General features: G+C 35.7%; 7 protein-coding genes and 1 long non-coding RNA gene across 10 annotated transcripts; 2 read left to right on the top strand and 6 right to left on the bottom strand.

Annotated features, from left to right (window-relative positions):
• Positions 1–37,556: 37,556 nt before the first annotated feature.
• LOC138330529 (uncharacterized) lies at positions 37,557–39,889 on the bottom strand. Its single transcript, XM_069278125.1, has 2 exons — positions 39,103–39,889; positions 37,557–39,046 (listed from the first exon to the last, which is right to left on the bottom strand). Exons 1-2 carry the CDS (start codon positions 39,887–39,889, stop codon positions 37,557–37,559), a joined length of 2,277 nt encoding a protein of 758 aa, XP_069134226.1.
• Positions 39,890–40,111: 222 nt separating this feature from the next.
• Positions 40,112–43,872, bottom strand: LOC138330417 (uncharacterized). The gene is made up of 3 exons (XM_069278064.1): positions 43,861–43,872; positions 42,184–43,039; positions 40,112–41,958 (listed from the first exon to the last, which is right to left on the bottom strand). Exons 1-3 carry the CDS (start codon positions 43,870–43,872, stop codon positions 40,112–40,114), a joined length of 2,715 nt encoding a protein of 904 aa, XP_069134165.1.
• A 2,420-nt stretch (positions 43,873–46,292) lies between these two features.
• On the bottom strand, positions 46,293–94,091 carry LOC138331101 (tyrosine-protein phosphatase 10D-like). Of its 2 annotated transcripts, XM_069278565.1 has the most exons (31): positions 93,668–94,091; positions 80,834–81,098; positions 80,225–80,497; positions 79,785–79,873; positions 79,314–79,509; positions 78,550–78,816; positions 78,024–78,171; positions 77,463–77,593; positions 76,797–77,066; positions 76,453–76,600; positions 74,965–75,086; positions 74,209–74,309; positions 73,506–73,701; positions 71,988–72,257; positions 71,337–71,630; positions 70,783–71,049; positions 70,225–70,494; positions 68,891–69,015; positions 68,432–68,545; positions 68,083–68,146; positions 67,275–67,757; positions 66,706–66,901; positions 66,337–66,421; positions 65,673–65,840; positions 65,339–65,473; positions 65,001–65,123; positions 64,654–64,802; positions 64,211–64,346; positions 63,139–63,244; positions 62,753–62,788; positions 46,293–52,038 (listed from the first exon to the last, which is right to left on the bottom strand). In XM_069278565.1, exons 1-30 carry the CDS (start codon positions 93,701–93,703, stop codon positions 62,775–62,777), a joined length of 5,241 nt encoding a protein of 1,746 aa, XP_069134666.1. In that variant the 5' UTR covers positions 93,704–94,091; the 3' UTR covers positions 46,293–52,038; positions 62,753–62,774. The 2 variants fall into 2 exon arrangements, with proteins under 2 accessions (XP_069134666.1, XP_069134662.1); XM_069278561.1 differs by lacking the exon at positions 62,753–62,788.
• Positions 94,092–94,114: 23 nt separating this feature from the next.
• LOC138331085 (calcineurin subunit B-like) lies at positions 94,115–100,232 on the top strand. 2 transcript variants are annotated; one of them, XM_069278553.1, is made up of 6 exons: positions 94,115–94,241; positions 95,717–95,817; positions 96,064–96,136; positions 97,802–98,038; positions 98,734–98,918; positions 99,560–100,232. In XM_069278553.1, the coding sequence occupies exons 2-6, from the start codon at positions 95,815–95,817 to the stop codon at positions 99,608–99,610; spliced, it is 549 nt and encodes a 182-aa protein (XP_069134654.1). In that variant the 5' UTR covers positions 94,115–94,241; positions 95,717–95,814; the 3' UTR covers positions 99,611–100,232. The 2 variants fall into 2 exon arrangements, with proteins under 2 accessions (XP_069134654.1, XP_069134646.1); XM_069278545.1 differs by lacking the exon at positions 94,115–94,241 and adding an exon at positions 94,279–94,436.
• Positions 100,233–100,383: 151 nt separating this feature from the next.
• Positions 100,384–165,173, bottom strand: LOC138331066 (protein O-mannosyl-transferase TMTC1-like). Its single transcript, XM_069278526.1, has 18 exons — positions 164,792–165,173; positions 155,926–156,103; positions 150,003–150,076; positions 146,367–146,549; positions 144,199–144,271; positions 141,681–141,784; positions 124,791–124,980; positions 124,336–124,460; positions 109,428–109,592; positions 108,404–108,517; positions 107,982–108,125; positions 107,335–107,546; positions 107,074–107,209; positions 106,674–106,818; positions 106,291–106,428; positions 105,974–106,102; positions 105,602–105,679; positions 100,384–104,237 (listed from the first exon to the last, which is right to left on the bottom strand). Exons 1-18 carry the CDS (start codon positions 165,091–165,093, stop codon positions 104,112–104,114), a joined length of 2,616 nt encoding a protein of 871 aa, XP_069134627.1. The 5' UTR covers positions 165,094–165,173; the 3' UTR covers positions 100,384–104,111.
• Positions 165,174–165,219: 46 nt separating this feature from the next.
• On the top strand, positions 165,220–171,548 carry LOC138331077 (ankyrin repeat domain-containing protein 49-like). The gene is made up of 7 exons (XM_069278535.1): positions 165,220–165,299; positions 165,827–165,951; positions 166,439–166,585; positions 166,971–167,023; positions 167,441–167,499; positions 167,784–167,927; positions 169,371–171,548. The coding sequence occupies exons 1-7, from the start codon at positions 165,249–165,251 to the stop codon at positions 169,473–169,475; spliced, it is 684 nt and encodes a 227-aa protein (XP_069134636.1). The 5' UTR covers positions 165,220–165,248; the 3' UTR covers positions 169,476–171,548.
• Positions 171,549–181,238: 9,690 nt separating this feature from the next.
• LOC138310679 (uncharacterized) lies at positions 181,239–184,241 on the bottom strand. The gene is made up of 3 exons (XR_011206474.1): positions 183,910–184,241; positions 181,794–181,855; positions 181,239–181,452 (listed from the first exon to the last, which is right to left on the bottom strand). It is a non-coding gene; the product is annotated as an uncharacterized lncRNA (long non-coding RNA).
• Positions 184,242–202,638: 18,397 nt separating this feature from the next.
• LOC138331058 (uncharacterized) lies at positions 202,639–204,919 on the bottom strand. The gene has a single exon (XM_069278518.1). It carries the CDS (start codon positions 203,989–203,991, stop codon positions 202,909–202,911), a length of 1,083 nt encoding a protein of 360 aa, XP_069134619.1. The 5' UTR covers positions 203,992–204,919; the 3' UTR covers positions 202,639–202,908.
• Positions 204,920–249,749: the final 44,830 nt, after the last annotated feature.

Here is a 249,749-nt window from a genome sequence, read left to right as displayed (position 1 = left end):
ATTACACGAACGCTAGCCGTTAGTGGGAACAAAGCGTTGTCAGGCGTCCGGAAGTATCGCCAGGTGATGGGTGTTTGAGTTATAGGAAATGTAATGCCTTAATATCATGCAATCAATGTACCTAATCGAGCTTGTCCTTTTAAATACACGTGTGATCGTGATGTTGAGATTCACAAGGGATTAAAATGATATGAACCAGAACCATTTAGGCTATTTTATGTAATATCCAATCAATCATATTGTTTAATGCTAGAAACGTGGGAGCAAACAGATGAAATGCTAAAAAAGTAGATTTTTGTTTGGTTGAAAATGATATTGAAATTGCAAAATTCATTTTAATATTTGTGTATTTATTAAAGTGAACACAAAAATAGTGTTATTTGCAATAATGGGGATGCTAACCTGCAATATATTGAAATTAGTATATTGTATACATCATGAATTCATCAACGTTGAAAGTATAAAATCGATTCCTTCAAAGCAAAGCAATGTCACGTTTCAACACATGTCAAACTAGGAAGTGCTTCACATTGCACATAACAGACTCATTTAAATAAAAATTAAAAAAAAATAGATAAAAAAATAATAAATAAAGACATTGTATTAAAATCACCGAATCTTTACACGGAATATTCTAACTATTTTTTTTTTAATTTTTACGTCGTGTACCAAAATTACTTAAGGATTAACTTGAATACATTTTTTATGTTATGGAGATATTTTTGTGTTATATCTCCATAACATAAAAAATCTATTCAAATTAATCCTTATAATTCAAATTACTAAAGATGATTTCTTCAATACTTGAAATTCATTCTGGGACTCTTTTGTCTATGAAATCATTACGTCACAAACGGCGACGCCATTTTTTCCTTTAAGGGCTGAAAAAGTAAATTTTTAAACCAATGAAAATGCTCGTAACAAACAAAATTGAATTATTCTAGGCTAGCGTAATATATTAAATAAACACATTCACAAGAAATTCAAGGTACAAAAATGGCATAATATTAGATTATGTTCAATATTAAACAAGGCGCCATGGTAAATGTTTACGTACCGTTAAAATGTTTGAGTGGTACCAATCAAAACATATTTGAATGATTGTGTTTATCGCTAGCGTTACTAAAAGCCACCTTACGGGTAACTGGTATTTATTATCTCTAAATCTATCAAGTTTTAATATATACATGTAATCTGTTTAATATATTAATACATTACGCTTGTTAAACATTAATGCAAACATGTAAAAAGTATATCTAGTTACTGCTACAATGTGAAATATAATATATTCTGTTAACTTTGATATTATTTTGTTCGTTTGTCGTTGTTTTGGTGTTCGTATTGTGGCACATTAGACAGTTGCCTTTATTACACTTGGGATTGTTTTGTTTGCTACCGCTATGATTTATTGTAGGGAAAATAAATCATTTGATCGCTGTTGTATTTTACCTAGATTTATTACGAGCTATGGACGTTAATTAATCAAACAAACAAACAAACCTAGATTTATGTGATGGATGGAGTTATCCTATGGAACTCCTGGGATTATTCGTCAAGTGTAAGTTCTAAAAGTTAAATCGATTAGAGTTTAGATATTAGATGTCATATTGTATCTGTTACATTTTGGTACAAGACTTAATTATCTTATAACATTATAAGACATCAGCATACATCCCCTCACTGATATTATCTCTTTATTGAATGAGATGACCTTTTATGATTTCATCTTTACAAGAAATCAGCCACTGCATCATTGCCATACTTACTGATCACTTTTACTGATAAGAGCCATAACTACACTATGTCACCAGTAATTAGCCTTAAAATATCGACAATTACCTTATATTCCCCTCAAGTAATCAAAACTCTGAAGGACATATATACCAACGACGTCAAATGAAGTTGAAAATAATAATTCCTGGAAAGTCTTCCGTGATGATGGAACATTGTGCAAATTATCTATCTTTACACATGCATGACTTGCTCACGTGGGTCTATTTTTACTGTGGTCTAGACCATGTAACAGTGATCAAAAGTCGCTTGATAACGAGACAATCTGAAAAGTACGCATCGCCCCTCCCGGCAGGAAGAGGAAGTTCACGGGTCACATGGCACTCCTGATTGTTCTCAGCAAGACAGTACAGACAACCAGTAACAACACGAAATCTCTGAAACTGATAAAGATGACACATGGACGGCAACGTATATATCGTGTATTATCCTGGATATGTAATGGACATGGGAATACTTCCTGAATTCATGATCATGACAAATGCTCTTTGTCTGTGAGGAGTCCAACTGCTGATTGTGTTTGTCACACATATCTGCTTGTTTAGCCGAATTTGATTACAAATGTTTCGTGGTTTTTGTCACTTCCGACGCTTTCTTAATAACGAAGATCATATTATTTCACTCTGGCATGTCACGCTGAGACGTTTCAGAAAACCAAGACACACGAATGATGCTACTATGCACATACAATGATATATGGGTATCACATAATTTAGGTTTTCCCGCGGATTTGCATATGTGTATATTCGTTTTCTATTTGACCATATAGGAAAATTTCTATGTGAACCTTTTGTAGAACTGCCTGAACCACAAGTCGTATTGGCTGGTCACTTCTACAGTATAACAGGTATAATGAGAGGTATACTATCACCGCACTCCCAATTAAACGAGCATTTCTTAGCTAGCATTATTTAAACAATGATTGAGGAATTACTTATTCCGAACAAATAAATTAATCTTTTTTTTTAAATTTAAATGTAAAACATCTAACATTGTATAAAACATTTTATAAGAAATGATATTTTGTCAATCTAAAGTAGCTACTGTTGTAGTGGGAAAATCTCACTTCTGACGGAAATGTCAGTCAGAATGGTATATTTTGCCACGACAACATTAGTTAACCTTAAGGTATTTTAAACCAGTGAGATGTTTTACCTAGATCTTATTGTACTATAATCAAATATTGATGACACTACCGATACTAGATATATATTAAGAAATGCAGCAGTAATCTTATTTGATTAAAGTATCGTATAGGGTCGTGGAAATAGTTGTCTAGAACCATATGATTATACAATATACTTAATAAATGTTCGATGAAATGAATAACGTAGTTACATTAACACACTTCTAGTAAAATGGAAGGTTACTGTTCAACCACAAACGTACTAAGATTGGTACGATAATTACATTGGGCTAGAATTCTTCAGGAATAAGAACTTTCCTTCACAAAAGAGGCACGCTCTTTAACTTTATTATAGAACGATCGACAAACAAAAACCAATTGATCATCTCAAGCTTGACCAGCCATTGTGTGACGATGTCTAAAGCGGTAGGATAAAAAGAATTTAGATTGTTCTTTGTTGTAATTAATGTTTTAAAGGCTGGGCGTTTGCGGTACAGATTGTCGCGTTTCAGAGGCTGGAGTAACTAACCCTGAAGGCAAAAAGACAAATGGTTTTCCTTTTACACACAAAAATAGAAAATAAAAACTTCGATTATTAAATTGACGATAATTTTGCTAGTAGAATGGTTAATGGAAAGTCTAAATATGAAGCAATTATATGCGTAATGTGATATTAATAGTGCGTAGAAACTATCAAAATGCATTCGTTGGCTCTTTGCGCAGAAATGTATAAGTCGTATCATAAGAAAATTAGTATTAAAACTAGTATAATGTCACACAAACAAACTACTCTTTTATATTTTTGGTCTTCTTGAAAATGTTGGCTACAATCGCATCGCTTTCGATTTACTCCAAAGACAAATAAGGCTACACAAACTGCAAAGGAGCCAAGATAAATCGGATACAATTTAGGGGAAAAAGATTAAAAAAACTTCTTATCTGATTCCGTTCGTTTTAATGAGATTTCAGAGTTTCTCAATAACCGTCATTACAAAAGTATTTTGTTTTATATCTGCATTCATACCTTCATGTATTATGTTTTTCATCATTACATTTTGAGCTGTTTGTTGTTTGCTGTTGGCGGAACTCGCTAGCAATATTGCATGTAATCAGCGAAATCCACATTTTATAACGAAAATCTAAAAACCCATATTTCTAAAGTATTTTTTGTTTTATAATTCCATTCTTACCTTCTTTAACTATTTTTCACCGTCAATTTTTAGCTGTTTGTAAATAGTATTTTGTAAATCAATGCTTTATAACGAATAATCCAGAAGTCAATTTGCTTCATACCACATCATAGCATTAGGATTTGATGTTGAACTGAATGAAACCATTTCTGTTGCAAGCATCGAGCTCAAAACTATTGTGTAGAAAATGCGCCAGAATATATTTTCACAATTAAAAAGCTTCGTAGAATGTATCCGAGTCTTGTTATAACCTTAACAATGGCATTAAACCCCTCAGTCAACCAACGATGGAGAGAATCTGTCATGGTCATATTGAATGGTCTAACGTCCATAATAAACAGTGTATTCAGCAATGACTGAGGGAATACAATACAAAATGAGAAATGCTTAAAAAGACTTCTTCAGAGGAAAGTTATTTATATTTCAGTGATATGATATAACATTAACCACGACATTATATATTCAGTAGTCCACCTTTAAGTACGAGTGACCAAAGTACTGACCAACCATAGACCACCGATTATTCTTCGTATTCACTGACGTTCTGCAACATATAAAACCGTAAGTTTCTCAATGACTGACTGTTAATAAGACATAAAAAATAAACCAAACCCGTTCACCACACTGATATAGCTTACTCATCAATCGATAGTGTGAGTTTCCAATCATTCAACTACTCTACGTTATATAAATGTATCACAGAGCCCGTCTTCGCTTTCCGTTTTAATCAGCTTCATTGTTTCCTCATAGGTTACGGAAACACAAGTAAATGTAACATTATGTGATATGTCATTTCATGTTTTTGTGGGATATTAAGGGTTCTTACTAACTACCAAAAAAGCTGAACATGCTTCCCTGTCACACTCAATAAGCATAAATAACTCAGCCTATGGAGCGTAAATGTTTACAAATTGACAGGTTAATGTTAATATACATTGTATGATTTCAGAAAAGTATGGAAAGTGTTCACGAGATTTCGATCGATGAGGTTTAGGACCGGACGTTTTGTAAGTAAGTTAAGAGTTTACATTTTCTGTTTCTGATAGACGAACAAGATCAATCATAAAAGAAAGACATACCCCGAGTTGCTTTACTAATCAAAACACATCTACCAATCCATCTTTACTTGCTGAAGTATAATTGACCACATACTACCGTTGGACCTATTGGAATGGCTGAAGTAACCAGAATCAAAAATATAGGTTTGTTCTCTACACGTCAAACGTCTGATTTTGAACAGCTTAAACGAATTAGCAGAGTAATTGATGGATGTTCTTAAGGACGTTTGTGACCATTCAGAAGAGGGATCTGTCCTTAATACATCTGATACAGGTAATAGACAGTGCTGTGTGGCTTTAGGTTGTCATATAATACATATCGTTGGCTTAATCACAATATGTAAGGGTAAATCTACTAACTTAATTGTTAAAGTGTTGGATTATAGGGTGATTTCCACTTGCATGGATTTTTTAAAATATAATTTTGGATTTGCGAACTATAGTTTCATGAAGACAGTGTCTTAAGATATGTTTTACCTCCGTCAAGTTGATTCCTAGTTCCCAGTTCCTTATTCCATTACTTATTCGATTCCCTGATTACTTATTCGATTCCCTGATTACTTATTCGATTTCTAGCTACTAATTAACATCAGAAATGGTTCAAAATGCATTATTATGCATCACAATGATCTATTTTACCTTTTAATTACTCATTAAGGGCCCATTACTTATTCGAATCCCTCATTACTTATTCGATTCCCTGATTACTTATTCGATTTCTAGCTACTAATTAACATCAGAAATGGTTCAAAATGCATTATTATGCATCACAATGATCTATTTGACCTTTTAATTACTCATTAAGGGCCCATGACTTATTCGAATCCCTCATTACTTATTCGATTCCCTGATTACTTATTCGATTTCTAGCTACTAATTAACATCAGAAATGGTTCAAAATGCATTATTATGCATCACAATGATCTATTTGACCTTTTAATTACTCATTAAGGGCCCATTACTTATTCGAATCCCTCATTACTTATTCGATTCCCTGATTACTTATTCGATTCCCTGATTACTTATTCGATTTCTAGCTACTAAATAACATCAGAAATGGTTCAAAATGCATTATCATGCATCACAATGATCTATTTGACCTTTTAATTACTCATTAAGGGCCCATTAATTATTCGATTCCCTGATTACTTATTCGATTCCTGATTACTTATTCGATTCCCTGGTTACTTATTCGATTTCTAGCTACTAAATAACATCAGAAATGGTTCAAAATGCATTATTATGCATCACAATGATCTATTTGACCTTTTAATTACTCATTAAGGGCCCATTACTTATTCGATATCCTCATTACTTATTCGATTCCTGATTACTTATTCGATTCCCTGGTTACTTATTCGATTTTAGCTACTATATTAACATCAGAAATGGTTCAAAATGCATTATCATGCATCACAATGATCTATTTGACCTTTTAATTACTCATTAAGGGCCCATTACTTATTCGATTCCCTGATTACTTATTCGATTCCCTGATTACTTATTCGATTCCCTGATTACTTATTCGATTTCTACTAATTAACATCAGAAATGGTTCAAAATGCATTATCATGCATCACAATGATCTATTTGACCTTTTAATTACTCATTAAGGGCCCATTATTATTCGATTCCCTGATTACTTATTCGATTCCTGATTACTTATTCGATTCCCTGATTACTTATTCGATTTCTAGCTACTACTAATAACATCAGAAATGGTTCAAAATGCATTATTATGCATCACAATGATCTATTTGACCTTTTAATTACTCATTAAGGGCCCATTACTTATTCGATTCCCTATTACTTATTCGATTCCCTGATTACTTATTCGATTCCCTGATTACTTATTCGATTTCTAGCTACTAATTAACATCAGAAATGGTTCAAAATGCATTATCATGCATCACAATGATCTATTTGACCTTTTAATTACTCATTAAGGGCCCATTACTTATTCGATTCCCTCATTACTTATTCGATTCCCTGATTACTTATTCGATTCCTGAGTTACTATTCGATTTCTAGCTACTAATTAACATCAGAAATGGTTCAAAATGCATTATTATGCATCACAATGATCTATTTGACCTTTTAATTACTCATTAAGGGCCCATTACTTATTCGAATCCCTCATTACTTATTCGATTCCCTGATTACTTATTCGATTCCCTGGTTACTTATTCGATTTCTAGCTACTAATTAACATCAGAAATGGTTCAAAATGCATTATTATGCATCACAATGATCTATTTGACCTTTTAATTACTCATTAAGGGCCCATTACTTATTCGATTCCCTGATTACTTATTCGATTCCCTGGTTACTTATTCGATTTCTAGCTACTAAATAACATCAGAAATGGTTCAAAATGCATTATCATGCATCACAATGATCTATTTGACCTTTTAATTACTCATTAAGGGCCCATTACTTATTCGATTCCCTGATTACTTATTCGATTCCCTGATTACTTATTCGATTCCCTGATTACTTATTCGATTTCTAGCTACTAATTAACATCAGAAATGGTTCAAAATGCATTATTATGCATCACAATGATCTATTTGACCTTTTAATTACTCATTAAGGGCCCATTACTTATTCGATTCCCTGATTACTTATTCGATTCCCTGATTACTTATTCGATTCCCTGGTTACTTATTCGATTTCTAGCTACTAAATAACATCAGAAATGGTTCAAAATGCATTATTATGCATCACAACAATGATCTATTTGACCTTTTAATTACTCATTAAGGGCCCATTACTTATTCGATTCTATTCCGATCCTGATTACTTATTCGATTCCCTGATTACTTATTCGATTCCCTGATTACTTATTCGATTTCTAGCTACTAATTAACATCAGAAATGGTTCAAAATGCATTATCATGCATACACAATGATCTATTTGACCTTTTAATTACTCATTAAGGGCCCATTACTTATTCGATTCCCTGATTACTTATTCGATTCCCTGATTACTTATTCGATTTCTAGCTACTAATTAACATCAGAAATGGTTCAAAATGCATTATTATGCATCACAATGATCTATTTGACCTTTTAATTACTCATTAAGGGCCCATTACTTATTCGATTCCCTGATTACTTATTCGATTCCCTGATTACTTATTCGATTCCCTGATTACTTATTCGATTTCTAGCTACTAATTAACATCAGAAATGGTTCAAAATGCATTATTATGCATCACAATGATCTATTTGACCTTTTAATTACTCATTAAGGGCCCATTACTTATTCGAATCCCTGATTACTTATTCGATTCCCTGATTACTTATTCGATTCCCTGGTTACTTATTCGATTTCTAGCTACTAATTAACATCAGAAATGGTTCAAAATGCATTATTATGCATCACAATGATCTATTTGACCTTTTAATTACTCATTAAGGGCCCATTACTTATTCGATCCTATTACTTATTCGATTCCCTGATTACTTATTCGATTCCCTGATTACTTATTCGATTTCTAGCTACTAATTAACATCAGAAATGGTTCAAAATGCATTATTATGCATCACAATGATCTATTTGACCTTTTAATTACTCATTAAGGGCCCATTACTTATTCGATTCCCTGATTACTTATTCGATTCCCTGATTACTTATTCGATTCCCTGGTTACTTATTCGATTTCTAGCTACTAATTAACATCAGAAATGGTTCAAAATGCATTATTATGCATCACAATGATCTATTTGACCTTTTAATTACTCATTAAGGGCCCATTACTTATTCGATTCCCTGATTACTTATTCGATTCCCTGGTTACTTATTCGATTTCTAGCTACTAATTAACATCAGAAATGGTTCAAAATGCATTATTATGCATCACAATGATCTATTTGACCTTTTAATTACTCATTAAGGGCCTTACTATTGATCCCTATTACTTATTCGATTCCCTGATTACTTATTCGATTCCCTGGTTACTTATTCGATTTCTAGCTACTAATTAACATCAGAAATGGTTCAAAATGCATTATTATGCATCACAATGATCTATTTGACCTTTTAATTACTCATTAAGGGCCCATTACTTATTCGATTCCTATACTATGATTCCCTGATTACTTATTCGATTCCCTGGTTACTTATTCGATTTCTAGCTACTAATTAACATCAGAAATGGTTCAAAATGCATTATTATGCATCACAATGATCTATTTGACCTTTTAATTACTCATTAAGGGCCCATTACTTATTCGATTCCCTGATTACTTATTCGATTCTCTGGTTACTTATTCGATTTCTAGCTACTAAATAACATCAGAAATGGTTCAAAATGCATTATCATGCATCACAATGATCTATTTGACCTTTTAATTACTCATTAAGGGCCCATTACTTATTCGATTCCCTGATTACTTATTCGATTCCCTGATTACTTATTCGATTCCCTGATTACTTATTCGATTTCTAGCTACTAATTAACATCAGAAATGGTTCAAAATGCATTATTATGCATCACAATGATCTATTTGACCTTTTAATTACTCATTAAGGGCCCATTACTTATTCGAATCCCTCATTACTTATTCGATTCCCTGATTACTTATTCGATTTCTAGCTACTAATTAACATCAGAAATGGTTCAAAATGCATTATTATGCATCACAATGATCTATTTGACCTTTTAATTACTCATTAAGGGCCCATTACTTATTCGATTCCCTGATTACTTATTCGATTCCCTGATTACTTATTCGATTCCCTGATTACTTATTCGATTCCCTGATTACTTATTCGATTTCTAGCTACTAAATAACATCAGAAATGGTTCAAAATGCATTATTATGCATCACAATGATCTATTTGACCTTTTAATTACTCATTAAGGGCCCATTAATTATTCGATTCCTCTGATTACTTATTCGATTCCCTGATTACTTATTCGATTCCCTGGTTACTTATTCGATTTCTAGCTACTAATTAACATCAGAAATGGTTCAAAATGCATTATTATGCATCACAATGATCTATTTGACCTTTTAATTACTCATTAAGGGCCCATTACTTATTCGATTCCCTGATTACTTATTCGATTCCCTGATTACTTATTCGATTCCCTGATTACTTATTCGATTTCTAGCTACTAATTAACATCAGAAATGGTTCAAAATGCATTATTATGCATCACAATGATCTATTTGACCTTTTAATTACTCATTAAGGGCCCATTACTTATTCGATTCCCTGATTACTTATTCGATTCCCTGATTACTTATTCGATTTCTAGCTACTAATTAACATCAGAAATGGTTCAAAATGCATTATTATGCATCACAATGATCTATTTGACCTTTTAATTACTCATTAAGGGCCCATTACTTATTCGATTCCCTGATTACTTATTCGATTCCCTGGTTACTTATTCGATTCCCTGGTTACTTATTCGATTTCTAGCTACTAATTAACATCAGAAATGGTTCAAAATGCATTATTATGCATCACAATGATCTATTTGATCTTTTAATTACTCATTAAGGGCCCATTACTGATTTGAATCCCTCATTACTTATTCGATTCCCTGATTACTTATTCGATTCCCTGGTTACTTATTCGATTTCTAGCTACTAATTAACATCAGAAATGGTTCAAAATGCATTATTATGCATCACAATGATCTATTTGATCTTTTAATTACTCATTAAGGGCCCATTACTTATTAAATTCCCTGATTACTTATTCGATTCCCTGATTACTTATTCGATTTCTAGCTACTAATTAACATCAGAAATGGTTCAAAATGCATTATTATGCATCACAATTATCTATTTGACCTTTTAATTACTCATTAAGGGGAGGAAACATAAGGGTGGGACTTCATAAAGTTATGGTAAATACTGGGTGTCGCATAGGTCATGTTACCCATTGAAATGACATACATGGTCAAAAGACATGTATATGAATCCATTTACTCCAAAGTGTTGTATGAATAATACATGTATAAAGGAATAATTTGATTCTGCTAAAAAGCGTTGACGTCATAATGACGTCACACATTTGGGACAGTGGCATGTCAAGAGGACAATATACAGGTAATGAAACATGTTCCATCCTTTAAAAGACGTAGTGATTTTGGTTCTTTAATGTCCCATTTCTCAACAAATCAAATAATTTCTAAGTGAGTATTACCAGAATTACATAACGTAATCACCAACACCAGAAAACGTCCATATATATATATTAGGCATCAGAACAACTCTTCGATACCAGTGTTCTTAAGATGCTCAAATGTCAGTGGTAATGTTGTTTTGACTGCATTTTCTGCTTTTTATTGAAGATTCTATGTATTATTTTGTTTTTATAAAGGAAAAGAACATTTTAATTCCAGGCAGTTTACAAATGGAATCTCTTCGTGCTTTACGTTCTGTATCAAACAAACTAGAACACTTTGAGAGAGTATCATAGTTTTTGGGACACCCTGTATCACATAATGAAAATTGGTTTTACCGTGGGCCTTGACGGTCATCTGACTACTGACACAATTCAACATTGTCAAAAATACATTAGTGGCAAACAATTAAGGCAATACAAGGAACTCTTTAGTAGAAGTAGTAAGTTTCTGATATATTTGACGAATGTGACCTTGAATGAAAATCAAGGTAATTCATTTGAACAAACTTGTAGCCCTTCATGCTAGCATATGACAGGCCCAATATCAGGTCCCTAGGGCTTTTAGTTATTCACATGGTGTTGTTTAAATATTTTAGCATTTTGACCTATATAACCTGGAATAAAAGTCAAGGTCATTTATTTGAACACACTTGGTAACCCTTCGCCCCAGCATGTTCAGGCCAAATACCAATACCCTAAGCCGTTTGATTATTGAGAAGAAGTCGTTTGAATATAACGTTTACGCACGGAGGTTGGCGATGGACGGAGTGTGATGAATATGTAATCCTGACCCTTCCGGACACAAGGCAATAAGATCATCAGAATGGGAGAACAGCGACCGGAGGTAAAAGTCAGAGAAATTAAGAAGAGCCAACGAAGCCGCAAGGATAATAACCTCAGCAGCCCCCACCTTGCAAATTCATCAAAACTCTAGACTGATCATTACTGCCTATAAACAATCTTCATTAGCTGACATATCCATCAGAAGATAAACTGGAGATATCCTGATGAACCTGGTTAATGGGCAAACATGGACGAGATCGAGTACATCGCCCTCTGGTTTTATCACGTTTATCAAAACTCCAGGAATTTGATTCTTTGCCGAAAAACAGGATTAGTAAGAAGGGTAACAGCAGAGCTATATCTGGCCCAACAGAGGCACGAAGAGTGAATAGACAATGCATGGATATCACTCCTCCTGCGGCCTGATGCAAGAGAATGCAGAAAGATAGTCTTAAAAGATAATACTTTATGGAAATAGACACCAAATGCATAAGGGAGCCCCTTCAATGACTAACACAAAGGCTAGGATCGAGCTGACATTTCCGAGTAAAACCTGCCTGAGCGAAGCTTCCTGCGATAGTTTTCACGCGTGAAGGTAAAGGATCTCGGGACCTGAATGCATAATCAGGGACCAGGCTGGTGCAGGATATAGGTTCTGGGTGGGAGAACCAGAGGAACATCCACCAGACACGGACAAGAGCTCCGCAAACCATGGTTGCCACAGTGGCACTATCAGAAGGAGAGATCAAAGGTGCTCCCGAAACTTCAGTAGTACCCTGCTCACTAGGTTGAATGGAGGAAAAACATAAGCACGTATCCCTCCCGATCCAGAGATAGTGTATCCACAGCCCAAACCTTTGGTCTGGTACCGGAGAAACAGGTTGGCAACTGGGTCTTCAGGGAAGTAGCGAAAAGGTCTGTTTGAGGCTCCTGCCACCCTTGACAAATGCCCTCGAAGATCGAGGGATTTAGCAGCCATTGTGTCAGAACCGTCTGGCGGCGCCTAGAGAGAGTATTCGGCAGAACATTAAACTCAAGGATGCCCATAGCATCACAAACCACTATGGAATGCAGAATCTTTTGAAAAGCCTGCAGAGCCAACAGAACAGCCCTCATCTCCACCCGTCGTAGTGCCCGGAAAGCTGTTTCCCAGATTGGCAATGGTCACCGGGATAAGCCCTCCACCCTATTAATCACGCATTCGGGAACAAGGTCATGGTGGGAGCTGGATGGAACGACTGAAACCTCCCCACGGAGAACATTATCTCCGTATTGTCTTTCATATTCCACCACCGAGCAATCTCTTTCACAAAATGGTTGAGAGGAAGCCAAGCCTCCCATATCTGATGGTAGGGACCCAGTTCGCGAGGAGGAACATCTGGAGATGTCTGATGTAATGTCTCCCCAGAGAGACCACATCTACCAGAGCGTTGAGGTAACTCAGAAAACTGAGAAACCAGCGAATCTTGACGTAGGACCAGTCATGAGCAACAAGACCAGCAAGATATTTGGCCTTATCGAACTTTTCGAATGATGGAAAAGCCATACTCTGAATCGTATTGAAATGTTTTCCCCAGGAAGACAAAGCCCTGAGAAGGGCAAAAAGGGTGTTCTGCTCACACTAGGTGGAACATGAGAGAATCGTCGAAATATACTTTCCCTGGAGTGCGTAAACCTCACGACAACCTGCAGCAGCTTGGTGAAAACCAAAGAAGTCGACATGGTCCGGAAGTGGAAAACTTTCCTGTTGCAAGTAGAACGGAATTTATGTGACGACTTCTTCCATGTTTCAAAATATTTTATTAAATCAAAAGATTTAAGTTTGATCGGGCAGCAGGCAAGGCCTGTATACGTCCCCTCCACACGATTGCATGCATGTATATGTAGAAGCATATTTTCATATATTTTGATTATATAAAATAACATTTAATCATTTTAGAATTGACACAAATCATGCATGTTAGTGAAAAACACACAATAGATGATGATGTACATATATTATAGAAGAAATTACCTATAGCGACAAATAACATGCATAACTTTCTGTTGTATTAAACACTAAATGATAACGGTATTAATTGGTCAGTATTCAATATTCGCTTAATTTGATTTAAGTTAAACTGGATTTTGACTCTGAACTTAATCCTTCGATGTCAATCTCACTCCCGACTTTCATTGTAACCAGGCAGCACTAAAATGTCCATGGTGTCTTACTTTTATGTGCCTAACCGACCACAAATATACAGATCATGAGCAATACTGAGAGAGTAAATGGTTATATATAAATACATGTCTATTCATAAAGGAAAAGAAATTAATATTTGTTTGTTCGTTACCTTCATGATTTCGCCAGTCTCTTGGTCAAGCCCCATCATAATATATGATACAGCAAAGGGGAAAGTAGGAATGGATAAAGTAAACATGCAGTTGCATTAAAAAATATATTAATTTTACTTAAAAGTTTCTAAAAGCTTAAAGGTCTACCTGTTGATTCAATGTATTTCTGGATGCATGCACACATTGCAGAATTTAGATCATAAATAAGGTGATTACTTCCCCTTTGTTAGCAAGTTAATATACATCAACATTTAGGTTAATATTCAACTTAAGATTGAGTTGGATATCTACTTGTAGGAGAGACATACAGTCAATTAAAAGTCGTCTTTCAGTTATAAATCTAGGGTAAAATAGAAAGAAGAGACAAACATCCTCAACAGAGCTGCCAAAAATACAAGATGCATTATCAATAAGATGATCTTGATATAAATCTGAGTTTAATTGACTTGCTTGGTTTCTAAGTTGGCATAAAATAATGCAAAATGATCTAGATCCACTATACAAGTATCTAAAAGCATACGTACATACTTTCTCAGCATAACTGCGTATGGTATGACGGCCTGTTGTGCCGACTGTTTGATGATAATACGAAAGTAGGCTTCTACTGAAGTGGCCCACATTGAAGCTATGATGACCGATGGAGTCTCCATTTTGAAGTTAGGAAAATCAACGTGCCTGTTGAAATCACATTGATATATGACTGAACGCCATGCTCTGGACTTCTTCTGGACCAGAAATATTCTTGAATAGAATCAGCTGTTTGTGTAGTCCTCCTCGACCGCGTTCTTTAGTCTCTAAAAGTGCATTATCCGGATCCCCGGAGGAGAAAAGAAGATGCGCTTTGTCAACACGAAGGATTCCGCAAAACGGGAATGCCCAACCCCTCAACAACTACAGACAAGGCCCAAGAGCCCTCTGTGATTTCCCTCCACTCCGGAAGGAAGGCAGACAGACGACCTCCTACAGGCAGATCGGGAGGAGGAAGATCTTCCCAGGTTGGATAATCCTTTCCTATCATGAAGCCTAGTCTTGCGGCAGAAGGACCAGAATTTGAGACTGAAGGAGCCTAGTCCTCCAGAACAGACCCTTTATCTGGAATGACCAAGGAAGGGGAGTCAGAAACTCTTCTTCTTATCTCCAAGAGGGCTTGGATCATTCCCATTGTTGTCCTTGAAGTAAGGCTTCCACTTCTGCTGCACAGGGGACTGGGGAGCTGAAATTTTAGCATTCTTCTTGGGTCACGCTGATACCTGCGAGGTACTTGCCTTCACGATCTGCATTCATTTCAAAGAAGGACAGAAGCGACCAAGTCCTCCTTCAAACCTTTATGAACAGAAGAAAGAGTCCTCCCAAAAAGAATGGACTCAGAAAAGATGAAGTCAACAAACAGGAACGGCAAGGTTATTCGATTGCGCGGTTTTTTAAAACAGAAAAACGCCTAGCCAACAAGATCTTGGCGAGCAATAACACCTAAGGCGTGCACGGGATGGCGACCACTCCCGTAAGCGCATGTTCGACAAGAAATATGTCATCCTGAATGGCAGCAAGTGCTTGGACGCGCATCCGATATGGTGTCTCCCGTCACTTGTTCTGGCACTAATATCAGAATAAATATGTAATTAAAAATTCCATAAACAAGGAGTGTTTGAAATGGAAGTAGGGGTTGAATGAAAGCTCACGTTTTAATAAGTGCAACATGTCTCTCTTTATCTTTTAATTTTTGAAATTTAATTCAGTGGCGTAGGAAGATGAAACGTAATGGGGGGCAAAGGTCCTCAATATTTTGTAACCCCCCGCCGCACCTACAGGAGGAGATTAATTCAACTCCCAACCATATATGCTTTATGTTCATTTTTCATATATCATTAAATTTAATCCTTGTACACATTTATAGACAGTGGGGTCGCTGAAAGGAAATTAACGAATACGCAAATTGGCCAAGTTAGCTTGTGAGCGTCGAAGGCGCGATATTTTAGTGTTTTAGGGGTCTGAGGGTGACCCCCTGGAAAAAATATTGTAATTCAGAATGGCTGAGATGAGTTTTACAATGTATTTTGACGATTTTGCGAGCGCCCGAAAGCGCGAGATTTTTGTTTTTTGGGGGTCCGGGACCTCCCCCGGGAAAAATATTACGATTTAGACTAGCTTAAATGAGTTCTGATGAATTTGCGAGCGCCCGAAAGCGCGAGATTTTGGTGTTTGTGGGGTCCGGGGGTCTCCACCGGAAAAAAAATTACGATTTAGAATGGCTTAGATGGGTTTTTCGATGCATTTTGATGAGTATGCGAGCGCCCAAAGGCGCGAGAATTTGGTGTTAGGGGGTCTGGAGGTCTCCCCCGGGGAAAAAAATTACGATTTTGAATGGCTGAGATGAGTTATACGATGTATTCACACCATCGGCACATTGTTGTGTAACATAAAAAATGAATTAATTGTCTCGGTAAGACATATAAACAAATTGATCTTTTAAGATACATTTTTTAAAATAGTACATAGAATCCCTTGATGGACATTTTTAGTCTAGTTTGTGTGTATTGAATTTTTACTATTTAAGGTTTGACATTATGTGCTTGAACGTTTTAGGAAATGGGCCGCGCAGCGGAAAATTTCCTAGAATGAAGTACGAAAGTAAATGTGCAGGAGGACCCTTCCCCCCCCCCCCCCCCCTCCGTTTCCTACGCCCCTGCTAATTGGATTTACGTGCGAACAGCTAGTTGGATAGGCTCGCGCGTGTATGTCCGTTCGCGAACGCTCGTCATTCTGAACACGCCACTGTAATGAAGCCAGCGCTCGCAATGCCCTGTTCAGGGAAGAGATAACTCTGTCCTGAATGTCGGCTTGTTCTGGCTCGGATATCCAACCCTCACCCACCCTATAGACAAACTGTCAGAATTCTATATAAGACACAATCTGAATGAGGAGACGGAGCAACATCGTTCTCTTGTGATGTTCCTTGCAGTCGAAAAATTATCTTATCCACTAAATCACTTATTAAATCAAAATATCAAATAGTTCATTATAATACCAACAAATACATTTTGTACCACTTTTGATATTATAAAGTAATTATGAATCTAATAAGTAATCGTGATATCGAATAAGTAATCAGGAAATCGAATAGGTAAGAGGCCTTTAATTGGCAATTAAAAGGTCAAATACATCATTATAATACATACCAATTCATTTTAAACAATTTCTGATGTTAAGTAGTAGCTAGAATTCGAATAAGTAATCAGAAAATCGAATAAGTAATCAGGGAATCGAATAGGTAATCAGGGAATATAATAAGTAATGGGCCCTTAATGAACATTTAAATGTCAAATTCATCATTCTGATGCATAATAATGAATTTTGAACCATTTCTAACGTTAATTAGTGGTTGGAAATCGAATAAGTAATCAGGGAATCGAATAAATGATCAAGAAATCGGATAAGTTATCAAGGAAACAAATAAGTAATCAGGATATCGAGTAAGTAATTGGCCCTTAATGAGTAATTAAAAGGTCAAATAGATCATTGTTATGCATGATAATGCATTTTGAACCATTTCTGATGTTAATTAGTAGCTAGAAATCGAATAAGTAATCAGGGAATCGAATAAGTAATCAGGGAATCGAATAAGTAATCAGGATATCGAATAAGTAATGGGCCCTTAATGAGTAATTAAAAGGTCAAATAGATCATTGTGATGCATGATAATGCATTTTGAACCATTTCTGATGTAAATTAGTAGCTAGAAATCGAATAAGTAATCAGGGAATCGAATAAGTAATCAGGGAATCGAATAAGTAATCAGGGAATCGAATAAGTAATGGGCCCTTAATGAGTAATTAAAAGGTCAAATAGATCATTGTGATGCATGATAATGCATTTTGAACCATTTCTGATGTTAATTAGTAGCTAGAAATCGAATAAGTAATCAGGGAATCGAATAAGTAATCAGGGAATCGAATAAGTAATCAGGGAATCGAATAAGTAATGGGCCCTTAATGAGTAATTAAAAGGTCAAATAGATCATTGTGATGCATAATAATGCATTTTGAACCATTTCTGATGTTAATTAGTAGCTAAAAATCGAATAAGTAATCAGGGAATCGAATAAGTAATCAGGGAATCGAATAAGTAATCAGGGAATCGAATAAGTAATGGGCCCTTAATGAGTAATTAAAAGGTCAAATAGATCATTGTGATGCATAATAATGCATTTTGAACCATTTCTGATGTTAATTAGTAGCTAGAAATCGAATAAGTAATCAGGGAATCGAATAAGTAATCAGGGAATCGAATAAGTAATGAGGGATTCGAATAAGTAATGGGCCCTTAATGAGTAATTAAAAGGTAAAATAGATCATTGTGATGCATAATAATGCATTTTGAACCATTTCTGATGTTATTTAGTAGCTAGAAATCGAATAAGTAATCAGGGAATCGAATAAGTAATCAGGATATCGAATCAGTAATGGGCCCTTAATGAGTAATTAAAAGGTCAAATAGATCATTGTGATGCATAATAATGCATTTTGAACCATTTCTGATGTAAATTATTAGCTAGAAATCGAATAAGTAACCAGGGAATCGAATAAGTAATCAGGGAATAGAATAAGTAATGAGGGATTCGAATAAGTAATGGGCCCTTAATGAGTAATTAAAAGGTCAAATAGATCATTGTGATGCATAATAATGCATTTTGAACCATTTCTGATGTTAATTAGTAGCTAGAAATCGAATAAGTAACCAGGGAATCGAATAAGTAATCAGGGAATCGAATAAGTAATGAGGGATTCGAATAAGTAATGGGCCCTTAATGAGTAATTAAAAGGTAAAATAGATCATTGTGATGCATAATAATGCATTTTGAACCATTTCTGATGTTAATTAGTAGCTAGAAATCGAATAAGTAATCAGGGAATCGAATAAGTAATCAGGGAATCGAATAAGTAATGGGCCCTTAATGAGTAATTAAAAGGTCAAATAGATCATTGTGATGCATGATAATGCATTTTGAACCATTTCTGATGTAAATTATTAGCTAGAAATCGAATAAGTAATCAGGGAATCGAATAAGTAATCAGGGAATCGAATAAGTAATCAGGGAATCGAATAAGTAATGGGCCCTTAATGAGTAATTAAAAGGTCAAATAGATCATTGTGATGCATAATAATGCATTTTGAACCATTTCTGATGTTAATTAGTAGCTAGAAATCGAATAAGTAACAGGGAATCGAAAAGTAACAGGAATCGAATAAGGATAATAGTAATGGGCCCTTAATGAGGTAATTAAAAGGTCAAATAGATCATTGTGATGCATAATAATGCATTTTGAACCATTTCTGATGTTAATTAGTAGCTAGAAATCGAATAAGTAACCAGGGAATCGAATAAGTAATCAGGGAATCGAATAAGTAATGAGGGATTCGAATAAGTAATGGGCCCTTAATGAGTAATTAAAAGGTCAAATAGATCATTGTGATGCATAATAATGCATTTTGAACCATTTCTGATGTTAATTAGTAGCTAGAAATCGAATAAGTAATCAGGGAATCGAATAAGTAATCAGGGAATCGAATAAGTAATGAGGGATTCGAATAAGTAATGGGCCCTTAATGAGTAATTAAAAGGTAAAATAGATCATTGTGATGCATAATAATGCATTTTGAACCATTTCTGATGTTAATTAGTAGCTAGAAATCGAATAAGTAATCAGGGAATCGAATAAGTAATCAGGGAATCGAATAAGTAATGGGCCCTTAATGAGTAATTAAAAGGTCAAATAGATCATTGTGATGCATAATAATGCATTTTGAACCATTTCTGATGTTAATTAGTAGCTAGAAATCGAATAAGTAATCAGGGAATCGAATAAGTAATCAGGGAATCGAATAAGTAATGAGGGATTCGAATAAGTAATGGGCCCTTAATGAGTAATTAAAAGGTCAAATAGATCATTGTGATGCATAATAATGCATTTTGAACCATTTCTGGTGTTAATTATTAGCTAGAAATCGAATAAGTAACCAGGGAATCGAATAAGTAATCAGGGAATAGAATAAGTAATGAGGGATTCGAATAAGTAATGGGCCCTTAATGAGTAATTAAAAGGTAAAATAGATCATTGTGATGCATAATAATGCATTTTGAACCATTTCTGATGTTAATTAGTAGCTAGAAATCGAATAAGTAATCAGGGAATCGAATAAGTAATCAGGGAATCGAATATGTAATGGGCCCTTAATGAGTAATTAAAAGGTAAAATAGATCATTGTGATGCATAATAATGCATTTTGAACCATTTCTGATGTTAATTAGTAGCTAGAAATCGAATAAGTAACCAGGGAATCGAACAAGTAACCAGGGAATCGAATAAGTAATCAGGGAATCGAATAAGTAATGAGCCCTTAATGAGTAATTAAAAGGTAAAATAGATCATTGTGATGCATAATAATGCATTTTGAACCATTTCTGATGTTATTTAGCAGCTAGAAATCGAATAAGTAACCAGGGAATCGAATAAGTAATCAGGGAATCGAATAAGTAATCAGGGAATCGAATAAGTAATGGGCCCTTAATGAGTAATTAAAAGGTCAAATAGATCATTGTGATGCATAATAATGCATTTTGAACCATTTCTGATGTTAATTAGTAGCTAGAAATCGAATAAGTAACCAGGGAATCGAACAAGTAACCAGGGAATCGAATAAGTAATCAGGGAATCGAATAAGTAATGGGCCCTTAATGAGTAATTAAAAGGTAAAATAGATCATTGTGATGCATAATAATGCATTTTGAACCATTTCTGATGTTAATTAGTAGCTAGAAATCGAATAAGTAATCAGGGAATCGAATAAGTAATCAGGGAATCGAATAAGTAATCAGGATATCGAATAAGTAATGGGCCCTTAATGAGTAATTAAAAGGTCAAATAGATCATTGTGATGCATAATAATGCATTTTGAACCATTTCTGATGTTAATTAGTAGCTAGAAATCGAATAAGTAATCAGGGAATCGAATAAGTAACCAGGGAATCGAATAAGTAATCAGGGAATCGAATAAGTAATGAGCCCTTAATGAGTAATTAAAAGGTAAAATAGATCATTGTGATGCATAATAATGCATTTTGAACCATTTCTGATGTTAATTAGTAGCTAGAAATCGAATAAGTAATCAGGGAATCGAATAAGTAATCAGGATATCGAATCAGTAATGGGCCCTTAATGAGTAATTAAAAGATCAAATAGATCATTGTGATGCATAATAATGCATTTTGAACCATTTCTGATGTTAATTAGTAGCTAGAAATCGAATAAGTAACCAGGGAATCGAATAAGTAATCAGGGAATCGAATAAGTAATGAGGGATTCGAATCAGTAATGGGCCCTTAATGAGTAATTAAAAGATCAAATAGATCATTGTGATGCATAATAATGCATTTTGAACCATTTCTGATGTAAATTAGTAGCTAGAAATCGAATAAGTAATCAGGGAATCGAATAAGTAATCAGGGAATCGAATAAGTAATCAGGGATATCGAATAAGTAATGGGCCCTTAATGAGTAATTAAAAGGTCAAATAGATCATTGTTATGCATAATAATGCATTTTGAACCATTTCTGATGTTAATTAGTAGCTAGAAATCGAATAAGTAATCAGGGAATCGAATAAGAAATCAGGGAATCGAATATGTAATGGGCCCTTAATGAGTAATTAAAAGGTAAAATAGATCATTGCGATGCATAATAATGCATTTTGAACCATTTCTGGTGTTAATTAATTAGTAGCTAGAAATCGAATAAGTAATCAGGGAATCGAATAAGTAATCAGGGTATAGAATAAGTAATGAGGGATTCGAATAAGTAATGGGCCCTCAATGAGTAATTAAAAGGTAAAATAGATCATTGTGATGCATAATAATGCATTTTGAACCATTTCTGATGTTAATTAGTAGCTAGAAATCGAATAAGTAACCAGGGAATCGAACAAGTAATCAGGGAATCGAATAAGTAATGAGGGATTCGAATAAGTAATGGGCCCTTAATGAGTAATTAAAAGGTAAAATAGATCATTGTGATGCATAATAATGCATTTTGAACCATTTCTGATGTTATTTAGTAGCTAGAAATCGAATAAGTAATCAGGGAATCGAATAAGTAATCAGGATATCGAATCAGTAATGGGCCCTTAATGAGTAATTAAAAGATCAAATTGATCATTGTGATGCATAATAATGCATTTTGAACCATTTCTGATGTTAATTATTAGCTAGAAATCGAATAAGTAACCAGGGAATCGAATAAGTAATCAGGGAATCGAATAAGTAATGAGGGATTCGAATAAGTAATGGGCCCTCAATGAGTAATTAAAAGATCAAATTGATCATTGTGATGCATAATAATGCATTTTGAACCATTTCTGGTGTTAATTATTAGCTAGAAATCGAATAAGTAACCAGGGAATCGAATAAGTAATCAGGGAATAGAATAAGTAATGAGGGATTCGAATAAGTAATGGGCCCTTAATGAGTAATTAAAAGGTAAAATAGATCATTGTGATGCATAATAATGCATTTTGAACCATTTCTGATGTTAATTAGTAGCTAGAAATCGAATAAGTAATCAGGGAATCGAATAAGTAATCAGGGAATCGAATAAGTAATGGGCCCTTAATGAGTAATTAAAAGGTCAAATAGATCATTGTGATGCATAATAATGCATTTTGAACCATTTCTGATGTTAATTAGTAGCTAGAAATCGAATAAGTAACCAGGGAATCGAACAAGTAACCAGGGAATCGAATAAGTAATCAGGGAATCGAATAAGTAATGAGCCCTTAATGAGTAATTAAAAGGTAAAATAGATCATTGTGATGCATAATAATGCATTTTGAACCATTTCTGATGTTAATTAGTAGCTAGAAATCGAATAAGTAACCAGGGAATCGAACAAGTAACCAGGGAATCGAATAAGTAATCAGGGAATCGAATAAGTAATGAGCCCTTAATGAGTAATTAAAAGGTAAAATAGATCATTGTGATGCATAATAATGCATTTTGAACCATTTCTGATGTTAATTAGTAGCTAGAAATCGAATAAGTAACCAGGGAATCGAACAAGTAACCAGGGAATCGAATAAGTAATCAGGGAATCGAATAAGTAATGAGCCCTTAATGAGTAATTAAAAGGTAAAATAGATCATTGTGATGCATAATAATGCATTTTGAACCATTTCTGATGTTATTTAGTAGCTAGAAATCGAATAAGTAATCAGGGAATCGAATAAGTAATCAGGGAATCGAATAAGTAATGGGCCCTTAATGAGTAATTAAAAGGTCAAATAGATCATTGTGATGCATGATAATGCATTTTGAACCATTTCTGATGTTAATTAGTAGCTAGAAATCGAATAAGTAATCAGGGAATCGAATAAGTAATCAGGGAATCGAATAAGTAATGGAATAAGGAACTGGGAACTATAGTTTCATGAAGACAGTGTCTTAAGATATGTTTTATGGTCAACATCCTGTTTTCATTAGGACTATCCCTTTCTCTCTATCGATATGTTCCTAAACTTGATAAGTGCTTTGATTTATGTCGCCTTCAGTCGTAAATACTCAGTCTTTTACCTTGATATGACCTTGACTTTTAGCGGATTTCAGCACACTTCTTGTAAAGTGGAGCTTTGTACTGAACCACCTACTAATACTACTTCTCCGTGATGATACATTATTAGCTGATTTGTCTCCAGTTATGGGCTGATATATCCGACTAAATATAGGAATTGTTAATGAAAGTCCTCTGTTGGTAACCCCTAGATCACGTGTTACCGGAGTACTTTCAAGGGGATTATTTCTGAGTGAGAACTAGAATTCCGTCCTCCACAAAACAAATCGCTCATCGCGAGCTTTACCAGACATTGTGAGATGAGGGTCCATTCATTTTCTGGAGCGGTAGAATAAAAATAATCTTAAATGTGCTATCTGTAATGAACAATTCAAGGGATGGACGACGGTGTTCCAGCACGCTGCGCCTCAGACGCTGGAATAACTTACCCTGAAGGGAAAACGACAAATGGATTTCCCTTTATACACAACGATACACAATAATAGACAAATATAAACTACCATTATTGAATTAACGATATTTTTTAAATAAAATTTGTATAAAGCATTTCTGTACGTAATATAATATCAATAGTGCTTACGAACTATTTCAATGCATTTGGTAGCCTTAGGCAGAATAGCGAATAGGTTGGATCATAAGAAAACTATACAGAAAACTTGTTCAAATGTTGTCTGCAATCGCATCGCTTTCATTTTACTCCAAAGACATAATGAATGTTTTGTAAGAAATCAGTCCGCGCTAAATAAGCTGCAAAGGGGTCAACACATATTAGATGATATCTGGAATAAGATAGATTTATCAGTTTTAAGATATAAAGCCGTTTCTTTTAATGAGATATAAAAAAATATTCAATAACCCGCATTATCTTTTGTTTTATTTTTTGAATTATATCTTCATAAGTTTTTTTCATCGTTTCATTTTAAGGTATTTGTTATCTGGTTTTGTCGAGACACGCCAACAATTCCCAATATGATAGCCGTAAATCCACACTTTCTTTAGTTTTCAGACTGCTTCGTATAAACTGCCAGCATTGTTCACTGATTAAAGTTGAACTTTGTAGAAGCATTGTCTATTGCAAGCATCAAGCTCAACACAATTTTGTAGAAAATGTATCATTTTCACAATTATACAGCTACAGGAAATGTACCCGAGGCTCGGTTATAACCGGAACAAGGACGTTAAGCCCCATCAATCAATCAACCATAAGGGAGATATGGTGTGGTCATATTGAATGTATAAGCAATGAATGCAATAATGACAACATTAAAAGAAAGAAAACGCCAAAAAGACTTAAAATGAATTCAAAGTTAATCGTGTTTCAGATGCATATGATAATTAAAATTGACCACAAATCAAGTGTTGAAGGTATACCTACATTTCACCAACAGTTGTCACCTCTTCATGTATGTAGTGAACAATGCACTGAACTAATGCCAGCACAGGTTCAGTCAAGTCGGAAATGTAACTATCCTATCAAACTGCTAAAACTCTTCCCTACTCATCGATACAGTTATGTTCCAACAATTCAACTATTCTTCTCTATGACATATAAATATATCACAGTGCCAGTCCTTGACTTTCGTTTTCATCAACTTTGTTTATCTAATATGTAACACAAATAGATATAATAAATATATATGTGAACTGCCATTTCAAGTGGGTTTTTTTGTAATAAGAACTCTTTCAAACAACCAAAATAGTTAAACATGATTCTCCGTCACGCACAGTTAGCATAAATAAGTTAACCAATGATTGAATGGGAGCGTAAATGTTCACAAATTGACATATAAATATCTAATTACATTGTATGGTTTTTCGAAAAGTATGGCAACCGATCACGAGATTTCAATCTAGTTGTTGTTTTAGGACCGGGGAACCATGATGATCATGAGTAATGACGTAGTACATTATGTTTCTGATATAAGGAAGGAGATGCATTATTGAGGAAACACATTTTACGTGTTACTTCATCAATTAAAACACATAAACCAATCATAAACAATCTGTCTTAACTTGCTGAAGTTCAACTGACAACATACTACCGTTGTATCCATCATCTATGTGAAAGAATGAAAAGAAAAAAATTGTGTTTGCTTTCAAGTCTGCAAATGTCTGGTTAAGGTTTTAACAGCTGAACGGGACTAGCACACATTGTGGGATGAAGGTCCATACTGTGCCTGAAGCGATAGAATAAAAAGAATTTGAAGTGTACTGTCATCTTCTATAATTAATGTCTTATAAGGGATTGGTCTATCGATCTATACTATAGCCGCACACAAACTTACCCCGAAGGCAGATGTGTAAACGATTTTCATTTTAATCACAAAAATACATAAATCAGGACAATTATTGAAATAACGATTACTTTGAATGTAGAAAGTATATTGGAAATTGATCTGAATATGAAGCATTTCTATAATTGATGTAATAGTGCGCGGGAACTATCACGGTGCATTTGTTGGTTCTTTGGTAAGTAAACATAATGAAATATCGCGGTTGGTTTAAACACATATCGCTGGATCATGAAGACAATAACTCGTGCAAAATTTGTAAACCTATAGAGTACCACCAATTACATTTTTATATTTTCATAAATTTTTGGTCTTTATAAAAATGTTGGCTACGAGACCATGGCTTTCATTTTACAAAAAAAAAATAATGCAATTGTTGTTAATCTGCGCTACTACATAATCTGCAAAGAAGCCAAGTTAAATCGGATAAACATGGGATAAGATGGTATTAAAATATTTTTAACTTGATTCGATTTAAAAAATGCAGCCGTTCCTCTGAATGAGATTTCAAACAGTAACCATTTATACCTTCATAGTTAATGATTGTGGTTTTGTAATCAGCATTTATCCACGCATCATTACAGAATAAAATCTCGCAGCATTGTTAGCGCATTAAAGTTAAAGTCTTTTGAGTTATTGCATGTCTATTGCAGACATCAAGCTCGAAACCATTGTGTAGTCTATGTTATCACAAATACACACTTCCATCTGAGGCAATCATTCCGAGGCTCGTTATAACCGGAACAAAGACATTAAGCTTCAATAATCAATCAACGTAGAGGAAATTTGTCATGGTCATATTGAATGGTAAGCAGTGACGTATGATATACAACACAAAATGGAGAAATGCTTTAAATGGACTTCTTCAAGCGAAAGTTAACTGTGTTCCAGCGAAGGTGTTTAGACATTTTACCACCAGTCAACTGACCGCAGACCAACTAAATCTCAAGTTGAATCTCGACTTAAACATTTATCTACATCTGATAATCAATATTAGCTTGCTAACGAGGGGAAGTAATCACCTCAGTCATAATCTTAATCGTTCCGCAACATATAAAACTGTAAGGACATAAACGATATAAAAAAAACTAATATCGATATAACTTCTCCCATCGATCGACACTGTGATTTTCCAATCATTAGACTGCTCTTTGATATATCATTGTATTTAGGACCAGAGAACCATGAAGTTTCCCGGATGGCCGAAAAGATCAATCTTGGAGGAAAAACATCTTCCGTTTTGCTTCATTGATAAAAACAAATATACCAATCCATCTTTACTTGCTGAAGTACATAAGTGACAGTGTACCACCATTGGATCCATCAACCTTGTGAAAGACAGTGAAGTAAAATTTTGTTTGCTCTGAACACTTCAAATAAGACAGATCAGCTAATTACGTATCATGACATAGTATTAGTAGGTGGTTTGGCACAAAGCCGCCACTTCATTAGAAATGTGTTGACATCTGCAAAATCTTCAAGGTCATATCACGGTCAAAGCCGGAGTTTTCGCGACCAAAATAAGAATTAGTCAGTAACAATGTATGAGCCATGTCATAAAGCAATGGTCAAGTTTAGAAACATTCAGAAATTGGGAATACCCATAATAAAAGCATGATGTCTACTATAGAACTTATTTATAGGCTTCATGAAACTACATCTCGCTATTCCAAAATTATTTTTCTATAAATCGAAAACAATAGTGCATTAAAGGCAGATCCTTTTTTTCTGAATGAACAATTTTTTCATATAAAGAATAACGATCGATTATTTTGCTTGTCCCATTCAGCTTAATATAAGGAAATGTATCCAAGGCCCGTTATAACCGAACAATGACATTGATACGCATCAATCAATTAACCGTAGATGTGATCTGTCGTGGTCATATTGAGTGTTCTTTTACCTATCATAGACACTGAAATGAATGTGGGAATTACAATACAATAAAAATTAAAACGCTTAAAAGACTTTTTCAAAGTTACTCTTGTTTCAGAGACATATGGTATAAACATTAACCACAATAACTAAGTGTTGAAGGTATACAGACAAATTACTACCAGTCGTCCACCTCTGTGTACTTCTCAAGGTAGGCCAGCGGTGTTTCTTCGGGTTCACTGGCTTTCCGCCACATATAACAAACTCAAATTTCGTAATTACTGTTGCTGTTAATAAGACATTAACAAACTCAATGAAATTTATGTCATCAACCTGCTAGAACTCGTCCCTGATAATATTCTGTTCAATATCTTGGCTGATGATCGATACAGTTATGTTCCAATCATGCAATTAATCTCCATGTATTACTGTATCACATTAGGCTTGCCTTGGTTCCGTTTTTTATCAACTTTGTATTTTTTATATTTATATTTGATATATTACGATTTCTATCCTTTCATGTTTTTTGTAAGAGTTCTTTTCTACTATCAAATTAACTGAACATTGTTTTCCGTCACGTTCAATAGGCATGAATAACTAAACGATTGATCGAATGGGTGCGTAAATGTTTACATGATTACATTGTTTCATTTCAGCAACGTATGGCAAACTCTCATGAGATTTCAATCTAATTATGTTTTAAGGACCGGAAAATCATACTTATTTTGAGTAATGCTGTGGTATTTTATGTTTCGGATGTAACGCATAAGATCAATTATTAAGGACATAAATACTCCGTAATACTTCTTTAATTAAAACACACCGACCAATCATTAACAGTATGTCTTTACTTGCTGAAGTGTAAGTGACAACATACTACCGTTATATCCATCAACCTTGTGGAAGAATACCAACCAAAAACCTCGTAACTCTTAAAATGTGTAATTTAGGCTCGGAAGAGCAGATGTGACAAGCTGAATGATTGGAAGTAAATATTGAAGGTCCATACAAAGGAACTGTCTGTCCTGAATGTTGGTCCAGGTGGTAGACACTGCTGTTGGGCTTCATTCATCTCGTTTGATTCATATCCGTGTAGATTACGCTTTAGATCTGGTTTGAATCATTGGATAGGAAGTAATTGTTCTCATTCAGATAAAAAAGAGGGAAAACCCTACTTTTGGATTCGCGAAATGTGTTTCAGGGAAACTTTGTTAATAGATATGGTGCTATTTATGAAAATACCTAGTTCTGTGATAAAATTTGTCCGTTGCTTTATGATATATTTTTTCTACATAAAATTGTAATTATTTTGGTCAGGAATCTAAATTTGAGATTTGAAATGTTTGGTGGATGTCGTTGTTGAAGAGCAGGCTAAGTAGAGAACGCATAATAAGTGTCTATTTTATGGACTTTATTTCCATTTGTGTTTGATTTGTTGATTTTGAGTTAGAGTGTGGTTTCATAACTGACTGGTTTTTTTAAGAATTTGTTTTACGAAAGAATTTTCTGTTTTCAGAAGGTTTCTGTATTACAATTGAAAGCGGAAGTTTCGACAATATTTGCCCTTCAGGTGCTCAATGTCTTGGCAACAGCAGCTTTGTTATCGGTGGCAAACTTCATCAAGTCATTTTATCTGGAATATTTGATCATGATATATCTCTATCATGCATTGACTCAAACAGGCGATGTGTACATTGCTCCGCATAGCAAATATGCATTTGAAATTAATCCCGACATTTGATAACAAAATTGACTAGATGTGCCGTCCTTGCTTTCGGTTAGGCATATCCAGATTGTGTAACCAAATACAAGTGTTTTACGAACTTCATGTGCAAATATCATTTACTGGATAGAGCTCTCCACTGGCGCTCCCTAATGGTCCATAAGCTAATGGATCGTGTTTCCATTTTGGGACAGTTTATATCCAGAGAAAAAAAAATCAGACATAGTAGAAAATAGATAAAACACTTTTAACTTGCATTGCCCACACAATAATCTATTTACACTTTACGATCTTGTAGCTTCTGTTCCAACATGATCCCGTTATCCCGCGAGACGAAATTAACTTTGGCGAACATAGCTTTTGGTCTTTTGTATTGTATTAGCAATTCCCTCTTTGTTTTCATATAAGATAATAAACTTCAGCCATCCGCTTTCTGTCATGGTTTCAAGAATTATAGAATTGCATTATCATCTAGCCAGGTCTTCTTCCGTGTCATAATATATATATATATATTTTTTGGGGTTTTTGTTTTTGTTTTGTTAAATATTGGTGATGCAATTTATAGTTTCTTACAAGTGCCTTACATGTTTGAAAGATATTTTCTGAATAGCTTAGTACTAAGTAGAATCACTGTTAGCATTGATTCACAGGAGGTCCATATTAAAACGACGAATTAATTTGCTTGTGTTTTTTTATTGAGCCTGAAGGTTTTACCCAATACGTATTTTAGTGATATACCATAACTAGATAAGAAAAATCTTAACTCTTTTTTTCATGGAGAAGAACAAAATAAAAACGGAAAAGATAATATCATATATGCGGACTGAAAAGAAATGAAATGTGATCAATTTTCGGAATACAGAATTACGCATATTTGATAGGCTTAATCCACTGTTTGTAAACGTGATTACGGCTCGGATTAGTTAATAAAATGCAATAAAAAATCACAGTTGCAAACGTTGATAACATAATAAAATTTCTCGTACCGCGCATATTTATTTTGCAATGCATGAAAAGTGTCAGAGACAAAAAGGAAACAGAATAATTGAAAGGCGGTAAAATTTATAAAGAAACACCCAGGTCTTTTCATCATCCGGAATCTCCCGGGACGCTAAATGACAATAGCATTAGCATGGCAAAACTCAAAGGGTTCGGTAAAACGCTACAATTATACGTGACTTTTGCAATTCCGCTTTGAAATTAAGCTTCTAATTGATCATTATCGGCGAGGAAAATGGGGCTTCTTTTATCTCGCCGTAATCGCGTGTATTATCAGCACATGATTTCATTTGGATTCCAGCTAATGTTCGCTCCAGTGAGAATATCGCCTGTGATTTAGAATTGTTCTAGGAACTGTAACACCAGTTGAATTGTTTTATTTGGCACAGTCATACACTCGCGACTTTAGGGCGATAGCTGTGTTCATTTTGTCGTATACTTAAGTCTACGAAACAACATTTTGTCATACTCTGTGATTTCTATTTTTCAGTAGAGATATCTCACAGACACAATATTTAAGATTTTTTTTACTTTTTTTCGTTCAAATTCTGAAATTGCTATATGGTTTTGTTGCTGAACATCTGTAACAGCTAAATATGAGTGACAAATGGTGTAATCCCTACGAAAACCTTTAATTGGTTAAATGACATCTCTGGTCGTTTTGATGAAGGTCAAATATCCATAACATAACAAATTCCATCAATATATCCTTTCAGCTGGACAAAGTTGCTGACAAATACTCTGTCTACGTTTTTTAGAGCTAGTGTTCATCGCACACTTCCTGAAAAAGACGGTTTTTAATGCTTCGTCAAAATAGTAAGACTTAAAAGAAGGGAAAACTTACCAATTACGCTGACATTTCGTAATCCTTTCAAATAAAGGCGTTGAACAGTTTAAAACTAAAGAATCGCATTGAAATACATTTTTAAAAGCTTTCAACAAGAACTACTACATATAGCTCAAGGTTACAGGTAATTAAGGTATATAGCACATCTCACCACCGTTAATCTGGAATGGCTTAAAATCACTTGCAAAGGCAACGATTATCTCCTAAAATCGCCACCTTTTTGTTTTTCTTCTTCTTTTGAAGTAAACAGAAGGTCCTAGCTTTATATGAGTCAGATAGAATGCATTCTTCATTTATGATCGATGTACATTGAGAGCTTTTTAGAATTGCATGGTGACCAATTGAAACTAATTGGCGAAGCCTATAGCAGTGTTGAATTTTTTAAAGCTTTTGATTATAACGAACAACAGCTGTCTTGTAAAGTCAGGTAAATGCAATGTCATGCTTTCAATATACATGTAAAGACATGGGTTGTGCCTAGCAGTAGAATCCCACTAATAAATGCGTTAGACAGTTGTGGCGCCCTGCACGCGCTCTGAATTCATTTAGAGTTGGCCTTAGGAATCTTGATGTCCTAAATGAAATAGCCCTAATGTTCTAAATACAGTGAATATGACTCCGGGGAGCAGGCCGATTGCGTTAAGAGATCGGGGGCCAGAGACCTTTATTTAATGATGCCTAATGGATCGCTGTGTACGCGGCCTCGCCAGCGAATGTTCTCTTGGATAAAAGTGGACAAGTGTCGTCCTTATTTACATGTATATGGAAGCTGACCCAGTGACCAATAGTGCATCATGGCAATATCGATTGAAAATTATACATCCCAGTAAAATATAGACATTTGGGTGTTTTTTTTAGGAAAGTTGATAAAACACCATGTCATTTTTAAAATGTCGAATGGGGTGCTACTACCTCAAACGCCAAAAGCAACCTTGTTGTTTGGTGTTTTTTTTTGTTTTTTGTCTCTTTTTCTCTCTTCACGTAAGGTTTTGTGAACTTCTAAATCAAAGTTTAGATGAGCAGTTAAGACACAATGTCTCAGCGACAACTGATAAGAGAGGATCTGTTTCGGCATCATTTTCCTTATCATCGTTTTGAGAACCTAGCATAACAGTGAATTTGACATCCTTGTTAATATACAGATCCCATTTCGACGAAAGAATCCGAGAATATATTGTCGTTCATTTGTTCTATTTCTAATTTGCGTGGAATTTGGGTAAATGCCTCTTTTGAATTTACCAGGTTTGTATTGTTGTCTGAATAACATGTAATGGTCCTCGCAATATAATAATCATCCTCGATACTCCAGGGGTTCCGATCACTTACGATATCTACACCCCTGGACTATCTCATAGTAAAATTGGAGGCAACACAACCAAAACAGGTAATTTAGTCGTTTTATGTACATCAAAAGAGCCGTGTAACGGTACACTGTGGTTGGCTAGGTGGCTAAAGATCGTAAGTGATCGGAACCCCAGGAGTATCAAGGATGTATAGCAATGAAATATCTCAACTGGTTCATAAATCCTATGGTGTTTTTATCAGCAAAACATTGTAGTATAAACTGGTTGAAATTTTTATTTTCACTAGTTTAATGTCTTGATTAGGAAGCCTCTCTCCAGAAGCGTAGTAACAGCTCATTATCTATTTCGGGTTTACAGTACAATCGTTGCAAATTGGTTTGGTATTATTTTTCTCTTGTGTAATGTATTCCTAGAATTTAAGAATAATATAGCGCTAACCAAAAACATCGAAATGATTTCTGGAAAATTGGCAATGAAAATTACTGAAGCGACTGCGTAACTGGCATAACAACAGAAACGCATTTCTACAGCGATCCCAGCAATTCTATTATATTGTCCTAAGTGTTATCGGCATCGAACGTCCACTTCATTATACAAAGGAATCAAATCACCGAGACAAACCAGGAAACGCAACGTCCGTTTGTATTTATTGGCGAGTTAGCTATAGCCCACTTTCACTAGTTCTACCGCTATCAAATTTTGGTATTCACAGGGGCTTGACGTAGCCGAAATGGGTTCTCGTTGCAAAGGTATTTTGAGTACTGTAAGCATGCAAATTTTCGCGATTGCTTAATTTCGCAATTTTCATGCATAAAACTTGTACAAAATATAACACGCGGGGGAAATTCTCGCGTTCAAGCGACCTTCACGTAACTAGCGTAAATGTCCACGAATCCTTATGACCATATCTATGGTTACTCCCAAAACAGATGGGGCTGCATTACTGGACGTTATCTCCCTAACCGTGGCGATGCAATGTTTCAAAAGTGTTTCGTTCATGGTAGGATCGCGATGCGCGAGTATCTAAGGTGTCTAGATCGTTCAACCTTTGGGTATACTGCAGCCGTCAGGTGTTGGTCCACGATTTTAAGCGGGAGTTTCAGTTTTTCTCCACACAGAAAACCCCTGATAATTTTCTTGAGTAAGGGTGTATTTTATCAATCAAAAAGCACAAAAACAATGCTGTAGGTGCAGTTCATTACCCACCAACCATCATCTTTCTGTCGACCATCGTCTCTCATGACCCCGATTTTACCCCGTCTTCTGACAATGATATTGCTATGTATTACCGTTTCATTGTTCTTATTGTTCCTTATGTGTCCAGGACGGAAGCCTTAATTCCCTGTGTTTTGTCAAAGGTCAAACTAATCCCCACATCACAACTGTCCGGATTTAATCAAGTACCGTTCAAAAGAGCCACAACCAACATCCCAAGCAAGGCGTTGATAGAGTTGTGTGTGGTCTAGCAGTAAACCGCTGGACGTTTTCGGTCGAATATGGCATCAAATCAGGACAACTGCACGTAACATTGATATAGAGAATTGCATTTTTACTGACAGTGATTAAATATAGACTATAAATTGTTTCGAGTCAGACATGTCCGGATCCATACCAGAATAAGTATCGTTATCCTGTATCTGTACTGTACGATTCTACTGTACATATACAAGACGCACGTCAGTTTTGATGCTAACACGATACAGTGTTACATCTGAGTGGGTAGATGGATATGGCGCACGAATCAATTAAATCAACGCCAATTATTCCCTGTAAACATTGTTTCTCAAAATTTAATCACTACAAATGCATGCTATTTAGTATTTGAAATAAGGAAGCTAATTATCCCGAAATGTTCGATATGCAGAAAATTAAAGGGACGATCAGTTCTGCACTTAATGTACTAAACATGTATGCTATATCATCCTCATATCATTTTGTGTTGAGATAAAACGTAAATAAATTTGTGGAGAAGTTACATAACTCCCAACAGGTATATGTGTACCACAGGGATCTGAGAATAAGTAACAGATTATATAATCATGAACCCACCAGAGTGCCCTAAGACCATTTGTAGACGTTTTAGAGCTCAGAGCTCTAGATAAAACGATAAAAATCATACTCTACATGTTACTATATACGAGAACACAGGGATCTGAGAATTCATTACAGATTATATAATTATGGACCTACCAGAGTGCCCTAAGACCATTTTTAGACGTTTTAAAGCTCTAGATAAAAAACCCCGATAAAATCATACTCTACATGGTACTAGATTCCTACAGTTATGTGTAGGCGTGTAAGGTATAGTAACTGCGAAATCTTAGTTTATCTCTGGCGTCAACTACATACCAAAGACACATCGAAAAAGGGGGAAATTTGTACATCTATATATAGATTTTGCCGTTACTATTCAAACACATAAAATTGAAACTGTAAGAATTACTGGAATATAGCTATGGCTTTTAGCAAGGAAGGTCAACAAGTGGTAGTTCTAGATTAAAGCTATGGCTACCAGGCAAGAAAAGTCAACGAGTGGTAGATCTGGATTATAGCAATATCTACCTGGCAATGAAGGACAACGAGTGGTAGTTCTGGATTATAGCAATGGACGCCAGGCAAGAAAGGTCAACGAGTGGCAGTTCTGGATTATAGTAATGGCTGCCAGGCAAGAAAGGGACACAAGTAGTAGTTCCGGATTATAGCAATGGCTACCAGGCAAGAAAGGTCATCCAGTGTAAGTTCTCGATTATAGCTATGGCTACCAGGCAAGAACGGTCATCCTGGATTAAAACAATGACTACCTGTAACCAGGCTAGGAAGGTCAACGAGTGGTAGTTCTGGATCATAGCAACGACTACCTGGCACGAAAGGTCAACGAATGGTAGTCCTGGATTATAGTAATGGTTTTTAGGCAAGGAAGGTCATCCAGTGTAAGTTCTAAATTAATTATTATAGCTATGGCTACCAGGCAAGAACGGTCAACGAGTGATAGTTCTGGATTATAGCTATGGTTTTTAGGCAAAAAAGGTCATCCAGTGTAAGTTCTCAATTATAGCTATGGCTACCAGGCAAGAACGGTCAACGAGTGGCAGTTCTGGATTATAGCAACATATTGTATGGCTACCAAGCAAAGAAGGTCAACGAGTGGTAGTTCTGGATTAAAGCAATGACTACTAGGCAAAGGAAGTCATCCAGTTGTAGTTCTGGATTGTAGCTATGGCTACCAGACAATGAATGTCAACGAATGGTAGTTCTTGGTTATAACAATGGCTACCAGGCATGGGAGGGCATCCAGTAGTAGTTTTAAATTATAGCTTTGGTTACCAGGCAAGGAAGGGCATCCAGTTGTATTTCTGGATTGCAGCTATGGCTACCAGGCAAGGAATGTCAACGAGTGGTAGTTCTTGGTTATAGCAATGGCTACCAGGCAAGGGAAGGCATCCAGCTGAAGTTCTAAATTATAGCTTTGGTTACCAGGCAAGGGAGGGCATCCAGTTGTATTTCTGGATTGTAGCTATGGCTACCAGACAAGGAATGTCAACGAGTGGTAGTTCTTGGTTATAGCAATGGCTACCAGGCGATGGAGGTCAACGAGTGGTAGTTCTGGATTATAGCAATGACTACCAGGCAAGGAATGGGGCCGCGGTGGCTGAATGGTTCAGATATCCTGGTATATTACCACAAGCCCTTCACCTCTAGCATGTGGGTTCAAATCCTATTTGTGGCAGTTGCCGGGTACTTGCCGCTGATCGGTGGTTCTCCGGGTACTCCGGCTTTCCTCCGCCAACAAAACCTGGCACGTCCACACATGACCCTGGCTGTTAATAGGACGTTAAAATAATAAAACCAAACAAAGCAAGGTAAGTCAACAAGCGGTAGTTCTGGATTAGAGCAATGGCTATCAGCCATGGAACGTCGATATGTAAAAGATCTAGACTAGGCCTATGGCAAATATAACAACGAGTTAATGGTCTAATCTATAACTATGATATAATATAATGTATTGATAAAAAATCTAAATGTAATCCGGAAAAAAACATCTTCACAATTGGTTATCTATAAGTTTGGTTTATATGGTTAAGAATGGTCACGGGATAGCTAAATGTCCATTAACTGTTATATGTCAATTGCATGACCAGTGTCGGTCGCGTGCATGAACGTGCCCATCTTGTTAATAAGCTGATTGGTGGAACAATGGTACAGGGGCCAAGGTATTTTAAGGGGACATGAGACATATTTATCTTTTACACTAGATCCTAATAACGTACGCTGTTTAGATATACGCTGTTGTATACATGGAGACACTCCTTGGCTGTGTATTGATCCTGGTAATAGCAGAATTAGCTGGACGGTATTGCTTCTCATAGGCTATCAATAGAGAACGAATCGTAGAAACTATTCCGAAACCTTCTTTTTAACTTTTTTAGGCTTTCATTGTGATTGCCGGTAGCCAGGGAGGATTGGTTAGAGCGATGTTGCTGTTAGGGGTTTGGATGTGGTGGTGACTGGACAGGGGTTTGGATGTGGTGGTGACGGGACAGAGGTTTGGATGTGGTGTTGACGGGGCAGGGCTTTTGACGTGGTGGTGACTGGACAGAGGTTTGGATGTGGTGGTGACGGAGCAGAGGTTTGGATCTGGGTTGACTTGACAGGGATTTGGATGTGGTGGTGACGGGAAAGTAGTTTTGGATGTGGTGTTGACGGCAGAATTTTGGATGTGGTGGTGACAGAGCAGAGGTTTTGACGTTGTTGTGACGGAACAGGGGTTCGAATGTGGTGGTGACGGGAAAGGGGTTTGGGTGTGGTGGTGACTTGAGAGGGATTTGAATGTGGTGGTGACTTGACAAGGATTTGGATGTGATGGTGACGGGGCAAGGCTTTGGATGTGGTGGTGACGGGACAAGGGTTTGGATGTGGTGGTGACTGGACAGGGGTTTGGATGTGGTGGTGACGGGGCAAGGCTTTGAATGTAATGATGACGGGACAAGGGTTTGGATGTGGTGGTGACGGGGCAGGGATTTGGATGTGGTTGTGACGGGGCAGAAGTTTGGATGTAATGGTGACTGGACAGGGGTTTGGATGTGGTGGTGACGGGTCAGAGGTTTGGATGTGGTGGTGACGGGGCAGAAGTTTGGATGTAATGGTGACTGGACAGGGGTTTGGATGTGGTGGTGACGGGGCAGAGGTTTGGATGTGGTGGTAACGGGGCAGAGGTTTGGATGTGGTGGTGACGGGACAGAGGTTTGGATGTGGTGGTGACGGGGCAGAAGTTTGGATGTAATGATGACTGGACAGGGGTTTTGATGTGGTGGTGATGGGCAGGGTTTTGGATGTGGTGGTGACGGGCAGGTTTGGATGTGGTGGTGACGGGGCAGAAGTTTGGATGTAATGATGACTGGACAGGGGTTTTGATGTGGTGGTGACGGGGACAGAGGTTTGGATGTGGTGGTGACGGGGCAAAGGTTTGATGTGGTGGTGACGGGTCAGAGGTTTTGGATGTGGTGGTGACGGGTCAGAGGTTTGGATGTGGTGGTGACGGGACAGAGGTTTGGATGTGGTGGTGACGGACAGAGGTTTGGATGTGGTGGTGACGGGACAGAGGTTTGGATGTGTGGTGACTGGGGCAGGGGTTTGGATGTGGTGGTGACGGGACAGAGGTTTGGATGTGGTGGTGACGGGACAGAGGTTTGGATGTGGTGGTGACGGGACAGGGTTTGGATGTGGTGGTGACGGGTCAGGGGTTTGGATGTGGTGGTGACGGGTCAGGGGTTTTGGATGTGGTGGTGACGGGTCAGAGGTTTGGATGTGGTGGTGACGGGGCAGAAGTTTGGATGTATGGTGACTGGACAGGGGTTTGGATGTGGTGGTGATGGGGACAGGGTTTTGGATGTGGTGGTGACGGGTCAGAGGTTTGGATGTGGTGGTGACGGGACAGAGGTTTGGATGTGTGGTGACTGGACAGGGGTTTGGATGTGGTGGTGACGGGGCAGGGTTTGGATGTGGTGGTGACGGGACAGAGGTTTGGATGTGGTGGTGACGGGACAGAGGTTTGGATGTGGTGGTGACGGGGCAGAGGTTTGATGTGGTGGTGACGGGGCAGGGTTTGGATGTGGTGGTGACGGGTCAGAGGTTTGGATGTGGTGGTGACGGGGCAGAGGTTTGGATGTGGTGGTGACTGGACAGGGGTTTGGATGTGGTGGTGACTGGACAGGGGTTTGGATGTGGTGGTGACGGGACAGAGGTTTGGATGTGGTGGTGACGGGACAGAGGTTTGGATGTGGTGGTGACGGGGCAGGGTTTTGGATGTGGTGGTGACGGGTCAGGGGTTTGATGTGGTGGTGACGGGGCAGGGTTTGGATGTGGTGGTGATGGGTCAGGGGTTTGGATGTGGTGGTGACGGGACAGGGCTTTTGATGTGGTGGTAACGGGACAAATGTTTGGATGTGAAGGTGACGGAGCAGGGGTTCTGATGTGGTGGTGACGGGCAGGTGTTTGGATGTGGTGGTGACTGGACAGGGGTTCGGATGTGGTGGTGACGGGACAAGGGTTTGGATGTGGTGGTGACGGGCAGAGGGTTTGATGTGGTGGTGGTGACGGGCAGGGTTTGGATATGGTGGTGACGGGTCAGAGGTTTTGATGTGGTGGAGACTGGACAGGGGTTTGGATGTGATGGTGACGGAGCAAGGGTTTGGATGTGGTGGTGACTGGAAAGAGGGTTTGATTGTGGTGGTGACGGGACAGGGGTTTGGATGTGGTGGTGACGGGACAGGGGTTTGGATGTGGTGGTGACTGAACATGGGTTTGGATGTGAAGGTGACGGGTCAGAGGTTTGGGATGTGTTGGTGACGGGGCTGGGGTTTTGGATGTGGTGGTGACTGAACAAGGGTTTGGATGTGGTGTTGACGGGACAGGGTTTTGGATGTGGTGGTGACTTGGCAGGTGTTTGGATGTGGTGGTGACGGGGCAGAGGTTTGGATGTGGTGGTGACTTGACAGGGATTTGGATGTGGTGGTGACGGGTCAGGGGTTTGGATGTGGTGGTGATGGGTCAGGGGTTTGGATGTGGTGGTGACGGGACAGGGCTTTTGATGTGGTGGTAACGGGACAAATGTTTGGATGTGAAGGTGACGGAGCAGGGGTTCTGATGTGGTGGTGACGGGGCAGGTGTTTGGATGTGGTGGTGACTGGACAGGGGTTCGGATGTGGTGGTGACGGGACAAGGGTTTGGATGTGGTGGTGACGGGACAAGGGTTTGGATGTGGTGGTGACGAGACAAGGGTTTGGATGTGGTGGTGACGGGACAAGGGTTTGGATGTGGTGGTGACGGGACAGGGGTTTCGATGTGGTGGTGACTGGACAGGGGTTCGGATGTGGTGGTGACGGGACAAGGGTTTGGATGTGGTGGTGACGAGACAAGGGTTTGGATGTGGTGGTGACGAGACAAGGGTTTGGATGTGGTGGTGACGAGACAAGGGTTTGGATGTGGTGGTGACGGGACAGGGGTTTCGATGTGGTGGTGACTGGACAGGGGTTCGGATGTGGTGGTGACGGGACAAGGGTTTGGATGTGGTGGTGACGAGACAAGGGTTTGGATGTGGTGGTGACGAGACAAGGGTTTGGATGTGGTGGTGACGAGACAAGGGTTTGGATGTGGTGGTGACCAGACAAGGGTTTGGATGTGGTGGTGACGGGACAGGGGTTTGGATGTGGTGGTGACTGGACAGGGGTTCGGATGTGGTGGTGACGAGACAAGGGTTTGGATGTGGTGGTGACGGGACAAGGGTTTGGATGTGGTGGTGACTGGACAGGGGTTTGGATGTGGTGGTGACGGGACAGGGATTTGGATGTGGTGGTGACTGGACAAGGGTTTGGATGTGGTGGTGGTGACGGGACAAGGGTTTGGATGTGGTGGTGACGGGACAGGGGTTTTGATGTGGTGGTAACGGGACAAATGTTTGGATGTGAAGGTGACGGAGCAGGGGTTCTGTCATGGTGGTGACGGGGCAGGTGTTTGGATGTGGTGGTGACTGGATAGGGGTTCGGATGTGGTGGTGACGGGACAAGGGTTTGGATGTGGTGGTGACGGGACAAGGGTTTGGATGTGGTGGTGACGAGACAAGGGTTTGGATGTGGTGGTGAAGGGACAAGGGTTTGGATGTGGTGGTGACGGGACAGGGGTTTCGATGTGGTGGTGACTGGACAGGGGTTCGGATGTGGTGGTGACGGGACAAGGGTTTGGATGTGGTGGTGACGAGACAAGGGTTTGGATGTGGTGGTGACGAGACAAGGGTTTGGATGTGGTGGTGACCAGACAAGGGTTTGGATGTGGTGGTGACGGGACAGGGGTTTCGATGTGGTGGTGACTGGACAGGGGTTCGGATGTGGTATTGACGGGACAAGGGTTTGGATGTGGTGGTGACGAGGCAAGGGTTTGGATGTGGTGGTGACGAGACAAGGGTTTGGATGTGGTGGTGACGAGACAAGGGTTTGGATGTGGTGGTGACGAGACAAGGGTTTGGATGTGGTGGTGACGGGACAGGGGTTTGGATGTGGTGGTGACTGGACAGGGGTTCGGATGTGGTGGTGACGAGACAAGGGTTTGGATGTGGTGGTGACGGGACAAGGGTTTGGATGTGGTGGTGACTGGACAGGGGTTTGGATGTGGTGGTGACGGGACAGGGGTTTGGATGTGGTGGTGACGAGACAAGGGTTTGGATGTGGTGGTGACGAGACAAGGGTTTGGATGTGGTGGTGACGGGACAGGGGTTTGGATGTGGTGGTGACTGAACATGGGTTTGGATGTGAAGGTGACGGGTCAGAGGTTGGGATGTGTTGGTGACGGGGCTGGGGTTTGGATGTGGTGGTGACTGAACAAGGGTTTGGATGTGGTGTTGACGGGACAGGGTTTTGGATGTGGTGGTGACTTGGCAGGTGTTTGGATGTGGTGGTGACGGGGCAGAGGTTTGGATGTGGTGGTGACTTGACAGGGATTTGGATGTGGTGGTGACGGGTCAGGGGTTTGGATGTGGTGGTGATGGGTCAGGGGTTTGGATGTGGTGGTGACGGGACAGGGCTTTTGATGTGGTGGTAACGGGACAAATGTTTGGATGTGAAGGTGACGGAGCAGGGGTTCTGATGTGGTGGTGACGGGGCAGGTGTTTGGATGTGGTGGTGACTGGACAGGGGTTCGGATGTGGTGGTGACGGGACAAGGGTTTGGATGTGGTGGTGACGGGACAGGGGTTTGGATGTGGTGGTGACGAGACAAGGGTTTGGATGTGGTGGTGACGAGACAAGGGTTTGGATGTGGTGGTGACGGGACAGGGGTTTGGATGTGGTGGTGACTGGACAGGGGTTTGGATGTGGTGGTGACGAGACAAGGGTTTGGATGTGGTGGTGACGAGACAAGGGTTTGGATGTGGTGGTGACGAGACAAGGGTTTGGATGTGGTGGTGACGAGACAAGGGTTTGGATGTGGTGGTGACGGGACAGGGGTTTCGATGTGGTGGTGACTGGACAGGGGTTCGGATGTGGTGGTGACGGGACAAGGGTTTGGATGTGGTGGTGACGAGACAAGGGTTTGGATGTGGTGGTGACGAGACAAGGGTTTGGATGTGGTGGTAACGAGACAAGGGTTTGGATGTGGTGGTGACGAGACAAGGGTTTGGAATGTGGTGGTGACGGGACAGGGGTTTGGATGTGGTGGTGACTGGACAGGGGTTCGGATGTGGTGGTGACGAGACAAGGGTTTGGATGTGGTGGTGACGGGACAAGGGTTTGGATGTGGTGGTGACTGGACAGGGGTTTGGATGTGGTGGTGACGGGACAGGGATTTGGATGTGGTGGTGACTGGACAAGGGTTTGGATGTGGTGGTGACGGGACAAGGGTTTGGATGTGGTGGTGACAGAACAGATGTTTTTTGTTAAGGTGCTGTCGGTGTGGTCGGTGCTAATAGGTGAAAGGGATAACTATCAACAGTTGCGCTATAGTTGTCTGTGAAATGACCAATGAATCAATTTCTTAAATTGGTATAAATTCCTAGTTAACATACATTTAGTTGTTATTGATTCTCAGACCTAATAAGGATTGCATTCTAGGATAGGCCCTGAATCTAATAACTAAATCTCAGTTGCTTAAGTGATGTGGTGAAGATATTGCCAGTTCTTACGTTTTGTTTTGATAGTCACGGTTGATACAATGTATGTTTAAAAAATATATTAATTAGTATCCGATAATCGTGTATTTTGTATATAATGGGTTGGCTCCATACCAGGACGACTAGAATGTTTCCGATTCCTCAGACATGGTTTCGCATTAACGTTATTGCTAAAAATCCGTCTGATCAAAAAGATTACATAAACCCTTTTCAATAAATGCTGTGCTAAGCTTTAAATGAATTCTTATCTAAGTGTGGTAGAACAGCCTCTGTGTGTAATGAAAACATCCGTGGGTGCCACTGTATAAAATATTCAATGTAATTCCACTTCGTTATAAATGAGACTTCTCACAACACGGGCCGGGCGATCGTCTGCATCTGAATGAAGTCACAGAACGTGCCAAAATCCTGATTAACGAAAAAAAAAGCAAAATGATTTATCAAGTTGTAGTCTGCATCATCTTCAAAAGAGGGAAAGTAGATCTATTGAGCGTGTCTATCTCCGATACAGTAGTGAGAACTCTAAGAATTTCAATCAACTTATAAATGTCACTTTTGGAATTAAAAATAGAAATGAAAGAAGCAGTCCGTTTTGCAAGGCACCGTGAGATACGGTATCAACCATCGCCGATTTAAAGGTGGCTGAAGACGCATTAATCAAAACGATCATTCGGGGTAATCTAGATTTTTCGCTGGGTTTAACGACTAATGAAAAGTATATTAGCTATACATTACACGTTTGTTCAAATATGATTCTATATTCCCCTTTTGCTATTTAAATCTTGTTAGTGTGTTCTCAGTTTCTTACATATATTGCCTTTTGTCATGTAAATATAAGCGTTCGCGTGCTATTAGTTCCTTCTCCATTAGAGCCTACTGACGTCACAGTCTGTTTTGTCAATGTTTATACACGTTTTCAGATGTATTTCTGTATTCTACGTCATCGGGTTTAATCAAATAAACACGACATTAGTATAACATAGGCACACACTTTAAACGATGTACTTTAGTCATACGGTGCGGCATGGGGGCCTTCGGATTTACAGCAATTTTGAACAACAAAAAGGTACATGCAAACATGTACACACTCTAGTAGTTTTTTATAATGGACAAATAAAATATTCTAAGATATGGGATCTCTCCGTCTGACATGGCATTAATTTAGTTGTTTGTTTGAACGATCTATATATTTGTTTCGATTCACAGAGACCTGAACATTTATAAGTTGTAAAGTCTAGACATATTTTGGTATAATCTAGTGTCTATTGCTCATGTACGTTGTGGGGATCTACATTTGAAATAGGTAAAAGTATCTGTAAGTGTATTGTTCTATTAAAACAATATATGTTATATTACACGTAGTAAACCTTCATTTCATAGTATCCTCGTCATATCGGCCATGAAAGGGGGTTATGTGTGGACTCAACTGTGGTAGCAATAGATTTATTGACCACACTTTTCCTTTGTGAGAGGTTGGAAGTATGCAGTAGTGTAAGATATAAACATGTCTATTCAATCTTGACACATAAAACGTCTGTAAATGATCTGTGAACTCTATGTGATTTCCAGATATCTGTAAGTAATTAGGCCTAATTCCCACGTCCCTGTTGTCTTGCCTCTCATCAGTGACCTACTGTTTGCGCCTTCAGGTATCTAGTAAAGTGTTAATTTGAGAAACACGTAAAGCTGGCTGAAGTTTGATGACCTTTTCATACACATATGCATATACATGCTACTGGTATTTCGTCATGATATAATCTACATGTTTTGTTTTTTTGTGTGAATTTTTTATTGTTATGTCGCTTCCAATTATCAATTATGGTTGGTCCTTGGCGTCTTTGAAGAGTTTTACAAGCATGAAGGTAGTCTATTTTTCCAGATATATATGTATGTATGCTTCGTATCTTTGGTGTGCTTTTTCAAATTCCTTAAAGATGCTCCAACGCTGACAAATGGTAATTTTCACTATTAAATTAATTGCATCCCGAAAAAATACCGTACCACTATATCCTATATGGAATGAAGTACTGAATGTGCATGCATCAAAGGCAAAATAAATCATTTCATATTATTTTTTGTGTGTTAATTAGGCTATTATTTACACGATTAAATACCAATTATTGTTCAAATGATGAATATCATTTATGCTCTGTCGGCGGTAGAGCATATTTAAATCATATTGGCTATACATTGTACGTAACTTTGTCAGTCCGCCGAAGTATTATGTAACCTTTCCTTGTTAAATAACGTCTGCAAGCCTCCATTTTACATTATCCAAATCTGATATGGTTAGGTACTCTCTGTGGAAGCTTTTAAAGCATTTTGACTTCAATAAGCAAGTTTTCGAATTATCTATATCGTTTTTAAAGCTGCCTGATACCATTTTGACATGTATTCTCCAAACCCTCTGACGTCGTTTTGACAATATCTCCATTCTGAACGATACATTTCGACCTAACCAATGTCATTTGACATGTATTGGTCAAACTTGTCTGAAGTCATTTTTACAAATATTTCTGGTTGTAAATTACATCTCTTCATTGTTATTCCAACTTCCAATAACATAAATTTAGTCTGTTATATTTCATCTAGTCGATGATTTTCAGGTAATACAAAAGTTGTTATTTTCTGTGGAAAGTTTTGATTGTATTGATAAGTTGCCTTCAGCATAATACAGACAGGTATTAGCTCATTACCACTGGTGGAACTCGATAAGGTTTACAATCCATGTCCTGTAAAACTGCACATAATGTGTAATCATGCTACAAAATGCCTGATATCACTTATAGCAATGTTTGTTTTGGAGACCTTAAAATAACACTTCATGAGCTGTTCTTCCTCCACACCTCTGCCAATTTTCAGCTTAACCACAATGGTAGAATTGAAGAAGTTAGAAAATTGTTTTTCAAGATGGCGGTTTTGGCTCTAGTTTTTTAGTAGGTGAACAGAAAAAAGGCACATAATGAAGAACAACAGCTATAGGTCATCCTGACCTTTCAAGTCAGATAACCCAGCAAAGAACAAAACAAAAATCAAGGCTTATAATCCTATAACATAGATTTATTTATCAGTGTTCATGAACAATGTGTTGCTGATATGAAACAACATATATATGTTTAGAAAAATACAATGAAATTTGAATCTGCATATCGAACTGATACAATGTTCTTACAACATAACAGTTAACCACAGTTACTGTATTCAACTTTCCCACAAAAATAAACCTTTCTATCAAAATAACAACCACGTTTTAAGTAGATTTCCTTATAAATGGAATGATGACTAACACAATTTTACAATATGCACATATGGTGGAATGTGTTTTATAGAAAAATATTGCACTAAAAGTTAAAAGAAGTCTTTTTCCTTTTTCTTTTACAATAACACTGAAGATATTACTGAAAAACTGTAATTTTTTTCTAGCCTTTCATTAATGTTATTTTTTTTATATATAATAAAACTTCAAAGTAGATGATACATGAACATAATTTAAGGATTCATGGGATTGTTTTTGTATATTTACTACAAATATTTCTTACAGAAATTCACCAAATCTAAAATTAAAATGATATCACATGAAGCTATTCTAACAAGGAGTTTTATGTTTTCATCAGGTCAAATAAATGTCCTGGAAACCTCAATTATTTCATATGAAACAATTATGTCCACGTGCTAATGAAATTAATGCCACGGATTACAAAGATCCATTAAAGTTTCAACAGAATTATATCTGGCCCCAGGGTTGGTGACTAGAAGGCTATATTAGGCTAAATGAAAGACTAGATTCTATTTCGATGCAGTAGCAAAACAATTTTATAATTATTAATTTCAAAATAACTAACTTGATTTTATTTTTCCTGATGAGGTTAAAATCAAGTGAGCATCGCTTTAGGCTGTGTGAAAATCAATAAAACTATTGCCAAGTCATATCAAACAACATTTACTAACTGGACAAATTTAAGGCACATGTGACCTGTATCACTTCTTATTTGAGCATACACCAATTTATAAATACATTTATTTAACAAAAACCGTTTTGAAATGTTTAAAACTATCATTGAAGATTCCAATGTTGCCAGAACCTCTGGACAAAACAAAGAAGAAACAGCTGATAGTCTATTTAATACTGTATCATAAACCCAAATGATGTACCATATTTTTCGGAGTATAAAAGTTGCAACTTTTCCCCTTAAATGCGACTTATACACGGACAAAACCCAAATTAGATGATGCTTTTGCATTATTACCTTGCTTTGCATCAGGAATGTTAATAAATCTATATAAGTCTTGTTCAGACAAAAACGTGGAAAAAATTTGGAATGATACAACATCTTGTATAAATAAATGATTTGTTTGAATGAAAGGTATTAACATGTAGCTGTTCATGTGAATACACGAGTACAGCTGAACACTTTGTACAAGCACCTGCTTGTGTATCCAGAGGCATTGGTATGTAATGTGTCATTTAGAACTGATATATTTCGGATGTCACCTATACCATAGGTAGTTTTAGGGAAACATCTGACATTACTTTCGATATTCAAAATATAAATTCAAAATTCTAAAATTCAACTGGCTTAAGAAATGCATTGTGCACATTACAAACATATATACAGCACAATAAATCTATTTTTTCCACATAATTTATATACAACATCCTTTAAGCTATGTACAGTAAAATATGTCTGGACCTTGATTATGTGTATGGGATATATAAAAATACATTCTGTGTATATGACACTAACAAGTGGGAAAATCAACAGAGCCAGCTGTTGGTAAAATTCAGCCTCATTCATTTACAAACATCTGCAGAAAGTAAATGCTTCTTTTTAACATTTTATGAATAGGTTTTGTGTTTTACAATCAAAAATATGAATATGACATTGGCATGACTTGTATAGCATGTAGATATGTCACTCATACACACATGTGTAAGCAAACTTCAATTTACTAAATGTTTACCAGTGATATTTTAAACAAGATTTTCTATGTCAGTTCATTTTTATTCCTTGAGTATTTTTATTCAAAGTTGTAAAATTGTAACTCTACCAATATAATCCGATACTGTAAAAATTTTGATTTATCAAGAGTTAATTCCCTTTCTAGATATAATCATTAAGCTACTGCATAATTTGGTGGGTTCATGCTTATAGATATTTTAATAAGGCCATAAATATAATCTATTTTAATGCCCCAGATTTATTGAGATTGCTTCTGCAATTGACAACTATATGAATAGAGCATAGACAATAAATAACCGTACATGATTATAGCACATGAAAAAATTGCACTTCAAATTGTAAGGGAAGGATATTTTAAATTTGATGGTTTTATATTTCAATCGTGATCATCAGTGCAAGGCCACTCATACAATGGGTGTGTTACAACCAAGCACTAAAAATTTCTCTTCTAGGTTATTTCAATTGACACACTGTCTTAGAACACCGTTATCTTATCATTGGTAGCAGGTATTGAATAACATTATGTTGTCCTAGAAAAAAAAAAAAAAAACTGTTTTCATTTTAAGTATAGTGTTCAACTCTTTACAATATAAAAATTTACTGTCAACATGTGCTTTCAAGAAAAGACAACTTTATAATTAATTTCAGTAACTCACTCTCTCCAATATAAACCTATACACAGGTAATTTGACAACATACATAACAGTTACAATGTACAACATAAATAAATCAATATAAAACTATATACAATGTTCCCAATGGTGCTATCAAAATTTTACCCTTTTTAAAGTAAAAATTGTTCACAAATCAATGAAACCAAAATACAAACAACCTTTACGAATTCATATGTTTACTTTAAATGTACACAATAATGGCAAAATGCTATCTGTGATAAAGGAATGGCAAGATTTATGATTACAAAACATTACAGATAGATGAAACAAAAAAATAAATATCAAAACAGCCATGATTATTAGGCAGCATGACTTCTACTCTTAGTGACTTATAGCAATGTCTACAAGTACTTTTAAATAAATTAGAAGAGTTTTTTCTTCAGTTTGTTCAGAATTTATGTTCCATATGTTTTATAAATGTCAAAACTACCATTTTTGGAAAGAAACCCTTTCAATGAAACAATCACACTTTGAATTTGGATCAATTATTCATGAAGCCAATGAAATATCACAGAATTTTCTGTGAATACATGGATCTATTACTGAAACGTAAGTCAAATGTATGTCTTGGCAAATATCTAAAATGTAAATTATCTTATTGATAATAAAAAATGAATTGATGCTTCTTTGATCAAAATAAAAACAAAATATAATCTCTGTTCTTTGGAGATTCGGATTGATTCAATATTTCATAAACATGCAACAATAAAAAAACATTGATTGATAACTAATTAAAGGTGGGGGATTATAAGAAAATCAAGTATTAAACTTTGAACATTTTTTAACCTATATAAACAATATCTTTTTTATTTTAAGTGAAGTATTTAATGTTTTTATTTTAAATGGTACATCAAAAATACAAGCACTTTTTCATTAACTATACAACATCTTAGTGCTATACAAACCAGTCTAATGAAACAAAAATTGTAAGTGATCCACTTAACACTACAACAAAAGAAAGTTCTTAATACTGAAAATCTAGTACAAACAAAAATAAATAAATTTGATAATATTGGTGACTTTTCAATTGCATCATTCAGTTCAAATATTCATGTGAATGATAAAGTCTACAGTAAAGTCATAGGCCAGGCAATTATAAGTAGAGTAAATGAGGCAATTCTTTTTTAAAGGTCAGATCTGAAGGGCATGTCAAAGGTCAGATCTTCATGTCAGAGGTCAGATCTGTAAGTGAAATTATTTAAGATTTTTGATCTGCAGCTGTGGATAAATCAAGCATCATACCTATATATGTACTTTGTGTCTATTATTCTATATCAGCTCTCAAGTTGAAATTCTCATTTTGAAAACTTTGCATAACTTCCTAGAATTTCTGAACTTCTAAGATGTAACATAAAAAGTTTTCTCGGAATATAAACATAACATGCATATTGAATAACCACTCTTGATAAAGTAAGATTCTTGGAACTTTTTTTTTCTCCACAGAAAATACTTATGAATATTTTGTCTCACAATTCTCAATATAAAAAAAAAAGTTATAGTTTCAGATAAAGCCAATGCGTAATACAGATGGCCACTCTTAATCAACAGAAAAGCATTAATCTGTATCAGTAAAATCACTCTTAGCACCAGACGTCATCACCAGCAACTCCATCCACGTTATATGATGTACAGCCATGGCTTTCACTGTCAGTCTAAAGCAGACATCTATCATATTAATTTGTACCCCTCGAGGAAATTCAGTAAGTTAAAAAAAAACACCAAAAAACCAATGTGTCATATGTTGATACATTTGTTATCTAGAAATATTACAGAAAGTCCTGGTCTAAAACTTTATGAAAATGAAAATGGAAAAAAAGCACAGAACAACATAAAACCAAATAACTGCTGTTGACATCTGATACTTGTTGGATGGCTGGATCACAATTCCCATATCATGTAATATTTTTCCATAATAGAATTGATAATTTTTAACTGGAATTATGATATCATCAAACAATACTATTACCGCTCAATAATTTACACACAATTGGAAATATAATCAAATCAAATTATTTTTATGTTCTCTCTATTCTCAGTGTGTATTGATTCAATCAATCATAACAATTTAAAATGTGACTTCAAATTTTACAACATGTGATATTTGTTCGGGGTCCCATAGGATTCATTTGATTACATTTTAACATCAGATCTTTGTCTGATATACACTATAAATTGCACAGAAATATCTTTTTCATCTCAAATTAAAGTAATGGTGAATATGAAAAACACAATTTGAACATTTAATCATTGAAATACTTTCAGAATAAAGAACCAATCGATCTGTTCTGTTTGCTTTAATATAAACTAAAACTAACCCCTTTACACAATTATCTCCCCTATCTGAAGTTAACTCCCCTGATAAAATATATCATATATGCATTTTAAACCAATGTTTACTTTCGGGAATGCTAAATTCCATACCACCAGCAAATAAAAGAATAATATTGACTACCTGCTAACTGCTTATCATCACAGGTTTGATTTTTTTCTAATCCAATTTATCTCCTAAGAAAGTAAACATGTATAATTAAAATAGGTAATAATAGTAAATTTTACAACGGAATGTTTGACAATGTGTTAGAAATATCATAATTAATAAGGCACAACAATTATGGAGAGTTTTAGGCACCGACATGTAGGAACCTAAGGCAACATAATGTGAAAACAATCTTCCAATTTAATTAGCAAATATCTATAGTAGCTGATCTGAAATGTGTGTGTCTTGTATGCAACATAATAGACACGAATGCCTTTGGTTGGCAGTTGACTGTTGTTATTGCAGTTTAACTTGTTTCTCGGCAACTGGCAGCTTGGAATATAATACCAATAGTAATTAATTCATTCTGAATTTTGTATACATACTATATACATGTATGTGTTTCCATTATGGGCTAGAAAAAATTAATTTGATTCATTATGGTCAGTGAAAAGCACATGGTAATGTACATGACAGAATAAACTGTAATACTATTTCAGTTTGAAGAGAAAATGAGACACTGTGTTTGCTGTGTGTTAAGTCCAATAGCTATTCTACGTTGTGAATGTTGCGAGGAGAAGTGTTAATCTCTGTTTACATGTAGTCTTCCTTCTTTAAATCATTTGTAACCTGCTGCCTGCTCCTGACTCAAGGTACTTCTACATTAATCCCTTCGTCATCTGTAATGATAGAGAAACACAAGATTAATGGAGAGAATGAATTCAGCCGTGTGTACAGAGATAATTAACTTCACCTGTGGAATGACACTCATTGTTTTATAGGGTGGTCCTACGTCATTTATTACACAATTAACAGTAAAACAAAGAAATTAATTAAATAAACAGCAATATGTGAGGGAAGTCTCTCTATAATCAATAACACAAGTAATAGATTTACCCAGCTGTAGAAACTCCTGGAAACCATTTGTTTGATGTATATATATCTACAGTGACATCAAAGGGAATTAGTTAAGCTGTACAACTGTATACCAATACTAAATGTAACGGTACCTCTGGACAAAATTAGGAAAATACACTTCATAGAATTATAAGGACCATAAAATCACTTTGACCCAAATATTTACTTAGCTAGAAGACATTTACGCCCCCACCTGCATATGGAATGGAGTCGAGGATGGGACCGCAACGCAAAGTCAGAAGGCCGGAGGGGGACACATAATGTCAGAATACTGTCTTTATAGTGATTGGATCTTAATCTTAAGAGCTTACCTAAGATATCATTTCAGTGGCCAAATCATGGACCAGTATTCTTACATTTCATTTAACCTCAACAATAGTTTAAAACATTGATTTGTGAATTTATTAATTTGAAAGGACTATATATGGTTGGCGACGTTTTGGCCCCCAAATCAATCAAATTTTCAAAATCATTATTCAGTGATCAAATGATTTTATTTGATATATTTAGTACATTCCTGATGAAACTGTAATGATTTTTTTTTTAATTTCGCAGCTGTAGCTGCCATGGTAGCCATCCAAAATACGCATAAATTATGGAAATGTGAAAATTTTGACAATTTTGGGCATAAGTTTTTGTTTACGAAACCATAGAGTGCATCTTTGAACAAACTTAATATTTCTCCTTAAGATGTATTGGATGTACATGCATATTCTCAGTAAATATTAAGTTTGTGTAGTTAACGCTCTGCTGCAATTTTGTAGCTCAAAAGACTTTTAATGTATAGACATAAAGTAATTGGAAACATACAACAAGAGATCCCAGAGGGATCTTGGCGCCCACTAAAGAATGATCTATGTCTGACAATGGAAAGAGGGATCTTTTCCCTGCTTTTCAAACTTTTTCAAACACGACTACATATAAAATTTGAGACAGATCGCTATAGTACTTTCAAAGAAATAGTGGTAACAAACTTCAACAATGAAATCCGTGCAGCCACCTTGTTGACCTATCAGTTACAAAATGCAATATGCACCACTAGGGCCCTAGGGGAACCTACATATAAAATTTGAGAGAGATCCCTTTAGTACTTTTTAAGAAATAGCAATAACAAACTTTAACTATCAAAATCCAAGATGGCTGCCAGGCGGCCATCTTGTTGACTGATTGGTCCCAAAACGCAATATGCATAACTAGGGCCCTAGGGGAACCTGTGTATGGAATTTGCTTGAGTTCCCTTCAATACTTTCTGAGAAATAGTGGTAACAGACTTCCACTACCAAAATCCAAGATGGCCACCTGGTAGCCATCTTGTTGACCGATCGGTCCCAAAATGCAATATGCACAACTAGGGCCCTAGGGGAACCTATATATGAAATTTGAAAAAGATCCCTTTAGTACTTTCTGAGAAATAGCAGTAACAAACTTTAACTATCAAAATCCGAGATGGTCGCCTGGCAGCCATCTTGTTGACCGATTGGTCCCAAAATGCATTATGCACAACTAGGGTCCTAGGGAAACCTGCATATGAAATTTGAAAAAGAACCCTTCAGTTCTTTCTGAGAAATAGCCGTAACAAACTTTAACTATCAAAATCCAAGATGGTCGCCTGTCGGCCATCTTGTTAACCGATCGGTCCCAAATTGCATTATGCACAACTAGGGTCCTAGGGGAACATATATATCAGATTTGAGAAAGATCCCTTCAGTTCTTTCTGTGAAATAGCGGTAACAAACTTTAACTATCAAAATCAAAGATTGCCGCCTGTCGGCCATCTTGTTAACCGATACGTCCCAAATTGCATTATGCACAACTAGGGTCCTAGGGGAACCTGCATATGAAATTTGAGAAAGATCCCTTTAGTACTTTCCGAAAAATAGCGGTAACAAACTTTAACTATCAAAATCCAAGATGGTCGCCTGGCAGCCATCTTGTTGACCGATTGGTCCCAAAATGCATTATGCACAACTAGGGTCCTTGGGAAACCTGCATATCAAATTTGAGAAAGATCCCTCTAGTACTTTCTGAGAAATAGCGGTAACAAACTTTAACTATCAAAATCCAAGATGGCCGCCTGTCGGCCATCTTGTTAACTGATCGGTCCCAAATTGCAATATGCACAACTAGGGTCCTAGGGGAACCTACATATGAAATTTGAGAAAGATCCCTTGAGTACTTTCTGAGAAATAGCGGTAACAAACTTTAACTATCAAAATCCAAGATAGCAGCCTGTCGGCCATCTTGTTGACCGATCGGTCCCAAATTGCATTATGCACAACTAGGGTCCTAGGGGAACATGCATATGAAATTTAACAAAGATCCGTTCAGACTTTTTGAGAAATAGCGGTAACAAACTTTATCAAAATCCAAGATGGTGCACTACTCAAACATATAGGGACCATTTTGTACCTGGCCGAAAGATATAGAAGGCTGGGTAAGTATATTCTTTCTAGATTGCACTCTAGGCATATGGTTTCTTCCAAATTTTCATAAATTATCCATATTTTGAATGGTAACCATGGCAACTAAAGGTGAAAAATATGAAAACATTCATTACAATGTCTTGAATGTAGTGCATTATTTGAATACAACAATTTAAATGATAAATAACTGTTTTGAAAAATTGACCGATATGGGGGCCAAAAAGGGCCCAAACCATACATAGTCCTTTGCAAGCAGAACAGATGCAAGCCGATATATATGTCATGTACATAATCCCAATCTTAAAAGCTACTATATCAGACCTATGCTTAAATTATTGCTGATAACCCATTGTTTCTTGTGAAAACAACAGATGCATAATAACAATATACCTTACACAACAGAGAAAAACAAGTGAAGAAGAAAAAGGTTGAATTATGAGCAAGATAGGAATACCATCCCCATGTTAATCATTTTTCTGTTATTTTTTATTCTGTAAAAGAGATAGTGATAATGGTGTTATTTCTCCTTATCTTTGAATCCACTAAACATGAATCATTTATTAGGTGTGACATTGTTTTCTGTATAGTTTTTAGTTTTAGTTTTTACCTTTTCTTCCGAGTCGACTATAGACTTCCCAACCAGTTGTCAGGACATTGATATTGAGTGATATGTACGATGGCCCATATCAGCCGACATGGCAACTGCTTTACTAAACTGTAGTTGTACACACATTTGTGGTGATTTTCATGGCAACTGCTTTAGTAAAAAGCACTTGCCATAGAGTTTTGTCATTTTACTCGTTTGGCAACTGCTTTACTAAAGTAACTGTTTTGTCATCCTTACGCGTGGCCCATATCAGCCGTGTTGGCAAGTGTCTGGCTTTTGAGACAATTAATATTCCACGCCGATATCTAACCTAGTTTGACGCTGTACACGTGTACTGATTAAATGACCTTTGAAACCAAAACGATATTTTACGACACTTTTCTTGGTAGAATCATTGGTAGGTAACGCAATCTGTGGGTAATGTTGACGTTTGAATGAAAATAGGCTTTCAGAGAAGTAACTCAATATATTATAAAATTTCATACGCATGTTTATTCATCTTTAATAATATCAGGTATTATGTAAAAATATGGGTTTTCCCTAGGTAAGGGCATATAATGTGAGATTTAGGTGAGTTGAATGCCTGCATTAAATTAGCTTCCCTCCTAGACTGGCAACCAGTCCCTAGTATATTGGGAAAAAATCACTGAAATTTGGCTCTATATTTTTTGTTTGTCTCTACTAAGTATACATGTCTGATTAAGTTTCAAACTAAGGAGAGATAATCTAGCTATTATTTAATTGTTCCTATCCTAGGGCTGTAACCTCTCCCCACCCGGCTCTCAAAATTAGTTTACCTTCAATTACCGTACAATAACTTGTTACCACCTATGGCTATGTTATTTGTATATAACTTTAATCGCCTTTGTCTTGTGTCGTAAAGTATCGTTTTGGTTTCAAAGGTCATTTAATCAGCACACCTGTACGGCATCAAACTAGGCTTGATATCGGCGTGGAATGTTAATTGTCTCAAAAGCCAGACACTCGCCAATACGGCTGATATGGGCCACGCGTAAGGATGACAGAACAGTTACTCTAGTAAAGCAGTTGCCAAACGAGTAAAATGACAAAACTCGTTGGCAAGTGCTTTTTACTAAAGCAGTTGCCATGACAATCACCACAAATGTGTACAACTACAGTTTAGTAAAGCAGTTGCCATGTCAGCTGATATGGGCCATCGTAGATATGACATCACAGACAAGAAATATATTGGCAGTATACATTCCAATGTAAATACAAGGTGATATTTCCCACAACATTTTAACGGGGAAACTATTACAAAACATATATTCTATATTTTATGTATCTGTGTTTTGGGCTAGTTAATTAAAGGGTTCAATTTCTTCATGATAGCAGTAATATAATTCAAATCTTTTTCTGAAAATTTGTTTGATGTATATTTTTGATATGTCAAATCAATGACTATAACATTTTCCCATCAATGTTCATGTTCATATATTGCAACATTTTGAGAAGTGGAATATAACGTAACTGAAACAATGAAATACTGGTCAACAGTATAACCTGATCAAAGACTTCATATCAAATAATTCAGTCATACTTCATATCAAATAATTCAGTCATGCAAAATTGAATACGAGCTCAAAATGCCAGAAATTAAAAAAACACAATCAAATTTCAACATTAACAAACGGTTTTAATGTGTTATTAAATCATGCAAATACAACGTATTTGTTATGTGTTCCACAAATCCTCATTAACATTTCTAGATTTCAAATGTTGATTCTTATAATTTTTACATTGCAGACATAATTGGTTTGAATACAGTTTATCTGAAATCTGTAACACACTTTAAAACTCATTTCCCCTAAAATCACCCCAAAAAATGATGATTATCATTTCACAAACTTTACTGTAATGGGGAAAAATTTAATTTACAATGTCAAATTTTAAAACATCTATAGAGTATAATCATGCTTAAATGATAGAAAAAAAAGTAAAAATAAACATTCACAAAATAACTCCCCCTCATGCAAAACAATTCATGTCAAAATTTAGTAAAATTACGGAAAATAGTACTAATCAAAATAATCAAATAATTTAAAATACTTCATATCAAATAATTAAGTCATACTTCATATCAAATAATTAAGTCCTACTTCATATCAAATAATTAAGTCCTACTTCATATCAAATAATTCAGTCATACTTCATATCAAATAATTCAGTCCTACTTCATATCAAATAATTCAGTCATGCAAAATTGAATACGAGCTCAAATTGCCAGAAATTAAAAAAACACAATCAAATTTCAACATTAACAAACGGTTTTAATGTGTTATTAAATCATGCAAATACAACGTATTTGTTATGTGTTCCATCCAAATCCTCATTAACACTTCTAGATTTCAAATGTTGATTCTTATAATTTTTACATTGCAGACATAATTGGTTTGAATACAGTTTATCTGAAATCTGTAACACACTTTAAAACTCATTTCCCCCAAAATCACCCCAAAAAAATGATGATTATCATTTCACAAACTTTACTGTAATGGGGAAAAATTTAATTTACAATGTCAAATTTTAAAACATCTATAGAGTATAATCATGCTTAAATGATAGAAAAAAAAAAGTAAAAATAAACATTCACAAAATAACTCCCCCTCATGCAAAACAATTCATGTCAAAATTTAGTAAAATTACGGAAAATAGTAAAAAAATAAAGAGCCAGACAAAACAACACAAACCTTTATCATGAGCTGGAAATTAAACAATTCAGCAAGAGGATTAGAATAGGGGTTAGATTAAAGATAGAGACAATAAGAAGCAGGAAATGTGCTCAAGTTTTTGTACTTTCATAAGGTGCTAAATCTGACGAGGATTTATCACATCTTCCTATACATTGATAGTGGACTAAGTCCAATGTGATAAATACCTTGTATAAGTTTATTCTATATTCAGATCAGCAAAATTCCTTTGAATGTTCTTTATATACCTTTATCCATGCATTTGACTTTGCATAATTCTTGTTCCATTTTAACAAATTTTATTGCAAAAAAAAACAAGAGGCCCAGAGGGCCTGTTCCTCACCTGGTTTGTAATGCCAAGTAATGTTCTAAATACAGGTTCATTGTTTCTTTTCTGAAGGAATTTGAATATTTACCCTAATTCCCCTACAGGGCCCTACCCCTCCTGCCCCCGGGGGGTCAGAGCCAAACTTATTAAATGAGCCGTCTACAAAGAGTTTGGTTGATTTATACAAAACATAGTTAAATGTGCTGAGTAACTAATTGGAATTCTGTTAGCATCTTAAATACAATGTATCCAGGAACAGTAAATTAAATAGAAAATAAATTAGATTTGTCAAAATTTTCCAGTAGAATAAAATTCTGGCACTTGTGCAGTAGCAATGAAATTTACATTCAAAATAAAGCAATTTCACAGAATCAGGAAATAGCTGAGTTTGTAAATTACATTAAGTAGCAAAGCTATTTAAAAATGTGTAATTTTTTGTCGATACTTCTAAATAATATAATATAAATCATTTTTGTTGCTTAAGTGTTCGTTCTGATCAACGACAGGAAACTAGAAATATGTATGACAAGAATATCCTACCTCACTACAATTATATCAAAATAGAATGGGAAGGGCTGCAGGGACTAGTATTAGATTCCAGTCCCCCACCACCTAACCCCCAACTCTGCACCCTACATGTATTTCGATGGCATGGACATATAACCAACCAACTGATCTCATTGTCATTAGCAAAGAATCAGGAAAGATGTAAATTAGCACTTAAGAATATTTAAGTTCCTTTGTTATAGCTCTAACAAGAATTTAATACAACTTAACAATACTGTTAGAATATATGTCAAACAAAAGAGAAAATCTAACCTTAATACTAAGGGACTATAATATATATAGTGTCACAATTTGTTCAAACCTTAAAAATAACCCTTTTTAACAATTGTTCGGTGAAACCTGTAACAATGCCTTCTTTGTTTAAAAAAAAAGAAAGACAAAAGGCGTAGAGAATGCTTTCCTTGTTTTTCTTGAGAATAGAGAAGTGAAGGAGACAGATTTCCTACAGTACTAGTGATGTTCAAAGCCCTTTGTGAGTTTATCAAGCCAAGAGAATTAGGAAAAGACAAATATGTAGAGGGAGTGTAGGCTAATTAATCCTGTCCGGTGTTAAGACCGTACTTAAGATGTGGTTAGATAATGGAACAAGACCCTTGAGTCTCTGGTCAGCCAAGTCTGATTGGACTGTAAGCTATCATTATCTCCTCTCGTTTGTACATGTTTCTGTACTGTTAGCTGATTGGAGCTATAATTTGGGAACAGACAAACAGATTTATAAACTTCTACAGAGTACAATACTTTAACAGTATCTGGTTTCCCATTTGTTCTATATTAAACCAGATGGATAATATCAGGCTATGAACTCCCATCTGGTCAAGCCTATAATATTTAACATTTTCACAATGTCACTGACAATGAATACAATGTATACTAATTAATAAACATATACATAACAGTCAAATAATTTAAAAACAGGCCCATGGGCCTTAGCGGTCACCTGAGTTCGGATACAGAATGAAACAAAGACACAAAAACACTATCTATTGGCCCACCAGGCCCTTGAAACCAGTCAGTGATTTTATAACTGACTTTTCAATCTATGAAGAGTATCTGGTTCCATCAAATCTGTGAATTCAGAAGATTTTTTTTTCTTATTTTAGTCATTTTGACCCCTTTTGGCCCCGCTCATCTACCCCTGGAGGTTGGCCAGGACCAATATGGATATGATGCTTAAATGCTATCACAGGGTAATAATTCTAACCAAGTTTTACCTATTGAAAATAAAGCAAATAATGCTCATAAATGTGTTTTTCCAATATCAATTAAAATAGATTTGACCCCTAATCAGGGGAAAGTCTGAGATGCCAGGGCCATGAAATTCACAATTTTTGTAAAGGGCCTTAAAAAGACCTTCCAATCTATTAAGAGTATTTGGATCCATCAAATTTGTAAATTCAGAAGGAGACTTTAGAAATTTTAGCCATTTTGACCGATTTTGGGCCCACCCTCTGGCCCCTGGGGGTCGGCCAGGACCAATATGGATATGATGTTAAAATACTATCTCAGGCTAATAATTCTAACAAAGTTTGACTCATTTCCTATTACACATGACCAAATAATGCTCAAAAATATGTTTTCCCTATATAAACTATAGTAAACTTGACCCCCCTCCCCAGGGGGAACGTGAGACCCCAGGGTCTTATAATTCACAATTTTTGTAAAGGACCTCAAGACCTTTCAATCTATGAAGAGTATTTGATTCTGCCATTTCTGGAATTTCAGAAGAAGATGTTTGAAGTTTTAGTCTATAGCTATTTGACCCCTTTTGGCCCAACCCCTCAGGCCCCTGGGGGTCAGTCGTGGAAAAATTGTTAATAGGATTCAATGGCCTTCTCATACTGATAATTCTGACAACATTTGACTTATTTCCTATTACAAATGACCAAATAATGCTCAAAAATGTCTTTTCCTTGTATAAACTATAGTAAACTTGACCCCCTCCCCAGGGGGGAACGTGAGACCCCAGGGTCATATAATTCACAATTTTTGTAAAGGACCTCAAGACCTTTTAATCTATGAAGAGTATTTGATTCTACCATTTCTGGAATTTCAGAAGAAGATTTTTGAAGTTTTAGCCTATTTGACCCCTTTTGGCCCCACCCCTCAGGCCCCTGGGGGGCTGGGACCATATAATTCACAATTTTAGTTGACCTTTGGCTATGGAAGGTTTCTGCAAAATTTCAACAAATTTGGTTCAGTAGTTTTGGAGAAGAAGTCGAAAAAGTAAATTGTTTATCGCCATACGACGCACGACGCACGACTGACGACGGACAAAAGGCGATTAGAATAGGTCACATAACAGTCAAATAATTTAAAAACTGGTTTAAAAATTGTGCGGACATTGAAATCAAATAGTATTATCGTGTTGACAAAATAGCACGTATTGAATAAAAATATCATTGGCCACATAGTTTTCATTTGTTTGCTTGTTTCAAACCGTTTTGTATTGAACTATATTTAGAAGCTGATGTGATGACATCAATACTAGCGCAAGCAGGAAATTCAAAAGTAATACGTGTATAGTTTTGAATTTTGAATGATCGTAATGGAAATTTAAAAACTGTTAAGATGATACGTAATGGAAATATAAGTAATAAATTTATCTTTCTTCCTAATGGGGTTCATACCTGAGATCCGACATTTACAGTTGATATGAATCCCATCCGTCAAGAAAGAAATAATGGTATGATCAATATTACATCTGTTAATTTGGTGATAGAAAAAAGTCAGAATCTCAATAAAACAATGCCGTCCTAAAAATTATCTCATTAGACAATTACTCCTTGTGGTCTTCAACTTGTGACCCAAAATTAGGCTATATTGGTAGAATGTTAGGCACATAGCTGTTATGCCACTTTGATCCAAAGTTTGAAATTGTATTTAATTAATACCTGTACAAATTACTGTATATAAACTGCTGATATTGTCAGCACAATATAACATCTGGTAAAGGTTATGGACAACTTTAGCACAAGGTCAGGAAAAACACAAGGTCAACACAAAAGGCCAGCAACAGGTTAACACAAAGTCAGCACAAGGTCAACACAAGGTTAGCACAAGTTCGGTCAATACATAAGGTCAGCACAAGTCAACATAAGGTTAGCACAAGTTTAATGCAAGGTCAACACCAGATCAACACATAACGCCAGCACAACGTTAACATAAGGTCAAAACATAAGGTCAGCACAAGGTCAATACATAAGGTCAGCACAAGGTTAACACATAAGGTCAGCACAAGCTTAATGTAAGGTCAACACAAGGTCAACAGATATCGTCAGAACATGGCTAACACATAAGGTCAGTACAAGGTCAAAACATAAGTTCAACACAAGGTCAATACATAAGGTCAGCACAAGGTTAACACATAAGGTCAGCACAAGGTTACCATAAGGTCAGTACAAGGTCAGCACAAGGTTACCACAAGGTCAACACATAAGGTCAGCACAAGGTAAATAACCACCCTGATTTTGGTAAAATGTCAAGGAAAGAACATTAGACCAAGAGCAATTCCACTATGACACATTGGTTTACCTGATTAAACAACAAAGCAGCCTGTAGTAGTGTGACAGTAAGATCTCTGATCTACAGAATTCTCACACATCATGTCTTGTCTAGCCTTAGTAGCAGCGGTATATAACATATAAGCTAGCATATCACTAAACTAAGACTACAATAGCCAGCAAGAAGTCTTTAAATGGTAATAATTCTGTAAATCTTTAACATTTTGAAGTAGGAAGTTCTGTAATCTATTCCTCAGCATACACAGAGATGATATCTTCAATAACATGGAAAGTTTTTCTAAAAGTTCTTCATATAGTACTAGCTTATATGAATACATACCACAACAATGGAAACCCTTCCATTATGCAGTCGATACTGTTGATTAAAATCAGCGCGTAAATACTAATATAAAACCCGAGGTACAGTATACTGTGTGTCCCTGTGCATTAGATATAATATTTATAGTCATAAAAATTGTTGTGTAACAATGAATTAATAAAAAGTAAGAATTAAACAAATTTCAAATATTGCACTTTACTAATAGACTACATAATGAAAGGAGTGGAAAGTTCAGCATGCCAGAATCACAACAACTACAGTCAAATTAACCATCCACTAAACTAGAATATAGCTACATTAGTATTCACAACTCTATATATCATTGATAATACAATTTACAATACCAAGACCAATCTCCATTAGAATCAAGAGTTTTTATGACCTACCCTCATAACCTGCGTTAGCGAATGCTGCGTTTTCGTAGACATGATGTTCATCCTCGCGACCTTCTACGACACAGAGTATACACTGGTGGATACAGATATACTGTTGCTGTAACAGATAATGATCAAATGTATAAGCACCATTCAATATAATAACCCTTCAATTTGTTGATTGAGGTTTTGATATTGTGAAAGTGCCAACAGCTTGTCATATAACATAGTAGCTGCAATATTGTCGCTCAAAAGACTTTTTGACAGAAAATGGTGTCGTCTTTAGAGCTACAATTGGTGCCTATTACTGCTAATGGAGCAAAGTAATGATTATGCAAACCATTATAAAACGTTTGTTTGCATTTTTATCGTACTTGTTTGATATAGCATACCTACTAGGCAATAAAACTGAACCACATAAAATATCAAATTCTCATCAAGGCATTATTTTTTTAACATAATACATATGAAAGTCTTTCTGAAGGGAATTTATACAACAAGTCGACAAATTGTGAATTTGACGTCTTGTGAGCGGGACGGTAGATATTAAGAATGGTAGTTATGTTTGTTTTGGACAACAATAATATGTAAATGCATGTATATACATAAAATAATTGGAAACCTACAAAAAATATAGAAAACTATTCCCGAGTGATTTTAGGAGGCAGTGCTCCACTACGACACATAGGGACCAATTCGTACCCGGACGTAAGGTATAGTAGGCCGGGTACATATATTTATTCTAATAACATAGGTATTACAATTCATATGCAAGCAATTTTGTTTCAGTGGAAATTAAATCTTAGGAATGAAATGCTCAAATGTTATTCAAAATTGACTTGTAATTGTAGTAACTATACAGACATTGAAACTTGTTGTTATATGACCTCAAACTGACACTTGCAATTTCTCACGGAAGAAGAAATCTGAAAAAAATATTAATCATTCCACAACGAATACTTACAAAGGTATTTTTTTCCCTATAATCACAAAAGGTAAAATAATGACAGGTGTTAAATAGTAATCACGAATTTTACAAAAAGTTTAACATTTTTGACCAATCAGAGAATTCCTAATACTGTACCTCGGTCTGAACCATCCAAACACGCTCTCGTCTCATCTCCGCTACTGTTTGGAAAATATCCACCTCTCCACGTTCACCAATATTCTGTAGTAATCTGTCAAGGGCTATATATGTCCCGGATCTACCCACCCCAGCACTGTAAATGGACACAAAATATAATTAATTTATATATTAATCAAAATTTAATGTCAAGGAAATTTATCTGAAAAGTATGTTTAGCTAAGACCTCTATGCAAAATATTTTACAGCTATCTACATATTAATATAAACTAAAAGACCCATCATATTCAATTTTGTTTGTGATTGAAGAATTTCTTAAAGTATTCTTTCTAAAATACATTTTGGAGCTTTGCAACAGACTCTGACACAAGTAAACAATAAGGAAGATCCTCGTCTGAAAGTCTGATGTAAAGTCTACTTACTGTGTCATCAAGTCAACTTACCTACAATGAACCACTATAGGACCACATTCCCGGTTCAGTTTGTCCCGAACAGTCCTCACAAACCGGATCAGTGTCTGAGGTTTATCCGGAACTCCAAAATCAGGCCAGGCAAGGAAATGGAAGTGACGGATCTGTCGAGTTATATCTCCCTGTGGACAGAATAAACACACATATTAGGAAATGTAAAGGGTAGTCCAGATTTATCACAGATCCTTACTGTGGCTTGCACACTATAAGCAATTCAACTGATCATTACTCTGAAAGAACACAAGGAATAAAAGGAATCAAACATGTTGTAAAGTACGAATATGTCATATTCTTGGAAGGAATATAGATTTAATACTAACCAGGGATAGGCGAAATTCTGTGATGGTCCATGAGGGAAATTTTGTCTCGTTAAGTGCTGCCACCTGCAGGTCACCGTAAAACATAGCGTCTGTACCATGTGGCCAGTAATGGTCACATTTTTCCTGGAAACGAAATGTTCAAGGTCACAACAAGGTCAATACAAGACTAAAGATAAACTAATGAAATAACAGAGATGACAAGATTAGACTTTTACTATCAAAAGAACAAAGTTAAAAAGTATGACAAAAGGTAAACACAAAGTCAGAATGAACACAAAAAATCAAATTTCATTAAAATATCATAATGATTTTTAGTATTCAATTTTTTGTATCCTTACCCGGCCTTTCTCGACACACTTAGTAAGCATGACAATATTTCGAGAGTTCTGTTCCCAGATCATCCTCCAGAAATCATCTCTCGTAGATGGGAGGGCACCTTGTGTCACAATGTATTCACGTCTAGAGTTAAATCCCTACAATACAAAAGTTGTTGAGGAACATGAATATTTGGATAAGAGAATCCTAATCCTTCTGGTTGATCTTGGTACAGATTCTAAAATAAGTGCAAAATTATACCATATTATAATTTTGTAGGACCTTTACCAAAAATCTAGAAAAATCAAGAGTCCAGTCTACAATCTGAATTTCAAACTATTAGATACATGTACATACAGGCATGTAGTTGGCATTAATGTAGTCTGAGCCTTCCTCGTCATCAGTGGGTAAAAGTTTTACACGTGAGTGGTCGTAGGGTAGGATGTTTGTAAATCGGTTCTTTCCCCTGTTTTCTGGTAGCTCTGCTGCTGAACATGGTTGTTCTCGCCCAATCTCTTTCAGATCCTGATAACGATAAAAAAGAAGTCAGATACAATTCATAGATAAAGTACACTGTAAATACTAAACACAAAATCTGACATCAGAAATGGCCTCGCAGTGTTAAGTTGACCCTTAGCTGTAGTCAATGACTGGTGATCCACAACACAAATATTCACTGAAATCAGACTAATGTTAAAATTTGACCCTTCACTGACTTTAGAGGCCACTACTGTCATTTTCAATTTCAAGACCTCTTTATAACTTTTACTATGGTAGTCAGTGTCCCCAAAAATCCATGATACTAAGTTTAGCTATTTAGTTACTTATCACTGGAAATCCACTATACACCAGCAAAGTATTCTGCTATGGATTTGTGAGGGAAGAGAAATAACCACTGACAATAGGTTTTTATAGGTAACTTTTCTTCTATACTTCATCTCCTTTATTACATGGCCAGTTTACAGAAGAAAGTTCTGTAATTTTAGCAATACACTGTGTAAATATTTTCACAACAACTTACCTCAAACTGTTCTGCATACTTGAAGTCCGAGTCTGCTGACATAGCTACAATATGGTTGCTGAAGTCAGCCATGCTAACAGGATGACTGTTGGGACATAATTTGTATCAAGTATTAATGGTGTTTAAAAGAAAACTTTGGGAAAAAACAAAACAAATTCTATCAACATAAATAATAATATAAAAGAAGATATCTAATGCATCCTATCTCTTTTTTGATTGTTTGTATATTTTTTGAGTAAACTGTGTGTTATAAACTCAAATACATATATTCAACTCAAAATTCCTATTCAATGTAAAGATATTAGGTTAAAAATAATCTCTTGGAGTAATTGGTACTGAAAGAAAATCCTACCAATCCACCATACGTACCTCTTTCTGTTTTTACGGAGGGACGATCTAGGTGTCATGCTCAGTCGTTGTGAATGACGCTCCTTGTACATGTTACTACGGCGATCTCTCATACGGCGGAAGATGATGAAGACGACTATGAAGATGATGACAATAAGAACTGACGCAACTACTCCACCGACGATTCCTCCGACATTGTTTTCCTCAATAATCTGACCTGAGGATTACAAAGTATTGGATCAACAAGTTTAATATGAGTATTTTGATCTAAACAGGGTCACAATTTGAGTTCATGAAGGTTCAACATTACATGAACTTATTAATATATAAACATGGATTTCATTATGCCATATACATGCATGATATATAAATTTCTCATTATGAATGGCCTATATATAGTATTATATACAAATTGCATGATACCAACTTCTGGCAGTTCATGACAGTTCAAATAACACTTCATATTGTTCTGACTTTCTATCACGTGTATAATCTTTTTATTCCTCCTTTGAGTTATTGAGTTAGTATTTTTTAACTCTTTAGTTTTGAACAGCTTAGCTGCTGTCACCAGTACAAATTTAAGTACTTACTAGTTAGGAATGGTTTGGAGTAGTTTGTGTCTGTGTATCCCCCGTCTGTATATCCTCGCAGTTTGACGTAATATTTTGTCTGTGGTTGCAATGGCCCGTTACAGTAAGATCGTGAGTAACAGTCAGACTCTGTCCCTATCTCAAACACCTTATAGTCCATAGTAACGCTTCTCTTGTGCAGACGGAACACTCCATTACATGTGGAACTCTCCTCAAAGAAGGATGAACAGTTAGAGATAGCTTGGTACGCCTTTATACTGGGGTCGACTTGGGCAGCCTTCCATCCCGGGAGAGTGGCATGTGTGTTAGTATACTGCTCAGCTGTATCTGTGGCAACTATCACTGTATAGTTCACAATATTGCCATATTTGGAAGAGAAAGCATTTGCGAAGTGGACTATAATTGTAGAAGGTGTTACCGTGTCGATACCTTTGTCAGTAACACCTTTAGGTATAGAGGTTGCAGCATCTAGGATAGGAGGTGCTGTAACAGACGTCAGGGCATATTGCAATATCTATAGGCACAGTTAATACATGTTCAAAATCTGTTACAAATAGTACCATACATTACCCAGTATTCTTCAAACAAGGTATGAATAACATGTAAAGCTTTCAAGAAATACGATGCAAATTTTGTATTTCAAAACGTAATGAGTAAAGTTTTATTTCAACAAACATTAAATGTTTACTTAAATAATATTTTTTTTTCTTTTTTCTTTAGTACCAGCAATGATTTAAAAAATCTAAAGTAGTGCAATGGAAAGGATTAAATTCAATTTTTTCTCTTTACAAATAATTGGTAAACTTACGATATGTTCGGAGTTTAATGTCATAAATAGCTGCCGTTCCCAAAGTGACTGTCTTTGCATGTACCTGTAATACAAAAAATTCAGCTAACAAAATTATTAATCTATTCAAATTTGAAATAGATATTGTAATAGGTATTATAGATTTAGGATTTTTCTTATTTTTATTAATTTTTATTAATTTATATTTTTTTTTTTTTGGGGGGGGGGGGGAGAGGTTGGCCGGGGGAGAGGGGCATTGTCTTCCCTGCATCAAGTTTAAAAGAATTTGACTCCCCTACTAGGTTTGTGACTAATTTATGATAAGACTTTTACACAGGTAAATACTATGATATCTTTATAGAAAACTGACCGTGAAGGTATAGGTATGACCGGCCACGAGGTTAGTGAAGTTCATTTGGTACATAGATTGGTACTGTAGACTCCCGGCCAGGGTCAGGTTACGGCTTCCTACTGTCCCACCAGTCTGTAAATAATTATACCAATAATCATGATCAGTAACAGACAAGAAAACTCATCATGTATACTCTATCAAATGTCACAGTTTTGTAACAATTTATTTTGCACAACTGGCAATTTTACATTCGCAATTCTAAGCAATTAAAAGGGACCAATCACTAGACAGTGTGTAGCCACATTGTGCTCCCAAATACCTATATATATAGAGATACATGGTGTACTCATATGTTTTGATTGACAACTGGCAATCTGTTCATAAGCTTGAAATGCATTAAATACGCTAAGAAGCAATCAGTTAAATTTGGCAATAAATAAATACAGCTTAAGACTGACATTTTACTTGAGCACTTACCTGACTTATGTATGTAACAAGGTAGGCAGTGATTATACCATTAGGCACCAAAGGTGGTCGCCAGGTCAGATTAACAGTAAGGGGAGACAACTCCACTGCCTTCAGGTCGCGGACTGCAGAAGGTGCTGAAATGATATCTCAAATTAAAACAAAGATCTTTCATAATGTTAGACTTTACACTAACAAAGTTGATTTTTTTTTTCTTTCTCAACAATTTAACTGTTGAATGATACAAAGAATGATACTTTTATCTTTGACAAAAAGAATGATACAAAAGAAAGAATGATTAAAAAAAAATGATACAAAAGAGCACAACCTCCTGATAACAGAAATTATGAATACCGACTTAAAAAAACCATTCAAACTGAAGTTTAGTTGACCTCTTAATTACATGTTTGAGGACATGATTAGGGTAGGTTTTGAAAGTCTTCAGACCTTTTCAGCCTTACCAGAGAATTAGGTTGAGTTGTACCCAGCAAAAAGCACATGCCTAGTAGCGAGCCATTATATATATTACAATTCAGTATATCATTTAGTACTTGTTGAGTAGTTATTTGTTCTGATTTGAATTTATTTCATTCAAATAAGGAAAAATTTTCAGTAAAGAGAAATTTTTAAGACCCATTTTCTGCCAAATTCATACAAGTGCAGAAGGTAACAAGTCTTGGGGTAACACCTTAAGGTTCAAAGAGCCAAGAGTTTCATTTGTTCTCCTTGATTTTATCTTTTGAACAATGTTTTGAGAAGCCAGCATACTTTATGTATTTCATACTTTAGATTAAATAAAGAACATGTATACGACATGTGTACAAATACATTTTAAACCTTGAACCTAGTATTACAGTTAATTAAAATCCCCATTCACCTATTCAGACTTTAATACATGCCCTGCACACTTACCATTTAATAAACCATAAAGATCTGAAAGTACATTTGACCTAAAGTTGACCTTTTCAGGGTCATGATGGTGTCATTATGATGTCCGGCAAGGATATACAAATGTACCAGAATCCTCTGTTCCAATATGTAGTTATCATCTAGCTCAACACGCTTGGGATAGAATAGAGATTTGAGGAAATGTATTTACTATTAGAGTTGTCTCCCTTATACAATATGCAGCAGTGACGTACCATGAACATAGTCAACAAATCAAGTCCTCTATGCCCACCTTCAAAAGTCTTTCTTACTTTTGAGAGTTCCCTCCCATAATAAAACCAGTGAATTATTTGTAACAATCATACCAAAGTATCACATAAAATCATAACATATTTTCGATTCATACACGTCTTCTGCCTCAACACCCAGTAATTATTTACCATACCATGTGAACTTACCAGCTTGATTAGTGGTGATCCTAGGGAATACAGAATTCTTCTTGATTCCAGCGATGGCCACTACTTGGAAGTTATACATTGTGAAAGGCAGTAGGTTATCAAACGTAACGGAGTGTTGGTCTGCTGTCACGGCCAGACTGTGGATTCCACACGGGTCGGAGTCACGGAAACACACAACCATAAAGGTGTCCACGTGACCTTCAGGTTTGTGGATGGTGAGAGTTATCTCTGACGATGTCTTCGACTGTGTAACATGAGGCTGATTGGGCACTGTTCAAAAAATAATTTAAATGTAAAATTATAATTTTCAGAAACCCCCTATTTACCCATTTTTATTTTAATCTAATTTTGTTTCAACATTCAAGAGCCTCCAATGCAACTGGCCATTCTGAAAATATCACTTCTATTTTGAAATACTCCAACTCCATATAAACTCATAAGTTACAATATTCACTTTGACAAAATAACATCTAAATTTTGATAGAAGTATAATTTGTTACCATGACAACTAATTTGTTCATAAAAGATATAGCTTGTCTGTGAAATGACTGCTCTAACCTGTTTGTATGTAGATGTAGAGTGGGTCACTGGTCTGGTTCTCAGCTTTACTAACTACCATCACACTGTAAACTGTCCCCCCAGACAAACCAGAGAAGGTCACACTTCGATCCATGTCAAGTCTGTCTTTCTGGACAGCTGGACTCGCGTTTTCATTGGTCAGATAGAACAGGTAATGGTCAAAGTAGTTAGATGTGTTTGTGTATTGGACAGTCACAGAGTCAGTGGCATTAGCCCCTTCTGACAGTGAGGTCAAACATTCAGGCTCTGTAGAGAAATTAATTATAGAATAATAAGATGATGTTGTTTTGTCTCAAATTTATCTCTCAAATTTTATTGGCATATATTTTTCTACTGACTTCCATATCATTTACAAAAGTCTAGACAGTCTTATATACTGATAGATATTTCTTCCTTACTTTTTTGATCAATGGTTCAGAAAATAAATTCTGCTGATACTAGATAAGGCAGAAACAAAATAGTACCATTAGATAATACTGTAAAGAGTGGGTATTCATCTAGGTTACAATAAATTAAAACCCAGTCAGACTTACTGAGAGTGGCGTTCCTTAGGACTTCCTCGGAGTAAACATCACCGGTGCTACTTTTCAGCGTGACCTTGTATGTTTCCCCGGAGGTCAAATTTCCTAGAACAAGGTCAAGGCTATCTACGGTGTCGTTAGGTTGTGGAATGGTCATAGTTTGGACGAAACTAGAACGGTAACTCTGATAGTCGAGCTGGTACTCCTCAATAAAAGTCGTACTCCTGTTATAGGTCCAGGATAGAGATAAAGTGTTTTCCGTCGTCAAGGATGTGTTGATCAGTAGGTCGGTGGGCTCAAGAGGAGCTGTGGAAAGAAAACAAATTACAGAACTACACGTTTACCTGCTATCTCATTTCTCTTGATAAAAAAAATATTAGAGAAATTTTATGAATCATAATAAGCTGCTTCAACAAACTTTACAACCAAATAATTTAAATTCAGATGGTAATCACTTTTTCATGTAAAGTATCAAATGGGAAAAGTTCTTAAATCATCAATTGCATCTATAAGAACAGGTAAAAATCTCTTAGCTTAAACAGTGCTAATGGCTATTTCAGTTCTGTATCTAACAGCAGGTACATCAGCATGACTGCCCCCATAACCTTTGGCTTCACCTCTCTCCCTAGCAGTTCTTATTTTTCTCTATTGTTTCATACTTACGAATCTGCACAGAAACATTGTTATGAGGACTCATTTCCCCGTAACTCCCAGCAATGACTAACATGTCGTAGCGTTCACCAGGGAAAAGGCCGGTCACTAACAGTTCTGTGGTATTGGACAGGGTCTGCTCCCAGCTTGGATTGACTCCTGCGATAGTCCCTCGGTACAAAACGTAGTAGTGATCCTGAGTACTGTCAGGGTCGGGAGTCCACTGGAGTTTTACATCTCGACCAATCAGAGTGGCTATGACATTTATAACAGGCTTGGGCTCTGTAGAAGGAAACAGTATTGGTATAAGATCTAATCATATCAACAGACTCACTGGAACACTCAATACTTCACAGATATACTGCTGAAATGGTTTTGATAGCACAATGATTAATTATCTAAAAACGGTCAATTAAAGCTTATGCCATTCATCAGACATTCAATTGTTAAAATGTTTAGTTGTTAAAACTCACAATCACAAATATATCTAATATTCTGTGAAGAAAATGATTGCCAAAACATTAACAGAATATACTCTATAGCTCAGCTAGCTAGGGAGATATATACAGAGAAAATAAATGGTCTCAGAATATAAACCAAAATGGCATCTTTTTCTGCCATTGATATCCTCTTATCCTTAACAAAATCTTTGGTTTATACTTTAAGACACTGCATGAGCATGTAATGTATCTTATCTATCATACAACATTCATTTAAAATGAAGCTTATAAATTCTGTTTGAGGTGTTAAAAATATGTTTTTTTTTCTTTTATATATTTCACATTTTTCCCATTAAATTAATGGATGCCAAAATTTAAAATACAGCAATTTTTTATCACTGCAAATTACAGGTAAAAATACTCATGGTCGGTGTATTAATTGCAACTATGGCAGTGGATGTTGTAGGATGAATTATCCTAATATAGTACCCAGGTTTACCAGGGACATGACAGTGAGGAGGATACAGACAGGACTAAATAACCTTATTCCTTTAGCCCCACTAACTAGCATCTGGGCACAGCGTGGAACCTTTATCAGCAGTACCAAGATATATATGTATTGAGGACTCTATCATGCACAACTAATGACCCTTTACCTACAAAACATCCTTACCGATTCTCTCCTTTTCTACTGTAGAAGTCTCATTAATGACATAACTTCAAAATTTCTTAATGATTTAGATTTTAGTTTATATGATTAGATATTGCCAAATGAAAGAAACTGATCATGCAAGTCTATAAAACAAATCAAAGCAGAATTATCGTAAATCTAATTCAAAAGTTTGACTGCAAATTGATCACATAAATTCAATTTGTCTGCTATTAGAGAGAATATTAGATCTATAAATCCCCCCCAAAGGCAATTAAATACTTTAAAAATAAATACTGATTATTTCATTGCATTAAATCAATAACAAAAGAGAATGCCAGATATCTTTGTAATTACTGTTACATATAATAGAAGGAATTTAGCCATATAATATTTCAAAGTTTAAAGACTGAAGTATTTTATGGCTGAAATTGAACTCACTTGTTGTTTTGGATGCAGACTCCCAAGAACTGTAAGCTGTGAGATTACCACTGGTTTGGACGGCCCGGATAGATACCTGGTACATATGTCCCGCAGACAGGTTGTTTAGGGTCTCACTATACCCCAACTGTCCCTCCACATCAGGAATTGGGGGTAGGGATGTGTTCTCCATCTGATAGATTGTCTGGTACACGACCTACAGAACAATGGCAATCAATGTAAAACATCAGATGTACTTTGTGGCAACTGGACACAAGAGATTTTTGTAAATCAAACCACCAATAAAGGTCTTTACTGAACCTTAGAATCAAACAAAAAGTTTAAGGGCTACTTTGATTTAGAATTGAAAATCAAATGATACAGTAACTTGTGTTTTCATTATTTACATGGATTATACTTTACATATTACTGTTATTAAGGACTTGTGAGACAGAAAAGCATATTTATCATGGACATTCTATTTCACAGCAACAATCAAATTAATGTAATGTCTGCACAGGAACAAAGAGCAGTTTTGGTGTTAAAACAAGCAAGTCAAGAACTTGTTACAGTACTTGTACTTCACTACGTAGCAAGAATAGCAAGAATACTGCCATAATGCTGATTAACTCATATATCCCTGAAGACACATCTTTTCATTCTTAAAACCCCAAGGTTAAGTAGTTTATTGTATTCAGGGATGAATGGTTGTTGGACCTATTACCTCAAAATAGGCCTGTTGTTGTGTGTTAGGAACCTGCCACTGAGCGTACAGACTACTGGAGGCATGGGAGGACACATTGATAGAGTTCACCGGTAATGGGTCTGAAAAATATACAGAGATCGTTTCAAAACAGTGTTACATATATTGGATATGTTCACCTAGCCATTAATCTCATAGCTAAATATCTACAGGTACCCTAAGGTAAAATAGTATTTTTAGAACAATTATTCCTTTAATTAAAACATATCATTGTGATTTCAAAGTTTCAAATTCAAATTCCATGGGGCGAAGCGTCATATATATATATATAGATTTCGTCCGTATTTTCTTTAATTTGTCATACATGTATATACCGTATTCGACCCAATAAATGCCCAGGGCGTTTAGAAAATTGAACAAAATGAAGTTGCTTAATACGACTAGATTACTGTAAACATATACAGTTTTGGTCTTTGTTTATGCCTGGGCAATTGAAATTGAGGCCTCAAAGGGGAGGGGTGCTTATAGGGACATGGGCACTTATTGGGTTGAATACGATATATGGTTCATCCAATGTCCCCTATCAAGAAATCTTGTTGAGGTTAATATATTGCTATATAGACCTGATAGATTCTGTAATATTGACTAAACAGTAACATAGAGCAATATGTTAATCCAACCAGGTCAGTATTATACCCACTGACCTTACCAAAAGTATATTACTGATCATCTAGTATACAAGTAAATGTTACAGGTAAGATGGTAGAAAGTATTTACTTGTAATAGCGGCCACTTCAGCCTCATCACTGTTGGAATTGTTGACAAACGTTTGTATAGAGATGTTATACAAGGTGCCGGGGTTCAGACCCTCGAAGCTGTAGTGGAGTTGGCCCTGGTTCCTATTGTATGGAGAAAAAATACTGTTAGATGTATTATACTAAGTCTGGTAAACTGAGGATCGTAAAGAACACAACCATAAAAGTACTGACATACAAAAAAAAGTACTGACATATACAAAAAAAGTACTGACATACAAAAAAAGTACTGACATACAAAAAAAAGTACTGACATACAAAAAAAAGTACTGACATACAAAAAAAAGTACTGACATACAAAAAAAGTACTGACATACAAAAAAAAGTACTGACATACAAAAAAAAGTACTGACATACAAAAAAAAGTACTGACATACAAAAAAAGTACTGACATACAAAAAAAAGTACTGACATACAAAAAAAGTACTGACATACAAAAAAAAGTACTGACATACAAAAAAAGTACTGACATACAAAAAAAGTACTGACATACAAAAAAAAGTACTGACATACAAAAAAAGTACTGACTACAAAAAAAAGTACTGACATACAAAAAAAAGTACTGACATACAAAAAAAAGTACTGACATACAAAAAAAAGTACTGACATACAAAAAAAAGTACTGACTACAAAAAAAAGTACTGACATACAAAAAAAAGTACTGACATACAAAAAAGTACTGACATACAAAAAAAGTACTGACATACAAAAAAAAGTACTGACATACAAAAAAAGTACTGACATACAAAAAAAAGTACTGACATACAAAAAAAAGTACTGACATACAAAAAAAAGTACTGACATACAAAAAAAAGTACTGAATACAAAAAAACTGACATACAAAAAAAAGTACTGACATACAAAAAAAGTACAAAAAAAGTACTGACATACAAAAAAAGTACTGACATACAAAAAAAAGTACTGACATACAAAAAAATACTGACTACAAAAATACAAAAAAAAAGTACTGACATACAAAAAAAAGTACTGACATACAAAAAAAAGTACTGACATACAAAAAAAGTACTGACATACAAAAAAAAGTACTGACATACAAAAAAAGTACTGACATACAAAAAAAAGTACTGACATACAAAAAAAAAAACACTGACATACAAATAAATAGTACTGACATACAAAAAAAGTACTGACTACAAAAAAAAGTACTGACATACAAAGTAAATTTAATCAAGTAGAAATCACGGAAACAAATCCCTGTGAAGAATGTTAGGCATAAGTACAATAGAATCTTATCACTCTAAATTGCAAAATTTAGCAACCATGAAAATAAGTTGGTTAACAGTATGTAGACTTTCAAGTTTAAATATTTACTCCAACATTTGATTGAGAACAACAGAATACTTTTAATTAAACAAATGTTTTTGAGTTATACGACGTTCATGATCAGTTAACAAGCTTTCTATATTTGTTTTAGTACAAAACTACTTACTCGTATATTGTGACGGGTGTTGTGGTGTCTTCAGGATAAATACTGAGTTGGTACATGTCAAACATCGAACCATCTGGCCGTGGCCACGACACGTTAATTGTGGACGTTCCCACAAAGTCTATATACAGCTCAGCTACAGAAGTTGGATCTGTAATATGCAAACCAAGAATTGAATTATGAACTGATAACAAAAACTGACTTTTGTTAATATATACTTTTAGTGGCAGAATGAAATTTTAGAACTGAATAATTTGAACAGGTAATTATAGTGTAACAATGATTTACTGCCCAAGTTGTAATTGTGTATTTTATTGATAGTGTGTTTCAATTTATAAATATCGTACTTGTGGTTGCCTGAACTTTGACCTCTGAGCTGGACACGTTTCCACTTAGAGAGGTCACGGTGATGTCGTATGTCTCCCCTGGGTGAAGTTTAGTGAAGGTGTACCCTGGGGTGGGTACAGTGACTGGTACAGGAGAAACACTATCTTGTAGTGTAGACTTGGCTGTGACGAGGTAATTCTCCACCATACCTCTGGCTGGGCGCTGCCACGTCACGTCAATAACCCGGCCACTCACGGCCACTGCCGAAACATTGAGAGGAGGGTAGGGTCCTACAACACAAGTTGTTTAGAATAAACATTAATTTTCTTGAGCTAAGTGTGCTTTGAATTAAAATTGGTCTATAAGATGTGTAGACAAGAACTATTTTTCTTTTCTAGCAACTTCATTTTTCTTAAACATTTGAAATTGAAATGGCTTGCTCCATTTATTTCTAATAACCTAACAAATTTTGTTATCATTATGTGTATAGCGACTGAAGAAGTTGCCCTCTTGATGGTGCCCAGTATTTCAGCTTGTTTTTATTTTTCTCATTATTTGAGTGATCAGAAATTTAGGACTATAGTTTGATTGTAATTCAATAATGATGTAAACAGTTTTCAAAATGTTCTGCAACTTAAGTTTATATCTAGTTCTTCAATATGAAAATTGCCAAGCCAATTTCTTACGTGTCCAGAGAACCCTTTCCGTGGGGTCACTCTTTTTCTGTCCAGTTGCTGACACAACTGACACTGTGTACATCTTCCCTGCCACCAACTTCTCAAACAGGGCAGTCCTCTGATCTACATTATAGTCCATCCTACAAGGACAGTAAAGATACTCACATTGATAAAACAGAGTATTGTCAACATCATCTATTATGTTATATATTTGTCTAATAATACCACCATCTGTCAAATGTAATACATTGTTGGTACAATGTAATACTTGTAACATCCTTAAAATCATACAAAGCTCCTGACTTAAGATTATTATATAATACCCCATAATTATATATGTTGCTGCATATTTCAATGTCATTACAATTGAGAGACCTACATGGGCAACTCTACAATCCCCTTCCCTTCTACTAAACCTCCTTTATATGGCATGGGAAAGTTAACAATACTTGTAAATCTGAGATCGGAAAATTGAAATCAAAATCAATCATTGATCTTAGCCCTAGCTAAAAATATAGTCAAAACTTGTATAATGTTAGCTATGTTTTGGTATATTGACTTTCCACTTACACTGGTGAGATTGTTTGTGGCTCCTTGGGAGAAATGCTGACTTCATAGTAACCCACATTACCACTTGTAACAGGCTGCCAGATCACCTTTAGGGAGCTGTGAGTTATTCCTGCGTCAGAGATCTCTATCGGCCCCGGTGGGTAAGGATCTGTGGAAGATCAAATATATTTCATATACTAGTATTAGATCCATCAAAAGTTTATAAAAATTGCTCCTTTGTTTAAATTCATCTTCTCACAACTGACACTAAGAGTATAAAGAATAGAATTATTTTCTTCCTTTTTTAATGTACATTTTGCATTGATTGAACAATCATGTTATGTGAAATGTACCAGGTATTTTAATTCTCTAACATCACTTTATGATAGTTGCCTAAACAAAATTTTTAAGTGAGTCATAATATGATCATTAGGCTTAATCCTTGTATGATTATAGGTGTTAATTGTAAAGAAAGTTATACATATAGGAGGTGAGGCGACAACGACAAATTGGACAATTAACTTCTATAGAATCTATCAGTTTTTACCTGTATAAAATACATCAGACAATGAGTCACTCTCCTCCCACTGCGATGCGACTGTGGCGGAGATGTTATAGGCCGTACCCCCAGTAAGGTTGTGTAGTGTGACGTTTGTTTCCGTGGGAGGGACACTAAAGTTGTAGAAAGAGATACCATCGATGATGACATTGAAGAGAAACTGTTGATAACTGGAGACAAAGGGAGGTACAAGTTGTAGGTATAGGTCTGTCTGTGTACTGTCTAACTCAATCATGTCCACCAACGGGTCTGGCTCTGTAAATGTACAAAACGTTTTGTTAAGAACAAAGGGCAGTAAATCTTGGTTATCCTCTAAATGAAATTCCAGTTTATGGCATATGTAAAATTTTGCTGATAAAGATGAAATTTTGTTTAAGATATTCCAAATTTAAGATATGTCTAGAATTTTGGGCTAGTGGAGATTGCAGATGTTTACACTTGATAGGAAATGACCAAGTATATTTTCATCTCCAGCCAATAACAGGATATCAAATCTTTGAAATATTTGTGAGTTAGAAACAATAACAAATAATTGACAACATTTTTCTGCACTGAATGGGTTTCTCCCTGAAAATACAGAGGTAAGGACTGAATGATGTCAAATTCATTTTTTCATATTTCTAATTTAAAAGTGATATTATTGAGATTCTATAATGATAGACTTAATATAACAGTAACTAGATCCCTCCTTTGAACATTGTGGCTCTATGAAACCAGAAACTGAAATGGATAGCCGAGATTTATAATCTTACTTGTGCTGTGATAGGCAGAATCTGGATCACTTCTACGTGTCCCCTTAACAGAGAATACTTTCAGCAGTAGCGACTGGCCAGGGATTCCGGGAACGTCTGCGACACAGCTCGACCACATTGTTAACTTACAGGTCAAATTGACCTCTTCTGCCAGACCAAACGTTGTGTTGTAGGTCGCTGTGAATAGCTCATGATCCTGTCAAAATATGTAGACATAATATACGTGTGATGTTGCTGAAGTCCATATATGTATGAAATGATGGCAAACATGTGTATCTATAGATATTCTCAATCAAATTCTGTCTAGTAGTTACAAACTATTAGATATAATTTGATTCAGGAACTTTCATGGTTTTTTTCTGTGATAGCACATGTAGTAATTTTCATGAAATTGCAAATAATACAGGTTTACCTATGTGACCCTACAACATGTGTGAAACGTAACTATGAGACATGTTCTGTTTGACATACCCTTGAACTGTGGATTTCTGTTACCCAGGATACCATGAGACTGCTGTTGTCCAGGGCCACCACACTTTGTATAACAGGAGGCAGAGGCACTGAGGACAGAATATTACATGTATACAAAAATGAAGTTAAGGTCAATAAGAATAGTTAATCAAAGCACATGTATAAAACATGGGGAACAATGCCTTGATACAGTTAACAACAATTTTCTGGACATCAATTTGATAACTAGATTTACTTATTACAACTGATAATAAAAAACTGGATTTCTAAATCTTTTCCATTAAAACCATATAATGATTTAAATATTAGCTCTCCAAAATTTGATTATGGTTTTTTAACTTTCTTTTTTATCATAATCGATTAAATAAAGGATCTGTTATAACATTATAATCCTTTTGTTATAATACTAGAAGAACTATAACCATCAATGTGAGTATTACCTGTGTTATCTTCAATAAGAGTAGAGAAGTTACTGAGCACACCGTTACTCGAGGAAACAACTGTGATGGTGTAGGCATGTCCGGGGTAGACACCCGTGATATTATGGTACACCACCCTCAGAAGTTCCGACTCGTAAACCTCGGAAAAATTAGTGATCCCCGTGAGGAACACACGGTAGGCGTCCTGGACACTGCCGGAGTCTGGTATCCAAGAGATATAGAGGTTCTCTGTACCCGCTTCGTCCACTGTAATACTGGTAGGAGGAAGGGGCTCTGTAGGGTTGAGAGTAATCATAATTGCAGTTAAAACATTCAGCAGTTTTACTGTCCAAAATATTGGTTCACCATCCTCGGACACATATTGCTCTATTGTTCACATCAGGCTCCATGATCAGGAAACAGTCTTTGACTTCAGTTTTTGCTCAGTCAATCAAATATGACATAAACTTTTTGAAACATCATTTGAGATTGACTAAGTCTAAACTTAAGAATATATAGTACGTGCTTCCTGATCTTGGAGCCTGAATAGCAAATAATTAGAAAGAGAAAAAATCACCTATTTAATATAATAGTAGAATTTATCATTTGATAACTACAAAATATATTTACTTGTTGTATGATTAGCACTGTAGACTGATGTGCCATCTTGTTGTACGTTGACCTGGTACATGACCCCTGGGTCAAGGCCAGTGATGGTATAGTAGACGACCTCTGACCCCTGAGTTCGGTCAACATCCTTATAAGACAAGTTTCCAGGCATTCCGTAGCCCACTGTAAAATTGACGTCTCCATTAGTGGCTGTCCAGGTGAGATCTAACGAGTATTCTCCAGGTGTGACGTTTACAGCTGGTATCTGACCTCTGATAAGTAATATCTGTAATATTGGATAAAAGTAAGAGGATAAATGATAAAATATGGCAACATTTACTTACAAGACGACTGTATAAAGACACATCAATGATACCAATGCCACTTGGTAAATGTTTATCAAAAGTTTAGATACAACACCAATACCGGTATCTATCTGCAGCATATATCTATATTTCTCTTCAGATCTGTGACAGTTTGGATCATAAATGTAAATAGGAATATATATATTACAGTTTCCTTTAGAAGTCACTCGTTTGAATTCCCCTCAAAATTATATGTGAGAAAAGTACTGATGCTTTTTATATACATGTATAATTTTGATATTTTATAGCAATTTGTAATTAAAACATGGCCTAAGAATTTTTACAATCAAGGTGATTATGAAGTTGCCTCTGTCAGAACAGTGCACTGTACATGTGCAGGAGTCCTGTCATAAGACTTATGCAAAGACAAAGTACAGACCAGTTCTTTTCTCGATTTCATAAGAAATGTAAATGCTATAAGTTATATTGTAGGGAAATTAAAGTGATATTTGTAAATTAATACACACTATTATACTGAAGAATTGTATACTAAGTAGATGTAACAACTTAAAGCATAATTGGGTATATATAATATACTAGCTGGGGTATACTTATGAGTTCATGGGTGAGAAAAAATTGTTTTGTAGGTAGGTAGAGAGAAGATGTTAATGTACAGTTTCTTTCAATTAATTATACTTTGATTGTTGTTGCTAGGTTTCTTATCACACATATACCAAAGCAACAGGGGTACCAGGAAAAATTTAGTGTACAGAAACTAACATCATTTTCAGTTGTTGCTAAGTATGTTATCAAATCCCGCCTAAAGTTGATGTTTTCCGGCCTCCATCATGAAAATGACAACACACAGCTAGCCAAAAGGTTAGAATATGTATATCACATACACCATAAAACGGCTCTTCATCTAAGCTATTAGTAAGTTTTCTGACACCATCATTTAACATAAAACATTAAATCAATGCAAATAGAATTAAAATTACAAAATGGCATAGCAATATTTAATACCACGGTTCAATTTGCCTGTGAATATAGGTTGTTATATTAGCAATATGTAAGAGTTGATACAGTCATAAACAGCTTATCACCTGAATATATAATACCTGGGGGTTTTATATATGTGGTTTCCATAGTAACATATTGTTTGAGAACATAAACCCATGTATGAAATACAAGACTTAATGTGATGGATACATGATCTGAAATCCAATCTCCTTTCCATATAGAACACATGATGCTAATCGACTGTATTGTAGATATTACCATCACAATAATAAGTATACCTAGATTTATTACCTGTAGTACTTATCTCATAAACATGTACTGACATAAGATTCTCAAAATAGAAATGCAAGATGCAATCAAATTTGTATTTATAAAGGTAAAACAGCCAAGGTAAAAAACGTAAGTTTGTTTCCCTTTCCCCAATATCGACCTTCCAAAATCCTGCAGACAATTGACTCAAAGTTATGTTCCTTCATGTCTTGTATAGAACCTTAATTGTGATCTGAATTATGTATCAACTTGCATGAATACAGATCATAATCAAAGCAGAGACCTTTTCTGTGGTAAATGATTTAAAGATGTACATGTATATACTGTATATGGACACCATTTGAAGCCCTTTATATGAATCTTTTATTATTTTTTTTTTATTATTTTTTTAATTTTTTTTTTTGGGGGGGGGATGTCATTCAAGGATGTGCCAGTGAGTGTTGTTGGTGATGACAACGACAAGCGGTCACAACGCAAAGGTGGAAAGTTTGTGGTATAAAATATATATCTTAAAACTACTTTGCAAACAAGGCCCCTTATGAATAAAAATGAAGATAATGACATATATCAGGACTAAAAGTTACAGTTTCAAGACCTGTAGTGTGGAGTGCCCTTAAATATAAGAACACTGATGTTTGGCTAGTTACCAGTAATACATCAAAATGTAACAACATACAGTGTATTCGATCTGGTTTTCATATATAATAACAGGATTTTTCTCGATCCAAGTGTATAACTTTGACATTTCATGAAAGCCCATATGGCCAGCTATAAAATGCCCCAAAGTGATGATATGGTGAATATTTGCTGATGACCTTGACACTTTCAGTAACATTTGTAAAATGGCACGGAAAGAACACATGACTCATTCTAATAATTTATAAGTATTCATTATACTTATGTTATACTTACCTTCACCTAGTAACAGAAACTAAGCAATTGTCACAATTTGATTATTTACGCAAATATAACTATGACAAATACATGTATAACTGTATTGTTACCACTTGTTTATATGCTATAGATACACAATTACATCACGGGACTTAATTATGACAATGAGGTGTCGGACTTCATGGCCAAACATCATGTATACTTATTACAAGTTGTCAGAGTTTTTATGCTGTAAGTCATGTCTCACACATCTATAACAAGGGGTAACAGTGTACACCTATAGGACACGATGTTATGACTAAGGGATGATATATCATAGATCAGTGACACATTGACATGTCAGAAGATTTATAGGTATATACATAGGTATAACACTTCCATTACAACAAAAAAAAAATATGTAAATTTGGAGTCCAGCAGTTTAGTTAAATCCTTGCTAATGATCTATCATCAGATTCTATGACACTTTTTTGCATGTTAACGAGTGTTTGTTTATTAGTTTGTGTAAGATAACAGGGGTGATGAAAAACTGGAGTTCTCTGAGAAAAATGACCAACCTTCAAAAAATGTGTGGCAATTTTTTTACCTACCATTTGGTCCTGGAACACAAGATGATTTTTAGTTCAACATGCATCCTACTTTTTAGAAACATATTTGGACATATACAGCCTCTAAGGTGCTTAAAAATATAAAGTAGTGGTGACAATTTTTCTATTATTTATATATATTTTAGTGGATTCACTTATCATCATATTAGGGTTTGGTTTGGTAGAATTTAATATCCTGTTGTTGAGAGACGTTTGTCAGGGTCATTTATCTTTAGGACATGCCTACAGGACTGGTTTAGATGGTGGGGGAAAGTGGAGTACCCAGAGAAAAACCACAGTCAAACTAGCAGTCAATACCTGGCAACTGTTTATGCATGTCCCAAAAGGATTCAGAGGTGAGGGACTGGAGCTTGTGGTAATATGTTGAGACATGATCTAAATTATAACTGCTCATCGATCCCTACCAATTGAATTGTCATTAAGGTATTTATCATGTGAGTTCAAAATTCATACAGATGTATACATGTATAGCATTTTCCAGGTACTGACTCAGTCTGAATGTAGCTATATATAGGTCTCTAGTTTCCTCTGAATATTCCAGATTTCTCTAACCTTTCAGACCTAGTAGGTTTATCAACAAAATCAAAATTTGACTGTCATCACTAAACCAAAAGTAGCATCACTATACATTTGTACTTTCATTTTTCATATAAACAGCTTTAGAGCATTTATGGCAATATATATATACTATAATGTATTTCATTTCAAATATATATATGGTAACTGAAATCAGGCCATATTACCTTTTGTTATTGAACTTTATACACAGATACTGTACTTATCTAAAAACTTTCAACACTCCAGAGTTTAACAAACTTCCTCAAGATAACTTTCAATTTTCATTTAAAATATTGTGAAACTGATATCTGGCCACTGTAATTGAACCTATACACAACATCATATATGTACCCTGTATCTATGGATAAAAGGCCACGTTCATCAATAGGATTTACAAACTTCCTCAAAACAATTTTTAGGACTTCTTGTATAAAAAGATTTCTTGAGAATGCTTCTATAGGATTCCTTCACTGTTTTAAGTTCCTGTAACCAACAGGTACCTAATGTGGTACATGAATAATTAAATATCAGGATATAGCCTATAGCTAGTGTGTACTATACTGAAATCAAATCAATGCACCAGTATGCAGAGTAATTACATATGTTATACAATCATATGTATCTACATGCCGTACTGAATGTGCAATCACTACTAATTAAAACACGTCAGGAAGATGTTTGGTTGGGATCAACTGTATAAACAATTGAAATATAACTCCAATGTACAGTAAACAGGGAATTCAAGTTTAACAAGTCTGATAAAAGTTACAGTTTGGCTAAAACTTTGATTATCAAGATTGATGTTATGTATAATAGCATACGCCGCAAAGATTGCTAAACATGAATTTCATGTGAAGATAAATTAATTCACGTGAAGACCTTGGCCTTTTCATGCAAAATTCACTTTTCTGCCTCTGAAATTTCACGTACAGAAAAATTGCCTGTGTATTTCTTATCAAATTCCCTACTTGTCTTTTTTTTTATCAGGAAAAGAAGTTGATACATTTTAATATAACAGGTATATTCCACCTCATTGACATTGGAAATATCTCAGTAGGTCAAGGTCTTGCTTGCTAATTAATACTTACTGGTTGCAACTTGCATGAACATAAACAATGGGCAGATCTTTGATTGATACCTTCAAAGCTTTTTTAACACTTTACAGCATTGCTTAATACTGTACTTACACATCCATAAATTGAAAAGATAAGATAAAACAGATCGACATGCATGTACATGCCACCAGCATATAATAATCATTGCAGGAGCAAACGAACTGAATCAGCTAAGGAAAATTAAGAACCTACTGAAATCTAATAAGCACCAAGGGTGGTTAAAATTGAAAAATGAAGGGGTGCTGGGCTAATTTTATCTTTCACAAAATCATTTCTAAGGGTAAGCCATTAATCAAGTTACTAAAGAAATCAAATAGAGAAACCTACAGAGTTTTCATAGTTTCAGTATGCATCTATGTCAATATAAGTGAAATATAATTGAGGCCTCAAAAAGGAGGAGGGGTGCTTATAGAGGTGGTGGCATATATTGGGTCAAATATTGTATGTCCTATGTCAACTTCAGTGTTTACAGTTGACTTTATATACACGTAAGTCATTTAAAAGGGACTTAATTATTCACAGTAAAAAAATCTATATTTTTATAGTACATATGATGGATGACTGACAAGTATATAAGGAATGTGTGTCCATTACTGTTTATATTTCAAGGATCTTTATATACATGATTAACCTAGCTGTAGTGTCAGCTACATGTACAATGTATATAGCTTACAGAATTGTCTGACAATATTTTTTATTAAATATCTTTCCTCAATTGAAGATGATCATGAAGATACATTGGTGTTAAATTGTTACATAAATGTGAACACAAATTCCGAGAACATCCTGATCGAAAGATATTATAATTAATGGTTTTACATAATGCTAGCCAAGGTCATTTAAAGAGGTACCAGGCCAGGTTGGATAAAGAAAGCTTGAGTGTACTATATACCAGCAGAAAAACCACCAGTCTGCAGTCAGTTCACTGGGCAACTGCGCAATGCACATGCATGCCCATGTGGGTTTTGAAATCAAGACTCAGAAATGGCAGGATTGTGGGAGTGTAAATCAGGACATTCGAACCACTCTACCACTACGGCCTCAAAGTTTCTATAATACCTATTTTTATACATGTATTGTATATATGTACAATACAATTGTTGCATCATATCTGTAAAATATCAAGACTAAATAAAGTCACTTAATTTCTAATGTTTATAATTGGAAACAGTTAATGTACATATTTTAGTTTCTGATTTGAACACAGTCCACTAAATCTGGACCTTTAATTGTCCTGATATAATCAGACTTATTTGTCTTTAGAACCACAATATACATAACAGGATGTAGGCTATCATGTTAACCTCTAGCTACTGTCACAGAGCTAAGTACAATTGTTATCCTGCTGGTTTACTTTCTTTAAAAGTCAAGGAGAGGGGATATATCTGTATAAGAGCTGTATAGTAGGTATATCTTGAAACAAATTACAGGAAACCTGATGCTATAGATGCCAAAGGTATTATTTTACCAAATGACACAATACACAATAAACCATAAATACTTCTTTTAAAGATCTGACAGGTTATAGATAAATTTAGAGACAGACAATGAAGAATATTGTATAACATATGTTACACACTTTCCATCTAAAACACTATGATTTCCATTTTACCAAGCTTTATATATATATATAGCCATACATATTTTAGGCAGGGTTATTATTTTAGAAGCTCTATGATAAATTAATTGGTATCTTGATAATTATATTATGGGTGGCCAGTTGTATCTCATATTTCTGACAGATGGTCGTCATCAAACCGAGTGAAGACATGTATTATTTGTTCTAGTTGTATTTATGCTTTTTAAGAACTACAGCAGATCTAGATAATCTAGAACTCACAGTTATCAACATAGGGGAGATGTTTTACAGTTTCGCAGTTATCATTATTAACATATCTTTTTAAATAATAAATTCACATCGAAATTCTAAACAAGGGCCCGATGGGCCCGAATCGCTCACCTGCAATCTGGTAATCATACATGGTTCATACTTAACAAATAGAGTAAATAAGAATTTATATCATCCCTTAGCACATTAGAGGCCTCTTTGCCTCTTGGTTAATAAAAAGAAGTCTTTTAAAGATTTTAGCCTATTTGACCCCTGTGACCTTGAATGAAAGTCAAGGTCATTCATTTGAACAAACTTTGTAGCGCTTCATCCCAACATGTCACATGTCCAATATCAGGTCTCTAGCCTTCATGGTTATTAAGAAGAAGTTGTTTAAAGATTTTAGCCTATTTGACCCCTGTGACCTTGAATGAAAGTCAAGGTCATTCATTTGAACAAACTTTGTAGCGCTTCATCCCAACATGTCACATGTCCAATATCAGGTCTCTAGCCTTCATGGTTATTAAGAAGAAGTTGTTTAAAGATTTTAGCCTATCTGACCCCTTTGACCTTGAATGAAAGTCAAGGTCATTCATTCAAACAAACTTGGTAGCGCTTCATCCCAACATGTCACATGTCCAATATCAGGTCTCTAGCCTTCATGGTTATTAAGAAGAAGTTGTTTAAAGATTTTAGCCTATCTGACCCCTTTGACCTTGAATGAAGGTCAAGGTCATTCATTCAAACAAACTTGGTAGCCCTCTATCCCAGCATGCCACATGCCAAATATCAGGTCTCTAGCCCTCTTGGTTATTAAGAAGAAGTCTTTAAATGATTTTAGCCTATTTGACCCCTGTGACCTTGAATGAAGGTCAAGCTCATTTATCTGAACAAACTTGATAGCCCTTGATCCCAGCATGCCACAGGCCCAATATCAGGTCCCTAGGCCTCTTGCTTATTAAGAAGAAGTTGTTTAAAGATTTTAGCCTATCTGACCCCTTTGACCTTGAATGAAGTTTCAATTCTAGTATATAAACACTCTTTTAAAATACAGTTAGAAGTACCTTTTAGTTTTATCCAATACTTCAACATTTTAATTTTTCTGGTTATATACAAAGGCAACCTTCCTAGTTCTAAATAGACAAAATCATTACAAGTTGTTTTATTTACTCTAAGAACATTTTTGCAAAAGTTGTGTGCACCTTTTCTACATCACGAGCTTCATGATGTCCCCAAATTTCACTTGCATATCCCAGTATACCATTAATATATGTATCAAAAATAGAACACTGAGTCGAAATATTAAATGCATGATTTTTCAACTTACTACATATGGAAAAATAAGCCTTTCTTCCTTGATTTGCAACATGAATTTGTGTTTTCTTAAATTTACCATTGTAATTAAATAACATACCAAGATAATTGAATTTGTCGACTACATCAATGTTAACATTATTGTAAGTTCAATATTCATTTTCCCTCTGTCTACCCCCGTTTCTGAAAATCATTATTTTTGTCTTATCAACATTAAGAGTCAACTTACAATCGTTATTATATTTATATAACGTATCAATCATTTCTTGAAGAGATTTTGGTGACTTAGTGAGTAGAACTGTATCATCTGCATACATAATCAAAAACAAGTTAATCAAACTGACGGACAGTTCTCTCTTATAAAACACATTTCACAATCATTGACATATCTCTCTTATAAAACACATTTCACAATCATTGACATATCAACTGTACAAAATCGGTGACAATTAATATTTCGCCTAGGAATAGACCGATCCTGTTTCTGTAATATTCACACAAAAATCCATTATATTTGATACATGATTTCACGAAATTCAATACCTCTGGATCTACTTTTACAATACACCCAAAATGGCGGCCATTACGATTGCAAATCTTGTGACATCCATCAGATATAGCAAGGATTTATAAGTGAGAAGGATTCGTGACTGTCTCTTTACCTTACTAAACACCACGCGAGACACCTATGAACAGTAATAAAAACCGTTTTTCTCAACAAATACTTATCTTATCGAATCAAATGAAACACCAATGTAAAGTTTATTAAATTCCACAACGTTTATCGCTTGCTTTAAGAACGGAAGATTTAGAGGATAAGTCTTAAATTTTTGTTAAAAAATACGACAGCTCATGAAATGACGGCCCGCTTCAGAAAGTAAGACGGTAAGCATCTCGCACCCGCACGCTACATCAAAGGCTGCGCCGGCGGATATCAAAGGAAAATCAGTCGTCGCCCAACGTCACGGTCAGTGCACAAACACAAAAGCGCCTGCCTTGGACTTCCCCAAAACCCAGTGTGACTTATCCTTCTCATATACGTCTTTGGATATAGATAGGCCTATTTAACATTAAAAACGTGAGTAAATAATTTACGGTTGTAAGCAGTATTTGTTTATGAAGTAATGCTCACTATCTGTAGTCAGACTTCAGCTTACGTAATACACAGACCTAAAAGTGACACCATAAGCCAAGGTGGAAATAGCCCAAGGCTGCTAATTAGGGCCACTGGGGTGTTGGTCAGGGGAATTCACACCTCTTTTGTTTACTTAATTATTAAGCCAATGCCTAGTAATTTGTTAGTTTAGTAAAAATGTACTGGGGACAAACGGGGCAGGGCGTTAGGCTATAGGGGCATGGCGTCAGGTAAAAGGGGCATGGCGCGGTGCCATGCTAATCGGGGCTGTGGGAAACAATAGGGGGAGATATTGTAGAATCTCACAGTTATCAAACTAGGCAGAGATAATCTAGAATCTCGCAGTTATCAAACTAGGGGAGATAATCTAGAATCTCATAGTTATCAAATTAGGGGAGATAATTTATTCCACACTCGTAAGTTATTTTTTAAAAGCTACAAAAGACACTCGCTAAAGCTCGTGTCTTTTGTAACTTTTAAAAAATAACTCACTCGTGTGGAATAAATTCCATATCCAACAGCCACGAGTCGTGTGACCTGTTTCTACCACAATTATATCCGCTTTTAGACGATAGAAATACGACGAGAATAAGTACGCTATCCAACAGCAGTTTTGGCGTCAAGCGGCGATCACAGCATAGCATGACGTCACTCAATTATTGATGACGCCGACAAATGATGACACGACACTCAGAAAGACGTAGTTCGGTCAAAGTTCACCGTGTCAGCCAATCAGAATGCGTACAGAGTTTATACCACGTGTGGTATAAACAAATTGTTAATCAACAGCTGCATTGTTTATTTGATACCCTGAGAGTTGAATAACACTGGCTATTGTGGTAGAAATGATAATAATCTAGTGTTTCATTTATCAAACTAGGGGGAGACAATAAAAAAATACTTTGAAACTAAATATCTGGCACTAGCTAGTCTGGAAATACCCCGGCACCATGCACTGACTGTACTCTGGCTATGATGTGATATTACTTAGCAGCCCGCAGGGATAGACTATCATAGACGTAGTTATAGACCTTCACTTGAGGATAACATTATGATGTTATCCTGCAATCACAGGACATACAGCTGCATGGAAATCAATAAAATTCATTTTCATAATTTTATTCAAAATTATCTAAAATAATCAAGAAGGGGGAGATAATCTACTAGTATTAAAATTGAGTTATAAAAATCTTTGGAAACTTTATAGGATCTGGTTTTTGGCCCAATCATATGTATAGGTGGTAATATGAATATCACTGGTTGATACTGGTAGACATACTGATAACTCTAAGTGTTTCACAGGCTGTACAACTTTATGGCTGGAGTCAGTCGATACAGGAACAAAACAATTAGGAGAAGATTTTGGTCCACTTGAGAAGTTATTTCTAGACAGAAAGACAATACTGTGCATACTTATATAACATTGAGCTTTAAAATCCACCAGGGCGACATGCTGCCCTGTAATTATTGTTCTTGTTTTCATATTTTTATAATTAGGCAAGCTAGGTCACATTATTTCCCTCCCAAACGTCTTGGCCATAAATAGCTGGGACAAACATATCATAGTTTACTACAGTGCTGTTGCATATTTGCTGACATACAAAATGTATATTTTGGTACCGTGTAATCATTTTTCACTTACAGTACAAGGCCCCCTGATTAATCTAGTATCATATAATACATACAGTTACCAAGTATTGGGTGTGACTGTCAGGCTGGTCTCTGTTACAGACCCATTTATCTTCCCAGTTTGTATATAGACTGTATATATTACTGTTATCTTAATTGACCCAATAAATAGTCATAAATAATTTGGTATGTATACATACAGCACATGGCTAATGTCATTTAACTATCGTAGGAAACATAACCACAGGCGTATGGTAGATGTCATTTTAGAATCACCAAAATTCCAGTTCTGGACTAGCTCTGCACATGTTCATTCAGCTGTAATATGAGTTTATTTTCTTAGTTGTTTTTAAATTCTAATTTCAGTTTAAATATCTGCATGCACTTGTCCCATATGATATTTATGTAAACATTTATTTTTATATTTCTTTTCATAACAAAATATGATATTGGTATACATATAAACATTAAACCTTTAATAAAGAAACAATAAATGTATAAATATGACAATGTCTACAAACACTGATTGTTTTGTTTGTCTAGTAATTACTATGGATGTGCCATGATTATCAAATAGGCTGATGAAAGCCACAGTACCCAGGGAAAAAAACCTGATCATCATAAAACATTCAACTCCAGTCAGTGTATCTATATGATGTCGGAAACATCACTCAGCCACACCTGCCCCTCTATAATTTTGCTTTCTAGTTTAGGTCCTTGAATCATATCCTTGTTCTGTCTTCATCCTAGTATCCTTATACATGTGTACATGTATGATTGTATTATGGACATGTTTATTACATGCATGGCACAACCTGAAGTTCAAAGGGCATTTATATGTGTGTATATACCAATTGATATGGTAATCCAGTCTTTACCATCAGACTTTCCAATGCTATTCTTTTATCCTTGACTTGACATATCTTCCAAATATTGATCCCACATAGAGATAAAGTTCAACATATCCTAATAACGACCAGTAAAACACCTTGGGCAGGTTAATTGATATAGATCTTGATCCAGTGCTGGACACAAATGGACACACTTCTGACATATTATATTGTCCAGTCCAGGAAGTCATTGTACTGTGTCACTTCTATTCAAACATTCTGTATCTTATACAATATTTCCTTGTTCTAGCTGACTTCGCTTGAAAAAGTTAACCTGGAAACTGTTATGATCCATTCATTAATTAATTAACTACCGTACAATTTAAAATTAATTGAGTTTATTTTAGAAAAAAACACAGTTTATAACAATTATCTTGTTGATTGAATTCACTGAAAACATGAAAGCAATAGATATATGCATGTATATTTATTCCACACCTTTATTTCATTTTCAAATCTTTATTTGAATCCCCATTCATTTGATATATGTCATCAACTCATCACAAATGTGTGTAGGTGACTGTTGTTTACCAAGTGCTTAATTATCCACATATTTATTTAAGAGTGACCTACAGTAGCGTTATCATTAGTGTGCTATTGTATTAAACATGACATCCTAGCTGACATATGTCCCCACCCAATCATTATATTTTTATAGTACTGTACAGTACCAGCTGATTCCTGATACTACTTGTAATAATAATTCTAAATTAAACCTATCTCGACATACATTTGTATTGTGTGTGCATGATTATCTCATCTTATTTAGATTGTTTTCATTTATATTATATATGTATATCAAACTGTTCATTTTAAATCAACTAATTAATTAAAAAATTACCCTTCTATTATTTAATTTCTAATTTGCAAAATATGGATGAATTTTTCTATATATTTTGATTGTTTGAAAACGGCTTGATTTAAATTGCATCAATTAAAAAATTACCATTTCAATATATCACCCTTCTGGCTTAACCATGCTATATTTCCATGAGAATTTTATACAACTTGGTTATATACATTTGTAGAAGATTCACTGCATGTTACATGGGGACATTCTGTATAACATGTCACACTATCATGACTCAGATAGGAGTCAAAATGTTGTATTAGACAATACACAGTCTAAATTTTCCAAAATTGGACTAATTAGTGATCTATAGCTGGTTCACTTTCTTTATATTGTAAAACAACTGCATGAGGAGCCGCCATATTAAACACATACAATTATAAATTGAAGTTACCTGTGATTAGCTTACCTACACAGGTGTAAATAAAAACATTCTTACCTGTATCACAAACACTGTCAGTGACACTAAAATCATTGTGATGGCTGAAGTTTGCACACAAAGAAGTAAATATCCCACTTATTATTGTTTTCTTTGATCCATAATTTAGTGATAAAACAACATTCGAAATGATAAAACACGGCGAAGTCTAAAACACACTAGTTGATTACCGTCCAGATGGTGACATGTCTCTAATATCGAAGAAGTGGTGATCGCGATCGTTGGCGCGACAGGAATCGAAGTTTGACAAGTCGCAATTACTTAGCTGGTGGCTACTTAACATAGTGAAACCACAAAACTGACGTTTACGTAAATCGGCGACTTCCCTCACACATATCCACAAATGATGGTTGACGAAGTTCTGCCGATCTTAACGAACACCCACTGTTTTTTCTCGTTCTGACCTCACCCACCTGCGAGCTAATTAACAGGAAGTGACGTCACAAATTGTAGGGGATTCCTTTCTTTCGTGCTGAGGGAATCCCTCGTTCAATCGAGACGTAAATAAACCATTCTGTTTATAAGATTTCACTCATCTTCGACAATTTCAAACTGAAACTGCATGAAAACAGAAGTAATTCGTTATTTTGTAGGAAGATTTATGGCATTGTTACTATTATTAAGTATGTAGGCCTAGGTAAACAAACAAAGGTGAAATGTTTAAAAAAAGAAGAGAACTCTTCAAAATTGAAGGTACGAAAGATATCTCAAAGATGTAAACAACCGTTTCCATGCTGTTATAAATCTGGTTTCGTGTACACACACGCAAGTAAGTATACTACAATAACTTCGATTCCTTTGATGTTCATCAAAGTTCAGAATTACCAGTGTCTTCTTTTGCCTCCAGTGTCACTATGAGATTATGAGATAGTCCAGGGGTAACGTTAGAGATAACGTCAACGATAGTAACCCCTGGAGTATCGAGGATGGCCATTGCCATTGGCATATTACTGCTGAGAAATGATGGCCTCTCAGTCAAAAAATAAATTAATAGATACATAAGTAAATAAACACAAAAAACTGGTTTCACCAATGTATCATGATAAATCATCATCATCATCATCATCATCTACTCCTAAGCTAGCTTATAGCACAGGGGGCCAACTCAATGAAAATGGATATTGTCATACATTTTTTTTGTATTTGGTGGATGGGCTGATGAGTACGGCGGCACAGGGGGCCAACTCAATGAAAATGGATATTGTCATACATTTTTTTGTATTTGGTGGATGGGCTGATGAGTATATATGACAGTCATGTGATTTTTTTTCCCAAAAATACCAGATTTGAAAAATTGTTAAAAAATTGGGATATTTACTATAAAACAGACTGTGATTTTTTTTTTTTTTTCCAAAAATACCAGATTTGAAAAATTAGAGTTTTATAGTAAATATCCCAATTTTTTAACAATTTTTCAAATCTGGTATTTTTGGAAAAAAAAATCACATGACTGTCATATATACTCATCAGTCCATCCACCAAATACAAAAATGAATGACAACATCCATTTTCATTGAGTTGGCCTCCTGTGGCTTATAGCACAAAACACCAACTTTGAAAGTTGTGTTGCGATCGACTGTCAGCAAAACAACTTCCGAAATGAAAATAGCTGACCAGTTGACTCTCATTTGTAATGAGAGAACATCATCACCGTCATCATCATCATCATCATCATCATCAAACCGGCCATTGTAACTTTATTACACCATGGTACCATGTAATCCAATAATATTAGATCTCGATATTAAGAAACTTCTGATGTGCAATACACACGACGTAATGATCAAAAGTGTCTCGTCATGCTTTACCTCTAACATTGTTGGAGTAGGTACCATGCTGCACTTGCAATGACTATTATTACTAACAGTCCGCTTCGGTTATCTCAGATGAGGTACATAGCACAAAATTTATGAAATACATGTGGTACATGTTATTAGTAAAGATATTTTAAACCTGAATTGACTACAGTTTCGCCAATATTGCAAAATGAGACCTCTTTTTTCTGGCAATGAATTTCCAGGATTTGTATTTTTTTTTTTTTTATTTCAGCTTCATTATGTTGGTGTTTGAAGGGGAAAACAAATTACAGTGGATGGACTTATAGTGTTGCTTTTTTTACTTTGAATCAGCATTAAAGGAGAGAAGCTATGGTAAGTCTCCCCTATAATCAACTAACATTGGAATAAAAGCAACATTAAAAAGTTGATTATTTTGCAACATTTTTGTTCCAATTGCAAATGTTACTTTTTTGTTTAAACAATAAAGGTTTCATTATTTGAAATACAAGTACTGTGTCACAACTAACTAGACTTTTTTTTTTGAGGAAATGTTTATATGAACTGGCAATCATATACATGTAATGTACATAATGTACAATTATATTGTTTGTGATTTAGGGAAATGAGACAAGTAGTTTAGAAGACATTCTTAGTAAGGAAGAAATCCATGACCTGCTGTCTTCAACTCCATGTAAGTATTTTTGCTGGATTGTTAATTACATGTATGACAGTCTAGTTTCAAGTATGGAAGACCTTTGACTTGCAGGAAAATTCAATCTTATAATATTTATCTCATGGAGACTCACATCGTCGGAGACCCACGGGTGATCGCACTACACTATGCTACACTCATCACCCGTGGGCAAACTCCTCGTAAAATATGCTAATTCACATACTAGAATTGACCAATTAGAATACTTGATATATAGTTCGGAACTCTTCAGAATGAAAGCTGGTTTATTAGCTTGAAAGTAAACAAAAAATGGCAGCCCCCATAAAAACATGTGAGTTTTGTATAAAAACGATCAAGGACAAATCATACAGATCTCTATCTTCCAAAACTAGTCAAGAACAATATGGGGAAATATTTCGGTGTTTATCTATTGAGTTGGTGAACGGACATGTCTGTAACCAGTGTGTAAATAAACTGCACAAAATAAATAAGCTGAATGGAGACATCCAAACTAAAGTGCAAGGTCATACAGACCAGGCGTTATTACGATAACATTGACAAAAATACCTTATACCTAATAACATTAAGACTATTAGTATAAAACACTCATATGACAATACCTATTTCTGCCCTAATAAAGCATAAAATTATTACAGAAACACCTAATAAAAACCTATACTGCTATGAACGAAGCTAACAACGCTTTTGTTCATAGTTAACCTGGCCCATACATACACATGTATACACCGCTCGTGCACTCACAGTATTGCGTTCCCAAACATTTGTTGTGCTGCCATATACTGTACATAACGCTTACTATGGTTGGCTGAAATCCCTTCACAAAAATGTACTGGAACCAATCAAATTCTTCATGCATATTAATTACCTACGAGGTTTTTATAAGGAGTTTGCCTACGGGTGATAAGTGTAGCGTAGCGTAGTGCGATCAGCCGTGGGTCTCTGGCGATGGGAGACTCAAATTGGAATCCAAGAGATTCTATAACTATTTGTCAAATCTTTATAGAGCTAGCAATAAAGTCAAACCTGTCAATGAAGAACGCCCAAGGGAAAGAGGAAAACCTGACTTTATAACCAAATGATCTCTGTACACAGGTTGGATTAAGTTGTGATTAAGTTGAAATTGGTCATTTCGGACCCCGAAAGACTTGGTTTTACTGTACTTGCAGTCTCTGGAGTAACTCTTCAATTTTTGTAGATAACAATACAACAATTGGAAACATCCTACAAGCTACTGATCAGAGAAATGAAGGGATATAAATCTAATAGATCAGAATGACCAAGTTACACTAGTATGGACTGCAGACCTAATCAACCAGTGTATCCACCTATTCCACAAATTAGAATTCAAAAGTACCCATATGTTGGGTTTTCGAAATTTTATATTCTTCAATTTCTGAGTGTATTGTACATGTGTGCTCCATGATTAATTTTGTGCTCAGGGCCCAGTTTTATGAACATTCCTTAAAGTTAAGGAATCCCTTTACCTAAAATTTTCCATAGGAAAGCATTACAGAATTTAAGGCAGGCTGCTTAACTTAAGATTGTTTCCTTAACTTCTGTAATGCTTTTCTGTGGGGAAATTTAAGTTAAGGGATTCCTAAGTTAATATAAGGAATGTTGAAACTGGGCCCAGGTATCTTTGTTAACTTAATTTTGTTACAGTCACTGAGAACCAGCTGAGGAGGTTAATGAAGAGGTATAGAGATATGGACCCTGATGGAACAGATGGAATATCTTATGACAATATGTTGACTATGGTGGAATTTGCTGGGAGTGATTTGGCCCCACCGATCATCGCCAGTTTATTGGACAAACGTTCACTAAAGATTTACCCCAAGTCCTTCCTTCGAGTGTGTGCTCTTCTCAGTGATAGAGTTTCTCCAGCAGAGAAGAAAAAGTGTATGTTTTCACGTTTTGCATGTATACCAGATTTATTTTATGTTTAGATATTGTAATTATCTCCCCTTAACTATGTTGCTAAGACTATAATATACTGGTACATTATGATCTTATATGGAATCAATGTTACCAGTACATTAGAGTGTACTGATAATTATCAAAAAGTATCATTTATATAATACTTTATCAATAGGGACAAAAAATACTTAATAAAATTGTTACATCTGCATGTCAAGCTGCTCGCAAAAAACATTTACCAAAGAATTTTTTAGTTTTTTTTAGTGTACCTGAAGAGTACATATATCAGTATCCACTCTGTGATTGGGTGAAGCGCATGTACGTGTAAGATATATTTGTGATTTCAATATAGTCGAGATAGTTATTTATTTATCCTTCATATCAGGGTAATATACTGGTAGTACATTTGTTGGTTAATCAGTTTCTGTGCATATAATTATAATTTTATTACAATATACGTATGTTGTCGATGACCCAAGGTCAACAACTATTGCAAAGAAAAGGCAATGCCAGGTAGGTTTAGCATAGTGTAAATGATAATCTCAGTTACCTTTATTACAATAGGCTTTCACAACCATTTTGGAGCTGCAGGATCATTTGAGATTGTCCAGTCTTCTTATCAGCATTTAATTCTGTGACATTATACTGATTCATTCTTTTCTTGTTATTTCTAACAGTCATCTTCGACCTATTCAACATCTACAGCAGCGACTCCTTATCCCATGATGAACTATTCCGCCTTTACAAATTATTCTATTCTGTTGCCATCTCTGATGATCATATTCTGGCTTTGACCTTTAAGGCTCTGAATCATCCCGACCTTGAAACCAAAGGTCAGATTACATTTGCAGAATTTGAAAAGGTAAGACAATTATGCTGTTTATTGCTCCACATCCTATTACTGACATTTGTTCAACAACTGAAGATGATGTCAGCAAGCATACTTTTTTCTCTCTGAACCCATATTACCCAGTATTAATTTTCCTTTTTCAACATGACATATTGTGTTGTGCTACGACATGCATTTTATGCCATTAATAGGCCACAACAGCTTTTAGATATAGATTATCTCCCCCTTATGGGTGTTGGACTCGACCCTTAGTTTCTGATAGGCATCCACAGCTAAATTATAGATTATAGATAGGTATTTGAGTTAAGCTGGTCACTAGAATCACATTTTGTTCATGAAACTTCTAAGCTAAATTCAAATATTAGATTATTTCCTCCTGGTTTGAAATTTCAGCATCTAAATTCTCACACTAGATTATCTCCCCTAGTTTACTATGTAATACTCACATTGACCAAAATAATCAAACAATTTTTTTTTATTAGCAATATGATGTATATTGAAGGTATAAGTAATGACACTGATTGAACTTAGCTTTATTTTAATGTCAAGTAATTTGAAAGTGCTATCCAGCCACCATTTGAGAATTTTATTTAATCTTCTTTCATATACATAAATATGTTCTTTAAGACTAGGATTTGTATATTGTTTAACAGATGATTGGTGACCAGGAAATAGTGGACAGAATGACAGTAGACTTCTTCTGAGAAGGATACCAACAATAAAAGTGATGATCAGAAGACAAATGTGGATGTCTATGGCAACAGTTCCATAGTTTTCTTCTAGCCAGAATAACAGTTGGCATCATATATCATGAGTACGTATTGTCTACATGGTATCCGGTATAAAAGTGGGAGAAATGTCAGATGAGTTGGATATATACATTGATATCTCTTATTCTGTCTTTAAAAATTGCAGAGTTGTCTCCCTTGCAGATAGGTATCTATTGTGAAGTCATTATTTTGTGAGCAAAATTCACATCATTTTCACTGAAAAGTAAGATGTTACGCTCGCAAACACATGATTTCACAATTGATACACTTTCTGTAAGGGCAGATATAACTCTGTAATATTCAAATACAGAATATAAACACTTGGATATCCACAGAGCACAGATATACACCCAAATCATCCGATCAACGCAGGAATCAGTTTGTACATGTAATGTAGTACCTGGATAATGTAATCCCCAGTACTAGAATATTTGTTCTATATGGGTGAGGAATATATTATCTTTGTTTTTCATGAAAATTATAGAAAAATGCACTTTTAGTATGATGAATGTATATGAATTATTTTATTGTTGTTAAAATAAATGTTCTAATTTGATTAATGTCTCTTTGTTTTTCATTTTGTAATTATGGATACATGTAATATGATACAATAAAGAGGTATAAATCATGAAACAATTTCAAAGATACAAAAACAGACAGGTTATTGTGAAAGTTGTTTAATTTTTTATTTTTTTTTTCTATTTTAAAAGCAAAAATTAATTATAAAGATACACAAGGTTTTAATTTATCAATAATAACAATAACGTTGTGGAAAATGTCCACTTCAGTTATAGAATACTGTGAACCCTTGATAATCTGGATATTTGTGTTCCTGTAGATCAAACCATCCATATTTCAAATCCAGACTGCCAAATTCTTCCAAATTTTCTGGACTGCCAAATTCTATCTACTTAGTAAATAATCCAATCTGTTCCTAAGCATTTCTGTCTGGATTGGGAATTTTCCGGACTATCGACATCAAGACGATCCAGGGCTCACCGTACTTACATTCACAACCCTATTTTCACAAAAAATCTCAATTTAAATCTTAACATTTGACATAATTAAATATAAAACTTTATGTCAAATATTGTAGAACTGACATTAACAATGAAATATGGACCAACAAAACAATTATCAACGGTATATAGGTACAATATATAATTATATTATCTAACATTGGACATCATCCTATACACATTCTTAGTGTTTCATAAACATACTAAGAACAGTTAACATTTCCAGCACTTTTTCGCTGGGAGATTGCCATACACTCTAAAGTTTAACTGCTTTGGTTCTGTCATATGCTTTATTGACTACCACGATGATTTGAGAAAGGTAGGTAAACATGTGCAGCCCCCAAACATAATAAGACAAGGGAGTTAACTCTGTAGTCTGCATCATAGTACATTAAATCAAATGGGTTACAGAATGTACATTTCAATTTCAGGAATATTATTATATATACCCTGAAGGTATTTGATACAAAATTAAAATATACATTATAAAATGCTAAACTTACAACATGAAATACCCTAATAAAAATAATTCACTTGCAATGACTAGATAAATATTTATAAAAGCACCTACTCAACTCAGAAAATAGCTTAATGCACACATCAATATGAATATTGCATTCAGCAGAATGCATAATAATAGGAAGAACATGATTTATCAACAATTTGTCACATCTGATATTTCAAGATTATCTTATGTGATTTACCTCCCCCCACCCACATTGGAATATTTCATGATTATCAAATACTTTAGGTAGGTATCATCAATATGTTATCCAAATTTTCTCACTCACATGAAAACTAGTCAAAATATGATTAAAATATACAGAAACATATGATAAACTTATATTTTGCTTGTGTATTAAAAGTGATTTGAATTAAAGAAAATGAATTGTAGGTAGACATGTACATGACTGTGACTGTAAAGCACAGAATTAAAGTGTCCTAAAAAGTGGGTAGGTGCCTAATAAATTGGTTTACAGTTTAAGGTTTCTAGAAAAAAATATTATCTTTACAAAATGAAAAATAAAAAAACTTAAGCTTCTTGTTACTGGCCCTCACACTTATTACTAAATGTGAACATGTACATTTACCACATCAATATGTTTAATTTGCATCTACATAAAATGCACCTGCAGAATCAGTAGCACTAAATATTAATTTTCATATACTGAAATGCATAACATGTAACTTAATTAGGAATGTAATGAAAATTTCAATCCACTGTACATTATATTCAAAATATTTTGGAACATTCAGCAAGGAAGTTCAAATTATTCCTAGATTACTTAGTGGTTGTGGTAGCAATTACCATGATGTTTTTTTTTCTACCATAATAATCGTTACTTTATTTGTAAATTTACATGACCTTTAAAGAATATTTGTATTGGAATAATTTCATGATGTTTCATATGAAAATTGATGACACAAACACAATGTTTGGAACTATAATTATGGTCAAAAAGCTATATGTTATTGGTTAAAGATGCTCCACCGCCGTCAGAGCATGAATGATATTCATTATTTGAACAAAAATTGGTGTTCAATCGTGTGTATGTATGTCTAATTAACACAAAAAATAATATATATATTTTCATTTTGCCTTTGGTGCATGCACAATCAGTACTTCATTCCATATAGGATATAGTGCGTCGGAATTTTTTCGGGATGCAATTAATTATTTTTCATATTTTTAACTTGACGTAGAATAAGAAGCTCAAACTTTTCAATTGTGGTAATGGTGTAAAGTAAGTTATTTTTGTAACTGAAGAAAAATACTAAATCGTCTGCTCCTGTTTTTGATAGTGAAAAAATACTATTTGTCGGCGGTGGAGCATCTTTAAGGGAGAAACATTCAATTTTAGCATAAACAGCATTTTATTTAAATTAAAAGATTAATCAAGTAGATTGTAAATTAAGTATCAAACATTTATAACCCCAATTTTGCAAAACACAATCACTATGGTATTTAAATGAAACAGGAATGTAACACAAAAATTAATGAAAAAATACAGTGCTCATATTTTGTATATGAAATCTTATGAGACAATACAAATATGACAAGATTGGCATTAACATCATCTCTTAACAAATATGTAAACAATTATGCTACTGATGGTGTATGAAAAATAAGATATGAAGGAGACAACCAATGACAGCTAGTATTTTTGGAATGTGAAATGATACTGTGTAAAGTAAAAGGATAATGGCATGAATGTATTTAAAATATATCTTCTGAACTTTTTGGCATTGAATAATTTGAATCTATTATGAATGTACAATGCGCATGAAAATTTATATACGTATAAAAAGAAAATTTACCATTAAAATGACTTCATACATGTAGTCTTTAATTAAGGTTTTAATATTTAAAACTCATAGCATGTGTATACACCTGTACTATTAAACCATTATTTTTATTGATAATGAATTCACTCATACCAAATATGTAATTACCGGTATATGTATAAATGAAATGAAACAACCAGCATGTAATTATCTTCCCCTGAAATAAAATATTTTGACTTTTAGCCTATTTGGAATAATAATATATGTTTTTTAATACTTTTTTTTCAAATAAAGATTAAAAACATTATCTTCAATTAATTCCCCATTTTATTCACAACTGCTTGGCACATTTTATACCAATAATGAGTTTGAGGGGATGGAGTAAAATAATTTTGTCAAGATAAAACTGTAATACTTAGAACACACACTTATTTGTTTAATGAAATGATCACCCATTTACAGTTACTCAGTGTTCTCCTTTTAATAAGATTATCTCCCCCTTAATTATCTTTATACCGTAAATGGAAAAATTCCATTATGAGGTAATATAATCCCTTAAAAAGTAGACATTTCATACAGAAAATTTTTAGGCCTGAAGAGATTATCTCCCCTTAGCCTGCAAGATTTCTCCACACATAAAATTACAGGAAGTATTCATGTATGTTGAAAATGATCCCATCCAAAATTCTCTTCACAAATACAAGGACCAACTTAAGTAAATAGTTCTCCTCATGCTAAAAGTCAATATTTTATGTGGATTTTCAGAGTTCACAGTTACTGCCACTGAGACTTGACTGACATTGGGAGTTCTTGATCTCTTGACTGGACTCTGATGTGCTCAAGCAAGGTGTTGCCCATTATTTCCAATTACAATACTTATATATATCTCCTCACAGCCTTACACACATCTTGGTCTCAAGATCACCTTCCTTATAAATCTGCACAAATTAGCTTTCCACTGTCTTTGGAAGCATTCCAGCTAGGAGAGATTGTCTCCCCTTACTGTCAAGGGTTCTCTAATTTAGGAAGCACGTTAAGTTCAATTGGGATTGATTATCAGATTACCTGCCCTTACAGTGAAGATTATCTCTGACTTTGAAAGCATTACAGCATGATCAAATTGTCTCCCTTTACAACTTAGAGTTCTCCTGACTTAAGACACGCTCCAGTTTAAGGAGATTATCTCTAGCTATAGTGTGATTAGGATCCATAGATAGAACCAATAGATAATGCTGTTTGGCTTCTGCATACTTTCCCTGAAACAGAAGAAGTAACAAATTACTTACACGATGTTGGTAAGTTATGTGTGCACATGTACATAAAATATGTCAAAAAGAAAACATTTAGAAACTGCTTACGAGGGTACATTTACTTTAAAATTATATATTATATATAATAAGGTATATATATGTGGTATAAAGATATTATTTATACTCATTACTTTCTCTGATAATGAAGTTTAGTACTTGATTTTATGTTCACTCTCTCTCTCTCTCTCTCTCTCTAAAAATATATTCATATATTTATTCATTATCTAACTTTATATGTATTTAAAGCAATTGTAATTATTTATATGTCAATGTTGTTGGGAAAGGGCTTTTATAAGTTGTAATAACTTGTGTCCGATCCTTTTGTAAATTTGTTTGCAATAAAATACGTTTAAACTTAAACCTTTATGTTCAGTAATTATCTAGCATGAAAAAATCCCAAAAGAACTATGTATAGTTTGGGCCCTTTTTGGCCCCCAAATCCGTTAAATTTTCAAAACTGTTATTAAGAATTGAAATTGGTGGATTTGACATATTAAGTACATCCCTAATTTAACTGGATGCTAGTTTTCTAATTTTGTAGCTTCTGTTGCCATGATAACCACTTGAAATATGCATAGATAATAAAAATGTGGAAATTTTGACAATTTTGGCCATTTTTTGCTAAGTTTTTATTATAGAAACCATAGAGCACATCCTTGAACAAACTTTATATTTCTCCTAAAGATGTATTGGAAGTGCACACATATTCTCAGTAAATATCAAGTTTGTTCAAGGATGCATTCAATAGTTTCAAAGGCAGAAATATATAGCACAAAAATGTCAAATTATTTAGGATGGTAACCATGGCAACTTTAGCTGCTAAATTAGTGAAAACAAATTAATCACTAAATAATAGTTTTGAAAATTTGATGGATTTGGGGGCCAAGAAGGGCCCGAACCATACATAGTCCTTCTTTTGCCAAAAGTTGTTAAATGATCATTTAAATCACTTTTTCGACTTGAGATCTTAAAATGCAAAAAACAATTAACATTTTTATGAAAGTCCCAAATTCCGGTTGCTATGGTAACGTCATTAACGCAAAAACATAATTTTTCATACAAAATCTGTACCTATATACCGTTTAAAAGGGTGTGATCTGAAGTTTCTAAATATGTATGGGTCGTTTACCAAAATTGTTGATTCAGAAGGGCAAAAAATCACTTTGAAACAAAATATTGGATTTTCGTGAGTTCCACAAAAAATTCTTGGGAGTTAAGGGGTTAAAGGTTGTAATGTCCTTATTTACATGCTTTTTCCACCTATAATACAATCATTGTGTAGTGGTACTTAACAGTAACCAGTTACCTACCTGTATATGATTCAGAGCTCCTAAGTTGAGGTGGACATTAGGCGTGTTCCCTCCTAACCCTAGAGCTTCATTGAAACTCTATCAAAAAACATATAATTATTTCATATTGGACAATGTTTTCATAAAAGCATTACCAAAACCATCTAAGCTCACTGTAAGGTCATCTGGATGATTCGACTGACTAACAAATCAACGTTTTGAATTTGTGTCATAGACTCACTTGCTTTTCCACCAGATGACATTTCTTACTATCTCAAGTGACATTGTCATTGACATATAACACATCTAAATTATTGGACCAAATAAAACAGGAATCAATTCAATCTAGGTTTTTATTCCGAGAACAAAACAGGTAAGATATGAGTTACCTACCTTGACAGCTGCCGAGTACTGCTGGAGATCTTTGTTGTGATCTCCATGCTGTAGGAAAAGGTCCATGAGGGCCTGTTTGTCATTTGTTCGTTGGGCTACAGTGATAGCATGATCAAGGTAGGGCAATGCCTGTGGATTATAGGGTTTAGATATGTCAGCAATAACTATATATAAGAATTCAGAATTACATAAACTTCATAGTAATTAAACGTTGAGAATGACCTAACACTAGCTTAATGTTCTTCCAAATTGAGCTCCCAGAATGATTGATTAAAAAATGGACTGATCCAAACATACTACAATGACTTTTCACCTACCTCTTTATGGCGTGCCTGTTGTCCGAGTATCTTTGACATCTGGGTGAGGATCTCTATACTGTTAGGGGAAAGTCTGATAGCCTGCTGCAGGGCAACTTCTGATTTCCTAAACTCCAAGTTCTTTGCCAGCACCTGAGACTGTAAATAAGATTGAATGTATTTTGTAAGCAAACAATATGACGTCTTTGAATTAATTATCTATGCATAATGTTACTTCAATGTTGTATACATTGATGTAATTCCTACATTGACAGTTTCTGTTTCTTGTAAATTTCAGATAAGAGATTCATCTCTGTTCACTGAGATTGTATCCTGGAGCAAATATCAAGCAGATATATTCAGTTAGAATGTCAATTATCTTCTGATACTACTGAAATTCTTACATAATGGAAGAGAAGGTTTGTGTTGTTGGGACTCTCCTTTAGAACATCTTCATACAGAAGAATGGCTTCCCTACTTCGCCCCATCTCAAAGTACACAACACCAAGCATATCCATTGTAGCATCATCTCTCTTTATCTTCAGAGCCCTGCAAAAATGACCAACCATATTTTTGTGATATTGTTATCTATCAATAGTTCTGTCAGACAATGTACCAAAGTAGAATGGCTTATGATATTTCATTAGAGAACACTTCCAGAAGATTATCTTTTTATTCCTAGTAGTACATCTGCCAGTTGACTGTTTGATTACAGAATTATTTGTCATCATTGTTATAAGTAAATATGGTAACTATTGACTAAAGATTAGTTAATTTTTTTTTTACTGTTATGAGTGACTTTACTGTTTGAGGTTGTGCTCGGCCTGGACTAGCCTCCCCTGGTTTTTAAGACATCTGGCTGAATCAATAATAGATACAATGTGACCAGGATCCACGTCTAAGGCCCGCTGGTAAAACTCTAATGCTTGTGTCTCCTCTCCTGTATACAGTCAAAACATTATGCATAAATTCAATGAAATGTCAAATTAGGAAAATATTTGAAGGCAAAGATCAAATTTGATTTTAGTCATTTTGGGATGACATGTATTACAGATTTACACTTACCTCTCCTGTGTAAAAAGGTCCCATAGTTGTGGTAGGCCTGAGCTGATACATGGTTGTTTTTCAGGGCAGACTGAAAGAGACGATCAGCCTCGTCCCAGTCCTGGGTTTCCACCATCATCCCCGCTAGTGCTAAAAATGCCTCCTCATAGTTCGGATCAATCTCCAGAGCCCTTTGTAGTAGACTTATACCAACCTCCTGCTCTCCTCTGTCACTATATATATAGGCAAATTATGTACACAAAATATGTTTTTGGAAAATGACAGCATTTGATCTAAAACTAAACCAAAACAATCTGTAGTAGTGTAATTATAAACTATATATTGCATACTTCAAAAACATGAAAATTTAACTTCACCATTTGTTTTATTTAATAAACAAAAGTTTTCATTTATAACCTGTGACTGAACACTAATTGCAAACATTTGACAAGTCTTTTTAGAACAAATTAAATGATATAATTTAACTGTAAGTATATCCCTAACTGATACGGCTACCTGTAAGATAGAATATTGGTTATCTCCCTTCAATATTTGATATAGAAAAGAATTGAAGTGTTAATCAATCCTAATATCACCATTTTCCACACAACTTAAATAACAAAACCTTTACGATTACGTTGATCTATCTTGACTTTATGGATACTCACAACATCAGAGAACCAAGGTTAACATGTGCCCCCTTGTGGTCCTCGCACAGGATCAGGGCCTCACGGAAATGGTACTCCGCTTGAGTTTTGTTGGAAAGTAATGTTCCTAAATTGTTGTGGGCACTGGGGTTGTCTGGGTATAAGCTGAGTGATCAAAATGTCAAAAAAATTGATACAAGGAAGACAACTCTGTTATACTTGTTTAATTGCAATGCCAATTATGCTGTAATAAAGTTGTGGAATTCAGTATTATAAAGATGACACCCTTAGTTTATAACTATGAGTATAAAGGGAATTTTCCTCAGCCAGTGATGATGAGGCACATTGTGCACATTAAAATTTGAGAGTTATACAGGTCATCCTTTACTGTGTATTGTTTATAGCCTTAGAGTTTCAGTTAGCTGTACATGATTTAGACTTACCTGACAGCTACCTGATAGTGATCTGTAGCTGCAGCCATTGACCCCTTGTCTTTAAGGTAATTAGCATAATTATAATGAGCTTTGGCATTGTGTGGTAAAGTCTTCACTCCTGATCTGCATAATGATAGAACAATTTAATTAAATTCTAACAACAGCGGTGTTTGTCTGAATATGATACCATGACATACGCTTCTCAGTATTTTAAATGTCACAGAATTCTTATCACATTAATATGAAGACTTTTAAGATGGGAATTGCAAGATTTATTCGAACTGATAGGTTTGTTGTAATTGCCAAATACTTTTCCCTTTCCTTTCATAATAGGAAAACTAAACATGTTTGTAAAGTATCAAAAGCTCCCATTTAGAATTCAAATAAAGAAGCAAATTTGTGAAATTTATATCCCCCGCTTTCATTAATCAAAGGCCATTAACTTCGACAAGTACAGTCCTAAGAAAGTGCCATTCAAACCTGGCCTAGGCCCCAAGACATTTAATCATGTTACCAAGTTTTGCAAATATCCGGTAATATTTGGGGTAGTTATTGAATAGTCCAAACAGCCGAAAATGGTGTTTTTCGTTATTCAAAGGACCATCTACTCCGCCAAATTAGGTTCCATGAAAGTGTCAATCACACTTGGCTAAGGCCCAGAGACATTTAATTATGTCACCAAGTTTCGAGAAAATCCGGTAATACTTGTGAGAGTTATTAAACGGAAACAGGCGAAAATGCTGTTATTGGTTAATCAAAGGACCATAACTCCACCAAATAGGATTCGATGAAAGTGCCAAGCAAAAACCATAGAGCCCTTGGCACATTTAATCAGGTGACCAAGTTACAAAACAATCTCTTAAGATATGTGGCAGTTATTGCACGGAAACCAAGTGTTACAGACAAACAGATGGACAGACCCAAATTATTATCCCCCATTTCGGTTAAAGCGGGGGATAAAAATACTCATTATACCCATTTATTTTAAGCTTGTCCATAAAAACATGTTTTACTGTAGGAGAACAAGATCTACCTGAAAAGGGACTCCCTAGAAATCCAGGTGTAATTCTGGTTCCACGTTTTCCCGATCAGCACCAGAAGGACAAGGGTAGAGGCAGAGACAATGTGGATTCTTCTGTAGGGGAATCTGTCGAGTAGATAGTGAATACCCTGGGATATCAGGATACAGTAGCCAGTACTGGAATGGAAAGAAATCCACATAAAGCAATGAAACACAGTTACAATCATATCTCAGTTCATTGGATATTCAATTTCATTAAACATTATTTAGGTAAGTTTTCTTGGAACTCAGCAATAAAAGATAAGGCAGTCAAAATAATTAGCATTGCATGAGTTTTGAATTAGTTTGCAGAGAAAACTAGAGTGATACTCAAGGGGTGCACAAAGACAATTTTTCTATTTTTGAAGGGTGACCTAGGTATCGATATTGTTATCGTACCCACCTAGGTGTAGTGCCAACCAACAAAATTCTCAACCACATTCATAGCAAATTCTTTTCTTATTTTGTTAAGGTCGACTTTGGTATATATCCATTACACAATAAAATAGCATGTCAATTTACTTTTTGTATGAGAATAACCAATAAAGACCCTATTTTATTGGATATGATATAAGACCTACAGTAAAAACGATGTTCTGTATATAAAATCTATAGATCCTTGTAAAAAGGCCCAGACACCAGATGACCTATGCAATGCAAGAGATCAAATCTGAAAATTCTACCATCATTCCCTATTGTAATAAGCAGCACAGAAGCAGCACAGCTCTGAGACATCAGCATAAAAAATCTACTGCTGTTTACCAGCTGATCCTGAGCTTAACTTCTGAGGTAGCAATTGTATGTACAAATTTAAATTCTTCAAGAATAATTCAAAGGTGTTTGCAATTTTTGCCAATGATTACTCAGATACAGTATATAGCAACAAACATGTCTTCGTTTTTATTCCATTGAAATAAATCTTTCCTACAAGTAAATAACATATTAATGTTGATTGTTTTCACATATCCTCTCTTATACATATACCACCTCTTTAAACACCATTTACAATTTTTTACAAACATTAATTTAGATGTCTCACTTTACAGGTTATATATTGAAAGTTAATTCAAATTAAATCTGATGTCCATCAATGATCTCTTGCAATAGTTATAGGATAGCATTGATAGAGATGATGTTATGATCCGATAATAAAATGCATATGCATAATTCAGCTTTAACATCAACTAACTACAAAAAAAGAAGTCTCCTTTGAAGACATTTTTTTTATTACCTATATGCTCTTTGGCTAGTCTAGCCTAGATTACCTCGAATTTATGACTGTTAGTTGATTAAATGCTTCATTTCAAACAATTTCACATTATTATGAATAAAGTCATAAGAAAATGTTGACGTAAATTAACCTGTAACACTTATCTTAAGTTAAACATGTTTGCTTCTGAACATACAGCTTCAAAATGTCATCACTCATACTGGTAGCTAGGAGCAACATAATTGCAATTTTATCATGCTTTGAATATCAAAGCTGGTGACCCAGTGACCTTGACCTCTAACAGACCTTGACCTATATCCAACAGTCAGTGACCTATACAGTCAAGTCTTTGCTTAATTCCTTAATATCTTCGATTCAAACTATAAAAAGATAATAGTGATAAGAACAAATGCAAAATTTGACTTTGGCCTTAAATCTATAAAATTGACCTTTGACCTTGACCTTAGATCTATAACATTGACCTTTGGTCTTGACTCCTTTCTATAAACACTTTTGTTTAGTTTGAAACAATGCTTGCTTCATTAAAATAGCTACAAAATAAATTACTTTAAATATAAGATGGTCTCTAAACAGAAAATTTGAATAGGAAAAGATACATTCATTACATGTACATGTCAGACTAATGAAAGGACAACCAGATTACTATATAGGGCATCATTTGCAGGTTTACCTAATCACCTCAAAACCCTAGCATTTCCTGAAATAATTCCAGATTTTAATAGGGTACGCATTTATAAGCAAAATAAACCAAACTAAACCATGTGCTTTAAAACTTGGAACTGATTTTTAAGTGTTTGGAAAATCTTTAATACATTGAAATGTATCTTATATGTGAAGTTTCAGCACAGTTCGAAACAGTGGTCCATAAAAGACCTGCATCACTATATATACGCCTCCTTGATATCAATACCACCACTGAATTACCATATATACAAACATTGCGAGTTTATTAAGATCAACTCTATACAAGTATACTGCACATATAGCAAACTTAATGAGAAATAACTTCAGTACATAAATCATGCAGGCATGCATGTAAATAGCAATCATAAACCCTCAACTTAATTTTTATATGTTTACTGAATTGAAAGTATTAGAACGAACACATATGAAAAAAAATATTTGCATATTCTTTATTTTGAATTTTGAGGTTCTTAATATTCATGAGTACATTATTGCATTATTAATATAACTTTCTTTTACAAAATTTTATTCAAAATATACAAGATCAAGATGAACTGAAGCCATAACATCTGTGAATGCACATTAACAAGTTAATGTAAATGGTTGTTTATAGTTATACATAGTGTGGTGTATATTACGTATACTATATATCTACAGGAAGATCACATTGCATATAAGATTTTATTTTTCCCATTAATTTTCCATCACCGTTAACATAACTGAAGTGAAAAGTTAAAAAAAAAAAAAATCTAACAAAATTCATTGGAGCAGCAGGCTCACATAAGACCGGATGTATGTAGTAACTCCAGAGAAAAGATTATGAAATGCAATTTTGTATTAAAATTCAAAATCAAATTTGATCAGAATATTCAATTATAAGAATTTTACACAAATACATACTCACCCAATGTCATTAGAAACCCTCAGCTAATTAAACTTTTTTACACTAATGACGCACATTTCACATTCTGTTAAGATTTTTTATGTTCAATTCACAAGCTTGCACTTCATGAGGACACCGAAGTGCATTTTTGAATACATGTAGTTTTTTTTTATGTTTCAGCTGTTTATCACTCTAAAATATCTTTAAAATACATTGATAGAATGTAATACATGTATAATTAAAAATGTAAAGTAAAATACTTGGTATCTACCCTCGCCAGACAGAATTTAACACTGCCCCAACATGTGGACCACTTTATTGGTAGGTCAAACCCTCGCCAGACAAATTTAACACTGCCCCAACACGTGGACCACTTTATTGGTAGGTCAAACCCTCGCCAGACAGAATTTAACACTGCCCCAACATGTGGACAACTTTAATGGTAGGTCAAACCCTGGCCAGAAAGAATTTAACACTGCCCCAACATGTGGACCACTTTAATGGTAGGTCAAACCCTCGCCAGACAGAATTTAACACTGCCCCAACATGTGGACCACTTTATTGGTAGGTCAAACCCTCGCCAGACAAATTTAACACTGCCCCAACACGTGGACCACTTTATGTAGGTCAAACCCTCGCCAGACAAATTTAACACTGCCCCAACATGTGGACCACTTTATTGGTAGGTCAAACCCTCGCCAGACAGAATTTAACACTGCCCCAACATGTGGACCACTTTATGGTAGGTCAAACCCTCGCCAGACAGAATTTAACACTGCCCCAACATGTGGACCACTTTAATGGTAGGTCAAACCCTCGCCAGACAGAATTTAACACTGCCCCAACATGTGGACCACTTTATTGGTAGGTCAAACCCTCGCCAGACAGAATTTAACACTGCCCCAACATGTGGACCACTTTAATGGTAGGTCAAACCCTCGCCAGACAGAATTTAACACTGCCCCAACATGTGGACCACTTTATTGGTAGGTCAAACCCTCGCCAGACAGAATTTAACACTGCCCCAACATGTGGACCACTTTAATGGTAGGTCAAACCCTCGCCAGACAGAATTTAACACTGCCCCAACATGTGGACCACTTTAATGGTAGGTCAAACCCTCGCCAGACAGAATTTAACACTGCCCCAACATGTGGACCACTTTAATGGTAGGTCAAACCCTCGCCAGACAGAATTTAACACTGCCGCATTGGTCAAACACAAATTTAACCCCCAACATGTGGACCACTTTAATGGTAGGTCAAACCCTGGCCAGACAGAATTTAACACTGCCCCAACATGTGGACCACTTTAATGGTAGGTCAAACCCTCGCCAGACAGAATTTAACACTGCCCCAACATGTGGACCACTTTAATGGTAGGTCAAACCCTCGCCAGACAAATTTAACACTGCCCCAACATGTGGACCACTTTAATGGTAGGTCAAACCCTCGCCAGACAGAATTTAACACTGCCCCAACATGTGGACCACTTTAATGGTAGGTCAAACCCTCGCCAGACAGAATTTAACACTGCCCCAACATGTGGACCACTTTATTGGTAGGTCAAACCCTCGCCAGACAGAATTTAACACTGCCCCAACATGTGGACCACTTTAATGGTAGGTCAAACCCTCGCCAGACAGAATTTAACACTGCCCCAACATGTGGACCACTTTAATGGTAGGTCAAACCCTCGCCAGACAGAATTTAACACTGCCCCAACATGTGGACCACTTTAATGGTAGGTCAAACCCTCGCCAGACAGAATTTAACACTGCCCCAACATGTGGACCACTTTAATGGTAGGTCAAACCCTCGCCAGACAGAATTTAACACTGCCCCAACATGTGGACCACTTTAATGGTAGGTCAAACCCTCGCCAGACAGAATTTAACACTGCCCCAACATGTGGACCACTTTAATGGTAGGTCAAACCCTCGCCAGACAGAATTTAACACTGCCCCAACATGTGGACCACTTTAATGGTAGGTCAAACCCTCGCCAGACAGAATTTAACACTGCCCCAACATGTGGACCACTTTAATGGTAGGTCAAACCCTCGCCAGACAGAATTTAACACTGCCCCAACATGTGGACCACTTTATTGGTAGGTCAAACCCTCGCCAGACAGAATTTAACACTGCCCCAACATGTGGACCACTTTATTGGTAGGTCAAACCCTCGCCAGACAGAATTTAACACTGCCCCAACATGTGGACCACTTTATTGGTAGGTCAAACCCTCGCCAGACAGAATTTAACACTGCCCCAACATGTGGACCACTTTATTGGTAGGTCAAACCCTCGCCAGACAGAATTTAACACTGCCCCAACATGTGGACCACTTTATTGGTAGGTCAAACCCTGGCCAGACAGAATTTAACACTGCCCCAACATGTGGACCACTTTATTGGTAGGTCAAACCCTCGCCAGACAGAATTTAACACTGCCCCAACAATGTGGACCACTTTAATGGTAGGTCAAACCCTCGCCAGACAGAATTTAACACTGCCCCAACATGTGGACCACTTTATTGGTAGGTCAAACCCTCGCCAGACAGAATTTAACACTGCCCCAACATGTGGACCACTTTATTGGTAGGTCAAACCCTCGCCAGACAGAATTTAACACTGCCCCAACATGTGGACCACTTTAATGGTAGGTCAAACCCTCGCCAGCGCAGACAGAATTTAACACTGCCCCAACATGTGGACCACTTTAATGGTAGGTCAAACCCTCGCCAGACAGAATTTAACACTGCCCCAACATGTGGACCACTTTATTGGTAGGTCTAACCCTCACCAGACAGAATTTAACACTGTCCCAACATGTGGACCACTTTATTGGTAGGTCAAACCCTCGCCAGACAGAATTTAACACTGCCCCAACATGTGGACCACTTTATTGGTAGGTCAAACCCTCGCCAGACAGAATTTAACACTGCCCCCAACATGTGGACCACTTTATTGGTAGGTCAAATCCTGGCCAGACAGAATTTAACACTGCCCAAACATGTGGACCACTTTATTGGTAGGTCAAACCCTCGCCAGACAGAATTTAACACTGCCCCAACATGTGGACCACTTTATTGGTAGGTCAAACCCTCGCCAGACAGAATTTAACACTGCCCCAACATGTGGACCACTTTATTGGTAGGTCAAACCCTCGCCAGACAGAATTTAACACTGCCCCAACATGTGGACCACTTTATTGGTAGGTCAAACCCTCGCCAGACAGAATTTAACACTGCCCCAACATGTGGACCACTTTAATGGTAGGTCAAACCCTCGCCAGACAGAATTTAACACTGCCCCAACATGTGGACCACTTTATTGGTAGGTCAAACCCTCGCCAGACAGAATTTAACACTGCCCCAACATGTGGACCACTTTATTGGTAGGTCAAACCCTGGCCAGACAGAATTTAACACTGCCCCAACATGTGGACCACTTTATTGGTAGGTCAAACCCTCGCCAGACAGAATTTAACACTGCCCCAACATGTGGACCACTTTATTGGTAGGTCAAACCCTCGCCAGACAGAATTTAACACTGCCCCAACATGTGGACCACTTTATTGGTAGGTCAAACCCTCGCCAGACAGAATTTAACACTGCCCCAACATGTGGACCACTTTATTGGTAGGTCAAACCCTCGCCAGACAGAATTTAACACTGCCCCCAACATGTGGACCACTTTATTGGTAGGTCAAACCCTGGCCAGACAGAATTTAACACTGCCCCAACATGTGGACCACTTTAATGGTAGGTCAAACCCTCGCCAGACAGAATTTAACACTGCCCCAACATGTGGACCACTTTATTGGTAGGTCAAACCCTCGCCAGACAGAATTTAACACTGCCCCAACATGTGGACCACTTTATTGGTAGGTCAAACCCTCGCCAGACAGAATTTAACACTGCCCCAACATGTGGACCACTTTAATGGTAGGTCAAACCCTCGCCAGACAGAATTTAACACTGCCCCAACATGTGGACCACTTTATTGGTAGGTCAAACCCTGGCCAGACAGAATTTAACACTGCCCCAACATGTGGACCACTTTATTGGTAGGTCAAACCCTGGCCAGACAGAATTTAACACTGCCCCAACATGTGGACCACTTTATTGGTAGGTCAAACCCTGGCCAGACAGAATTTAACACTGCCCCAACATGTGGACCACTTTAATGGTAGGTCAAACCCTCGCCAGACAGAATTTAACACTGCCCCAACATGTGGACCACTTTATTGGTAGGTCAAACCCTGGCCAGACAGAATTTAACACTGCCCCAACATGTGGACCACTTTATTGGTAGGTCAAACCCTCACCAGACAGAATTTAACACTGCCCCAACATGTGGACCACTTTAATGGTTTGTTAAAGAAACAGCATAGTGTGATTCAATTTAAAAGCAGAATCAGGTTTCAAATCCACAACAAACATCTATTTAAATATCAGAAAACATATTTCTTACACACTAGTGACTCATTTGACTCAAGTTTCTGTACATGTATACTTCTTAATACAATAAGTGGCACATCACAATCACCATCAGCATTAATGCAATGTTATTTATAGACAAACCACCCATGGCTTAATTACAATCAATTTCATCACTCTGTTATGTACTTGCAAAAGTTAATTTGTTGTTTTTGATTCAAAATTATGATAATAGAAAATCAGTTGAAAATTGAAAGGAAAATAATTATGTCACCTTAATTAACTTAGCTTAATAGAAAAAAATTATAACAATGGTGCATTAAAACATTATACAAATTGTAGACATGGATTTTGCATAAGAACATAAAATCTTCAGAATATATACAGGCATTTGAGTCTTTTGGATATCAATACATACATGTACTGTACATGTTACATATTTTTATATAGGTCTTGCAACAAAGTCTAAAGTTTTCTTATTTTTGCATTTAAGTACCTTCGCAAGGAACCATTAGGTTTTTACTATATATTTGTTATATATCAAGAGTTTTATAAAGCTCATGTGAAATTGACTGATTTATAGAATAAAAAAGATGGTTCAGTAATAAAATCTGTGGGCGACATTTAGCCCTATAGGATCTGTCACATAAAATCAAGGTAGCTGGATGATGTATAGCTATAGAAACGAGGTTTAACCACACTGTTTAAATCCAAAGTGTTACTTTTTATCTCGCGACAGCGGACATTTTATCTACATCCTTGTATCAAAGACTTCTTATACCACCTTGTGCGACTCTTACAATATACACATATGTATCACAAAATTGCATCTACGCTAAGGTCTGAAAGAAAAAGTAAGAGTTGCAATCATTTTGCGATAAACGGTGACAACATTGAGGCAAACCCAGTCATTACATCCAGTTTGATGAATATGAATGGTATCCGTTAATCTCAGTGATGCAAGCTTAAAGCAACGCTATTTTTTTTACCAGAGGCTACACTTTATATAGCTATCTAGCCTGAAGAAAGATGTATCAATCCTTTATATTACTGTTATGTTTTTTTGGTGAAAACTGCACATCAAATCATTTGATAGTTGCAATGATTTTATCGAAGAATCAACCTTCAATTTGAAAGCAGGGTAGTACATGGCACCATTACATAATATATTCTATCAGTAAGTGCGGCCATGTAGTGTATGCTAACCAGACTTGATAAAAGCGTAAAATATGATACACAATATGTTTTTACGCTCCAAACATACAATTAGCAAATCCATCATACACTTATCATTTTAATTGAATTGAAAGTAATAATAAATATTGTCTCTATGTTTATACTTATTTGAAAGAATAAACCTATAGGTATAAGTTTGAACATTAAACATTTTGAAATTCATACAAATGCATATGTTAAAATGTTTGTATTTCACACATCAAACTTACCAGACTTGAAAAAGAGTAGAAGTCTTATATAACCTAAATCTATATGGCCTGTAATGAAGGATTCAGGAACTCCTACAACTCTATCTGAATCTCCCGATATTGATCTTTATTCTCTCCTCAGTGACATTTTTTCCTTCTCTGCATTTTGTGATACATGGCGGACCTTTAAATAAACACTGTAATTTTAGGAAGCTTCATATGTACCTAAGGTCTAGGCCTATCAGACGTATCAAAGAGAAACTAGCGGTTTAGTACGAGGTAAATATATGGTTTAGTTTCCTTTTTTTGTAAAATAACAATATGTAATATATAGTTTTTAGCGGTCATTTAAGACATACCAGGTTTTTCTAGAAGATGCCTTGTAGTGGTTCTAAGGCTTGATGACCTCAGCTCATTTACAACTATACTGGTACTAGAAGTACTTGTCCACTGTACTGGCCTACGGGTAGCAATTGAAAGCTAAGTGGTAGAAAGTTTGGGCATCTTTAAAGTTTAAAAGCACTTGATTCCAGTGGTCCAGAGACCATGTGGTATAATTTTTAACCTCAGCCTATTGTTTTCAAGTTTGAAGCCCACATGGGGCAGTGATTACCAGGTAGTCTGTATAACAGCCCTGTAAAGTTGGTGGTGGTTATCTCCTGGTACAGACCACCTTTCTTACATCATCTTTAGCCTCAGGTATGTCCTTAAATGACCTTGGCTATTATGCAGGAGTAAACCAAACTCAAAGCTCTAGAGAGAAGAAAAATTTAGGTCAATAAATGAAATATATAGGTCACAGTGACCTAATCTTGGAATACATCAGGTGCATCATCATCATCATCTCAATTCATTGAAATACATGCATGAACAATGTGTATAAGACTTTCCCAATATTACTTTAAAAGGAGAAGAAAAAGTTTTTGCAATATTAGCTTTGAGTGTGGAAGCCCAATGATTGGCAGAAGGATGTGTGGACATAACTCAATTCCTGATCAAACTCACACTGTGACACTAAAAGAATAGGTGCCTATAATTAAAACATCATCTTCTCTTTGGCAGGCAGCACACCATATTTGTGTCATTAATGGGTCGGTGTCATGGAATGGTGAAGCCTGATAATTGTCATTCTGAAGAACTATATTTACCGGGAGCCAGCTCTGGTTGAGGCCTGGTTTTAATCAAACACATTGATTTACTCACTGTTCGGTAACAGATAAGTTAGTCAATAGTTTTTGTAGGTTTACCACAGAAATTGTGATTTTGGTTAACCAAATAAATAGGATATAACTGTATTTCTGTATTCAGAATACAAGATTATCACTTTAAATGGTTATAAAAACACAGTACATTACCTCAGATAACACCTCGGATATTGATTGGGTAACAACATTAGAAAATATTCACTGTGACAGTTCCTGCTTAATGTCAAGTTACATTGTACTAAACAAGGGTACAGAATTTTAGTACTCAGTAACATGTAGAGTGGACACTCAGTTGGTAGTCCATATATATATAGTGAGAACTCTCTAGTTGATATATAGCTAAAGTCAAGATTGTGACCTAATTAATGATTATAAACTAGACAAGAAACAACTGCAATCACACAACTTGAATTGGCTCATACACATAGACATTTTTGGCTATCAATGAAAACAAAACTCACAACAATTTCAATGTTCTTTCTATCAATGCTTAGAGATGCAGCTAATTAAAGTATCGTTACCTGGGGCATTGATATTTCTTGCCTTTGAGATCAATACAATAAGGCAAATGAAGTCTTTAGATGTTTAATTTGAAAACAAAAAAGGAAACATCTTATTTTTTACAAGCTAAATCAGAAGAGATATTTTTTACAGGTTGAATCAGAAGAGATATTTCTCCCCTTCAACTTGAAGCAAAACTACTGTGTGTAAATAAGCCGGAGAGAAATTTTGGCTAGACTACGATTCTTACATAATGAAATGAGAGGATGTCTGCAGCAAAATTAAGTGTCCGTGCAGGACACAAGAACCTAATCATATGGAAATTCTCACTTTGTTCACTTCCTAATTTCATGTCTGACAATTTTTGACAGTAATTTGTTTCTGGGATAACAGATAAGATTTTAAAAATTCAACACATTTCCGCAATTATATGTTCAGCCATTGAAATCAACGGTAAATGTTATGGCAGCCGTAGAGAGCTGCATAATTTCGAAATGTAATGAATCTGAGTTTAAGAAGGTGACGGACATTTCTTCGTCGTTTATTTCCGCAGACTATATATCGAGTATAATTACATCACAGTAAGAGAGCCCTGATAGATTTGTCGGCCTCGCTGTATTTGAGTCAGCACTTTGTCAATTTCCCATTATCTCCAGTATAGCCACAATATCAGGGCGTCTACTGGAACCGTTTCCTGTCAGGCCACGGTGGAGACATCAGACCAGAGATCTTAGTCGTGAACATGCATGGCCCAATAGTAATACTTCCCACCTATTAATGATAGCTGCAATATCAGCAAAAAATATAGAAAGATTTTAAGCTTGATTCGTTCAGATGTCAATAATATCATATGCATTTTCTAAGGGTTTTTCTACGACAGCATACATTGCAGTAAAGTCACAAAATCAGTTTCACCGGGTTTCATGTTCAAAATACAAGTCAATGTCTCATGAGATTGAACGTTTTAATTCAGCACACCAGTTTTGTCGAGATAAAAGTACCATCTGAAGGATTTACTGCCAAGTTCTTGTGTGTCTTTTTAACAAAACAATGACATGTAAGCCACTGCTCTGCTCAAAGTCTTACAAGGTCTGGAGACAGGGAAGTGAAGGCAATCCCTGAAGACTAGACATGATGATGAAGTCAGCGAGGATTTGAATTACAGTTGGATAAACATTGTTGCATCAATGTATCAGGCTAGATTGCAATGGCTTGCAATATTTGTTTGATTTTGTATTGAAAGAAAGCAATCAGAAAACAAAACGAAAACAAATGATGATATCCAAGAGTTGCTTACTAAATATGATATGACATATAATCTATATATACTACATGGAAACATTTTCAATTTGTTTAAACTGTAGGAATCAAAATTGCGCAAAAGGTACTAAATTAAGCTAATATTCAAGCTAATCTCAGAATTCCTTGGTTCTTATTAATTGTTATCAAGGCAACTGTATGAAAATTGTCCAAACAGTTGAAAGTTGTTACATACATGTATCGGGTGCTTAAAATGAAAATTATTCATATTTAGCTTTACAAGAGGGAAGTTTAAATGGTTTAAATGTTTTTGAAAATGTGTTGAGATAATAAATGTCCTGATCCTAGTTGTTACATTGAATCATTAATATCATATCAATCAAACTGCTTGTTGTGTATCTATGATTATTTATATAATTTTATGAGCTAACCTTAAATTTCTTACCAACAATACATTTTGAAAACATGTTATTCCATAAAAGAAAGAATACCTGCAAACATTTCATGTGATATGTTCCAATTGTTTAGCTTCTGAATAGCGAACATTTTAATCTGGTTTGGAAACACTGAAGCGCTCTTTAATCAGTGAAAAAAATTTTGAAGACTTCTGTGATTAAGCCAGCAAATCTCTAATTAAATTAGCGATTTCCTGAACGGCATTCAACTTGTGAAACAACCTAGTCAAACTCAACTTTAGATAAAGTGTTAATTGTCTGATAAGACTCTAGTGTTAAACCTGTTGGATCTAGTGGAGTGAAAAATTGTGTATTGTAGCCACAGACATCTACAATCAGCAGCTTAATGGCCAATAGCTAGTGACAGTCGCCCTGACAGTTTAGAACAGAGAACACAACTAAAATCTGTGATAATCATGCATAGACTATATAATCCAGAAATTATTTGCTCCCCAGGGATAGTAAAGGACAGCTGATTTTCCTCTCCCATTGCTTATTTTCCCCCAAATAAGAAAGAAATCAGGTAGTCATTTTTTGTTTGTTTTTATAGCTAGGAGGAACATTTTGGTGAGTTAGTTCTTGCCAGCAGAGTGTGTTTAGCAGTTTTTACTATGAAGACATTAAATGCACAGGACTCTTTAGATGATTACAGAGAACTTATTCTGGGTAGCCTCCAGACCAATTTAAGACTTGATATCTGGATCGCTGAACTCTTCATAAATAGTTTTCACATTTAAGACTTCCTGGTAGGTTCTATTGTTCTGTTCAATCCAATTTACATAATACTTTTTACAAACACAACTATGCAATTATTCTGCATGTTCTTGAAGTTTAAACACCAGGAAATGTATGATAATAAGGTTCATTATCTTACCAAGCTCCATCTCCAAACAAAACATGAACATCAAAACATTAAACTCACGCGGCTCTTATTACACTGCTGCCCTACCATTATATATCAACAGAGCAGTTAACTTCACCTGTAAGTAATGAGAATTAAGTGTCAATGACATTTACAGATTTCTCATCTGATGACGGTGATAGTAGACAAACATTTTATTGCGTTCTATTCAATGCATCAAAAGCACATCGCTTAGTTTAACAACCAACACAGACTTTCTTGTTTGGATTTATATGTCATTGAGCACTGCATAATTCACAAAGGTGTAAACTATAAAAAATGCTAACAAATATGTAGGATTATATTACTTCCTATATATATATATATATACACATATGTACTTCATGGGTGTTATACTGATTCCCATTTAAGATGTACAAAAGATCTTTTATAGGAAAGAGCACAGACAGCTAACAAGCTTTACCAGATATTTAAGGGCATGTATAATGGTTGTGAAGTTGGAAGCAGTATAACATTCCATCTTTTTCTTTCCAATAAGAGGAGAAAAATTACATCTCAACTCTATAGAAGACTTTTTGGCTTGTCAGCACTTCAGATTTGATATAAAGCTCAGACCAACTGAAATCTTTCAAAAATAAAATTGTAAGAGGTACATCTAACTCTGGGATGAAACCAAAGTATACCTATAAGGCAAACCCATGCATCAATCAAGTGGCATCTTTTTATTAGGTTTATCTGAAAGGAATTCAAACTATCATTTCTTTCTGTGAGATATGTTTTCATTTATTCACTTGTATTTACCTTGAAGATATTGTGATCTCTACATTTTCTTCTTTCTGTGCTTTTCATCCTGTAACTGCATGCCACCCAAATTTTATTCCATTTACAAGCTTGAGACAGTGACTGAGCATTAAGAGATTGTGTTGTTTTTTTCTAAATGAAATATTGTATAATTATGGGACTTAATATTAAACCTAACAATCTGTTACAAATTGCAATAGTTTTTTTCTTCCTACAAACATCTGTACTTTATATGTGTTAAGGTAATCACCAGGTTTAGGTTAACTTGATTCTGTACTTAAAATATCATAGCCGGTAATAAAATAAAAAGAAATAGTCCATGAAGGTGTTAATCACAGTATCAAGTTTTGTGTGGTCCCCTCAATCACATGTTGAATGTTATAGCAGTAAATAAAGGGGCTGTACGCCTACAGACTCTTTATATGTGTATTGCACGACTTTTACGAGTGAACATAAGTCTGCCTTTTAAATCTGCACCTGCACTTAGCGATACCTTGATAAAAAAAGGTAAAAAGAACATTGGTAAACAGTTATTTTGTGGATCTGAGTCATCTATCCTCCCACTTATAAACCCACCACAAATACATGTACTGTAAAATATTTAAACATGAATCCTCTCTAAAATCAACAGACACATGTATGGCAATGATATAAAGGGCTCTATCTGTATATTAATTCATTGGAATGGTTTGGAGTAACTTTATTTTTCTTTTATTCAGAAACAAATTGTAACTACAGGTAAAACAAATTAAAATTGCCAAGTTACTATACATTTATGTTCAATGGCTTATGATAAATTCTGTACATGTAACTTTATATCATTTATTTATTTGACCAGGCTTTTTTAGTTTTCATAAATTGGCCATTGTAATCATGGTCCTTCACCTAATCACCCATTTAAGATTAAGGCTTTATAGACTCACGAAGCCTTCAGATTCAACAATAATAAAATTGTCAATAAAACCAAATCAGTATGGCTTTAGTCTTAACAGGTTTCTATGTTTCAAACTAGGACAATGAAATGAGTCAACTGACAAGGAAGAGGCAGTGGCAGCTAGTAATAAATTGTGAAACAGTTTGGCCACAAAAACCTTTACTAATTATATATGTGGTTTATAATTACATGTACCTACCTTGGAATGTAAAGGACCCTCTCAGCCAGTACAAATCCAACCCTGAACAGGAGGTTAGAGGCAGGCAAGAATGGCAGAACCAAAAGGAGGAGGCTGGTTAGGGTTGCGTCACTTGTGGACTGACACTGAATATACATGAACATGTAAATTTTGATATATTTTAAAAGAATTTTAGGATCGGATGCAACAAAACATTGAAAAACAGAAATAAAGATTAAAAATCATCTGGTAAGTGAAAGTTATATTTATTTATTTCTTTATTTATTTTTAAAATGCCTCAAGAGCCCACTTTTTATTAATTACCTAAACTGTATGTACTCTATCAAGCAGAAAACTATGTTGTACAGAAATTGCAATTTATAATTGTCAGAACAAAACTGAACCAGCAGTAATTTGGTCATAATCTGAAGATGACATTTCATTGTCAAATTAAGTTGAAAATTATTATAACTTACATCAAAACTTTTCCACCAATGCCACATCAGCGAAGCCATAATAATGCAGAACGAAATGGTTGCCAGGTTACGTAGGTCATATATACTCTCAACCAATGGGATGCTGCCAACTTGCCAATCATAACAAAGCGTTGAGGGAAATAGAAGGAGCAGTCCATTGTACATCCATAGGCAGGAGTAGGTCAGACACCTGGGAACAAATAAAGACAATTTTCATACATATTACATGAAACAATTGTCTTCATGCTTTGAAGAATCTTAAAAGATTTTATAATTTTTCCAATAAACCATCTTGTTTCCTGTTGTTGAAATTTCCTTTAATTTGCCGGTATTTCCCCTAATATGAGACATAAGCTAATTTCTTTTCCTGAGAAGCACACCATGCATCCCATCCTCTCAACATCCCCAAGTCCATCTACTGTTATTATCTTCAAAATATTTCAGAGTTGAACCTCTCTACAATTTATTCATTCTGTGACATCCTTTAGTATCAGTCCCAAAAGAAATTAAGTCATTTATGACTTGAAATTCAATAATTATGGTATGATCATAAACAAGAGGCCCAAAGGGCCTTAACGGCCATCTGATTACCTTGGCAAAAGTAGAATTAATTATATATGGTGTCACTTTGTCAGGACCATGTCGGGATCATTTTCAATTTCTTTCAACAAATTTTATTTCAAACAAGAGGCCCAAGAGCTTTAACATATAGGAAATTAATTAGATATAGTGTCATGGTAGCCATCTTATATTTGGGATCAACCAGAGATGTAACAATACTTTGTCGGGACCATGTCAGGATCATTTCATGCAAGTTTCAGCCAAATTGCACGGGTTGAACTTGAGAAGAAGTTCAAAATGTGTTTTGAAGATGGCGGTTGTGGTGGCCATCTTGGATTTCGGATCGGAACGAAAAATAACAACAGTTTGTCGAGACCATGTCAGGATCATTTCATGCAAGTTTCAGCCAAATCCCACAGGTAGAACTTGAGAAGAAGTTCAAAATGTGTTTTCAAGATGCATCTGTGGTGGCCATCTTGGATTTCAGATCGACCCCAAAAATAACAACACTTTGTCGGGACCATGTCAGGATCATTTCATGCAAGTTTCAGCCATATTGCATAGGTAGAACTTGAGAAGAAGTTCAAAATGTGTTTTCAAGATGGCTACTGTGACGGCCATCTTGGAGTTTGGATCGACCCGAAAAATAATAACACTTTGTCGAGACCATGTCAGGATCATTTCATGCAAGTTTCAGCCAAATTGTACGGGTTGAACTTGAGAAGAAATTCAAAGAGTGTTTTCAAGATAGCGGCTGTGGCGGCCATCTTGGATTTTGGATCGGACCAAAAAATAACAACAGTTTGTCGAGACCATGTCAGGATCATTTCATGCAAGTTTCAGCTAAATCCCACCGGTAGAACTTGAGAAGAAATTCAAAATGTGTTTTCAAGATGCATCTGTGGTGGCCATCTTGGATTTCAGATCGACCCCAAAAATAACAACACTTTGTCGGGACCATGTCAGGATCATTTCATGCAAGTTTCAGCCATATTGCATAGGTAGAACTTGAGAAGAAGTTCAAAATGTGTTTTCAAGATGGCTACTGTGACGGCCATCTTGGAGTTTGGATCGACCCGAAAAATAACAACACTTTGTCGAGACCATGTCAGGATCATTTCATGCAAGTTTCAGCCAAATTGTACCAGTTGAACTTGAGAAGAAATTCAAAGAGTGTTTTCAAGATAGCGGCTGTGGCGGCCATCTTGGATTTTGGATCGGACCAAAAAATAACAACACTTTGTCGAGACCATGTCAGGATCATTTCATGCAAGTTTCAGCCAAATCCCACCGGTAGAACTTGAGAAGAAATTCAAAATGTGTTTTCAAGATGGTGGCTGTGGTGGCCATCTTGGATTTCAGATCGACCCGAAAAATAACAACACTTTGTCGGGACTATGTCAGGATCATTTCATGCAAGTTTCAGCCAAATTGCATAGGTAGAACTTGAGAAGAAGTTCAAAATGTATTTTCAAGATGGCGACTGTGGCGGCCATCTTGGATTTCAGATAGACCCGAAAAATAACAACACTTTGTGGGGACCATGTCAGGATCATTTCATGCAAGTTTCAGCCAAATTGCACTGGTAGAACTTGAGAAGAAGTTCAAAGAGTGTTTTCAAGATGGCGGCTGTGGTGGCCATCTTGGAGTTTGGATCGACCCGAAAAATAACAACACTTTGTCGAGACCATGTCAGGATCATTTCATGCAAGTTTCAGCCAAATTGCATAGGTTGAACTTGAGAAGAAATTCAAAATGTGTTTTCAAGATGGCGACTGTGGCGGCCATCTTGGATTTCAGATCGACCCGAAAAATAACAACACTTTGTCGGGGACCATGTCAGGATCATTTCATGCAAGTTTCAGCCAAATTGCACTGGTAGAACTTGAGAAGAAATTCAAAGAGTGTTTTCAAGATGGCGGCTGTGGTGGCCATCTTGGATTTCAGATCGACCCGAAAAATAACAACACTTTGTCGAGACCATGTCAGGATCATTTCATGCAAGTTTCAGCCAAATTGTACGGGTGGAACTTGAGAAGAAATTCAAAGAGTGTTTTCAAGATGGAACTTGAGAAGAAATTCAAAGAGTGTTTTCAAGATGGCGGCTGTGGCGGCCATATTGTATTTCGGATCGACCTGAAAAATAACAACACTTTGTCGGGGCCATGTCAGGATCATTTCATGTAAGTTTAAGCTAAATCGCACTGGTCGCAATGTGAAAAGTTAATGCATGGCGCACGGCACACGGTGGACGACGACGGACGAAACATGATGACTATAGGTCATCCTGACCCTTTTAATAAAAGGTTTCTCTTAGATTCTGACACTGAGCAATAATAAGCCATTCTTGTTTGTATCTATAACTTAAAGGTAGACCATTAAGTTGGTACCTATGCCACCATTATATGATCATAAAAGGTGACTAATTTGGGGATCTTAACTAACTTCTAAACCTTAAAATCACTTTCTTCTTCTAAAAATTACTTTTGACACTACCTCACCTTTTAATTTGACCTTGAGATCAGTGTTGCCCCTCTAAGAAAGGCTTGGAATTTGCATGAATGCAAAACAGGACAGGACAAATATTGTTTAGTAATCTTTCCCCATTTCATATGGTGGAGCATAAAAAACCACTGTGACGCTATACAAGCCTTTTATTCATTAACGGGATCTTCTCGAATTTACTGGATATATTGCACATGACAATGGACTATTTGTAATATGTTTCTTATAAACATTTTTTATTATTACAGACTGCCAAACAGTGATCAAATATCAAAAATAAAACCGGTTGAGACTAGAAATATCCATCAGAGTAAAAATATACCTGTAAATACCTGTCCAGCACTCCAGTACTTCTTTTAATTCAAGCTTACTTTTAATCTTTCCAAATTTGTTCAATAAAAACAGAGTTAACATATATAATGTGATAACAGAATAGTAAATTGAGCAGGTTATTTAACATATACTTGCATATGTCCAACATATATTATTGATTGAACTGCATCGATCATCAGTGACCAGGCCGTTTGCTCAGTGGAAGAGCATTCAGCTAATGTTTGGAGAACCCGGGTTCGAATCCCAGTCTGGCCACTGTATTTTCTCCTCTCCCGTTACATTATGAATGTATGTGTAAAAGCAAAAGAGAAAGATGTAGCAGCAAGTCTTGAACCATGGGACCTCCTCGTACAATGATACTGATTGAGCTAACTTGGGGTTACTGATCATCAACCAAGTCCAATCCCGCTACACATTCATGGCTGAGATTTTAAAACTGACAAAAGCTTTTATTTGGGGACACTTTAAGAGAAGAAGGAACGAAAGTTTGATGTTTTATATTACTCTAGCATCCAAACACAAACTGTAATCCTATAGAAGCACTTACAATACTCATCCAAGAGTATAGCCATTCATATTCATTTAGGATAGGAATTGATGTGACCAGCCACATAGGTTTCTGAATTCTATTCTGCTACATTCACCAATGATGGCCTTATAAAAACCCGGTCCACAACATTCTGCTGTAAGATTGTCAATTTCTAAGGATAAGTCAATGAAGTGTGAAAGTAAGCATCAATATTCATGTCTATTTGTGTTAACTTCCATTCATGGATATCATTCACCTCTTCTTCACATTGAAGCAGAAGAAAAAAACGAAGAAGGAGTGAAAAAATATACCCTAATCCTTGATGAATACCACAGGTGAGTTAATCGACTTCTCGCCAGGTGAGAACTATTGTAATAGCCAACGCTGTATCTCGACCATACAGAGACAACTTTTACCATCTTTACAAACGTCTCCTCTCAAATGATAAAGAGCTATGGTGATTTTAGCTATGAAAATTCCCTGACTAGCAAATGCAACAGAATCATCAATCAGAAATTATTTCTTTTTAGGGACAAGAGACTCGAGCTTTGGCCAAGCAGTGGGCCGTTATTCAAGATATAATGACCACCACTACTAGTTGGCTAGTTTTTCACTTAGAACTCTGGATTTCCTCCTACACCATTAATATTCCTAAAAGGACCAATACATTAACTTTATCTAATTGATGATTTTTTTTGTTTTTTGTTAGAAAAATATTCCTAGACCTACTTATGATAACTATAGACATTTATCAGCTTAAAGTCAAATGTTGAATAACAAATTTATTCATTGTTAATAATGGCCTTGACCTTTGCATGGCCATTGCACCATATCAGAGGAGATATCCCAGGCTGAAGCAAGGTGAGTATGAATTTGCATTACCTTTAAGAATGTCAACACTGTCACTGTAGGCAACATAAAACCAGCCCCAGTTTTCCTCTTTGAAAATATTTTTTTTCACAGCTTTTATTAAACCTTGAACTATTAAATTAAACATGCTTTGAATGATTGATATCATATTTAAGTTTAATCCTATTGGTATCAATTTCATGGTTTTATTATCTTCAATTAATGTTCCAGCTGAGAGGAACATTACCATGTATACCCTCCTATCATGGTAAGGTGACTATAATAAATCCTCGCCCTGGTCACCACACTGGGTACCATACAGTATTAATCAACTGTTCTCAGGAGTTTTTATACTTCTCAATATTGTAAAAGACTGACTCCTGTGAGGAGGTCAATGAAGACCAACAAAGTTACCAAAGGGATAAGCAACCACAGGAGTTTAAACATCATTGAATATATTATAACTAAGGTCTCAAGGCAAATGAGGCTTCTTGAGAATTTCTTAGACTTAGGGTAAATGTCAGAAAGACAAGAAGGACTGTATGCAAGGTATCAAATTAGTGACCAATATATCACACTGCATGAAGACTTCTTTTAGACCTGAGGAATGTTTATTATTTAAGACACATTATGTATTAACATATTTTAGAAAAAATAATCTGCAATGTCAATTTAAAATGGGAGAGCCCAAATCCAAATAGATTTAAATAATGCATCTACAAACTTTTATCTGACCTTACCCAGGATTATTGTCATCAAGTTGCATTGAAATCTACTAAATATTGATATTGGAAATTGGAAAACGAATAAGTTTGCTATTTTTCTATTTGTATTCTGTGCAAGACTTACAAAGTCAATGTATCACATTTTGTTTGACCTTGAACATATCAGCATGTTAAAAAACTGAAATAGGATAATTATTCTTTCGTATATTCACTGCTAGACAGTTGACATTTCAGCTATGAAGCCACAGCTACATAAGTTAAATCCATTTTTGTTTACAACACATGGGTATCATCTAAATGTGCCTTTTACAATTTGTGTCTACAATCCTGCTGTGAAGAGATCATGTGTTATTTTGGTTTAATGTTCCTCACATCCATTCAAATCAAATCCGGTATTTTAGCTTTATGTGTGTTACAATTTCATTCCTTATAATATGTATCTGCAGTGACAAATTTGTCAATGAATATTAAGATTGAGCTTATCCAGTCCTACAACTAAATCTAATATACTTATAAAACTGGTCCTTAAACAAAATTTGATTTATTCATTACGGCTGTGGGACGCAATCTTTCCGATAACTCTTTGCATGACTACCATTATCAGGATGTCCTTCGGGGATTTTCTTTCTGTAATAGTAAACTTAGCTCTATTGAAATACTGTGAGTTGGAAAACTTGTATATTTCCGTCTGCATTCCTGCTGAGTCAAATATGTTCTCCCTGAAATGATAGAATCTTTTTATCATCCCTTTGCAAGGGCAATCAAAGCCTCCCCATATATATCTATATACATGGTCTTTTTACCATCATGGTCTGTGGTACAATACACTCAAATAAGAAATAGTGTATGTTTTAAATCATCCTATACATCCTATTCTTGAGATTTAATCAAAGACGAGTAATCCCAATGCGGCCCTTAAAGTCTCTGAGAAAAAGTAGCTATATTTCAGATTCTGGTAATCAATATCACAACCACAAGCTAAATATCTCTACAATATTGCCTTTGTATGCTGAAGTTAATAAACAATCAAAGTTTTATCTAGCACAGATCAGATATTGTCTATAGCTATTGCTGTGTGAATGCCCTTTTTATTTTATTACATAATCTGTGAGTTTAATGGATAATCACCAACCACCTAAATCATTTCTTGTCACAATTTCAATGGCTGATTAAAAATACATATTGTGTACATGTACTTAAAAGAATATTGTAATAAATATATACAGAGACAATATTTCAAAAGCTACATATAACTTTGCTTCTGGGGTTTCAAATTGCAGAATTTAAAGATTGACTGCCGATGCATGATTCAAGTGCCCCATCCAGGATTCAAACTCTGGTCTAGCTCCAACATGAAAAACTATAAGGCGCTACCAAGTGAGCCAAATAGGTCAAAGAAGCATTCAGTGTCAACTAATCAAGTCTCCGTATTTTAACAATATGTACAACCCACATACATAGCGATCCACTCCTTTTACACAATATAAAGAACTGTACTTAGCATGTTTGAAACTTGCACTAGTTGGTGAATATATTCCAATTGAGGTCAACATGGTGGAAGGATGCTTCATGTGTTATAGTCCAAAAAAGTCAATTAAACATCTTGTTTAAGAACACCGCCAAGACAGCTGCCAATGACTTACAGATCAACATATGGTCAATAAGGTATTCTGAAGACTGAGCTCTATACAGAATAATGTTAAGCAAGCAAGATTTGTTTAAATAATTTGGACATAAAAAGTATTACACATTCTCAAAAAGCAACAATATATGGTTACTATTAATTAAATCATATCATTGCTGAATCCAGGAGAGAAGACGAAGTACGCCAGATCGATAAAGTCTTTATGTTGTTGTTTTTATATCATCAGACATAGATGTACAGACATATAATTTTTCTATATGATATATTCCAGCTGACAGAATACCTCCTCAGGGACAGGTTATGACTGTGTGGCTTAGACTGTTTCTTCCTACCAGTCATATAATCAAGTAATTTTATTGTCTACATGAGCACAACATCTCTTCCAAAATGTAGCCAAACATCACACCATTTAAACATCTGAAATTCCTCTTGCTTGGAAGCCTTATAATTTTGTTAAAGAAACGCAAGAACTTTCTCAAATCTTCAAAAAGTTCTAAGAGTTGCCATTAAAACTGTTCACCAGGGTACCATACAGTACATGGCATTCCCCTGAATCTGTCTGACAGCTTCCACAATCTATATGACGGCAGACACCAAACGGTTTCAGCACCAATTATGACCATCAGGGGAAGCATCTGTGTATCGAAATGTCGGAGACCACTCTCAAACTCAACGGTCTTGAACTGTTGGCCTTTTACACAATTAGCATCATTATGAGAGTTGCCAACTGAGATAATATTGATTCTTTAGATCTGTTAGAAGCAGCTGTGTCAACTTGTCATCATCCTTTTTTCCCTGACTCCAAGGAAGGAACACAGCATGCGAGAAAAAAAACAAACCCCTCATGTCTTGATTCTACTCAGGAGAACAAAACTTTCTAACAGTTTCAGAGATAGCTAATATGGAGTCATAATCATTTGTTGAAGGATTTCGACATTAATTTGGAAGAAAAGCTCCATTATACCACAAAAGTTTTCAACTGAATCACAAGGTACTATGTGAAGTTTCAAAAGTAACAACAGCCAAGCAAACTCATTACATGTCCTGTAGTAATAATGTTGTAATGATCAGTTTGTCTTCTAACAATAAAGTTATATTTTAATTTTGAATTTTTTTTCAATATTACTATTATCTTTTACCATAACATAAGACTGCTTTCAAAATCCAAGTCCAGTTCTTTTTTTTGATTGTGTTACTAAATTGTATATTTCATCTTTTTTATTCTAATTACTGAATGAAGTAAAGTTTATAGTACAATGTAGTATAGTATTCATTGTTTTAGCAATAACCATTCTCAAATAGAAAATTTAATGTTTTTTGTGGTTTTATCTTCAAAGTTCAGATTTGATTTTTTTTTTTTTTTTTTTTTTTGCAAAACGTCAGGGTAATAACATTGAATATACACCAGTAGTCTATGACAATGTCACACTACTCATGTCATCAGTGGGTGTTAAACCAGCATTGCTAATAACAATCAGAGTCAAGGACATTAGCACTTCAACAATTCCATTGTAGAATCATCAGAATAATGGCAGATTCTGTCAGCTCTTGCCTACAACATTGGAAGGAGATCTGGTTAAGTTATTTCTGAATCATCAGAAGATTTTTCTTAATATTTACAGTGAGTATAACCCCATATAAATGTCCTGAACTCCTTTTCCACTGATCTTCAAAGTGATATTTGTACGGAAAGATATTCAAATATATATAATACATATGCATGTATACCATTTTATACTTATCTGAAATTAGACTCCCAAAGTAAATCTTATGTGTAGTGATAATGCATACTTGATACCAACAAAATGTCCCATCAGTTCAGTTAATTGGTATGGACAATTTCAAACATGTGATGGCAGGTTACATAAATCTGTACAAGAAAAGATATATATAGCTTTTCTTGCTTCATCATTACTGTATATAACAGAGAGATCAACCTTAGACTGTTAAGTCCTTAAGAAAATCTATAAAGTTATAAATCAATTTATATGTGCCAATGGAAACACTCAGGTACATTATAAGCTATATCAAATTACAAAAATCAGGTACATAAAACAGACTTCTATCATGTTTACTGCCTTTTAATATCCCTACTTAGTTTATTTCCATATCATCTATATCCTATATATGTTAGTATAGATATTTTCTCACACCGTGAGTTTAATTTCTTTATAGATAAATTCACTTTTAAATGTGTAGCCATGCACGATCATTTTGCTCCCTCACATCCTTCTCTAATCCTTTGCTTTATAAAGTTTTCATGTTCCAGTCCTAAACCCTTTCAATGGCTTTTATGAAAAGGAGCATTGATATCTACAGTCATGGAGAATATAATGTATAAGATTAAGAAACTCATTCATAAATAGCAGGTTGGAGTCATCCATGTGTAAAGCTTGCTCGTCACTTTAAAAGAAGAGGGTGTATATGACTTAAATTTTGAACAGATACTTTCTCTCTGGACTTGAAGAGTGTGCCTGCATGTATTCTGTTGGTGAAGTCAAGCTAAGTCAAGTAACGCAGAGTCTGAATATTTCCCATCATGATATTTTCTGATTTGCACATTGCAATCTGTTTTTCTCAACTGGATCGAGATATAACCCCTGTTAATAAAATTAAAAAGTGAATTTTTGAAGCAAACTTTCACATAATGTCTCCAAAAATTTTTGGATAAACTATCATTCGTTGATTTTAAATGTGACCGAAATGTGTAAGTGAATTAAAATGGGGACTTCAATTTTCTATAAGATGGACTGATTCACATCAGCCGTAATTTATATCTAAAAATAAATATACATTTCTTTTCCCATTTCATATTTATAATCTTTACCAAAGTGATGCCAAAAAATTAAGCTTCATCTCTAAATTTTAATCCTAATAGATATCATGTGTTGTTTTATAGCCCTTTGAAATACAATAAAAATACAAATTACTTGTGAATTCTTTATAAAATAAAGATGTTGTGGTTGAATTTCCGGAATACAGCATTCATAAACCTTACAGAACATTAGGTAGGCTTTCATGACTACTCAAGTCACATCAATCTAGATCCTATAAAGTTCAAAGAATGAAAGCAGAAACTAAATTGTTTCATGAATTTCTTATTGCAGTTTATGGATTTCTTTATCAAAAGAATTGAATACACGCAAAGCAAAGAGTTTTCAAAGAGTATTGATTCATAAGTGTGAGGAAATCTAAAACACAATATGCATGCAACAGTGAATGATACATATTGAAATCTGGAAGTCTGTCCTATAAAGGGCTATATATGCATATTCTTTAAACAAATTCCTCAAATACACTGCAGGCCTACCTTAAAATTTACAGGCAAATTAGTCTGTGTCCAGCCATTAAGAATAAGAATTTCAAGTTATTTAAACATGAGTTATGAGAGTCTTATTGTGATAAATGTACAAAAGTCATCCTTTTAGACCCTGCTGCAGAGGCATTTAAAACATTAATTTATCACACAGTCTGTAATACAAAGATCCATTATACTTGCTACTACATTTACTGGTCTGCTTAAATTTAAGTCATCTGGGTCGTCTTAGATAGCAATTTGTCAAATTGTTGTAAAATAGATTTACCATTAAAGTTCACTATGACTGAGACATATATTTATACCCATTTTATTCCATTGACCTTGAATGAGTCCATTCCAAAAATTTTCCCCTTGATGGGCTTGTTTTAGGCAATTTAATATGGCACAAATAGTTTTTTTGTTGGTATTTTGATAGATGTTAATCAAAACAAATGAAAATACATTAGCGCTTATAACTTCTATTTTGCTTATGGGTTTATCTTTTTTTATTTTAGCCTTTTATAGAATTGAGTAACAAAATCTGTCAATCAACCATCTACCCTATCAGCCAATATCTCACTTATCCAAAGCTTTGTCTGTGGTTTTATCATCTTCTAAGAAACATCTCCGGTCCGGGTCATAAACAGACAATGACACAGACAGTGGAAACAGGTTGAAAGATTACCAGAAAACTGAGAATTTTCCTAATGTATTATGTACTCAACTCCCAGATGTAATGTAATACATTACGATGTAAATCCTTCTCTGATTTAGAAAGGAAGTAGAAACTAGCATGCCCTAATAAACATCCACACAGATCAATAATCTTTGCGGGGGATCGCAATGAAGTTCACTGGTGGGGCTGCAGACATCTCCAAGTCTTGATACATTGTGTATTCTAGGATTGTTCCAAACACAAAAAAAAACACAATCAGCATACCATTGATCACTGCTATTTTGGCAGCTGAAATGACTGTAGGATGAGAGATACTTCTACAAAGACTGGAGGAAACTTGATTGCTTTGGTAATAAACAATTACACCTGCAGCTGCTGCCTGTTAAATATATCAAGTTTATGTGCAACTTCCAATCTTAAATTCTTTACTGAAAATTTCTAAAGGAGAAAAATCACAGCTATTGGGAGTTCAAGTTTGACTAAAACTGAAATACCAATAAAGAAAACAAACAGCTCGATGTCTTCTCTTGTTCTGATAATTGCTTGAACATTGATTTAAGATTCAGCAACATTTAAAGGATCTCAGTGTTAAATGTTTGTAGCTGTTTCACTATATTTTTTTTTTATCCTGGAGGGGTTTGTTTACAGACCTCCTCTATTGATTCACAGCTAACAACATAAAAACAGTATTGTGGATTGATGAACTTCATCACCGAGCTGCCTTATCTCATTAGTAAATCAATAGTCGCCAATTAGATTGACAGGGGGCTAAATCCTACCCAATCTACTCGTGATACAGCCGGAGGAGAATCAGCTATATACAAATCTTTGTTAGGTAAGCCCAGACTACTTCTCATTCCTTCTAAAGGAAAGGATTGGTACCTGGACTGTATGACTGTAAAAGTGATGGTCAATGTAACTTGGCAGAATTAATTGATATAGAACCTCTTTGAACCTCAAAACTACAATTTACATTATAGAACTCTTTAAATTGTATATGGTTGGTGACATTTTTGAAGCATTCTCAAGGTCAGGTTTGCTTCAGTTTAATGTTCAAATAACTATATAACTTGTGACCCTTGATCAGATTTAGAAGTTTAGGATTAAGTTATGTTATTGAACAAACCTGAGCAGAACTGACTTATGCTAAACTACATGACAATATGAGCCAACTAAACAAATAGCAAGATTGACCCTAGCATTTATTGGTACTGTCTTTTGACCCCTCAGAACAACTCGTTTGGCAGAAGACCTTTTATGAATGGTAGGAGTCTGGCAATAATGATCAAGCACGCAGAATGTAAACAAACCAGGCAGATTATGAAAATGTTTTGACAAAAGGTGGGAAAAACTGTTGGTAATGTATGACCTTGAATGGAAATCTAGATTCATTATTTGCATACAAAAGAAGTTGTAATAAGTGCCTTATTTGAGATACTACCAGAACACTTAGTTTTGTTTCATTGGTGTAGGTCAAATGTCAAGGTTATAAATATCACATTAAAGCCTGCTTATAATTTGTAACACGTACACCATAATAATTCACCAAGATAGACCCATATACCCCGTATGAAGTTCCAGATCAGTGACAAATATTAGTTTTTGTGCGCAGCACATACACTGTCGGCTCCATGATAGACCCTACATATCAAGTATGGCCCTTATAATATAGAAGCTATGAGCCTGGAAAGATTTTTATTAAATAGACGTCAAGTACAGATCACAGTGACCTAGTTTTGGTATACAACACACAGTCTCATTAACATGGTTTCCTTTGGCTTGATTCAAAATTGATTAATAGGTTAAGATGATGGAGGAAGCGGGAGTACCACTATAAATTTTTCTATAATTTTTTATGGTAAACACAGACAACATGGAAATATGACAAATTAACAGACTCAAAAAAACCCTAAAGGCCCCCAAATTGATTGTATTATTACGTTCAGCATCCATACACATTAGGAAAATAAAATCATAAACATTTATGATGACTTAAGCTTAAACAATAGACAAAATAGAAACTTGCTCAAAAACTTTACAACATGGAAATATGACAAATTAACAGACTCAAAAAACCCCTAAAGGCCCCCAAATTGATTGTATTATTACGTTCAGCATCCATACACATTAGGAAAATAAAATCATAAACATTTATGATGACTTAAGCTTAAACAATTGACGAAACAGAAACTTGCTCAAAAACTTTAACGTGAAATGGGAAGCCAACGCTGACGCTGACGCCGACGCCGACGCCGACGCCGACGCTGGGGTGACAACATTAGCTCCCCTATTCTTCGAATAGGTGAGCTAAAAATTAACAACATCTTTGGCTGAAAACTGTTAAGGAAAAATATATAACAAGAGATCCCAGAGGGATCTTGGCGCCCACCAAAGAATGATCTGGGTCTGACAATGGAAAGAGGGATCTTTTCCCTGCTTTTCAAACTTTTTCAAACACACTATATATAAAATTTGAGACAGATCGCTATAGTACTTTCTAAGAAATAGCGATAACAAACTTTAAGTATCAAAATCCAAGATGGCCACCTGTCGGCCATCTTGTTCACCGATCGGTCCCAAAATGCAATATGCACAACAAGGGTCCTAGGGGAACCTGTATATGAAATTTGAGAAAGATCCCTTCAGTACTTTTTGAGAAATAGCGGTAACAAACTTCAACTATCAAAATCCAAGATGGCCGCCTGTCGGCCATCTTGTTGACCGATTGGTCCCAAAATGCAATATGCACAACAAGGGTCCTAGGGGAACCTGTATATGAAATTTGAGAAAGATCCCTTCAGCACTTTTTGAGAAATAGCGGTAACAAACTTCAACTATCAAAATCCAAGATGGCCGCCTGTCGGCCATCTTGTTCACCGATCAGTCCCAAAATGCAATATGCAAAACAAGGACCCTAGGGGAACCTATATATGAAATTTGAGAAAGATCCCTTCTACACATTTTGAGAAATAGCGGTAACAAACTTTAACTATCAAAATCCAAGATGGCCGCCTGTCGGCCATCTTGTTCACCGATTGGTCCCAAAATGCAATATGCACAACTAGGGTCCTAGGGGAACCTATATATGAAATTTGAGAAAGATCCCTTCTACACTTTTTGAGAAATAGCGGTAACAAACTTCAACTATCAAAATCCAAGATGGCCGACTGTCGGCCATCTTGTTGACCGATCGGTCCCAAAATGCAATATGCACAACTAGGGTCCTAGGGGAACCTACATATGAAATTTGAGAAAGATCCTTTCAGCACTTTCTGAGGAATAGCGGTAACAAGAATTGTTAACGGACGGACGGACGGACGGACGACGGACTACGGACAAAAGGCGATTTGAATAGCCCACCATCTGATGATGGTGGGCTAAAAAGTCGATATCTAATGTAAAAAGCAAAAACAAATTAATCATTTATATTTTGTTTATTATTAAAGGTACGCTGCATCCAAATGAAATCAAGTTAGAAAACTGAAGTTTTAGTGTTCTCATTAGAGAGTTGAGGACAGTGCTTGTTTAAATATTTGCACTGATTCATTATCAAATAGTTCAAGAGAAAGGATGAGTGTTAGGTAAACAGGATAATCCCTAATATAAGGTTTTTAAACAAATGTCATCCCCATCAAGTGTTACCTATACATTATATAGTTGATTATAATACCTTATCTTGTCTGTAACCCCTCACGCTCCTACACAAGTCGCCTTATTCAGCCACAGGCAGATTTTTTTATTTGATACAGGACCTTAATTTGTCACTGCGATCAGATAAGGCTTGTAATGCTAGACTTAGCCTCATTATGTTAAAGTTTTTTGTCAACATGAATAAATGAATAAATAAATAACTAATTAAAAACAAAATACTAAAACAACCTTCTGGGTGATGTGTTGGTCTTATAGTCTATTTAAAACAGCTTTAAAGTGTGATCTATAAGAAAATTATCTTACCACAGGCATGTATAGCTAGTATCTAAGAGTTCAGAAGACTAAGTATGACAAGCATTGTTTTTTCTATCCCTAATTACTCATGCATAGAGATGGGTTTTTTTCTTTATTCACATCTAGACCACAATTCCAATAATTAACTATGTGAAATCATATCTTGTTTTAAAAATAATAAAATAATATGACCGATGATCAACCACAATTCATCTGATCAAAAACCGTAATATTTGTGTCGTAATTTTGTGATTTAACTTCATTTTAAAATATATTTCTATTGAATGTGTGCTTCATAGAAAAGAAACTACTACATTATTTATTTTCAGGGTTTGAATTTGTTTTTTTTTAGGAAACTTTTGAATGTCAAGCAATGTTTTATATAAAAAATTCAATATAAAAAATAAAATCGTACAGATTTTGAAAATATGACTGATACATGTCAAGCCAAACAATATAATACAGATCCTAATGCAGGTTTCAAGGTAAAAGACATGTCGCTCCAGAACCGGTGATACATCAATATAAGTTTATTGTTGTGTTTTATCACTCTGTCATCTCAAGTAAAACACAGGCCAAGTAATGGGATATTTTTTTTTTGGAGCCAGAACCTGTTATTCTTATAAACCTCAGACACTGAGACTATATAGGCCATCTTGTGTTTTTTTTTCCTTGAACGATCACGACATTTACCTCACTTGTGCATTATGTGGTTTGCGGTCAATTAATGTCAACCATTATTGTGATTTATGAGCTATACTTCCATGACACAATATTGCACCGAAATTGAATTGTCAAAACTATCAGAATGAGTTTGCTATCTACATCAGAAGATATCTAGGGTGATAGATTAATTTGAGAGAAAAACAATTATTTACATTAGAATGGCGCTGTCCACACACATATACAATACTAAATTCTCTCGTATGTGCGGAATGGTGTAAACTTTGGGTGTAATTTTTGTGATTGACAAAAAACACTCCTGCAGTGTAAACTGTCAAGATGTCAGGCGTTATTTTCCACCTGTTCATGTGAGGGTGAGATGGTGTGCCTGGGTTCGGGTAATAGGGTGTAGAGGTAAATTAAAATATGAAATTTGATAGATTGAAAACTAAACGAACAATACTACCCGGCAAAGTCTGTGATGATAGCCTGAATGTGACATGTGTTACAGAGTGTCAAACTCAGTGACTAAGATAACTTTCAGGTCGGCCTTCTTGGACACATACACAGAAAGTATAGTGTCATATAATCTTAGTAAAAGTGCAGTACATGTAATTATATCGGTAACCGGACCTCTTGTGATAGTGATAACCTTGTCAACTGTATAGAGTTACCTTCCTAAACATACTGCCAAAGATATTGAACAGCACATCAAACTTGGTCACATTACCTTGGTAATGTCAATGAATAAACCAGCATTTCAAATTCATGTAATTATTGCCAAAGTCCTAAAAAAACAAGAACAGTATATACTGCTTATAGCTTTTATGAAAAAAAATAAATTGTATCTTCAAATTGGCCCTGGGACATCAAGAACCTGCCTCTCTGACACAGCTAAGTGCCAAACACTGAAAAACGGCAAAAACTCAAATCATATTCCAATCATATTCAGCACTTAAGTCGAGTGTGAAGTTTGGGAATTAACAAAAAACTTCCAATTAGCTTAAGAAAAAATCATTGCAAACCTATACAGTTTTGGTTTTTATTTATGCCCCGGAAATTTAAATTGAGGCCTCAAAAGGGGGAGGGTGCTTATAGCAGCAAGGGCGCTTATTGGGTCGAATAAAATTGGTAACAAGATTCCATTTTATATTCACCAACCTGGTAAGGAAATGTGGTGAAAATGAGGCTGGGTTGTCTTGGTGCTGAAACAACGGCATTTGTCCATTCATTATCCATACACGGAATACCAGGAACCCTACGCCCTGTAAGGACCAAAGGAAACAACATCTAAATACAGAACTGTCATATCACATTCAATATCAATACTAGGAATTTTTTAAGCAGATTTTGATAATTTAATCAAAAATGAATTATCATAATTATAAGGAAATTAGAAATTTTTTTGAAAGACAACAGACACATATAAGATGGAAAAGTAGATGCGATTTTTTTGGTTAGCCAGACTGGTCTCTAGCCATCATCAGATGGTGCTCGAGCTAATATTGCCTTTACATATACAATTCTGCAAGTCAAGATGACGTTATTATTGTTATGTTTTTGTTGGTTTTGTTTATATCTGATGATATATGGTCTGACGAGATAACTGGATGTTGTTTAGATTATATAAAGAAATGTTCTATATTTGATGTCTAGACAGTATAATAGGGATACCAGCAGGATATAGGAAGGAGATATTCCATTTTCAGAGCATTTTTATCACAGTTGTGTAGTGAAGATATTGTTCTTAAGTACAATAAATTGCCATGGCAGAAGTAAAATCTTTCTTAAATTCAATTATCATTCATTTCCATTTCAAGAATTAGCAACACATTTGATCCATGAGACTCATAAAACAAAGGTCAACATCTATTTGAACGTCTTTGTTATGATTCATCTAAGTATGCTACAGCCCCTATATCATATTAGTCTGTAAATCTCCGACCTTTGGGTTAAGATGTTAATATGACATTAACGCAATCGCACTGAACATTACTTATGTCTGTTACAGGACATTTGTATGAGATATTCTTTTACAGTTCAACATTGATGCCTCCCTGGCAACACCTTACTGGAATTTTCTTTGACCTTGACATTTTAAAGGCTAATTAGTTATGACATGTGAAATCTATAACATAATTAAGAAGTAGTCCCATGCCTTTAATTCAAACATTGGCTAAACACTCAATGGCATATATGTACACAGTAATACTTCAGAAGTTTTATCCTAATTTTTAAGTGACAAAACCTGCAATTTGCCTGCAATATTACAAGAACATGGTGTAGCTGTTAAATTAACGGTGTTTCCCGACATGATGATCCTCCGTAACGAGGGGTAAATGGGCAACACTTATGTAAAATGAATTAAATATGATAAAAACACATGATCTGTTTTACCTCTACATCATAGTCAATATTTAACTAGCTGTTGTGTGTACCTTTTACAGGTTTAAATGGTGTTGGCAAGGCTTTGATGAATATGGAACCAAACCATTGTACCTAACTTCTGAGTGATCCATAAGAAAATAAAGTACTTCAAAACTGCTTTGGTTATAAACTAGACATGTGTGTTATGTTATTGATCTTACTATCATAGCCTTAAGTAGTATTTCACATTCCAAGATGGATGTCATCATTTCTGTTCTAATGACGAGAAAAAGTCAATAGCTAAATATTCCACAAGCCTAATTATTACGCAGACTACAATTATACAAGTACATGTATATGTCAATCCTACAAGAGTAAAACATGGATGTACAAGTTAAAACAGATGGCATACATCTGATTATTCATTGCAGAATGTAATCGTCATTTGGTTTCTCCTTAACTCTCCAGCTAATTTTATACTTACATAAACTATCTTTTCAATAATCTATAAACACTTTTTTTCTTGGCTAGACATTGAATGGAAAAGATATTAATCTACCTGGTATTTCAATTAACTTTACTTTTAAAACTATGTTTATTACACACATTTAGATGTTATCATACTCATTTAAAACTTTAATCTTGATAACGTCATGTCTTGGTACTTATTAGAACGGATGAATCATAAACAATAAGAGTATAGATATGTAAATATGGCCACCGAGGATGGTACACCTTCACTCATACATACACCACATCTAAACTTAAGGATCTATCAATATCTATAAAAGTTTTCTTCATTCATTTTATTCAAACATATTAATAATGTATAACCAATTCAATTGAATCAAGCAACATATGAATCTGCTATTACCCCAGATAAAGTAACAGTACATATTTACATAGCATGAAATAAGAATTTACATTGCATGAAATAAGATACATATTTTATGTATTAAAACAGTCAAACCTGAATATAAAGACCACACATACAGATGATGGCCATTGTAAGTGGTATTTATACACAGGGAAAATTGTGTTGAAATTTTGAGACTCTAGAAATGTGGTCTTATTAAGCAGTTGGTCTTTACACTGAGGTTGTTGCTAAAACTGTACATGGTTTGTATCTACTTATATAACGTCTTAATAGATCTCACTAATTTACATCAGAAATTTTAAATCCATTTTAATGTATATACATGTATTAAGGTAGCAATACCATAAAGCACAGCAAAGAAGTGTTTTCAAGGAAAAACATAAATTGCTTTGATTAATTATACCTGCACTTTTGTACAAATGATTTGTTACTTACCACCAGACATAAAAGTCCTATCCTTTTTGTAAGAGATACTACTCCATCACGCAATTTTCTTCCTTTTAAAATCCTGCATTTAACATTAAAAAGTTTTATTACAAATGTGATTAATTGGAAAACCAAGAAAATGACATTTTCATTTTACATCAAAAGGGGGTTGGAAGGAAAGGGAGGGTGGGGGCAGATTGGCTTTGGCTAAATCTTTGAGATGACAAAATAATGATGATAAGTGATATGTTACCTCTGCAGTGATACACATGAATTAATATAGTGCAGTTCCACATCATACTGAGCTATAGTGTGAAGGTTGTAACTATCTTCATTGTGTATAGTTATATTGCTACTAATCAGCACATTCATCAAACATATATTGTTATCATGCTTAAATACCAATATATAAACAGACCACTATGGAAGACATAGCTTAATTCTATGTCAGAATTGTGTGGTGAGTCTGTTTCTGCTGCTAGAGACTGCAGTGAAATTTGAATTGTGTCTTCTTGTGATAGCAGCTAATAGATCTTTATCATTTGGTATTATTTGATTAGTTTAATATGCTAATAATGTTATAACAGCTAGGCTTGTTTAAGGATGTGCCAGGTTAGATGGTAGAGAAAAGTCAGAGTACCCAGAGAAGGTCTTCAAACATTTACATGATTTTTATCTTTTATTTTAGGATAGGATAGAACGTCACGTAAATGCTGGATATATGCACATCAAATTTATTTGGAAAACAAAACTAAACTAAAATGTTTGTCAAATTCAATCTGTACCGTGAGTCAGAGCTTTTTAATACATGTATAGGGGGCAAAAACGAGAATAAATACTTCAAGGAGTAAATTGTATAATTTATAAGCATTGTAAACTGGGTTCAGTATTCGAGCATCATTAAAAGTCCTTTAAAGCCTTGATATTTTGTGTCATAAAACTCTTTCACAATAATTTAAAATAAACATGATATTGGACAAAAAAATAACAAAAAACTATTTAGCAATTGAAATTTGATATTTTTCTATTCATCGTATAAGGTAAAACTTGCATGTTTAATATGAAAACTTTTATTTCGCTGGAAAAAAATTGTGCCATACTTGGTATGATTTAAAGCAGTTTTGGCTCATTCATTTTAACCTTTAGCCTTTAAACTTCCAATTTAGTGAAATATAAATCATAGCATAGAAACCAAAATAGCATAACTATAAGTTAAGTAACATAATATTTTGTACACATTCATTATATATATATATATTGATGGTATAACATAGTTACTACTGAACATTTCACACCTGTACTTAATATGGTTAAAATTGGCAAATTAACCTTACATATGAACAGTTAAGTCTTTAAGCATAAATGTAATGATGATTACATGTTTAAAGATTATTTATATCCAAGTATATAATGTATAAAGGTGATGAAGTGGTCATTATATTACAATAATATAGATTTATTGACTTCTTAACTTGGCATCTTTTAAAATGGAATGGTAAAAGGTTTATTTAGAAGTTATTTATCCATATTGTATCATTAATAAAACTTTTTTTGAAAGTACCCAACTGATAAAAAGGACAAATACATACAATGTACAGAAAATGTTGGAGTACTGTAGGTATGCTAATGAGAAGGTGTTTAAACACAATTAAAGTCAGGCATTATATTCGGAACGAGTGGCACCTGCCATGTTGACATCTAAAACTACTATGATTTATAGTACAAGAGGGTCCATATTCATATCATAGAAAAGCTTCAAATAAGTTTATAGCTCCATTAAGGGGGATCCAGGGGATAATGTTACAGGTACAGGCCAACAGTTTCTTTTTATATTATTATTATCATTAATTAAGGAAGCATCAACTGAGCCTTGCAAATCCAATACATTTCTGTACCTCTACCAGTCCACACAACTTCTTAATCAATCAAATGTGTTACAGGGAAAGAGGCATTCAAAGTTGCACATTAGGGAAAGAGGCATTCAAAGTTGCACATTAATTTTTGTTTTTTTTCCCCTAGAAATTCTTGATGATAAGAAGCCAAGAAAGAGCTGACAAAAGTTTTGTAGAAATAGTGACCTTGACCCGATAGTCATGAAACTCATAACTTGTCCCAGATCATATTTTGATTTTACTATAATCTGTGTTTTTGCTGATAGTCTATGCCATTACACTGACCTGATGAGGCCTGGCCGTGAACAGATCAGAACATCATACAAAGCAGACAGCCCCAGTACTGTGATCCCCTGTTCTTTACACAGCATAGCTAGTCCTCCACACACCAGACTCAAACACAGAAGGGTCAAACTCTGAACCTCCGGCACCAGGACCGAACTCTTCTGCCATCGAACGTCTAGACTCCTGTACATAAAAACATTCTCATTTTCAGAAAATAATCTCTTCTCAAACTGTTTGTTGCATTTTGTATTTTTTGTCTTTCATGACTCCCACATTATAAACTACATGTAAAGGAATGGTTGATTATTGCAAGGTCATAATGGTCACAGTATAAAGAAACCATTGTGAAGTGGTCATATTTGCATGCCATAGATACAAAATTATAGTCAGTACAAAATGTAAATGTTGACTTCGGTATCAGAAATATTTAATTAAGTTCTTCATTTATTTCTCATTATTTCATCAATATTAGATGAATTTAACAACATGCATGTGATGAATATTCTTTACAAATTGTAAGGTTGTCATGATGTACGTTTAATACCAATGGTTTAAAAAAAATGTTACTTTCATCACATCATCTTATATCTATGAGACTCTCATGTTCCATTGGCTGTTAGGATGTGTAATTATTGTAACAGGAGATGTAATGCATTTGTAATAGAATTGCTGAATTTATTTAGCTATCAGAGTATATATAGTCATTTGAACTCTGGATCCTCAAAACCCTAGTACACTGACAACCCTTAAATGTTAAATATTAAACTTCCATGAATCTATGTGGTGGCAGTTCTCCTACAGCTCAAGATGTGATTTTAAAACTTTCAATTTGAAGTAGCACTTTATTGTTTACCAAATTCAAGATGTTCTTCATTGATTTAAGGTAGCACTTTCTATGAAATACTGAACAATCTGCAACCCATAACCCAATGATACATTTGTCATGTATGGATCCAATTTTCTTGTCACAGCAAACAAAAGTAATTGACAGTTTCTACACTAAGGTTTTGTTGGTATGGTAATTATTTCTTCAGGTTCATCCTTGAAATCCTGCTCTGACCCAAACAATTCACATGCCTGTGAATGCCGCTCAGATTTCTGTGATCACACTATTGTGCAGTGGGAAGCATATTAATTTCCAGCTTTGATGTTTCTCTACAAAACATGTTGTTATTGCTTTCTATGTCATTAACATGACAAATTCAGAATTAGAAAGGCTGATGTGTATCGCACAATATCGTGAGGATGACACCCTTATTCATACCAAATACTGCAACTCTATAACACTTCATGGTAGGTGAATGGCAGAGATGAAATTATAGCGTTTGATAAAACATATGTATACACATGACTAGATAGCGGTACCGTACTCTGATTTAGATACTAAACAGACATAGAAAATGTGATAAAAGATTAATCAATAATCACTCATCAAGTATTTCATATACCTAATCACTCATCAACTATCATAAAAGACACAATTTTCACTACATTGTAGAAACAAATGCTTAAATTAATTGCATGGGGACTAAAAGAGAAGTTCAAGGAAGGTTCCAACCATTGTATCACTGAGTCATTACATTTAGCATCCTGCTCTGCACAATTGGCTGAAGTGAAATTCCCTCTAGCATGAGGCTAAAAGAATTGACCGTACCATGCTGTACAATTAAAACCTGCTACACAACTCCCCCTTTTCAAGTTTGTTTTCCCTAGTAAACACACCAAAAGCAAGCTCCGATTATTGTTTCCCCTTACAGTGGAGTTAACCTTAATAACTACTGATACATTTCAATTATCATTGGTAAAAGGGATTTTTGAATGTGGTAGATTGTATTTGGCATTCCTCAAAAACCTTAAATAATTTAGACAACCAATATCCTTTATAATGTTTCTGAGGCAATGCATGTTTTTTTTCAAATGATATAGAAATAATGTGTAGGCATCCCTTAAAGACCAATATAACACAATACCAGTAAAATTTGACTGGAGAATATATCAAATGGCAGGGTTCATGGCAGCAATGTTGTTTGCTCATGTTGTGTTGAAAAAGAGAATACTCTTGGAAATGCAATTTTATCTGAATCTTACCATCAGTTGATAATAAATTGTACAGAGAAAATTCATATCGAAAGAAGATTGAGGTCTAGAAGCAGATAGAAACAAATTAGTCAACATCTCTCCCTTTGTTTGGAGAAATCAATAACTTCTAAACTGTACTCAGGTACCTACATTTCCATCAAATTTCAAGAAATTTGTAAAATGTGTGTAAAAAATCCGCAAACTTTATGCATCTGCATAAAAAGCTTTGCGTAAAACATGTGTAAAATTAGTATAATAAAGACTAAAAGTCATTTTCAATGTGTAAAAAGTGTGTAAAACATGTGGAATATTTACTCAGCAATTGTGTAAAAACTGCAGAATTTTCAGCTGCGTAAAAACTATGGTAAAAAGGATGGAATTATTCGGCAGTTGTGTAAAATGTAGGTACAGGCTAATTAAAAACCATGCAGTTTGTGGCATTCTGTTGTGTCTAAGGTCTATATCTAGATCTGACAGAGCCTGATTTTAGAGTAGATATTAGTTGTGATTCAAGAGATAGTGCAGACTGATACAAATGTACAATATTAGAGACAACCTGTTTCAATGTTAAACCAACTGTTGTGAAAGACATTGAGGAAGATTTTGTGGAAGACTGCATGCAGTACATTCCATTGAAGAAACTATACCTATTATGAAAAATTATCTTTAAAATAATTTCAAAAGGAAATTGGGTCATCATTATTGGTTCCAAAAAGCCTTATATGGTCGGCACTTTCAAAGGTACAGCCTTGGACTTAAATTCATCATTAAACTGTTATGCTCTAGCTATGATATACGTTTTGATTCAGCCAGCATAGGCTGTGAGTTATGCCTTTGTGCACAATAACATAGGCAATGCTGTGCTGAATCTTACTACAAAACTTCCCAATGCAAGATTCTCTATGACTTTTTTATTGTTATAATTAGGTCTTTATGTTTTATTAACCCCTTGTATGTTCATTTTTTAGATATATCTTAAAGATGCTCTGACATTTGTGCTGATAACTAAATTGATGTCAAAGGACAGGAAGCTGTAACCGACATGTTCTATTTATTTTCTATAAGAATCAACAAGCATTTCAAGGTTAACATTTGTCCACAATTAAAAACTTGTCTACATAAGATCATTGCATATCCTTCCAGCATAAAGGCTAGTGTGAAATGATCATATCAGTGGCCATATATAAAAACAACTTTTATGAAACTATGAATGATGCATGCAGTAGTTTTATTGCCAAAAAAAATACCCACAACTGCAATAACAACTTAATGCATCTTTATAGATTGAATGCTGGATGATGTTTTATGTCAGTCATGGAATCTCAATTATAAAACTTAAGTTTTTCTCTTTTTGAAGTAGTTGAAATTATAATTTGTGCAGCTCTTAAATGTATAAAATAGGTCCTGACCATCAATGTCCATTGAGAGAAAAATGAATATTCATGAAATACTAACAATTATGATTGTAATGAAACTTTTCTTCAATTAGACTACTTAGAAGAGTCAATTTCATTCCATTATCGTGTAATTCTTTGAAAATATAAGTATTATACTTACTTGATATATAAATTAAATGATATTAGAAAGAAAATCCCAGCCAAGACATCTGCTCTTCCAACAATGCCAGAAACCTAAAATAAAAAAGATTCTATTAGATGTGTACAAGGCAAAGATCACACATCAAAACTTGAACTACTGTCATCCAAGTTATACAGGTAAACTTCCTTCCATTTCCCCCTCACCCGCATTTCCAATAAATGACACACATCTTCACTGTATAAGGATTTATAATTGCCAACAAGTTTGTAACAAAGGACCAGTAATAACCCCCACTCCTTACTAATTGTTGCAGAAGGGATATGATAAGAACCAAACTATATAATATAAATAAAAGGCATAATGGATATGGTTATGATCCATTTTGAAAATTCATTTTAACATCAGTACACGACCTTGGGTGAAGGATATCATGTCAAGTTGGAACAAATATTGTGGCCAATGTGTCTTTTGCCTCTTTAATACATACATGTATCAGTTGCATAACAAACGAGTTGTTGCAAAACACCTGCATATGAGAAGTTTGAACATAATTATTCAACCTTAGTGACCTTGAAAATTAATCAATGTTATTTATTTGAGGAAACTTTGTCTATTAGCCTTAGCTCAACAACAAGGGTCAAGCGATCATATTATTTATTAATTTATTTTTTGTTCCTAATTCATCACTTTTCTTTTCACTTCAAAGTCCAATATATATAATGACTGTAGATGTCTTGGAATTCGTAAGAGCAAGCCACCTACATGTAACCACAAGCATGGCATAAAATCATTCAGATCAAATAAACTAATTGCAAACCTATAGCTAAATCTATTTTAACTATTTGTCAGTCATCTATTTAAGGAGGAAATCTCATTTTATTTTCAATTTAAATTCAGCACACTTCTTAAACATTGCAATCTAAGTCTGAATTGAAGATTCATTAAAACAAAACTCAAATAATTAATCAACGCCCCAATGATTTGATAAAAAATATTTTAAATCATCTTTAAAAAAAATAATGTCAGCTTCTTAATTCGCATTTTAAATGAAATTTTTCTATATTTTATTTTTATGAATCATACTTTATATATGATGCTGGTTGCCTTAATCAAGTGAGTGCAAACTGTTGCCAATTCTGATGTATATAGAAGTACATGACATGTACTCTTCTTTTTTTTACTTTTTTTTTAGGAAAACTCTGCCCAGGTACAGGTAGCTCAGTCGGTAGAGCACTCAGCTAGTGTTCAGAGGGTCCCAGGTTCGAATCACGGTCTGGCTGCTACATTTTCTCCTCTCCTGTTACATACTCATTCATTACATATTTTATACATGTTGGTCATGCATGCAGAATTTACAAAGGATACAAGACAATAAATTGTTAGATAATTTTTACATCTATTTGCTAACATTCACCCTACTGTATGCCAACTATAATTACAATAATTTCTCTGTTTGCTTATAAGACAAAGGCCTAATCATTGTCTTAGCTTTATATAGTATTGAACTTTGTAATGGAAAATTTTTCTTCCATAGCAGGAGTCCAGCAAATCGATAGTTTTATTAACTGTAATAAATGTGTTATTTGTCCACTATGACATTTGTGTAAATCAATGCAGATTTATTTGCCCTAATAGCTCAGAGTTCATGTTGACACAGAGAAATCTATACTGTACCGACACTGATCTGCTGTAGAAGCAATTTTATTTGTGCATTGTAGTGACATAATTAAGATATAATCAGAGTTTCCACCAACACGAACTCATATCTGTCTGACAGTTATATTAAATATGGAAAGAGTTCAAATTAAATGCATCGCATAAAATCTATACCATCAAGAATTCAGTATCAAATATATTGCTGAAGGAATTTCTGTCTCCCAAAAGTGTTAACTCTGTTCCTAAATGATAACATGCAACCACAGGTTGCAAACTAGGGTAAGATAATCTTGCATTAGAATTCTGGTGAGAGAATCAAATCTTTTGGGTCTGCATGGTAGCCAGTATAGTTTTCAATGTACATGACAAATAGTGGCTCCTCATTAATGAACAAGAGGTCCATGGGCCTTAACCGTCATCTGACTATAAGCACAATACAACATAGTTAGATTTTAGCCTTTTTGACCCCTGTGACCTTGATTGAAGATCAAGGTTATTCATTTGAACAAAATTAGTAGTCCTTCATCCCAGCATGTCACAGGCCCAATATCAGGTCTCTAGGCCTTTTTGTTATTCACAAGAAGTCATTTAAAGATTTTAGCCATTTTGACTACTGTGATCTTGAATGAAGGTCTTATCAATACTGTGGTTCCCCAGGGTCATCGTCATGATACAGACTCTTATTAATACCATAGGTCTCCAGGATCATCGCTTTGATATATACTCTTATCAATACATTTGAATAAACTTGGTAGCCCTTCATCAAAGCATGCTGCAGGCCAAATATGAGCATCCTAGACCTTTCCGTTCTTGAGAAGAAGTTGTTTAAAGATTTTAGCCTATTTGACCCCATGACCTTAAATGAAGGTAAAGTTATTCATCCCTTTAGTTCTTGAGAAGATGCGTTTTAAAGATTTTAGCCTATTTGACCTCTGTGACCTTGAATGAAGGTCAAGGTCATTCATTTGAACAAACTTGGTAGCCCTTCATCACAGCATGCTACATACCCAATATCAGTACTCTGAGCCTTCTGGTTCTTCAGAAAAATTCATTTAAAAAAGATTTTCGCCATTTTGACACTTGTGACCTTGATTGAAGATCAAGGTCATTCATTTGACCAAACTTGATAGCCCTTCTTCCAAGCATGTCACAGGCCCAATATCAGGTCTCTAGGCCTTTAAGTATTCACAAGAAGTTGTTTAAAGGATTTTAGCCTGTGACCTTAAATGAAGGTCATGATCTTTCATTTGAACAAACTTGGTAGCCCTTGATCCCAGCATGCTACAGGCCCAATATCAGTACCCTGAGCCTTCTGGTTCTTGAGAAGAAGTTGTTTAAAGATTTTAGCCTTTTTGACCACTGTGACCTTGAATGAAGGTCAAGGTCATTCATTTAAAGACACTTGGTAGCCCTTCATCCCAGCATGCTTTAGGCTAAATATCAGTACCCTTGGCCTTTCGGTTATTGAGAAGAAGTTACGAATGAAAAGTTTACACAAAGCCCACAGCAATCGGCACACCACGACGGACGGTGCATGATGACAATAGATCATCCTGACCCTTCGGGTCAGCTGACCTAAAAACATACAATGTACAGGAGGCCATACAGAGAAATTTGTTTAAAGATCACAAAAAATGATATCACTAAAATGATTTGAGGACTCGAATTGCATGTATGTTGTTCTCTATCACTTTGAGTATTTTTAATAAGCTTTATCATAGCTTCCTGGAAAGATTTGTTACCTAGCTAAGACATGAATAAGATAATAATTCCTTGTGTTTGAAGTAAGAAATAAAAGGGGTTCATATTTTTAGCCACCTTGATAAATACATGTACATGTACTGGTATATGTATAGTGTTTGATGTTACCTGCATGGTAAGATGACTGTTAATTAATATATCATTTATTAATTAAATAGTAATTAATCAATTAGTACATGTAAATAGAATGTGATAATATACATATTAAGTTTGAAACATTGCTATTGTTGTTTAATCTATCTATTTCTCAAATCAGTATACACATTAACGAGTGATCATGTCTATATAGATAATTATCACATGAATGAGCTGGAATTACAGCCTGAAGTGAAATGGGATGAGAGAGATCAGTATAATGTATACACCTAGTCATCTATACCTATAGTACACTATAGACTACAGGCTGCTGATTCCGACAAGCAGAACAATAAATCTGTCATCCTCCAACTCCATGTATAATGAATTTTACTTGCTCAAATTAATTAGCTTCACATTAACACTGTCTTGTTATAGATTCTCATCTCCACATCTGTAGTTTTTGGTTCTCAAGCTGAGCTATCCAACGCAGTGTATATGTATGTACGTTAGAGTTCACTGAAGAATAACCTTTTTCTTTACTTTATTTTTTCATGACCAGAAATTTATGTATATATGTAGATCAAGCTTTTTAATGCATTACATTAAAACAGAACAGATTTGTTAATTATGTAAATAAACCTAGTACCTATTGTAGGCAGATTTAATGTTTCAAATTAACTGTTGACTGAGGATACAGTTACCAAACTTGTATGGATCATGTGGCAATCCAATGTTCAGTCGCAATCAGTCTAGCTAAATGTTCAACCATACTTTTTACAGAAAGTAGTAAATAATTTTCAACTTGATATCATTGAATCTCATGAAGAAAAATTGTCAGTTTTCTTCAAAGTTGAAAAGTTAAAAGATCCATAAATTGGATTTTTGTTTTCAATTTACTTTTGTTCATTTATATTCATCACATCAACATATTATTTTGATAAAAAAACCTTTATAATACTGGTGAAGGCATATAAACATGTATATACAGGTAGACCTTATGTAGTTAACATTTGCATCAACCAAAGAAAATCTGATCCACAAAACCCTGAAATCAAAAGCTTTATATGGCTGTCTCATGATCAGATCTTATAAATGTACTAGATTATCTCCCCTTAGTTTGAATAGAATCAGCTTTATGTAAAAATCTCCCAGCTGAATTATTAGTATCTCCCCCTGGTTTGAGCAAGACTTGCTACCAAGTTTTTGATGTAGATTTCTCGGCTGAATTCTCATATCAGATTATATCCCCCTACAGCTATAGTTTGACTAAGGCTGGCCCATGATCACTCTCATGTTTCAAATAAAGAATTTCGTGTCAAATTCTAATTATAAGATTACCACTTCCAGGTTTGAGTAAGGCTGACCACAAGACCTCAGCTCTTGATAAAATAATCCAGTCAAATTTCAATATTAGATTATCTCCCCTTATTTTGTGTAAGGCTAGCCATCAGACCATAAATCTTTAATAAAGAATTTCCTGTCAAATTCTTATACATATATTATTTATCTCCAACTAACTCCAGTAAGGCTGGCCACAAGAACCTCAATTTTGAGTTTATCGTTTTCAATCAAGTTCCAATATCAAATTATCTCCCCCTAGTTTGAGTAAGACTAACCATCAAACTCAGTCGATCAGCGATTGAAAAAGAATTCCTCAGATGAATACGAAAATTATCTCCCGTTGTTTCAGCAAGAATGACAACAGGTGTATTTTACAAATATTTCATCTTATTTAAATACCTCTAGTTTTAGTGTAAAGGCCAAAGACAAGTTGTTATGTTATATCGAGACTCTAAGTGGCCATTAAGCTTTTTACAGATCATAAACCACAATCAAATCAAACTAAGTGCACATCATAATCTACTGGAAAAATAATTTTATTATATATACAATTTACTCTTTATATACAGATCAGTGAAATGTAAGCTGAGAAATTCACTTTTAAATTAGGTATAACTTGGAATAATTTTTATATCCATTACAATATGTTGAAAGGTCACCCCAATTAGGAGTAATTTAAACAGTTTCTGACAAAATCATGTCATCTGTCTCGCAATACGATCTAGTGCAAACTGGATATTTTTTTTATTGGATTTAATACTTTTTGTATGAGAATTTTGGCTGATAAACCAAGCATCTTTTTTACAAATTTTTATACATAACATTTTAACTATTTTATATAGATAGTATCTTAAATTAAACAACAAAATTCTGCCACAATTATTTAAGTACTTGTGTTGTGATTTGAATTGGAAAAGAATTCTCTTGTTTTCCTTGTGATTTTTGGATATATTGCAAGATATAAATCAATTTCAGTGACAAATGGGACACTCGAATATGTTCAACAACCTAGAAAACCCCACGCTATAAAGGGAGGACTTTTATAGACTTGATTTGTTGCTCATTTCATCGGTCAAAAAAATTAAACATCTAGATGCACACTTACTGCTTCTGTATGGATGGGATGGACAGCGAATAGGATTCCAGTCATGAGACACACACGAGAATGGAGAAGGAACACGTCCATACAGGTATAGACTAGAAGTCCAGTCATCATGGCATGGAGGAGGACATTTGTTACATGGAAAGCATAAGGATGGCCACCGCTTAGATAATAATTCCATCTGAAAAAGTAGAATAAAAATAACTACATATATGGATGAGTATTTTAACATTTTGAAATTGACATTTCCTTCTATTGTTTACTTATGAAAAAGTATCATCAGTTTTTAATTACTATAAGTTGGAGGGGCAGTGTGGTAGCCGTGACGTTATTTAGATGACTCGATCGACATATACCACAACTTGACAAGCCCTTTACCTCTAGATTGGGAGTTCAAATCCCATTTGTGGCAGTTGCCAGGTAATGACTGCTGGTTAGTGGTTTTTCTCTGGGTACTCTGTCTTTTCTCCACCATCTAAAGAAACATCTACGGGAATTCCCCTAGCGAATCAGGGTATTTATATCTATATTATTTGCTAAAGTAATTCTTTATATCCTATATAACTTAAAGAGTAGCCCCTAAGAAATGCCAAAATTTCAATGTGAATTTAAGCGACTTCCATTATATCATTTTAATTTGTCTTGTGTCTTTGTGTTATTGTATAAACTGTCATGAGTAAGACTAACAATTACGTACATGTAATGCAACCAATTAATTATTGATATCCATATACACCGTATAATCATAATGTACGTAATCAACATAGAATTTTAACTCTGTTGATAATCAAAGTCAACATTGGCAGCTCTCAAGTTGCATTTTTTGTTTGATTCTTAAAAATATCATGTACACAATTGTTGTATTCATAGCTATTTTGGTATACAGTATATATGAATATGCCAATAAAAGATGTGCATCTCCCATGAACTATACAAACAGCCAACATCATTACAAATACTTCTACCTGATAGTGGCTGATACACATGTACATATGTAAACAGTTTTCCTTCAGAAAAACATCTATATAACTCATAATCTATTTTTACTTTGTAGAAAGAACTTGAAACAGATTGAGTGCAAATCAATTCCATTTATCATCGTTGCAGCAAGATTCCTTTATAGCTATTTTGACAGGTACATGTCGTTGTATTTATATCGTTCTGTACAGATACTTGCCACTGAACCATAGTTATTACTGTGTTTCACATTGTTACCGAATACATTTATCTTTCAAATTTTCCTGAGGGCAATTCAACAATTGATGTACAGTAGAATGCATATAAAGGACTATTCACATCATAATAAGTTTTCCCCATTATATCACAATAAGTTCCCTCCTTTGAGAGAGAAATAAACCTTCCCGACACAAATTTTAAAAATCACTTCGAATAATTGGATCCTAATTACGTTTCAGAGTGGTAGTTATAACTATGCAACAAGTCTGTACATATCTACTGCCAATTGCATGCACATGCATAATTGAATCAAAACAGTTTAAATTCCTTTTCTTTGAAGGACTTTTGAATCTAATTTTTTTCATATACCAGTACCTAAATTCAAACTGTGTAACAAGTAGAACAAATTACATGTGTATTTTAAATGACATTCATTTTAACTAAGATAATTCTGTAAGACCTTAATTGTCTACCTCTTATTTCAATTTGTTTTTTTCACATTGTACATAAATAAGGTTGTGATACAGAACTTACTTTAAAATAAGACAACGATAGAAATGCACCAGTAATTGAGTTACCATGGAGATGAATTAGTGCTCCAGCATTAAGTTGTCACCTTGCAATTGGTGCAATGAGCACAGCATTTAAGTGCAGAACCGTATATAATAAGATCTTGTAATTCAATTGTATTAGAGAAGAACTATTAACTAATCAATTTAGTATTCCTGCTATTATACAAACTTATGGATTACAAATCTACCTCAGCATCCCATTTAACCAATTACCCACCCAATCACCTTAAGGATGCATGATACATATATACATGGGAAGTAAATCTTAAATGACCTCAATCCAATCAATAGGAAATTGATTAAGAAAAAAACAATCCAAAACAACGCAATCAATCATGGAAAAGCAATTTTATTGTTCTAGCTAGGAGACAATTTAAGTTTTAAGGTACAAACCAGCAGAACACCTAAATTACATGTTTGAACAAGCAAATTCATGAAATTTATATTCCCTGCTTTTAGGATGTATTGTTTACATTAGCTAAACAGTCTTCAATTTGTAGGTTGATCAAATTATATATGAAACTTATAAACTTCTCCATTTCTTCAAATAATCAAGTTTGTTGTTGCTTATCAAGGTCCTCGAAGATTCAACATACTGAAAGTCGGCTCCTCGAAAATTTTATGTCTAGAGTGACAATTTGATGACAACTTTGCAACAGTTATTGGGGTTTAGAACAATCACATAGTACACAATATCGATGAATTCCTTTCAGCAGTCATGAACTCGGTAGCTTAAATTCATACCAAATCAATGGGAATTAGGAATCAGCCGGTCACCCACGGTACAAGGGTGTCTAATAGAGGTGATAAATGATGGTGGCGGAAATGAAGAGCTGTTATTGATGGACATTGTACTCTTAGAGATACCAATGACATGTTTACCTGGCCATGCATGTCATTCAAATCTACAATGTACTGGTCATTGTCTGGGTATCAATGGCCAGTGTGTAACTACAGCATGAGTCTGTAAGAATCACAGCAACCAAAGCACAGGGAAATGTCCATAGCAATAAAATATAGACAGATTTATACACCTACAGTAACAGCAGAATGGATTCATATCTGCATAACTAAAATCTATGATGGACATGCAAAAACATAGGTTTCTAATTATAAGGGGAGATTTATCTTTCATGACAAACAGAATGTATTACATTCACCATAAATACCATACACAACCAACATGTCTATGACACACAAGATGCTCTTCATGTTTTTTTCTTCATTTAAAAGTTAGTACATTGTAGGTGCCAAAGTTAAAGGTATTAAATGAATGATGATGACCGAGTGGTCAAGATGTGCAAGACAAAAATATTACATGTACATGTACATGTATTACCACAAACCCTCCACCTCTGGGTTTAATCGTTTGAATCCTATGTTGAGCAATTGCCATGTACTGACGGTAGACCAGTGGGTTTTTTTCTCCGGGTACTCAAGCTTTCCTCCACTGCTACAAACCCTGAAGTACTTAAATGACCTTGGCTGTTGATTGGATGTTTAAAACTAATAAAACCAAACCTCTGGTATGGAAAATTAATATGGAAAATTTACTTTATTATGTGTAATAATAACATGAATGGGAGAAAAAAAGGAAAAATTGTATTAGCTATGTCAAACCAAGTTTGGAAACTTGGAACCCTGGACCTTCCAAACTCTTAATGTCACCAACTTGAGCTACCGTCACAGACTAGTGTGGTCAATCTTGATGGACATTGGCCGAAGCAGCCCCTTTTACAGTAAAGCCAAACAGATGTAGGTTTCAGAAACATTTCAGTATAATGTACTTTAATTTATGTTCTCTTACTGAGAGGTCTAGTCAGATTTATCACTTGATTTAATGTTAGCAAGTTCATATGGTAATTAATTTAAATGAAAGTATCTACTTTTATAGCACCAATTAATTCAGCCGATGGTATATACATGAAAATTAATGGCTGTTTAAATGTATGTGAGACTGAGAGTAGCAAGTACCTGGGAGTGTTTGAAATTTAACTGTCTTACGCCCATAAAAGGTGTTAAATACCTATTGAAAACATTCATTTCTGTTTACATGGATACAAGGATATACAAATATCTCGGCACAAGTCAGTGTCTGGTATAAGACTATTAGGCTAGACATTTGACATTTTGGCACAAAGAATTGTCCTGGGGGTCCAGATTTATCAAAGTTTGTTATCATCAGTTGAAGGCAAGGCAATTTACCTCTGAGTCAGTTAGCTCAAATATAGAACTGATAACCAATGGAGCTTCTGATAATATCATGGAAAGGGGCACCACGTTCTCTGACAACAAATTCTTATACAGAGTGAAATATACTAAAAACCTCCATATTACGAAAATAATTAAAAATACACTTGTATTGTAAAGGTATTTGAAAACCATAACACAGATTAGAAACTAAGCGATACTTTAACTTGTTTTCATTTAATTCAGTTCATTTTAATTTTACAAAAAAGTATACTTATGTTTTAATTGTATACATGTATGCCATAATTCTATGCCAACGAAAATATGGAAAAGGACAGGAAAAGGAAGTACGAACTTGTTTTCATGTTTTACTGACAGTAAAGATTTAATTATTGCAACATTGCATATTTTTGTCCTCTAAATTCTCCAAAAGTCTGAACATTTACTATTAATTTACATTATTCCAGCGGATCAATTTAGATACTGATGTGACAGGTAATAAAAAGCCCAATTTCTGAAATGTCGTAAATGTTTACTGGTAATCACAGCTATGATATTTCCTCATAGCTTTGGGCGGTGAAGGTGAGGTTAATTAAACCGTCCCAGGTAGCGGGTACAATACATAGCCTTGTATATACATACAAAGGATTTGATGGTTATCATACAATGAATGTATATACCCTGACTTGGTTACATACTTCAGTGTGTAAACCAGGAAACTACAATACTTAGATCCAGAATGACTAATATTTGTTGCAATTTCAGCCACTTCCTGAAATCGCACACCATACCTTTTGTTACCACAGACACCAATTGAGTTTTTAAATGCAAGTTAAATATTTATTTAACTTATTTTTGGTTATCATGGGAATATCATCCAGACCATTTATGAGAATACCTAAAGCATCACTTTGCTATTATCAATTTAAAATTATCAGGGTATTTTAGCTTAGATTGATCTACCTCCCAAACTGATGACCTTGCATTGCTAGCTAAGCTAAATGGAGGTTCATTAATACTGACCAGTGGTAGCACTTTTTTATTAAACAGTCTGGTGGAGATTATAAACATCTTTAAACTGTATTAATCACCCATTTCCGTGCCAGACAATGACACAACAGCGATCATTGTGTTTTAAAGTAAGAATCACAATATAGCAAAATACATTAAGGTTTCTGACAGGTACAAATACAGAAATAACTAGATATACTGTTAGCACCTTTTAAAAGTATAATTGACCTTTCCCAACAGTTATTAGTTTGAGTCACGTAATAGAAACACTGTAAGAATTTACAGGATTGCCCAGACCATGAAAGTGTACTTGTTATGTACTTAAACTTATCATAGCTAGGTTTCAAATTTTAAGTATAATTTACATGTCAAGTGTTTATTCATAAACAATCAGCATGGCTCAATAACTATGCAGTCAGCTTGACATACTATTAAGTAAGAGTCAATAAAAACATCCCAGATGCTATTTGATATCATCCAAGGAGTCTGAAAGCAAAAAATAATGGACAATATCATTTAAGAATATTTAATAGCATATTTACATTATTTTGTGGTTCAGGTTGGCAAGGTCATTTTAATAGAATATTGCTCAAACAATTCCCCGTATGCAATGCGTTGTTATATTATCATGGCTGTGTTTTAAAAGGAGTTTTGGAAGTCTGCAGTATGCTTGAGCTCTCTCTCCTTGTAATATTTTTTATTAAAGATGCTCCAATAATTGGTAGGATGCAAGGTCATTTAGGGTAGAAGGTCCCTTTTTAGAGTGTGCTAATTTGCTCAACATTTAGATTATAATTCCCTGTATGCAAAGTGTTGTTATATTATCATGGCTTTGTTTTAAATGTGTTTTGTAAGTCTGCAGTATGCTAAAGCTCTGTTTCCATGTAATAATTTTATCAAAGATGCTCCAGTGCCGACAGAGCATATATACGGTACTCATCATTTGAGCAATAATTGGTGTTAATCGTGTATATATTTGTCTAATTAATACAAAAAGTAATATAAAATAATTTATTCTGCTTTCGGTGCATGCACAATCAGTACTCAATTCATTCCATATAGGATATAGTCCCACGGATTTTTTTTGCGATGCAATTAATTATTCTTTATGTTTTTATCTTAAAGTAAAATTAGAAGCTCAAACTTTTCAATGCTGGTAATGGTGTAAAGTAAGTAACTTTTGTAACTAAAGAAAAATACTTATTTGTTTGCTATTGTTTTTGATAGCAAAAAATATCATTTGTCAGTGGTGGAGCATCCTTAATTGTCTCTTATGGTCCTTTTTATAGTGCTATCTCACTGAAGCATGTTGCCTAAAACAATGAATAATACGTACACCATAGATCTTATTGTTTTATCAGGTTAGACTTGTATTGGTAACATACTGCCACTAATTGAACAGTACCAGAATCTGAACACTAACATTATTTCATTTTATTGTCACTGCTTTAATATAGGTAGAATTTTTGTGAGCATTTTATCCCTTCTTGTTGTAATAATCTTTGAAATATATGGCTAGAAGCTTTATCAATGGACATTGTAGTTATCTGAATGTTATTTCAAATAGATCAAATTCCCTGATGCAATTGTTATTTGTATCTATTAATTTTCAATTCCTTTTAAAAACACTAACATTATCTTAATTAATCTGTGTAGACAGGTGTACTCAATTAGCAATTGCTAGTTCCACTTCAGAAATAAAGTAGGGGGAAATAAACTCAGTGAATGAAGTTTCCCCCACGGGATTTTGATATTGGGTCTGAATCACCGTATACAAACTATATCAGAATTAAACATAAACAAATATGTAAAGAAGTTTACTCAGTGATTTATTTGTCACAGTGATTGTTTGTCCAAGAACATCTAAATCTCCACAGTAAATACACATTTGTTGGCTTTAATCATTTAAATACTATCATACACCCTACATTGGACTTGAATATGTTACTTACACCTCATCTAGTTAATCAAATTACATGTACATTTTGTATATTATCAATATAATCTTAGGTTTTAATTTTTTTTTTGTATCTTTTAAACCAAGTCTTAATTGCTACACAGTAGTTTGTGTAGTTTGTACACAGGAGATTGCTTTGTTCCAGCAGACTTCAACTTTTCTATATGCATTTGAATTTTAATGCACCATGAAGCAGCTTCATGGATTGTCCATTCGGCCCCTCTCTTTCACCCCATCTTCTCTGGTTCATTTGTAAATGGACTTTTTTCCAAGATGAGAATATTATTGTAGGTAGAAGAATTGGACATAATATATATTAACCTTAGCTGCTGCTTGGAATTTTTCACAGGTGAACATGATCGGGCCACTAGATTGTGTTTCACAGGTGAACAAGATCGGGCCACTAGATTGTGAAGTAAATCTTACTACTGGAAATATAGCTATAAACACAAATTCTTATGTGATGTTCAGCAAATGTTTTCCCTAATTTCCTTCATGTACATGTATATAAATTACTGGTAATATAATCCTAGATTTTTAATCCACTTAAAAAATTGTTATGAAGGACAAAATTGCACACACCACTTTTATAGATGTACATGTGCTTGCAATTGTTTGTAGCATTTTTCCTTAACCACTAAACATCATAACAATTTAAAGCATGAAAAGATAAATGCCTATATATCTGCTTTTGAAACAATTTTTGGAATGTTGTAATTTGTACAAATTAATTATACTGACTACTATCACACATTACCAGTAAAATATATTAGCATAATACATATTTCATTTTTGTCTTTATATGCAAACATGTACTTGTATGAGAATACTAATTTCTTTTTGAGACATTTGTTCACCTCTATTTATCATACTTGTTACATTTTCTATCCTAAACGGATTTGAAAAGTGAAGAAAGATGTACATATACATGCAGACGTATGTCAATAGTATGTTGTAACTGTATTTGTTAATTGACAAATAATGGCAAGTTGTACTGTATTCGACCTAATAAATAATTATATAAGCACCCATGTCCCTATAAGTGCCTCTCCCTCTTTATGGGGCTTCGATTTCAATTGCCTATGCAGGCATAAATAAAGAGCAAAACTACATAAAAACATCTAGATTTGCAATCATTTTGTCTTATAAGTACCTTTTCATTTAAACACCCTGGTCGCTTATTGGGTCGATTTATGGTATTTTCAAGTTTTTGTACATATGTAATTAACTTTGCACTGACAAAGAAATATATGATGTTAGAAAGATTTTTTAAACCTGGTGTTAAATCAAACCTGGTGTTAAAATTTGGTGTAGTGTAATTTAAAGTCATTCACAATCCAAGTTAGAAATATAATCTACATCAGTACATGTACATCTGTACATAGGCCGCAGTGGTCAGGTGTCAACGTGTTAATTACCACCTTAGCCTTCCACCTCTGGCTTGCGAGTTTGAAACCTATGTGGGGCAGTTGCTTGGTACTGACCGCTGGTAAGTGGTTTTTTCTTTGTATACTCCGGCTTTCCTCCACTAACAATCTAAGGCGCACAATGCCTTAAATGACCTTAGCTGTTAATAAGACATTAAACTATGAAACCAAACCAACCACCATTGTAGGTATTGATAACCATTATATTACTTGTACTTTCTAATTAAAGATAAAAGTTAATTCAAAGATAATGTTTGTCTACCATATTGTGATACATTATTTTGTAAAAGTGTAATTACTGATAGATTCTATAAAAAAAAAATTATATTCAAAATCTGTTTATAAAATGCACTTCTTCTTCTTCTTCTTCTTCTTTTTTTGTTTTGTTTGAAAATTGAAACAGTAGCTAACAGATATATCAATTGCATAAATATTATTAAGTCGTTGGTTAGTTTTAAGGTAAACGTGCATACAGTTGTACGTATTGAGTTGATCCCATCAGCCATACAACTGGCCAGAGTATATACTTTTATTACCTGAAGGTTAATACTGTGATTGGTCTGTAAGATTTGTGGCTGGTTTTATCCACCATAGGCTTTCCCCAGAAGTCATTATAAAACACTTCTGATAAGGAGGATTCACCTCTAGCATCCCGGTTCGATTTTATAGCAAATATATCATCATGAAGGAAGTCACCCTCCAAAGAATTGATGTAACACACAATGGCTGCTGCAACAGGGATCAAAATGACAGTTTGTGTATTCCACTGTTTGAACCTCACTTTCCAGTTATTTTTACAATGTTTAGTTGGTTTGCATATATTATTGTTTAGCTCCATTATTCCTGTTAAGAACGCATCCTAGTTGACGTTTGTCGTCTGCTAAATCCACGCGGTTCAACCGACCATGTGGTTGTGACAGCACTGTGTTTTGACTTGGCAAGCACATGGTAAGTTATTGTCACGTGACACATGACGTATCACAGGTAAACAATATGGCGGCGTCCATGAGTGTTGCCAACGCCGCCGCTAGCGGGGATTTGACTGTAAGTTCACGTCATTCTACGTTCACGATAACGATTCTATTCATGTATATTTAATTGTTAAATATAAATATCCATTTGTGATCGTGATTTGTCTGTAAGAGACATCAGAAGCTAGTAAATTCCTGCCGTTGCTACTGTCAACTTTCCACTTGTCACTTCTTCATGATTTTAGTCTAACTCATTTACGTTTACGGCAATTTTTCGGACCTCGAGACACTAGTGGTAAACCGATTGGGTAAATATTCACAGAAACATGTCTTCAAACTAATGTTCAAATAAATAACAATAATGTAACATGATTAATCTGTTTTTTATAACCAAATTACACGAAAATGTGTTCCTATAAAAGGGAGGTAACTCCTATATCTTAACTAGCAAAACAGACAGAAATTATCCATTTTACTTGCAGGGAAACTGAGGTCATGAGTACAGGACCTAATACAGAACCTTAACATTATGACAGTTAATCAATAGAGGTATTAGAACTAAAGGACTGTAGCCACCAGACTTTGTTTTATTTTTAACAGTTGGTGACCGATCTTTTAAGACAAGGCTGTTCTCCCAATCAGCGATCCAAGGATGGAATGACACCTCTTGCTATAGCAGCTTTCTGGGGATATGCCGAAATTGTAGAAGCTCTGCTTGAATGCAGGTATGACCATCATAAAATCGTATGTAAATTTCAACAAATGAATACAAAAATAAAAAAAGGTAAATATTAAATAGAAGAATTTAAGAAAATTATTTGAAGAATAATGAAATAAAGAAATTCATTGAAAAAATCTTTTGAAATTGAGCAATGATATCGATGCAGTGTCATATTATGCCATACTAAAATTCTAATGTTTCAACCCTTTTTTTCTAGTACTTGTTTCATTCCTTTTTAAATTGTTTTTCAGAATTATTAATTTTGTACTTTCTTATTTTATAATACATGTATATGATTTAAAAAAGAACCCAAAAATGATATATTTTTTTCATTTTCATGTAAATCTAGATCTATCATTGGAGTTTTAGGTTTATATTGAATGCTGTACCCAAGGATGCATTTAATGTTTTTATCTGTATTGGTCAATATGTCAAATAATTCTTTGCTATACCTATATGTGATTTTTATTAGATTATATGTGTTATTTTAGAGCTGACATTAACACATGTAACAACAACACCCTTTGGACACCTTTACATTGTGCTGCTTTTCAAGGTCATGGAAAGGTCATTATGAAATTAATGGATTATAAACCAGACCTTTACCTCAAGGACAATCTCAAGGACAATCAGGGAAGGTAAGCATGTGATGTTTTATTTTAATACATTTGCTTATTATGTATTTTGTTAATGTAAAAGTCGAGAATTTTTAAGGACATGCTATGTTTGAATGAAGTGAAAAAACAAAACTGAGAAAGCTGAGAAAAACAGTCACCATGTACATGTATATATAGCCATATAATTCATAATCAAATCACACTTATTTTTTTAACATTATTTTTTTAACAAAAAAATACACATTTTTTGTTATTGTAGACATCTTGATACTGATGATTTTGAAATATGATGTACTGAAAAAATTATGCCCTCTTACATTGAGATCCATGCTTTCGTATTGGTACAGTAACTATAATCATCCAGTTTAATACCTCTGCCATTTATGTCTTTATCTCTTCATTTTAGGACTGCTGTTGATTTTGCTTCAGCACTTGATGCAATATGGCCATTTTTTGCTGGTATGTTATAACATAAAGGTGAAAAGCATGGATACATGTACACACTGTGACCTTGAGTATGTCTTTATCATATATGCAGTGTATATATACAGTATTACACATGTGTTTTTACATTTCTTAAGATATATGTCTCCACATCTTCCATTTTATAAATAATTGTTCAAGAAACTCATTTGCTAAATTAAGACTGAATTTCATCAAGTCTAATGTTTCATTTATATATCTCTATATAATGTATTATAAAGATATTGTCTCTTTATTCATTGTATCAGTAAGTTGTCTGAGAAAACATATTTGTGTTACTTGTTGCAACAAGTACGTATTGTGAATGAAATTTCCTTTGAATTCTTGCCTCGTATCTTTATGTATGAATAAGTTTAATGCCTGTGCAGGTGTAATCTCTAATTCCTATTTCAGCTGCTGGATGTAAAAGAACATCCAAAGGAGATCTCATTCGTATGGATATAGTAAAAAAGGTCAGTGCTAATCATTTGGAATTCTGTTGTTATAAATGCTAGTAATTTTTAAACGAACAAACATGTACATACCATTTGCCAAAAATAAATCTTACTTATTTAAATTTGAATTGTGAGTCAATCTACAGAAATGTAATTTTAACTTCTATGTGTATATTCTTTGAATTTATATCTTTATTTTGGTGACAGATGCTTATTGGAAGGAACCACATCTTAAAGGATAAAAAAACCGAGCAGGTGTTAGTTTAGATTATTCATGGTTCTATGTTTTATTTTGTGATCAGGTGTCACAAGATCCGGCTATTGTAAATCCTGCCATACATGGTATACAACAGTCCGACTTTGCTCACTTTTCACGTCCTGGGTCAGCATACGTAATGAAATCTCAGCCATACCGAGGACAGAGTAGCTACACAGATTCCAATATGGTAAGAAAACAAATTTAAACAAAACAAAATCAGAGTGGATATATTTTAGGTTAATAGACTACAGTATTCATTTAAGTACAAGACATCTTTCGATTAGTTTGTATTAGTTTCATTTTTATCCTCCACTTTCTACGAAACAGGGGATATTAAATTTGGTTTGTCCATCTGTCTGTCTGTCCGCCTGTAACACTTCGTTTCCATGCAATAATTATAACAAATGTACACCGATTTTCTTCAAACTTAGTGACAAGGTTAAGGGCTCAGCCAAGTTCGATCGCGACTGTCGATGGACCTTATTTAGCGGAGATATGGCCCTTTGAATTACTAAAAACATCATTTTCTGCCATTTCCGTGCAATAAGTGTAACAAATGTAAACCGATTTTCTTCAAACTTATGAACAAGGTTAAATGCCTTAAGGACTCAGCCAAGTTTGATCGTGACTTTCAACAGACTTTATTTAGCGGAGTTATGACCCTTTGCATAAATAAAAAAAAAGTCAGTTTCTGCCACTTCTGTACAATAACTGCAATAAATATTAACCAATTTTCTTCAAACTTGGTAACAAAGTTGAATGCCTTAAGTGCCTGGCCAGGTGTGATCAACTCTTTCAGTGGATGTTATTTATCAGAGTTATGTCCCTTTAATTTACTACAAATGTTATTTTTCTGCAGTTTCTGTGTAATAACTAACAAATGTTAAAGCTAAAATTTTTTAAACTTGGTAACAAAGTTAAATGCTTTAAGGGCTTAGCCAAGTTCAATCGCCACTTTTGGCACATCTTAATTAGCAGAGTTATGGCCCTTTGATTTAATAAAAAAAAAAAAATCATTTTCTGCCACTTCGGTACAATAACTGTATTAAATATTAACCAATTTTCTTCAAACTTGGTAACAAAGTTAAATGTCTTGCTTCCGAATAAGTTTATTTATTCATGTTTCAACCAAGGTTAAACCTTACCTCAATAATGTTTACCTACAATATGATTTGAAAACCGGGGATGGAAATTCCACGAATTTGCTTGCTTTTTTCAGATTTATTTTTAGGTTTATTTAAATTTCTTGCCAACATAAACGTAAACATCAAATGTAAACAAATATTTATGAAGAAAAGACTCCATTGAATTTGATTTTAGTTAAGACTACATAATGTAGAAATTGTAGGAATTTGAATCATAACGGTATTCATTAATCCTCAGATTCAATAAGGTATACATTTGTAGGAGATTTACACTAAACTAGGGGGAGATAATCTCAATTCCAAATGTCAAATTTTAAATAGATATAAATTAATTACAATAAATAAGCAAGTGAGGACTGTTTTATAGTATTTCATGTTTGTCTACTTACTTATATTAGATATTTTGGAATGACTTATATACAAACCTGATGCTGACATTATATTTACTGTAGAATTAATAATATGTTTATATAATACTTCCACAGGCCATGGCGTCAGTAACGGGAGATGTTTTGGCTGGTACCCCAGACTCGCCCCAGGGAAACAGTGGTAAAGCACCCGTCCCAACATTCTCTCTATGGCATCACTGACCCATGGTCAGTGACCTCTGGTGATGGGGTCAAAGTCAGAAGACATAACATCTGAGCGAGACTGATGGACTTGATTTGTGAAAATGATATGTTATACTCTTGATGGATGTTTGGAGTAATACTGCTGAGTATGATCATTGTACCAAACTGCCACAGACATATGGATGATGTACCAAATGAAACAGATGCATGCTTTCCTTAGGCTGATATAAAAAAGATGCTATCTTTTTAAGAAGCGTAGGTGGCTTTAAACATTAAATACCAGGTATTAGCGTTAATTAACTTTAGCTATGATGCTATTTACTTCCTGTGTAAATTTAGATTATTTAAGAACCCAAAAAATTTCATTTAAAACATAATTATAATGTCACTGTCTTTTAACCATCAAGATTAATTGAACCTTTAATGATATAATGTAAGCATATACAACATACTGCTCTTGTTTTTGCTCAAAGTAACCACCAGTAGTTTCTATGAACATGAAGCACAATGAAGAGTTGAAGAAATCAGAATTAGTGTTACTGGTTTGCATTACGGTACAATTAATACTGAATATTCTTAACTACCTGTATCATGCATTATTTTGGTGCAATTTCAGTTTCTTGTACACTATATCAGTAAAAATATATATGTGAATATGCTTACAATATAATATGCTGCTATATATGGATATAAGGACGACGTATCAATATCTCACAAAACTTTTTATTTTTGAATAGGTTTTTTTTTTTTGTTGGGAATCTTTCCGATAAGATTTTCCGGAAATCTATTCTTCTAGTCTGTTCTTATGGTTATTAAGGACAATCTTTCGTTTGGTGATGGGTAAGAGTTTTTTCCTGATTATGATCATGTGTATACTATTGTTTTCATTCTCTCATCCTTGATAATATGTGTTCTCAGGTTGATACAACCTTAAGTGCAATCTTAATCTGAAGAAAGGGTCCAGTTTCACCTTCTAACATTGTATAAATAGCTACTATTCAATTGTACATGAAAATAAATAACTATAAATTCTATAAAGTAAAAAAAAATCACTTTTCAAATATGCTCATACTAGATAATGTTGTAATGTATTTAATATGGTTTTTTTTTTTTTTTGAGTCGTCATTTATTATATATTTAATTATGGATACTCCAGAATCCACAATTCACATGATTTTAGCACTAGGGGGAAACGAATGAGGTTACATGTAAGACTTCAAACCAAAGATAAAAGATCAAGAGTATAAAGTTTATATTTTGTTCCATAAGAGACAGTAAGATTATTTTATTTGAGTTACTTCCCTTTGGTTTCACTCTGTCAGCTGGAGAGCATGTAACTACTATACATGGTATGTGGATTCAGAATATAGAAGTATCAACCATGCAAGGACATAGATCCTTGTATCAAATACATGTAATAAATGATTATTTTGGAGATAATACCAACTAAATGCAACAATAATAATTTCATGACAGTCAAATATAAATACATGTACATACATCGTACTTGTGTGTAAGAATGTTACACTATCATTAGAATCTCATATTTCCTAACCAAAGTATTATATACATGTATTGAATCTACCCAGTATTTGAGCTGAATAACCTACATTTTAGCTTGTGTATAAACTTTCAGTGTTGTAGTGTTAAACACAATCAATGTGTATCTCATTTATTCCTTTCGGTTGATTTTTAAAGTCAATCTGTATTGAAGTAGCATGTACCCAGATATGGTTATATCATAATTAATCGAAATATATTTGGTTATGTGTACATCCTTTCTAAATAAGTGCCCCAAACGTGTTTGACTTACACCTTTATGACATCATTATTAAAGTGATAAAACCATTATGTTGCCTATGCAGATGTTTGTTGTATTAAATTATATGATCACCGTGTCGTAAGTATGATTGTCTGAACCAAAGGATGTTGTGTTGTAGCTAGAATGCATGGGTATTAGGCATGTACACTGAAGAGTATAGGTATTGTACATTGTATTTTATAGTGATTACATATTTATTATATTTGTCTATTTGACTTATGAAATGATATCAAATGTTTTGAATTCAATATTAAATGATGAAATGTACACCAAATGGGCTGTGTTGATGATGTTGTTTTTCAATATGATATATGAGTTTATATTTTATTTTTATTTATCTAGTGTTGGTCACTGTATTTTAACTGCTAATGAATTAAGTCTTTATTAGGTTATTTGACAGAAAAAGACAACAGAATTAAACAAGCTGACCTCTTACCAATATCAACCAGGCCTAGTTGTTCAAAATATGATTAAGCTAATCACAGTTTAACTACAATTTTCAAATTATGACATAACACTTTCTTGTAATACCAACTTCACAAAGTTTTACAAGACTCTTAGACCTCCATTATTTTTACCAAAGTGCTGATTTTAATGAAGATATAATCACAGGTTTGGCAATAAATGAGACATCTACATCTTTGAAATATTTTGTCATGGTATGTTATAGATAGAGAGATGGAAGACTTTTTTAGGAAATTTTGGAAGTTTGTGCTTGAGGATGTGGTTTGTGGTAGGATGTTCCAGTCACTGATGGTCCTTTGGGATAAAGGTTTACGTTTGTTCTTCATGTTTGAGTTCTATTAAGCATGTCTGGTGGGACGAGATGGAGTGGTAAGAAGATCTTTACGTATGTTTACTTTGTGGTGTATTACATATATTTTGTGGAGGAGCTAGAGTTATGCAGTTTTCCGTCTGCCAGTTTGGGTGTTGTCACCAACACTAGAGATGTTTCGAAATTTGTTAAAACATGAAATATTCTTTAATTAAGTGATCAAGCTAATCAACTTTTGAACAACTGGGCGCTGATATCGGCCTTGTATCATGCTGAGATGAAAGGTTACAAATAGGTCAAAAACATGTTCATATGTATGTGAAAATCTTTAAATTAACTTCTCAAGTTAAAGGCCCAAATTACTGAGATATTAGGCGTATAGCATGCATAATGAAACACTTCCAAGTTTATTCACTTGAATGACCTAGACCTACTTCTAAGGTCACATTAGTCAAATATATTAGAAACTTACAACTTCTACTGAAAAGTTTTTTGCATCCATTATCTACGTTTTCCGCCTATGTCGTCTTTTGTATTTTCTTTTATAAGCCTGAATTCAAGACAAGAAGAAATAAAAAGTAGCGAAAGTTCGATGTGTGATTTCTTAAAAAAAACACACACAAAAAAAAAAAAACGAACAAAAAAACGGTCCTACACGAAAAGAGACGGCAGCCATTAATTATATATAATCGAGTACCTGAAACAGATTTGACATTAATTGAAGATGTTGGATACAATTCCCCTTTGAGATTTAGCACATCAAATCGTTTCAGACATATCTATTTCCTAGCTTGTCGTCCTTAGTTCCAGGTGTAAATTGTCCTATTGCATACCATTTGCCGACCTTGTGAACTTTAATATATTTTAGCTTTAGTTAGATGGCATATATACGTTAATAACAGAGATAGGATATAAAAAGGTTGACCATGCTATTTAAGTGTTCACTGTTAGGATGTATTGGAACGTTTTCACATCCAGATGTCATATCCCATTGATTTAGAAACACCACCTTATCTATTATGTCTCTGAACTCCTCGTATAGCATTTGTTCCTGCACATTTCTGATGTAATCAACAGGTGCCTGGAATGCCGCTGTCGTCACTGCATGTGGCCCCTTTATAAAAACTGCAGCGTTAGGTACACGTTTGAAAAGTCTGACGATGCCCCTTTTCGCTTCTTTCACGTGGGCGCGATACTCAGCTGGAATTGTTCTTGCCAAGTGAAGATACATATGGATCACCACAGCGACTTTCCTGGTTGTCCTCACCTGATCCAACTGCCACGCCACTGACTCAATGGACGTTTTAGGAAGGGGGGAACTGCCGCCATAGAATGGATTCGCATGGACGGCTAATGCCATGGATACGTTAAGAGCCAAATTTTCAGCTTCCAACGTTTTGTGCCATTTTATTTTCATTTTCTGTGTAGTAACTGTCATATTTAAAAGGCCTTTAATGCGTACAAACCATGACCGCAGATTGGAGTCGCCAATCAGTAACACGTGGAACCCTCTAAGACAGTTGATATAAGACGTTGCCATGGATTCTCTCATTTTGTTTGAACATTTTAGAGTACGCCATTCCCCCTTGAAGTAGAAACCAGTTGGGGAGGGTTCTAACCACGTGTTCTTCTTCGGTCTCTTGTGACAGGGCGTTCTATCTGATTTTAGGAATCTGTGATCTGAAAAAAACACCATAATTGCTTTTGATATAATTTGTTAAATATATGTGATGTATGAAGTTTGCAAAACCCAATTCCATTAACATGTTTGCTAAACACAATAGCTTCAAGTCCAAGGAAATCATTCATGGTCGGAACAGGGGTATCAGTTTGGGCAAATCTATAGTCCTTCAGCGATATGCATATATAATATTTTCGAAAAGTTACCTTAGGGTCAGTGATATTTTTTGTGCATACTGAATCTTTAATTTCGAAATATAACAAATTATTAAATGATAAAAATTATCAACAAAACGATTTTATATGTAATTCGTCAACAGGATTACACATCAGACTTAGCCTGTGCTGCTCTCTCATATTGAACGTTTTTGGGTGCATTCTAATGGAAGACGTCATGATTTGAAATGGAGTTTCTAACGTTTAAGATCCTGAATATCTTATGAGGTAAACCTGCATTATTATTTGGAATACAGTGTAATTTCACAAAAATGTCTGTTCCAGCAGTGGTACTTGGCCTACCTCCTAACACAGTAACGATTGCCTGTTGATGCAATACCAAATTCTTGTGGGATCTAGAAAAAAACCCAAGTTAATAATAATTAGACAACACAGACTCAGCAATCAAATGTCGATAGCAAGTTTCCAGCATTTAATTTTTATTTTGTAAAATGAAACATCTTTGTTTATTTTGATGAACATATTTCATTAGATATGCAATGAAATCCGCCTTAGTCACCACCTCAGAACACCTTCCGGCCATGCAAGGTCTTGTGGTCTCAAATGGTCAATTACAACACAATTTGCATTATGTATAAAGATCACTTTGTTGTATACGTCATTTTCAAGTGTCCTTTGGGTTGTCTCTATAAACAGATTTCACTGTATTCTACATGTATTTCATGATCCGATAAACTAACTTGGTTTCTATATTGTATCTACACTTACTTTCACTGAAACTATTTGTAATAGGGTTTTAAGACACATTGGCAGTTATATTCAATACAAATAGATATCATGGAAGCTTAAGGGCAGATATACTGATCTTCCATTCTGATACATGAACTTCTATTGAAGTATAGCCTTGAAGTCTATCTTTATTGAAAACCCTGTCAATTATGGAATCAAAGTAATTTATGAGTAGCTGAATACACGCGGACTTATACGCACTTTAATTTCATGCTGCTTTGACATAGCGGGGATTCAAAAAGAGAAACCCTCTGTTTCCCGACTGTTTAACAAGGTTTCTTTTTCAGTTCCCCACTATGTCAAAGCCACATAAAAAAGTGTATCATTCATAGAGTAATTTACATAACTCCTTATGAATGACCTTGATAACTCTAGAGCAAATGTGTAATACTTACCTTGATAACTGCCTTGCGATAGAGTCGAGGCTATTGCTGTCCGTGCCCGTTGTGGTCCTCCAATCCTGACACGTCAGTTGTCTTTGTTTTGGGCGCCTACAGTACCAATGTAAACCATGGTTCTGCTCGGTAAAGTTACAAGTCTCTCTGTAGGTAGGTAAAACACTGCATTGTGTCGTCTCAGTAACATTGTTATTGTCAGACTTAAACGCAGCTTTTATAGTTCTCAGTAACCCGTGTTTCTCTACATACTGTGCCACCAGTCCAATCTGTTCCTTGGTGTTGGCGATGGATACTTTGATCCGAGCTTTTCCCGTCCAAACAGCCATCACGTTTCCTATGTATGAACCATTACCAATGTCTATCACGTAGCCATTCACATTGGCTTTGTTGGAAATATCTGTCATCCAGATTCGCAGAAGATCGCCACCAGAGGTGAGGTGTTCGCCATAACCATTGCACAACTCAATGCGCACAGATATCACTTCTCCCAAACTGAACTCCGTCCGCTGATGGGGGATGTTCAGTGATGAGAAGTCACCATTAGCCGTCTGGTGTAAAGTCCTTATATTTCGCATTGACAGGTAATAAGGATATACGTCAAGTGGGTTTTTAGCTATACTGTCTACTGCAGCGTTCCATTTAACGTTATCTGGCGCAATGAAACGTACTGGCTTGTAGTGCCTGTAAACATAGGTACATTTAATCTATCCAACTTGAAAGATTTTACTATATCACTTAAATTCATCTATGATGCTACTCCTATATAGAACAAAATTCTAATTTTAAAAAGGATCTGTTATTGGTACAATAATATGTTGGGAGGATGAGCTACCACGTTTGTTCAAACGAATGACCTTGACCTTCATTCAAGGTTATATATTAGTTTCCTATATTGCTGCTTGGATTTGGCTGGTACCCGATACCCTATCTGCAATAGTTGTAGGCCTGCTCCAAGACGTATAGCCTCTGTTGGTCTAGATCTAGAATAACCAGTTACATTTCTGCACACACGTTCGCATATGCGCATACTCGGGCTTAATTTGGAGAATTAGTTATCTTTCCATCTGCAACACCCCTTAAAGTGTTGCCCTACTAGTGTGATAGATGTATTCCGATTACTATATATATATATATATATATATAGCTCTTTAGTACAGTTTATTTGCTGGTACTGTTGATTACGTAATACACTATGATTGTATCTATATCGCCGGTATACTATAAGTGTTTCAGTAGGAAGTAGTTCATTGCTTTAGTTGAGGTAATATTCACAATTATATAAAAACTTCTTTGGTGGATCTGTACAGACTAAAAGTTGATTAAAATCGCGCTTACATCGTGACTTACTGGTATTCCAGTTGACTTACGGTCTGCTGGGTTGTATGAACTTGAGAAAATAAAAAGTACAGCAGTTTCGGATAATATTTTGCACCAAATAACGATGTCATGTTTACTATTGTCTGAGGTTGGTATGTATACCATTGTTTGATTCACCGGGATTGATTTAACAGAAACATATATATCTTTACCTTGGCATGCAAACAGCGATTATATAAGTCATTTCAATCATCATAATGTTCATATTACAATTTGTATATACTTTTAGGTGTATGAAATGGAGACTGATTTGAGAAATATTTTTTCTACGATGTGTGGTTAGTACGATGGCCGAGAGCGGCCAGCCATTGTTTTTTTTTTTTTTTTTTTTTTTTTTTTTTTTTATAAAAAATTGACATGCACTTTTTAGTCCAGAAGTGTCGGGCAACTACTTTTTTAATAGAAAAAATCTGTCATGGCACTTTTCAGTCAAAAAGTGACATAACATTTTTTACTAAATGAAAAGATGTGAAAGGACTAGTATGGTAAGGGTTTTTTTTTGCCCCCAAATCTACTATTTTTCAAAGTCTGTTATTTTCAGATGTTAATTTTGCATTTCATATATTAACTACATACCTGACATATTTGATAGTGCTGTTAGGTAATATAGCAGCTCTAATTGCCATGGCAACCATTTTCATTATACATAAATTATGCAAAATGTGAAAATTTCATCATAATTGGCCTTTTTTATGCAGTATTTCATCTAGTTAACGTAGAGCGCATTCTAGAACAGCTTTATATTTCTCAAAATGATGTATTCTTCGTGTCTGGTAATTCCCTTAAAATATAAAGTTTGTTCTAGATTGTGCTCTATTGCTTTTAAAAGAAAAACTATCAAAAATATGCCAAAATTGACAAAATTTTCAAATTTGCATAATTTATGCAAAGTTACCATGGTTATATAGCAAAAACATACTTTCTGTCAACAAAAATATCATTAAGCTTTTATCAGGGGCGTATTCAATATTTCAAATACAGTAACTTTATTTCTAAATACTTAATTTGAAATTAGGTAGGTTTAGGTGCCAAAAAGAGCCATTACCATATCAAGTCCTTTATAGGATTATACGAGTATCCTATTTCAGTTGTGCTTTCTCATTGGCATCAGAAATCGAGGGATACCGTATTTTGCCGGGATTCAGGTACACATTTATAATAGTATACAGTGTTACATCCAGCATATAAGTGTTAACATTATGATTTTAAACAGCACCAAAATTAGTATTAAAGTTTCTATGACATTTAAAAGTCGTTTATTTTTAAACTATGCAATGAGATGTTAAAGGCCCCAATGTCAAATGTATTACAAAAATCCTACGGTAAGCACTTCCCCTTAAATGTTCCACTGTAAACTACTTCAAATATGAGTTTTTTTTACAATGCATATTTGCATTTCATATGCTGGTAATTAACCAGCATTACACTTTTAGTTACTTACCGTAGCCAATAAAAACTAACGAGTCATCCATGCGTTATCAATGGTTACAGGAGACTCTGGTGGTAAGTTACTACTTTTCTCTTCTCTCAATATAATATTTTTATTATAGGGAACTATGTTACAAATAGCATTGTAGAAATATTCACTCATTTCATTGTCAATCCGTTAGGTATAGCACGATTTATGATGGGAATTACCATTTCCAGATACAAAATGAAAATACTGTTGTTTTTTCACAACTTAATCCTCCCGGCGCTTTATTTTTCCCACTTTCACTAGTTTTCCCAAATTTAAATCACATTATTGGCATTCTTCTCATTCCTCTACCTCAGAGTAAAACATGTGTCATGACTAAAAGGTGTCATGACAGATTTTTTAGGTCACCTGAGACGAAGTGGCCTATTCTAATCGCCTTTTGTCCGTCGTCGCGCGTCGTCCGTCGTATGACGATAAACAATTTACTTTTTCGACTTCTTCTCCAAAACTAGTTAACCAAATTTGTTGGAATTTTGCAGAAACCTTCCATAGCCAAAGGTCAACCAAAATTGTGAATTATATGCCCCCCCGGGGCCTGAGGGGTGGGGCAAAAAGGGGTCAAATAGGCTAAAACTTCAAAAATCTTCTGAAATTCCAGAAATGGGAGAATCAAATACTCTTTATAAATTGAAAGGTCTCAAGGCCCTCTACAAAAATTGTAAATTATATGACCCTGGGGTCTCAGGTTTCCTCCTGGGGAGGGGGTTAAGTTTACTATAGTTTATAAAGTGAAAACACATTTTGGAGCATTATTTGGTCATTTATAATAGAAAATTAGTTAAATGTTGTCAGAATTATCCCTTATCCCTATGAAATAACCATTGCATCCTATTAACAAATTTTCCATGGCTGACTCCTAGGGGCCTTAGGGACGGGGCCAAAAGGGGTCAAATAGGCTAAAACTTCAAAAAATTTCTTCTGAAATTCTGGAACTGGTAGAATCAAATAATCTTCATAGATGTAGAGGTCTTAAGGTCCTTTACAAAAATTGTGAATTATATGACCCTGGGTTTTCATGTTTCTCCTTGGGGAGGGGGTCAACTTTACTATAGTTTATGTAGGAAAAACACATTTATGAATGTTATTTGCTTTGTTTTTATAGGAAATTAGTCAAACTGGGTTAGAATTTTTAGCCTGAAATAGTATTTTATCGTCATATCCATATTGGTCCTGGCCGGCCCCCAGGGACGTTAGGGGCGGGGCGAAAAGAGGTCAAATAGGCTAAAACTTCAAAAATCTTCTTCTGAATTTACAGATTTTTGATGGGACCAAATACTCTTCATAGATTGGAAGGTCATAAAGCCCTTTACAAAAATTGTGAATTCCATGGCCCTGGGATCTCAGACTTTCCCCTGGGGAGGGGGTCAAATTTACTATAGTTTATATATGAAAACACATTTATGAACATTATTTGCTTAGTTTTATTAGGAAATGAGTCAAACTGGGTTAGAATTATTAGTCTGAAATAGCATTTGAACACCATATCCATATTGGTCGTGGCTGACCCCCAGGGACCAGAGGGTCGGGGCCAAAATGGGTCAAAATGGCTAAAATTTCAAAAATCTGCTTCTGAATTCACAGGTTTGATGGAACCAATCAATCTTCATAGATGAAAAAGTGAAATTTACAAAATTACTGACACTGACTGACTTCTAGTTTGGTTTTGTTGTTTAACGTTGGCAAAGCAAATTGGCATTTTAAGCATAAGGTTTGGAAACATAGTACACTAACTATCAAAATGAAAAAAAAAAAAATTCTAATACAAAGGTTCAACTTTATGATTTATAAATTTGAACCAACTTTGCAATACTCTTTCTGTAGCAGCACTCAGGTGACCATCAAGGCCTCCTGGGCCTCTTGTTTTTTATTGAAAATAATGGCAGGCAGCTCTTGGTCATCGTAAGGTTAGCGAAAGAATGGATGCATAGGTAAATATCACCTTATATGATGTTTTAATGACATAAAAGAATAATCTTTTCATGACAGATTGATAGTATTCTTATGGAATAAGCAACCATCTACATGTACCATTATATATTCATATATAATTATAAATAGATAGACTTTAAGCCACCACTACCACCACCATCAGTACCATTACCACCACAACACGAAAAATAGGAATAATATCTATATACAAAAGCACATACCTTGTGGTTATCAATGTAACAACAGACAAATATATCACACCAAATATTACAGCTACTTTGATGAAGCGGTCCATGATGTCACACACCGTCAACACATGACGTGGCAATAGAGGACTGTTCAATACTATGTCAATTCATCTCATTGATAATGAAACAAAGGTACGTTTGGTACACTATATCTATTCTACTGATATGATTTTGAAACTCATTTCCTCTGTTCTGCAGTTCAAATCTTGTTACATTTTACATGCACATTTAGCATTTTCACTGTTTTTCTAAGACATATGCATAGTTTCATTCAAATGAAAATATCTTGGAAACGAGCATGTTTTGAAGTAGTTTACTTTACTGTAAAATAGTCTCGAATTATTCAAAACTGTCAAATTTAAAATATGTCTATTTTCCATTTGTCTGTAGTATTTATATACTGGAAACTTCTCTAATTTCGCGTGGTGAAAATTTCGGGATTTTTTCTTAGCAGGAGAAATGTCCATGTGCAAATGCGATAAAACTTACTTTTACTATTCAGTTGCTGCATTCGTCTGGCCAGTAGGTAGGACACACTAATCCGTGGCTTGATGATCGTAAGGTGTATACCGATTTCATGAATTTACAGAACGAAATTGGTGTGTGGATTTTTATATCTTAGATATGTTTTCTATTTTAGTGAGTCGTGGATGATGTGCATTGCATAAGTTTGATTGGCTTCAGGAAATCTCAGTTATTTTGCCTGTTGTGTCGGATATTGAACATATACATTTCGAGGTCATGGTTATTTTGTTTGAGACGCGTCAAAATAAACAGATGTCGTTGGTAAAATGTCGACAGAGGACAATACTATCGCTTCATACATCATCGTCATTGATCCAAATTATCCCGTTTGTTATACATTTATCGATTTCGTACACAGATGGCATTTACTTAAGGTGTTACAAATAATACGCAAGCTACTCTCTAGATTCCTTAATACACCACTTTTAAGAATCAACAATTGTTCATGTATGTATTTTTTGTAATTTTCGCGAACTTCCCTTTATTGTGAAATTCGCAAAATACAAAATTGTACGCGATATGAAGTGGGTTCACAGTCGTTCATTTTTAAAAGTGTTATAAAAGACGCAAGGCTGATATAGATTTACATTTCTTAATTTAATAAACAAAATCTGGCAATCGCTTTGTCATCTTTCAATTGAAATTTCAACAATTTAGTCGTTTAGACGGAAGATATTAAACAAGTTAATTCGTTCCATATCAATCAAACACATGACATTCAAAACCGATATTTTGAAAATAAAAGTGAAAATATAACATTCCGCTAGCAACAAGAAGCTCCTCGGACATTCTTCTCACCTGGAATTGAAAACATTGTTTTGTTATACATATAGTGAAATATTGATTATAGAAAATTAGATTCTAATAAGTATTTAACTGCCCTATCAAATAAATGAGAGGATAAACTTACTTTTCTGCGAGTATTATATCAATATGTGAAAGTATTGACTGTTAAATCTGCTATAAAGGATACCAATATTAAAAGATTCCTGTCTAAAAAGGACAGAATAATCAACATTAATTGGTGCAAGTTACTAGATAAGGAACCACTGCATAAAGGACATTTGTTTATAAGAAATATTTTTGTTATCTCTTTGGTTTGACCGTGTATTACAGGTACGTTGACGTTAAACACTTACGTGTTCTTTCAGACACTTCAGCTCGACTACAGCGTGGTCGATATGACTTAAATGAGGATGTTCTGTAAAAGACCAACATTTCTATTAATACATGTAACTTATGTATTCCTTGTGCAAAACAATATTTAGCTTGATTTGATAAAAAGGTAATTAAAAAAAGAATAACTGAAGAAAAAAAAACAATAAATCAAAGGATTAGTAAGAAGTCTTAAAACACATCACACAATTGCTTTGTCTAGCAAATGATATTTTTTAACGAACTGAAATAAACCGTGTATGGCTTTGAAAAAAATCCTATTGAAAATTTATCAAAGAACTTGTATGTGAGCCTTTTTATGACACATAATACGGTATGCATGAATATTTTCAACGATTTCCTAATTCCCATCCTGAATCAGGAACTAACTATATATGATGAACATTCATGCCTTCAATATATAAAGGACCTTTGCGTTTTTGAATGGTGTATATTTAAGGCTCAAAGTATCTTTCTGGTTGTTCTATCGAAGAAGAAAGTTGAGTAAGGTATCTATATTATAATGAATGGACCGCGGAGCGAATGCTTGGGCAAACTGCACATTGTGCAACTTTGTATACATGTATTACAATGCATCATACGCTTATACGCGTTAACCAAAGAATTACTAACAATGAAACTTTTCTATATGTACTTGTGATTACACGTGTACATACGTTCAAAACTATTTTGATACATGTTTCTTGATCGTACGATCGACACTAAAACCACCGATGCGGATCATCATAATTATATTCATCCGCGCAACTCCAAATTGCGCTTGACACACTCAATCTATGCTCAATAAAGTTCAGTAACCTTTCGTAGGAATTCAGGGAGTTTATACCATCAGTTCACATTAACAAAAGACAGAGCTTAAGCTTTAAATCAGTATTAGTATTAATTAGGATTAGTATTAAACTTTTTTTCCTCATATTGATTTATGGCCTTGTTCATATCATAAAAGAAAATGGAAGAAAAAACATATGTCCGCGTGCTTACTTTTTTGCCCAATTTAAATTTATTTTTGATATTTTAGAGTAAAAACGAAAAATGCTCAAATTACAGGTACCATAAAATGTAAACATAAATCTACAAAAGTGTATCATTTCACACATTAATGTTCAATATTTCAATTACCCCGAGGCTAGTAAAGATTTAAAACAAAAATGAGCTCGACAAAGTTAAAATGCTGGTGCAGTGATGTTTTAGGAAAATACAATTTAAGTAAAAAAAATGATAAAACAATGGCTGTACTCAAAGCGAAACAAGACACATTTTCAAAATGGCCAGCAAATGGGTCATTTCTTATAATATCTGCATAAAAATCTATTAAGTACAGAAATGAAATATTTTGACGAAATTTGCAACTGGAAACTTGCTACAGATATTGATAAATTGTATGTGAAAATCTTACAATTTCTTTTCAATTCTTACAATCTTACATTGATCGATGTCGAAACGAGTCTTCAACGGGACTGAAACCTCAGAGGAATGCCTTCTTTAGTTTTAAGACCCCGTTTAAACACGTTTTTGCATTATATAATTTTCAGCTGTAATTTGTCTGACAAGGTCAAAAAAGGACTCGATGTGTATACCTTTGTAAAGCCAAATATGATCAAACCATCGCTCCTACTACATGCTATAAATACTAGTTAACATAAAGACATGGTTATTTGGTGACATAAATAAGGACTGAATCCTGTTTTTTGACGAAATATAGGCATAGTATTGTAAATAAACCTAGATTTTTGAATTTATTTTAATAAGGTTTAATTCAGTTTATATACATAAAATGGACTGGACATCAGACTACGTGTACGTATTGACTTACTTTTAGCATATATGCATATTTCCTACTGCATTCATTATTAAAGTTTGAAATCATTTTGCTTACCTCACTTCTGGATTAAACTTCGAGACTTCATATAAGTGGTCATACTTTTAAGGTAGTTTGATTGGCTTTTACTACTACATAAGATTAGCCATAATGCATAAATTCACACTTTTTATCAACTAAATTATATTCAGGTGCATATTTATCTATGCCAAGTAGCTCTGGTTTAATAATACATGTACCTTAAACATTTCGTTTCTCACCTTGTATGTCTAGTATGCCCTGTGTCATGACGATGCCGTATAAGCAACTGAAGTAAACCACCAAAGCCAATGTCTTCATTATGATAATCCCGATAATCCGTTGTGATCAATGCAATCCTGGCATTATAATGAAACATATGACATCGACTCTATTTATATTCTGTAGCACAACCACGCACAATTTTGGTCCTTTACGAATCATATGGTTACCATACTTGGCATTTTACTTAGCCATTTTGGAGCTACTTGTGTGTACAAGTTGTTTACAAATATTTCAATCTTCCACTCCTCTTTGCATTGTGATGGCGCGTATGTGATATATCCGGTTGAAATTCCATAATAAAACTATGTAGTGTCTGATTCAGCAATAGTGTTCGTGGTGAGTGTTTTATTCATGTTATTACAATGCAAATTTACTCAGTATGAGCTATCGCTTTGAGGAGGTATGGGGGGAGAGGGGTATGTATGGTTTATGATTACACGAGAAAGGCCTATTATAGCCGTTATGTGGGATATCTCTCTACTCATGATCAGTGTATGCTGCGGTGTTATTGAACCCAACGGTTTTTATCAAACTGTTCATGTGCTATATGACATATAAAAAGCGTTTGCAAGTAGAATTGAATAAAACCTATGTTAAATCTGTTATAAATAAATAAATAGTTTTGTGATTAATAATAATTAGGTATAAAAACGTGTATAAATTAAGTCCCGACCCTTGCGATCTTAGGATATTGATATATTATATTATTAAGAAGGCAACATTATCAACCAAAATTATGTTAATTGTTAAAAAGGACATGTTTTCTTATAGTCTAAAGATGGAGACATATACAATAGAAAGTGATAGAACATATTAAAAATTCATATATTCTACCCAGCACTGAACAGGTGTGATTGTAATATTTTTCTTTGTGTGATAACAAGGTAACATGGTGGTAGATATTTACATCTTTAACGTGCAATAGTATGCGATCAGGACGAAATACAGAATATTTTAGAGAATTGGCTAACTTAATATTAGAACCATTTAATAAAATCAACTTGATCTAATTTTGCATTATAACGAATTTTTTACTTAGATTTCTTTTTTAAATAAGTTCTTTGCGACAAAGACGAATGACTATTAGTAAACATATGATTCTTTAAAACAAAGTATCAATAAATATTCTTTTGACAAGGTGACGATAATCAGTATAAACAAAATTTCTATCGAAAAAAAGTACAAAAAATAGATAAATAAATAAACATTCACTAGGTCAAATTATAGAACATCCTTTATCAAAACAAAGCCCTTTGTTTCTAGCGACAACGCAAAATCCCAGATATTTGTGATAGAATGATTTTATTCTCTATAAACATACTCCTTTGATTCATATCAACACTAGCTCATGTAAACAGTGTGTCATGCGATTAAGTATTCAAGTTCGATATAAACAAAACATTTGACATACCAGAAACTAACAATACCCTTAATCAAAGTTCTTTGTGACCACACACAACTAATCTAACTCAATATAACTTTTCTTAATGTAGCTTTTCTTTTGTCAAAACGGATATGAAATGCATTAAAATGAAAAACGAATCCTTTTTGACAAAGTAAAGGTAAATGTGTAGAAGTTACCAGTGACAAATAAAAATTAAAAAATATATTAACAATATTAACACAGAGCAATGTATTTCACGGATTTTAACAAATATTACTTTTGAAATGGGTGAAAATCTGGTTGCAAAGTGATAATTTTCGATATAAACAGATCACCTCATAAAAAGACTACACTATACACAATTCTTTGTGACCAAACAATACATATCTTGATACTGCACCAAGTGTGGTGTTCATGGTCCGGAACGTACTGATGTCAAACCTAGCCTCAAACATACGAATATACAAATGGATCGTGAAACTCTGTGACCAGTTATAATTTGTCTTGAAGATTTGATGACGGTTTTGATACGTAGGTGATGTTAACCCCTTTTTTTCGATGTGTATAGTTTCGGGATATTGTTTGGAGAGCTGTGAGGGTACTTGCAATGCATTGTAGCCCCAGTTGTGTGGAATATAGTTGTCGTATCCTTTCATCCACAGATGAAGAAAGGTAGCATTTCTGTTAGCAAGCAATATAAAACTAGCCAAGGCATTGTCCGCTTCCACACCCATGGTGAATTCATATAGTCTTAGTGGATCTAGACTGGCCAACTGAATTGTATCGAAATCCATGTAAATTCCACCATACTCTGAAAAAACCCCAGATAAAACGGGCATTATTATCATGATGGGTCTAATGTTGACGTGGACACGTCAGCTGATCACCGTTGAAACAGGTGTTCCATTTTATGGATGTAATAATGGTTGATACACGATTTTCTTTGTCTAACCTAAATAACTTGACAGCAGAGACTCTAAAATGAATAAATAACGTAACTTTAACCATTAAGCCGTCTTTTATGAAATATTATCTATACAGATGGCAGAGTTTTAATAACGAAGATTGAATGCAAAGCTCTGGCATTTATACTGCAAATGAATTTCATAAAAAAACATACTTTTTGATACTTAAATAAGATACCTAGAACATTATATATTAAAGTTTGATATTATATGTATTATGAAAGAAATGGTTCTAGTAAAACATTTATTTTATGCGAGATATTTATTCCAATATATTTCATTTGTGAAACAACTCATTTCCTGCCTTAAATGCATTCGAAGTACATCATAAACTTATTTGTAGAGTATTTACATTTTAAAGATTCCCATGCCTACTTCTATTGTTTTGCTGCACCTTTGGTTCGGAGACAACTAAATAGCACTCTGATCATCCGGTCTGTTTTTGTTATAATTTGAACCCCATACACTAGGCTTGTAAACGATAATGGAATATCTAGATTGTCAATTTCCTATTTAACAAACCCTAAGTGTCATGTGTAATTGTGTCGCAGAGAACAACATTATTAATGCTTGAGGAAGTCGGAGGTACAAATTATATAGTTACATGCAAGAATTATTTTAGTTATTTCTTTCAATTCGTCTGCCAGTAAGGCTTGGCAGAAATAAAACAGTGTTTTCAAATCTTTCTTCAACATTCACAAAACATGACCGTAACACAAACGAAGAGATGGATGTTTTGCGTATTTTTCCCTTGATATTTAATGCGATATCAATCATAAAAAAATGCATTTCGATGCTGTTTAATATACGACATGGAATTAGGTACGTGATAAACGTTCATTCATAATGAGGCCAAAATGAATATAAATGCTATTAATAGAACTGAATTCTTCTAAAAACAAAATGAAAAATAATAAACTCATTACATATTGTACCGACTCTCACCAATTAGCAGATGTAAACCATCTCATCTAAATTCTTGGTCCTTAACAGTCATCTGATTATTGGTTTTAAGTCGTTTAAAGTTTTTAGCCGATTTGACACATGTGACCTTGAATGAAGATCAAGGTCATTCAATTGAACAAACTTGATAGTCCTTCATCCCAGCATGTCGTAGGCCTAATATCAGGTCTCTAGATCGCTAAGGTATTCACAAGAAGTCGTTTTTAAAGATTTTAGCCTATTTGACCACTGTGACCTTAAATGAAGGTCAAGGTCACTCATTTGAGGAAACTAAGTAGCCCTTTATCCCAGCATGATGCAGGCCAAAGATCAGTACCCTGGGCCTTTTATTATTGAGAACAAGAGAAGAAGTCGTTTAAATGAAAAGTTTACGCACAACGGACGGCGCACGACGCACGACGACGGACGAAGCAGATGATCTAAAAAGGGAGTCAGTAAATCAAAGGAAATTTGGAATTTTCAAGGCGTATGAAGGAGCGAAATCGAAGTTGATTTCAATTTCGAAAAAAAACCACATTAGGATGTTGATTTAGTATATATTGCAAACGTTTTACAGTATATCAACGTTCCTGGCATTGTTGAAAAGCTGTACACTTATGAGTTTTTCATAATTTCCCTCTGAAGACAGTTCATTGGCTTAACGAAAAGTGTAGGCGTTTGTATTCAGACGAAATCTCTTTTCGTTCAATTCTGATAGAACCCCATTATCTCCTTGTTAATCCTATATGTAGATAAAAATGTCATGAACATTTGGCCAAACGTTGATACCTTAGGTCCAAGTGCAACCGCATAAGTAAACTGCGCAGATTTTTTTTATCATTTTAAAAGAAAATCCGTCAACAACTCTAGTGATTTAAGCCCGTCTGATTTACATGATCATTTTAAAAACATTAGTCGTAGCGATTTCGATCCCGATAACTTGTCTGATGATCTACCTGAATAATAGATATACAAGTAGGCCTATCACAAAGCGAAATCGTAGCTGTCTTGAAAGATGCTTAACCGGAAAACGCTCCTGGTATTGATCATTTGCTGAACGATTAAAAAAAAGATGATGAATATATTTTTCTTCCACTACATACAATACACTTTAATTACGATGACACAACTAATTAATGAAGCATTGTCTTGATAAGCTGTTTATAAAAACTCATTGACAATGTGCTCTGCAATAGGTTGCCGAAATATTCGGGCAAGTATGATGTGATTACTGATGCAGAATTTAGCTTTAAAACGTCATCATGTATGAATTATTTTTTGTTATGATCAAACTGCGTCTGACTGTCATGTTCATTGATCTATCAATGAGTTTATTGATGGTTCATCGAAGAGCAATTTGTACAAATATTTGTTTGACTCTTTCACTCTGCAACATTATTTAACAAAATCTATTCAAGATGTCTATTTAGGATGTACATGTATTTCTAAATTTCGTTTGTCAGCACATCAATTACATATTGAAGGAAGTTGATTCAGCTATACCCCAAGCGATCGTATATGTTGCATATATTGTTATCAAAATTGGAAAGAAAAAGAATGTCATTTCATATTTATTTGTCCGCTTGATAACGATTTTGTGAAAAAAGAGAGTACTATTTGAATCGGCCTTCACCTTTTAAACTAGTTAAATAACTAAATATTTAGAATAGAAAAGATCTGTTTTGGTTTAATTTCTCATTACGTTCGTAACTTAAGGGTTAACTTTATTTTGATTTTAAGCTAGTTACTTCCACTTAATGTTGAAGTCGGCAATTTGATTTTTACTTATTTCTTTTTCAATCATTATTAAAGGGTCATCAACTGTATTCCACTGTCCGCCAACATATTTTATACTTATGCAAATTAGTTATACTCTATTTACGTATTCGATGTCTTTCGTACTAGTGCGTTTAGAAATATTTACCTGTTAGAACTTTGATGCGTGTAATGTCTGATTTATGTTCGATAAAACGAATCGTCCTTCCGGCCATGCTCTCCGGTGGCGTTTGCTGAAGAAAGATAATATTTGGTACAAGTCTAATAATCATCCTCCAATAATGACCTGATGGATGGAAGTCTCCATGTATTAGTATCATGCATGGCTGTTGAATTGTGTATGTGCTGTAAAGACTAAGGAAATGTTCAAATTTCATATCATGTAAACTAAACCACACGTAGTGTACAATGTTAGGTACCACAAAATTGTTTGAGCAATTTTCATGTATTATTGATTCAACGCAGGGATCCTTAAACTGCAAAACTGGAACACTGTTCATGCTGGTTATCTCCCATTGTAGAAAACCTCTACCAGAGGCCAGACAAACCGGAACCAGCTGACGGCGGCGAGGAAGAGAGAGAATAAAACTAATGTTAATATTTGGACATTTGTACTTGCACTGAAATGTCCAATCCGTCTGATCTCCTAACTCTGGACATCCTCCTAGCTTCACTAAAGCCAATGTGCTCTCTTTCCATGGAGTCGTAAACCTCACTCCTTTCCCTGTAATAATAACAAATGATATCAGATCTGTATCGAAATAACTACATTATTCAAACAAGTTTTAGTTACATTGAAGAGAATGTTCGTTCACCTAATGCCTTTCTTGCCTTTGAGTACTCTAGTGAGTTACTAGGTATAAAGTGCCTTGACTTATGCGAATAACGATATAAGAAGGGGTAAAGCAAGCAATCTTATTTCAGCGTTCAATTAAATTTACGATAAGAATTTGCCATAGAATTTTTAAACGGAATCGCGGAACTAAAACGTAGCGAAAAAAACGTTGGCTTACATTTTAAAAAAAGGTCTTAACTTCAATCAATATAGAATTCCACAGACCTTTTTGTCGTACGTATATTTGACTGATTTTCGACATTTAATACCCGGTGGTTAGTAATAGGTATACACATTCACAGTTCCAATTTGATAGCAATAACACTGGCGACATTTAATACATATAAAATATTCAGAAGCATAACTGGGTCATCGATTACAGAATTCGTCTTCATTATTAATCAATGTCTGCTTCTGAATTGTCTGGGACTTCGTTAATTATTGACATATAGAGATTTCTATCAGATATTTATTGAAAGGCAAACGTGGCCTAATTAATTATTTTGCTAAAACATGTTAGTACATGAAGATGTTGATACAGTATCTTTCAGATATTAACTTATCTTATCTGTTTTGTTTTGTTTTGTGTTGTTAATAGATTACTCCATCCATTACTAACAGTAATGATCCAAAATACACCGTGTGTGACGGGGATATGACAGCTTTTTGCTGGGCCAAATTTCAAGCCTACGTTTTGAAATATCGACACTTTTAAATAAACGTATATGTAATCCCAAATAAAGAGCAGAAATATGTCAAACTACTAGTATATTATTTTACTCTAATACCATATAAAGCGCAGAAATATATCAAACAACTAGTATATTATTTTACTCTAATACCATATGAAGTGCAGAAATATGTCAAACTACTAGTATATTATTTTACTCTAATACCATATAAAGTGCAGAAATATGTCAAACTACTAGTATATTAATTTACTCTAATACCATATAAAGCGAAGAAATATATCAAACAACTAGTATATTATTTTACTCTAATACCATATAAAGTGCAGAAATATGTCAAACTACTAGTATATTATTTTACTCTAATACCATATAAAGTGCAGAAATATGTCAAACTACTAGTATATTAATTTACTCTAATACCATATAAAGCGCAGAAATATGTCAGACTACTAGTATATTATTTTACTCTAATACCATATGAAGCGCAGAAATATGTCAAACTACTAGTATATTATTTTACTCTAATACCATATGAAGCGCAGAAATATGTCAAACTACTAGTATATTATTTAACTCTAATACCATATAAAGCGCAGAAATATGTCAAACTACTAGTATATTATTTTACTCTAATACCATATAAAGCCCAGAAATATGTCAAACGACTAGTATTTTATTTAACTCTAATACCATATAAAGCGCAGAAATATGTCAAACTACTAGTATATTATTTTACTCTAATACCATATGAAGCGCAGAAATATGTCAAACTACTAGTATATTATTTTAGTCTACTACCATATAAAGAGCCCAAATATGTCAAACTACTAGTATACTATTTTACTCTAATACCATATAAAAAGAAGAAATATTTCAAACTATTAGTATATTATTTTACTCTAATACCATATAAAGTGCAAAAATATATCAAACTACTAGTATATTATTTTACTCTAATACCATATAAAGTGCAGAAATATGTCAAACTACTAGAATATTATTTTACTTTAATACCGTGTAAAGAGCAGAAATATATCAAACTACTAGTATGTTATTTTACTCTAATACCTTATAAAAAGAAGAAATATGTCAAACTACTAGTATATTATTTTACTCTAATACCATATAAAGAGCAGGAATATGTCAAACTACTAGTATATTATTTTACTCTCATACCATATAAAGCGCAGAAATATGTCAAACTACTAGTATATTATTTTACTAGTTATGCGATCCAATATAAAACTGATTACACATAGCATGTTTTTCATATAATAAGTATGTTTGCATTGGTGTATCGCATATAATATTGTATATTCTTTTTGATATTCGTAGACTTCAAATGAAGTTTTGCAATTTTTTGTTGGACGTCCTTCTGTAGTGAATTCTTACATCCGAAATTACCCATGATCATCTAGTCATGTGACACAGGACCCTTCTGTAGTGAATTCTTACATCCGAAATTACCTACGATCATCTAGTCATGTGACACAGGACCCTTCTGTAGTGAATTCTTACATCCGAAATTACCTACGATCATCTAGTCATGTCATGTGACACAGGACCCTTCTGTAGTGAATTCTTACATCCGAAATTACCCATGATCATCTAGTCATGTGACACAGGACCCTTCTGTAGTGAATTCTTACATCCGAAATTACCCATGATCATCTAGTCATGTGACACAGGACCCTTCTGTAGTGAATTCTTACATCCGAAATTACCCATGATCATCTAGTCATGTGACACAGGACCCTTCTGTAGTGAATTCTTACATCCGAAATTACCCATGATCATCTAGTCATGTGACACAGGACCCCTTCTGGGCTGATAGTCCGGGGTTTCTAACTATTCAAAGTGTGTTGAGGCAGAATCGATAAAAGGCCATGATAATAAAAAAATTCTTTTGTGATGAAAGTTACTTTGTACTGGGTTTATATTTCCGTTATTGATTGAGCCTATGGGTAAATAAGGGGGAAAAAAGATGTGAAACAGAATCTACTTACCATCCACTGGTCCTCTATGTACATGTACAGATTTCAAGTCTATCCACAAAACGTAAACCCACAAAACAATTGTAAGAAAAAGCCACGTTAATTTACACCAACACTTCATTTGGCTCGACATTTTTTATCTATCTATAAACAAGTAATTCAAGAGAAAAAGAGAAAGATAATTTGAAATGTAACACGTGTATCCTCCTCTGTCAGACAGGTAAACAATTATTGATTAGCTTTTGTTCTTGGTTATTGGTTGTCTCATTTCGTATGGCACACGGACTCACTGTAGCAGGGTCTAATTGGTGGTTTTAAAGAAATGACGCACTCCACGCAGAAAGTAATCCAATGATGAAGTTTATTACTCCATAAAAACACCCTAAAATAACAAACAACAACAATTTAGTGTACAATATAGATGATGTAGCTTACATGTAAATACAGTATAATGGATAAATGGCATTTACAATAAATAAATAGCTCACACTAAACCAATACGATTGCTCTAACGCAGCTCTTACTGAATAACTCAGTCGCTATTAATAGTACAATAGTACGCTTAACGCTTACAGCAATACGTTACATTAGTAAATTAACTTACAATAATTCAATGCTACTACAAACAACTACAACATAGGATAATTCAAAAACCCTTCCTCTTCATGAATGAAGAGGGCCCGACTCCCGGGAACACCCTTACGTCGTATGGAACGTGCGCACAAAACGCTACAATTTAACAAATGACAAAATAGTAAAAAAACACATAAACGTACTGGCGTCGGACGTCTAGCAGATTATATAAAACACAGACTATGAAATGCACAAAGCCTACAATTACCAGAATAATCAAAACATAAATATTACAATCGATACAATTTGGCGGGAAATACAAATACTAATCAATTAGCGAATTTACTCTCCAAATACTTCTGATTCACAGATGAAACAAAAGATATAAATAATACAATTAAACGTAATCTTTATAATGAATATGAACATAGATAATTCATAAATAAAGTACTTACATAGTAATGGAGCTGATCTATCTAAAGTACGCTCTAGATCAAGATCTACATATAGTCATAAATACATGTACGTCCTTCCTCTACGACGGCCAGTACGGGAGTGACGCTACCCTAAAAAACGCGGGTGCGCAATGACCCATGGTCACTCTCAATATAAAAATAGATATAAACTCTGAACCCTGGCAGACAGGTTTGCACAGGTGTTACATAACAGTGTAGTATATACACTCACATACTACACACAGGTAAACATATACGGTAACCTGATGTACATATTTGTTAATACAAATGTTACTACAAATACCAAATAAATTAATACTAATTTATACAAATGCAAATGTCAAATAATTGACACTGTTACATCCTCCCCTCCTTATATGAAAGATGTCCACATCTTTCCAGTAGCATATAGTTTTTAAAACACAGCAGAAACAATTATTGCATGTTCCCATTCATCAAAAAGATGAACACAGCAAAAGAAACCAAAATCTCATAAAAAAAATACCAATAAAAAAAAACACTGTGCAGTCGTACAGAATCTCATAAAAAAATACCAATAAAAAAAAACACTGTGCAGTCGTACAATATTGACCATTACGCACAATACATTTGTCCACACCCCTCCCCTGCTAACTAAAGAAGATGACCACATCTTCAATAAACATGGGAAGTACACTTTATGTAAATTCATCACAATAAATTAAAATACATTAAAATATGAGGCATGGTACAGAACCTATGACTTGAGAATGTGTAAAAGAGTGTCTCTGGCAATGTCTGGCATACTACTGAACACATTCCGAGCGGTAATGTCCAGTAAAAACGAAGCTTTCCTTTCCCACTCAGACTGAGCGGCAACAGGTTGAAGACATGCCTGCCTACAAACAAAATCACCAGATTGCAACCAAGATGGTGGCTTCCTCTCCCGAGTAAGATCGTCTGGGTGATGAAGCATGATCTGGTGATTCAGCACGTTGACGAACAAGTGGCTCTGGATCGACAAGGGGTACAGCTACATCCACAGGTGAAACTTCAGCTTCCGCATCATCATCTACGGGTTCATCTGCGTCACTCTGCGCAGAATCTGACCCTGATGAATCTCTCACAACAATGGGCGGCCTCGGGATGTAGGTAACAACATCCTCTCCCATATCATCCGAATCATCCTCACTATCAACCGATAACTGGCGATCAGTGACTGATTCCACAGCTGGTTCACACCTCTGGCTCGGCGTCCTCCGCGTCCGTGGTGCTGGACACGGCCGAGCAACTTCCACCTCCGTTGGTTTCTCCGTAGGCAAGGACCCAACCGGAAGCAGGTGGTTCCTATGTAGCGTCCTAATCTTTCCTCCTCCATCCTCCTTCCTAACCTGGTAGACGGGAATGTCTGGGTTATCCTGTCCTACGACAACATAAACGGATGATTCCCATCGATTGGAAAGTTTGTGTCGCCCCTCAAAAGCAAGTATCTTTACAAGAACGCGATCACCAATATCTAAAACAGCATGTCGAGCTTTCAGATCGTAGGTAGCCTTCTGTCGCTGTTGCGCATCCCTTGCTTTCCGATTAGCTATCTCAAAGGAACGACTCATCCGCTTCCGCAAATCTTTAACGTACTCCGGCGCTTTGCGTGCCGTGCCAGTATTCCCTAATCCAAAAATAAGATCAATGGGCAACCGGGGCTGGCGGCCAAACATCAGCTGGAACGGGGAGTATCCTGTGGTGTCGTGTCGAGTCGAGTTGTACGCGAAGGTCAATGGCCCAAGGAATCGCTTCCAGTCTCTCTTCTGGTCAGTATCTAATGTTCCCAACATGTTCATCAGAGTCCTGTTAAAGCGTTCGCAGGTGCCATTCCCACTTGGATGGTACGGTGATGTCCTGGATTTCTCAATACCTAAAAGCTGACAAAGATGTCGAATAACCTCTCCGCAAAAATTTGCGCCTTGGTCGGAATGAAAGCGGTGTGGTATTCCATAATGCTGTATATAACCAAGTAATGCGTCGGCTGTCGTCCTAGCTGACATGTTACGCGTCGGTATGGCTTGAGCGTAGCGCGTGAAATGATCGGTTATGACTAACACGTAGGAATACCCTCCTTTGCAGGTCTCCAAGGTAAGGTAATCCATACACACTAACTCCATGGGCTGTGTTGTCACTATCGGCATTAGCGGTACTCGCTGAGTCGTGGGTGTCTTCCTCATCACACAACGTGGGCACTTCTTCACCCATATGTCTACATCCTTAGACATGCATGGCCAAAAGAACCGCTCTCTCAGCAAAAACAATGTTCTATCACGTCCGGGGTGACCGACATTATCGTGAAGATAAGTTAAAACTTTATCCTTCATGCACGCTGGAATGACAAGCTGATCCACTGTTGAATCTTCCCGTTGAACACTTCGATACAACACCCCACGTTTAAGCTTCAGACTGTCCCAAACTCTGACTATAGTCAACCAATCAGCATCCTTAGGTGAAGACTTCCTACTGGGTCGTTCATTACAGCGCACGAGTGGCAAGATCCGACTAATAAGTGGGTCCCTTGACTGTAACTGTCTCCAAGTCTGTGGAGTCATAGCATGTATGTCCTGCACATCCTCATCTAGCACACCGACAACATCAGCAGACATGCAGAAACTCTCCACTAAAGGATCATCTTCCTGGAGTCCCACTCCCTTACACACTGCCTGCACACTATCCATGGAGACCCTCTCTGTGTGTGTAAGTAGCGGATGACGAACTTCAGTATCTGTGGCCTCTGGCAATCTGGATAAAGCATCTGCATCAAGATTCCGTTTCCCAGGAAGATATTTGATGTCAAAGTTGTAAGTGGACAAGGCTGACAACCATCGATGACCTGTCGCATCAAGCTTCGCCTTAGTTAGAATGTATGTCAAGGGATTGTTATCTGTGTATACGGTAAAGGTCCTCCCATATAGATAGTCGTGGAACTTCTCTGTAATAGCCCATTTAAGAGCTAAAAATTCCAACTTATGGGCAGGGTAATTACGCTCTGACTTACTAGTTCCTCTGCTGGCGTAGTGTATTGGTCGCAACTGACCATCCTGCTGCTGATAAAGTACAGCTCCCAGTCCACTGCCTGAGGCATCTACATGGAGTTCAAAAGGCAAAGTGTAGTCAGGGTATCCAAGCACTACAGGACTGCATAAAATATCCTTTAAACGCTGGAACGCTCCATCATGCTCCTCTCGCCACGCCCAGGCAGATGTACTGGACGGGGATGACTTCCTAGCCCTCTTATTCTGGGTTGGCGGTAATAGATCGTTAAGTGGCCGTGCAATCTGGCTGAAATTTTTGACAAATTTGCGGTAATATCCTGCAAATCCCAAGAACTGTCTCAGCTCATCTGCATTACTAGGTGTCGGCCAACTACGAACTTTCTCCACTTTGGCTGGATCTGCCTCTATGCCTCGCGCCGAAACCACATGGCCGACATAGATAACCTTGTCCCTAAAGAAATCACATTTCTTTGGTGACAGCTTCAAATAGCACTCCCTCAGTCGTTGGAAAACTTTCGATAATCTGTCCAAGTGTTCTTCATAGGTATCAGCAAAACACTATCAGGTCATCTATGTATACCAGGCATATGGTGAGATTGAGATCCCCCATACACTGTTCCATCAACCGCTGAAAGGTAGCTGGCGCGTTTGTCAACCCAAAGGGCATTCGGTTAAATTCATAGAAACCTAAGGGTCCCACTGTGAACGCCGTTCGCTCCTTGTGTTCCTCTGCGATCATGATCTGGTGGTAACCTGACTTCAAGTCAAGCTTGGTGAAGTACTTTGACCCTGACAAACTCTCAAGGATGTCGTCTATACGTGGTAACGCGTAAGAATCACGAACGGTGCCCTGATTCAGCTGTCTGAAATCAACGCACATACGTAGAGATCCATCTTTCTTCCTCACTAAGACGATATTGCTGGCGAAAGGGCTGTGACTATGGCGTATAACTCCAGCTGACAAGAGTTGCTGTAAGTGAGTCCTCACCTCTTCATACATGGATGGTGGAATCTTTCGATGTCGCTGCTTGAATGGTCTGTCGTCCAATAACTCGATCTTATGTTCGACAAGGTTGGTGCAACCGAGGTCCTCATCACCATGAGAAAAGATATCTTCATAGCTGTTTATCAAATCGATACCTCTACTCAATTCTTCACCACTAACAACGGCTTCGCTGAAGTCGATCTTCTCCATGAACTCTGGTAAATCTTCACTGGAAACAGGCATCGCGGGTACAGTGACAGGCTGTATCTCACATAAAATAGCTCGCGATGGGACTACAAAAGTCTGTGTAGTGACGTTAGATAACTGCACGTCGATTACAGTTCCACTGCCGGTACCACAAGAAATTACTCTGGGTGTAACATCTATATCCCCCGCCAAGGTAGACTTACTAGACGCCTGTAAAACCCCACATGTGATAGGGTAAGGTACCTTCTGATCTATAGTTCCCCTCACCGTAATAGTTGTGTTGGGTTTCAAGATTTGTTGCTCCGTGTTCGCATTCTTCACCAACGCAATAACATTACCGTTCTTGGACAAGTTCCTTTCCCTTAACGCCAAACACCGAAATGCTAAGAACCATGGTGTGCCTATAGTTCCATGCTGCGCAAATCGAACTCCATATTGACTACGGCAATCCTCCATCAGTAACGATAGAATGTTGGTTCCCAAAAGTATGGGCACACGAGTATTATACTCGCTATCTGGTACGACTAAAAACAAACAATTCAGTTGCCTGACGTCCCCTAAACTGTCAACACTAATAGTGGCCTCCACATACCCACTGTACGGTAGTTGCTGTCCATCTGCACATTCAACTCTAAGTATTGTGTCAAGTTGTCTAATGGATAAATGCGTTAAATGGTCACTACAGAATGACCTGCTGACAGTTGAAATAGTAGCTCCTGTGTCCAGTAGGGCCTCAGCTCTCACACCCTCTATTTGGACTGTAACCTCGTTGGGACTTCCAACCAGCTGAGCAGTCTGCGTTGACTTCACAATAGGAGTAGGACCTGTGTTACCCTCACCTACTACTGGTCCCTCGGGGTAGGTGGGTTTGTGTTTAAATCCTCCGGCAGCACAGTCTCACAATTCCTCCTAAAGTGCCCCCACTGACTACATCTCCAACACTTAACGTTAGGTCTGGGCTGATAACTTGATCCGCGACCTTGTCCTCTACTCTGTCCACGACCTCTCGATCTTCTATCAGTCTGATTAGGCGGTCTCTCCTCTAATCTTTTCTCCAGATTCTTGATGGCAGCTGTGAGCTGTTGGACCATTGCTTTCATATCATCCTCCCCTTGAGTGCTGGCAGTAGCTATCTTAGCAGTGGCCTTAACTTTCTCTCTGCTATCCTGTATCTCCTTCTGTCTTGACCTCTCTATCGATCTTATGGCAATGCAAAGCTCCTGGAAATCGCTAATAGCATCGGCTTTGTGTCCCGAAACTTCTCTAAGATCTTGTCTAAGTCCAGACCAGAACTTGTTATGCAATCTCCTATTCCTCTCCCCCGGCAAAATGGACGAGTCTGCACGAGTCAATAAACCCTCTAATCTACAGGCCCATTCCGTAACAGATTCTTCGGGAGACTGATGAGCTGAATAAAAACTTTCCAATAATGTCTCTTGCAAGTCGACGACGCCATATAAACTGCGTAACTTAACAATGATTTGGTTCGATGTTACTGGCGAGCCCAATCTCATCACTGTTTCAGCGGCTGGACCACGTAAAGACCTCCTTATGGACTGACAAATAACCTCATCATTCTTCCCTGCATCTATCAGGCATTGGACATCATAGTTCCAAAGTTCAAATGATGATTCTCCCTTTCCATGCTCTCCAGAAAATGTAGGCAATTTATAGAACCTGGTATCTACTGACTGGTTAGCAACCAATGGGGCAGCACCACCTTCTTCCACGTGAGGAATAGACTCTGGCAAACCATTGGTAGTCCTCAAAAAATCAAGCATCTGTTTCTGCAATTCCTTCAGGTTCTCATCACCCTTGGACTCCTTGGAGGACATCTTGTGACACATCTCAGCCATCTTCCTGAAAGGATCTTCTCCTGATGCCTTTAGTGGATCAGGTAAACTCAATTTGTCCTTGCCTGGGTCCATGGTGTCGATGTACAACAATAATACTAACAGACAGTTATGTGTAAACACTGACCAAATAAACCAAAATGCTACGTTGCCAATTACATATAAGTATACAATGTAGAGAAATTACCACAAAAAATGGTACGGTAAGCAAGTGGTAAATTCATATTATACTTGAATTCAATGCCACAGCATATATACATCGATGAGTGAAATTGCACAATAATTATGTTTCCAAATTCCAAAATAAACACATCTGACTTGTATATTCAAAATGTAAATAAAGCATGAAATTTGTATACACCCAACTAGATAAACAAAATGTCTACAAGTTGAATATCTGCATGTGTGTGACAACGAAGTATAACCAATCAGTCACATCAATTCATAACATGTGTTCAAAAGGAAGACTGTGGTACATAGCAACATAACTGACACCGGCCATGTGCATGTCTGTGTTTACAAAGTAAAAGTCACTAACGTCATGTTACCCAAATTGGCACGCTACCCAAAATGGCACACTTTTTGATAATAATGCTTTCGTTTTAATTCACTTTGGAAATTTTCTTTTAGCTGTTGCTATAATTATTCCCTGATCATCATGAAATATTTTAATGGTGATATTTCCACATGACCATTGCTAGGAGGAATTTTGTACAGAGATAAACTTGAGAAAATACCTGAAATCAAGTGTTACTGTAAATATTGCCCCGTGCGATGACTCTAGTTTTCCTCTTTTCGCTCAAAAGTCTGCTCTAAAAAGTGGGGAAATGGTATAAACTATGTCTAGAATACAAATTTAATCAATTTAGTTGTCAGTTATTTGGTAGCTTCATAGTTCAGAGCTGTTGTATCCTCCATAGATGTCGATTTTCTAGTACGGAAATTTTCATCTGCGATAATGTGCGCATGCGAAATGAAACCAAGGTGCGCTCGAATAGCACTTATAAATCCAAGAGTTACCTCCCTTATACAATTTATATGTTTATTTAACAGTACCACACACACAAAGCTTCAAAAGGCAAAATATGCATGAATATTGTCGTAAAAATCATGTAAGAAAGGCAAGTGATAACCATAAAGATGAAATTTTACCTGCCTATTGACAACACTGATTTTGACGTAAATCATTCTAAAAATGCATATGGAGAAAAGTGTTCAATGGCAATAATTGTTGATATTTGTATTGTAGTTTCAATAAAAGTCGAATTATATTTGAAATATCCCGATATTTTTCTATGCTCACTGTTTTTACCTGGGTGTGCCAATCTGGGTACCCGCACCTGGTTGATAACAGGTGCGCTCCAGAGCTGTATCCAAGAATGCTATTTATGGAAACACGTGCAGGAAGAATTCCATACATAGACCAACAGACAGATGATAGGCTCTATTTATGAGATTGGTACAAAAATTGGAATTATATTGCAATCTGACAAATAGATGCTTAAAAATAAGAAAAACCTGTGCCAATCTGGGTTACATGACGTTAGGTCGAGACAAAAAAATACCCAAACAACATCACATAGGGCATGTAAAGTTCAGCAAACAGGATACCGATAGTATAAGATAGAATACCTGAATGTCACTGACACAAAGATAACACATCAAGTCAATTTCTGGTGTTGAAATCACTCAATTCATTCGCGGAAATAGTCGTCGAGGTCCTTTGCACTCCATCTTACTTCACTGCAATGGACTCCTCCTACGTAGGGATGTCAACATACAACCGGTACATGGGCGCCAAATGTAGCAGGGTCTAATTGGTGGTTTTAAAGAAATGACGCACTCCACGCAGAAAGTAATCCAATGATGAAGTTTATTACTCCATAAAAACACCCTAAAATAACAAACAACAACAATTTAGTGTACAATATAGATGATGTAGCTTACATGTAAATACAGTATAATGGATAAATGGCATTTTACAATAAATAAATAGCTCACACTAAACCAATACGATTGCTCTAACGCAGCTCTTACTGAATAACTCAGTCGCTATTAATAGTACAATAGTACGCTTAACGCTTACAGCAATACGTTACATTAGTAAATTAACTTACAATAATTCAATGCTACTACAAACAGTTACAACATAGGAGAATTCACAAAACCTACCTCTTCATGAATGAAGAGGGCCCGACTCCCGGGAACACCCGTACGTCGTATGGAACGTGCGCACAAAACGCTACAATTTAACAAATGACAAAATAGTAAAAAACACATAAACGTACTGGCGTCGGACGTCTAGCAATTATATAAACCACAGACTATGAAATGCACAAAGCCTACAATTACCAGAATAATCAAAACATAAATATTACAATCGATACAATTTGGCGGGAAATACAAATACTAATCAATTAGCGAATTTACTCTCCAAATACTTCTGATTCACAGATGAAACAAAAGATATAAATAATACAATTAAACGTAATCTTTATAATGAATATGAACATAGATAATTCATAAATAAAGTACTTACATAGTAATGGAGCTGATCTATCTAAAGTACGCTCTAGATCAAGATCTACATATAGTCATAAATACATGTACGTCCTTCCTCTACGACGGCCAGTACGGGAGTGACGCTACCCTAAAAAACGCGGGTGCGCAATGACCCATGGTCACTCTCAATATAAAAATAGATATAAACTCTGAACCCTGGCAGACAGGTTTGCACAGGTGTTACATAACAGTGTAGTATATACACTCACGTACTACACACAGGTAAACATATACGGTAACCTGATGTACATATTTGTTAATACAAATGTTACTACAAATACCAAATAAATTAATACTAATTTATACAAATGCAAATGTCAAATAATTGACACTGTTACATCCTCCCCTCCTTATATGAAAGATGTCCACATCTTTCCAGTAGCATATAGTTTTTAAAACACAGCAGAAACAATTATTGCATGTTCCCATTCATCAAAAAGATGAACACAGCAAAAGAAACCAAAATCTCATAAAAAAAATACCAATAAAAAAAAACACTGTGCAGTCGTACAGAATCTCATAAAAAAATACCAATAAAAAAAAACACTGTGCAGTCGTACAATATTGACCATTACGCACAATACATTTGTCCACACCCCTCCCCTGCTAACTAAAGAAGATGACCACATCTTCAATAAACATGGGAAGTACACTTTATGTAAATTCATCACAATAAATTAAAATACATTAAAATATGAGGCATGGTACAGAACCTATGACTTGAGAATGTGTAAAAGAGTGTCTCTGGCAATGTCTGGCATACTACTGAACACATTCCGAGCGGTAATGTCCAGTAAAAACGAAGCTTTCCTTTCCCACTCAGACTGAGCGGCAACAGGTTGAAGACATGCCTGCCTACAAACAAAATCACCAGATTGCAACCAAGATGGTGGCTTCCTCTCCCGAGTAGATCGTCTGGGTGATGAAGCATGATCTGGTGATTCAGCACGTTGACGAACAAGTGGCTCTGGATCGACAAGGGGTACAGCTACATCCACAGGTGAAACTTCAGCTTCCGCATCATCATCTACGGGTTCATCTGCGTCACTCTGCGCAGAATCTGACCCTGATGAATCTCTCACAACAATGGGCGGCCTCGGGATGTAGGTAACAACATCCTCTCCCATATCATCCGAATCATCCTCACTATCAACCGATAACTGGCGATCAGTGACTGATTCCACAGCTGGTTCACACCTCTGGCTCGGCGTCCTCCGCGTCCGTGGTGCTGGACACGGCCGAGCAACTTCCACCTCCGTTGGTTTCTCCGTAGGCAAGGACCCAACCGGAAGCAGGTGGTTCCTATGTAGCGTCCTAATCTTTCCTCCTCCATCCTCCTTCCTAACCTGGTAGACGGGAATGTCTGGGTTATCCTGTCCTACGACAACATAAACGGATGATTCCCATCGATTGGAAAGTTTGTGTCGCCCCTCAAAAGCAAGTATCTTTACAAGAACGCGATCACCAATATCTAAAACAGCATGTCGAGCTTTCAGATCGTAGGTAGCCTTCTGTCGCTGTTGCGCATCCCTTGCTTTCCGATTAGCTATCTCAAAGGAACGACTCATCCGCTTCCGCAAATCTTTAACGTACTCCGGCGCTTTGCGTGCCGTGCCAGTATTCCCTAATCCAAAAATAAGATCAATGGGCAACCGGGGCTGGCGGCCAAACATCAGCTGGAACGGGGAGTATCCTGTGGTGTCGTGTCGAGTCGAGTTGTACGCGAAGGTCAATGGCCCAAGGAATCGCTTCCAGTCTCTCTTCTGGTCAGTATCTAATGTTCCCAACATGTTCATCAGAGTCCTGTTAAAGCGTTCGCAGGTGCCATTCCCACTTGGATGGTACGGTGATGTCCTGGATTTCTCAATACCTAAAAGCTGACAAAGATGTCGAATAACCTCTCCGCAAAAATTTGCGCCTTGGTCGGAATGAAAGCGGTGTGTGGTATTCCATAATGCTGTATATAACCAAGTAATGCGTCGGCTGTCGTCCTAGCTGACATGTTACGCGTCGGTATGGCTTGAGCGTAGCGCGTGAAATGATCGGTTATGACTAACACGTAGGAATACCCTCCTTTGCAGGTCTCCAAGGTAAGGTAATCCATACACACTAACTCCATGGGCTGTGTTGTCACTATCGGCATTAGCGGTACTCGCTGAGTCGTGGGTGTCTTCCTCATCACACAACGTGGGCACTTCTTCACCCATATGTCTACATCCTTAGACATGCATGGCCAAAAGAACCGCTCTCTCAGCAAAAACAATGTTCTATCACGTCCGGGGTGACCGACATTATCGTGAAGATAAGTTAAAACTTTATCCTTCATGCACGCTGGAATGACAAGCTGATCCACTGTTGAATCTTCCCGTTGAACACTTCGATACAACACCCCACGTTTAAGCTTCAGACTGTCCCAAACTCTGACTATAGTCAACCAATCAGCATCCTTAGGTGAAGACTTCCTACTGGGTCGTTCATTACAGCGCACGAGTGGCAAGATCCGACTAATAAGTGGGTCCCTTGACTGTAACTGTCTCCAAGTCTGTGGAGTCATAGCATGTATGTCCTGCACATCCTCATCTAGCACACCGACAACATCAGCAGACATGCAGAAACTCTCCACTAAAGGATCATCTTCCTGGAGTCCCACTCCCTTACACACTGCCTGCACACTATCCATGGAGACCCTCTCTGTGTGTGTAAGTAGCGGATGACGAACTTCAGTATCTGTGGCCTCTGGCAATGGCATCTGCATCAAGATTCCGTTTCCCAGGAAGATATTTGATGTCAAAGTTGTAAGTGGACAAGGCTGACAACCATCGATGACCTGTCGCATCAAGCTTCGCCTTAGTTAGAATGTATGTCAAGGGATTGTTATCTGTGTATACGGTAAAGGTCCTCCCATATAGATAGTCGTGGAACTTCTCTGTAATAGCCCATTTAAGAGCTAAAAATTCCAACTTATGGGCAGGGTAATTACGCTCTGACTTACTAGTTCCTCTGCTGGCGTAGTGTATTGGTCGCAACTGACCATCCTGCTGCTGATAAAGTACAGCTCCCAGTCCACTGCCTGAGGCATCTACATGGAGTTCAAAAGGCAAAGTGTAGTCAGGGTATCCAAGCACTACAGGACTGCATAAAATATCCTTTAAACGCTGGAACGCTCCATCATGCTCCTCTCGCCACGCCCAGGCAGATGTACTGGACGGGGATGACTTCCTAGCCCTCTTACTCCGGGTTGGCGGTAATAGATCGTTCAGTGGCCGTGCAATCTGACTGAAATTTTTGACAAATTTGCGATAATATCCTGCAAATCCCAAGAACTGTCTCAGCTCATCTGCATTACTAGGTGTCGGCCAACTACGAACTTTCTCCACTTTGGCTGGATCTGCCTCTATGCCTCGCGCCGAAACCACATGGCCGACATAGATAACCTTGTCCCTAAAGAAATCACATTTCTTTGGTGACAGCTTCAAATAGCACTCCCTCAGTCGTTGGAAAACTTTCGATAATCTGTCCAAGTGTTCTTCATAGGTATCAGCAAACACTATCAGGTCATCTATGTATACCAGGCATATGGTGAGATTGAGATCCCCCATACACTGTTCCATCAACCGCTGAAAGGTAGCTGGCGCGTTTGTCAACCCAAAGGGCATTCGGTTAAATTCATAGAAACCTAAGGGTCCCACTGTGAACGCCGTTCGCTCCTTGTGTTCCTCTGCGATCATGATCTGGTGGTAACCTGACTTCAAGTCAAGCTTGGTGAAGTACTTTGACCCTGACAAACTCTCAAGGATGTCGTCTATACGTGGTAACGCGTAAGAATCACGAACGGTGCCCTGATTCAGCTGTCTGAAATCAACGCACATACGTAGAGATCCATCTTTCTTCCTCACTAAGACGATATTGCTGGCGAAAGGGCTGTGACTATGGCGTATAACTCCAGCTGACAAGAGTTGCTGTAAGTGAGTCCTCACCTCTTCATACATGGATGGTGGAATCTTTCGATGTCGCTGCTTGAATGGTCTGTCGTCCAATAACTCGATCTTATGTTCGACAAGGTTGGTGCAACCGAGGTCCTCATCACCATGAGAAAAGATATCTTCATAGCTGTTTATCAAATCGATACCTCTACTCAATTCTTCACCACTAACAACGGCTTCGCTGAAGTCGATCTTCTCCATGAACTCTGGTAAATCTTCACTGGAAACAGGCATCGCGGGTACAGTGACAGGCTGTATCTCACATAAAATAGCTCGCGATGGGACTACAAAAGTCTGTGTAGTGACGTTAGATAACTGCACGTCGATTACAGTTCCACTGCCGGTACCACAAGAAATTACTCTGGGTGTAACATCTATATCCCCCGCCAAGGTAGACTTACTAGACGCCTGTAAAACCCCACATGTGATAGGGTAAGGTACCTTCTGATCTATAGTTCCCCTCACCGTAATAGTTGTGTTGGGTTTCAAGATTTGTTGCTCCGTGTTCGCATTCTTCACCAACGCAATAACATTACCGTTCTTGGACAAGTTCCTTTCCCTTAACGCCAAACACCGAAATGCTAAGAACCATGGTGTGCCTATAGTTCCATGCTGCGCAAATCGAACTCCATATTGACTACGGCAATCCTCCATCAGTAACGATAGAATGTTGGTTCCCAAAAGTATGGGCACACGAGTATTATACTCGCTATCTGGTACGACTAAAAACAAACAATTCAGTTGCCTGACGTCCCCTAAACTGTCAACACTAATAGTGGCCTCCACATACCCACTGTACGGTAGTTGCTGTCCATCTGCACATTCAACTCTAAGTATTGTGTCAAGTTGTCTAATGGATAAATGCGTTAAATGGTCACTACAGAATGACCTGCTGACAGTTGAAATAGTAGCTCCTGTGTCCAGTAGGGCCTCAGCTCTCACACCCTCTATTTGGACTGTAACCTCGTTGGGACTTCCAACCAGCTGAGCAGTCTGCGTTGACTTCACAATAGGAGTAGGACCTGTGTTACCCTCACCTACTACTGGTCCCTCGGGGTAGGTGGGTTTGTGTTTAAATCCTCCGGCAGCACAGTCTCACAATTCCTCCTAAAGTGCCCCCACTGACTACATCTCCAACACTTAACGTTAGGTCTGGGCTGATAACTTGATCCGCGACCTTGTCCTCTACTCTGTCCACGACCTCTCGATCTTCTATCAGTCTGATTAGGCGGTCTCTCCTCTAATCTTTTCTCCAGATTCTTGATGGCAGCTGTGAGCTGTTGGACCATTGCTTTCATATCATCCTCCCCTTGAGTGCTGGCAGTAGCTATCTTAGCAGTGGCCTTAACTTTCTCTCTGCTATCCTGTATCTCCTTCTGTCTTGACCTCTCTATCGATCTTATGGCAATGCAAAGCTCCTGGAAATCGCTAATAGCATCGGCTTTGTGTCCCGAAACTTCTCTAAGATCTTGTCTAAGTCCAGACCAGAACTTGTTATGCAATCTCCTATTCCTCTCCCCCGGCAAAATGGACGAGTCTGCACGAGTCAATAAACCCTCTAATCTACAGGCCCATTCCGTAACAGATTCTTCGGGAGACTGATGAGCTGAATAAAAACTTTCCAATAATGTCTCTTGCAAGTCGACGACGCCATATAAACTGCGTAACTTAACAATGATTTGGTTCGATGTTACTGGCGAGCCCAATCTCATCACTGTTTCAGCGGCTGGACCACGTAAAGACCTCCTTATGGACTGACAAATAACCTCATCATTCTTCCCTGCATCTATCAGGCATTGGACATCATAGTTCCAAAGTTCAAATGATGATTCTCCCTTTCCATGCTCTCCAGAAAATGTAGGCAATTTATAGAACCTGGTATCTACTGACTGGTTAGCAACCAATGGGGCAGCACCACCTTCTTCCACGTGAGGAATAGACTCTGGCAAACCATTGGTAGTCCTCAAAAAATCAAGCATCTGTTTCTGCAATTCCTTCAGGTTCTCATCACCCTTGGACTCCTTGGAGGACATCTTGTGACACATCTCAGCCATCTTCCTGAAAGGATCTTCTCCTGATGCCTTTAGTGGATCAGGTAAACTCAATTTGTCCTTGCCTGGGTCCAGTGGTGTCAATAATACTAACAGACAGTTATGTGTAAACACTGACCAAATAAACCAAAATGCTACGTTGCCAATTACATATAAGTATACAATGTAGAGAAATTACCAAAAAAAAAATGGTACGGTAAGCAAGTGGTAAATTCATATTATACTTGAATTCAATGCCACAGCATATATACATCGATGAGTGAAATTGCACAATAATTATGTTTCCAAATTCCAAAATAAACACATCTGACTTGTATATTCAAAATGTAAATAAAGCATGAAATTTGTATACACCCAACTAGATAAACAAAATGTCTACAAGTTGAATATCTGCATGTGTGTGACAACGAAGTATAACCAATCAGTCACATCAATTCATAACATGTGTTCAAAAGGAAGACTGTGGTACATAGCAACATAACTGACACCGGCCATGTGCATGTCTGTGTTTACAAAGTAAAAGTCACTAACGTCATGTTACCCAAATTGGCACGCTACCCAAAATGGCACACTTTTTGATAATAATGCTTTCGTTTTAATTCACTTTGGAAATTTTCTTTTAGCTGTTGCTATAATTATTCCCTGATCATCATGAAATATTTTAATGGTGATATTTCCACATGACCATTGCTAGGAGGAATTTTGTACAGAGATAAACTTGAGAAAATACCTGAAATCAAGTGTTACTGTAAATATTGCCCCGTGCGATGACTCTAGTTTTCCTCTTTTCGCTCAAAAGTCTGCTCTAAAAAGTGGGGAAATGGTATAAACTATGTCTAGAATACAAATTTAATCAATTTAGTTGTCAGTTATTTGGTAGCTTCATAGTCAGAGCTGTTGTATCCTCCATAGATGTCGATTTTCTAGTACGGAAATTTTCATCTGCGATAATGTGCGCATGCGAAATGAAACCAAGGTGCGCTCGAATAGCACTTATAAATCCAAGAGTTACCTCCCTTATACCATTTATATGTTTATTTAACAGTACCACACACACAAAGCTTCAAAAGGCAAAATATGCATGAATATTGTCGTAAAAATCATGTAAGAAAGGCAAGTGATAACCATAAAGATGAAATTTTACCTGCCTATTGACAACACTGATTTTGACGTAAATCATTCTAAAAATGCATATGGAGAAAAGTGTTCAATGGCATTAATTGTTGATATTTCTATTGTACTTTCAATAAAGGTCGAATTATATTTGAAATATCCCGATATTTTTCTATGCTCACTGTTTTTACCTGGGTGTGCCAATCTGGGTACCCGCACCTGGTTGATAACAGGTGCGCTCCAGAGCTGTATCCAAGAATGCTATTTATGGAAACACGTGCAGGAAGAATTCCATACATAGACCAACAGACAGATGATAGGCTCTATTTATGAGATTGGTACAAAAATTGGAATTATATTGCAATCTGACAAATAGATGCTTAAAAATAAGAAAAACCTGTGCCAATCTGGGTTACATGACGTTAGGTCGAGACAAAAAAATTACCCAAACAACATCACATAGGGCATGTAAAGTTCAGCAAACAGGATACCGATAGTATAAGATAGAATACCTGAATGTCACTGACACAAAGATAACACATCAAGTCAATTTCTGGTGTTGAAATCACTCAATTCATTCGCGGAAATAGTCGTCGAGGTCCTTTGCACTCCATCTTACTTCACTGCAATGGACTCCTCCTACGTAGGGATGTCAACATACAACCGGTACATGGGCGCCAAATGTAGCAGGGTCTAATTGGTGGTTTTAAAGAAATGACGCACTCCACGCAGAAAGTAATCCAATGATGAAGTTTATTACTCCATAAAAACACCCTAAAATAACAAACAACAACAATTTAGTGTACAATATAGATGATGTAGCTTACATGTAAATACAGTATAATGGATAAATGGCATTTACAATAAATAAATAGCTCACACTAAACCAATACGATTGCTCTAACGCAGCTCTTACTGAATAACTCAGTCGCTATTAATAGTACAATAGTACGCTTAACGCTTACAGCAATACGTTACATTAGTAAATTAACTTACAATAATTCAATGCTACTACAAACAGTTACAACATAGGAGAATTCACAAAACCTACCTCTTCATGAATGAAGAGGGCCCGACTCCCGGGAACACCCGTACGTCGTATGGAACGTGCGCACAAAACGCTACAATTTAACAAATGACAAAATAGTAAAAAACACATAAACGTACTGGCGTCGGACGTCTAGCAGATTATATAAACCACAGACTATGAAATGCACAAAGCCTACAATTACCAGAATAATCAAAACATAAATATTACAATCGATACAATTTGGCGGGAAATACAAATACTAATCAATTAGCGAATTTACTCTCCAAATACTTCTGATTCACAGATGAAACAAAAGATATAAATAATACAATTAAACGTAATCTTTATAATGAATATGAACATAGATAATTCATAAATAAAGTACTTACATAGTAATGGAGCTGATCTATCTAAAGTACGCTCTAGATCAAGATCTACATATAGTCATAAATACATGTACGTCCTTCCTCTACGACGGCCAGTACGGGAGTGACGCTACCCTAAAAAACGCGGGTGCGCAATGACCCATGGTCACTCTCAATATAAAAATAGATATAAACTCTGAACCCTGGCAGACAGGTTTGCACAGGTGTTACATAACAGTGTAGTATATACACTCACATACTACACACAGGTAAACATATACGGTAACCTGATGTACATATTTGTTAATACAAATGTTACTACAAATACCAAATAAATTAATACTAATTTATACAAATGCAAATGTCAAATAATTGACACTGTTACGAAATATATCAAACAACTAGTATATTATTTTACTCTAATACCATATAAAGTGCAGAAATATGTCAAACTACTAGTATATTATTTTACTCTAATACCATATAAAGTGCAGAAATATGTCAAACTACTAGTATATTAATTTACTCTAATACCATATAAAGCGCAGAAATATGTCAAACTACTAGTATATTATTTTACTCTAATACCATATGAAGCGCAGAAATATGTCAAACTACTAGTATATTATTTTACTCTAATACCATATGAAGCGCAGAAATATGTCAAACTACTAGTATATTATTTTACTCTAATACCATATAAAGCGCAGAAATATGTCAAACTACTAGTATATTATTTTACTCTAATACCATATAAAGCCCAGAAATATGTCAAACGACTAGTATTTTATTTAATTCTAATACCATATAAAGCGCAGAAATATGTCAAACTACTAGTATATTATTTTACTCTAATACCATATGAAGCGCAGAAATATGTCAAACTACTAGTATATTATTTTAGTCTACTACCATATAAAGAGCCCAAATATGTCAAACTACTAGTATACTATTTTACTCTAATACCATATAAAAAGAAGAAATATTTCAAACTATTAGTATATTATTTTTACTCTAATACCATATAAAGTGCAAAAATATATCAAACTACTAGTATATTATTTTACTCTAATACCATATAAAGTGCAGAAATATGTCAAACTACTAGAATATTATTTTACTTTAATACCGTGTAAAGAGCAGAAATATATCAAACTACTAGTATGTTATTTTACTCTAATACCTTATAAAAAGAAGAAATATGTCAAACTACTAGTATATTATTTTACTCTAATACCATATAAAGAGCAGGAATATGTCAAACTACTAGTATATTATTTTACTCTCATACCATATAAAGCGCAGAAATATGTCAAACTACTAGTATATTATTTTACTAGTTATGCGATCCAATATAAAACTGATTACACATAGCATGTTTTTCATATAATAAGTATGTTTGCATTGGTGTATCGCATATAATATTGTATATTCTTTTTGATATTCGTAGACTTCAAATGAAGTTTTGCAATTTTTTGTTGGACGTCCTTCTGTAGTGAATTCTTACATCCGAAATTACCTACGATCATCTAGTCATGTGACACAGGACCCTTCTGTAGTGAATTCTTACATCCGAAATTACCTACGATCATCTAGTCATGTGACACAGGACCCCTTCTGTAGTGAATTCTTACATCCGAAATTACCCATGATCATCTAGTCATGTGACACAGGACCCTTCTGTAGTGAATTCTTACATCCGAAATTACCCATGATCATCTAGTCATGTGACACAGGACCCTTCTGTAGTGAATTCTTACATCCGAAATTACCCATGATCATCTAGTCATGTGACACAGGACCCTTCTGTAGTTATCTCTCGAATACTGATCAGTGTCATGTGACACAGGACCCTTCTGTAGTGAATTCTTACATCCGAAATTACCTACGATCATCTAGTCATGTGACACAGGACCCCTTCTGGGCTGATAGTCCGGGGTTTCTAACTATTCAAAGTGTGTTGAGGCAGAATCGATAAAAGGCCATGATAATAAAAAAATTCTTTTGTGATGAAAGTTACTTTGTACTGGGTTTATATTTCCGTTATTGATTGAGCCTAGGGGTAAATAAGGGAGGGGGGGGGGGGAGATGTGAAACAGAAACTACTTACCATCCACTGGTCCTCTATGTACATGTACAGATTTCAAGTCTATCCACAAAACGTAAACCCACAAAACAATTGTAAGAAAAAGCCACGTTAATTTACACCAACACTTCATTTGGCTCGACTTTTTTTATCTATCTATAAACAAGTAATTCAAGAGAAAAAGAGAAAGATAATTTGAAATGTAACACGTGTATCCTCCTCTGTCAGACAGGTAAACAATTATTGATTAGCTTTTGTTCTTGGTTATTGGTTGTCTCATTTCGTATGGCACACGGACTCACGAACACAGTTCCCCACTACAATAATGTGGTTCATTTGGGAATATTTGCTAAATAGACTATGATGTAGCCAAATTAATTCAAGCTTTATCAAATAGATTTTTCAGATTTACCTTAGCATTGTGTTAGAGGTAAACGTTTCATCAGACATTTTCATCATCGCATAATAAAAATAATCTAATCTGATAACTTAACAGCAATACAATAAAATGAACTAAACGGAGCAGATATAAAGTACAAATAAATGTTCTGTCTGATTAAACTACATAGATGATCTGACAACATCTCATTAGGGGTCACGTTATGATTACCTTTACACACCAAGTTTATATGTGTTACAGCATACATAGATCTAGGGTGTTCTAAATATAATGTCATCGAGATCTAGCCTTCATTTCGTCAAATGTTTGCCCTATACTGATGGAGTGAGTATATGTAGTTTTGGAGGAATAAGGCATTACTTTTGGAATACACCTTTTCATGCAAATTGCTATATTTTGAATCTCTATGAACCAATGTGAGAATAAGGATATTAGTGTAACCAGATAATATAGGAGTCCGATGCTTATAACGGAGTTATCATTCTTTAATATTACATAATAATGCCCCAAAAAAGTCAATGGAGGCTTTCAAATTAGAATAATTGCTATGACGTATGAATTAAAAAAACCAATGCAGGACCGGACAACTTCTAGTTCACGCTTGGATAAGATTTAACATCATATGCTAATTTTTTTTTCGCAGATGTTTTGATTTCGTATTTATCTATAAGACGCATTGGGTCTTATATTGGTCTCAAGACTGATCCATAAGCAGCACAGACAACAGTATGCACATCTAAGAAAAGAAAATGACATTTTACAATGAATTTAAAAATAGGCTGAGTTGTTATTATATTCCATTCAACTTATGAGATGCTTTTGCCATCAAACCGGATATGTGTTCAAGCATTGCTACGGTAATTTTAACAACAAAATGAATCCCTGGTCGGGACTACATCCGGGGACTTTCACCAACAATTTTCGGGGAATTCTATAGTTTACGTCGGTTTGTCTGTACGATCACTCGACTCTCCCCAATGTACGGGACATATGATTGGAGAACAATTCTAGGAACTTTTTGAGTAAACTATTTCAAGCGACCAGTATGTAAACAGATCAATATATATCCCCCCCCCAAAAAAAAAAAAAAAAAAAAAAAAAAACAACAACTTTATTCCAAACTTTAGAATCAGCTTTATCCTCTGTCTTTGTATTCTTAAACGGGTTCGTATACCGATACATCTATGACATAGTTCAGCAGCTCAACGGTATTGCATGTACCATAAATTGGCTATGTCACAGTAACTTTCCGCGGTTGAAAAATAAGATATGCCGGCTCGCTCCTCTTCGAACCGTATCAATACTTTGACAATAATATTTAGTCATTCCATCTTGGTTACCTCCATTTTTTCGAATTGGACATGGCAAAACTTATTTTCAAAATATCTGAAAGTTGTCAATGTTACATTCCTAACCAAAACGACAGCTATAAATAACGTTCAACAATCGGAACTATATCTCTGGTCATCCTGGCTACCGCAGTTACCCAACTTAGCAAACAACAATGTTTTAAACATGCAAAAATAGACAATTAATGTAAATATATGGATTGAACAGTGTTTTAGTTGCGTTAAAGGTGGTATGAACACAATTGGATACAGACATATTCTACATATATCCTTATTCAGAGTTCATTGCGTTCATACCATTTTTAACGCAATAATAACACTGTTCAATCCCTATAATGATAAACAAGCACGCGTAAATGTAAAATAGATACAATCATTTACAAAACATTTTTGAAGTGATAAGTTTACACGTAAAAGTTGGTATAATGTAGGGGTAGGCCGTATATACCGTGATGCGTTCCATTAAATTTACACATTGCTGCACGATATGAAACTCAATCACTTCGTGTCCTCCAGAACTAACACTGGCTATTTTTGTGCACACTGAATTAATATTAAGCTTCATTATGTGTATGAAGATGATATCACCGATACCAAACCTCATACCTATATAAGGCAGATGCGACAGATCAAACTACAAAGACAAACCCATACTGTGTGAGCATGATGAATATTTAATGAAATAATCATAACTAAAATATGCGACCGCCGAGTTGTAGGTGAGTATAGCATGATTGTTTTATAACAGTATCACAACGTCACCATTGATCTGATCGTGAAGGCACTAGGGAACCGTCGCCTAACTAAAAAACAATATCTAGATCTATATTAATATATCGAAATGAAAAGTCTTTACTGATTAGAAAGAAAAACAACTGTAATATGCTAATAGGGGTTTCCCCATGGTTAGGCATACAGTAAATAATAATATACTGTACTCAGAATAGCAAAGGTCATGTAGGGTATACCTATATTAATACACATGTAACCAATATAGAGGTCACTTAGCATACAGTTTATCAATATACATTACAATGTCACAGGGTTAGTACCATTTTACTTTTTTTGGATTAAAAGTCTGCTCAAGGCACGTATCGTGGTGATATTTGTTTTATAATTACAAATATAGGAATAAAACACATGGGGCAACCATGCGGAAATGGCAACTGTTCCGTATTCTGATGCAAACATATTTCAAACGAATGAGTGAAACGAAGTCTATTTCAACCATTCAACAAAGTGAGATATATTCTGTGGCCTCGTTAAAAAGTTCTGGTTACATGTACTTGAACTGAACTTGAAATCTGCTCGTGCAATCAGAGATACCATTGTATATGACAGTTGCCACTCATGTAAAAGAGTAGGGAATTATCTATTCAAGTGGTGTTTCTTCTACAAAATGGCTGAAGGGTTAAGAAATTAATCCATACGGGGTCATTTCAGAAGAAAACTGACAACATATGTTGTGAATAGTTCGGATTGTAGTTGAAGAAATAATTTGAAACGATAGTTTATCTTACTCGTCGCCTTTAAATATTTCATTTTCCGATGCAAGCAGTGGGTCAAACCAGCATTATGTTTGTGAAATCAGTTTACTTAAGCCTTCGAAGTGTCATTACCGTAATGCCATACAATCTCTCATTAACATAATCCTGTCTCGTTATCATAATACAGATGTGATCAGTTCATTTGACGTTTGATTTGTCACAATTTGACCGTAATGTCACAAAATCTTCCATTTGTTTACATATTTTTTTTCACATTAACATAACATTATGTCAATACAATGAGTGTTCATCTCTGAGATCATTGCATTCATCAGATCGGCAAATTTACTTGTCATCAATTTTTCGCGGTCCAAGTAAATGTTCCTTGAACTTTCGCCAGTATGAATTGACATTATCTTTCGTCTTGTAAATGGTCTTTTACGTAACCAGATACGTCTTATACGTTTACTTAAATCACGACTTTTGAAGACTGTCAGACAATGGATTAGAAAATGTATATTGTCGGATTGCATTTTGCAAGCACGAAGTTACGTCATAAATGAGATCGAGATAAAACGTCAAATTTTACCACTGTTCAAAACCGATATTGTGATGATATACTCTGTAGAGAAGACAGTTTATCCCGAATAAATCCAGCGTAGACTATCGTATCGCGTTCAAGATGGTGGCATATAGCTTCTTTTGCTGTGAATGCAGCAGTAATACTTTGGCTTACAGCCTGGTTGTAACTGACGTGGAAAGTCAATTCTAATGCAGATTTTTAATACTTTCGAAGTATTTTTTTCGAACAGCGTTTGTAACACTGGAGACGATGCGATGTCACGATAGTGATTTGTATCCGGTCTACTTTTGTACCTTTCCTTCCACCCTTAGATATGGACATGTCATGTCATATCGGCATATTGTGTTCTCGTTATGATAAATATCGTTGACAGCAAAGTCTATTAGTTGTTTATGCGCGCTATCAAAATGGGGTTTGAGCGTGGGACTCGCTAGTAGTGATCAGTCCATACCTGTCTATTTAAGGTAGATCACATCAGTTGTTAGCAATGTCATCACTGCGGAAAGTTTTGTAAGAAATGGTCTAGTGTTATATATCAAAACGATCTCTGCAACGTGCACAAGAAGATGTCACCATAGGAAATCCACAATACTATTCTCCTAACTGACTATTGTTATCTTTGAGTAGCACTTCTTCTGGAAAACGTAGCCAACACCTCTTCACTGCAGTATGTCAAAAGCCCAACAAAATATATTAAATATATATCCAGGTAGATGCTACAAGCTTGAAAACGCTAAACTAATGAGGGAGAAGGCATGTCAATGTCAAATAAAAATATGACTTCAAGAGACATAAAGTGACAACAAGCCCTCTTGGACTACTTTTTTTGAAAGTATGGAGGACCAGAGACAACATTTTAGCAAATCAAAAATTTTCCAATATTCCGCGAAAAAAAAATAGATTTTGACATTCCAAGGATAATTTAATCATACTCACACATATTTCCACACATAGAACAGCTAAAAAGTAGTTTGGCATGTTATAGTTTTTGTTTGTCATTTGTCCATTAGGACATTATCAACACTCATTCTGACCAACTACATGAGATCATTTTGAAATTGTACACAGGTATTCCTCACTAATTAGGTGTCCATATGACATAAATATGTAGCATACAGGAAATAACATTGATACAAACCAACTCCCCCAATCCCACACACCCAATTGCAAAAAAGCTCAACTGGCTATACCACAAACCAAATACTGTGGACTGTTTGGGAAGGAGAACTGTTGTCAGATCAATACAAAATGGTCATTTACGGACATGCAAGTTTTATTGTTGGAGGAAACTGGAGTAGTGGCAGTGAACCACTTACTAGGGCAAGTAACTTGTAATTTTTACACAATGCAAGGAAAAAGAGTAATGGCAAGTCTTTCACGGGTATGTCCTAGGCAGGATGCAAACTCAGAACCTAGGGAGTGAAAGCCCAGTGTAATTCACAGGGTAAGGCTCTAACCAATAGGCCACCACCCCTGACAGTAAGCTGAATGAATTACAAGCCTTGTGAAAACCTTTCCTAATCTACAACCCTTGACGTAGCTGCTTCAAAATCTGTGCTCAATATCTATAGGCATAAAAAAATTCCTGGGCGTATGTCGAGTTATATGCTCTTTGTGTCGACTGTTTATTCCTTTCTAAAACTTCTCTTCTCTGTACATGACCTAATCTGTTGATCGGAAGCGAAACACCAACAAATAATCGCACCGACCTACAAAGGCAGGTAAACTAGAATAAATCTTTAAATACAAAATTCACTGTGCATTATACCTCTAAATGTCAATAAACCTCACTTGGGAGGCTTGGTAATCCTCTAACAAGTGATTAACCTCGAAGCTGTCGTCCTCATCATCATATTTTATATCGTATACGACTCCATTATCCCCATCTCGGCCAGATACCACTGTCAGGACTGTTCCATCATACCACTGTACTGTACCCTGATCATCCACTATCCACTGGTGAGATATACGTCTCCTAACAAACTTTACTGTGCGGCGGCAAGATCTGAAAAGCAATCACCATAAGTATTGTTCCTAAACTGTACTATTTCCATAACATTTGCTATCATGAAAAGATCCATTCTGATGTTCATACAAATATTGAAGTGATAAAAGAATAAATATTCATCACCAGGGTCAAAACGACGCATTATGTCTGCTTGTGACAGTGTCAACTATTGACAACTAAGTATAAAGCGCTGCCTGATAAAGACACTATGCCACACACAGGGTCTATGACGTCAAGTTATATATGGACAACTCACCTCCTAGACTGCGAATTCGAATAGCCTAGTGTTATAAGATTGCTAGTTACTAGCTGCAGGTTTTTATGGGTAGTCTGGTTTGCTCCACCGTTAAAATTGGCATTTCACAGACAAACATGATATTCCATTCAGTCACATTAGACTGACACACCAGTTGTACATATAATTTACCTCAGTACATATAATTTACTTCGGTGGCTGTACGGTGTTTGCGGCACTGCTATTACGGCTGGGGTTCACGATAGGGATCGGATTCGGTCCTTGCGTTGCGCTGTTTTGGCTTTGTAGTTTCGGTTGCTGTGGCTTCCTCAAACAACTGTAAATCAAAAGTGAAAATTTCAGTACAGTAGAATCACACACTATACTCAACTAAAAATATCTATAAAACTCTGGTTCAAAAGACGCATTATAGCTATGCTATACAGACATGTCTGCGTGTGACACTGTGCACACTGTGCATAAATTGCTCTCTGATAGAAACACTATGCTGTAGACAGGGACATGGTGATCCAGTGGTTGAAGTCTCTGACTGCAAATTACATGGACCACTCACCTCATGGTTTGCGCGTTAAACTCCCATCCAGGGCATTATCGTAAAAACGTTACAACAGTCCACGCCTAGTGTAAAAAAGGCCCCAGTTACTTGCTGCAGGTCAGTGGTTTTCTCAATACAATACAATAAAATGAACTAAACGGAGCAGATATAAAGTACAAATAAATGTTCTGTCTGATTAAACTACATAGATGATCTGACAACATCTCATTAGGGGTCACGTTATGATTACCTTTACACACCAAGTTTATATGTGTTACAGCATACATAGATCTAGGGTGTTCTAAATATAATGTCATCGAGATCTAGCCTTCATTTCGTCAAATGTTTGCCCTATACTGATGGAGTGAGTATATGTAGTTTTGGAGGAATAAGGCATTACTTTTGGAATACACCTTTTCATGCAAATTGCTATATTTTGAATCTCTATGAACCAATGTGAGAATAAGGATATTAGTGTAACCAGATAATATAGGAGTCCGATGCTTATAACGGAGTTATCATTCTTTAATATTACATAATAATGCCCCAAAAAAGTCAATGTAGGCTTTCAAATTAGAATAATTGCTATGACGTATGAATTAAAAAAACCAATGCAGGACCGGACAACTTCTAGTTCACGCTTGGATAAGATTTAACATCATATGCTAATTTTTTTTTCGCAGATGTTTTGATTTCGTATTTATCTATAAGACGCATTGGGTCTTATATTGGTCTCAAGACTGATCCATAAGCAGCACAGACAACAGTATGCACATCTAAGAAAAGAAAATGACATTTTACAATGAATTTAAAAATAGGCTGAGTTGTTATTATATTCCATTCAACTTATGAGATGCTTTTGCCATCAAACCGGATATGTGTTCAAGCATTGCTACGGTAATTTTAACAACAAAATGAATCCCTGGTCGGGACTACATCCGGGGACTTTCACCAACAATTTTCGGGGAATTCTATAGTTTACGTCGGTTTGTCTGTACGATCACTCGACTCTCCCCAATGTACGGGACATCTGATTGGAGAACAATTCTAGGAACTTTTTGAGTAAACTATTTCAAGCGACCAGTATGTAAACAGATCAATATATATCCCCCCCCCAAAAAAAAAAAAAAAAAAAAAAAAAAACAACTTTATTCCAAACTTTAGAATCAGCTTTATCCTCTGTCTTTGTATTCTTAAACGGGTTCGTATACCGATACATCTATGACATAGTTCAGCAGCTCAACGGTATTGCATGTACCATAAATTGGCTATGTCACAGTAACTTTCCGCGGTTGAAAAATAAGATATGCCGGCTCGCTCCTCTTCGAACCGTATCAATACTTTGACAATAATATTTAGTCATTCCATCTTGGTTACCTCCATTTTTTCGAATTGGACATGGCAAAACTTATTTTCAAAATATCTGAATGTTGTCAATGTTACATTCCTAACCAAAACGACAGCTATAAATAACGTTCAACAATCGGAACTATATCTCTGGTCATCCTGGCTACCGCAGTTACCCAACTTAGCAAACAACACTGTTTTAAACATGCAAAAAAAGACAATTAATGTAAATATATGGATTGAACAGTGTTTTAGTTGCGTTAAAGGTGGTATGAACACAATTGGATACAGACATATTCTACATATATCCTTATTCAGAGTTCATTGCGTTCATACCATTTTTAACGCAATAATAACACTGTTCAATCCCTATAATGATAAACAAGCACGCGTAAATGTAAAATAGATACAATCATTTACAAAACATTTTTGAAGTGATAAGTTTACACGTAAAAGTTGGTATAATGTAGGGGTAGGCCGTATATACCGTGATGCGTTCCATTAAATTTACACATTGCTGCACGATATGAAACTCAATCACTTCGTGTCCTCCAGAACTAACACTGGCTATTTTTGTGCACACTGAATTAATATTAAGCTTCATTATGTGTATGAAGATGATATCACCGATACCAAACCTCATACCTATATAAGGCAGATGCGACAGATCAAACTACAAAGACAAACCCATACTGTGTGAGCATGATGAATATTTAATGAAATAATCATAACTAAAATATGCGACCGCCGAGTTGTAGGTGAGTATAGCATGATTGTTTTATAACAGTATCACAACGTCACCATTGATCTGATCGTGAAGGCACTAGGGAACCGTCGCCTAACTAAAAAACAATATCTAGATCTATATTAATATATCGAAATGAAAAGTCTTTACTGATTAGAAAGAAAAACAACTGTAATATGCTAATAGGGGTTTCCCCATGGTTAGGCATACAGTAAATAATAATATACTGTACTCAGAATAGCAAAGGTCATGTAGGGTATACCTATATTAATACACATGTAACCAATATAGAGGTCACTTAGCATACAGTTTATCAATATACATTACAATGTCACAGGGTTAGTACCATTTTACTTTTTTTGGATTAAAAGTCTGCTCAAGGCACGTATCGTGGTGATATTTGTTTTATAATTACAAATATAGGAATAAAACACATGGGGCAACCATGCGGAAATGGCAACTGTTCCGTATTCTGATGCAAACATATTTCAAACGAATGAGTGAAACGAAGTCTATTTCAACCATTCAACAAAGTGAGATATATTCTGTGGCCTCGTTAAAAAGTTCTGGTTACATGTACTTGAACTGAACTTGAAATCTGCTCGTGCAATCAGAGATACCATTGTATATGACAGTTGCCACTCATGTAAAAGAGTAGGGAATTATCTATTCAAGTGGTGTTTCTTCTACAAAATGGCTGAAGGGTTAAGAAATTAATCCATACGGGGTCATTTCAGAAGAAAACTGACAACATATGTTGTGAATAGTTCGGATTGTAGTTGAAGAAATAATTTGAAACGATAGTTTATCTTACTCGTCGCCTTTAAATATTTCATTTTCCGATGCAAGCAGTGGGTCAAACCAGCATTATGTTTGTGAAATCAGTTTACTTAAGCCTTCGAAGTGTCATTACCGTAATGCCATACAATCTCTCATTAACATAATCCTGTCTCGTTATCATAATACAGATGTGATCAGTTCATTTGACGTTTGATTTGTCACAATTTGACCGTAATGTCACAAAATCTTCCATTTGTTTACATATTTTTTTTCACATTAACATAACATTATGTCAATACAATGAGTGTTCATCTCTGAGATCATTGCATTCATCAGATCGGCAAATTTACTTGTCATCAATTTTTCGCGGTCCAAGTAAATGTTCCTTGAACTTTCGCCAGTATGAATTGACATTATCTTTCGTCTTGTAAATGGTCTTTTACGTAACCAGATACGTCTTATACGTTTACTTAAATCACGACTTTTGAAGACTGTCAGACAATGGATTAGAAAATGTATATTGTCGGATTGCATTTTGCAAGCACGAAGTTACGTCATAAATGAGATCGAGATAAAACGTCAAATTTTACCACTGTTCAAAACCGATATTGTGATGATATACTCTGTAGAGAAGACAGTTTATCCCGAATAAATCCAGCGTAGACTATCGTATCGCGTTCAAGATGGTGGCATATAGCTTCTTTTGCTGTGAATGCAGCAGTAATACTTTGGCTTACAGCCTGGTTGTAACTGACGTGGAAAGTCAATTCTAATGCAGATTTTTAATACTTTCGAAGTATTTTTTTCGAACAGCGTTTGTAACACTGGAGACGATGCGATGTCACGATAGTGATTTGTATCCGGTCTACTTTTGTACCTTTCCTTCCACCCTTAGATATGGACATGTCATGTCATATCGGCATATTGTGTTCTCGTTATGATAATATCGTTGACAGCAAAGTCTATTAGTTGTTTATGCGCGCTATCAAAATGGGGTTTGAGCGTGGGACTCGCTAGTAGTGATCAGTCCATACCTGTCTATTTAAGGTAGATCACATCAGTTGTTAGCAATGTCATCACTGCGGAAAGTTTTGTAAGAAATGGTCTAGTGTTATATATCAAAACGATCTCTGCAACGTGCACAAGAAGATGTCACCATAGGAAATCCACAATACTATTCTCCTAACTGACTATTGTTATCTTTGAGTAGCACTTCTTCTGGAAAACGTAGCCAACACCTCTTCACTGCAGTATGTCAAAAGCCCAACAAAATATATTAAATATATATCCAGGTAGATGCTACAAGCTTGAAAACGCTAAACTAATGAGGGAGAAGGCATGTCAATGTCAAATAAAAATATGACTTCAAGAGACATAAAGTGACAACAAGCCATCTTGGACTACTTTTTTTTGAAAGTATGGAGGACCAGAGACAAAATTTTAGCAAATCAACATTTTTCCAATATTTCGCGAAAAAAAAGAGTAGATTTTGACATTCCAAGGATAATTTAATCATACTCACACATACTTCCATACATAAACAGCTAAAAAGTAGTTTGGCATATTATAGTTTTTGTTTGTCATTTGTCCATTAGGACATTATCAACACTCATTCTGACCAACTACATGAGATCATTTTGAAATTGTACACAGGTATTCCTCACTAATTAGGTGTCCATATGACATAAATATGTAGCATACAGGAAATAACATTGATACAAACCAACTCCCCCCAATCCCACACACCCAATTGCAAAATAGCTCAACTGGCTATACCACAAACCAAATACTGTGGACTGTTTGGGAAGGAGAACTGTTGTCAGATCAATACAAAATGGTCATTTACGGACATGCAAGTTTTATTGTTGGAGGAAACTGGAGTAGTGGCAGTGAACCACTTACTAGGGCAAGTAACTTGTAATTTTTACACAATGCAAGGAAAAAGAGTAATGGCAAGTCTTTCACGGGTATGTCCTAGGCAGGATGCAAACTCAGAACCTAGGGAGTGAAAGCCCAGTGTAATTCACAGGGTAAGGCTCTAACCAATAGGCCACCACCCCTGACAGTAAGCTGAATGAATTACAAGCCTTGTGAAAACCTTTCCTAATCTACAACCCTTGACGTAGCTGCTTCAAAATCTGTGCTCAATATCTATAGGCATAAAAAAATTCCTGGGCGTATGTCGAGTTATATGCTCTTTGTGTCGACTGTTTATTCCTTTCTAAAACTTCTCTTCTCTGTACATGACCTAATCTGTTGATCGGAAGCGAAACACCAACAAATAATCGCACCGACCTACAAAGGCAGGTAAAATAGAATAAATCTTTAAATACAAAATTCACTGTGCATTATACCTCTAAATGTCAATAAACCTCACTTGGGAGGCTTGGTAATCCTCTAACAAGTGATTAACCTCGAAGCTGTCGTCCTCATCATCATATTTTATATCGTATACGACTCCATTATCCCCATCTCGGCCAGATACCACTGTCAGGACTGTTCCATCATACCACTGTACTGTACCCTGATCATCCACTATCCACTGGTGAGATATACGTCTCCTAACAAACTTTACTGTGCGGCGGCAAGATCTGAAAAGCAATCACCATAAGTATTGTTCCTAAACTGTACTATTTCCATAACATTTGCTATCATGAAAAGATCCATTCTGATGTTCATACAAATATTGAAGTGATAAAAGAATAAATATTCATCACCAGGGTCAAAACGACGCATTATGTCTGCTTGTGACAGTGTCAACTATTGACAACTAAGTATAAAGCGCTGCCTGATAAAGACACTATGCCACACACAGGGTCTATGACGTCAAGTTATATATGGACAACTCACCTCCTAGACTGCGAATTCGAATAGCCTAGTGTTATAAGATTGCTAGTTACTAGCTGCAGGTTTTTATGGGTAGTCTGGTTTGCTCCACCGTTAAAATTGGCATGTCACAGACAAACATGATATTCCATTCAGTCACATTAGACTGACACACCAGTTGTACATATAATTTACCTCAGTACATATAATTTACTTCGGTGGCTGTACGGTGTTTGCGGCACTGCTATTACGGCTGGGGTTCACGATAGGGATCGGATTCGGTCCTTGCGTTGCGCTGTTTTGGCTTTGTAGTTTCGGTTGCTGTGGCTTCCTCAAACAACTGTAAATCAAAAGTGAAAATTTCAGTACAGTAGAATCACACACTATACTCAACTAAAAATATCTATAAAACTCTGGTTCAAAAGACGCATTATAGCTATGCTATACAGACATGTCTGCGTGTGACACTGTGCACACTGTGCATAAATTGCTCTCTGATAGAAACACTATGCTGTAGACAGGGACATGGTGATCCAGTGGTTGAAGTCTCTGACTGCAAATTACATGGACCACTCACCTCATGGTTTGCGCGTTAAACTCCCATCCAGGGCATTATCGTAAAAACGTTACAACAGTCCACGCCTAGTGTAAAAAAGGCTCCAGTTACTTGCTGCAGGTCAGTGGTTTTCTCAATACAATACAATAAAATGAACTAAACGGAGCAGATATAAAGTACAAATAAATGTTCTGTCTGATTAAACTACATAGATGATCTGACAACATCTCATTAGGGGTCACGTTATGATTACCTTTACACACCAAGTTTATATGTGTTACAGCATACATAGATCTAGGGTGTTCTAAATATAATGTCATCGAGATCTAGCCTTCATTTCGTCAAATGTTTGCCCTATACTGATGGAGTGAGTATATGTAGTTTTGGAGGAATAAGGCATTACTTTTGGAATACACCTTTTCATGCAAATTGCTATATTTTGAATCTCTATGAACCAATGTGAGAATAAGGATATTAGTGTAACCAGATAATATAGGAGTCCGATGCTTATAACGGAGTTATCATTCTTTAATATTACATAATAATGCCCCAAAAAAGTCAATGGAGACTTTCAAATTAGAATAATTGCTATGACGTATGAATTAAAAAACCAATGCAGGACCGGACAACTTCTAGTTCACGCTTGGATAAGATTTAACATCATATGCTAATTTTTTTTTCGCAGATGTTTTGATTTCGTATTTATCTATAAGACGCATTGGGTCTTATATTGGTCTCAAGACTGATCCATAAGCAGCACAGACAACAGTATGCACATCTAAGAAAAGAAAATGACATTTTACAATGAATTTAAAAATAGGCTGAGTTGTTATTATATTCCATTCAACTTATGAGATGCTTTTGCCATCAAACCGGATATGTGTTCAAGCATTGCTACGGTAATTTTAACAACAAAATGAATCCCTGGTCGGGACTACATCCGGGGACTTTCACCAACAATTTTCGGGGAATTCTATAGTTTACGTCGGTTTGTCTGTACGATCACTCGACTCTCCCCAATGTACGGGACATCTGATTGGAGAACAATTCTAGGAACTTTTTGAGTAAACTATTTCAAGCGACCAGTATGTAAACAGATCAATATATATCCCCCCCCCCCCCCCCAAAAAAAAAAAAAAAAAAAAAAACAACAACTTTATTCCAAACTTTAGAATCAGCTTTATCCTCTGTCTTTGTATTCTTAAACGGGTTCGTATACCGATACATCTATGACATAGTTCAGCAGCTCAACGGTATTGCATGTACCATAAATTGGCTATGTCACAGTAACTTTCCGCGGTTGAAAAATAAGATATGCCGGCTCGCTCCTCTTCGAACCGTATCAATACTTTGACAATAATATTTAGTCATTCCATCTTGGTTACCTCCATTTTTTCGAATTGGACATGGCAAAACTTATTTTCAAAATATCTGAATGTTGTCAATGTTACATTCCTAACCAAAACGACAGCTATAAATAACGTTCAACAATCGGAACTATATCTCTGGTCATCCTGGCTACCGCAGTTACCCAACTTAGCAAACAACACTGTTTTAAACATGCAAAAAAAGACAATTAATGTAAATATATGGATTGAACAGTGTTTTAGTTGCGTTAAAGGTGGTATGAACACAATTGGATACAGACATATTCTACATATATCCTTATTCAGAGTTCATTGCGTTCATACCATTTTTAACGCAATAATAACACTGTTCAATCCCTATAATGATAAACAAGCACGCGTAAATGTAAAATAGATACAATCATTTACAAAACATTTTTGAAGTGATAAGTTTACACGTAAAAGTTGGTATAATGTAGGGGTAGGCCGTATATACCGTGATGCGTTCCATTAAATTTACACATTGCTGCACGATATGAAACTCAATCACTTCGTGTCCTCCAGAACTAACACTGGCTATTTTTGTGCACACTGAATTAATATTAAGCTTCATTATGTGTATGAAGATGATATCACCGATACCAAACCTCATACCTATATAAGGCAGATGCGACAGATCAAACTACAAAGACAAACCCATACTGTGTGAGCATGATGAATATTTAATGAAATAATCATAACTAAAATATGCGACCGCCGAGTTGTAGGTGAGTATAGCATGATTGTTTTATAACAGTATCACAACGTCACCATTGATCTGATCGTGAAGGCACTAGGGAACCGTCGCCTAACTAAAAAACAATATCTAGATCTATATTAATATATCGAAATGAAAAGTCTTTACTGATTAGAAAGAAAAACAACTGTAATATGCTAATAGGGGTTTCCCCATGGTTAGGCATACAGTAAATAATAATATACTGTACTCAGAATAGCAAAGGTCATGTAGGGTATACCTATATTAATACACATGTAATCAATATAGAGGTCACTTAGCATAAAGTTTATCAATATACATTACAATGTCACAGGGTTAGTACCATTTTACTTTTTTTGGATTAAAAGTCTGCTCAAGGCACGTATCGTGGTGATATTTGTTTTATAATTACAAATATAGGAATAAAACACATGGGGCAACCATGCGGAAATGGCAACTGTTCCGTATTCTGATGCAAACATATTTCAAACGAATGAGTGAAACGAAGTCTATTTCAACCATTCAACAAAGTGAGATATATTCTGTGGCCTCGTTAAAAAGTTCTGGTTACATGTACTTGAACTGAACTTGAAATCTGCTCGTGCAATCAGAGATACCATTGTATATGACAGTTGCCACTCATGTAAAAGAGTAGGGAATTATCTATTCAAGTGGTGTTTCTTCTACAAAATGGCTGAAGGGTTAAGAAATTAATCCATACGGGGTCATTTCAGAAGAAAACTGACAACATATGTTGTGAATAGTTCGGATTGTAGTTGAAGAAATAATTTGAAACGATAGTTTATCTTACTCGTCGCCTTTAAATATTTCATTTTCCGATGCAAGCAGTGGGTCAAACCAGCATTATGTTTGTGAAATCAGTTTACTTAAGCCTTCGAAGTGTCATTACCGTAATGCCATACAATCTCTCATTAACATAATCCTGTCTCGTTATCATAATACAGATGTGATCAGTTCATTTGACGTTTGATTTGTCACAATTTGACCGTAATGTCACAAAATCTTCCATTTGTTTACATATTTTTTTTCACATTAACATAACATTATGTCAATACAATGAGTGTTCATCTCTGAGATCATTGCATTCATCAGATCGGCAAATTTACTTGTCATCAATTTTTCGCGGTCCAAGTAAATGTTCCTTGAACTTTCGCCAGTATGAATTGACATTATCTTTCGTCTTGTAAATGGTCTTTTACGTAACCAGATACGTCTTATACGTTTACTTAAATCACGACTTTTGAAGACTGTCAGACAATGGATTAGAAAATGTATATTGTCGGATTGCATTTTGCAAGCACGAAGTTACGTCATAAATGAGATCGAGATAAAACGTCAAATTTTACCACTGTTCAAAACCGATATTGTGATGATATACTCTGTAGAGAAGACAGTTTATCCCGAATAAATCCAGCGTAGACTATCGTATCGCGTTCAAGATGGTGGCATATAGCTTCTTTTGCTGTGAATGCAGCAGTAATACTTTGGCTTACAGCCTGGTTGTAACTGACGTGGAAAGTCAATTCTAATGCAGATTTTTAATACTTTCGAAGTATTTTTTTCGAACAGCGTTTGTAACACTGGAGACGATGCGATGTCACGATAGTGATTTGTATCCGGTCTACTTTTGTACCTTTCCTTCCACCCTTAGATATGGACATGTCATGTCATATCGGCATATTGTGTTCTCGTTATGATAATATCGTTGACAGCAAAGTCTATTAGTTGTTTATGCGCGCTATCAAAATGGGGTTTGAGCGTGGGACTCGCTAGTAGTGATCAGTCCATACCTGTCTATTTAAGGTAGATCACATCAGTTGTTAGCAATGTCATCACTGCGGAAAGTTTTGTAAGAAATGGTCTAGTGTTATATATCAAAACGATCTCTGCAACGTGCACAAGAAGATGTCACCATAGGAAATCCACAATACTATTCTCCTAACTGACTATTGTTATCTTTGAGTAGCACTTCTTCTGGAAAACGTAGCCAACACCTCTTCACTGCAGTATGTCAAAAGCCCAACAAAATATATTAAATATATATCCAGGTAGATGCTACAAGCTTGAAAACGCTAAACTAATGAGGGAGAAGGCATGTCAATGTCAAATAAAAATATGACTTCAAGAGACATAAAGTGACAACAAGCCCTCTTGGACTACTTTTTTTGAAAGTATGGAGGACCAGAGACAACATTTTAGCAAATCAAAAATTTTCCAATATTCCGCGAAAAAAAAATAGATTTTGACATTCCAAGGATAATTTAATCATACTCACACATACTTCCATACATAAACAGCTAAAAAGTAGTTTGGCATGTTATAGTTTTTGTTTGTCATTTGTCCATTAGGACATTATCAACACTCATTCTGACCAACTACATGAGATCATTTTGAAATTGTACACAGGTATTCCTCACTAATTAGGTGTCCATATGACATAAATATGTAGCATACAGGAAATAACATTGATACAAACCAACTCCCCCCAATCCCACACACCCAATTGCAAAATAGCTCAACTGGCTATACCACAAACCAAATACTGTGGACTGTTTGGGAAGGAGATCTGTTGTCAGATCAATACAAAATGGTCATTTACGGACACGCAAGTTTTATTGTTGGAGGAAACTGGAGTAGTGGCAGTGAACCACTTACTAGGGCAAGTAACTTGTAATTTTTACACAATGCAAGGAAAAAGAGTAATGGCAAGTCTTTCACGGGTATGTCCTAGGCAGGATGCAAACTCAGAACCTAGGGAGTGAAAGCCCAGTGTAATTCACAGGGTAAGGCTCTAACCAATAGGCCACCACCCCTGACAGTAAGCTGAATGAATTACAAGCCTTGTGAAAACCTTTCCTAATCTACAACCCTTGACGTAGCTGCTTCAAAATCTGTGCTCAATATCTATAGGCATAAAAAAATTCCTGGGCGTATGTCGAGTTATATGCTCTTTGTGTCGACTGTTTATTCCTTTCTAAAACTTCTCTTCTCTGTACATGACCTAATCTGTTGATCGGAAGCGAAACACCAACAAATAATCGCACCGACCTACAAAGGCAGGTAAACTAGAATAAATCTTTAAATACAAAATTCACTGTGCATTATACCTCTAAATGTCAATAAACCTCACTTGGGAGGCTTGGTAATCCTCTAACAAGTGATTAACCTCGAAGCTGTCGTCCTCATCATCATATTTTATATCGTATACGACTCCATTATCCCCATCTCGGCCAGATACCACTGTCAGGACTGTTCCATCATACCACTGTACTGTACCCTGATCATCCACTATCCACTGGTGAGATATACGTCTCCTAACAAACTTTACTGTGCGGCGGCAAGATCTGAAAAGCAATCACCATAAGTATTGTTCCTAAACTGTACTATTTCCATAACATTTGCTATCATGAAAAGATCCATTCTGATGTTCATACAAATATTGAAGTGATAAAAGAATAAATATTCATCACCAGGGTCAAAACGACGCATTATGTCTGCTTGTGACAGTGTCAACTATTGACAACTAAGTATAAAGCGCTGCCTGATAAAGACACTATGCCACACACAGGGTCTATGACGTCAAGTTATATATGGACAACTCACCTCCTAGACTGCGAATTCGAATAGCCTAGTGTTATAAGATTGCTAGTTACTAGCTGCAGGTTTTTATGGGTAGTCTGGTTTGCTCCACCGTTAAAATTGGCATGTCACAGACAAACATGATATTCCATTCAGTCACATTAGACTGACACACCAGTTGTACATATAATTTACCTCAGTACATATAATTTACTTCGGTGGCTGTACGGTGTTTGCGGCACTGCTATTACGGCTGGGGTTCACGATAGGGATCGGATTCGGTCCTTGCGTTGCGCTGTTTTGGCTTTGTAGTTTCGGTTGCTGTGGCTTCCTCAAACAACTGTAAATCAAAAGTGAAAATTTTAGTACAGCAGAATCACACACTATACTCAACTAAAAATATCTCTATAAAACTCTATGGTTCAAAAGACGCATTATAGCTATGCTATACAGACATGTCTGCGTGTGACAGTGTGCACCCTGTGCATAAATTGCTCTCTGATAGAAACACTATGCTGTAGACAGGGACATGGTGATCCAGTGGTTGAAGTCTCTGACTGCAAATTACATGGACCACTCACCTCATGGTTTGCGCGTTAAACTCCCATCCAGGGCATTATCGTAAAAACGTTACAACAGTCCACGCCTAGTGTAAAAAAGTTGCTCCAGTTACTTGCTGCAGGTCAGTGGTTTTCTCTGGGTACTCCAGTTTTCTCCACCAAGAAACTGCTTCATGGATGTAGGATCATAGCGAGCAGACAGAAAGACATTATGGGGGTAGATATGATGTGTTGACCCACTGCTCTAAACTGTTTCTACACTGTAGTGTACATTACATATTTACCTCGGTGGCTGTACGGTATTTGCGGCACTGGTATTATTGCTGAGGTTCACAGTCTCTGTCTCTGTCCTTGCTTTGCGCTGTCTTTGGTTGTGTTCGTTGCAGCAGGTTCCTCAAACTGCAAATCAAAAGGGTAGTAATCATTAACTGTATGTTGGAGATTCTGAGTACAAGAGGATCCCTATAATCCTATCTATATTCATCATGTTTATGTTCGAGTTGTAATAGTATAGTGTATATTTACACATATATATCAATCTGGCCACCGATTTCACACCAAATATACATTGCAATTCTTTATCCGTAAGCACACGAACTACAAATATCAATATACATGTATATGAATAAGCAGTACAGTATAATTACAATTAACAGAACTTGGCTATTCAAACAGTTTCACATTCAGGCAAAAATATAAAATTACAAGGATGCTTTCGGATGGGAAAAGTTGGAAATATTGCATGGGTTACCTCTTGACACATCAATTGGGTTTAATATCTCGCAGCAAGGATAGTGCTACTTGGTGAGACCTTTACTCTTCGACCTGTCTGGCTTGGGCGACTTATATCTTAGTACAGATATAGCACCACACATACATACCCAAATGCCTGGTTCCCGTATACCAGAGTTGTTGCCATGTCTGGGAGATGCTGATTCGGGCAGTATCGCTTTGGTGTAAAACGCCTGAAGCTTTGGGAGGACTTCGGTTTGCCAGAAGTTTATGTCGCGGTGAATGCGTTCGATGTGTAGCTGATATGGTCTATCGGTGCGTACCACGAAATCGAGCCATGCCATGTTTGCAACGTTCAGAAGTCCCTGACACTGATAATAGTAGTTGTGATTTCTTTTCAGTTTGAGAAGTCCACTATCATTTTTTAGGCAAAAGTTTTTCATTGTGTTTAGGGAGGCAGCAGTTGTCAATTAAATTGGTTTGTTGTATAACACGTTTTTGATATCTAGTAGGCCAAAATTACTGTTGTTGTCACAAACAATGCCGTCAGGACTTGCTCCCAAGAACTTGTAAACTTGATAGATGATCAGTCCTGATGGCTTCACCTTGACTGTTTCCCTTGGCTTCTATATATTCTTTAGTAGCAACACCCTCCATATCTAGGCATGTTCTTGTTGATACCGTCCCACTGAAGGTACTGTAGAGCAGTTGACGCACTAGCGGCTCCACCTTCAGCTTCGGGTTGCGCTTGGCTATTTGTCCAAAGTGGGATGACGTCAGCCTTTTCTTCCGTTCCTCCATCCACATGCTGGTATTTGACTGTCCCCTTGTATTTACCTCAATGTCATTGATTCTAGCCACAGAGATGTTGATTTCTTTCTCAAGGTCTTCGTCTTGAGTTCTAGTTCTGGTGGTGGGATGTCTGCTGTAAAATCCACAGCATCTGGACCATATTCCGTCTTTGCCCGCTTCGTACGATTGGTTGCCGTTATGGCACGTCGCCTTTTCCACCGGGTAAGAGTGCTCTGAGGTTTCGCCTTGGACCTCCTACTGGATTGGAGTTTAGTGTCTCTAGATTCGTAAAGGGTTGAGAATATAGCTCCTGGATAAGTACCAGTACACTCCTCCCTTGCAAGCGAAGACCACTGCGGACCAACGTTAAACCTCAGAGCACCAGCATAACACCGGTTTGTGGTGTAATTGCCTATTAGTCTTTCACTCTTGCTGACCACTCTGTCCAAAATCCTCGCTATATCACGTCTCATTTCCTGTGATAGATATTTTGTATCCAATCCAGATTGTTTTCTGGCTTCTTCCTGCTCTGGTATGGAGCTGCCTTCCATCCAGAAGCTGGCCTGCTCAGATAGTAGATCTTCTTCAGTGTTGTCCTTGGTGTTTGGTGGAGGCTGCGTATTACTGTCAGATTGCCTGGCTTTACAGAAGTCACTGCTGCAATTTTGGTGGTCACCATATATGTGTGATACAGAATTTCTGATATCATGGGCCAGAAGTTTTTTGTTGCTTTAGTTTTGTCCGAAAGTGCTGACCGCATCCGTATCGCACATCTCACTGCCGTGGTAATTCTCACTCTTGTGGTTTTAGTAAGTTTGCCTTTACCCTTATATGTCGGATTATCAGCCACAAGCTTTTCTAGATTACTACGCAAACATTTGCAAACATGGTTTGCACACTCATCCTTGACTACTGATGAACCCAATACCGGGACTCTCTGAACAATGTTCGAGTAATCCGATGAATCGCCATCTCCTACCATCTTCATGTACCTGATGCCATAGTCGTTTGCTTTTAAAAAGCCCTCCACGATGATATCCGACTCCATGGATTGGCTGGAAGCATCCCAGTTCTTAAAACAGTCATGTTTCCTTGCCTGGCACCCTTATCTCTCTGCCCTTGTACAGAGACAACATAGTTTGTTTCGTACACCAATGTGCAGTAACTTTTTCGTGGACTACAGTATGCAACTACGCAAATGAACCGATCATACCTTGATGAAAATCCCCTTTGGAAATAGCAATTCGCTTTTCTTCATTGATCGCACTCTCTAAGTCTTTCTGAAGAACTTCATGCCATCACTTGTTAACGTCGTTTTCAATTCTCTGATATGTGTTTTGTCCCATTCCTGGTGAATCGGTACATGCCAGGAATTCATTCATGTGGGCATAACCGTTGCGATGCATCCCCAGACCGCACGGACATTTATGTCAAAATGTTTTGAGGATTTGCTCACCTCCAACCTCGGACTAGTTTCTAGAATGAAATCCTTTCGACATCCTTTGCATCTGATAGAAAGGATGGATGCCAACCCGTAAGTTGAAATTTCTGCGTCTATCTGTATGGGACTGGCACCTGTCACAACTATAGCGCGGGCTTTATCACAGCATGCCGTGTGGATTGTAACCTCAGATACATGTTTTTCCAATGAAGAAAGGTTGATGAAGCGATACCCATGTGGCAAGTTACTGATATTATCGAAAACTTGTTTTACTTTCCTTTTCCGGAAATGTCCAGTTTCATTTGACTTGTAGATCTGATAATTGTGATGTAATTTGGGACCGAAATCTTACTTTTTTTCGAATAGTGAATTTGATGGTTTTGTCGTTGTTTTGCAAAGAACATGTATATTGTGTTGCTCTCCTACCACTATTGACACGGTCTTGTCTACGTTTTGTGGCATATCTACCCACAGGCAAACCAAATCTCAAGGGTTTTTTCTTCCTGCCCACCATGGTATCAGCTTACCGTCCCCTCGTGGCTTCCGTATGAAGACAGGGGAATTCAACGCGATAAAAAGCGACAAAAACACTCATAAATTGTTTCAAACATGTTTATTGGGCATTTAATATCATGTCATACACGTGTTACCAAAAATATGAAGAAAATATGAACTTTGTAAACCATAACAACATTGCGGTTTACAACGACTCGCTTGACCCATAAAACAGCAATGTTCGGTAATCTAAGTGATGATCGGAGGCCAAATTCATATATATGTGAAATAAACAAGGATACCTACAACATACAGACCATACTTACCAGAAAAATATGTTTCCCGCAAATATTGAGCTAAACGTAATCACATGTGGAGAAGGGACCTAATCACCCACACACCGGAAGTGCGCACGCCGGATTTTAACCTAAAAATAGTTAAATGTAAAAGTGATAAATAATCATATATCGTTGCATTCGATGAACAACAGTAATTCTGTCGATGGCATGAGCTAAAATAACGTGCGTATTTTGTTAAAATATGACAAATTATGCAAAAAATCAACCCTTCATATATTGCGTAGGAATCTCAAAGTACAGAGGAAGTGAAGCGGTCCTGAAGTCAACAACATGGGATTGACAGCTGAAATTTCCGTGATTCATTATTTTGATCTTCATCAATGATCGACCTGAATAGGTTTGCGGAATGGTGAAATATGGTCCAGATTTTCACTTGGCGAAAATTCGTCGTTATGCTATGACTAGTTTGCGAGAAATTACTCTTCAGTAAACATCTTATCGAGTGATTAGAACTAAGATGGCCGCCCCCATTGCCGTGTTTACACACATGTTCGTGGATAAATATTCAATGAATGGGAGGCGTTAGCGGAAAATACGTTCTCGTATTAATTTTATACGATAGTTAAGATGATAAATTGTTGAGTATTTCATCTGTCAAAAGTTTAACAATCGACTTCTATTTTCCTTCCCATTATTGCATACATTAGACGATGTCTCTTATTTTTCGATGGCCAAACTCATCTTGAGTGCAAGCATTTCACAACATAACATTAACACAGTGTAACCTCCATGTACCATAGTTTGCACATATATTATATGATTTTTATTCCCGTCAGCATATACAAAAAATTAGTCTGGTTTTAAATTTATCCATTGTGTAAATCTGCAAGGGGGTGTGGTCTACCTTAATCTAGGTCACGAGATAGGTTACAACCAATTCTCAGTTCTGATGTTTCATAGCCTTTAATTTTTGAGCACGAAATGCTTTATAAAATGTTCCATAAATTAGCTCTGCAGTTACTATCAGTTTATGGAGCTGATTTTGTTCGTACTGTTGCCTCTGATTATCTAGATTTTCCCTAAAAGCACGTTTTTGCTCTTTATACTGCCGATATGAGTGCATCACCATCCTACACGGTTTACCTTCCACAAGCCATAATAAGCGTTATGAAGATCTTTTACTTGATTATAAATCCCACAGGGACCTAGCACTAATTTTTTTAACCAACAGTACATATATATCAAAGTATCAAGGGAATGGACTCGGCAGTCTAGAAAAACGGACCTATTTTTTAAACCGTGATTTTTTAATAAACGGCTCTATACACCAATGACGCATATCTTATCTTAACGAAAAATAATTTATGTTTCCAATTAGTGCTTGATGAACAAAATTGGCGAAGAATTGGCCAAGTTATGGCCTGATAAATCGGGAAATTATCATCCACAATTTCCTTTGGACGTGTTATATCCCGTACTTTATAGATACTCCATTTAACTCACTTACTTTAACCATCACCGCCATGTTCACATCACCGCCATGTTCACATCACCGCCATGTTCATTTGTACTATCGGTACTAATTCTTTATTATATCTCCTTTATTTTTTCCCCGAGAATTTACCCCAGTTATCGTTAATTCTATTATCGGTCCTTATTAATTTATCCCAGTTGATCATATTTAGTTCATCATTTATTGTACTGTAGTTAGCAAGATATGAAATGTAAATGATTTTTACCTATGCCAGGTTACTCGTATCACATGCGAGTAACCTGTCACGCTATTTTTGCCTTTATCAAGTTACTCGCATCACATGTGTGTAACCAGTCATACTTAAATACGAGTAACGTGACGGCCGATATCGGTCATCGTAGATTCAATATAAATAAAAACATGATAAGGCGACAGCATTGACTTAAAATATGGAATCCTCCAAACATTCTTGGGGAAGTTGATAATTTCGAATCGATCAGCGATTAATTTTGTTGTTTATTATCCTACCGCAAATGTCGAAACACACATTCTGTTTTGATGTCCAAAATATCCAAGTTAAATGTAATAACAACTCTTGAATGTTTTGTTTTGAAATCCGTCAATAATATTTGACGAGTAAACTTAGTTTACATTTCATTGTAAACTTTCCATGTCCTTTCTTTCTATACTAACGATCATAACATTGCTTTTGCCGTCTAAGGATCAATCTATAGACCCATATAAGACCAAAACGGATTTTAATTTAAAATGAAACCAAAGCAAAACCGTTTTAAGGATAAATGTTAAGTTAGTAAGGGAGGTGTGTCAATTTTAGCCCTTTTGTGGCCATACTGAATAATAAATTAAGGTCAACTCCGTTGTGAGTTATTGGGGGTTAAATTGGAGGGGCAATATTCCACTTTGTCCTGTTTTATTGGAACTAAATGGTATTTTTTAATAATTTTTCATGAATGATAATGCATTCATATGTTGAAATATTTAATGTTGGAAAATATAATTTAGTGTAAAAAAAATAGGTCACAGTGACCTAATTTTGTAAAATGTCAATTATGTAAGTAAAGTTCATCTGGTGCCATAATATGCAAGAAAAATGTTTCTCAGAAGTATTAGTCAACTGCGATATCAACCCCGAAATCGGCGGCGAAAAGCAAGTGAGGCTACTGGACTTAGTCCAGATACCTCTGGCGAGTCCTGTAATCTGTGTCAAAAACGATCGCGGAGTCTCCTAATTCAATGACGCCGTGATCATCTCTTTTTTTTTGAGGCGAAAAATATCGTTATAAAAATAACGCTTATCGTTATAGAGCATATATTGATAGACAATACACCTTTTAACGTGATCAAATGTCATTGTACATTGTAAGTGACATAATTATTATTTATTCATCAGTTTGCAAAAAAAATTTAAACTAAATTTAGTATTCTCTTAGATTTTCAGAAAATTGTAAAATAGGAGTTGTCTCGCTTACCACGTTGTGAGGACTTTCGATATCTGTTTAATAAAATAATCGATGTTGCCTGCTTATGTTAGAAAGCCAGGTCAATTATCCGCAGCGATAGTTACAAACAGCAGTGTTATACTTCTGCAGTTGTAATTTAGATATTGAAATTATAACGAACATATAAAACACTAAAGCGATATAGATCAGATAGAAAATCAAAATAACAATGTATGAACATGAAAGTGTGACTATTTTCTTTATTTCACTACTGTTTACCTCTTGGAAGCTTATTCTATTGTCGTTAACTTTATACCTTAACTCTAATACGATTCAATTAAAACAATAAATAAAAATAAATAAATAAATAAGTAAACTCTATGCTATCGATGGTATTTCATAATAAGATTATCCCTCAACAGAGATTAAAAGGGAATGCATAGTTTATCCTGATAAAACATCACTGTAGTGACATAATTATTATTTCGTCAATAATTTGTATGAATTGTTTGTAAACTTCAGCTGAGTCAGCCTAGCAACAGTATCATACTATTGCTAGTATATATATAGATATCATATGTATCTTAATATGTAAGAATTATCACAATGATATTGGGGCCGCGGTGGCCGAGTGGTTAAGATGTCCCGACATATTACCACAAGCCCTCCACCTCTGGGATGCGGGTTCGAATCCCATGTGGGGCAGTTGCCAGGTACTGACCGCTGGCCGGTGGTTTTTCTCCGGGTACTCCGGCTTTCCTCCACCAACAAACCTGGCACGTCCTTACATGACCCTGGCTGTTAATAGGACGTAAAACTAAACAAACCAAACAAATCACAATGATATCAGCTTGTCAGATGTATCATATAAACTTGTCAGCTGTATCATATAAACTTGTCGATGTAAATCATAGTGCAGAAAATGTTTCAGAACTGAGTCAAATGTCTGTTTTTCATGTCATAAAACGATATGTACACTTCTCGCAGATTTGTTGAAATTGTATGATAGAGTTGTCTCGCGTACCACGTTGTGGGGACCTTCGATGTTACTACGATTAATGTTGCCTGACGATTTCCACTAACTAAAGAGTGATTTAGGAGTACTCTGACATATATGGCATATTTCTGTCACCGTGATACGCTCAGAAAATCTCCATTCTGAAGAGTGTTTCGGTCGTAATATTTTTATTGTGATTTCATTTTCTACCTTTAAATTACAAGTGCGAATCGGACATCCATAATCCATAAATAATAAGAGAATTGTTTCTTTGCTTTTACACTGGCTAAAACACATCAAATCATTAGTCACATAGACGAACGATTTCGATAGAAAACAAATAAAGAAATTGTCTAGAAACATCGGGGTCCCGATATGAATTTGTTGTTCTATTATGATCATTTTGATACCTTATTTGTCTACTTCGGTTGAAAAATGTTAATGTAATGACTATTTTTCAATTGTTAGTGAAATTCGAGATGGCGGCCATCTTGATGACGTCATAACCGGAGCTTATACAATGTTAACATTGTTTTTTTGTTGGTGTTGTTTTAACTGATTGATAAGACGTCAAATAACTGATTAGAAATAATAATTTGCTGTTGGCAAACATTTTGCTACGTCAAGCCAAATATGAAAAATTTGCTAAAAAATTAAAATCTGATTTTTTCATTTCCTGCGTAGAAATCAATACATATATTGCATTATATGGTCCTGATATGTAATTGTTGTTCTATTGTGGTCATTTTGATGCCTCATTTGTCTTCTTCGGTTGAAAAATGTCAATGTAATGACTATTTTTCAATTGTTAGTGAAATTCGAGATGGCGGCCATCTTGATGACGTCATAACCGGAGCTTATACAATGTTAACATTGTTTTTTTGTTGGTGTTGTTTTAACTGATTGATAAGAGGTCAAATAACTGATTAGAAATAATAATTTGCTGTTGGCAAACATTTTTGCTCCGTCAAGCCAAATATGAAAAATTTGCTAAAAAATTAAAATCTGATTTTTTCATTTCCTGCGTAGAAATCACTACATATATTGCATTATATGGTCCTGATATGTAATTGTTGTTCTATTGTGGTCATTTTGATGCCTCATTTGTCTTCTTCGGTTGAAAAATGTCAATGTTATGACTATTTTTCAATCTTTAGTGAAATTCGAGATGGCGGCCATCTTGAAGACGTCATAACCGGAAGTTCATCCCAGTTTATACAATGTTACCTCTCGATTTCGTTATCAGTGGGTCATAAGGCTTCAGAAAAACATTGATTCGTTAAGTTGTGGGGGGGGGGGTGCACGTGGACCCCCTCTAGATCCCGGCCTAGTATAATGATGCAATTTTGAAGGTAAAACGTAAAGGTTTTTTTAAAGTTATGTTTCATGCTAATTTCACTGTAACGATATGTCGCTTAAACATTTGATATTTGAACATGGACATGTAAATTGATGATTTAGCTCCCCAAAAGTATATGTCGGCCTATCCTTCTATGACCGCCATGTTCGGTACCTTCGGGTTTTGTCGGAATTCCGAATCGTATCATGTAACAGACGTCCACCCGACCTGCATGTGATGATCCAGGTACGTGTAACTAGCGTAAGCGCACATGTTTTTGTTTACGTTTTCCTTCTGGCTAATATGAGCAAATCGTGCTGGTATATATCAAAAGAGCGAGTATTTGAAACATCTATAAATTGACACATTGCCGTAATTCAATACTGTGTGTATCAAAAATTGTAATGTGCGAGAATGATTGTCTTTGTAGATCAAGTCTGCTGAGGTCGACCACATGTTTTGTTTACGAAAAATTGTTGGCATTTTCTCTTGGTTTCACAACTCTTCTGTTATTTCGAGATTACCGTGACGATGTTCGGAAGAGTTCGGTATAATTCGGTATTTTTCGAGCCTATTTGTTACATGTAGACGTTAAAAAGATTTTTTATTTTTATAATTAAACATGCTTTCAGTGCTGCAACTTTATAAAAAGTGGTAAAATTTGAAAGTTTAAAACTCAGGCAGAGGGAGAAAAATATGTATAACACTTAAATGGTTTTCACTATGACAAAAAGAGCGAAAGTGATAGACCGTACAACTTTAATTAATGTATTCCGTTTTTAGTAGCATTAGAAAACTTTCATATCAAAACATCTCTTGTAGTTTATATCTACTGTATATGAACCCAGCTAGCATTCTCAGTAACCCAGATCATTTAATCGTTATATAAACATTCTAGATAGCGGTGGTCGATGGAAAAGTGGGTATAACTTTTCTATATAAACATTATCAGAACTACGATTAATCTTTACTTCTTCTTAATACATATGACATCATTTACGGCCATATGAACCATTGACGCTCTGTAAGTCATGTGTTACTTTTACTGAGCGGCGATGGACACACAACACTTTTTAAGTGAATATTTCTATATATTCACGTTGGTTCATATTGTATATACAGCGTACTGTGAGGCAACGAGTGACGTCGGCTTGACAAGACCGTTGTATACGTACGGGTAACCCTTTTTCCGTGACCACTTCCAAACGGCCAGAACAACGATAGGCATCAATGGAAGACGGATTTCCATCTCTACCGTTCGCCGCCGCTTGCGACATTTCCGCGGAAACATGCTGACAACATGTCGACGTCAAAATCGTCTGACACGGACCTGGCGTCATCGATGAAAGCTCACGCGACAATGGAGGCGTGTCTTGTTCACGAACTAATCTTGCTCTCATCTCCGTAATAGTGACGGCAGAATGCGTGTTTGGAGAGGATGTGGAGAACGCTTCGTCGATTCGCGGGTCAACGAATGTGGTGGCAACATGATTGTTTGGGAGGGATTTCATTTGATCGTATAACGCCTCTGGTCGTCATGGATGGTAATCTGGAGGCTTGACGTTATATCGACGAAGTCCTACAAACTTTCTGAGTTTTGTATAGATTTTATAACCATCCATTAAAATTTTTTAAAACATTTTGTCCTATACCTAGGTATATCAGAACTGACTGTTATTACATACACTCTGCATACTTCTAATAAACATTATCAAAGTAAATTAGCAGGTAATATATCTGACTAAGTAGATAAAATACTGCTAAGAATTAAGTTTGTTTCAAAACAAATTATTTTAATGTATATAGTTTTCCGGCTCTTCAAGTTTAAATTTGTTTATGGCTTGGAAGAAATATACATTTCCTCCCGGCCGTTCATAGTGTGGAAACATACGCATTGTAAACTGTTGACATTCACAATAACTTTACCGAGCATTTAAAATATATTCACTTTTAAAAACTAATTTGGTAGCTGTCACAATGTTTTCCTACGTTTAAACCTATTGTCATGGTTGTCATGGTAACGTAATATAAGGTTTGGGTTGTCACACCTGCTCAATGAAGTTATATATTCGATTTGTGACGAGAGTCTTATATCATCATTAGCATTGTTGGTTTTTTTTTTGCTGGAGATGACATATTGGTATCGTTATTCTGACAGGAGTATATTTTACGACATGAGTTATAACATATATCAACAATGTTAAATGATTGGTACTTTTAGTGGTAGTGATATTTTATGTTAAATGATTGGTACTTTTAGTGGTAGTGATATTTTATGTTAAATGAGCGGTACTTTTAGTGGTAGTGATATTTTATGTCAAATGATTAGTTCTTTTAGTGGTAGTGATATTTTATGTTAAATGATTGGTACTTTTAGTGGTAGTGATATTTTATGTCAAATGATTAGTTCTTTTAGTGGTTGTGATATTTTATGTTAAATGGTTGGTACTTTTAGTGGTAGTGATATTTTATGTTAAATGATTGGTACTTTTAGTGGTAGTGATATTTTATGTTAAATGATTGGTACTTTTAGTGGTAGTGATATTTTATGTTAAATGATTGGTACTTTTAGTGGTAGTGATATTTCATGTTAAATGATTGGTAATTTTAGTGGTAGTGATATTTCATGTTAAATGATTGGTACTTTTAGTGGTAGTGATATTTTATGTTAAATGATTGGTACTTTTAGTGGTAGTGATATTTTATGTTAAATGATTGGTACTTTTAGTGGTAGTAATATTTTATGTTAATTGATTGGTACTTTTAGTGGTAGTGATATTTTATGTTAAATGATTGGTACTTTTAGTGGTAGTGATATTTTATGTTAAATGATTGGTACTTTTAGTGGTAGTGATATTTTATGTTAAATGATTGGTACTTTTAGTGGTAGTGATATTTTATGTTAAATGATTGGTACTTTTAGTGGTAGTGATATTTTATGTTAAATGATTGGTACTTTTAGTGGTAGTGATATTTTATGTTAAATGAGCGGTACTTTTAGTGGTAGTGATATTTGATGTTAAATAAGCGGTACTTTTAGTGGTAGTGATATTTGATGTTAAATGAGCGGTACTTTTCGTGGTAGTGATATTTTATGTTAAATGAGCGGTACTTTTAGTGGTAGTGATATTTTATGTTAAATGAGCGGTACTTTTAGTGGTAGTGATATTTTTATGTTAAATGATTGGTACTTTTAGTGGTAGTGATATTTTATGTTAAATGATTGGTACTTGTAGTGGTAGTGATATTTTATGTCAAATGGTTGGTACTTTTAGTGGTAGTGATATTTTATGTCAAATGGTTGGTACTTTTAGTGGTAGTGATATTTTATGTTAAATGATTGGTACTTTTAGTGGTAGTGATATTTTATGTCAAATGATTGGTACTTTTAGGGTAGTGATATTTTATGTTAAATGATTGGTACTTTTAGTGGTAGTGATATTTGATGTTAAATGAGCGGTACTTTTAGTGGTAGTGATATTTTATGTTAAATGATTGGTACTTTTAGTGGTAGTGATATTTTATGTTAAATTAGCAGTACATTTAGTGGTAGTGATATTTTATGTTAAATGGTTGGTACTTTTAATGGTAGTGATATTTTATGTCAAATGGTTGGTACTTTTAGTGGTAGTGATATTTTATGTCAAATGGTTGGTACTTTTAGTGGTAGTGATATTTTAAGTTAAATGATTGGTACTTTTAGTGGTAGTGATATTTTATGTCAAATGATTGGTACTTTTAGTGGTAGTGATATTTGATGTTAAATGAGCGGTACTTTAAGTGGTAGTGATATTTTATGTCAAATGATTGGTACTTTTAGTGGTAGTGATATTTGATGTTAAATGAGCGGTACTTTAAGTGGTAGTGATATTTTATGTTAAATGATTGGTACTTTTAGTGGTAGTGATATTTTATGTTAAATGATTGGTACTTTTAGTGGTAGTGATATTTTATGTCAAATGATTGGTACTTTTAGTGGTAGTGATATTTTATGTTAAATGATTGGTACTTTTAGTGGTAGTGATATTTGATGTTAAATGAGCGGTACTTTTAGTGGTAGTGATATTTGATGTTAAATGATTGGTACTTTTAGTGGTAGTGATATTTTATATTAAATTAGCAGTACATTTAGTGGTAGTGATATTTTATGTTAAATGGTTGGTACTTTTAATGGTAGTGATATTTTATGTCAAATGGTTGGTACTTTTAGTGGTAGTGATATTTTATGTCAAATGGTTGGTACTTTTAGTGGTAGTGATATTTTATGTTAAATGATTGGTACTTTTAGTGGTAGTGATATTTTATGTCAAATGATTGGTACTTTTAGTGGTAGTGATATTTTATGTTAAATGATTGGTACTTTTAGTGGTAGTGATATTTTATGTTAAATGATTGGTACTTTTAGTGGTAGTGATATTTTATGTTAAATGATTGGTACTTTTAGTGGTAGTGATATTTTATGTTAAATGATTGGTACTTTTAGTGGTAGTGATATTTTATGTTAAATGATTGGTACTTTTAGTGGTAGTGATATTTTATGTTAAATGAGCGGTACTTTTAGTGGTAGTGATATTTGATGTTAAATGAGCGGTACTTTAAGTGGTAGTGATATTTTATGTTAAATGAGCGGTACTTTTCGTGGTAGTGATATTTTATGTTAAATGAGCGGTACTTTTAGTGGTAGTGATATTTTATGTCAAATGAGCGGTACTTTAAGTGGTAGTGATATTTTATGTTAAATGATTGGTACTTTTAGTGGTAGTGATATTTTATGTTAAATGATTGGTACTTTTAGTGGTAGTGATATTTTATGTCAAATGATTGGTACTTTTAGTGGTAGTGATATTTTATGTTAAATGATTGGTACTTTTAGTGGTAGTGATATTTGATGTTAAATGAGCGGTACTTTTAGTGGTAGTGATATTTTATGTTAAATGATTGGTACTTTTAGTGGTAGTGATATTTTATGTTAAATTAGCAGTACATTTAGTGGTAGTGATATTTTATGTTAAATGGTTGGTACTTTTAATGGTAGTGATATTTTATGTCAAATGGTTGGTACTTTTAGTGGTAGTGATATTTTATGTCAAATGGTTGGTACTTTTAGTGGTAGTGATATTTTAAGTTAAATGATTGGTACTTTTAGTGGTAGTGATATTTTATGTCAACTTGCTGGGTTCCCCACAGGTTTGCCTTTAGTGTATTTACCTTATCTGGGCTCCGCCCTTCTAGCATGTTGGGTTCCCTACAGGTTTGCCTTTAGTGTAGTTACCTTATCTAGGTCCCGCCCATCTAACCTGTTGTGTTCCCCACTGGTTTGCCTTTAGTGTAGTTACCTTATCTGGGCTCCGCCCATCTAACATGTTGGGTTCCCCACTGGTTTGCCTTTAGTGTAGTTACCTTATCTGGGCTCCGCCCATCTAACCTGCTGGGTTCCCCACTGGTTTGCCTTTAGTGTAGTTACCTTATTTGGGCTCCGCCCATCTAACCTGCTGGGTTCCCCACAGGTTTGCCTTTAGTGTAGTTACATTATCTGGGCCCCGCCCATCTAACCTGCTGGGTTCCCCACTGGTTTGCCTTTAGTGTAGTTACCTTATCTGGGCTCCGCCCATCTAACCTGCTGGGTTCCCCACTGGTTTGCCTTTAGTGTAGTTACCTTATCTGAGCTTCGCTCATCTAACCTGCTGGGTTCCCCACAGGTTTGCCTTTAGTGTAGTTACCTTATCTGGGCTCCGCCCATCTAACCTGTTGGGTTCCCCACAGGTTTGCCTTGTGTAGTTACCTTATCTAGGTCCCGCCCATCTAACCTGTTGGGTTCCCCACTGGTTTGCCTTTAGTGTAGTTACCTTATCTGGGCTCCGCCCATCTAACCTGCTGGGTTCCCCACAGGTTTGCCTTTAGTGTAGTTACCTTATCTGGGCCCCGCCCATCTAACCTGCTGGGTTCCCCACTGGTTTGCCTTTAGTGTAGTTACCTTATCTGGGCTCCGCCCATCTAACCTGCTGGGTTCCCCACAGGTTTGCCTTTAGTGTAGTTACCTTATCTGGGCTCCGCCCATCTAACCTGTTGGGTTCCCCACAGGTTTGCCTTTAGTGTAGTTACCTTATTTGGGCTCCGCCCATCTAACCTGCTGGGTTCCCCACAGGTTTGCCTTTAGTGTAGTTACCTTATCTGGGCTCCGCTCATCTAACCTGCTGGGTTCCCCACAGGTTTGCCTTTAGTGTAGTTACCTTATTTGGGCTCCGCCCATCTAACCTGTTGGGTTCCCTACAGGCTCGCCTTGTGTAGTTACCTTATCTAGGTCCCGCCCATCTAACCTGTTGGGTTCCCCACTGGTTTGCCTTTAGTGTAGTTACCTTATCTGGGCTCCGCCCATCTAACTGCTGGGTTCCCCACAGGTTTGCCTTTAGTGTAGTTACCTTATCTGGGCTCCACCCATCTAACCTGCTGGGTTCCCCACAGGTTTGCCTTTAGTGTAGTTACCTTATGTGGGCTCCGCCCATCTAACCTGCTGGGTTCCCCACAGGTTTGTCTTTAGTGTAGTTACCTTATCTGGGCTCCGCCCATCTAACCTGTTTGGTTCCCCACAGTTTTGCCTTTAGTGTAGTTACCTTATCTGGGCTCCGCCCATCTAACCTGTTGGGTTCCCCACTGGTTTGCCTTTAGTGTAGTTACCTTATCTGGGCTCCGCCCATCTAACCTGCTGGGTTCCCCACAGGTTTGCCTTTAGTGTAGTTACCTTATCTGGGCTCCGCCCATCTAACCTGCTGGGTTCCCCACTGGTTTGCCTTTAGTGTAGTTACCTTATTTGGGCTCCGCCCATCTAACATGTTGGGTTCCCCACTGGTTTGCCTTTAGTGTAGTTACCTTATCTGGGCTCCGCCCATCTAACCTGCTGGGTTCCCCACTGGTTTACCTTTAGTGTAGTTACCTTATTTGGGCTCCGCCCATCTAACCTGCTGGGTTCCCCACAGGTTTGCCTTTAGTGTAGTTACATTATCTGGGCCCCGCCCATCTAACCTGCTGGGTTCCCCACAGGTTTGCCTTTAGTGTATTTACCTTATCTGGGCTCCGCCCATCTAACCTGTTGGGTTCCCCACAGGTTTGCCTTTAGTGTAGTTACCTTATTTGGGCTCCGCCCATCTAACCTGCTGGGTTCCCCACAGGTTTGCCTTTAGTGTAGTTACCTTATCTGGGCTCCGCCCATCTAACCTGCTGGGTTCCCCACGGGTTTGCCTTTAGTGTAGTTACCTTATTTGGGCTCCGCCCATCTAACCTATTGGGTTCCCTACAGGCTCACCTTGTGTAGTTACCTTATCTAGGTCCCGCCCATCTAACCTGTTGGGTTCCCCACTGGTTTGCCTTTAGTGTAGTTACCTTATCTGGGCTCCGCCCATCTAACCTGCTGGGTTCCCCACAGGTTTGCCTTTAGTGTAGTTACCTTATGTGGGCTCCGCCCATCTAACCTGCTGGGTTCCCCACAGGTTTGCCTTTAGTGTAGTTACCTTATCTGGGCTCCGCCCATCTAACCTGTTGGGTTCCCCACTGGTTTGCCTTTAGTGTAGTTACCTTATCTGGGCTCCGCCCATCTAACCTGCTGGGTTCCCCACAGGTTTGCCTTTAGTGTAGTTACCTTATGTGGGCTCCGCCCATCTAACCTGCTGGGTTCCCCACAGGTTTGCCTTTAGTGTAGTTACCTTATCTGGGCTCCGCCCATCTAACCTGCTGGGTTCCCCACAGGTTTGCCTTTAGTGTAGTTACCTTATCTGGGCTCCGCCCATCTAACCTGTTGGGTTCCCCACTGGTTTGCCTTTAGTGTAGTTACCTTATCTGGGCTCCGCCCATCTAACCTGTTGGGTTCCCCACTGGTTTGCCTTTAGTGTAGTTACCTTATCTGGGCTCCGCCCATCTAACCTGTTGGGTTCCCCACTGGTTTGCCTTTAGTGTAGTTACCTTATCTGGGCTCCGCCCATCTAACCTGTTGGGTTCCCCACTGGTTTGCCTTTAGTGTAGTTACCTTATTTGGGCACCGCCCATCTAACATGTTGGGTTCCCTACAGGTTCGCCTTTAGTGTAGTTACCTTATCTGGGCTCCGCCCATCTAACCTGTTGGGTTCCCCACTGGTTTGCCTTTAGTGTAGTTACCTTATCTGGGCTCCGCCCATCTAACCTGTTGGGTTCCCCACTGGTTTGCCTTTAGTGTAGTTACCTTATTTGGGCACCGCCCATCTAACATGTTGGGTTCCCTACAGGTTCGCCTTTAGTGTAGTTACCTTATCTGGGCTCCGCCCATCTAACCTGCTGGGTTCCCCACAGGTTTGCCTTTAGTGTAGTTACCTTATCTGGGCTCCGCCCATCTAACCTGTTGGGTTCCCCACAGGTTTGCCTTGTGTAGTTACCTTATCTGGGCTCCGCCCATCTAACCTGCTGGGTTCCCCACAGGTTCGCCTTGTTTAGTTACCTTATTTGGGCTCCGCCCATCTAAACTGTTGGGTTCCCCACAGGTTCGCCTTGTGTAGTTACCTTATTTGGGCTCCGCCTATCTAACCTGTTGGGTTCCCCACTGGTTTGCCATTAGTGTAGTTACCTTATTTGGGCTACGCGCCATTTGGCTTGTCGAGTTCCCCTCAGGCTCACCATTTGTTTAGTCTTAATCAGGCTCTGCCCATCTAACCTACATGGTTGCCTACATTTTTGTCTGTCATGTAGTTACCTGAAATAAGCTAAGCTCACTTTACATGTGAAGTTTCAAATATTCCAAT

The sequence above is a fragment of the Argopecten irradians genome, chromosome 1, assembly GCF_041381155.1.
Source record: "Argopecten irradians isolate NY chromosome 1, Ai_NY, whole genome shotgun sequence".
Lineage (NCBI taxonomy): Eukaryota > Metazoa > Mollusca > Bivalvia > Pectinida > Pectinidae > Argopecten > Argopecten irradians.
This window is presented reverse-complemented; position numbering and strand designations above follow the sequence as displayed.

Bases quoted from the DNA above. Each gene is read 5' to 3' on its own strand.
- LOC138330529 (XM_069278125.1), bottom strand. From the start codon at position 39,889: ATGTTCAGTCACCACCACATCCAAACCCCTGTCCCGTCACCACCACAT. The intron at 39,047-39,102 runs GTCACCACCACA...ACCCCTGTCCAG, and splicing joins CACATCCAAACCTCTGTCCC to TCACCACACATCCAAACCTC.
- LOC138331058 (XM_069278518.1), bottom strand. From the start codon at position 203,991: ATGAACATGTTGGGAACATTAGATACTGACCAGAAGAGAGACTGGAAG.
- LOC138331066 (XM_069278526.1), bottom strand. From the start codon at position 165,093: ATGGAGCTAAACAATAATATATGCAAACCAACTAAACATTGTAAAAAT. The intron at 141,785-144,198 runs GTAAGTAACAAA...TGGTCCTTACAG, and splicing joins TAGGACTTTTATGTCTGGTG to GGCGTAGGGTTCCTGGTATT. The intron at 106,103-106,290 runs GTAGGTGAAAAG...TATAATCCACAG, and splicing joins AACAGGCACGCCATAAAGAG to GCATTGCCCTACCTTGATCA.
- LOC138330417 (XM_069278064.1), bottom strand. The intron at 41,959-42,183 runs GTTACCACCACA...ACCCTTGTTCAG, and splicing joins CACATCCAAACATTTGTCCC to TCACCACCACATCCAAACCC.
- LOC138331085 (XM_069278553.1), top strand. The intron at 98,039-98,733 runs GTATGTTTTCAC...TATTTCTAACAG, and splicing joins TCCAGCAGAGAAGAAAAAGT to TCATCTTCGACCTATTCAAC. The intron at 98,919-99,559 runs GTAAGACAATTA...ATTGTTTAACAG, and splicing joins CATTTGCAGAATTTGAAAAG to ATGATTGGTGACCAGGAAAT.
- LOC138331077 (XM_069278535.1), top strand. From the start codon at position 165,249: ATGGCGGCGTCCATGAGTGTTGCCAACGCCGCCGCTAGCGGGGATTTG. The intron at 165,300-165,826 runs GTAAGTTCACGT...TATTTTTAACAG, and splicing joins CCGCTAGCGGGGATTTGACT to TTGGTGACCGATCTTTTAAG. The intron at 165,952-166,438 runs GTATGACCATCA...GTGTTATTTTAG, and splicing joins GAAGCTCTGCTTGAATGCAG to AGCTGACATTAACACATGTA.
- LOC138331101 (XM_069278561.1), bottom strand. From the start codon at position 93,703: ATGATTTTAGTGTCACTGACAGTGTTTGTGATACAG. The intron at 79,510-79,784 runs GTATGTCAAACA...ATATTTTGACAG, and splicing joins CAGAAATCCACAGTTCAAGG to GATCATGAGCTATTCACAGC. The intron at 78,817-79,313 runs GTAAGATTATAA...GTACATTTACAG, and splicing joins TTCTGCCTATCACAGCACAA to AGCCAGACCCGTTGGTGGAC.